Source organism: Elephas maximus, chromosome 5 (assembly GCF_024166365.1).
Source record: "Elephas maximus indicus isolate mEleMax1 chromosome 5, mEleMax1 primary haplotype, whole genome shotgun sequence".
Taxonomy (NCBI): domain Eukaryota; kingdom Metazoa; phylum Chordata; class Mammalia; order Proboscidea; family Elephantidae; genus Elephas; species Elephas maximus.
The window spans coordinates 10,545,735-10,834,092 of NC_064823.1; positions in this window are offsets into that span (position 1 = coordinate 10,545,735).

Below are 288,358 nucleotides of genomic sequence, written 5' to 3' on the forward strand. Positions count from 1 at the left end.
TTTTTCTGTTCTCTAATTCATTTAGTTCAGCTCTAATTTTGATTATTTGTTTTCTTCTGGTGCCTGATGGATTCTTTTGTTGCTCACTTTCTACTTGTTCAAGTTGTAGGGACAGTTCTCTGATTTTGGCTCTTTCTTCTTTTTGTATGTGTGCATTTATTGATATAAATTGGCCTCTGAGCACTGCTTTTGCTGTGTCCCAGAGGTTTTGATAGGAAGTATTTTCATTCTCGTTGCATTCTATGAATTTCTTTATTCCCTCCTTAATGTCTTCTATAACCCAGTCTTTTTTCAGGAGGGTATTGTTCAGTTTCCAAGTATTTGATTTCTTTTCCCTAGTTTTTCTGTTGTTGATTTCTAGTTTTATTGCCTTGTGGTCTGAGAAGATGCTTTGTAATATTTCGATGTTTTGGATTCTGCAAAGGTTTGTTTTATGACCTAATATGTGGTCTATTCTAGAGAATGTTCCATGTGCACTAGAAAAAAAGTATACTTTGCAGCAGTTGGGTGTAGAGTTCTGTAGAAGTCAATGAGGTCAAGTTGGTTGATTGTTGTAAGTAGGTCTTCCGTGTCTCTATTGAGCTTCTTACTGGATGTCCTGTCCTTCTCCGAAAGTGGTGTGTTGAAGTCTCCTACTATAATTGTGGAGGTGTCTATCTTACTTTTCAGTTCTGTTAAAATTTGTTTTATGTATCTTGCAGCCCTGTCATTAGGTGCATCAATATTTAGTATGGTTATATCTTCCTGGTCAATTGTCCCTTTTATCATTATGTAGTGTCCTTCTTTATCCTTTGTGGTGAATTTAACTTTAAAGTCTATTTTGTCAGAAATTAATATTGCTACTCCTCCTCTTTTTTGCTTATTGTTTGCTCGATATATTTTTTTCCATCCTTTGAGCTTTAGTTTGTTTGTGTCTCTAAGTCTAAGGTGTGTCTCTTGTAGATAGCATATAGACAGATCGTGTTTCTCTATCCAGTCTGAGACTCTCTGTCTCTTTATTGGTGCGTTTAGTCCATTTACATTCAGCGTAATAGATAAGTATGTGTTTAGTGCTGTCATTTTGATGCCTTTTTATGTGTGTTGTTGACAATTTCATTTTTCCACTTCCTTTTTTGTGCTGAGATGTTTTTCTTTGTAAATTGTGTTCCTCATTTTCATAGTATTTGACTGTATGTTTGCTGAGTCGTTATGTTTTTTTTTGGTTTTTATTTTGAGTTGTGGAGTTGTTATACCTCTTTGTGGTTACCTTAATACTTACCCCTATTTTTCTGAGTAAAAACCTAACTTGTATTGTCCTATATCACCTTGTATCCCTCTCCATATGGCAGTTCTATGCCACCTGTATTTAGTCCCTCTTTTTGATTATTGTGATCTTTTATATACTGACTTCAATGATTCCCTGTTTTGAGTGTTTTTTTTTTTTTTTTTTTTAATTAATCTTAATTTGTTTTTGTGATTTCCCTATTTGAGTTGATATCAGGATGTTCTGTTCTGTGACCTTGTGTTGTGCTGGTATCTGATATTATTGGTTTTCTGACCAAACAATTTCCTTTAGTATTTCTTGTAGCTTTGGTTTGTTTTTTGCAAATTCTCTAAGCTTGTGTTTATCTGTAAATATCTTAATTTCGCCTTCATATTTCAGAGAGAGTTTTGCTGGATATATGATCCTTGGCTTGCGGTTTTTCTCCTTCAGTGCTCTGTATATGTCATCCCATTGCCTTCTTGACTGCATGGTTTCTGCTGAGTAGTCTGAACTTATTCTTATGGATTCTCCCTTGAAGGAGACCTTTCTTTTCTCCCTGGCTGCTTTTAAAATTTTCTCTTTATCTTCGGTTTTGGCAAGTTTGATGATAATAAGTCTTGGTGCTTTTCTTTTTGGATCAATCTCAAATGGGGTTCGATGAGCATCTTGGATAGATATCCTTTCGTCTTTCATGATGTAAGGGAAGTTTTCTGCCAACAGATCTTCATCTATTCTCTCTGTGTTTTCTGTTATCCCTCCCTGTTCTGGGACTCCAATCACACACAAGTTATCCTTCTTGATAGAGTCCCACATGATTCTTAGGGTTTCTTCATTTTTTTTAATACTTTTATCTGATTTTTTTTTTCAGCTGTATTGGTCTTAATTCCCTGGTCCTCCAGATTTCCCACTCTGCATTCTAATTGCTTGAGTCTGCTCCTCTGACTTCCTATTGCGTTGTCTAATTCTGTAATTTTATTGTTAATCTTTTGGATTTCTGAATGCTGTCTCTCTTTGGATTCTTGCAACTTATTAATTTTTCCACTATGTTCTTGAATAATCTTTTTGAGTTCTTCAACAGCTTTATCAGTGTGTTCCTTGGCTTTTTCTGTAGCTTGCCTTATTTCATTTCTGAGGTCATCCCTGATGTCTTGAAGCATTCTGTAAATTAGTTTTTTATATTCTGTATCTGGCAATTCCAGGATCGTATCTTCATTTGGGAAAGATTTTGATTCTTTAGTTTGGGGGTTTTAGAAGCAGTCATGGTCTGCTTCTTTATGTGGTTTGATATCGACTGCTGTCTCCGAGCCATCACTAAGATATTGTAGTGATTTATTCTATATTTGCTCACTAAGTCTTATCTTGTCTTGTTTTCTTTCAATATATGTAGATGGGCTACTAGATTGCGTTGCCTTGATTGTTGTAGCCCTTGACTCACTTATGACCTATTACCAGCTGGTTTGGGCTGTTACCAGATATGTAAGCCTGAGTCCATTCACTAACCTTGAGTAGAATCTGATTTTGGGTCATCAAGTGTGTGATGCAGACTGTCAACTATCCACCTAGAGAAGTAGTGGTGGTAGTTGTGTGCACCAGATTCTATTAGCAGCTGGGGTTCACACTCCGGGGGGGGGGCAGGATGCTGACAGGCTTCCCCCAAGTGTCAGTAAGGTAGGTGTGTCTCTATTCCTAAAGCACCTTGGTGGGTGGGCTCTGCAGCTGTACCTTAGGCCCCCAATGCAAGTACCTCTACAGATTGGTAGGTGTCACCCTCCTTAGACTCCTAAGGCAGGAGGTTAGGTGGTCTGGGGGGGCTTCAGCCCTCAGTTCCGTGTTGTGGGTCAGTGAGGGCTCTGTTGAATACTCAGAGATATCAGACCTGGGAAACTTGTCTTTCCAGTAAATCCGCTAAAACATTTGCAGTCAGATCCCTATCAGAAATGCCTTTGCATTATAATAGCCACCTTGTTTTTTGTTCCCAATAGGGATGAAAGCCCAAGACTGTGGATCACGTATGCTTGGCTGGAGCTGGTTCTGTGTTTTTAGTTCAATTAGGGAAGGATTTTTGGTCCCTGGGTTTTTTGTAGTTGCTTCTCTCAGGCCAGGAGAATGGGTTAGGAAAAGACCAAAAAGAAAAAGGGAAAAGAAAAACCGCAGAGCAGTTCACTCTCTGGCTCAGGAAATTCCAATGTTAATGCAGCCGCCTGGGGAGGGGAGGGGAGGGTTCAGATAAATAGGAGAGAGTAGCACCCTGGAATATAGACAAAGTTACTTGTCTTGCTTAGGATGGCTGTTTTATCTGAGATTCCCAAGGGGCACGTCGACTGTGTGCGCTGGCTGGGTAGAGATTGCCCCCGAGTGTCAGGCCCGCGTCCCATGCTTGTGCTGTCTCAGAAGCTGTGGTCAGTTCCTCCACTTCCAGTCCAAAGCCCAGCGTCAAGGTTTTCCGGCTGCGAGGCTGCACTCCTGGTTCCAAAACCAGTCGCTGCCTCCCGGTGACTTCTCCCCCTGTCAGCCGCATCGCTGTGCTGTCTGTGTGCACTGGCTGGGCCCCCTCCCGAGGTCAGTTCAGGGGGGTAGGTCTGAGCCCCGTGTTTGCACTATCACAGGATGCCGTGCTCAGCTCCCTTGCACCCAGTCCAAAGCCCGGCACCAAGGCTTCCTGACTGGGACGCTTGCTCCAGGCTTCAAAAACAGTCTCTGCTTCCCCATGGTTGTTCAATCTCAGTCTCTGTCACTCTGGTCAACTCTTTAAATCTGTGTTTGTTGGTCAGGGTTCATAGATTGTCATGTATGTGATTTATTCACTTGTTTTTCCGAGTCTTTGTTGCAAGAGGGATCCGAGGTAGTGTCTACCTACTCAGCCATCTTCGTGATTAACATTTAAATCAGTTGACCTTAAGTAAAGCAGATCACCCTCCAAAATGCGGTTTGCCCTTATCCAGTCAGTTGAAGGCCTTCAGAACAAAAACTGAGGTTTCCCAAGGGAGAAGTATTCTAGATCAAGACTATAAATAGATATCCCACCTGAATTTCTATCCTGCAACCTGAGCCACCAATTTCAGACATAGAATTGTAGGAGTTTCCAGCCTGTGTCCTGACCTATGGATTTTGGACTTGCTGGTCCCCAAAATTGAATGAGCCAATTCCTTGTATCTATTTATCTATCTACCTATATAGATATATGTATATCTTGTATCATGTACATGTATATATACTGGTGTATATATATCATGTATGTATATAAATTTGTTTCTATTGAGTTGATCCTAACTCATGGTGGCTCCATGTGTTAATGTGTTCCAGAGTAGAACTGCCCCTCTTCATACTGTTGATTTTTTAAAAATCTGTTAATTTCTGGATGATATTCATATTTATTGATAATTTTTTTATAGCACTAAATATCCTATAGACATTACAAACTTAAGTGGATATTATAAATAAGTTAAACTTATTTACACGGACATAATAAGAATTTTAAAATACAAATCATTTTAGAATATAAATGGCAGTAAATCAGTAATTAAATCATTTCCAAAGAGAATGTTCAAGGCATATATGTTTAGTCAGTGCTTCTAAATGTTCAAATAATAAATAATTGCAACTTTACACAAATACTTTATTAAAACAACATGCACTTGAATCCATAACCTGACCCAGAAGTTACAAAGCAGTAAAACTAATGATCAAATTCACTCATAAAAATAAGTACAAAAATACTAAACAAAAATTTAGCTAATCAAATCCAGTAAAAATAAAAAATGTAGAAAAGAAAATCAAATTTTAGACCTCTTCCAGAATGCAAAGCTTGTTTAATACAAAAAATCAATTTTACTACACAGATAGGAAAAAAAAAAAAAGATTCAGAGATCATTTCAATAAGTGAAAAAACACCATTTGAAACAATTGAACGTTCATTCATGTAAATAATTGTTAACAAATTAGGATTAGATGGAGAAATTTCCAAATATGAAAACAGTATTTTCTTTGAATTTTTTAGAAGCCCAGGCCAAGGAATCAGGACTTCATTATTTATTAAGAAAGTGCTCCAAGGAGATACCAGTAGGGGAAGAGAGGAAACAGAATGGGAAAGCAAAAATCTAGAGAAAGTTATCATTTTTGTTGAAGTCTAAGGCTCAGTTGGAAACCCTGGTGGCATAGCGGTTAAGAGCTCTGCTGCTAACCAAAAGGCTGGCAGTCTGAATCTACCAGGTGCTCCTTGGAAACCCTATGGGGCAGTTCTATTCTGTTGTAAAGAGTTGCTATGAGTCAGAATCGACTCAACAGCAAAGGGTTTGGTTTTGTAAGACTCAGTCTGTGAGTTCTGGAGTGAAATTACACCTCAAAGTATGCTCTGCCTGGTGACAGAGGAGCTGGACTTTTGTATTTCTCTCACATGTGTCAGTAATTTGATACATGGTTGTACCACTCCCTCATAGCAATCCTCTGCCAGGCCCAAGCACGAGAAGTTAGCCACAAACATTCAGCAACTGACAGGTAGGCACAAAAGCCTTAAAAAAAAAAAAAACTGAGAGAATCTATGTGGGAAACCACTGATGTCTGCTACAGATATCTATAAAAACTTATATAAAACATCATAATGGTAAAATGTTGCAAGCTTTTCCTCAAACATTGGGATTGTAAGGGAGATGTGTGTTCTCACAGCATATCTTCCATTAAAAAAAAAAAAAAAGATTTGAAGATTGCATCATCCCCCCCAAAAAAGATAGAAATTATTTGTTATTCACAGATGATATATTTGAATATATAGAAAACTCAAATATCTATAGATAAATTATTATCACTTAGCCATAGCAAGGTTTCTGGATAACAGCTAATTATATTAACAGCAAATGTCTATCTGTACATTAGTAAGAAATAGGAAATAACTTGAAAATATTTTAGAGCCACTCTAATAAACTTACAAAGAAATAAACTTACAAGGAATAAGATTAATAAAAATAAGCAAGACCTCTACAAAGAAGTATGACCTTGAGTAGATTCCACCTGAATTTGGAAGCCATCTCGAGAGTAGATTCGATGCATTGAACACTGATGATGGAAGACCAGAAGAGTCGTGGAATGATATAAAGGACATCATGCATGAAGAAAGCAAAAGGCCACTAAAAAGAAAAAAAAAAGACCAAAATGGATGTCAGAAGAGGTTCTGAAACCTGTACTTGAATGTAGAGTAGCTAAAATGAATGGAAGAAATGATGAATTAAAAGAGTTGAACAGAAGATTTCATAGGGCTGTCTGAGAAGACAAAGCATTAAAATGAAATGTGCAAAGACCTGGAGTCAGAAAACCAAAGGGAAGAACACACTTGGCATTTCTCACGCTGAAAGAACTGAAGGAAAAATTAAAACCTTGAGTTGCAATACTGAAGAATTCTATGGGCAAAATATTGAATGACGTAGGAAGCATCAAAAGAAGACGGAAAGATGGAAAAAATACAGTCACTATACCAAAAAGAATTGTCCAACATTCAACCATTTCAGGAAGCAGCATATGATCAAGAACTGATGGCACTGAAGGAAGAATTCTAAACTGAACTGAAGGCACTGCAAAAAACAGGCCTCCAGGAACTCACGGAATATGAAATCAAATACTTCAACAAAAGGATGCAGTGCTGGAAGTACTCACTCGTCTGTGCCAAGACATTTAGAAGACAGCTACCTGGTGAATTGACTGGAAGAGACTCATATCTGTGCCCATTTGAAGGAAAGGTAATACAACAGAATGCGGAGATAGTTGAACAATGTTGTTAATATTACATATAAGTAAAATGTTACTGAAGATCATTCAAAAACAAATGCAGCAATTCATAGACAGATAACTGACAAAAATTCAAGCCAGATTCAGAAGAGGACATGGAATAAGGAATATCTTTGCTGATGTCAGATGAATCTTGGCTGAAAGGAGAGAATGCCAAAAAGATGTTTACCTGTGTTTTGACTATGCAAAGGCATCCGACTGTGTGAATCATATCAATTATGGATAACATTGTGAAGAATGAGAATTCCAGAATAGTTAATTGTGCTCATGCGAATCTTGCACATACTCCAAGAGGCAGTCTCTCCAACAGGACAAGGGACTATTATGTGGTTTATAATCAGGAAAGATGTGTGTATCGGGGTTGTATCCTTTCACTATACTTATTCAATCTGTACGCTGAGCAAATAATCTGAGAAGCTGGATAATACAAACAAGAATACAACATCAAGATTGGAGGAAAACTCATTAGCAACCTTTGATATGCAGATGACAGAACCTTGCTTGCTTAAAGCAGACTAGAGACGCTTACTGATGAAGATCAAAGAGTATAGGCTTCAGTATAGATTACACTTCAACATAAAGAAAACAAAAATATTCACAACTGGTCCACTAAATAAGATCATGTTAAATGGAGAAAAGATTTAAGTGGCCAAGGGTTTATTTTACTTGGATTTATAATCGATGCCCACGGAAGCAGCAGTCAAGAAATCAAATGAAGACCCAACTGAAATAAAAAACCATAACAGGAATAGTATAAAAAATTATACTCCAACAAATTTGAAAAAGTAGAGGTAATGGACATATTTCTAGAAGCACACTACCTATCTATATGAACACTAGCTGAGATAGAAAATCTGAACAGATCCATAACAAGAGAAGAAATTGAAGAGGTTAAACACACACACACACAAAAAGCCTTCCCACAACAACAACAAAAAAACTCAAGCCCACTTATAGGAATATATTCTAAAGAAATAAGAGCCATCACAGGAATAGAGATATGTACATCCATGTTCATCACATTATTCACAATAGCAAAATGATGGAAACAACCTAAGTGTTCATCAACAGATGGATAGATAAACAAATTAAGGTACATACACACAATGGAATACTACCCAATGACAAAGAACAATGATGAATCCCCAGAACATCTCACACATGGATGAACCTGGAGGGCCTTGTGCTGAGTGAAATAAGTCAATCACAAAAGGACAAATATTGTATGAGATCACTATTATAAAAACCCAAGAAAAGGTTTACACCCAGAAAAAAAAAATCTTTGATGGTAATGAGGGAGCGCAGGGGTGGTGAGAAGAAATTGCTAATTTGTTAACAAGGGTTAACTTTGTGAAGGAAAAGACATCATACAATGTAGGGAAAGTCAGCACAACTTGATGAAGGCAAAGCCATAGAAGCTTTATAGATACATCCAAATACCCTGAGAGACTGAGTTACTGGGGCTAAGGGTTGGGGCCATGGTCTCAGTGAACATCTAGGTTAATTGACATAACATAGTTCATAAAGAAAATGTTCTATACACTACTCTGGTGAGGCAGTGTCTGGGGTCTTAAAAAGCTTGGGAACATCCATCTAAAATGCATCTATTGGTCCCATCATGTTTGGAGCAAAGGAGAATGACAAAACCAAATACACAAGGAAAATATCATTCCAAAGTGCTAATGGACCGCATGAACCAAAGCCTCCACCAGAATGAGACCAGAAGAATTAGGTGATACCACCACTGACTTCTCTGACAGGGATCGCAGTAGAGGGTCCTGGACAAAGTAGCAGAAAAATGTAGAACAAAATTCAAATTCACAAAAAAAGACTAGATTACTGGCCTAACAGAGACTGGAATGACTCCTGAGACTGCGGTTCACAGACACCCTGCTAACTCAGAACTGAAGTCATTCCTGAGGCCCACCTTTTAACCAAAGATTAGACGGGTCTATAAAATAAACAATAACACGCCTGAGGAATGTTCTTAGTTCAGTCAAGTGTAGGAGACCTAATGGACAACACCTGCCCAAAAGAAAATTTGAGAAGTCAGGAAGGTACAGGAAACCATAATGAATGGAACCTGGAGTGTAAAAGGAAAGGGAAAGGGAAATTGCTGACACATTGTGGGGATTGCAAGCAAATTCACAATTTGTGTATAAACTTCTGAATGAGAAACTAATTTGCACTGTAAACTTTCAACTAAAACACACACACACAAAAGAAAGAAAATAAATCAAACAGACCAGAAGAACTAGATGGTACCTGGCTACAATCGATGACCACCCTGACGTAATACAACAGAGAACGCCTGAAGGAGGAAGAGAGAAGTAGGATGCAGGCCCTAAATTCTTGTAAAAAGACCAGACTTAATGGTCTGACTGAGGACCCTGGTGGTCATGGTCCCCAGGCTTTTTGTTAGCCCAAAGCAGGAATCATTCCCAAAGCCAACCCTCCAGACAGGGATTGGACTGGACAATGAGATAGAAAATGATACTGGTCAAGAATGAGCTTCTTGGATCAAGTTGACGCATGAGACTATGTTGGCATCTCCTGTCTGGAGGGGAGATGAGAGGGCAGAGGGGGGTAGAAGCTGGCCAAATGGACACAAAAAGAGAGAGTGGAGGGAAAGAGTGTGCTGTCTCATTAGGAGGAGAGCAAATAGGATTATACAGCAAGGCGTATATAAATTTTTGTATGAGAGACTGACTTGATTTGTAAACTTTCTCTTAAAGCACAATAAAAACTATAAATAAATAAATAAAACAATGTATTGCATTGGGCAAATCAGATGCAAAAGACTTCTTTAAAGTGTTGAAAAGCATAGATGTCACTTTGAGGAGTAAGGTATGCCTGACCCAAGTCATGATATTTTCAATTGTCTTATATACTTGCAAAAGCTGGACAATGAATAAGGAAGAGTGAAGAACTGATGTTTCTAAGTTACAGTACTGGTCAGGAATACGGAATATACTATGAACTGCCAGAGAATGAACATGTCTGTCTTGGAGGAAGTGCAGCAGGTGTGCTCCTTAGAAATGAAGATGGTGAGACTTTGACTCACGTACTTTGGACATGCTATCAGGAGGAATCAGTCCTTTGAGAAGGACATCTTGCTTGGTAAGGCAGAGGGTCAGCAAAAAAGAGAAAGTCCCTTGACAAGATGGAATGACACAGTGGCTACAACAATGGGCTCAAACATAGCAATGATTATGAGGATGGCAAAAAGCTGGGCCATGTTTTGTTCTGTTGTACCTACAGTTGCTATGAGTTGAAACTGACTGTATTGCACCTAACAACAACTACGCAGAAAACAATAAAATATTATTAAACAAATTAAAGAAGACAAATACATAATAGGATATCCATTTTCATAGATTAGACTATTTTGTAAAGATTTTACCTCTCTCTAAATTTATCTATACAATCAATACGATTATAATAAAATCCTAACAGGATTATGTGAAAAAAAAAATTTTTATGTATGTAAATATGTATATGCATGTAACTTTACACTCTTGCTTTTACATTTCTATCAATATGCAGAAAGTAAAAGGTAATCAAGACACTTTTGAGTAAGAAACAGAGCATGAAGAAATTTGCTTGACATGATATAAAGACTACATTCCACTGGCAAAAGATAGATTGACTAATAGAATAGAAATCTAGAAACTGACCCAGTAAAACAAGTACGGTAACCTGATTTATGACAACATGTCATTTCAGACTGCAGGGAAAAGCTGGGCTTTTCAATAAAGTGGACTGTTTTGGCTGGATGTAAAAATGGAAAAAAGAGATACTTCATTCTTACCTCCCATCATAACAAAAAATAACTTCTAGATAGACTGTAGATCTCAATGCAAAAGTCACAGATTTTAGAGATTAACAGAGGAGAATGTCTTCATGATCATTGTCTATTAAGAGATTTCTTAAACTGATTTTAAAGGAATGTATGGATGATCGAGTTGGTTAAAATTTTGGAATTTTGTTTATCAAAGGAAAACTTTAAGTGAGTGAAAAGGTAAGTCACAGAGAAAGGAAGAGAGAGAGAGAACATATTTGCAACTCATAAACCCAGCAATAAAAAGGAACACAACTGAGAGTATATTAAAAAATAATAATTCTGTAATTTATTTTTAAGAAAAGCAAACCAATAGAAAAATGAGCAATAGATGAGCAGACACTTCACAAAAGAGGTTGTACAAATATTTGCTAAATCAATTAAAATGGTGCTCCACCAAATTAGTTATCAGGAATCTGCAATTAAAGCACAAAGTCATTATATCCACGTACAACCCTAAAAAAAAACTGGCTAAAATTACAAACAGCATTAATAACAAGTGCTGGTAACAATGTGAAATAATTGTAGAAATGTAAATTGAATGCAACTATTTTGGAAAATAGTTAGCTTTATCTACTACCTGTGTTCATCACTATGAACACAGCCACATATCCCATGTCCAGCAGTTTCACTTATAGGTATTCGACCAATGGAAATGCTTTCATATGTACATGAAAAGTCATGTATAAACTCATAGTCTTTGTCTTTGGTTAAATTTGTCAGCTGTGTTTACTTCATGTCTTAGGCTAGGTTCTCTAAAGAAGCAAGACCATTAAAGCATATAAATATATATGAAGAGGGATTTATATCAAGGAAAGAGTTCACACGATTGTAGAGGATGGAACATCCCAAGTCCATGAATCAGGATAGAGGCCTCTCCCAATTCACGAAACTGCAGAAGCTGATGAACCCAAGATCACCAGGTCGGAGGAGCAAGTTGAGGAATCCCAATGTCAGCAGGCAAAACCGAAAGGTTGCTCCTGATTTATGTAGCGGCAGGGGCTGGCAAACCCAAATCAGCAGGATGGGGAGCAGGACTCTCGCTTGCAGGCTGTGAAGATCGATGAATCCCAAGATCGACAGGCAAGATGCTACCTCAAGTCCCAAGAACTGGAGGTCAGGCAAGAGGCTGCTGCTGGATCTGGAACAAGCCAAAAACCTTGGCAAGGCGAGCAGGAAGGAAGTAGGGGGAGGAGGGAGGAGAGACGAAGGCTGAGGGGACCATAAGCCACCACAGCCCCCACCCCTGCCAGTATCACTCAGCAGATTCCATCACGGGGATAATTACATATCACATTTCAACAGGGAAGTGATCACGACATTATACAACTGTCAAAACACTGAGGTTCGTGGTCCAGCCAAGTTGACACACAGTCTTCACCATCACACTTCACCATTCTTTAGACAATCAACTGGTTTTGTATAGAATGACTTGTGCTTCTTTATGAATGGGTTATTCTTATCATCACCTTCTATTTCCTAATTTCTAGGATTATACGTAATTATTTCTGAAAAATATAGAGAAAATTATATAAAAGTTTCAAGTCTGTTATCAAAAATATAGTATGTAAGAACCAGTTAAGTTTATATTATGTTGTTATTTTTTTACTGTCACGTAATAATTTTATGGAACTTTTTGAGGATGATGACATAATTTCTTGAGAAGCCACACTCTGAAATAAGAACTACATGTACTCTAACTATGGCGTGCCAACACATGAATAGACAAACAGGTAGCTGCCGTTGACTCTGACACATGGCGCCCTTATGTACAATATAACGAAACGTTTCCGAGTCCTGCAACATTCTCCCAAATCTTGACATAGTCTAGCGCATTGTTGCACCTGTTATACCAAACCATCTCACTGAGGGTCTCCTTTGCCCCCGCTGGCCCTCTGCTTCACCAAACACGAAATTCTTTCAGTGATTGTTCCCTCTTGATGATGTGTCCAAAGCACGGGAACTGAACAATGCTCTGAAAGTTCTATTGTGATCCATGAGGTTTTATTTTTTTTAATAAAATATGCACATCAAAAAAAAAAGCAGTTCAAGTTTATACATGTACATTTCAGTGACATTGCTTACATTCTTCGAGTTGTGCAACCATTCTCGCCCTCCTTTTCTGAACTATTTCTCCTTCATTAACATAAACGCATGGCCCTTAAGGTTCTTACCTAATCTTTCAAGTTTCCGTTGTCCATTTGATTCTACACAGACAGATCTTAAAAGAGCACAAAGCTCAAGGCAGACATTCTTTACTAGTTAAGCTAAACTGTTTGGTTTTATGAAGAGTTAAGGGTTGTTTTTGGTTTGCGGTTTAAAGATTTCTTAGGGCAATAGTTTTGGGGACTCATCCAGCCTTTGTGGCTCCAGAAAATCTGAATTCCATGAGAATTTGAAATTCTGTTCTGAGGCCTCTAGGCCTTTTGATCAGAATTCTTCTATAGAATATTTGATCAAATGTTCAGTAATGGTAGGCAGGCACCGTCAGTTCTTTTGGTCTGCTGGCAAAGGGGGCACATTCCATTTCCTCCTCCTATTCCTGACTCTCTACTTCTTCTGATACTCCTGGTAAATAGACATCAGTTGTTGTGCCTTGGATGGCTGCTTGCAAACTTTTAAGACTCCAGGCACTACACAACAAACTAGGAGGTAGAACAGAAGCACTACACAGTTTATTAGGCCAATTAACTGGATGTCCCTTGAAACCACAACCTTAAATCTCCAAACCAAGCAATCGAATCCCATGAGGTGTTTTGTTGTACATAAGCAGCCTCAGAAGCTTTTTTTGTCATTGTAAACATATCTACCACACAACTTTTGCCAATTCAACCTTTTACAAGTGTACAACTTACTGACAACAATTAATCAATTGATTATGCAACCCTGCTTTAAAACATAGAATATTGCATGATCAAAATAAGACATATTACATATAATAGTATTGTTGAACTCTATTAAATCACATTGTGATAAAAGCATGCATTTTGCAGTTAAAGTTAAAATTTGAGTGTCATTTAACAGAACACAGCATATGTATTTTAGTACCATCTATTTTTTATAGTTAGTAAATTTTTAAAAACTCAAACATCTTGCTTTATTTAGTAATCTGAATATAAACAAGTTAATGTGTGCATAGTTTCTAATGTGGTGACATTTAATATGTAATATTTAAGCAAATAAATTTTAATTTCATCTTTGAAACCATAGTTCAATAAAGCTGTTGTTCTTTTCTCAATGTAAATCTTTGAGCTGTGCCCATGAGATTAGCTGAAGATTCTAGATTGCTATTTATCATGTACAGTTTCTTTCCAAATAAGTCATAGCAGAGATTTCTCTGTAGCTTATACAGCTTTGTAAATCCTTTGCTATTCTTCAGGAATCTGGATGTACTTGGGTGGAGACTGCAGTTAAGACTCTTTTGCATTTTACCGTTTTCTATTTAATTATATTACTTGTATACATTATATGCTCTTACAGGTATTTTTCACTGTATCTAACCCTGCAGCCTAGAGTTGCCGTCATCTTCCAAATTGCTCCAGGGAGTACCATTTTGTTAATTTTTCCATAGAAAACTTTATAACTCATTTGGATGGGATCACAACAAAACAAAGCAAAACAATAACAGCTTAAGTTGATAGAGGCTGGTATAGCACATATCTAATTCACATTTTAATTACAAAACTTTATTTTTTTAGGAATTCCACAAACCCTCCAACAAGTTTTGATATATTGCTTTCCATGCTTTTCACATTTGATAAGACATTCAAAGTCACTTTTTGGTTATTATATGCAAGAGCTTGTGATCAACTATATAAACTATCACTATATATTTATTATGTTATGAGGATCAGAGAATATTAATATTGGTTAATCTAAGAACGTGTTACACCCCTATTTCTTTTCTGAGGAAAACTAATGACAATTTTCTAAATATATATTATATATGTATATATATATCCAAGGATTAAAAACATGGCCATACTATTCAAAAACAGCTGTATATAGACTTCCCATTGGAAATCAGAAATAGCCAAACAGAAGAAATCTATTCCAGGTGTATGCTCTATTCTGTGTAATGACTGGATGAACCAGACATATTTTGAAAAGTTTGAACATGATACATACAGAGAAGGATACAAAAGGTAATGAGTTGTAAATCCTGAAAAAGAAAATCAATGTAGAGAAGCTATGAAACGAGTAAAACCAAACTAAGCATAATTATTTATATTATATTAACTGACAAGAAATTCACATCATTGAAATAGAATGAAGAACTACTCTGTTCACCTTGGAATTCAGTGATCTTAGAATGTTCAGTATAATCAATTAATTAGAAGTTAGTCTTTTTTTTTTTTAATTTTTATTAAGCTTCAAGTGAACATTTACCATTCCAATCAGTCTGTCACATGTAGGTTTACATACATCTTACTCCCTTCTCCCACTTGCTCTCCCCCTATTGAGTCAGCCCTTACAGTCTCTCGTTTCGTGCCAATTTTGCCATCTTCCCTCTCTCTCTATCTTCCCATCCCCCCTTCAGTCAAGAGTTGCCAACACACTCTCCCGTGTCCACCTGATTTAATTAGCTCACTCTTCATCAGCATCTCTCTCCCCCCCACTGACCAGTCCTTTTCATGCCTGATGATTTGTCTTCGGGGATGGTTCCTGTCCTGTGCCATCAGAAGTTCTGGGGAGCATTGTCTCTGGGATTCCTCTAGTCGCAATCATACCATTAGGTGTGGTCTTTTCATGAGAATTTGGGGTCTGTATCCCGTTGGTCTCCTGCTCCCTCAGGAGTTGTCTGTTGTGCTCCCTGACAGGACAGACATCGATTGTGGCCGGGCACCAACTAGTTCTTCTGGTCTCAGGATAATGTAGGTCTCTGGTTCATGTGGCCCTTTCTGTCTCTTGGGTTCTTAGTTGTCGTGTGACCTTGGTGTTCTTCCTTTGCCTTTGCTCCAGGTGGGTTGAGACCAATTAATGTATTTTAGATGGCCGCTTGTTGGCATTTAGGACCCCAGGCGCCACAATTCAAAGTGGGATGCAGAGTGTTTTCATAATAGAATTGTTTTGCCCATTGACTTAGAACTCCCCTCAAACCAAGTTCCCCAGACCCCAGCCCCTGCTTCGCTGACCTTTGAAGCTTTCATTTTATCCCGGAAACCTCTTTGCTTTTAATCCAGTCCAGTTAGGCTGACCTTCCTTGTTTTGAGTGTTGTCTTTCCCTTCACCTAAAGCAGTTCTTATCTACAGATTGATCAATAAAATGCCCTCTCCCTCCCTCCCTCCCTCCCCCCTTTGTAACCACATAAGTATGTGTTCTTCTCCGTTTTTTCTATTTCTCAAGATCTTATAATAGTGGTCTTATACAATATTTGTCCTTTTGCAACTGACTCATTTCGCTCAGCATAATGCCTTCCAGATTCCTCCATGTTATGAAATGTTTCAGAGATTCGTCACTGTTCTTTATCGATGCGTAGTATTCCATTGTGTGAATATACTACAGTTTATTTACCCATTCGTCCATTGATGGACATCTTGGTTGCTTCCAGCTTTTTGCTATTGTAAACAGAGCTGCAATAAACATGGGTGTGCATATATCTGTTTGTGTGAAGGCTCTTGTATCTTTAGGGTATATTCCGAGGAGTGGGATTTCTGGGTTGTATGGTAGTTCTATTTCTAACTGTTTAAGATAACGCCACATAGATTTCCAAAGTGGTTGTACCATTTTACAATCCCACCAGCAGTGTATGAGAGTTCCAATCTCTCCGCAGCCTCTCCAACATTTATTATTTTGTGTTTTTTGAATTAATGCCAGTCTAGTTGGTGTCAGATGGAATCTCATCGTAGTTTTAATTTGCATTTCTCTAATGGCTAATGATCGAGAGCATTTTCTCATGTATCTGTTGGCTGCCTGAATATCTTCCTTAGTGAAATGTGTGCTCATATCCTTTGCCCACTTCTTGATTGGGTTGTTTGTCTTTTTGTGGTTGAGTTTTGACAGAGTCATGTAGATTTTAGAGATCAGGCGCTGGTCTGAGATGTCATAGCTGAAAATTCTTTCCCAGTCTGTAGGTGGTCTTTTTACTCCTTTGGTGAAGTCTTTAGATGAGCATAGGTGTTTGATTTTTAGGAGCTCCCAGTTATCTGGTTTCTCTTCATCATTTTTGGTAATGTTTTGTATTCTGTTTATGCCTTGTATTAGGGCTCCTAGGGTAGATCCTATTTTTTCTTCCATGATTTTTATCGTTTTAGTCTTTATGTTTAGGTCTTTGATCCACTTGGAGTTAGTTTTTGTGCATGGTGTGAGGTATGGGTCCTGTTTCATTCTTTTGCAAATGGATATGCAGGTATGCCAGCACCATTTGTTAAAAAGACTATTATTTCCCCAATTGACTGACACTGGTCCTTTGTCAAATATCAGCTGCTCATACGTGGATGGATTTATATCTGGATTCTCAATTCTGTTCCATTGGTCTATGTGCCTGTTGTTGTACCAGTACCAGGCTGTTTTGACCACTGTAGCTATATAATAGGTTCTGAAATCAGGTAGGGTGAGGCCTCCCACTTTCTTCTTCTTTTTCAGTAAGGTTTTGCTTATCCGGGGGTTCTTTCCTTTCCATATGAAATTAGTGATTTGTTTCTCTATCCCCTTAAAGTATGACATTGGTATTTGGATTGGAAGTGCGTTATATGTATAAATGGCTTTTGGTAGAATAGACATTTTTACTATGTTAAGTCTTCCTATCCATGAGCAGGGTATGTTTTTCCACTTAAGTATGTCCTTTTGAATTTCTTGTAGCAGAGTTTTATAGTTTTCTTTGTATAGGTCTTTTACATCCTTGGTAAGATTTATTCCTAAGTATTTTTTCTTCTTGGGGGCTACTGTGAATGGTATTGATTTGGTTATTTCCTCTTCAGTGTTCTTTTTGTTGATGTGGAGTAATCCAAGTGATTTTTGTATGTTTATTTTATAACCTGAGACTCTGCCAAACTCTTCTATTAGTTTCAGTAGTTTTCTGGAGGATTCCTTAGGGTTTTCCATGTATACGATCATGTCATCTGCAAATAGTGATAGCTTTACTTCCTGCTTACCAATCTGGATACCCTTTATTTCTTTGTCTAGCCTAATTGCCCTGGCTAGGACTTCAAGTACGATGTTGAATAAGAGCGGTGATAAAGGGCATCCTTGTCTGGTTCCCATTCTCAAGGGAAATGCTTTCAGGTTCTCTCCATTTAGAGTGATATTGGCCGTTGGCTTTGCATATATGCCCTTTATTATGTTGAGGAATTTTCCTTCAATTCCTATTTTGGTTAGAGTTTTTATCATAAATGGGTGTTGAACTTCGTCAAATGCCTTTTCTGCATCTATTGATAAGCTCATGTGGTTTTTGTCTTTTGTTTTATTTATGTGATGGATTACATTAATGGTTTTTCTGATATTAAACCAGCCTTGCATACCTGGTATAAATCCCACTTGATCAGGGTGAATTATTTTTTTGATGTGTTGTTGGATTCTATTGGCTAGAATTTTGTTGAGGATTTTTGCATCTATGTTCATGAGGGATATAGGCCTAAAATTTTCTTTTTTTCTAATGTCTTTACCTGGTTTTGGTATCAGGGAGATGGTAGCTTCATAGAATGAGTTGGGTAGTATTCCGTCTTTTTCTATACTTTGAAATACCTTCAATAGTAATGGTGTTAAGTCTTCTCTGAAGGTTTGGTAGAACTCTGCAGTGAAGCCATCTGGGCCAGGACTTTTTTTTGTTGGAAGTTTTTTGATTACCGTTTCAATCTCTTTTTTTGTTATGGGTCTATTTAGTTGTTCTACTTCTGAATGTGTTAGTTTAGGTAGGTAGTATTGTTCTAAGAATTTATCCATTTCTTCTAGGTTTTCAAATTTGTTAGAGTACAATTTTATGTAGTAATCTGATATGATTCTTTTGATTTCATGTGGTTCTGTTGTGATGTGGTCCTTCTCGTTTCTTATTCGGGTTATTTGTTTCCTTTCCTGTTTTTCTTTAGTTAGTCTAGGCAGTGGTTTATCAATTTTGTTAATTTTTTCAAAGAACCAGCTTTTGGCTTTGTTAATTCTTTCAATTGTTTTTCTGCTCTCTAATTTATTTAGTTCAGCTCTAATTTTTATTATTTGTTTTCTTCTAGTGGCTGATGGGTTCTTTTGTTGCTCACTTTCTATTTGTTCAAGTTGTAGGGACAGTTCTCTGATTTTGGCTCTTTCTTCTTTTTGTATGTGTGCATTTATCGATATAAATTGGCCTCTGAGCACTGCTTTTGCTGTGTCCCAGAGGTTTTGATAGGAAGTATTTTCATTCTCGTTGCTTTCTAAGAATTTCCTTATTCCCTCCTTGATGTCTTCTATAACCCAGTCTTTTTTCAGGAGGGTATTTTTCATTTTCCATGTATTTGATTTCTTTTCCCTAGTTTTTCTGTTATTGATTTCTTGCTTCATTGCCTTGTGGTCTGAGAAGATGCTTTGTAATATTTCGATGTTTTGGATTCTGCAAAGATTTGTTTTATGACCTAATATGTGGTCTATTCTAGAGAATGTTCCATGTGCACTAGAAAAAAAAGTATATTTTGCAGCAGTTGGGTGGAGAGTTCTGTAGAAGTCAATGAGGTCAAGTTGGTTGATTGTTGTAAGTAGGTCTTCCGTGTCTCTATTGAGCTTCTTACTGGATGTCCTGTCCTTCTCCGAAAGTGGTGTGTTGAAGTCTCCTACTATAAATGTGGAGGTGTCTATCTCACTTTTCAATTCTGTTAAAATTTGTTTTATGTATCTTGCAGCCCTGTCATTAGGTGCGTAAATATTTAATATGGTTATGTCTTCCTGATCAATTGTCCCTTTTATCATTATGTAGTGTCCTTCTTTATCCTTTGTGGCGGATTTAAGTCTAAAGTCTATTTTGTCAGAAATTAATATTGCTACTCCTCTTCTTTTTTGCTTATTGTTTGCTTGATATATTTTTTTCCATCCTTTGAGTTTAGTTTGTTTGTGTCTCTAAGTCTAAGGTGTGTCTCTTGTAGGCAGCATATAGATGGATCGTGTTTCTTTATCCAGTCCGTGACTCTCTGTCTCTTTATTGGTGCATTTAGTCCATTTATATTCTGCGTAATTATAGATAAATAAGTTTTTAGTGCTGTCATTTTGATGCCTTTTCATGTGTGTTGTTGTCCATTTCATTTTTCCACATGCTTTTTTGTGCTGAGACGTTTTTCTTAGTAGCTTGTGAGATCCTCATTTTCATAATGTTTAACTTTGTGTTTGTTGAGTCGTTACGTTTTTCTTGGCTTTTTTCTTGAGTTATGGAATTGATATTCCTTTTTGTGGTTACCTTATTATTTACCCCTATTTTTCTAAGTAAAACCCTAACTTGTATCCTTCTATATCGCCTTGTATCACTCTCCATCTGGCAGTTCAATGCCTCCTATATTTAGTCCCTCTTTTTGATTATTGTGATCGTTTATCTATTGATTTCCATGATTTCCTGTTATGTGTATTATTTTGTTTATTTATTTATTTTTTAGAATTAGTCTTAATTTGTTTGTTTTTGTGCATTCCCTATTTGAGTTGCGTTGATATCAGGACGTTCTGTTTTGTGACCTTGTATTGTGCTGGTACCTGATATTATTGGTCATCAGGCCGAACAATCTCCTTTAGCATTTCTTGCAGTCTTGGTTTAGTTTTTGCAAATTCTCTAAACTTGTGTTTATCTGTAAATATCTTAATTTCTCCTTCATATTTCAGAGAGAGTTTTGCTGGATATATGATCCTTGGTTGGCAGTTTTTCTCATTCAGTGCTCTGTATACGTCGTCCCATTCCCTTCTTGCCTGCATGGTTTCTGCTGAGTAGTCTGAACTTATTCTTATTGATTCTCCCTTGAAGGAAACCTTTCTCTTCTCCCTGGCTGCTTTTAAAATTTTCTGTTTGTCTTTGGTTTTGGCAAGTTTGATGATAATATGTCTTGGTGTTTTTCTTTTTGGATCAATCTTAAATGGGGTTCGATGAGCATCTTGGATAGGTATCCTTTCGTCTTTCATGATGTCAGGGAAGTTTTGTGTCAGGATTTCTTCAACTATTTTCTCTGTGTTTTCTGTCCCCCCTCCCTGTTCTGGGACTCCAATCACTCGCAAGTTATCCTTCTTGATAGAGTCCCACATGATTCTTAGGGTTTCTTCATTTTTTCAATTCTTTTATCTGATTTTTTTTCAGCTATGTTGGTGTTATTTCCCTGGTCCTCCAGAAGTCCCAGTCTACATTCTAATTGCTCAAGTCTGCTCCTCTGACTTTCTATTGCGCTGTCAAATTCTGTAATTTTATTGTTAATCTTTTGGATTTCTACATGCTGTCTCTCTATGGATTCTTGCAACTTGTTAATTTTTCCACTATGTTCTTGAATAATCTTTTTGAGTTCTTCAACAGTTTTATCAGTGTGTTCCTTGGCTTTTTCTGCATTTATCCTAATTTCATTTGTGATATCTTTAAGCATTCTGTAAATTAGTTTTTTATATTCTGTATCTGATAATTCCAGGATTGTATCTTCATTTGGGAAAGATTTTGATTCTTTTGTTTGGGGGGTTGGAGAAGCTGTCATGGTCTGTTTCTTTATGTGGTTTGATATGGACTGCTGTCTCCGAGCCATCACTGGGAAACTAGATTTTCCAAGTAGTCAGCTGGTACGCTGGCTCCTGGTTCTGAAAACGCTCGCTGTCTGCCCGTATTTGTTCATTTTCCGTCTCTAAGTCTGTGCTTGTTGTTTAGAGTTCATAGATTGTTATGTATGTGATTGATTCCCTTATTTTTCTGAGTCTTTGTTGCAAGAGGGATCTGCGGTAGCGTCCACCTAGTCCGCCATCTTGGCCCCGCTCCTCTCCCAATCATCAGAAGTTAGTCTTATAGTTTTTTCTGGAGATGCACAAAATTGCTGTCTTGCTGTATATGGTGTATGGTTCCAATCAGGAGATACAAATATATACTCATTCCCATAACCAAAATACAGAAGTAAGGAAATTTTTTTCTTTTGTTTCATTTTTTAAATAGGAATTATTTATGCTTTTATTATTAATGACCTCTTCCTGCTACACACTTTAATAGTATATGCTTTTAGGTGATAAATGTTGCAACTTGCAAGTTTCAGAATAGGCAGTTTCATTGAAAAATTAATGAAAAATGGAATATTACAGAGCCCATGGACTACGAGACTAGTAATCACATTTTGAAATGATACTGAAACACTGTGAATGGACCCAATTCAGAAAAGAAGAGAGACACAGGAGGTTAGAATGTACTAATGATTGTAACCAATAGGGCCATTCTCAAGAAGGCTCAGGAAGAGGGCTCAGCTGCATGTTTTCAAAATAAAAAAAAAATAAATAAATAACAAAACAAATAAACAAACATAAGCACTATGAACACAGGGCCAGCAAGAATTACTCAAATTGAGAACAATAAAGCAAAAGGACATCATGTTGGAAAGTGCATTGATTATGTTGCTGAAGCAGATAAACTGAATGAATAAGAAATTAGAATTATGTAGAAGATAAAAATGAAGGATGAAAATACATTTCGAAGTACTGATGAGTAAATCATAGAAATCTTACAGATGTGTAGGGGGTCCATCTATTTTTAACTGGATCTGTGAAAATTAATTGAAATATCCAGGCAGACACATGAAAAGCTGAGACCAAGATGGTGGATGCAGCATAATTTTTAAATCCTCCTTAATTTCCTATAAAAACAGAGTAATTAGGACAGCAACACTCCACAGGTTGGTAACATCTATAACAAAATTAATCATAGAGTATTACCATGAGCCTCAAAATATGACAGATTATTACTAACAGCATTACCAAAGGTATATCAGCATCAGTGCAGGAAAAAAGTAAGAAGGTAAAGGGAATTTTGATGTCCCTGAAGTATAGAAACTGAAAATATTTACATTTTCACTTGACATTAAAGTTCAATGCGTCAAAAAAGAAAACCAACTGAGTCTTTAAGAGGGTACATGGGTTCCAATTTATAGTTGAGTGGAGGGGAGTACTTAAAAGCCAGAGAGCTCTGAGGCAGTCTAGAACTTATGATTATTGAAAATTAAGTCAAAGCTTCCTTTTTAGAAAGAACCCTGTACTGGGAGGAAACTCTTGTGAATATACTTTGAACTGACCAAGATAGGGACCCTATGCAAAGGAAAGTTACAGATAAAAAGGGAAAAGGGACCAGTAGAGGTAGATGTGAGAAAACAGTAAAATATATTTTTGAAATTTTTCCTATAACAATAGAAGAGGGAGGCTTATAAACATGAAAATAAGAAAGCTATCCTAGCCTGACTTCACAACTCGTCTGGTCTTTGATCATTAACATTCAATGCAACATATCTATTTTGGAGGTGGTTTCTAAATTTGGGGGGATATATTCAACACTGTACTTTGGCTCTTGTGGACTTGTTCTAATTTTCTTCATTTTCAACTTGAACTTCCAATTGATGGTCTATTCCACAGTCAGCCCCTGGCCTTGTGCTGACTGATAATATTGAGATTTCCCATGTTCTATTTCCACAGATGTAGTCGATTTGATTCCTGTGTATTCAATCTGGGGAGATCCACATGTATAGCTGCTGTTTATGTTGGTGAAAAAAGGTATTTGCAATGAAGAAGTCATTGGTCTTGCAAAATTCTATCATTAGATCTCCAGCATCGTTTCTATCACAAAGGCCATATTTTCCAACTACTGATCCTTCTTCTTTGTTTCCAACTTTTGCATTTCAATCACCAGCAATTGTCAATGCATCCTGACTGCATGCTTGACAAACTACAGACTGCAGAAGTTGGTAACGATCTTCAATTTCTTCATCTTTGGCCTTAGTGGTTGGTGCATGTCGTGGATTGAATTGTGTTTCCCAAAAATGTGTCAGCTTGGTTAGGCCATGATTCCCAGTGTTGTGTGGTTCTCCTCCATTTTGTGATAGTAATTTTATGTTAATAAGAATTAGGGTGGGATTGTAACACCGTAACTAAGATCACATCCCTGATCTAATATAAAGACAGTTTCCCTGGGGTGTGGCCTACACCACCTTTTACCTTACAAGAGATGAAAAGGAAGCAAGCAGAGAGGTGGGGACCTCATACCACCAAGAAAGTAGTGCCAGAAACAGAGCTCGTCCTTTGGACCCAAGTTTCCTGCACCGAGAAGTTCCTAGTCCAGGGGAAGTTTGATGAGAAGGCCAACAAAGAGACAAAGCCTTCCCCTGGAGCTGACATCTTGAATTTGGACTTTTAGCCTACTTTACTGTGAGAAAGTAAACTTTGTTAAAGTTATGCACTTGTGGTATTTCTGTTATAGCGCACTAGATGACTAAGACAGTGAGTAAATTTGAATAATAGTCATATTAACTGATCTTCCTTGTAGGTGTATGCATATTATCCTATCACTGACAGCTCTGCACTCGAGGATAGATCTTGAAATGTTCTTTTTTGATGATAAATGCAACAATATTCCTCTTCAAGTTGTCATTCTGAGCATAGTAGACCACATGATTGTCTGACTCTGAAACTTGCTCTTGAACGTACAGTAGCTAAAGCAAAAGGAAAAAAATAATAAAGTAAAAGAGCTGAACAGAAGATTTCAAAGGGTGGCTAGAGAAGACAAAGTAAAGTATTATAATGACATGTGCAAAGACCTGGAGATAGAAACCAAAAGGGGAGAAAATGTTTTGCATTTCTGAAACAGAAAGAACTGAAGAAAAAATTTAAGTCTTGAGCTGCAATATTGAAGGATTCTACAGGGAAAATATTAAACTATGCAGGAAGCATGAAAAGAAGATGGAAGGAATACACAGAGTCACTATACCAAAAAGAATTGGCCAACACTCAACCATTTCAGGAGGTAGCATATGATCAGGAACTGATGGTACTGAAGGAAGAAGTACAAGCTGCACTGAAGGCATTGGTGAAAAGCAAGGCTCCTAGAATTGATGGAATAGCAATTGAGATGTTGCAACAAATGGATGCAGTTCTTGAATAGCTCACTCACCTATGCGGAGACATTGGGAATGTAAGGGGGAGAGGTAGAGCTTGCACTCAGGAAAAGGAAGAGACAGGCGGTGGTGACATTCCTCAATAAGATGGTCCCTACGTAGTTAAACATTAAGTCAAGGAAATGGTCCCTATAGGGGTCCCTAACTTGATAAGGGCCCAACTTGGTAATTAAACATTAAGCCAAGGAAATAGTCTCTATAGGGGGTCCCTGACTTGGCTGTTAAACATTAACAGGGAGAGATAAGAGACAAGCAGTGTATAAATCCCTAAGGAAATGACTATCTGGCACTTAGATTCTTTCTCTACATGAGTAGCCCGCTTGACACTCCCTAGCCAAGTGTACTTTCACTACTAACCCTCTGCTTGCTAAACTCTGCTCGCTTGGCACTATTTGTCTCAGTGTTTGAATTCTTTCCTACACGGAAGACAAGAACCGAGGCTATTCTCCAGTAACAGGAAGACACCTACCTGGCCAACTGACTGGAAGAGATCCATATGTATGCCTATTCTCAAGAAAGATGTTCCAACCAAATACAGAAATTATCAAACTATATCATTAATATCACACAGAACTAAAATTTTGCTGAAGATAATTCAAAAGTGGTTGCAGCAGTACATCAACAGGAAACTGCCAGAAATTCTAGCTGGATTCAGAAGAGGATGTTGTTGTTGTTAGGTGCTGTCGAGCTGGTTCTGGCTCATAGCGACCCTATGCACAACAGAACAAAACACTGCCCAGTCCTGAGCCATCCTTACAATCATTGTTATGCTTGAGCCCATTGTTGCAGCCACTGTAATAATCCTTCCCGTTGAGGGTCTTCCTCTTTTCCGCTGACCCTGTACTTTGCCAAGCATGCTGTCCTTTTCCAGGGACTGATTCCTCCTGACAACATTTCTAAAGTATGTAAGACACAGTCTCCTTGCCTCTAAGGAGCATTCTGGCTGCACTTCTTCCAAGACAGATTTGTTCATTCTTTTGGCGGTCCATGGTATATTCAATATTCTTCACCAACACCACAATTCAAAGGCATCATCTCTTCTTTGGTCTTCCTTATTCACTGTCCAGCTTTCACATGCATATGATGCAATTGGAAATACCATGGCTTGGGACAGGTGCATCTTAGTCTTCAAGGTGACGTCTTTGCTGTTCAACACTTTAAAGAGGTTCTTTGCAGCAGATTTACCCAAAGCAATGCGTCTTTTGATTTCTTGACTGCTGCTTCCATGGCTGTTGATTGTGGATCCAAACTTGTTGATTGTGGCTGAAATGGAGAATACCAGAAAGATGTTTACCTGCGTTTTATTGACTATGAAAAGGCATTTGAATGGGTGGATCATAACAAATTATGGACAACATTGCAAAGAATGGGAATTCCAGAACAATTGTGCTCATGAGGAACCTGTACATAGATCAAGAGGCGGTCTTTCGAACAGAACAAGGGGATACTGCATGGTATAAAGTCAGGAAAGGTGTGCATCAGGGTTGTATCCTTTCACCATACCTATGCAATCCATATGCTGAGCAAATAAATAGATAACTGGACTATATAAAGAAGAATGGGGCATCAGGATTGGAGTGAGACTCATTAAAACCTGCAATTAACCTTGCTTGCTGAAAGTGAAGAGGACTTGAAGCACTTCCTAATGAAGAACAAAGACTACAGCCTTCGATATGGATTACATCTCAGTTTAAAGAAAACACAAGTTCCCACAACTGGACCAATAAGCAACATCATGATAAATGGAGGAAAGACTGAAGTTGCCAAGGATTTTGTTTTACTTGGATTCACAATCAATATTCATGGAAGCAGCAGTCAAAAAATCAAATGACACATAGCTTTGGGCAAATCTACTGCAAAAGATCTCTTTAAGGTGTTGAAAAGCAAGCACAACACCTTGAAGCCTAAGGGCGCCTGACCCAAGCGATGGTGTTTTCAATTGCTTCATATGCATGTGAAAGCTGGAAGATGAATAAGAAAGAGAGGAGAAGAATTGATGCCTTTGCGTCATGGTATTGGAGAAGTACATTGATATACCACGGACTGCCAAAGAATGAACAACTCTGTCTTGGAAGAAGTACGACCAGAATACTCCTTAGAAGCAAGGGTGGCAAGACTACGTCTCACATAATTTGGACATGTTACCAGGAGGAATCAGTCCCTGGAGAAGGACATCATGCTTAGTAGAGGGTCAGCAAAAAAGACGAAGATCCTCAACAAGGTGGATTGATACAGTGTCTGCAACAATGGGCTTAAGCATAGCAATGGTTGTGAGAATGGCACAGGACCAGGCAGTGTTTCCTTCTGTTGCACATGGGGTTGCTATGAGTTAGAATCAACTCGAGGGCAAGTAATAACAATAACATCCTAGCCTATCCTCGTTTTGAAATAATATAGGAAAATTCATCTCCCAAGCATAATAACAAAAAAAAAAGATAAAGTTTAGTTTCATACAAAATTTTTTTCAGAGCAAGGGAATAATAAGCAGAATAATATTTTGTAATAAAAGTAAGTGCAAAAGACATGCCCACAAGATAGATGAAAACCTTAACCCACTCTATCAAAATAAGTTGAAAATTTTAAAGGAAATTGTATGAACTATGGAAAACAGCATTCATTAACATTAGAAAAGACTTTAGTAATGAAAGAGGTGGCTGTCCAAGGCTAGATTCTTTAGAGAAGAAAAATCAGTAAAGTATATAAATATATGTATATAAAAAGAGATTTATATTTAGGAAATGGCTCATGCTATTGTAGATGCTGGAACATCCCAAATCTGTAGGTCAGGCTGGAGGCTTCTCCTGATTCATGTAGCCACAGGGACTGGCAAACCCAAGATTGGCAAGTCAGACAACAGGGCTCTTGTTCACAGGCTGGGAAGACCAACAGATCCCAAGAATGACAGGCAAGACTACAGGTAAGCTGTTAGCTCAAATCTCAAGAACCAGAGGTCAGATGAACAGGAGCTAGCTATAGGATTCAGAGTGAACAAAAGACCATGAGCCTTGCCATCAGGGATGTGTCTCCAGGTGGGAGCATCCCTCCCTGTGGAACTAAGACCTTTAGACCTGCACAGCATAAGTTTTCAGGGATAGGGAGCAAAGATTTTGCCAGTGGGTCACTAGGGGTAATAGTGAGTGGTGCCACTCCCATTTCCACCCCTTGATTCCTGGACCCATGAATCCTGGCTATGAGAGAAACAGCACCATATATCAGACACTGGTTTACAACATGTGCAGCCTCCTGGAGAACATTGCACCAACTCTGCAAGGTCTTGCCACCTAGCTGGTTCCATAATTGTGTCTTTAAAAGGACATTCCATTGCACTGTCAAGCCAGCTGCATCTGGATGATGGGGAACATGGTAAGGACAGTGAATTCCATGAACATGAGCCCATTGCCAAGCTTGATTTGCTGTGAGTTGATTCCCTTGATCTGAGGCGATGCTGTGTGGGATGCCATGATGGTGGCATCCTCTAAGTCCATGGATGGTAGTTTTGGCAGAAACATTTCATGCAGGGAAGACAAATCCATATCAAGAGTAAGTATCTATTGCATTAAGAACAAAACACTACCCTTTCCACGAAGGAAGTGGTCCAATGTAAACAGCTTGCCACCAGATTGCTGGCTGATCATTTCAAGTGATGGGGCCATATCGAGGACTCAGTGTAGGTCTGTGCCATTGGCAGATTGGACATTCAGCAGTGGCTGTAGCCAAGTAGGCTTTGGTGAGTGCAAGTCCATATTGACATTCCCAGGTAAAACTTCCAGTTCTGAAACCATGGCCACTTGGTTCACAAGCCCATTGAGCAATGAAGGGAGTGACTGGGGATAGAGGATGACTGGTTCCCACAAGATGAATCATCCTATCCACTTGATTGTTAAATTCTTCCTCAGCTGTGGTTACCTCTTGGTGAGCGTTCACGTGGCACACAAGTATCTTCACTTCTGTGTCCCAATCACAGAGATCTATCCATATACCTCTTCCCCATACCTCCTTGTCTCCAATTTTCCAATTATGTTTCTTCAAGTCCCTGACCATACAGCCAATCCACTGGCCACAGCCCGTGAATCAGTATACAGTTGTGCATCTAGCCATTTCTCCTTCCAAGCAAAGTGAACAACCAGGTGCACTGCTTAAAGCTCTGCCCTTTGGAAGGATTTCACTTCACCCCTGTCCTTCAGGGAGACCCCAGAAAGGGGCTGCAGTGCTGCCACTGTCTACTTTCGAGTGGTCGTAAGTGCAAACAAGGAGATGGAAGGTAATGTGACAGCAGTGGAGTCCGTGGGCATTTGGGCCACTTTCTCATGTAGCTTACTCATGCCTTCAGGTCCTGCTATACCACTTCCATTTAATGATGGAGTGCTGTTGTGCATGTCCAACTTTATAACTCTGTGGGCCAGAAAAAAAAAAAAAACCCATTTCATGATGGGCAGCCCAGGCTGCATAGTGATTTGGTGTCCTCTAGTTAAGCATTCAGTCTCTACTAAGGCCCAGTAATAAGCCAAAAGCTGTCTCTCAATTGGAAAGTAGTTATCTGCAGAGGATGGCAGGGCTGTACTGTGATTCACCCAGAGGAGCCTGTCAAGGACTCCAAACAGCACCTCTATCTGCCACTGACACTTCAAGCACCATTGGGCCTGCCGGATCATATGGTACAAGTGGCAGAGCAGTTTGCACAGTAGCCTGAACCTGTTGGAGAGCCTTCTCTTGTTCTGGGCCCCACTCAAAACTAGCAGCTTTTTGAACCAGGTGCAATAACTTATCCCTCACCTTATAAAGAATAGCTCGACATGCCACACACCACTGAACCCCTAGAAATTTCACTGAGGTGGAAGATACTTGAATTTTTGTGGGATTAATTTATCATCTTCTAGCATGCAAATGTTTTACCAGTAAGTCCAGAGTCATTGACACTTCTTCCTTACTAGGCCCAATAAGCATAATGTCATCAATGAAATGGACCACTGTGATGTCTTATGGAAGGGAATGGCGATCAAGGTCCCTGCGGACTAAATTATGACATAGGGCTGGAGAGTTGATATTCCTTGAAGTAGACAACTGAAGGCGTATTGCTGGCAAACTGCATCTGATGGTCCTTCAGAACAGGTATGGAGAAAATGGCATTAGCCAGATCAATAGCTGCATACCAGGTACCAGAAGATGTATTAATTTACTCAAGCAAATGAAACTACATCTGAAACAGCAGATGCAATTGGAATTACCATCTGGTTAAGTTGTTGAGAATCCACTGTTGTTCTCCAAGATCCATCTGTTTTTTGCACAGGCCAAATGAGGATATAGGGGGAATCACCACCTCTGCATCCTTCAAGTCCTTGATGGTGACAGTAATCTAGGTATGCAATCCCTCCAGGAATGCAGGGTTTCTTTTAGTTTACTATTTTCCTAGGTAGGGGTCATTCTAATGACTTCCACTTGACTCTTACCACCATAATAGCCTTTACTCCATTTGTCGAGAATCCAGTGTGGGGGTTCTGCCAAATGCTGAGTATATCTATTCCAATTATGCATTCTGGAACTGGGGAAATCACTACAGGATGAGTTTGGAGACCCACCAGACCTACTATGAGATGGACATGAGCTAAGGCTCCCTTAATAACATGACCTCCATATGCCCCATTCTGACTGGACTGGAGGACCACAGTGTCATTTTGGGGCTCCTGGAATTAATGTCAGTTCACAGCCAGTATCCAGTAATGCCCTGAAAAGTCTGATTATTTCCCTTTCCTCAATAAACAAGTCACTCTTGTAAAAGGCCTTAGGTCCCTTTGGGGAAGGCTAGGAGAAAGATTAACAGTATAAGCTTTTGTCAGTGTATTGGAGTCCTTCCCTAAGTGGTCCTGGCCTCCACTTCATTCAAGGGGATATGGGTCTTTAAACTCACTTAATTCTGGGAATTGATTAAGGAACGATGACTCACTAGTCTGGCAATTTGAATTAGACTGCTGTTCACTTGACCTAGAATTCATCTGCTTGTACACATCAAGTAAATACTGAATTTCCTATATATGTCACACCTGGGGACACCATGACTAAGTAGCCAATGTCATAAGTGCATACAATTCAGACTATTGTGATTACTGCTCTGACTCCACTGACCATTATGGTAAACACATCCACCTTGTCTTTGTCGATTGAGTGCTGCCACTTCACCCCAACACCACAGAGTCCAATCAACTGCATTGTAGTTATGTGTCTTAATTCAGTTAGGATGGTTCCCACTGTCAAATCTGACTTACATAAAATAGCAATCAGATCAGTTTTCAAGGATGCTGGAGCTCCCTTCACAAAGTTGTTACTCACCGTTGCGGTAAAAAGTATGTCTTCTGGGCACTCCATTTGTGGATCTGTGCATCTAAACTGATAAATCCATTCTAACATGTCAGTTCCTCTAGGCCTTTGGATTCCTTCTAAAGTATACCAACACAGGTGTCATACTTCTACTTGATTTAGTGTAGGCCACTGTGTAATCCATGCTTCAGTGACTCAACCAAATAAACTATTAGATCTTTTCCTAATCTCTCTAGCTGAAACATTGAATGAAGAATCTATGTTTAGTGGGCCCATATCAATAAACTCAGACTGATCCATTTTTATATTCCTTGCACCATTATCCTAAACCCTTAATAGGCATTTTCACACCAATTCCCCAGGTTTCTGTTTGTACAGATTAGAAACGTCCAGCTGGTCTTTTGGATAGTAGTGTACCTCCTTCTAGGTCACATTTTGTACTTTACCTTTTGGGGCTTGCTGAGACTAGTTATAGGCCTAGAGACCAAAATCCGTTATAGGAATGTGTTTTGAGAATACTCAGTGTTGTTTTGTAAGGCATCTTCCTTAGGCGATGCTCCAAGCAAAGACTCAAAGGCTTTTTAGACACAGCTACGTTAATCTCATTAGATGGAGGTGTAAGGTCTAATGGTTTTACTGGGAAGGGTTGTTTATCAGACAAAGATGGAATAGCCTCTTCAGATGGGAGTGAAAGGGCTGGTTCTGTTGGCAGGAGTGATGAAATATAATTTAGGGTCTCATTGTCCCAGCTTCCTGATTATCTGCCCATGTGTTCCTATCCTAAGTTTCAATAAATGCCTTCACTTTAACTTCAGACACCATTCGAGGTTAGAAATTGTGTCAATGTTGTAATTCAGCAACTCTTTCAATAAGACCCTAGGTTTGGTTTTCAGCAATATCAACCCTATCACTACAAAATATAAGGCTTTCTTTCAAGGCAAAAGTGGAAACTTTGAGGTCGTTTATGTAGCATGTGAGCTTTGACTTTGATGCTCTGAGCTCATCTCTTTCACCAGTTTGCCTAGTGAAAGTAAGACTAACCAACCAGCTTCCTTATACTTCTCATTATGACAAAATGGTAGATCTTATCAAATATGCGATCACTCAGACTCCTGCCTTTCACCAGTACCTGGCCTATTGGTGGTGATATTTTGCATATTTCTATTGTCACCTCATGCCATGGATTAGCAGTGCCCTTTATGCTGCTGGAAGTAGAGTCATGAACATCTTTATGACTAACTAGACGTGTGAACCAATCTAGAAAGCTCATCCTTGCAATTTGGTTTCTCTAGAAAATCACTCTTAGTACTAAAATGTCTTAGGCTGGGTTCTCTAGAGGAACAAAACCAGTAAAGTGTATAAATGCATATACAAAGATTAACATTAAGGAAATGGCTCACAAGATTTTAGAGGTAGAACATCTCAAATCCATGGATCAGGCTGAGGGTTTCTTCCTATTCATGTAGACACAGGGGCTGTTGAACCCAAGATCAGCATGTTAGACAGCATGGCTCTTGCTCATAGGCTGCAAAGACCATTGAATCCCAAGATCAGCAGGCAAAACCACAGTAAGCTGCTAATTCAAACCCCAAGAGGCAGAGGTCAGAAGAACAGGAGCCAGCTGTTGGATCCAGAGAGTGCACCCACATTGGATATAGGCCACACCCCCAAGGAAACTCCCCTTCAATTGATTCACAACAGATCCCATCATGGAGGTGATCACATTATATCAAATCTCATTATGGAAATGATCACATCATATGACTTCCATATTACATCATAACTGCCAAACCACTGAAAATCATGGTCCAGCCAAGTTGACACACAATCTTAAAGATCACAGCAAGGTGATGATATAAGAAGAGATCTGAAAATCTCAGAGATGAGTTAATTCAAAAAGAAAAAAAAAAAATCACCTGGGAAACGAAGCTCAGACTAGAAGAAAAACAGTAATGAATAAGTATGTAGATAACGCCAAAAATCAAAAAAAATACGTAACACACACATGCACACTTTGTCAGTTGTTGCCAACTCTGTCTCAACTCATGGCCACCCCATGGGTGAAGAGTAGAACTTTTTCACGGTGTTTTCAAGGCTGTGACCTTTCAAAAACAGATTGCCAGGTCTGTCTTCTGAAGGGACATTGGGCGAGCTCAAATAGCCAACATTTTGGCTAGTATAAATATGATTTATTTCAAACATATTTATTCTGGAAGCAGCAGTCCAGAAATCAAATGACACATTGCATTGGGCAAATCTGCTGTAAAAGATCTCTTTAAAGTTTTAAAAAGTAAAGGTGTCACTTTAAGGACCAAGGTGGATCTAACCGAAGCCATGGTATTTTCAATCACCTCATATGCATGTGAAAGCTGGACAATAAAGAAGAATTGATGCCTTTGAATTATGGTATTGGTTAAGAATATTGAATATATGACGGAGTGCCAGAAGAATAGGAAACCCTGGTGGCATATCGTTTAAGATCTATGGTTGCTAACCAAAGGGTTGGAAGTTCGAATCTACCAGGTACTCCTTGGAAACCCTATGGGGCAGTTCTACTCTGTTCCATAAGGTCATTATGAGTCAGACTATATGGCAACAGCTTTTCTTTTTTTTTTTTTTTTTTTTGGCCAGAAGAAAGAACAAGCCTGTCTTGGAAGAAGTACAGCCAATGTTCATTAGAAGCACAGATGGGGAGGCTTCTCTCATGTACTTTGGACATGTTATCAGGAGGGACCAGTCCCTGGAGAGGGACATCATGCTTGGTAGAGGGTCAGCTAAAGAGAGAAAGACCCTCAATGAGATGGATGGACACTGTGGTTGCAACAATGGGCTCAAGTGTATAACAATGATCGTGAGGATGGTGCAGAACTAGGCAGTGTTTCATTCTGTGGTATATAGGGTTGCTATGAGTCAGAACTGACTCCACGGCACCTCCCAACAACAACATATTTATTCTGGTACCAGTAAAATAAATCTAGATTGGATAATATCTAAACCCAGACTCAGACCAGAACCTAGAAATATTCTAGCAAAACTATTGTGTTTTAAAGAAAAAGGAAAAAAAAAAACTTTCTTTGAGCATCCAAACAAAAAGTTTCATTCACTTATAAAGAAAATAAAATTAGATCTGCATCAGACTTTTCAACAGTAATGTTTTGTGCCAGAAAACCGTGTAGTATCATATGTAAGGTGCTAAGGAAAGAATGTATATTAAATGATTTGGTATCGAGCTAAACTGATCTTCTGATGTATTAAAACAAACAAACAAAAAAAAAAACATTGCCATCAAGTCAATTCTGATTCATAGCAAGCTTATAGGACAGAGTAGAACTGCCCCCTGGAGTTTCCAAGGACCACCTGGTGGATTTGAACTGCTGACCTTTTGGTTAGCAGCCGAAGCTCTTAACCACTACAGCACCAGGGTTTCTACTGATGTATAGTCCATAGATAAACCTTAAGAATATAACAGAATTCAGGGAATAGTTTTCCCACACATATCTCCCTCCTGAGAAATCTACAAAATGATCATTAGACAGTGAAAAAACTAAGGCGACAACAGCCTAAAAACTGGTGATAAACACTTAATATATATTTCCTGTAGAAGTAAGATTAAGTGATGGACACGAACAAGATGAAAAAAGTATGTGTAGGTTAATGTTGTGATATTTTAGATAAAAATACAGTTTAACACAATTTTTTGTTCCAAGACAGATCGAGGACCAATATTTTGTAAACATATTGAAGTACTAAACAATTTTTGTTGATAATTTAGAACTTATATATTAAAATCTTAGATGATACTACACTTTTTTGAAGTGCACCCAAAATGTTCATAAAAATCAACCATTTTTTATGCCACAAAGATCTTCATTTTACAAAAATATAAATAATACAAGTAGTACTATCGGAACTCTAATAAAACTAAAGATTTATTACAAAATTAAAGAAAGAATAGTTCTTCAATCTGAAAATTAAACACACACTGTTAAACTCTTGTGTTAAACAAGAAAATACAAACCAAACTTCAACGCTATTCAAAACGAAAATTGTACGTATCAGAATCTATGAGATAAAGTAATTATCAGCGAAGACTTTCAAGTTTTAAATACGTGCATTAGTAAAACTGGGAGAAACAAAATAAAAGAATTAAAACACCAAACTAATAAAAGTTTTTTTTTTTTTTTTAAAGCAACAAAAACTTAAATCGAAAGAAAAGAGAAAGAAAAAATTTAAGAGAATTATCATCTAAAGAGTGCCTCCTCACTGCATTAGGTGCTGGGATGAGTGCTGTGAATAAAGACAATTCCTATTGTCATGGAGTTCTGAGAAGACTTCGATCTAAGGGTCAGTTTGGGATGGTACATTGGTTTCTTTTGTACCACCGCCACAGTAGTGGTGTTACGGTAGCGATTATTATGATAGCAGATAATGAACAAATTTTAACAATTACTGTAATATTTAGATTTTCAGATAGAACTAGTATTTATCAGGGCCCTCATGAAAAAATTTTTTTTTTTTTCATGGTGAAGCGGTTACGTTTTGGCTGCTAACCAAAAGGTTGGCAACTTGAATCCACCAGCCACTCCTTGGAAACCCTATGGGGCAGTTCTCCTCTGACCTCTAGGTTGCTATGAGTTGGAATCCACTTGAAGGCAATGTTTTTTTTTTTTTTTTTTTTTTTTTTCTTTCTAGTATTTATCAATAGCCATATACAATCAATCTCCCACACCAACTTGATTTCCTCATATGGACACCTCATAGGCTATAAACAGTATATGTAGAGTAATTAGTATCTGAGAGGAGTACCTGTTTCTCTTTTCAGAATCTGTCGAAATATTTTTTTTTTCTATGTATCTACATTGGTAAGATCACTTTGATGGGTATGATGGTTTGTGTTTGATCAATATTAATTTAAAGCTGCTGGATATCCTTGGAGAGCTAATCAAGTAGGTGGAAATTTTTCCCCAATAGTGTTGTCAAGTGACGGTAAATTTAAGAGGTAATGAACATTATTTACTTAAAAAGAAAATGTTTTCCCTTTTTGCCATTACTGTTAGAGGAATCATTAGCCACAACAAAAGCTCTAGGAGTCAGTTAAACATATGTCTGATTCTATAATTTATACTTCTTTTTAACAGTCTGTGATCCCTTGGGTCAGGATTACTTTAGAAACACAAAGAGGACCCTAAAACTAAATAATTTCTATTATAAAATGAACATGTAAATTATCTGCTAAATTACTTGTACTTAATTAGTCATTTTGCATAATGACATACATTCTTTTTGGGTCTCTTCAGGCTCTGACAGATAACACTTTACAAATGTTACTTAAGTTCCAATTACAGCGCAAACCTTGTAGAAATGAGTTATTAATCTAAATATGCAAACGTGAGCAATCCTGGAATTCCTTAGGCAAACTGTAATTCAACGTTTCTGCTAAAGGGTACCTTGGTTCATTCTAGATGCAGTTTTCTGCCATTGGTTTTGCTTACATGAGAGACTAACAATGTCAATTTTCTGAAGTTTGTAAATGGGTAACACATTTTACGATTTTTAGAATCAGTTCTTTAGATTTTTATTTTAGAAACTCATATTAAAAAAGTATTTAAATAATGAAAACTAAAAAATAAATAAATAAATTGAGTATTCAATTTACTTCAGAACTGACTTATGACGGAGCCTTTGGGACGGAACTCGTTCGTAAATTGGGGATTACCTGTACTTGAATTATACTAATCTTGTCATAGTTACATTGTGTCTTAAATGTTGACATAAAATTCACTTAGAAAGGCAATGAATTTAGTTCCAATACAAGGATTCAACTTTAAATGATTTATTTATTTAACAAATATTTACTGAGTATCTGCAATGTGTAGTCTCAATCCTGGAGGTAGAGCGATGAGGAAGACAGATGAGATGCCTTCTCTCAAGAAGTTTACATTCAGCGTATGTGTGGGGCTGTGGGGCATGTTAGGGTTGTGACTTATGCATGTGTGTGTGTGGAGGGGGGAGAGAAATTAATACGACTAGCGGCTATTGTGTCAGTCCATTTCAATGAGGGTTTTCCTCATTTTTGTTGGCCCATTATTTTACCGAACATTATGTTCTTTTCCAAATTTCAGTCTTTCATGGAATCTGAGGGTTCAGGTATTGAATCTTTTATGCCACAATTAAGAGCTGACCTATCTTTTGCTTATGTGTATTTTTTGACTCATCTTTTGCTCTGGCTATGGCAATTTTGCCTCCTACTGTGCTTAACCAATGGTAAGCCTCAATACTTCTATATTTTGGAAACAAGATGACACAACTTGAATATTCAGCCCAGTGTCTCTGATTCTTGCCTCATGAGATTGGGTTTTCCAGAAGACTGTCCTACAGAAATGGGTACCTTTTCATTTATCACATGTCAGCAAGTCTTTACATGGACTTCAGGAGAGTAATGCAGTGTGGTTTTCAATATCTTTCAGGTAATTTAGTGAAAAAGATTGTTGTTTTCTCATTTATCAATTCCTTTTCATAGATTATTACATAAGATCTTTCAGGAAAATGAAAGGCAGGCAAAAACTTGACAACACAAAACAGTTTCTCAAAGTTGCAATTCCCAACTGATGTTATTTTTTTTTAAGCAATGTTATTTGCCTTCACTTTCAGCTTTCTTAGAATGGGCATCGCAAAGGAGGTTTTAGAACCTTTGTATAAACATTCCCTTGGCATTCAATCCCACTAGCTCACCAGACTTGCCAAGATGTATCTGAATCCTAGCTGAATCCTCTTGGAGCCCTGGTGGTGCACTCATCAAGACCTTGGCTGCTAACCAAAGGGTTGGCAGTTTGAATCCACCAGCTGCTTCTTGAAACCTTATGGGGAAGTTCTACTCTGTCCTATGTAGTCACTATGATTCAGAATCAACTCGAAGGCAACAGGTCTTTTTTTGGTAGCTGAATCTTCTTAGTTTATTCAGCAGGGACACCGACTTTATTAATAATCAACATGTTATCAACAAATTCTCAGACCTTTTTTAATTAAAAGTCTAATATAACAACCTAGAAATGATGCATACCCTAGATGTGTTACCCTTATTATGAGAGAGATATATTCTCAAATTTTTCTGTCCCCATGGTCAAAAAAAAAAAAAATTCCCCAAATTGGGTCAATCTTTTTGATGGTACCAATATCGTATCTCAATTAAAAGAAGGCTCTTAAATTCTCAGCAATTTTCATCATGGTTTTATATTTGAATTTAAGAGCATTGTATTTGATTAGCATGCCAATTAAAATTGAAAAACCTGACTGCAGGCCCAGTTCTGACATTTCTTATCTGGGTTCTGTGTATGAAAACTCTGTAACCTTTAAGAATCTCCCATTCTTTCTTTGTAATGCAATGTTAATTCTGCCTACCTCTGAGGGTTGTTGTGAGAACTGAGTAAGTGAATGTAAAGGAAAAAAAATGCATGGCATAGATACCTCCCCCCCCAAAAAAAAACCAAACCCAGTGCCGTCTAGTCGATTTCAACTCATAGTGACCCTATAGGACAGAGTAGAACTGCACCATAGAGTTTCCAAGGATCACCTGGCAGGTTTGACCTGCCGACCCTTTGGTTAGCAGCCGTAGCACTTAACCACTATGCCACCAGGGTTTCCTGGCATAGATAAGTATTCAAGAAATTGTAGCCATCTTTTGTATTATTATTTATTTGAAAAGATGCAAATATTAGGATGCTAATGAATATACCTTTTCAGGAGAAAATCTGTTCTGAAATATTATAGTACTATTTTACATAATATATCAATATTAAAATATAATAAATATAGTAATCTCCTAAAGTATCTTTTTAAAATATTATTACCTAACTGAAATGTCTAAATATTTGGGAAATTAATTTATAATCACACCTATTAAAATTACACCAGAATATCTAAATAGTTAGCTATTTTACATTTCTGAGGCTCACTTGCCTTCAAAATGCAGGCACGTGGCTGACATTTTTGCCAATTTTATGCTTTGGTATTTGACTTGGATGCAGAAATGAGCAACACCAAGTGGCAGTTATTCCCTTGTTTTAGCAAACGTACAGAGACTTGTTATTCTATGTTGGCTGTGTGGCAGTTCTAGGGAGCAGCTTGTCTCTATAGTCATACATGTAGAGGGACAGGTGACGGAGAAGATGTTGTTTTAGCTGGAGAAGTCCTACACTGTATTTTTTTTTTCCCTGCTTCAGTGAATCTGGCTGCTCTGTGCCTGGTCATGACCTATCCAAGGCTATAGTCACTCATGAAAATCCTGTGAGATATAAAGTTCTTTAAGAAAACCCTTTCTGCTCAAATAAGCTAGAAGAGAGTCTGTAACTCAGAATCTTGGAAGGTGCATAGACGTAGTCCTCCATTTCTGGACGTACCTCGTTAGGCCGCGATTATTGTCACACTGCAAAGGAAGATGGAGATTTTAATATGTTTATAAAATCTCCCAACTTTGTTCCTCTTCCTTTTTAGAAGTAATTTAGATGTCCTAGATTTTGTTCGTTGTTTTTTGTTGTTAGCTTTATAACTTTAGATAATATCTTAAATTCTAACTCCTAATCAAACCCTGGTGGCGTAGTGGTTAAGAGCTACTGGTGCTAACCAACAGGTCAGCAGTTCGACTCCACCAGGCTCTCCTTGGAAACTCTCTGGGTAGTTCTACTCTGTCTCGTAGCGTTGCTATGAATCGGAATCGACTCGATGGCAACAGTTTTTTTTTTTTTTTTTGGTTTTCCTAATCAGTATAATCTAGAGTTTTCCCCTTAGCTTCACATTATGCATGGTGTGGAATTATCTGACTTAAATTTCTTTTCCGATCTCTTTTCTTTCCGTGAATATCCCAGTCTCTATCATCCCTACCATTGTTTTTTTAATTGTTGGGATTTATAACGTTTATATTCTTAAACCTGAATGTGAGTATGCTGTTATTAGTCTGTAGGAAGTGTCTAAAAATAAATTACAAATTTACAATGTTATGATTTATTAATTATTGGCTACTGTAGAACTAGTTATTGTGGCTGAACTTGTGAAGAAAAAAATGCAATCATATGTTACTAAATTTATACCATTACTTAAAAATATCCGTTGTATATGAGTAAATTGCACTTGCTAGAAATATGCTTTATTTTGGTTTCATTTGGATTTAGACTGCACATTTCTAGTATTGTTCCCCTCCCCTTGAAACTTGTATCTTCCCTTTTCCTTAGATTTTTTAAAAATAGAACTATTTTCTCAATTATTTTCCTCTAAAAGAATGCCGAGGAACTACACATGTGAGACTTTTTATATCTGAAATTCTTTCTATGTTTGGCTTTTATTTTGAATATTTTCAATGTTTTCAAAATTAGACAAAGTATGTTCCTCAATAATTTTAATATTATCCCAGTGTCTTATAGCATCAGGGTTCCTGAGGAGATTCTATGCCAATTTGGTTCTCATTTCTCTTAAGTAATTATCCTTTTTTCCATACTACTTTAGTGAACTTTTTGTGATCTTTGGTTTTCTCAAAGATATTCATAAATATCTAAGTAGGCAGCATTTTTCATTCATTCTTCCTGTCACTAACTGGTGTTTTTCAATTTGAAGACTACTGATTTTCTTCTTTGCTTGGAAATCATTGTCCAAGGCTTTTATTTTCCTTCTTCCATTACCTCTTAAAACTTTATAATATCAGAATTCAATATTTCAGTAACTGTTTTCCAATTTATTTAATCACAAACCTCTTTCCATAGGACTACTATATTACACTGCTAAGCTCTTAAGTAAAATGCAATAGATGATTCATAGATGACACCTGATTTCAGAGAGCTTAAGGTTAAATCAGAAAAAAAAAAATCAGAGATATAAATAAATATAATGCTCAAAAATGCTCAAAAGAAAACAGTAAATGCCTTTAAATAGTGAAAACGTACAATCAGATTTCAAAAGGCAGATTTCATCCTCCTAAGAGAAACATTACAAACTTCACATGGAAATGTGATCTACATAACAAAGATTGGATGTGATTTAGACAGGTAGAGGTGAAGAAAAAAGAAATTCCTCCAGAAAGGGGGCAGGACACAGGGAGGCATTAAGGGGGAGATTTTAGAAGACTGTCATTCATTATTTGTTTTTTATGGATTTAATCATTTATTTTCTGATGCATTTTACAAACACATGGGAGTCAGAAAATTTTCTTTAAAAGTAGATCAAGATCAGAAAAAAATACTAATATTTTTTATTGTTATGCCTTAAGTGTTTGCTGTATTTGAACTTCTGATTCATTTATGAGTTCAATAGCAGCCAAAAGGGAGTACGTCATATATATAATTATCATTATGAAAAAGAAACAAAATACATTTACACATGAAAATGCATTCTAAAAAGAATTTTCTTGTAGTCTTCATATTAAGAAACAACTTTCCAAAGTAGCAGTTAAGGCACTAATGAACCTTATATATGCTTGTGTTATTCAAACTTAGAAAACGGCTTTAAAACAAAACTCAGTAATAGAAATTGTGAGATGCACCAAGAAAATCAGACATGTGGCATTTCAATTTGTCCCAAGGATGAAATTTAGAGTATTTGCATAAGTGGATGGGGTGGATATTCTTTAAGAAAAGTTCTATAAACTACGTATTTGTCATCTTATTACAGGCACAAGGTGTTACATGGTTGAATATTGTAAGAGTATTAGTAAGAGTATCTTTTTCACAAAATATTTTACATAGGAACATCTTGGGTAATGTGACTGTAAATCATAGTCTAATTATTTTTTATAACCTCTCAGAAATTTCCCAAGAATAAAATATCACATACATACATGTTTTTAAGGATTGAATTATGTCCCTCCTTAATATGCATCAACATGGCTAGGCCATGATTCCCAGTGTTTTGTGGTTGTCCTCTATTATGTATCTGATATAAATATCCTATGTGTTGTAAAGGAAATTCTTTTGAGGAAAGGAAATTTTATATAAAGCTTTAGAAATTCGATGAGCCAACGTTACAAATCTGTGTTTTATTTTTCATATAACTCAGTCTTCTTAACCCATAATCATGCCAACTCAGTTGCTGGTATTTATGATCTCATCTATGTTATAACAAAGTTTATCTGAGGAAAACGTGTAAATTTTCATATTGCTGGTAGGCAAAAGGTAGCTAATTACACATGGTATTATCTCTGCTTGTTAGACTATTCAACGCTATTTATAATTTATCTGTTGTTATTTTGCTTTTTTTTCATTTAACATAAAATGAGACAGCAAATGCATGAAGAAATAATTGTCTCAGCTCAGATAAATTTCAGGTAAGAATGTGGTAAGACCATAGAAAATATCTGCAGTCATATCACTAAAGATGATTTCTTCAGCTATTGAATGTGAGAAAAAAATAAATTTGTAAATGTTATGAAGTTGTTGTTAAGCATATAAACATGAAGCACGTGATTGACACACTAGACAAAAATTTCAAACATAATACACCTTGATGGAAAATATGAATAAGATTTGTAACATTTATAAAGAACAATATGTTGTTCTGTTTGATTGGTGTCAAAGTTCAAGTGCAAATTGGAAAAATATGGTAGATCATATAATCCAGAGCTTTGGGTACTGAATGAGTGTTGTTTCCTGAATAGAGTAAAAAAATTAAGCAGTGAAGATATCAATCTCTTTATATCACTATAGTCTATGACATTCTTTTTATTTTATAGTAAAATAAGCTGAACAACGATAGTGGAAAAGTTAAATAAGTTGATATAAATAAAGGCAAAAAGAACTTTAATAGAAAGTAAATGGGAATATGTGGCAAGATGGAAATACAGTTCTGCATAATATTTTATTCAAACATAGGAGTTTCTTATGGAATCAATATTTAGCATCCAAATAATTTTAATGTTTCACTTAGACAATTAAAATATATCTCTTTACTGAGTCATTTTCCTATCTACTTGATTTCAAAGTAGCTCAATCTGGAAGCTGGCTCATTTTTCTGAGACAAATTAGAATTCACTACCTTCCTTTTTCCTGGTTTGAATTGGCTGAACTTTAAAATCCACTTAGTTCAGCCAGTGCCAATCTTACCTATGAGGCCTTTAAAATATGCAGAAAGTTGGAAAGACTCATTAGGAAGAAAAAAGTTTATATTTAAACAAACTAGAATATTGAATCTGGGGAAAAAAAATATCTAAAAATATACAGCCTTTGCATAAAGTGACTTTTATTCACATTAAATGGATACTATTGCATGAGCAATTAATTTAGGTTTGAACGTAAAATCTTTGAACATTTGTTGAACTCAAATTGTGATTTATTTTTTACTTATTAGACTAAATATCAATTTATTCGGTAACCTTTATGAAAATTTGCATGGATAAAAATCTTGTTCTGTAACACCGGGGAAATTATCTAAGGAGTATATTTCAAAACAGTGTACTCTGAAAACCAGCATCTGAACATTAATTGCAAAATGGTTTAGAACGCTAAGGCACTGAGGAGGTAGAAGGGTAGAAAAGTAGAAAAGTGGTGAATTTTATATTGCTCTTGTTGCTTTATTTGTACTTGATGTTAAAAATATATATGATACTAAAAACAGGCAGAAAATCTACAATGAAAATGAATTAAAAAGAAATTTCGTTATGTTAGAATAATTGAAGGGTAGTTGCCTCTCTTATATCCATCTATAAAAAACATAGGCTGTTCTCTAGGTCAAGAATTTCAATAAGTCATTGGACATAGAAATCAAATAGCACATTTAATGTATTTGAACATTTACCTCTACAATTTATTGTAGGATTTTTTTCATCTGATATCACCTTTCTAACCCTTTTCATTAATATTTTGTTTTTCTTCTCTCTGTAGATAGATAGCTAGATAGCTAGATATAGATATATGTAGATATTTTTAGGTGGTACAAATGATTTACATTTGACCTATCCAGGGGAACCGGGGGAGAAAAGTCCTGGGGATCTGTTTCCATCAAGAATATAGCCACTGAACAGACCATAATAAGAGAAGAGATTGAAAAGGTAATAAATAAATAAATAAATGAAAAACTCCTAACAACAACAACAAAAAACCCTGGCCCAGATGGCTTCACTGGAGAATTCTAACAAACATTCAGAGAAGAGCTTAGACCGGTACTGCTCAAACTAGTTCCGAACATAGAAAAGGAAACTATACTTCTGAAATCATTCTATGAAGACAACATAACCCTGATACCAAAACTGGGCAAAGATACCACCAAAAAAGAAAATTAAAAACCAATATCTCTCATGAATATAAAAAATACATGCAAAAATTTTCTGCAAAATTCTAGCCAATAGAATGCAGCATCATATATAAAAATAATATACCACAAACAAGTAGGAATCATACCAGGTATGTAAGGATGGGTTGACATTAGAAAGTCAATCAACATAATCCACCACACAAATAAAAGAATCATGTGGTCATCTCAATTGATGCAGAAAAGGCATTCTACAAGGCCCAACACTTTTTCCTAATAAAAAAACTCAATATATTAGGTATAGAAGGAAAATTCCTCAATATAATAAAGGGCATATATACAAAACCAATGGCCAACATCATTCTTAACAGAGAGAGGCTGAAAATATTTCCCTTGAGAACAAGAAAAAGACAAAGATGCCCTTTATCACCACTTCTATTTAACATTGTGCTGGAAGTTCTAGCTAGAGCAATGAGATAAGAAAAAGAAATAAAGGACATCCAAATTGGTAACAAAGAAGTAAAATTGTCCCTATTTGCTGATGATGTGATGCTATATATAGAAAACCCAAAAGACTCCACAAAAAAACTACCAGAAGTAATAGAAAGATTCAGCAGAGCAGCAGGATGTAAGAAAAACATATAAAAATAAGTTGGATTCCTATACACTAATAAAGAGAATGATGAAACCAGGAAAACAGTACCATTTATGATAGCCCCTAAAAAAATATAAAAAACTTAGGAATAAATCTAATCAAGGATGTAAAAGACCTATACAAAGAAAACTACAAAACACTACTGCAAGAAACCAAAAGATATCTACATAAATGGAAAAACATACCATGCTCATGGATAGGTAGACTCAACATTGTTAATAATGACTATTCTACTCAAAGCAGTTTATGAATACAGTGCAATCCCAACCCAAATACCAACAACATTCTTTAATGAAATGGAAAAATTAATCAACTTTATATGGAAAGGGAAGAAGCCCTGGATAAGTAAAGCACTATTGAAGAAGAAGAATAAAGTAGGAAGACTCACACTACCTGACCCCAGAACCTACTACACAACTACGGTAGTCAAAACAGCCTGGTTCTGGTACAGTGACAGATGTATTGACCAATGGAACAGAATTGAGAACCCAGATGTAAATCCATCCACTAAAGGCCACTTGATCTTCAACAAGGGCCCAAAGTCCATTAAAGGTGGAAAAGACAGTCTTTTAAACAAATGGTGCTAGCAAAACTGGATGTCCATCTACAAAACAATGAAACAGTCCCCATATCGCATACCATACACAAAAGCTAATTTAAAATGGATCAAAGACCTCAATATAAAGCAAAAAACTGTAAAGATCATAGAAGAAAAAAATAGGATCAGTGCTAGAGGCCCTAATACACGGCATTAAGAGGATATAAACCATAACTAACAACACACAAACTCCAGAAGATAAGCTAGATAACTAGGATGTTCTTTAAAAATTAAACACTTATGTTCATCAAAAGACTTCACCAAAAGAGTAAAAAGAGAACATACAGACTGGGAAAAAATTTTGGCTATTACAAATTCGACAAAGGTCTAATCTCTAAAGTCCACAAGAAAATCCCACACCTTTACAATAAAAGGAAACCCTGGTGGCATAGGGGTTCAGAGCTATGGCTAGTAGCCAAAAGGTTGGCAGTTCTAATCTACGAGGTGCTCCTTGGAAATTCTATGGAGGCAGTTCTACTGTGTCCTGTAGGGTCACTTTGAGTTGGAATCAACTTGTTGGCAATGGGCTTGGATTTTGGTTCCTATAGGGTCACTATGAGTCGGAATCAACGCAATGGTGCTGAGTTTGTTTTTTTTTTTTAATAACAAAAAGACAAATAATCCAATTAAAAAATGGGCAAAGGAAATGAACAGACACTTCACCAAATGAGGAAATGGTCATGATCACTAGCCATTAGAAAATTGTAAATCAAAACCATAGTGAGACAGCATCTCCTCCTTGCATTACTGGCACAAATTGAAAAAACAGAAGATAACAAATGTTGGAGAGGCTGCGGGAAGATTGGAACTCTTATGCAGTACTGGTGGGAATGCAAAATGATATAACTATTTTGGAAAATGATATGGCACTTCCTTAGAAAGCTAGAAATTGGAATACAATATGATTCTGTAATCCCATTCCTAGGACTATATCATAGAGCAATAAGAGCCATCACATGAATAGACCTATGCACACACAGAACTGTTCACAATAGCAAAGAGATGGAAACAACCTAGATGCCCATCAACAGATGAATGGATAAACAAACTATGGTATATCACACAATGGAATGTGAAGCAATGATAAAGAATAATGATGAATCTGTGAATTATCTCACAGATTCATTTGAGTGTGAGGCTCCATTTAGGAGTCTGGCAACTTTTAACATTGTCATACATTATTTACTTATAAATAGCATGACCATACCCTGCTGTAATTGGGAAATATAGTAACTTCTTTTAAGGAAGATTAATCAGGTATATTACAAACATATACTGAGTACTGTCTTTTTGCCTTTTCTATGGTGAAAATTTAGAACTTTATTAAAGTCTCTTATTATATCAAGTCTAATCTTTCATATTAATTAAATTAAATTGAGAATACAAAATACTTATTAGCTCAAGTATTTATTTTTAAATATTTAAGCATGTAGTTATTAGGCTCTATTTTTATGTCTTGACTCTCCTGCTAAAGATACCTGTCCATCCTATCCTCATCAACACAGTATTCTTTTATATTGCACTATTTTTCTCCAAAACAGTTATATCTATTTTTATTTCTTTCTCTTCCACATAAAAATGCAAACTTCAAAATGGTATCCAACAATAACAGAGTTTCACACCTTTTATATGTAGACAGAATATTGACCAAAGGGTACAAGGCTTAAACATATTTCAAAGGATTACATTATCTACATGATGTTTTCTCATGCCAATGTTATATTAAACTAGAAATCACTAACAAAAAGATAACAATAAAATTCCTTCTCAATCAAAAATTAAGCAATGCTTTTCTAAATAAGACATTGGTCAAGAAGAAATCATATAGAAAATTTAGAAATACTTTGAACTAGTAAAACAGAGAAAACATCAACCTTGTGAGATTCAGATAAACTAGAGCTTAGAGGTAATTTTGGCTTTAAATGTGTAGGGATAGGTTTAAGATGTAGACCAAAAGGTTAAAAATAAATTATTTAAGCTTCTATCTTAGAACCTAGAAAAATCAAACTGAAAGAAAGTAGAAAAAAAGGAAATAATAAGGATAAAATAAAATAGACAAAATTAACAAATCAAAAATAGTTTACTCGAAATGATTTACAAAATTAATGAAACTTTGACAAGGTTTATCAAAAAAAGAGAGAAAAGACTCATTAAAAACATTAAAAAAAATTAGGAACAATGACAAAGATGACATCACTACAGAGCGTACCATCACTAATATGAGAATATTAGAAACTAATTTATTTCAATATATTTTGCAATTTTAATAAATTATGTAAATTCACGGAAAAATATTTATAAAACTGACATATGATTGAAAGCTTGAGAAATTCTATGTCTATTAAAGAAACTGGATATATTATTAAAATATCACAAAGAACATTCCAGAACAGAAAACTTCATCTGTAAATTTTCCCTACTATTTAAGTAAGAAATTCTAAGTATCTTAAATCAAATCTTTCAGAGAATACAAAAACTATAATACTTCCCAATTTATTTTAACATGATCTTGACACACTAAACCTGAATAGTACAAGCAAGAATAATTACAATGTCTTTTATCGCAAAAAACAAAAGAAAAAGGTATTAGAATTAAGAATTTTGTCGAAAGAAGCATTAAGAGAAAAAATACAAATCACAGAGTAGGATAAAAATCTTTACAAAATATGTATCTGACACAAGACCTGATTTTGGTTCTTGTGTTCTCCAAATCAATAAGTAAAAGATTGACAACCCACTGGGAAATTGGGCAAATGACTTAAAGAGACATTTAAAAAATAATAATATCCAAAAAGCCAATACAAATATAAAAGTGTGCTTGGCTTTATTTATTGAAAATTAAATTGTGACACTATCAAATACTCACAGAGTGATTAAATTGGAAAAAACATGTATCAGATATAGTCTATGATGTCAGTGAGGAGAATTGAAAATCTCATACAGGCTAATAGGAATGTACATTGGTACAATCCCTTTGAAAACTATGCAGCCCTGTCTTTGAAGTAAATCGCTATCATATCTTTATACCTGTATATAGGAATATACCCCAAGGAAATACATATGTTTTAAAAAGATAAAAGAAATGGGCTAGTGTGCCAGTATGTTCACAGCAACATTGTTCAAAATATTCAAAAGCTGCGTGTAAGTAAGTGTTCACCAACACCAGATGCATTACATAAAATGTATCGTTATTCAGTAGAATAATAACAGCCATGACAATGAACAAACTACAATTACACTCAATAACAAGTATAAATCTCACAAATATGCACCTGAATACAAGAAGCCGGATACAAATAAGTGTTACTTTATGGTTTCATTTATATATAAAGACCAAAACAGTTAAAACCAACTGATGCTAGAAATCTGTAGGATTTTTATCTCTGGTAAGGAAGACTGATTGGAATTGGGCATAAATACAGCTTCTTTGGAGCAAAAACATAGATATTACAATGATTTCTCAATCTTTATACTTATAATGTATTCATATTTTAAAATGTGTGCTGTATTATATTAAGCATATACTACAAATATTAATATTATGACAAAACTACTGAAGAATGCAATGAGCCATGTTGGACAAATGCACAAATTTCTGAATGAAATTTTCTAATACAAATTAATATGTGTTTTCTCCTGTTTGCAGGGTACGTTTCCATAGGTACATTTTCATATAAATTTTTCTTATGTACAAATTGCCAATTTGCTCTTATAGCACTTGAAATTGTAAACATATGACCAACATTTTAAGTATAATTTTTAACTTCTTTCTGTAAACTCACAACTGTTCCTAACAATGGAACCTATTGTTTCGAAGAATAAAACCCAAATCTATAAGAAATAAAAAATAATCATTCCCAATTAAGAATGTAATTTTCTTTAAAACTGATATATTTTTTGGGGCAATAGATGTGAAAATTTGATAGGATATCTATAGTAATACATTGATATATTGATTGGTCATTGGTAATCTTACAAAAAGCCTTTCTGAAAAGAGGAATGTTAAGGTAAAAAGTGATTATTCCCCCAAATATATGATAAAGTAACAGTATTATTATGTTATAGTAAGCTGTAACAAACTTATTTTTGCATATTTTTCTCTTCAAATTTTTAGCTTGCTCAAAAATTTAAAATCTTGTAAGAAAAGCATAAATATAAATTTTATTCTGGAAATATATGATTAAATTTTACATCTGTGAAGTCCACACTTTAATACTTACTGCTATTTATTTTGAATTTATAAACTAAGCATTTGACAAGAATTTAGAATTCTAAGGTGAAAGGTATCACTTAAGTGTGTTTTGACAATTTTATATGTAGATACACTAGATAGATAATATCAAGATGGATAAATATAGATACAGTAGATAAATATTATTAAGGTAGAAAGAGCTTTATATTATCACTTACCATTTAGGAATAAAATTATCAAAAATTATATTGAATGAATAAAAGTTAATACAACGAAAATTTTTTTTTCAAACCTTACAATTTATTTCTTAGAACATTATAATATTATTTTTGGTCGACAAAGACAAATTTTAAGTAAAACAATTTTATGTAGTACTGAGAAAAGTCTAACCATGTGTGGGATACAATGACTTGCTTGTACAACTGTGAGATATTACATTTTTTGTTTTTTTAAATTTTTATTGTGAATTATAATACATATGTGATAAAATGTACACAATACAAATATACAGATCCATGATTTTGAAAAAAAAATTACTGTGACATCACTACACAGATCAAGAACAAGTTATTATTCTCATTTAAAAGCCCCTCGCGTGCTGCTTTCCAGTCACAGCTTCCCCCCTCTTTCCTAGCAAAAAGCGCTATTCTGATTTTTTAACACAATAGAGTAGCTTCGACTGCTCTATACGTCATATAAACAGAATCATGTAGTCTGTAATCACTTGGGTATGGCTTTAGTGCCTTGGCATTAGGCTTGTGTGACTCTTCCCCATTGTTAAGTGAAGTTTTATCTTAGCTCATACAGTTTCATGGCTATCTAGTGTTTCATTTATTAGTATACTAAGATTTATATATTGCTTCAATTGCTCATGACTTTTGCCTTATTTCTGAGTTTAGGCTATTATGAAGAATGCTACTAAAGAACATTCTTGAATTTGTCACATGTATGCATGTATTTCTATTGGATTTGGATTAGGGTTGGATTAGTGTTAGAGCTAGCAATAAGTTTAACCGAGAGACAAAATTACTGGATCAGAGGGTTGTGCATACATATTTGACATTAGTATATAAATATCAGTTTTCCAATGTAGTTTTATCAATTTATCACCTACCAAGAATGTTTAAGATTTCCCATTTCCTCACACCCTTGACAATATTTGATGTCTTTTTTTTTAATTTTTGTCATCCTTGTGTCTAATGTGTCACATTGGGGTTATGATTTTATAAATTTCTCATTACCAATGAGGAAATTCAGCTCAGTCCTCCCATTGAATGATAGATTAAGTTGATAAAATTCATTAAAAAAACAGTTGAAGGAATTGAAAGATAATAAAGCAGTGAAGAATTACATGCCAATATCCAAGTCAAGAAGCAAGCCCACAGAGGTGATTCCAAAATTAAATAAAAATGTTTGCTAATTTCAGAGGAGGAGATGACTGAGAGACTAAGAAGGTGAGTATATGATTAAAGGCTGAAATACCCAGCAGAACTTTTGACATCCTCCCATGTCGGGTAACAGGAAAAAAAAAAAAGTCCAAGAACTTCAAGGTTATGGGGAGATCCATATATTGGTTTGAAACTTGGAAGAGCTATGCCCAGGAGTAGAGGAAACAGAAATAAAATGGCCTTTAAAGGGACTAAAGCCCAACTTTGGAACATCTCTACCATTAAATTTAGATTAATTAAATTGATCATTTAATATACCAACAAGATAGAGATATAACTTTTTTTGAGTGAAATTTAGCAATCTCTCAAAATTATCAGCACCAACATATTTGTCCCAGTTACTCAAGTAAAAATTTATCCTACAGACCGATTTGCATAGGTAAGCAAAGATATATGCACATATTTATTAATTGCAACACTGCTAAAATATATCAAACAAAAGCAAAACACAATAGCAGAACACAACCAAAATGCTCTGTCTTTAGCCAGCCTAGTGCTTAGTTTTGCTTTGTTTTTTCCTAATGAAAGGGATAGTTCACAATAGCAGGACTGGTGAGTATGCTTGGGATCACCAAGATCGGTGAGTATACCTGGAACTGGAACCTCTCTCACTGAGCCTGTAATAGATATTGTCACTGCTGAGGGTACAGTCAGTTAGCAGCAGTGACTGAAATTAAGCCTTTGATATGGCACTATCCTTTTGGTAGATTACATTGAACTGTTTTCATTCTTGAGTGGTAAATAACTCAGCCATACTGGAATTGATACTTATTCTGGGTATGAATTCAAGGAGCATTCTTTATCTGTAGTGCTTTGGCCAGCAATTCTAAGCAAAGACTAATAGATGGACTGACATTATAATAGAGTCATGAACAGTGCTTGAACCAAGTGATCCACAGTAAGGCAAAGGAGGTCCAACAATGAGCACCATGTCCATGGAATCCATTGAATTGAATACTGGAAATATCCTCCATAGATATAGTGATCATAGCTGAGTGTCCCTTCATCACAACTCTCAGTGACACACTGGGAAATTTGTGTCTCTTTAGACAACATCTGGATTTTTTGGACTAGAGGTCCTAGTTCTGAGGGGAGGGACACATTTACTTAGGAACACATTAAGGATTCCACTTAATTTAAATTTGATTCAACTTACATCATGTCAGTTGAACAAAAAAAAAAAAAAAGAATTTGTATACTGGTCGGAGAACTGACCGCAATTATCATGAGAAAGGAGAATTGCGGCTGTGTAATAGGTGCCCTGGTGCGTCAGTGGTTAAGCGCTCATCTGCTAACCAAAGGTTGGGCATTCAAACCAGCCAACCATCCACAGGAGAAAGATGTGACAGTCTGCTTCCATAATGATTACAACCTTGGAAACCTTTTGAGGCAGTTCTACTCTAAGGTTGCTAATAAGTCAGAATCTACTTGGAGGCAACAGGTAATGCGTGCAAGGAGGAGTATGTCTGGAACCAAGAAACCCTTAGTTCCTTGGGGGTACATCTTAGCGCATCAACGTGGCAAATGCAGGAATGGTATGGTGACAAAGGAATGGTAACCAAGGCATAAGAACCCTTATGCATGAAGGTAAAATTTCCCTCTGGGCAACTACGCTTTGACCAGCTGAAGTTCTTAACCAAGTTGAGGAAAAAAATCTAGCATGGATGACAAAGGAGTATATGAAGAGTATTAGCTGTGGCCAGGGTCAGGACCAGCTACAAGAGCAGAAGCTGAAGCTTGTCCTACTAACCATCATTTTGTAAGTTTTTGTTTTTAAGAATTTACGACCAACCTCTACCTTTCAGAAGCAGTAAGACAAATTGAACTGTGAATTTAATGCAGGGCCCGAGGGGGGAAATGAACAATGTAAGGTGCAGATAGTAATGTTTGTTGCCAGATCCTGCCCAAATGCTTCAAACCTTTCAGTGATTTATGGCTAGTTTTCAGCTGCCATGCTCTGTACCTCTGGTCCTGAGGGCTTTCTCTGAATGCACAGAAGGCTGTTCTCTGGGCACTCTGAGTGCCCAGAATGATTAGGGAATTGTTAGCACTCTAGGAACACCCCTCAAAGAATGATTTTGGGAGTTGATGTGTAACATAACATATCCCTTGTGCTTCAGGTGGAATAATTCTGAGGTGTGATTTTGCACCATTTCCCAGATTCCCCATGGGATTATGTTCATTTCCCAACAAACTACTTGACTACAATGAATGCTTTATTTTCACATTTCTTCCCAATAATTTTACTGCATTTCCACCAGTGATTCATAAAGTCTAAAATTATTATTTCCTCTCAAATTCTTACCTCAATATCTGTTTCTGGGAAAGAAACAAAACAAAATGACCCACAAAGACACACACACATTAGCTCTGATGTTGATTACCAAAAGATAAGATAATTTCTAAATCCTCTTGCAATGCACAATGGTAGTTATGTGTAAAATTTTTTAGGTCTTTGATAGACTTGTGTATCTAGAAAAAAAATGTATCTAGAGCACACTGAATTTCTTCATCAGACTTTTAGTTCATGAATATATAAAATGAATGTGTGGCTTTTATATAAAAATATACAAATATTATTGACTTCATAATAAACCATCATTTTGTAATTAAAGTTGTCGTGATTACATATTTACCTTAGCTTTTCAGATAAATTGTGAAATTTTGTTCTTCAAAAACTGAAGATTAGCTAATTATTTCATAAATTGTGTAGGGTCAAAAGTGTATCTTGGGATTTAAATTAAAATAAACTTAAGTAAACACTATGCAGGAGTTTTTGCCCTACATTGCTAATAGCTTAAATTAAAACTTAAAGTAATTCTTCAAATAACAATGTCTGTTGCTACTTATTTCCCATTACATTTTAAAATGAAGCTGATACTATGCAGGAGTTTTTATTCTGCATTGCTAATAGCTTAAATTAAAACTTAAAATAATTCTTCAGACAACAATATTTGTTGCTACTTATTTCCCATTACATTTTAAAATGAAGCTGAACAAACAATCTAGCACAAATTTTTAGAATGAGTAAGCGTGTGAATAAAGATATGAAATTATGATTTGTTAATTGGCACAAGCTGGAATTTGTCATTCAAATGTAAATGACGTAAACATTTCAATCAATTATTCTACAAACACTTTGATTTATCCAACCAAAGTGAATTATTTTCTAAGGATAATGCTTCCATCCACCACTCATCTGTCAGTTTGTCATAATGTGGTGGTTTGCATGTTGCTGTGATGCTGGAAGCTATGCTGCCAATATTTCAAACACCAGCAGGGTCACACATGTAGACAGGTTTCAGCGGAGCTTCCAGACTAAAACAGACTAGGAAAAAAGGCCTGGTGGTCTACTTCCAAAGAAGATTGGCCAGTGAAAACCTTATGAACAGCAGCAGAACACTGATACAGTGCTGGAAGATGGGCCTTCAGGTTGGAAGGAGCTCAAAATATGACTGGAGAAGAGCTACCTCCTCAAAGTAGAACAGAACTTAATGACATGGATGGAGTCAAACCTTCAGGATCTTCATTTGCTGATGTGGCACTACTTAAAATGGGAAGACACAGCTGCAAACATCCATTAATACGCAGAACATGGAATGTATGTAGTATGAATATAGGAAAATTGGAAGTCATCAAAAGTGAAATGGAATGCATAAAGATCGATATCCTAGGCACTAGTGAGCTGAAATGAGTTGGTACTGGCCGTTTTGAATTGGAAAATCTATGGTCTACTTTGCATGGAATAAAAAATTTGACAGGAATGGCATCGCGTTCTCCATCAAAAGGAACGTTTTAGGATCTATCCTGGTGTACAACATTGTCAGTGATATGATAATATCCATATGCTTACAAAGAAGACCAGTTAATACAACTGTCTTTTGAATTTTACTCACCGACCACTAATGCCAAAGATAAAGAAACTGAAGATTTTTACCAACATCTGTAGACTGAAATTCTGGAAACGTGCAATAAAAATACATTGATAATTACTGTTCATTTGAATACAAAAGTTGAAAACAAAGAATAAGAATCAGTAGTTGGAAAATATAGCCTGGTGTTAGAAATAATACTTGAGATCGCATGATAGAATTTTGCAAGATCAACAACTTATTAATTGCAAATACCATTTTTCTACAACATAATTGATGACTATAAATGGGGGCTTTGCCAGATGGAATACACAGGAATTAAATTGACTATATTTGTGGAAAGAGATGATGGAAAAGCTCAGTATCATCAGTCAGAACAAGGCCAGGGACCAACTGCCCAATGGACCATCATTTCCTCCTGTGCAAGCTGAAACAAAAGGAAATTAAAACAAGTCCATCAGAGCCAAAGTATGACCTTAAGTATATTCCATATATTCCATGTGAATTTAGAGACGACCCCAAGAATACATTTGACACTTTGAACACTGACGATCAAAGACCAGAGGACTTGTGGGATGACATCAAGGACATCATACATGAAGAAAGCAAGACGTCATTGAAAAGACAGAAAGAAAAGACCAAATGGATGTCAGAAGAGACTCAGAAAAGTGCTGTTCAAGGTACAGTAGCTAAAGTACATGGAAAAAAAAGATGAAGTAAACGAGCTAAATGTAAGATTTCAAAGGATGCTTCTAGAAGACAAAGTAAACTAGTAAAATGAAATGTGCAAAGACCTGGAGTTAGAAAACGAAAAGGGAAGAACACGCTCAGCATTTCTCAAGCTGAAAGAACTAATGAAAAAGTTTAATCCTCAAGTTGCAATTTTGAAGAATTATATGGACAAAATATTGGGCTGTGCAGTGTTTTCATTCTGTATTACACAGGGTCACTGTGAGTCAGAACAATTTAGAAGGCACCTAATAATAAAAAATTGCTTCCCTTGTGCTCTTTATCAAGGCTAAAATAAAGCATACTTCACTGATTTAGTTTATCTTTAAGTTACTTGTTTTCTTTTTTATTTCATAATGAAATCCTTATAAAAAGATACGTATTCATTTTGGTCTTTTAGTCAATGTATTGCATTTTTTAAATAAAATTTTGTTTCAGTTATTTTATCAAGAGAAATATGGGCTTTAACATGAGAATGTTTTAACCTGAATTACAATGCATTTATACTGATTATATCTATGCAGTTGATCCATTTTAATGATTCGGAAAGTTCAAGAGTGCAAAACCATTTTTTATCCAGAATTTTGCATTTTACGAATATAACTTTTAGGCTGATTATTATACTTCTTTTTATATTAAGTAATTTTTTTTATTAAGTAATGATTAACCCAAGATAAAGAAAACAATTATCAGAGCTCTGACTGGCGTAACTGAACAAAATATGCATCTCTATGTGTTATTTCACTGTTGTTTTATTATTCACATTGAAAAGCATTTCCTTAATACATACATATAATAAAATCACAAATATTTTAAAATATCTTAGAAATATTTACTGTATTTTTATGCAAATATTTTGCACATTATACATTTTTTTTTTTTTTTTTGCTAGCCTCTCAACCCCCTCACACATTATTTTCCTAGGCACTGTGTACGCATTATATATGTGGGCATGTCATACATGTGGGCACATTGTTTGCAAAAAAATTCTGTACATATTAACTAGCCATGACTGAATGTATAAATATCAGATAATCACTGCCATATTCAACATAGTGAAGTAGGTGTTATTTTAAAACCACATTTTGAATAATTTCTTGAATTTAAATTCAGAAGTTCAAATCTTCCCAAATGTCTTAAAAAAATGTCTTACTGCAGGGCTATGGCCACTTGACATAATGAATATTTATTACAGACCTAAAGAATTATAGTGTGTGTACAATGTGCTTGTAGAAAAACATATTATTCACTTTATATAACAGACTTTTTAAAAACTACTAAGAATCTCTTTTTTTTTAATACTAGGAATCCGATTTCTTTTTTTTTCTTCTTCCTCTTTTTTTAATATTAGTGTGATTTCTAGCAAGTATAAGAGACTAAATGGAAAATTCTATCTTGGCCCTTATGTACTTTTTTTCCCATGACCTTCAGAGACCTCTTTGATTATTAGCATAACATTTTCTCACCTCTTAGGTCTTCATTTATGCTTCAATAGCTTCATTTACATTTGATTTACTCAGCATAACTGCTGTGTTTCATAGAAAGAAACAAACTGCATATGGACAGGCAAATTAAACAATTGCTCTAGATTTGCAAAATTTTTTTTTTTAAACATCTCTATTTTCATTCCTATCAACCTCTTCTGGGACTTTGTTCTTTCTTTTTATTTATTGTGTTTGCTAGCCTAATTTTTTCCCTCATATTTTTATCTCTTATTCATTTTCTTTCCTAAATAGGAATAAAGTATGTAATCAGTTTTATCCTTTTTTTTAAGCCTTTTCTTGCATTCAAACAATATTTGCCTCAGACAGCATGTCAATGTAACTATTTTGTTAATGTCTTCAAATGATCTTTAGTCAGATAGACTCATCAAGGCACCAGAGTATCTTATAACTGAATACTAATTATATTCAGGAAAGACCAAGCGGTTTGCTCACATCAGTCTGCAAACACTTGAGGGTACTATGGAAAGTTAGAGCATTGATGTTCAAATCAATTCAAACAACTTCACACTGTCGCCTGAAATTTGTTTGATATTTTGTCCTTCAAGGAACTTTTAATTAGATGAATCAAAATTGGTTCTCAAATCACAAACAAGGAAAAAAGAATTAAAAAGTCAACATGAAGTTTTACACAAAACAAATGTAGAATGTTCCAGATTTGAAAGGTGAGGCAAGAAAAAAAAAAGATGTAGTTTAGATTAAAAATGAATTTCTATGTACGTAATTGAATTGAGATATGCAAATACTCTTTGAGAACTGTCTGATGAAAGGGCTTCAAAAAGTAGATCCTGAATCACAGCAGGGTCCTTAGTATAATAGAAAAGTCAACAAGAAAAATAATTAAAACTACAATTCCATAGTTTATAGTGAGTCTAAAGATGTATTTCATGCAAACAAGGCTGAGCTGGTGGGCAATGACTTAGAGAAAGCTCATTAGGCTGTCTCATTTTTTTTTTTTTTCTGTGTCCCTTAGTTGGATGACAATTTAATTAAAAATACTATGATTTATGAATTCAATGGATACATATTAAAAGCAAATTTGCATCTTTTAAAATGTACTTTCTGTAATCGATTGGAGCATGGTGGTAAAAGCCTACAGAATATTTAACAGATTGAGTCTATCTATGGAAACTTCAAGTAAAGATTGTATTTTGTGTTAGTAAATAGGGAAGCATAAGGATAATGATACAGAAAGTAATATTTTGCCTGCCACAATTGTTCAGTTGAATCTAATTCTCTATCCCTTTGTTTTGCAAAGTTGTTGCTAAATTATGATGAACTAAATTCTGATGACCAAACATTTTTTATTGATACTTGTGGCCTGAATTTCACACTGATCTTGAATACTGTGAAGAAAAAGGTAACCTAACATAATTTTTAAAAAAGTAAGTGCTAAATTCTGGAACAATATGCCAAACAAATCTTGTACTATTTTTGCCTTTGACTGAGAAGTTAACTTGGGGATTAAGGCATATGATCTTCCAAAAAAAAAAATTGTCATCAGAATATCTATTTTGATATTACCTTTTGAACATTTCGGTTGTCATGAACATTTCAGTGGTCATTTCATGGTATACTGTATAAATAATAAAAGTAGACGCATTACTAACCCAAGCCTTCCTCTTTGCCAAGTAACAGAAAATATAAATCACAAACAGAACTTTTAGTCATGTCTGTAAAATTCCAGAAAAGCAACAAAAGATAATTAAAAAAAAATAATGTTTCATTTATTTTATTAGTATATCAATTACCATTACAATTTAAGTAATACATATTAGAAGTTTTCCTTATACTTTAGATTATTAATACATTTTATTCATGATTTAATTATGAACTCTGTTAAAAATCAAATTTCCGAAGGGAGGAGCCAAGATAGCGGAAAAGCCAGATGCTTCCTGCCATCCCTCTTACAACAAAGATCCAACAAAACAAGTGAAAAGATTATATTTAGGACAAGCTAGGAGCCCTGAACATCAAAGACAAAGTTAGAAAATAGACTGAGTGGCAGGGGGAAGAAGAGACGGTTCAGAAGCAGAGAGGAGTTGCCAGACCTGAATCACCAGGATCCCTCAGGCACCATTCCCAGGAGCAGCTACGGTAGGCTGGTAGTAGCATTCAGCCACAGTTTCCTCAGGGAGAAGAAGCTAGCCACACAGCCTACTCACACCTGAGGAACCATAGAAGAATGGCACCCTTGGCGAAACCTAAGTACTTGCATACATTTTACCGTGCCCTCAGCCCCAAGCTGCTTTCAGAGGCTGTTTATTTCCCTGGGCCTGATATAGGCCCTGTTGAAGCCTGGAGCCATTCTCCCAGCCTTGGAGAAGGAATAAATTTGCAATTGGGGGAAAAGATGATTTGCCAGCTCCACTAACCGGGGTAGCTCAGGACAGAAGTGATTCCTGTCCAGGCATAAAAGGTCTGTGGACTTTGAGTATCTTTCCCCCCTGCATGGACCTGTGTGGATCTATTTCAGGAGAATGGGCCCTTGTTGGCAGACTGCAACTGTTTCAGCTCTGTGGTAGAGAGGTGGGTGTTTGTTGAATGACACCAATTTTCCTATTAAACAGGGTCCTCACCTAACCATATCTGGGGCCTAAGGACTGGTGGCTCCACTCATGTCACTGAAACACCTGTGGCAGGGGTCCAAGGATACCTGGTACCTCCCAGTCCTTACAACCAAAAGCATTGGGTGGTCCATCTGCAGAACCCACCCACCAGTACCCTCTACAGAACAGGGATGCACTTTCCTCAGAGGCACTTTGGGGATGATTCTCACCTCTCTGCCTTGTTCAAAGCATGATCCCCTACTGCAATTGGATACCGGTACCTACATCAATTACCCCTGCCCCTCTAAGACTATAGGACAGAGTCTGTACCACACATTTGATGACCAGCTACCTGGATACCTGAGCTAAATCCATACAAGTGAATGGACTCCTAGACTGATATACCAGATAACAGCTTTAGCCATCTGGTGACAGAACATCAGATCTTCAAAGGTGAAAATAATCAAGCTAGCTCACTCAAGCTACCCATTTGGGCATATCAAAACAAAACAAAGAAGCTACAACACAATTAGCAAACATAAAATAAACTAATACAAGATCGCTTGGAGACAACAATCCACACAAAGAAACAGATGGTGATTGCTTCAAAAAGCTCTCAGAACAAAGGATCAAGGGATCTTCTAGATGAAAGTGCCTTCCTGGAATTACCAGATGCAGAATACAAAAGATTAATATACAAAATATTTCAAGACATCAGGAAGGAGATCAGGCAATATGCACAACAAGCCAAGGAACACACAGGTATAGCACTTGAGAAATTAAAAAGATTATTCAAGAACATAATAAAAATTTAATAAGCTGCAAGAGCACATAGAGAGACAGCAATCAGAAATCTAGAAGATTAACAATTAAAATTAGAGAATTAAGACAACTCAATAGAAAGAGGAACAGGATTGAGCAAGTGAAGACAGAAATGGTGAGCTTGAAGATGAAGCACTTGGCACCAATATATTGGAAGAAAAATCAGAAAAAAGAATTTAAAAAATGAAGAAACGCTAAGAATCATGTGGAACTCTATTAAGAGAAATAACCTATGAGTGATTGGAGTGCCAGAACAGGGAGGGATAGCAGAAAATACAGAGAGTATTGTTGAAGATATGTCGGCAGAAAACTTCCCTGATATTGTGAAAGATAAGAAGATACCTATCCAAGATGCTCATTGAATTCCACATAGGTAGATTTTAAAAGAATGTCATCAACACATATTATAATCAAACTTGCCAAAACCAAAGATAAAGCAAAAATTTAAAGAGCAGCTAGGGATAAACGAAAAGTCACCTGCAAAGGTGAGTCAATAAGACTAAACTCAGACTACTTGGCAGAAACCATGCAGGCAAGAAGACAATGGGATGACCTATATACAGCATTTTAGGAAAAAAATTGCCAGCAAAGAATCATATATCCAGCAAAATTGTCTCTCAAATATAAAGGTGAAATTAGGACATTTCCAGGTAAACAGAAGTTTAGAGAATTTGTAAAAAACTAAAAAAAAAAAAAAAAAACTACAAGAAATACAAAAGGGAGTTCTTTGATTAGAAAATCAATAATATCAGGTATCAGCTCAAGACTAGAACACTGGACAGAGCAATCAGAGGTCAAGCCAGACAGGGAAATCATAAAAATAAATCAAGATAAAAATGCTTACAACAGGGAAACAGCGATGTTATTATGTAAAAGAAGACATTAAAACAATAAAGAGGGACTAAGAAATGTAAAAAATGTAATCACAGATCTTTCTTATGGAGAGGAAGACAAGGCTATATAAAGAAATAAAAGTTAGGTTTAAACTTAGAAAAATAGGGGTAAGTGTTAAGGTAACTGCAAAGCAGACTACCCTACTCATCAAAATAAAATACAAGAAAAAAATAGAGATTCAACAAAAACAAAATCAACAACAATGAATAAGAGGAATAGACATATGAAGATAAACAACTCAGAACAAAAAATTAAGTGGGAAAAAGTAACTGTCAACAACACACAAAAAAAGACATCAAAATGACAGCACTAAACTCCTACCTATCCATAATTATGCTGAATGTAAATGGACTAAATGCACCTATAAAGGCGCTGAGAGTGGCAGAACAGATTAAAAAACACGATCCATTTCTATATGCTGCCTACAGGAGACACTCCTTAGACTCAGAGACACAAACAAATGAAAACTCAACAGATGAAAAAAAAATATATATATCAAGCAAACAACAACCAAAAAAGAGCAGAGTGGCAATATTAATTTCTGACAAAATAGACTTTAAAGTTAAATCCTCCACAAAGGATAAGGAAGGACACTATACAATGATTAAAGGGACAATATACCAGGAAGGTATAATCATATTAAATATTTATGCACCCAATGACAGGGCTGCAAGATACATAAAATAAACTCTATCAGCACTGAAAAGTGAGATAAACAGCTCCACAATAACAGTAGGAAACTTTAACACACCACTTTCAGTGAAGGACAGAACATCCAGAAAGAAGCTCAATAAAGACACAGAAGATCTAAATGCCACCATCAAGCAACTTGACCTCGTAGACAAATACAGAACACTCCACCAACAGCGGCCAAGTGTATTTTCTTTTCTAGTGCACATGGAACATTCTTTAGAATAGACCACATATTAAGTCATTAAGCAAGCCTTAGCAGAATCCAAAACATTGAAATATTACAAAGTACCTTCTTTGAACGTAAGGACAAAGGTAGAAAACAATAACAGAAAAAGCAGGGAAAAGAATTCCAACACTTGGAAACTGAACAATATCCTGCTCAAAAAAGACTGGGTTATAGAAGACATGAAGGATGGAATAAAGAAATTCATAGCATCCAATGACAATGAATACACTTTCTATTGGAACCATGACGACACAGCGAAAGCAGTGCTCAGAGGTCAATTATATCCTTCACTGCACGCATACAAAACGAAGAGGCCCAAATCAAAGAATTATCCCTACAACTTCAACAAATAGAAAGAGAGCAACAAAAGAGACCCTCAGACACATAAGAAAGCAAAAATAAAAATTAGTGCAGAATTAAATGAAATAGAAAACAGAAAAACAATTGAAAGAATTAACAGGACCAAAAGCTGGCTCTTTGAAAAAAATAATAAAATTAATAAACCATTGGCCAAACTGATAGAAGAAAAAGAGGAGAGGACGCAAATAACCTGAAGAAGAAATTAGGTGGGTGATATTACAACAGATCCAACTGAACTTAACAAAATTATATCGGATTGATATGAAAAATTACACTCTAACAAATTTGAAAACTTAGAAGAAATGAATGAATTCCTAGAAACACACTACCTGCCTAAATTAACACAAATAGAGGTAGAACAACTAAATAGACCCATAACAAAAGAAGGGAATCAAAAAACTCCCAATCAAAAAAATCCCTGGCCTGGCCAGCTTCATAGCAGAGTTCTACTAAACTTTCAGGGAAGAATTAACACCACTACTACTAAAGGTATTTCAAAGAATAGAAAATGACAGAATACTCCCAAACCCATTCTATGAAGCCAGCATATCCCTGATACCAAAACTAGGTAAAGACACCACAAAAAAAAGAAAATAACAGACTTATGTCCCTCATGGAAACACTGGTGGTGGAGTGGTTAAGTGCAGTAACTGCTAACCAAAGGGTCGGCAGTTCAAATACCAGGCACTCCTTGGAAACTCTGTGAGGCAGTTCTACTCTGTCCTTCAGGATTGCTGTGAGTTGGAATCGACTCGATGGCAGTGGGTTTGGTTTTTTTTGTTATATCCCATATGAACCTAGACGCAAAAATCGTTAACAAAATTCTAACCAATAGAATTCAACAATATATCAAAAAAAATAATAATTCACCTTGACCAAGTGGGATTCATACTAGGTATGCAGGGATGGTTCAACATTAGAAAAACAATGAATGTAATCCATCATAAAAATAAAACAAAAGACAAGAATCACATGATTTTATCAGTTGATGCAGAAAAGGCATTTGACAGAATTCAAAACCCATTCATGATAAAAACTTTCAGCAAAATAGGAATAGAAGGAAAATTCCTGAACATAATATAGGACATTTATACAAAGCCAACAGTCAACATCATTCTAAAAGGAGAGAGCCTGAAGCGTTCCCCTTGAGACTGGGAACCAGAGAAGGATGCCCTTTATCACCACTCTTATTCAACATTGTGCTGGAGGTCCTAGCCAGAGCATTTAGGCTATTGAAAGAAATAAAGGGACTCCAGACTGGTAAGTAAGAAGTAAAACTGCCTCTATTTGCAAATGACATGATATTATATACAGAAAACCCTAAAGAATCCTCAAGAAAACTACTGAAACTAACAAAAAAGTTCAGCAGAGTATCAGGATACAAGATAAACATACAAAAATCAGTTGGATTCCTCTACACCAACAAAAAGGACATTGAAGTGGAAATCACTAAATGAATACTATTTAAAGTAGCTTCCAAGAAGATAAAATACTTAGGAATAAATCTTACCAGAGATGTAAAGGACCTATACAAAAAAAAAAAAAAAAAAAAAAAAACCACAAGACACTACTGCAAGAACCCAAAAGAGACCTACATAAGAGGAAAAACATACCTTGCTCATGGATAGGAAGGCTTAACATTGTGAAAATGTCTATTCTACCAAAAGCCATCTATATATACAATGCAATTCTGATCCAAATTCCAATGACATTTTTTAATAAGATGGAGAAACAAATAACCAACTTCATATGGAAGGGAAAGAGGCCTAGAATAAGTAAAGCATTATTGAAAAAGAAGAACAAAGGGGGAGGCCACGCTCTACCTGATTTTAGAACCTATTATACTGCCACAGTAGTCATAACAGCCTGGTACTGGTACACAACAGATACATAGACCAATGGTACAGAATTGAGAAACCAGACATGAATCCATCCACATATGAGAAGCTGATGTTTGACAAAGGCCCAAAGTCAGTTAAATGGGAAAAAGACAGTCTTTTTTACAAATGGTGCTGGCATAACTGGATATCCATTTGAAAAAAAAAAAAAAATGAAATAAGACCCATACCTCACACTATGCACAAAAATGAACTCAAAATGGATCAAAGACTTGAATATAAAATCTAAAATGATAAAGATCATGGAAGAAAAAATAGGGACAATGCTAGGAGCCCTAATACATGGCATAAACAGTCTACAAAACTTTACTAACAACACAGAAAAGAAACTAGATAACTGGGAGCTCCTAAAAATCAAACACCTATGCTCATCCAAAGACTTCACCAAAAGAGTAAAAAGACTACCTACAGACTGGGAAAAAGTTTTTGGCTATGACATTTCCAATCAGTGCCTGATCTCTAAAGTCTACATGATACTGCAAAAACTGAACTACAAAAGACAGATAAACCAATTAAAAAATGGACAAAAGATATGAACAGACACTTCACTAATGAAGACATCAGGATGTGAACAGATACATGAGGAAATGCTCATGATCATTAGCCACCAAAGAAATGCAAATCAAAACTAAAATGAGATTGCATCTTACTCCAACAACAACAACAAAAAGGCTGGCATTAATCCAAAAAACACAAAATAGTAAATGTTGGAGAGGTTGTGGAGAGACTGGAACATTTGTACACTGCTGGTGGGAATGTAAAATGGTACAACCACTTTGGAAATTGAGTTTGGGGCATCCTTAAAAAAACTAGAACTAGAACTACCATATGATCCAGCAGTCCCTCTCCTTGGAATATATCCTAGAGAAATAAAAGCCTTTACACAAACAGATATATGCACACCCATGTTTATTGTAGCACTGTTTACAATAGCAAAAAGATGAAAGCAAACAAGGTGCCCATCAATGGATGAATGGATAAACAAATTATGGTATATTCACACAATGGAATACTACGCATCGATAAAGAACAGTGAGGAATCTGTGAAACATTTCATAACATGGAGGAACCTGGAAGACATTACGCTGAGTGAAATTAGTCAGAGGCAAAAGGACAAATATTGTATAAGACCACTATTATAAGAACTGGAGAAATATTTCAAACAGAGAATAAAATATTCTTTGATAGTTATGAAAGGGGGGAGAGAGGAAGGGAGGGAAGAAGGGAGGGAGAGGGCTTTCACTAATGAGATTTTAGATAAGAACTATTTCAGATGAAGGGAAAGACAACACACAATACTTGAGAGGTCAGCGCAAGTGGAGTAAACCAAAAGCAAAGAAGTTTCCTGAATGAATTGAATGCTTCGAAGACCATAGAATCAGGGGTAGGGTTTGGGGACCATGGTTTCAGGGGACATCTAAGACAACTGGCATAATAAAATCTCTTAAGATAACATTCTGCATCCCACTGTGATAAGTGGCGTTTGGGGTCTTAAACGCTAGGAAGCAGCCATCTAAGATGCATCAATTGGTCTCAACCCACTTGGAACAAAGGAGAATGAAGAATAACAAAAACATAGGTAATTATGAGCCCAGGAGACAGAAAGGGCCACGTGAACCAGAGGCTCCATCAGCCTGAGGCCAAAAGAACTAGATGGTGCCTGGCTACAACCAATGACTGCTCTGACAGGGAACACAACAGAGAACCCCTGAGAGAGCAGGAAAGCAGTAGGATGCAGACCCCAAATTCTTGTAAAAGGACCAGACTTAACGGTCTGACTGAGACTAGAAGGACCCTTGTGGTCATGGTCTCCAGACCTTCTGTTAGCCCAAGATAGGAACCATTTCCAAAGCCAACTCTTCAGACAGGGATTGGGCTGGACAATGAGATAGAAAAATGATACTGTTGAAGAGTGAGCTTCTTGGATCAAGTAGACACATAAGACTATGTTGGCTTGTCCTGTCTGGAGGTGAGATGGGAGGGCAGAAGGGGTCAGAAGCTGGCCGAATGGACACGAAAATAGAGAGTGGAGGGAAGTAGTGTGCTGTCTCATTAGGGGGAGAGAAATTAGGAGTATATAATAAGTGTGTATAAATTTTTGTATGAGAGACTGACTTGATTTTTAAACTTTCACTTAAAGCACGGGAAGGATTAAAAAAAAAAAAAAATCAAATTTCCAACCTGGAGCAAAGGAGAATAAAGAACACCAAAGACTCAAGGAAAATATTAATCCAAGAGACAGAACGGGCCACATAAACCAGAGACTTCATCAGCCTGAGACCAGAAGAACTAGATGGTACCTGGTTACCACCAATGACCACCTTGACAGGCAACACAACAGAGAATTCCTGACGGAGCAGGAGAAAATTGCAGTGCAGAACTCAAATTCTAATAAAAAGGCCACACTTAATGATCTGACTGAGACTGGAGGGAACCCGAAAGACATGGCCCGCAGACTGTGTTAGCCCAGAGCTGAAAGCATTCCCTTAGCCAACTCTTCATACAAAGATTAGACTATAAGACATAAAATGATACTCATGAAGAAAGCGCTTCTTAGCTCAAGTAAAAAATGAGACTAATGGGCAGCTCCTGTCTGGATGCAAGACAAGAAGGCAAAAATGGACAGGAGCTGGTTGAATGAACACTAGAAATCTGGGGTGGAAAGGAAGAGTGTGCTGTCACATTATAGGGAGAACCCTGGTGGCATAGTGGTTAAGTGCTACGGCTGCTAACCAAAGGATCAGCAGTTTGATTCTGCCAGGCGCTCCTTGGAAACTCCATGGGGTAGTTCTACTGTGTCCTCATAGGGTCGTTATGAGTCAGAATCAACTCGACGGCAGTGGGTTTGGTTTGGTTTTGGTTTAACTAGGGTTACATACCAATGTGTGTATAAATCTTTGTATGAGAAACTAACTTGAACTGTAAACTTTCACTTAAAGCATAATAAAAGAAAATTAAATTTCCACAACATTAAATTTGTGAGCAAACTCATAAGCTTTATTTGCAATTCATGAATTGGGGCACTGAAAGTAAGTCAAGAACTCTGAAGAGCCGTACAAAACAGAAGGGTTTTTGTGGGCACAGATGCACAAGAAAAGGAAGCTATACTAAGCAAATTTCAGATTGGCTGTTGGGTATTTTCTTTCCTTATTTGGGAATAATAGGGAATTTTGAACTAGGTTAAATTGAGCAAGGACATCCTGATTGGCAAGTTTAGGTTTCCAGTTCTGGTAGAGTCAATTGATTGACTTGTGTTTTGGCTCCTGGGAAGGTTGGGGATTTACAGGAAATAGAAATTAGCTGGGTTTTGGTTTACTGATGTGAGACTTAGCATAAAGGACTCTGTCTTGGGCCTAGTAAAGTCAAGTTAACAACTCTAAGAATTGAGTTCCAGTGTTTATTTTTTTATAGTTGATTTATTTTTTTCTCCCTCACTTGAAACAGTTGAAGATGGATCATAACAAAATTTTGTCCAGGAGTGTATTTTTTGGAAATGAAAATGTAATCAGTAAATTAAATGTTCCTGATCTTCAAACATTCTTCTAGTTTGATAGTTAAGTTTATTTATTTTTCAAGAGGACCTACTGTCTTAGTTAACCAGTGTTGCTACAACCGCAATATCACAAGTGGATGCCTTCAAGAAACAAGTTTATTCTCTCACAGTCTAGTAGGCTAGAAGTCCAAATTCAGAGTGTCAGCTTCAGGGGAAGACATTCTCTATCTGTCAGTTCCAGTGGAATGTCCTTGTTATCACTCTTCCCGTGGTCTAGGAGCTTCTTAGCACAGAGACATTGGGTACAAAGGATGAGCTATGCTCCCGATGTTTCTTTCTTGGTGGTGTTCTATTTGAACCCATGGTTGCAGCCACTGCGATAGTCTATCGCGTTGAGGGTCTTCCTCTTTTTTTCACTGACCCCCTACTTTACCAAGCATGATGTCCTTCTCCAGAGGCTGGTCCCTCCTGATAACATGTCCAAAATACATGAGATAAAGCCTTGCCATCCTCATTTCTAAGGAGCATTCTGGCTGTACTTTGTCCAAGACAGATTTGTTTGCTCTTCTGGCAGCCCATGGTGCATTCAATATTCTTCACCAACATCATAACTTAAATGCATCAATTCTTGCTTGGTTTTCTTTATTTAGTGTTCATCTGGCAGCCCATGGTGCATTCAATATTCTTCACCAACATCATAACTTAAATGCATCAATTCTTGCTTGGTTTTCTTTATTTAGTGTTCATCTGGCAGCCCATGGTGCATTCAATATTCTTCACCAACATCATAACTTAAATGCATCAATTCTTGCTTGGTTTTCTTTATTTAGTGTTCAGCTTACTTGTGCGTATGAGACAATGGAAAATACAATACCATGGCTTGAGTCTGACACCCCTTAGTCCTTAAAGTGACATCTTTGCCTCTTAGCCCTTCAAAGAGGTCTTCTGCAGCAGAATTTCATGATGCAAAATGTCATTTGAAATCTTGACTGCTGCTTCCACAGGCATTGAAATCCTTGCCAATTTCAATATAAATGTAAAATGCCTGTTCTTTTTTATAAACAAATCAATCACTTATTTTGAAATTCAGATTAGATTAGGGAAATATTTAAAAATGTGGTACATGAAAAGATTATAGCCTTGGTCATATGTTTATGGCAAGTTAAAAAAAAAAAAGAGGAGGTAAAGTAGAAAAAGGAAAAAAAAATGAAGTGAGAGAAATTGTGATTGAGAGGAAGGAAGAGTCTGTGGGATGAAGCTGGAAAATGGAAAACAAAAGCAAAACTAAAGAGATGAGAAATGGTAGGAGTGTACATGACTTGGGACTCATTTAAAGAAAAATAATAGCAAGTAAAGTTAACAAAATAGTTTTGATTTGTTTTGTTTTGTTTTCCTACCTGTAAATGTCCAAAGGTGGGAAATACTGGGCTAAAATGAAATATCCATTCCCAACACCTGAGGAAAGTCAAACTCCTTGAAGCTTTCTTTTTCAGCATCTCTGTGTGTGATCCTACTCCTCACGCTCCAAAATGAGTTCCAGCCATCACACTTCCCAAGGAGCAGCGCGGCGAAACGGTAGACGAAAGGGACAGTGTGCTTCAAATAACACTTCAGGAAGTTTCCCAGAAATGCCATGTAAGTTCCACTTAAAACAAATCGCCCAGAATTTAAACACAGTGTCACAGCTGCCTGCAAATGATACTGAAAATATGTTTTATTCTATTTGACCAAGTGCCTACCTAAAAATTCTCCTACAGCAAAGAAAAGAAACAACTAGAAGTCTTTGCCATATAGAAGTAACAGAGACAGAAAAACAGAGGGGAGGAGACCTATAGAGAATCTAAGTAGCATCAGAAAGCATCCTGACTGTTGCTAACACAAGACACTACACAAGCTGACTTCTGCCTTTATTTCCAACTCCACTCTCTTGCTTCATTATCATCCAGTCACACTAGGTATTTTTGTCCTCTTTAAAATTATGAGTCCATCCCCTCATAATGTCCAGAATGCCCTTTCCCACACAATGCCTGTCATGGCCTTTCCTAGTTCTTTTCAGAGCTTGTCATTCCCATCCCTCAGTTCTCAGCTCCCTTGTTCCTCTGGGAGGCTTTCTGTTTTCATTATATCTTTAAGTAGAGTTGCCAGATTAAGGGAATAAAAATACAGAATATTCAGTAAATTTGAATTTCAGATAATCATTTTTTTCCTTAATAAATGTATATTCTATGACATAACATACTTAGCCTTCCCCACCCAAAAAAAACCAACATTCTATTCTTTCTTTATTTGGAATTCAATATAACTGGGTACCAAATTTAACTGTATTTCATCCGACAACCCTACAATTACAGCACTAACTAAACCTGTAATTATATTATTTATATCATTATTAACTAATTTGTTGTCTGTGTTTCCAACTAAAATGTAAATTTCCTGAGGTCTTGATTGCTAAAGTATGCCTTGAGCCTAACACAAGATGAACTTAGTATTTGTTGAATGAACAACTTCACCAATCACCATCACAATGTAACACTGCCCAGTAAGTTTTAGTAAGACAATATAAGAAAAAATAAAGATAATATACAGAAAAATGGTGTTCATATACTGTAAAAGAAGCTAAAAATACCACCGAAGACAAGAATTTTTATAAAAAATCAAGGGTCTCAAAAATATTCAGAAATTAATACATCTTCTACAAGGTCCAACGGGAAAAGGGAGAGTTACATTTATCTAAAGTAGTTCATCTTTTGATTCACTTCAGCTTCCCTTTTCCCCTATGTTACTTGATCTTTAAGTAAAATGTGCTCAATGATTCTGTTAAAGATTGCTTATATTGAATAATCTAATCTTTCTCACAAAGTATTTATTCTGTTTCCTGTTTCTATCTGGTATTTTCTATAAGAAAGACATCTGAAATTGTTCCTATAAAATTTGGTGAAAATTGTTTCGGTAAAAATTATTTTATTTTGCTGACCAAGAGTCATTTATAAATAACAGTAAGTCAATATCTTAATAGAATAATAGTATATACATGGATTGAATGAAGAAAACTGAGAATAACCATCTTATCACATTTGCCTTCCATTATATAATGTATAATTGAAATATATATTGTAAAATTCTTGAGTTTATCAACTTTTTATCTTTTCCAATTTCTATTTTTTCTCTCAATTTTATTTATGATTTAAAATAGTCAAACTCAATAAATATATATTGCACGATCATATGTTTAAATAAAATTATTATAACAATATAGTTTTTCCTTAATTTTTGTATCAATTTAATATATTTCCTCTGAAACTCCAAGTCGATATTTATTAACATGAAAAAAATGTTTTCAAAGTCCATCTGAAACAATAAACAAGTGACAATTATAAAGCAATTTAAGCAAAAGAACGAGAGAATTGGCACAATAAATTTTGCCAATTAATTACAAACTTATAATAATTAAAACTTGCTAACCAACTGATAGTCATCAAGTCAATTCCAACTCATGGTTGCCCATGTGCGTCAGAGTAGAATTGTGCTACGTAGTGTTTTCAGTGTCTGACTTTTCATAAGCGGGTTGCCAAGTCTTTCTTCTGAGGCACTTTTGTGTGGACTTGAATCACCAATCTTTCAGTCAGCAGTCAAGTGTTAGTCATTTGCACCACCCAGGGTCTCCTTAATCTTGTTACAGATACAGAACAGATAGACCAATGGAAAGAAATAGAAATCTCAGAAAACAATGTTAGCAATTATATGCAACAAAGAAAATATGTTTATTTTCTATAACATACTTTATAAGAAAATTTATGAGAGCAAGTGATAAATTATATTTTTCTGTAGATCTTGCATCCTTTTCTTGAGGAATAGAGAAGAAAGATTGAGTGTCTAGAAACCATCATTAGGCAGATGACTAATGTTCTAAAAAGAGGAAAAAGTGTACATGTTATGAGTAAAGAGCAGAAGAAGATGGAATAATATGAGAAAAAGCTGAGCATCTGCCTTGTGAGGAAACATTTAGAAAATAGGAGAACTGAATAAATAAAATCAGAAACACCTCTTAGAGTATTTAGAGTAAAGCTCTGCATTATTCACCAAGGTCTCTTACTTTGATTGCTATATCTTTGAAAATGACCCAAAAATTCAGCCCAAGATTTATTTGTTGCGTATACTTATATTTTATTATTTAAAAAAAATTATATTTCAAACAATGAAGACAATGAAATATTCTTCAGATAGTTCCTGATGTTGAGAATGTTTTGAGGACAAAAACTATTTCAAATTTATCTCACATCATCGGCAAAAATAAATTTCAGAAGACTTTGAGAGTTAAGTATCGAGAATAAAGACACCTAACTGAAGTAAATATGAATGCATATTTAAGAGTTCTAAGTGTTTTGTTCTGTTGCATATAGGGTTGCTATGAGTTGGAACCAACTTGACGGCACCTAACAACAACAACAACGTAAAGAAAAATTTACTCTGGAAACACCATCGGGGGGACCTGTGTGTTAGCCATTTGTACCACCCAAGGATTCTAAATAAATAATTGATAAACTTAATATATAAAAGAATGAGTAAAACCATACGTCCCAAAATAAAATTTGACCAAAGTAAAAGCATTTTATACAAGGAAAAATACAAACAGCCATTATATGCATGAAAAAGATGGCAACTTTTTTGTAACCAAAGATAAGCCAGTTAAGAAAATGAAATAGAAGTGATGAAAAATTAAAAAATTGGAAAGATGAAAAATTGATAACCCCGAATATTATATGTTGACACTTCTATATGTTGAAACAGATTGTGATTATCATTTTTGTTTTCCCTGAATAACTTCTTTTCATTTGTATTGCAGGGCAGGCCTAGTTTTGACAAATTTCCTCAGGTTATTTTCGCCTGAGAAAAACCTTTTCTCCTTCACTTTTTAAGGCCAGTTTTAGAAACTACATGGTGGATTTTTTCTTTCAGCCCTTTAAATACTTTATTCCACTATTTTGCCTATATGCTTTCTGATAAGAAACAATGTAATTCTTGTATTTGTCCCTGTATATATAAGACATTTTTTCCTCTAGCTTCTTTCAAGATTTTCTCTTTGTCTTTGGTTTTCTTGTTTGAATATGATATGCCTAGGTGTGGATGTTTTTGTGTATATACTGCTTCATGCTCTCTGAGTTTGCTGGGTCTGTATTTGATGTCTGTCATTAATTTTGGGAAATTCCCAGCCATTAATGCTTGAAATATTTTTTCTGCTCTGTCCTCTTTTTATCCTCTAGTATTTCACTTACATGTATGTAACACATTTTGAAATTCTTCCACAGTTCTTAGATATTCTTTTATGATTTTTTTCAAGTTTATTTTATTTTTTGTACATTAAAGTTTGGGAAGTTTCTGTTGACATATCTTCATTCTCACTGATTCTTTCCTTTGCTGTGTTCTAACTAATGTGCCCATCAAAACATTCTTGATTCACATTACAACATTTTTATCTCTAGTATTTCTTTCTGCTTACATTTCCCATCAGTTCTTGCATTTTGTCTTCTTTTTCTGTTAGATCGTTCAGCTTACAAAACATAGTAATTAAATGATCTTTTGTTTTTCTTGTCTCTTTTAGCATGCCTTGTAATTTTTGTTGTTTTTGAAAGCTAAACATGTGTACTGGATAGTAGAAACTGAGGTAAATAAATTTTTGTGTGAGGTTTTATGTTAAAGTGTGTGATGGTTAACTTTATGTGTAAACTTGGCTAGGCTATGATTCTCAGTGGTTTGACCAGATACTGGTCTGGTTGCTGTTATGTATGTAATGTAATGTAGTGCAGTGCAGTGCAGTGTAGTGTAGTGTAGTGTAGTGTAATGTAATGGAGTGTAATGTAATGTAATGCAATGTAATTACTTTCCATGATGTGATCACATGTGTTTCCTTAGGTATGTCTGCCTCCAGACTATAAATGAGTATCCTGGGGGACCTCACTCTCTCTTTCCACCATGTACTGTTCTCATCACCTGACCTACAGGTCTTGAGATATAAGCCTGCAGAAATCTCCAACCTGCTGCCTGAGCTACTGATCTTGGGATTTAAGCTTGCAGGAGTTTCTGGCCTGCTGCTGAACTATGGATCTGGGGATGTAAGTCTGCAGAACTCTCTAACCTGTCAATTGACCTACAGATTTTGCAACTGCCTGTCCCACAACTGAATGATCCAAACCCTTGAAATAAATCTATCTTCTTCTTTCCTTCCTTCAGTCTTTTCCTTCCTCCCTCCTTCTCTCCCTTTCCCTATCTTTCTGTCTCTCTCCTTCCTCTTTCTTTCTTTCTCTCTCTCTTTCTTTTTCTCCCTAGGCTTCATGAACAAACAACAGCCTACACTGAAGCCCGATGTCCTGCCTATATAAGCAGCAGGGCTGGGGAAATAAAACTCCATCCATGACCAGGGAAACACAGCAGCCACCTAGTAAAACCCCTCCTTAAGTTGTTAGGAGCCCAGGTGGCATAAAAAAAAAAAAAAAACCCGTGGCATAGCCATTAAGAACTCAGATGCTAACCAAAACTTCAGCAGTTTGAATCTACCAGCTGCTCCTTGGAAACCATATGGTAGTTCTACTCTGTCCTATAGGGTGGTTATAAATCAGAATCTACCCAATGGTAATGGGTTTTTAGGTTGTTAAGTTAGAAAATATGCAGCTGTGCTTAACTCTAGAATGCCTGGAGTATAACCTCCTCAGTTTAAGACAGAAAAATCTAAAGGTGCACTTAACTGAAGTGAGTCATATGACTCCTAGAGCATAAAACTGGGTGAGTATAGGACTTTGGGGGCCCCTCTCCTATGGTGTAAGGTCAGAAAAGTCTCACTTTGCAAAGTGGGTAGAGGAGTCTCCATTCAGCCCAAACAACCTTCCAAGCCCAGGGGTGACAAATTCATCATGAAACTATTCTCATTGTTTCTTGTTTGCTTTCTGTGAGTAATAAACAGCTTTCACTTTGCCAACACTGTATAAGAGTCTCATGTGTGAAATTTCATCAGACCTGATGGATGTAGCACCATGGTGAGATTACTGCTACAAGTTGAATTTTTCATTATAGTGGTCTTCTGGCTATTTGGGATCTTGGAAACACTTTGGGGGTAACTTGCATGTGCAGCACACATATGATCATATCAGTTGGTACAGAACATACATTTGAAAAATCCAACATCCATCCATAAAAGCATTCAAAAACTAGGAACAGAGAGAAACCTCTTCAACTTGACAAAGAATGTCTACAAAAAACCTGCAGCTAACATTATACTTAATGGTTTGAATTTCTATGCTTTCTCCCTTAGATTGGGAGCAAGGCAAGGATGTCTTCTTTCAGCACTTTCTATTCAACATCATGCTGGAAGTCCTAGCTTGTGCAATAAGACAAAAAAAAAAAAAAAAAAAAGGAAATATAAGTATACGGACTTGAAGACATAAAACTGTCTTTGTTTGCATGTGACATGATTGTCTATGTAGAAAATCCCAAAGAATTGACATGAAAACTCCTGCAACTAATAAGAGATTATAGAAAATTACAGGATAAAAGGTTAATATACAAAAGTTGATTTGTTTTTGATATACCTCTTATAAACAACTGGAATTTGAAATTAAAAATACAATAACTTTACATTGGCACAAAAAATGTAATAGGTAAAATTCTACCATAATATGTGCAGGATTCATATACAAAACTACAAATCTGATTAATGAAATACAAGAATATTTAAGTAAATGCAGAAATATTCCATGTTCCATTGGAAATCTTAATATTGTAAAAATGTCAATTCTTCCCAGCATCGTCTACAGATTAAATACAATCTCACTTAAAATCCCATTAACCCATATTGTGGATATTGATAAACTGATTCTAAAGTTAATATTAAAAGGAAAAAGATCCTGAAATCCAACACAATATTGTTGAGAAGAGCAAAGTAGAAGAAATTATACAACCTGATTAGACAGTACAAGTAATCTGGACAGTGTGATGTTGGCTAAAGAATAAACACATACATCCCCAAAAAAACCCAAAACCAAACCTATTGCAGTCAAGTAAATTCCAACTCATAGCGGCCCTATAGGACAGAGTAGAACTGCACCACAGAGTTTCCAAGGAGCACTTGGTGGATTCGAACTGCCAACTTCTTGGCTAGCAGCCATAGCACTTAGCCACTATGCCACCAGGGTTTCATAAACCTAAATGCAAAACTCAGTACTAAAAAAAAAACTACTAGAAGAAAACATAGGGTAAAATCTTTGGCAGTGAGTTTTTGGAGGCAACATCAAAAGCATGATCCACGAAATAAGTTAGACATTGTTAAAATTAAAAAAAAAAAAAAAGGCAAACTTCTGCTCTCCGAAAACAGATTTAGAAGATGAAAAGAGAAACCATAGACCGGGAGAAAATATTTGCAAAACACATACCTGAAGGGACTTGAATCTAAGATATGTAAAGAATTCTTAAAACTCAACAATAGTAATTAAAAAAAAAAATTAAGAAATGGGCAAAAGATCTGAACAGACACCTCACCAGGGAATGTATGCAGATGGAAATAAGCATATGAAAAGATGCTCAACATCGTAAGTCATCAGGGAATTGCAAATCAAAACATCAATGAGATATCACTTCATACCTACTAAAATAGCTAAAATACAAAGCACTGACAAAATCAAATGTTATAAGGATGTGAAGCAACAGGACCTCTCATTCATTGCTGGTAGAAATGCAAAACGTCAGACACTTTGGAAGACAGTCTGGCATTCTATCACGAGCTAAACATGGTCTTACCGTATGATTTAACAATTGAGCTTCTAGGTCTTTACACATTTGATTTGAAAATTAATGTCCATACAAAAACCTAAATGGGTATGTTTACAGCAACTTTATTTATATTTGCAAAGCAAAAAAAAAAAACAGAAAACAATTAAGATGTCCTTCCACAGATGAATGGATAAAAAACTGTGATATAGTCACATAATGAAGTATTATTCAGTGATACATTGAAAGGTGCTTTCCAGACACAAAAATAAATGGAGGATTTTTAAGTGCATATTGTTAAGGAAGGCAGTCTGTAAAGGATACATAAGGTATCATTCAAAATACATGAAATTCTGAAAAGGCAAAAAAGTGATTGCAGTGAAATGATGAGTGATTTCCAGGGGAAAGAGAGAGGAATGGGAGAAAAAAACATTGATAGTGGAAGTAAAAGGAATTTTTAAATATATAATTGAGGAATCATAACATTATATATTTGTCAAAATCCACAGAAATTTACAGCACAAAGAGTTAATCTTAATGTATGAAAACTTAGATAGTTAGGGATTCCAGGAAACAATACAGACTTTACAAAATAATTGAACTGTACAAATGTATGATGCAACTTGGGGAAGGGTAGAAAATGTGTTGCCTTAAGTATCTTTGGAAATTAATGCTATCTGTAAGACTAAAAGCAAAAGGAACTACACATAAGCACTGTACTCTAGCTGATAAATTGTTCCCCATAGGGATGCAAGTTAACAAATCTGATACAACTATAAGTGTATACTGAAAAGGAACACATAAGTAAACATATGAGGGACTGGGAATTTACAAATAAGCAAGAGAGCAGGCTCGAGTGATCCACGTGGTGATGAAATCTAGTTGGAAACATCAGTAAGAACCCATAGATGGCTTAATGTAGATACACATGATGGCATATAGATACATTTATAGATATGTGTATATATTTCTTTGTCAATTAAAAAGGCCTGAAATAAATCATACTCCAGTAGCAACGAGCTCTAGAACTCTAGAAACCACATCTTGGTTTCTAATGTCATTCTCCAATAAGAAGAACTAGGGCTCCTTGGAGAAATGTTGGGTTCTTGGACTGGAACAAAAAATATACAAGATGAGTCTGAAGCATCCTGTAGTGCCAGAAAGTAAGGAAGTGCTAAACGAACTAATAAACAAACAACAACAAAAAATAGATTAATGAGCTATGACAAAAGGGCACAGGAAACAAGTGAAATAACTCCGGATAGCCAAAGGTGGAGCGATGTAATTAAAATAATAAATCAAACATTATTGGATTATAACATAAACTGTAAAGCAAATATTCTTGAGGCTATGCTTATGTAACTGAATAACTAAATGAAGTAATAAATGGGGGGAAGAGATAAATATTCCATGCAGGAGAATTACAAATAATTTTTGTCAATACACTGCTCTTGAAAAGATGGAGCATGACTCCCTACTCGTTTAGGGACTCCCTTCCAAAGGTTTCATAAAATATAAAAAAAAAAATGGGAGAAAGAAAAACTTTATTGAGGAGAAAATTTACTAACACTACTTCAACCAGGCTGCAGTCCAAAATTGACCAGACATGCAATCAAGATGCATTGATGCTTACTGGTGATTGGAATGTGAAAGTTGAAAACTAAGAAGGCTCTGTATTTAGAAAATATGGCCTTGGTGATAGAAACGATGTCAGAGATCACATGATAGAATTTTGAAATATCAAGGACTTATTCATTGCAAATAACTTTTTTTCAACTACATAAATGCCATCTATACTCATGGACCTCACCAGATGGAATACACAGGAATAAAGTTGACTATATCTGTAGAAAAAGATGATGGAAAAGCTCAATATCATCAGTCAGAACAAGGCCAGGGCCAACAGTGGTACAGACTATCAATTGCTTATATGCAACTTCAATTGAAGCTGCAGAAAATTAGAGCAAGTTCACGAGGACCAAAATATGAACTTGAGTATATTCCGCCTGAATTTAGAGACAATCTCAAGAATAGATTTGACACACTGAACACTAATGACCAAAGACCAGACATGTTGTGGGATGACATCATGAGTGAAGAAAGCAAAAGGTCATTAAAAAGACAGGAAAGAAAGAAAAGACTAAAATGGATGTCAGAAGAGACTCTGAAGCTTGCTCTTGAATGTGCAGTGGCTAAAGCAAATGGAAGAAATGATTAAATAAAAGAGCTGAACTGAAAATTTCAAAGGGCAGCTCCAGAAGATAAAGAAAATTATTACAATGAAATGTGCAAAGACATGGGACAGAAAACCAAAAGTGAACATGCTCTGAAGAAAAAAAGCAAGCCTTGAGTTGCCATATCGAAGGATTTTCTGAGCAAAATACTGAAAGACACAGGAAACACCAAAAAAAAAAAAAAAAAAAGGTAGAGGAAATATACAAAGACATTGTATAAAAAAGAACTGATGTTTGTCACGTATTGAATCATGTTCCCCCCAAAACCTGTGTATTAACTTGGTTAGGGAATGATTCCCAGTTGTCTTCCATTTTGTGACTGTAATTTTATGTTAAAGAGGGTTAGGGTGGGATAGTAACACCACCCTTGCTCAGGTCGCCTACCTGATCCAGTGTAAAGGGAGTTCCCTTGGGGTGTGGCCTGGATCACATTTTATAAAAGGAAAAAGAAGCGAACAGAGAGTTGGGAACCTCAGGCCACCAAGAAAGCAGCATAGGAGCAGAGCATGTCCTTTGGACCCGGGTTCCCTGCAGCTGAGAAGCTCTTTGACGAGGGGAAGATTGAGGACAAGGACTTTCCACCAGAGCTGACAAAGAGAGAAAGTCTTCCCCTGGAGCTGACACCCTGAATTTGGTCTTGTAACCTACTAGACTGTGAGAGGATACATTTTTCTTTGTTAAAGCCATCCACTTGTGGTATTTCTGTTATAGCATTACTGGATAACTAAGACAATGTTCAACCATTTCAGGAGGTAGCAAATGATCAAGAACTGATGGTATTGAAGGAAGAAATCCAAGCTGCACTGAAGGCTTTGGTGAAAAACAAGGACACAGGAATTGATGGAATATAAATTGACATGTTTCAACAAACAGATGCAGAGCTTCTGGGGCTCACTCATCTATGTGAAGAAATTTGGAAGACAGCTGCCTGGCCAACTGACTGGATGACATCCATATTTGTGCCCATTCTAAAGAAAGGTGATCCAACAGAACATGGAAATTATCTAACAATATCATTAATGTCACATGCAAATAAAATTTTACTGAAGATCATTCCAAAGCACCTGGGAACTGCCAGAAATTCAAGACCAATTCAGAAGAGGACTTGGAATGTGGGATATTATTGTTGATTTAGATGGATCTTGGCTAAACACAAAGAACGCCAGAAAGATGTTTATCTGTGTTTTATTGACTATGCTAAGGCATTCAACTGTGTGGATCATAACAAATTATGAATAACATTGTGAAGAATAGGAATTCCAGAATACTTAACTGTGCTCATGAGAAACGTGTACATAGACCAAGAAGCAGTCATTCCAACAGAACAAGTGGATACTGCGAGGTTTAAAATCAGGAAAGTTGTGTATGAGGATTGTATTCTTTCCCCATACTTATATACTCTGTATGCTGAACAAATAATCTGAGAAACTGAAGTATATGAAGAAGAAGATGGCACCAGGATTGGCAGAAGACTCATTAACAACCTGGGGTGTGTAGATGACACAACCTTGCTTGCTGAAAGTGAAGAGGTCTTGATGCACTTACTGATGAAGATCAAAGACTGCAGCCTTCAGGTTGGATTACAGCTCAACCAAAATCCTCACAACTGGACCAGTAAGCAACGTCATGATAAAAAGAAAAACTATTATCATTTTACTTGGATTCATAATCAATGCCCATGGGAGCAGCAATCAGGAGGGTCCAGTCTCTGAAGAAGGACATCATGTTTGGTAAAGTAGAGGGTTAGTGAAGAAGAGGAAGACCCTCAGTGAGATGGATTGACACAGTGGTTGCCACAATGTGCTCAAGCATAATAAAGATGGTATGGATGGTGCAGAACCAGGCTGTGTTTCGTTCTGCTGCACATAGGGTCACTTTGAGTCAGAACCAACTCAATGGCACCCAACAACAACATTAACACACACACACACACGGGTGTTTCTATAACTCTGGGTCTGATGCTTAGCACAGAAATGGTGTCACTCATAGCCTAAACTCCTGCTCCTAAGACTAAAACCAATAAAAAAAAAAACCCAATAGCCCCAAATAATTGGTTTTTTGTTTGTCTCTTTGTTTACTGCAAATGTCACAAACGTTTGTGAGTAGTTCTGCTGGCAACATCCCAGTTAGATGCTGATACAGAGAGTAGGGAGGATATGAGCAGGGGAAACACATAGGTAAGAGATAAGAAAAATTAATTTGTCAAATTTTTATTCAGAGTGCATAAGCATACTAGATGCTTATAATAAAATATTGTTTCCCAGTAGTGCTGGTTATATATTTTCTTTCTTCTCTTGGTGTCCCAATTCTTCAGTTTGGAGGTCCTAGTGAGTACAATATTCTCAACATTTGCATATGGCAGCTCAAGAGAAGTTTGCAATACTAAACAGTTCACATTGCCGTTAAACTTCTGTGTGCCTGTGTGTGCATGAAAAATACAGAAGCAGAATACAGGTTATTTACATTGTCAACTAGGTGAACATTAAATCCTAGGTTTTCAAATACATTTATTTTCATAAAAATATTCAATAATATTTTATTAGTAATTTTCAAAATATTAAATAACCATTTTAGCTTGTATATCTCACTTATAATCTTAATAGTCCTTAATTATAATTTGCATTTTGCCTTTGAATTTTAATGGATTTAAAAATACTTTAGAACAAAAATAACTTTAAAAACATATGAAAAATAATTTTGTGACATTTATATTTTCTTAATTTTGCATGTTTTAATGAAAAACATTCAAATTTTGCATACTTTCAATACAATTACATTTAATTTTTTATGTTATTGTTTTCAAAGGAACATAAATCGTGTTAGAATGTGATTATAACAACAGAATGGTTTTTCTTTTTAATTAAGGCTAGTAAAATATAAGTTATGAAAAAATTATAATAATTTTGCTTATGTATGTTTTTATTTTATTACTCATTCAGATATCAATGGCTCATCAACAGAATACCAAGCCATAATAATTAATTACAGTCATCTGTTATTTTAGCAACTTTTCATTATATTAAAACTATAGCTTTGCACATGTTTTTCTGCTTTGGTTGTTATTGGAAAGGTGTATTTCTCAAGGTACCAGGAAATTCAGAAGTTTCATAGCTGAATTTATAACCTTTAAATACTTAAATATACGATATGTGAGCCTCTCTTTTATTCAGCGCTGGATCCCACAAGTGGCAGGGGGAGGCCTGAAGCTGAAGACTGAAGCATGAGAAGCATTCAGGCAGAAGAATTTCCATTGGGTTGACTATTACTTAGGATGTTCAAGAAACTGAATGAAGAACATTGGACTGGAAGGCAGTGAGTAAGAAGACTGATGAAGGATATTTTTCCAGCTTTTGAAAGAATTCGAACAGCAACATCATCTGACTCGATCTGATTTATCTGTGGCCATATCATTACATGGAGATACATACATATATATGTAAATGAATATATGCATGTATGTATGTATGGTGCAATGGTTAAGATGCAGTTGCTAACCAAAAGGTTGCTACCATCCACTCCTTGGAAACCCTATGGGGAAGTCCTACTACTCTATCCTATAGGTTTCCTGTGAGTTGGAATGGATTTGACAGCATCGGGTTTGGTTTTATTTTTTTCATGGCCATACCACCCTGAGAAGGATAACACTTGTTGATGGAAGTGGGGAAAAGGGTAATAATTAAAAATTAATTTTAATTTTTTGTCTTCAGCCATCAAATAATTTCAATGGCCAAGTTTTTCATATTATTACAGAAATAGAAACTAAGTTTTTGTCATATTTTGGGCATATAACAGAAGAAATGAAAACCATAAAAAATTTTGTTTCAGGAGCTCATAATGTAGTGGGGAAGGTGGATGAAAGAGAAGGAGAGAAAGAACAAAGGAAAGTAGAATAGGAGAAAAGAGTAGAAGAGAAAGAAGAGAGGGGGGAAATACATAGCGTGTTAGATAGCAATGAGCGATAAAAAGAAAAGAGAGGAAAGAAAGTAGAGGCGTTGGGGGTGGGCAAGGGAATTTCTTTATTCTCACTTTGCTTTGGCTTCTGGTCCTATATCTGGATGGTCCATTCTGGGCCAGCTTGGATGGTTGAGGTTGACATGCTCCTGCATTACAGGCTTTTACTGTCTGCTTTCCAAGGGTAGAGATGAAGTACTTTATTCTTCTCAGAAGACCCTTTCTTTGGGAGCGAGGGCAGTGAAGCTGAATTAGTCAATTGTTTTGTGGCTTAATGAAACAGGGAGGAAAACATTGAGTTGAGATGGACGGTTGTGGACTGGTCCTTACAAAACAAGAATTTGAGAATATAAGAAACCACTACTTATTTGAGATACCAATAAAACTGCAAAAACTTTTTCTCATGCCTGTGTTCTAATTGTTAGTGAGAAGCATCAGAAACCAAAAGTTCATGTCAGCAGCAGGGAAGGATCTTGGTGAGCTAGAGGCAAGTGGCAATTCCTGCACAGATCTGGGTGCTGAGTCACAACCCCTATGCTACTTGGGGAGAATGGCAGGGAGCCCCAACACAAGGCGAACCTAATTAATTTGTACAGATGAACATATTCCGTTAGACACCAAACGATCAGAATAGAGGAGGATAGGGTTTGATAACTGTACAATGAGATTTAAGACAAAGAAAGAAAGAAAAAAAAACTGCAATGAGATCCTTAAAAACCATGGGATTTCTTGCTGATAAGAGTCTGTAATTTGTTCATGTGATCATCCAAAAAGAGAATTCTCTAGAAGATGGAGGTCTCTAACTTGCACCTCAAAAAATAGTCATGCAGCTTTTGACAATGTACTCATTTGCTGTGTACTAGCTATGAATGTACAGCTATTTAATAACTTGGAGTTTCTTTTGCCTCTCCTTTAAAGAGAAATCATGGAACTCTTCTATTCTTCAGAACACAATTACCTCAAGGCATTTGCTTAAAATGCTGTTTCCAATCACTCTCTCAATGCCTCTTAATGTCACCATGTTCTTGTGGCCTTCCCTTATTACTATAAAATAGACACTTTAGAGGAGGGGCCAAGATGGCGGACTAGGCAGACGCTACCTCGGATCCCTCTTGCAACAAAGACATGGAAAAAGAAGTCAATCGATCACATACATAACAATCTACGAACCCTGAACAATGAACACAGATTTAGAGACGGAGAATGAACTAATACAGGGAAGCAGCGATTGTTTTCAGAGCCTGGAGACAGCGTACCAGTCAGGTACGGCACAAGCACAGAGAGCTGCTCTACCCCCCTGAACTAACACTGGGAGAGGGCCCAGCCGGTTCGCGCGTGCGGTATGGCGACGCAGCCGGTGGGAGAAGTCCCCAGAGGCAGTGACAGGTCTTGGAGCGGGGAGAGCAGCGTCCCAGCCGGGGAACCATCCCGCCGGGATTTGGACTGGACGCAGGTATGGCATAAACACGGAGAGCTGCTCCACCCCTCTGAACTGACCCCGGGAGGGGGCCCAGCTGGTTCGCTCGAGCGGCGTGGAACGCAGCCGGTAGGAGAAGTCCCCGGGAGGCAGCGACTGGTATTGGCGTGGGGAGAGCACCGTCCCAGCCGGGACACTCGGTCATGAAACAAGCACGGGGAGCTGCTCCACTCACCTGAACTAACCCCGGGAGGGGGCCCAGCCGGTTCGCGGGGGCGCCACGGCGACGTGGCTGGCGGGATGAGAAGTCCCCAGGAGGCAGCGACTGATTTTGGAGTCGAGAGTGCACCGTCCCAGCAGGGAGCCTTGACCCTGGACGTGGGGCTGGAAGTGCAGGATCTGACCGTGACTCCAGCGGGTCAGACCCCCCGGGGGCAATCTCCACACAGCCAGCATACATAGGTGACGCGCCCCGCAGGAATCTCAGATATAATAATCATTCCAAGCAAGACAAGCAACTCTGGCTATATTCTGAGGTGCTACTCTCCGATCTCTCTGTTCCCTCCCCCACCCTCCCCAGGCGGCTTCATTAACATCCGAATAGCCTAAGCCAGAGGGAGAACTCTGATAGGGATCTGACTGCATTTTTTTTTTTAGCGGATTTTCGGGAAAAACTAGTTTCCCAGTGATGGCTCGGAGACAGCAGTCCATATCAAACCACTTAAAGAAGCAGACCATGACAGCTTCTCCAACCCCCCAAACAAAAGAATCAAAATCTTCCACAAATGAAGATACAATCCTGGAATTATCAGATACAGAATATAAAAAACGAATTTACAGAATGCTTCAAGACATCACAAATGAAATAAGGCAAACTGCAGAAAAAGCCAAGGAACACACTGATAAAACTGTTGAAGAACTCAAAAAGATTATTCAAGAACATAGTGGAAAAATTAATAAGTTGCAAGAATCCATAGAGAGACAGCATGTAGAAATCCGAAAGATTAACAATAAAACTACAGAATTAGACAACCCAATAGGAAGTCAGAGGAGCAGACTCGAGCAATTAGAATGCAGACTGGGACATCTGGAGGACCAGGGAATCAACACCAAAATAACTGAAAAAAAATCAGATAAAAGAATTAAAAAAAATGAAGAAACCCTAAGAATCATGTGGGACTCTATCAAGAAGGATAACCTGCGGGTGATTGGAGTCCCAGAACAGGGAGGGGGACAGAAAACACAGAGAAAATAGTTGAAGAACTCCTGACACAAAACTTCCCTGACATCATGAAACACAAAAGGATATCTATCCAAGATGCTCATCGAACCCCATTTAAGATTGATCCAAAAAGAAAAACACCAAGACATATTATCATCAAACTCGCCAAATCAAAGATAAAGAGAAAATTTTAAAAGCAGCCAGGGAGAAAAGAAAGGTTTCCTTCAAGGGAGAATCAATAAGAATAAGTTCAGACCACTCAGCAGAAACCATGCAGGCAAGAAGGGAATGGGACGACACATACAGAACACTGAAGGAGAAAAACGGCCAGCCAAGGATCATATATCCAGCAAAACTCTCTCTGAAATATGAAGGCGAAATTAAGATATTTACAGATAAACACAAGTTTAGAGAATTTGCAAAAACCAAACCAAAGCTACAAGAAATACTAAATGATATTGTTTGGTCAGAAAAACAATAATATCAGATATCAGCACAACACAAGGACACAAAACAGAACGTCCTGATATCAACTCAAATAGGGAAATCACAAAAACAAACAAATTAAGATTAATTAAAAAAAAATACACATAACAGGGAATCATGGACGTCAATACATAAAAGATCACAATAATCAAAAAGAGGGACTAAATACAGGAGGCATTGAACTGCCAGATGGAGAGTGATACAAGGCGATATAGAACAATACAAGTTAGGTTTTTACTTAGAAAAATAGGGGTAAATAATAAGGTAACCACAAAAAGGTATAACAACTCTATAACTCAAGATAAAAGCCAAGAAAAACGTAACGACTCAACTAACGTAAAGTCAAACACTATGAAAATGAGGATCTCACAATTTACTAAGAAAAACGCCTCAGCACAAAAAAGTATGTGGAAAAATGAAATTGTCAACAACACACATAAAAAGGCATCAAAATGACAGCACTAAAAACTTATTTATCTATAATTACCCTGAATGTAAATGGACTAAATGCACCAATAAAGAGACAGAGAGTCACAGACTGGATAAAGAAACACGATCCATCTATATGCTGCCTACAAGAGACACACCTTAGACTTAGAGACACAAACAAAAACTCAAAGGATGGAAAAAAACATATCAAGCAAACAATAAGCAAAAAAGAAGAGGAGTAGCAATATTAATTTCTGACAAAATAGACTTTAGACTTAAATCCACCACAAAGGATAAAGAAGGACACTATATAATGATAAAAGGGACAATTGATCAGGAAGACATAACCATATTAAATATTTATGCACCCAATGACAGGGCTGCAGGATACATGAATCAAATTTTAACAGAATTGAAAAGTGAGATAGATATCTCCACAATTATAGTAGGAGACTTCAACACACCACTTTCGGAGAAGGACAGGACATCCGGTAAGAAGCTCAATAGAGACACGGAAGATCTACTTACAACAATCAACCAACTTGACCTCATTGACTTATACAGAACTCTCCACCCAACTGCTGCAAAATATACTTTTTTTTCTAGCGCACATGGAACATTCTCGAGAATAGATCACATATTAGGTCATAAAACGAACCTTTCCAGAATCCAAAACATCGAAATATTACAAACCATCTTCTCAGACCACAAGGCAATGAAGCTAGAAATCAATAACAGAAAAACTAGGGAAAAGAAATCAAATACTTGGAAAATGAACAATACCCTCCTGAAAAAAGACTGGGTTATAGAAGACATCAAGGAGGGAATAAGGAAATTCATAGAAAGCAACGAGAATGAAAATACTTCCTATCAAAACCTCTGGGACACAGCAAAAGCAGTGCTCAGAGGCCAATTTATATCGATAAATGCACACAGACAAAAAGAAGACAGAGCCCAAATCAGAGAACTGTCCCTACAACTTGAACAAATAGAAATTGAGCAACAAAAGAATCCATCAGGCACCCGAAGAAAACAAATAATCAAAATTAGAGCTGAACTAAATGAATTAGAGAACAGAAAAACAATTGAAAGAATTAACAAAGCCAAAAGCTGGTTCTTTGAAAAAATTAACAAAATTGATAAACCATTGACCAATCTGACAAAAGAAATACAGGAAAGGAAACAAATAACCCGAATAAGAAACGAGAAGGACCACATCACAACAGAACCAAATGAAATTAAAAGAATCATTTCAGATTATTATGAAAAATTGTACTCTAACAAATTTGAAAACCTAGAAGAAATGGATGAATTCCTGGAGAGACACTACCTACCTAAACTAACACATTCAGAAGTAGAACAACTAAATAGACCCATAACAAAAAAAGAGATTGAAATGGTAATCAAAAAACTCCCAACAAAAAAAAGCCCTGGCCCTGATGGCTTCACTGCAGAGTTCTACCAAACTTTCAGAGAAGAGTTAACACCACTACTTCTGAAGGTATTCCAAAACATAGAAATTGACGGAATACTACCCAACTCATTCTATGAAGCCACCATCTCCCTGATACCAAAACCAGGTAAAGACATTACAAAAAAAGAAAATTATAGACCTACATCCCTCATGAACATAGATGCAAAAATCCTCAACAAAATTCTAGCCAATAGAATCCAACAACACATCAAAAAAATAATTCACCCTGATCAAGTGGGATTTATACCAGGTATGCAAGGCTGGTTTAATATCAGAAAAACCATTAATGTAATCCATCACATAAATAAAACAAAAGACAAAAACCACATGATCTTATCAATTGATGCAGAAAAGGCATTTGACAAAGTCCAACACCCATTCATGATAAAAACTCTTACCAGAATAGGAATTGAAGGAAAATTCCTCAACATAATAAAGGGCATCTATGCAAAGCCAACGGCCAATATCACTCTAAATGGAGAGAACCTGAAAGCATTTCCCTTGAGAACGGGAACCAGACAAGGATGCCCTTTATCACCGCTCTTATTCAACATCGTGCTGGAAGTCCTAGCCAGGGCAATTAGGCTAGACAAAGAAATAAAAGGTATCCGGATTGGCAAGGAGGAAGTAAAGTTATCACTATTTGCAGATGGCATGATTATATACACAGAAAACCCTAAGGAATCCTCCGGAAAACTACTGAAACTAATAGAAGAGTTTGGAAGAGTCTCAGGTTATAAAATAAACATACAAAAATCACTTGGATTCCTCTACATCAACAAAAAGAACACTGAAGAGGAAATGACCAAATCAATACCATTCACAGTAGCCCCCAAGAAGATAAGATACTTAGGAATAAATCTTACCAAGGATGTAAAAGACCTATACAAAGAAAACTACAAAGCTCTACTACAAGAAAATCAAAAGGACATACTTAAGTGGAAAAACATACCTTGCTCATGGATAGGAAGACTTAACATAGTAAAAATGTCTATTCTACCAAAAGCCATCTATACATACAATGCACTTCCGATCCAAATTCCAATGTCATTTTTTAATGTGTTGGAGAAACAAATCACCAACTTCATATGGAAGGGAAAGAAGCCTCGGATAAGTAAAGCATTACTGAAAAAGAAGAAGAAAGTGGGAGGCCTCACTCTACCTGATTTCAGAACCTATTATACAGCCACAGTAGTCAAAACAGCCTGGTATTGGTACAACAACAGGCACATAGACCAATGGAACAGAATTGAGAACCCAGATATAGATCCATCCACATATGAGCAGCTGATATTTGACAAAGGACCAGTGTCAGTTAATTGGGGAAAAGATAGCCTTTTTAACAAACGGTGCTGGCATAACTGGATATCCATTTGCAAAAAAATGAAACAGGACCCATACCTCACACCATGCACAAAAACTAACTCCAAGTGGATCAAAGACCTAAACATAAAGACTAAAACAATAAAGATCATGGAAGAAAAAATAGGGACAACCCTAGGAGCCCTAATACAAGGCATAAACAGAATACAAAACATTACCAAAAATGATGAAGAGAAACCCGATAACTGGGAGCTCGTAAAAATCAAACACCTATGCTCATCTAAAGACTTCACCAAAAGAGTAAAAAGACCACCTACAGACTGGGAAAGAATTTTCAGCTATGACATCTCCGACCAGCGCCTGATCTCTAAAATCTACATGACTCTGTCAAAACTCAACCACAAAAAGACAAACAACCCAATCAAAAAGTGGGCAAAGGATATGAACACACATTTCACTAAAGAAGATATTCAGGCAGCCAACAGATACATGAGAAAATGCTCTCGATCATTAGCCATTAGAGAAATGCAAATTAAAACTACGATGAGATTCCATCTCACACCAACAAGGCTGGCATTAATCCAAAAAACACAAAATAATAAATGTTGGAGAGGCTGTGGAGAGATTGGAACTCTTATACACTGCTGGTGGGAATGTAAAATGGTACAACCACTTTGGAAATCTATCTGGCGTTATCTTGAACAGTTAGAAATAGAACTACCATACAGCCCAGAAATCCCACTCCTCGGAATATACCCTAGAGATAGAAGAGCCTTCATACAAACAGATATAGGCACACCCATGTTTATTGCAGCTCTGTTTACAATAGCAAAAAGTTGGAAGCAACCAAGGTGTCCATCAACGGATGAATGGGTAAATAAATTGTGGTATATTCACACAATGGAATACTACGCATCGATAAAGAACAGTGACGAATCTCTGAAACATTTCATAACATGGAGGAACCTGGAAGGCATTATGCTGAGCGAAATTAGTCAGAGGCAAAAGGACAAATATTGTATAAGACCACTATTATAAGATCTGGAGAAATAGTAAACCTGAGAAGAACACATACTTTTGTGGTTACGAGGGGGGGAGGGAGGGAGGGTGGGAGAGGGTTTTTTATTGATTAATCAGTAGATAAGAACTGCCTTAGGTGAAGGGAAAGACAACACTCAATACATGGAAGGTCAGCTCAATTGGACTGGACCAAAAGCAAAGAAGTTTCCGGGATAAAATGAATGCTGCAAAAGTCAGCGGAGCAGGGGCGGGGGTCTGGGGAACATGATTTGAGGGGACTTCTAAGTCAATTGGCAAAATAATTCTATTATGAAATCATTCTGCCTCCCACTTTGAAATGTGGCGTCTGGGGTCTTAAATGCTAACAAGCGGCCATCTAAGATGCATCAATTGGTCTCAACCCACCTGGAGCAAAGGAAAATGAAGAACACTAAGGCCACATGACAACTAAGAGCCCAAGAGATAGAAAGAGCCACATGAACCAGAGATCTACATCACCCTGAGACCAGAAGAACTAGTTGGTGCCCGGCCACAATCGATGACTGCCCTGACAGGGAGTACAGCAAAGGACCCCTGAGGGAGCAGGAGATCAGTGGGATGCAGACCCCAAATTCTCATAAAAAGACCAAACTTAATGGTCTGCCTGAGACTAGAGGAATCCCGGCGGCCATGGTCCCCAGACCTTCTGTTGACACAGGACAGGAACCATCCCTGAAGACAACTCGTCAGACATGAAAGGGACTGGTCAGCGGGTGGGAGAGAGAAGCTGATGAAGAGTGAGCTAATTATATCAGGTGGTCACTTGAGATTGTGTTGGCAACTCTTGTCTGGAGGGGGGATGGGAGGATAGAGAGAGAGGGAAGCCGGCAAAATTCTCATGAAAGGAGAGACTGAAAGGGCTGACTCAAGAGGGGGAGATCAAGTGGGAGTATGGAGTAAGATGTATGTAAACTTACATGTGACAGTCTGATTGGATTTGTAAACGTTCACTTGAAGCTTAATAAAAGTTAATAAAAAAAAAAAACCCGCCCCCCCCCCCCCCAAAAAATAGACACTTTACCCTCAATCAGAGCCTTGGTGGCGCAGTGGTTAAGATCTCATGCTGCTCACCAAAAATGTTGACAGTTCAAATATACCAGCTGCTCCTTGGAAACCCTATGGCAATGGTTTTTGTTTTGTTTTGTTTTACCCTCAGTCAACATCCCTTTGCTTTGCCGCCCCCTCCACCCAGCAGTATGCTATATATTTATGTGTTTATTGTCTACCTTTTCTTCTAGAAAGTAAGCTCCATGTGGGAAGGAACTACTGTGTCCCCAGCACCGTGATATGTGCTAGTTACACCTTACAGGCACTCAGTACATCAATAAGCATGATATTCAGCAACTGCTCTGTGTCAGTCAAATGAGGAACTGTGGTGTGCTTATATGTAGTCTTACCTAAAGATCATAATACACAGAATAAGCCTTTTTTCATTTCTTCTGGTACATCACATATTGTAGTGAAACATTTTTATTTTCATAGATATAGGTAGATCTTCCATTTATTCATATTAATACCCATGCTCTATATAACCACACCAAAAAACCTGCTTCCATCGAGTGAATTCCAACTCATAGCCACCCCATAGGACAGAGTAAAATTGCCCCAAAGGGTTTCCAAAAGCACCTGGTGGATTCGAACTGCCGACATTTTAGTTAGCAGTCATAGCTCTTAACCACTATGCCACCAGGGTTTCCCATGTTCTATATAAAAATACCCATAATTCTATAAGTCATTAAAAAAACTCATTTTTTGATGACCAGGTTCTCCAGGTTTCTGAGGAAACACTGCTTTTCTTTTCTTTGTTTGACAGTCAATGTTTGCATGCTCATTGTGGTTTCTCAAGAATACTATTCATCACAGTATCACGTAGGGATTTACGTAACGATAAATGTTACAGCAATGTTGTACAAGACCATCAGGTTTAGGAGTTTTGTGTAAACTTAAGCATCTGTAAAGAAAGTCTTAACATTTTTATTTATTTTTCATTCAAATTTCTTTTTATTTAGTAAGCATCTTTCTTTACAAACTGTGATAAAGCAGTTTTTTGTTTTGTTTTGTTTTGTTTTTTGCCTTTATTGGGGAATATTTAAGTTGTTATTTCCTAAATCTGAAGAAATATATATATATATACACCATGTATGATGAAACTTGCAGTTTTTACAGTCTATTGAGAGAAACAGAGCATACATTTCATTCATTTATATGTGTGGTTTTCTGAGGTGCCAGCAGGTCTGTGGTCTTTACGGTAAGACTGACTGCCACTCCTCAGTGTAAGAATCTCAGTAAGTTGGGCCAAAAAAAAAAAAAGACTTAATTGTTCTCAGTTTGATAAAGAAAGAGCCACTGACTAGATTACACAAGTCCCCAAAGCCTGTCTGGCAAGAGAGGTTGAACCAGCTAGAAAGAAATGCATTAAGAGAAGAACTTTGTGCTAGCTTGCAATTTCTTTTATATGGCTGTATCAACGGCACCTAGCAATGACAACAATAATTTCATTGAAAAGTTTACTCTGTCTGCACCAAAACTTTCTGCTGAAGAAGTTCTAACTGATGCAGTAAAAGGTACGTTTGAGAGTCCACACTGGAGAGACTATAAATCACTTCCTCACCTAAGTACTCCAGCAGTTTTATGTGTCTCTTAACCACAGCATTGATTACTTGGCTTGCATTATTGTTAGTTGTGTACTTGTATGTATCTCAGTAAATTGTAAGCTCTTGACAATGGGGAGTGTGTAATATTACTTTTTTTTTTTTAAATAGAATCATTTATATAAGATTGTCTTATGTACGATTGGTGACCAGTAAGTGTCTCTTTAGTTGGGCCATCATTACTATGAAAATCCTCAAAGCACCAGAGGAATTTGCCAATTTTGATAATTGCCATGTTATAGATATATTCTGAAGAATAACTTCTACACTGGTCCCATTGATTATGATGCTTAGGTTAGGCCTTATCTGGACAAAATGCACCCCTTCTGCTTTCATTACCACTTGCCAATGACAGTCCTTGCTTCAGTCTTTACTTTTCACACTTTTATCCCCAGAAATTATTTACCAAAGGACATCTTTTTGAAAGATCAGCAAAGCTGAGTAGTGTCTTGTTGGCTTTTTCCAATGAATTCAGTGTTTTCAAAATCTATGATCTGTTGTGGCTACTGGACAAGAACTATAAATCTTTGGAAAACATGGGCCTACTTAGTTCATTTCATATTTCTGAGGGTTTCATATTACATATGGGAATTTTCAACTCATTTACATTACAATATTCATTTTTTATAAACTCTTTTTCTTTTGCATAAATATGAAATGTGCCTATCAATCCATATTGTGTAGCCTCTGTTTTTCCAAAGGCAATTGTCAGAGGGAGGGAAGACAGATAAGCTAGACAGTTATTTTTCAAAGAAAGAAATGACAGTCTTTTGTTCTGGAATGCCATTTGCATTTATGAGATATTTTCTGAAGTGTCTATCAGAGCTCTGTAGCAGGACTGTGCTCAGGCTCTTGGAATGTGCCTGCGTTCTCAATCTTCTATGATCTTTTAACATAGCCTTTATATGGTTTAAAGGCAAGTTCTCAACCTCTCCATCACTCTAATAACTGGTATTTATAAAAATAGGGAAGCAGAGTAAAAATAAATGTGAAAATTGAGCATTTCTGCAATTGATTTCAAAAAAGAAGACAATATGAGTAAATTTTAATTGCTTTCACTCAGAGTCAAAACATTGCTTAGAAAAGTTCTAAGAATTTAAGGACAACATAACAAAAAGTGACTGAATAATACAGGTCACCCACCTCCAAATTCACCAGATATTTAAACTTTAAGTGTTAGTACTGAGCAAAGTTAACGATATTGCGTTTTATTTGATTAATAAAATTATTTAAAAATTAAAACTATTATTTTCTAGTATTTTTTCTATGAGAGGTGTACTAACTACATATATATGGATACATATATATATATATACCTACATATTAAAAAAAAAATTTTTTTTTTATGTACCTTGAATTACATTTCTTTTTCTCATCTTGGAAATCTATTGTCCGTAGATGGCAGGCAGAGGGCTAGGACTGTTTTTTTTAACTTCTGATTTGGCTTTCTAGTTTTTTTTTTTTACTCGATTTTTATTCCTGGGAATAAATTTTACTTGCTAGTTCTTCTCTTCTTTTTAGCCAGCCACAGTTCTTCTCTTCTTTTTAGCCAGCCACAGTTCAAAAGAACTGGAGTGGGTAGTTTGTATACTTTGCCTACCATCTAGGTACTAGTTTTTTGGAGAATGCATGTCTTGTGCTATCCACACTCTGAGTGGTTTTGTTAGTGTCCCATTTTAATGAAAATTATATAGTTGCAAGGCTGATTTTGCTCTGATGATGCAATGTGGTTTCCTGTCACCTCATTTCCTGCTGTAATCAAGGATAAAGTTAATAACTTTTTTCTAATTCTCTTCTTCAAGAACAAAAGTCACACATCTTAACTTCAAATCTATGTTTTACTATATACAAATATTTTAAATATTTATGGTGGAACTAATTATTACGCTGTGTAGTAGAATGAGCTGTAGATAGATTTAGGCAATGTGGATCGTATCCTAGTCTAACATAATTGTCTTCTACGGACTTATGTTTCCAGTGATCAATGGCCACACATCACCCACTAATCAGCATCCAGTCATTTTGCAAGTGCATTTTGTTGCTTAAAAGAATGTTCAACACCATACACAAAAATTAACTCAAAATGGATCAAAGACATAAATCTAAAATCTAAAATGATCAAGATCATGGAAGAAAAAATAGGGACAATGCCTGGAGCCTTAATACATGGCATGAACAAAATACAAAACATAGCTAACAGTGTGCAAGCACCAGAAGAGAAACTAGATAACTGGGAGTTCCTAAAAATCAAATACTTATGCTCATCAAAAGATTTCACCAAAAGAGTAAAAAGACAACATACAGACTGGGGAAAAAAAGTTGGCTACAACATATCCAATCAGGGAAATAATCTCTAAAACCTACAAGATACTGCAAAACTTCAACAACAAAAAGACAACCTAATTAAAAAATAGGCAACGGATACAAACAGGAACTTCACCAAAGAAGACAGTCAGGCGGCTAACAGATACATGAGGAAATGCTCACAGTCATTAGCTATTAAAAAAAAAATGCAAATCAAAACTGTATTGAGATACCGTCTAACACCAACAAGGCTAGCATTAATCCAAAAAACACAAGACAATAAATGTTGGAGAGGTTGTGGAGAGACTGGAACACTTATATACTGCTGGTGGGAACGTAAAATGGTACAACTGCTTTGGAATTTGATTTGGTGCTTCCTTAAAAAACTAGAAATAGAAGTCCCATATCATCTAGCAATCCCACTCCTTGGAATACATCCTAGAGAAATAGGAACTATCACATGAATAGATATATCCACACCCATGTTCATCGTAGCACTGTTCAAAATAGCAAAGAGATGGAAGCAACCTAGGTGCCCATCAATGGGCAAATGGATAAACAAGTTATGGTATATTCACACAATGGAATACTAAGCAACAATAAAGAACAATGATGAATCCACGAAACATCTCACTACATGGATGAATCTGGAAGGCATTACGCTGAGTGAAATTAGTCAGTCTCAAAAGGACCAATATTGTATGAGACCACTAGTATAAGAACTCAAGAAAAGGTTTAAACACAGAAGAAAATATTATTTGATGGTTACGAGGATGGGGAGGGAGGGAGAGGGAAATTCTCTAACCAGATGGTACATGAGAATTATCCTAGATGAAGGGAAGGATGACACATAATACAGGGGAAGTCAGCACCACTGGACCAAAACAAAAGCTAAGTTTCCTGAACACAACCCAACTTTCAAGGGAAAGGGTAGAAGTGGCAGGGGCCTAGGGACCATGATTTCAGGAGACACCTGGGTCAATTGGCATAACAAAGTTTATTAAGACAACGTTCTGCATCCCACTTTGGCGAGTGGCTTCTGGGGTCTTAAATGCTAGCGAGCAGCCATCTAAGATGCATCTACTTGTCCCAATCCACCTGGTGCAAAGGAGAATGAAGAACACCAAAGACACAAGGAAGGAATTAGCCCAAGAGACAAAAAGGGCTACATAAACCAGAGTCTCCATCAGCCTGAGACCAGAAGAACTAGATGGTGCCTGGCTACCACCAAGAACTGCCCTGAGAGGGAATACAACAGAAAGTCCCTAAGGGAGCAGGAGAAAAGTATGGTGCAGAACTCAAATTCACTTAAAAAAACAGACTTAATGGTCTGACTGAGACTGGATGAACCCCAGAAGACTTAGCCTCTGGGCTGTCTGCTAACCCAGAACTAAAAGCATCCCTGAAGCCAACTCTCCAGGCAAAGATTAGACTGGACTGTAAGACATAAAATGATACTCGTGAAGAGTGTGCTTCATACTTGAGACTAAATGTGCAGCTCCCGTCTGGAGGCGAGAAGAGAAGGCAGAAGGGGATAGGAGCTGGCCGAATGGACACGGGGAATCTGGGGCAGAAAGGGGGAGTGTGTTGTCACACATTATAGGGATGGTAAATAGGGTCACAGAACAATGTGTGTATAAATTTTTGTATGAGCAACTAAAGAGCTGTAAATTTTCACCTAAAGCACAATAAAAAAAAAAAGCACAATAGAAAAATAAAATAAAAAAGAATGTTCAACATAATCAAACTACCCAAAATATCTGCATATCAAATCAGCAAGTTTATCTCTACTAATAAATAAAAACACACAAACATTATTAATGCCATTATCCTCTAAATTGTGTATCGACAACATATATCAGAGTATGAAAATATTCAAGTTGATTAAAAATTCCTAGATTTATCTGCTGTTACATGAATCAAAAAATTAAGTGACATGTGACTAATATTAATTCTCTCCTCCACTGCTATAGATTACAATAGTAGAAAATGGGAAACTAATATGGCTGAAAGTTGTAGTGTGCTTCACATCGTCCTGCTTTATCTGTGTATACATGTTTCAAGTGGAATATCAAATGAAATTGATTCTTTACTATATGAAGATTTAAATTTCATCTTGGATTTCAGTCTCCAAAATATTTTTTTAAAACTTCACAAACATCTCTAAACTAACCTACAAATGCTTTTCTATTAAGCCTTCCTTTATCTTCCATTTTAACTCTCATAAACTAAAAAAATAAAATCAATACAGTATAAACATTTTATATGCTCCTTGTTTAAATGCATCAAATAAAAAAACAATTTTCATTCTACTATGATTGACAATGCACCAATATTTCATAAGAAACATCCTGCATTCTCAACAGATCCAAATTTCTATGATGGGTAAATGCTATGTAAAAATTTTTGAAACCTTGTTGAGGTGTTATCCATATTGAAGCCTGTAATCTTTGATCTTCATCAGTAAGTGCTTCAAGTCCCCTTCACTTTCAGCAATTAAGGTTGTGCCATATGCAGAATGTAGGTTGTTAATGAGTTTTCCTCCAATCCTGATGCCACATTCTTCACATAGTCTAGTTTCTTGGATTATTTGCTGAGCATACAGATTGCATAAGTATGATGAAAGGATATAACCTTGATGCACACCTTTCCAGGCTTTATAGCACATTGCTTTTAGTGTTGTTTAAAAAGAAAGGAAGGTTAAATTCACAGGACGTTGGATAGAAAACATAGCCTTGTATTATAATTGTGTATGCCTCTAAAAAAATATATATATATATACATATCCCTAGATATATATATTCCTTAGATTACATGTGAACAATTAAAAAAAGACATTCTTTGCAAGGCATAATACAGAGTATAATTATGAGGTCTACCCTTCGATAAACAAATAGATCTAGTGATTTTAGATCTTGTCACTCTTTGTAGCACTGCCCCTTCACTTATGAGCTGATTGATACATTTGCTCAATTACAGCTCACATGTTTCTAATTGCTGCATGTCAAATTGACTGATTGTTGTCAATTTCTAGAAGTCAGCAGCAATGCGTCACTGCTTTATGTTATGAATTCATATATATTTATGTGATTTTTCTGCCTTTCATAAAACAGCTACTTGGAAATTCTGTTTATCATGAGCCAGCCATTACCTAAGCCAGTAGATCTGAGCTTCTGTAAATATCACTTCAAGTTAAGAGACTGGCCATATTCTAAAAATAAAGAACAATTATTCATACTCTGAAAGCTAACTATGAATTTTACAGTTAGCAAACTTTTGCTGAATGAATAAAAGATATTCTGAGAAGAGTGTATTTGAATTTGCGTATTGTGTGTTCTGCTTTTCTTGTATACTTTTTACTAAGCTCTAGAGTACAGCAAATTTCTTGCACATCTATAGGTGCTAACTTTGTAGTGGATGGATGAAGGCTTGTTAAAAAAAACATGAGCATGGGATTCGGTGATGAGGGCAATACGTGCTTTGGAGTCCTTCAGATTTAAGTGGCAATCCCTACTCCACCATTTACTAGTTATATTCCTTTCTAACATTCTCTGTGAACTTCAATAGCCTAACCTATAAAATTGTAATACAATTTGAATCTACAGGGTTATTTTTAGGATTAGATGAGATTGTAAATGCAAAGTTCCTAACAAGTTGTTTTGCACATATTTGATTATCAGTAAAAGCTATTGTCTTTCTCTTCTGCACTTCTTGACGAAGGTCAGTCTAAATATTCAGTCAGTACCTCCTTGAACTGCTTGAACCAGTTTTTTTACCTCCAGCCACCCAGACCTCCAGCCAAGTAAGCTGCATTAGTATCACAAAGGCAATTTAGCAGCTTCTCATAATACTTGCCTTAAAAGAAGGCTTCACCTCTTTAAAGGGCAGGAGGTTATTACTACTCATTTAAAAGAACAAAAAGTAATATGCATGGGAAGTCAGGGAATACATTGCTTATACCTGTGTGGGATCCAACACATGTCAAGAGGTAGCTTTATAATTTCAAAGGGAGAATACTTAAAATTAAGATGAACAATAAAATTAAATATCATTAGGCCAGTGGAAATCATATACAACTCTCAAAAATGGAATTCTAGATCCCTTACCAGTTCAAAAATCATTTATAACAAAATGATATTAGGGTTAAAAAATCTTGAAATACTTCAAACACTAAAAGAATGTACAATTAAAATTTTCCTATTTTAATGGGTATTAAAATTATTAGGTAATCATGAGTTAGAATTTGGGAAAAACAGGGCAGAGAAAGAGTTCCTTGAAATATGATAGTTGGCTGTTCAATTAATTTGATTTTCACTGTGAAAGTGTTCCGGGTGAGGGAGTAATTTTCTTTCCTTTCATTTTATTTTTCTTCATAATCGAATAGCACCTTAGTGCTATTCGACATTAGTAAATTTTTTTATGAGTAAGTGTATTTTTTTATGCTCTAATGCAAAATATTGTCAGTAGCTTTTGCCAATAACTAAGGTCAGGGAGCATATAAAGGAGAATAATTATTATTTGTATTGATGTACCACCTGGAGAAGGACATCATGTTTAGTAGAGAAAAAGAGGGAGGCCCTCAATGAGATGCAGTGACACAGTGGCTGCAACAATGGCCTCAAACATACAACATTTGTGAGGACTGCGCTCGACTGGGAAATGTTTCTTTCTGTTATGCATAGGTTTACAGGAATTGGAAAAGACTCAAAAACACTTAACAACAGCCACTTAATAGAGAAAGCTGCTTTAAAAAAAAAAAAAAAACTAATGTTCTTTTAGATTATAATAATGCATTTGTTATCATCTTAACCAAGAGTTTTGACTTGCAATTTTTTCTGTTCTGCTTATCATTCTGGTCTACCAAAATTTAAAAAATTTAACCTTTTCCAGTTTTGATTCATGGACCGTAAGTGAACAGTTCAAACTAGTTCAAGCGTGTTTTCTCAGATCTCAGGTTTACGTTCCGCAAACGGATGACCTGGAGCAATTTCATCTGAGGAAATATGGCCGCCGAATTTGTTCCTTACATTGTGTTGCAAATAACATTGGATTTTTATATTAACTCCAATTTTGTTTATCCCAAGATTTTTAAATTAGTTTTGAAAGTAGCCATATTAAACAATTTCTTTCTACACATTCAATAATAATTAAATCTAAGGGTTTTTTTCTGGCTAAGGTGACAATGATGTTCGATTTTAATCACTGTCTCTAAACACTTCAGTACAAAGAAAAACATGAAGCAAAATATGTTATTTTTTCTATTCTATTTTTTAATATGCTAGAATTCACTGCAGCACTGCATTACTTTAAAAATAGTATTGTGATAAAAACACCTTTCACATACTATATAAATATTAAATTGAAGATAAGAAATAACTTTTAGTAGGAAATTCTGAACTTAATACTATAAAGTCCTCTGAAAAAAACCTTAATTTTGATGTAGATGACATTTCACTACTAACACTGTCATGTAAAATTGATATGAATTTATTTATGAAATATTAGAAAAATACAGTGTGCAATCATACCTCATACATTAATACATAAAGGTAAAGTACAGTAAAAGTTTTAATACTCACCCCAGTGATAAGCTGAAGAATTGCCATAACATTACATAAAATAAACATTTTATTACAAATATAGATTTAATTCATATTCAATTATACAGTTCATTAGAAAACATCATTGCAATAAACCATAATTACACCTAATTAAAAGAATGTTCTGTAATATTTTTTCATTTAAGCTATCCCTGTTGTCTTCCAAAATGAACTTCAGACCTGGGAAAGCTCTCTCAGCACTGACCTGAGTAGCTGGTGCACCCAAAACTACCACAGCAATTTCATATAGCTGGGAGTATTTTGAATGATTTTCTTCCCAGAATTCAAGAATACTTTTTCCTCTCAACTCTTTGTACACCATCAAAGTTTGTAGCTACAGAGTTAATATTAACATTCCAGTCATTTGATCTCAGTTTAACTTTTCTTCTTTCATTTTAAGAAATAATTCCATCTCATCAACATAATTTGAAATGAAAGTATTTCCTGAATGGCTTTCTTTTGTTACACTTTCAGTATTGCTCCTTTTCACATTCCCTATCATTTTCCAAATGCTTTTCAAATGTAATATGGCCTTCACCTTAAGTATGGAACTAACTAGAATTTGGTAACGAGGATGTAGATAGACTGCTCCTAGTATACTATTAGAAACCCCGGTGGCATAGTGGTTAAGAGTTCGGCTGCTAACCAAAAGGTTGACAGTTTGAATCCTTGGAAACCCTATGGGGCAGTTCTACTCTGTCCTATAGGGTAGCTATGAATCAGAGTCAACTCGAAGGCAATGAGTTTTTTTCGTTTTGGTTTAATAAACTATCATTTTCCGTGACATTAAATTTTTCAATCGATGTGTTTCCAAATGTATTATTACAAGCTCTTAATTTTAGTTTTGGTTCCACCCACATACCAAAACATATCTCATGGTTAATTGTTCACTTTACAATCTTACCATAACTTTCTTTAAAGGTCTTAAAGTTTCCAAGATTAATTTGACATATGCCCATTTGTCATTAGAAAAGTAATATTTCACATTATTCTCAGCTAAGATATTGCAGAGATTTTTGCATCCTAGTAAATTTTCTAACATGGTGTATATAGACTGGTCCATCTTGTTAGACAATCAGGTACAGGTTTCCTTAAACAATTTTCCAAAAATTTGGTAGACAGTATCGGAAAATGAAGTATTCGAATGAGTTCATGACACTCTCCTAAAAATTCCTCCAGTTCAGCATCCTTTATTATGTCTTTAATAACTCATTGAAGTGTGTGTGCAGCACGTTTTACACCACTCAGTCCTCACTTATAAACCTTGTTGTTTTCACTGCACTCTGCAATAGTCAATGTCTGCAAGTCAGAGTGCACTGAGTCTGAGTCTTCAAATTTGTCATTTTGCCCTGACATTTGCCACTCAATTTCGCTATCATTTCTGAGTAAATCAACAAATTGAATCTTAATAGACCCCTTATCCGTGGTTACAGAATAACTGTGTTGTAAATCAATGTTGTACTTCTCTAAAATTTGATACACGTAGTGTTTTTCATGTACAGACCTGCCAGTCTTTCTTTTAATTCTTCATTCTCATTGTCAACAGATGTATGCGTCTTGCATGAACTGAGCATTAATCCCTAGAATTGATTGACTCAATCTACTGGCAACATCTACTTTCAAAGAGACTATTTGTTTTTCTAGAATGCTACTAATTTGGAGCTAAAGTTTAAGGACAAGCAAGGTATCGTTTTCCTAATATTCTCTGAGTTGACTGAAAAATTTTAACCAGTTGAAGCAATAATTGGATATAAAATTTTACATAATCCTGAATATTCAATCCATTTAAATGAACAACAGTTGACGGTAACTAATTCAACACTGTGGACAATTGTTTGTTTGTATAATTTCACCTTGAGTCATTCTGTAACAGCAAACTTATCTAATCCTTTTTTGTTGCTTATTCAGAACACTTTTGATACTTTCTTCAATTGCTTTTGTCTTCTGGCTTTGCACTGCATTGTATTCATCTGTATGGTGCCACTTCAGGTGCCTCTAGAAATTTGCTTCATGGTCTCCAACCATAACTGTGTTGCAAATTTTATACATGGCTCTACTTTTTCAATTTTTTCATACTTAAAAAATTCTCAGCATGAATATTCTCTGGTTCATCCCATACTAGAATTCAAGGGATAAGAAGTATTATTAACATTGAGGCATAGTCTATAGTCATATATTGCATCATGGAGCCATGGTGGCAGAATGGTTAAGAGCTCAGTGGAAAACCAAAAGGTTTACAGTTTGAATCCACCAGCCACTCTTTGGAAACACTATGGGGCAGTTCTACTCTGTCTTATAGGATCACTATGATTCTGAATTGACTAGACAGCAACAGGTTGGTATATTACATTACAGTAAAAACAAGTCTCAGACTTTGATAACATGAAAAATATAGAAGGCATAAACACATTCGTAGAAATAAATTAGAACCACCAAAAAACCAAAACTATTGCCTTCAAGTAGATTCCAACTCATAGAGACTCTATAGGACAGAGTAGAACTGCCTGATAGGGTTTCCAGGGAGTGCCTGGTGAATCTGAAATGCTGACCTTTCGGTTATCAGCCAAACTCTTAACTACTACGCCAGCAGTATTTCCAATTTAGAACCACTACATATTAGAATGCTTGTGGGGCCAAGATGGATGAGGAGTCAGATGTTCCTGTGGTCCCTCTTACAACAAAGACCCCAAAAAACAGTGAATGGATTGTATATGACAATCTAGGAGCCCTGAACATCAAAGGCAAAGTTGAGGAATTAGACTAAGCAGCAGGGGGAGGGAAAGATTGTTCAGAAGCAGCAAAGAGTTGCCAGCCCTGACCTGGTGGAAACCGGCACCATGCAGGCTGCATCAGCTGGCATGTGCAGTGAGGCAAGCAGTGGTGCATGGGATGCATTTTCCACATCAGAAGAGACCCAGTGGCAGAGAGTCTTCTCACGCCTCCAGGACCAGTGAAAAGTGGCGCTCAATCAGCGAAAGATAAGTACACGCATCTAAACTACCACTTGGATCAAAAAACACCCCTTTGGGAAGAACTTCTCTCCCATTTACCTGCCCCCTCCCCACTCTGCACTGGGTCTTGGGCTGGCTTCAGTGATTGCTGTATCCCCTGGGCTGGAAGTAGGACCCATCACGTGCCCTGAGCCATTCTCCTGGCTGTGGAGAGGGAACAAATTAACAAACAGGAAAAAATAATCTGCCAGTTCCCCTAAGCTGGGAACTCAGAGCAGGTAGAGCTCTTTTGCCTAGGCACAGGCACAAGGGGTCCACTAACCTTGAATGCCTTTCACCCCTGCATAGACCTGCATGGGCCCATTTCAACAGCATAGGCCCTCATTAGCACAGTACAACAGGGTACATACCTGAAGCCCAATTTTACTGTATCAGCTATATAGTAGAGTGGCAGGTTTGTGGCATTTGACACCACTCTGCTCATTAAGCAGGGTCCTCACCTACCCATATCAGGGGCCTGAGGACTAGTGGCTCCACTCATGCCACCTAGCCACCTACAACAGAAGTTCAAGAAGAAATGGTGCCTTCCAATCCTCACAGTCAACAGCATTGGGCGCCCATAGTCCTGCTGTAAAACCCACCCACCTATGCACTCTAGGGAACAGAGACATGTTTTGCTCCCATATACTCAGGGGCAGCCATCAGCCCCCTTCCTTGCTCAGCATGTGAACCCCTACTGCAGCCAGATACCTGTGCCTACACCAATAACCTCTTCTAGTCTAGGGCTGTAGGTGTCTGTGCCACACACTTGGTGACCAACTATCTAGACACCTGAGTTGAATCCATACTAGAAAAGTAAACAGGCTTCTGGGCTCACATACCTGGTAACAAATCTAAACACCTGGTGATGGGATGTTAGAGCTTCAAAGGTGCTAATAATCAAACTAGCTCACCAGAGCAACCCACCTGGGCATATCAAAACAAAACCAAACAAGAAGCTAGGACACAGTAAACAAACATAAAAAAATAAATATAATAACTTATCGATGGCTCAGAAACAACAGTCAAATATCAAATCACATAAAGAGGCAGACCACAATAACTTCAGCAAGTTCTCAAGAAATCTTCCAGAGGAAGATAACTTCCTGGAATTACCAGATAGAATACAAAAGATTAATATACAGAACTCTTCAAGAAATCAGGCAAAATGCAGAACAAACCAAAGAACACACAGACAAAGCAAGAGAGGAATTTAAGATTACAGAAGAACACAAAGACAAATTTAACCGGCTGTAACAGACAGCAAACAGAAATCCAGAAAATTAAAAATAAAATTTCAGAATTAGGCAACTCAATAGAAAGACAAAGGAGCAGAACTCAGGTGATGGAACCCAAAATTAGTGAAATTGAAGATAAAGCACATGACACATCAACTTACTTGAGGAAAAATCAGATAAAAGAATCAACTGGTATTCCGCCAATTCCTGGAGCTTTGTTTTTTGCCAGTGTTTTTAGTGCAGCTTGGATCTCTTCCTTACCTCCCATCTGTTTTTGATCATATGCAGCCTCCTGAAATGGTTGTACATCTCCCAGTTCTTTCTGGTACAATGATCTGGTGCATTCCTTTCATCTTCTTTTGATGCTTCTTGTGTTGTTCAATATTTTCCCCATAGGATCCATTAGTATTGCAATGCAAGGTTTGAATTTTTAGCTTAGTTCTTTCAGCTTGAGAAATGCTGAGCATGTTCTCCCCTTTTAGTTTTCTACCTCCAGATCTTCACATTTCATTATGACACTTTACTTTGTCTTCTTGAGCCACGTTTTGAAATTTTCTGTTCAGCTTTTTTACTTCATCAGTTCTTCCTTTTGCTTTAGCTACTTTACACTGAAGAGCAACTTTCTGAGTCTCTTCTGACACTCATTTTGGTCCTTTCTTTCTTTCTTTCTTGACTTTTTAATTACCTCTTACTTTCTTCATCTATGATGTCCTTGATGTCATTCCACAACTCATCAGGTCTTTGGTCTTTAGTATTCAACGGGTCAAATATATTCTTGAGACGGTCTCTAAATTCAGGTGGGACATACTCAAGGTTGTACTTTGGCTCTTGTGAACTTGTTTTAAGTTTCTTCAACTTCAACTTGAATGCGCATATGAGCAATTGATTGTTCCACTGTTGGCCCCTGGCCTTGTTCTGACTAATGATATTGAACTATTCCATCTCCCTTTCTACATATGTTGTCGATTTGATTCCTGTGTATTCCCTCAAGTGAGGTCCATGTGTACAGTCACCATTTATATTGTTGAAAAAAGGTATTTGCGATGCAAAAGTCATTGGCCATGCAAAATTCTATCATGCAATTTCTGGTGTCATTACCTATCCTTCTTCTTTGCTTCCAACTTTCACTTTCCATTTGTGAATAATTATCAATGTATCTTGTTTGCACCTTTCATCAATTTCAGACTGCAGAAGTTGATAAAAATCTTCAGTTTCTTCACCTTTGGCCTCAGTGGTTGATGCATAAGTTTGAATAATAGTGGTATTAACTGGTCTTCCTTGTAGGTATATGCATATTATCCTATCACTGACAGCATTGCACTCAGGACAGATCTTGAAGTGTTCTTTTTTAGATGAACACCACGCCATTCTTCAATTTGTCATTCTCAACACTGAAGACATGGTGAAAAACAAGACTTCAGGAATTGATGGAATACTAATTGAGAAGTTTCAACAAACAGATGCAGTGCTGGAAGCCCTCAGTCATCTATGCCAAGAAATTTAGAAGACAGCTACCTGGCCAACCAACTGGAAGAGTTCCATATTTGTATCCATTCCAAAGAAAAGTGATCCAAGATAATGTGGAAATTATCAAATAGCATCATTAATGTCACAGGCAAGAAAAATTTTGCTGAAGATTATTCAAAAGAGGTGGCAGCAGTACATTGACAGGGAACTTCTAGAAATTCAAGTTGGATTCAGAAGAGGGCATGGAACAAGGGATATCATTGCTGATGTTAGATGGATCATGGCTGAAAGCAGAGAATACCAGAAAGATGTTTACCTGTGTTTTATTGACTATGCCAAGGCATTCGACTGTGTGGAATGTGACAAATTATGAACAGCATTTCAAAGAATGGAAATTCCAGAACACTTAATTGTGCTCATGAGGAACCTGTACTTGGACCAAGAGATAGTCATTTGAACAGAACAAGTGGATACTGTGTGGTTTAAAGCCAAGAAAGGTGTGTGTCAGGGTTGTTGTATCCTTTCACTGTACTTCATTCAATCTGTATGCTGAGTAGATAATCTGAGAAGGTAAACTACAGGAAGAAGAACAGGGCATCAGGATTGGAGGAACACTCATTAACAACCTGTGATATGCAGATGACATAATCTTGCTTGCTGAAAGTGAAAAGAACTTGAAGAACTTACTGATGAAGATCAAAGACTATAACCTTCAGTTTGGATTACACCTTAACGTAAAGAAAGCAAAAATCCTCATAACTGGACCAGTAAGCAAAGTCATGATAAATAGAGAAAATGTTAAAGTGGTAAAGGGTTTCATTTTACTAGATCCACAATCAACACCCATGGAACCAGCTGTTAAGTAATCAAAAGACACATTGCATTGGGCAGATCTGCTGTAAAAGATCACTTTCAAGTGTTTAAAAAGCAGAAATGGCACTTACAGGACTAAGGTGCACCTGACCTAACCCATGGTGTTTTCAATTGCTTCACATGCATGCAAAAGGTGGACAATGAATAAGGAAGACTGAAGGAGAATTGACACTTTTGAATTGTGGTGTTGGTGAAGAATACTGAATATACCATGAACTGCCAGAAGAACAAACAAGTCTGCCTTGGAAAAAGTACAGCCAGAAAGTTCATTAGACACAAGGATGGTGAGACTTCATCTCACATACTTTGAACATTTTATCAGGAGAGAACAATCCCTGGAGAAGGACATCATGCTTGGTAGAGTAGAGGGTCAGAGGAAAAGAGGGAGCCCCTCAAGGAGATGGATTGACACAGTGGCTGCACAATAGGCTCAAGCATAACAACAAGTGCGAGTGTGGTGCATGATGGGGAAGTGTTTTGTTCTGTTGTATATAGTGTTGCTGTGAGTTGAAACCAACTTGAGGGCACCTAACAACAACAAGGCAACATAGCATCAGTATGTTAAAAAAAAAAAAACTGGAATAACGTTGGTTTTACATTCGCCCATAACCCAAAACCAAACCCATTGCCGTTGAGTAGATTCTGACTCATAGCTACCCTATAGGACAGAGTAGAACTGCCCCATAGAGTTTCCATGGAGTGCCTGGCGGATTCAAACTGCTGCCTTTTGGTTAGCAGCCATAGCACTTAACTTGTACACCTCCAGGGTCGGCAAAGTGGTTAAGAGTTTGCCTGCTAACAAAAAGGCCAGCAGTTCAAATTAATCACCCTTGAAAGCCCTATGGGGCAGTTCTACACTGTCCTATGAGATCACTAGGAGTTGGAATCAACTCAATGGCAACGGTCACATTCACAGGGTTTGTTAATTTCCTACATTTGAAGTCCCACTTTACAACATGCTCATACATTTATCCCACATATATTGAAGAAAAATCTCACTTCATAGTGATGCCATCAAGTTGTTTTCAGTGAAATAACAGTACATTGTAATTGAAACATTAATTTTCTTCCTACTAGTTGTTGATGTTTGTTAAAATTTTAATTTGCGAGGTACCATATTTAAACATTTAAGTACAATGTGTGATAGTACATTTAAATTGAACACAGAATGGAATCATAAAAAAATTATATATTATTTTCTGTTTCTTGAATTTAAATATTACACTTAAAAATGTGAATAATGTACATTTAAAATGTTTGTACTCACCTGGCACATTTCCGTTCATATGCAACTCTGTTGAGAAATCATTGCAGTTTAACCAAATCTTTTAGATTTCTGACTACGACTGTCCTCAATCACCGAGTGTTTCTCACATCTTTGGTAGGAACAGCTCATGTTACTGTGAGAGAGATCGAGCATGGCGCAAAACAGCGAACTCTTACTGGCCTGTAAATCATCTCAGGTAAGGGCAGTCATCACCTATAGCCGTGGCTGTGCGACGTCACTTGCGCGAAGCAATGAACTGTGACGTTTCCATGCCAGAGAAGCATTCGGTACATGGGTGCCAGATGCAAATCAAACATAAATGGTCCAATGGTTTTGCTTAAAAAAAAAAAAAAATTATTGTTAAACCAAAAATAGTGGAGTGAAAAAAAATAATGGTTTTATATTTTGGCCCGGGTTCAGAGAAACTTTTTTTTTTTTTTTTTTTTTTTCTGTCCAGGTTCTTTTCACACCAGTACAAATTTTGTTTTCTTTTTTTTTCAATTTTGTTTTTGGTTCCATTATGGTTTGAAGCCCTGCCGTAAGCATCTGAAAATGGAAAGCATCCACTATAGTAGATAAGAAATGGTGTAAAGAAATAGGAAAATATGTAGACGAGCGGAATGGGAGCTAGAATGGAATCTGTCAGATATGTACTCAAAACCTGACTCTCTCTCTGGGTATCTGTGTAACCTGGGAGAGTTATTTTATTTTTATAAATTCTAGATTATTGCTTGAAAAATGTTCATAATAACACAGAAGCCATGAAATACATGAGGGCTACAGAAATTAACAAAATGTACTTTGCATAGTGGGAATCAAGAAAGACTTGTTTTCTTCATTATTTCAGAATGTTAGTGGCTGAAAGTGACTAGGAAGCTTGCCTTGTAGTTCATTATAGATGTAGTCTAGGATTGAACTAAGAACATCTAATTCAGAGACAAAAACTATAGTCATCCAAGTATTTTCAGACATAGGATTGATATACCTTAATAGCTGATTGGATGTTGCCGAGGAACAAGAGAAAGGAATCAAAAAATAACTCCAGGGTTTGAAATTTTTGTGACTAGAAGGACAGTGGTACCGTTAGATTAGCTACGGAACACAAAAGGAAGAAACAGATTTGAAAGGAATGACAATAATTAGAGTTGGGGAATTTAGGTTAAGAAGGGTGTCTGAAATTGATTCACATAATTTGATTTCCCTAACACTCAGTGAAATAAGGTAAGGATAGTAAGAATCAAAACAAAATAAAACAAGTCAGGTGTTAATCAAAGAACAAAACATCTTTTCATGTCTTTTACTTTCAAACACTGAATGTCAAAGGAGTAGAAGGTTCTTGAGCAGAGAGGGGAAGTATAGCTTTTCACCTCCAGGAGCCACAGAGTTGAATTGAGAATACTCTGGATCCTTATTAATATTTCTAAATCTGGGGAAAAGCAAACTGAATAGTAAATCATTTGTTTTTCCTTTTCTGTTTAAGGATTAGTGGAAACGGCCATTAGGAATAAGCAGGTAGACTGAGAAAACAAAGAGACAACTCCTTTTGAGCAAAGTAAATACTCCAGGGTTATTCTAAAAGTGGGTAAATAATCAGGAGCAGGTGAAAATTGCTCTCCTTTCTCTGTCACTTATGGGAAATGCATTCTGTTAGAGAATATTTTTTAAATTCCACCCCCTCCCCCCAAAAAACAAAAAATTAGCTCATCTGTGCTTAAATATATTGCAAACTTTAAAGTATATTTCAAAGGGAAAAACCAGAATTTCCCCAGTGGGAAGAACAACAAGAATTCTCACATCATTATGAAAGCATACTACAATGTTGGACAGAGTTGTTCCAGAACAACTAAGTCACAAAAATAATAGCAGGTAATGAAGGAGAGAAAATAATAGCAAAAAACAAACAAACAAAAATCTTAAAATAGCCAAATTAAACACAGAAAAAAGAAGTATAGTATCTCAAAGTATAAGAAGACAAGTTCAAGGGATAAAATTTCTCATAATTGTTTCTTGCTTTTGAAATCAACATAATAAGAACATAATTTAGTAAAATAAGGGCGCAAACACTAAATGATTAAAAAAGTGCGTGAAGTTAAAAAGGGGGTTCTAAGCCTAAACATTTGAGAATCAGTACAAAGTAAATTAAGACTTCACAGTTAGAAAGGACAAGACAGAAATACTACTGAAAACTAAATCACTGTACTAGTGAAAGATCACATTTTAAAAAAAAGAAATATCATAAGATATTCTTAGACAGGAGAGATGCAAAATGGAAAATAAAAGTAATTTTTTCAATATAAAGAACTCAATCAGAATGTCATAAGAAGGTCCTATATTCTAAGGAATTTAATAGAGCAAGTACACAACTTACTCATTCTAATGAAGCATGTGTTTGCAAAGATTGAAGAAAGAAAAAGCTTGTATGGTAACTGAGGAAGGAAATCAAATTACTTGATAGGTGAAAGTTATCCGACTGGTTTAAGCTTTCTGAAACAAAAAAGAAGAATGAATATCAGAATTCAGTAAAGCAATGTCTACAAACATCTGAAGGATAGAATATCTTTAGAAATTTCTAGCCAGGGTTTAGATCATAAAAGGATAGTCAACAATCAGACCTGTTCAAACATGAACAAACTCAATACATCTAGCACCCATGAGCCTTTTTTAGGGGTGGGGTGGGAGATCACCTACCAGATCACAATATCTAGTCAAATAAAAGATTAATTTAAATATTGAACTTAGTAAAGGAAGTGGCTAGTGCTGAGTTTTTTTTTTTTAATAATTTTTATCATGCTTTAAGTGAAAGTTTACAAATCAAGTCAGCCTCTCACACAAAAACCCATATACACCTTGCTACACACTCTCTATTACTCTCCCCCTAATGAGACTTTTTTTTTTTTTAATGAGACAGCCCACTCGTCTCCCTCCACTCTCTCTTTTTTGTGTCCATTTCTCCAGCTTCTAACCCCCTCCACCCTCTCATCTCCCCTCCAGGCAGGAGATGACAACATAGTCTCAAGTGTCCACCTCATCCAAGGAGATCACTCCTCACCAGCATCCCTCTCCAACAACACATTGTCCAGTCCAATCCATGTCTGAAGAGTTGGCTTCGGGAATGGTTCCTGTCCTGGGCCAAAGGAAGGTCTGGGGGCCATGACCACCGGGGTTCTTCCAGTCTCATTCAGCCCATTAAGTCCGGTCTTATGAGAATTTGGGGTTTGCATCCCGCTGCTCTCCTGCTCCCTCAGGAGTTCTCTGTTGTGTTCCCTGTCAGGGCAGTCATCGTTTGTAGCCAGGCACCATCTAGTTCTTCTGGTCTCAGGATGGTGTAGTCGCTGGTTCATGGGGCCCTGTCTCTTGGGCTCGTAATCACCTTGTGTCCTTGGTGTTCTTCATTCTCCTTTGATCCAGGTGGGTTGAGACCAATTGATGCATCTTAGATGGCTGCTTGCTAGCGTTTAAGACCCCAGACGCCACTCTTAAAAGTGGGATGCAGAATGTTTTCTTAATAGATTTTATTATGCCACTTGACTTAGATGTCCCCTGAAACCATGGTCCCCAGCCCCCTGCCCCTGCTACGCTGGCCTTCATTCAGGAAACTGCTTTGCTTTTGGTTTAGTCCAATTGTGCTGACCTCCCCTGTATTGTGTGCTGCCTTTCCCTTCACCTAAAGTAGTTTTTATCTACTGCCTAATAAGTGAATGCCCCTCTCCCACCCTCCTTCCTGCCCCCCTATCATAACCACGAAAGAATGTTTTCTTCTCTGTTTAAACTATTTCTCAAGTTCTTATAATAGTGGTCGTATACAATATTTGTCCTTTTGCAACTGACTAATTTCACTCAGCATAATGCCTTCCAGTTTCCTCCATGTTATGAAATGTTTCATAGATTCCTCACTGTTCTTTATCGATGTGTAGTATTCCATTGTGTGAATAAACCATAATTTATTTATCCATTCATCCATTGATGGGCACCTTAGTTGCTTCCATGTTTTTGCTATTGTAATCAGTGCTGCAATAAACATGGGTGTGCATATATCTGTTTGTGTAAAGGCTCTTATTTCTCTAGGATACATTCCAAGGAGTGGGATTGCTGGATCATATGGTAGTTCTATTTCTAGCTTTTTAAGGAAGTGCCAAATCGATTTCCAAAGTGGTTGTACCATTTAACATTCTCACCAGCAGCGCAGAAGTGTTCCAATCTCTCCACAGCCTCTCCAACATTTATTATTTTGTTTTTTGAATTAATGCCAGCCTTGCTGGAGTGAGATGAAGTCTCATTGTAGTTTTGATCTGCATTTCTCTAATGGCTAATGATCATGAACATTTCCTCATATATCTGTTAGCTACCTGAACGTCTTCTTTAGTGAAGTGTCTATTCATATCTTTTGCCAATTTTTAATTGGGCTATTTGTCTTTTTGCAGTTGAGTTGTTGCAGTATCGTGTAGATTTTAGAGATCAGGCGCTGATCAGAAGTGTCATAGCTAAAAACTTTTTCCTGGTCTGTAGGTAGTCTTTTTACTCTTTTGGTGAAATCTTTGGATGAGCATAGGTGTTTGATTTTTAGGAGCTCCCAGTTATCTAGTTTTTCTTCTACATTCTTTATAATGTTTTGTATACTGTTTATTCCATGTATTAGGGCTCCTCACATTGTCCCTATTTTTTCTCCCATGATCTTTATCATTGTATATTTTACATTTAGGTCTTTGATCCATTTTGAGTTAGTTTTTATGTTCAATTCTGCTCCTCTGACTTTCTATTGAGTTATCTAATTCTGTAATTTTATTGTTAATCTTCTGAATTTCTGATTGTTGTCTGTCTATGGATTTTTCCAGCTTATTAAACTTTTCATTAAGTTCCTGAAAAATCTTTCTAGTTTCTTCAGTTGCTTTATCTGTGTGTTCCTTGGCTTGTTCTGCGTATTGCCTCATTTCTTTCCTGATGTCTTGAAGGGTTCTGTATATTAAACTTTTGTATTTTGCATCTGGTAACTCCAGGAATGCACTTTCATCTATAAAATCCCTGGATTCTTTGTTTTGAGAACCTGTTGAGGTGATCATGGTCTGTTTCTTTATGTGACTTGATATTGACTGTTGTCTCAGAGCCATCTATAAGTTATTGTATTAGTTTATGCTTGCTTACTATGTCATAGCTGTTTGCTTTGTTTTGTTTCGGTATACCACTATGGGTTGCTTGAATGAGCTAGCTTGATTATTTTCACCTTTGGAGCTCTGGTGTCCTGTCCCCAGCTGGCTAGAGCTGTTACCAGGTATACCAGCCTAGGAGTCCATTCAGGTTTCTTGTATGAATTCAGCTCAGGTTCCCAGGTAGCTGACATCAAGTGTGTGGTACAGGCTCTGCCCTACAGTCTTAGAGGGGCAGGGGTGATTGGTGTATATACCAGTATCTGATTGCAGCAGGGGGTCATGTTCTGAACAAGGCAGGGGGCTGAGAACCGACCCCCAAGTGTCTCTGAGGAAAACGCGTCTCTGTTCCCTACAGCGTGCTGGTGGGTGGGTTCTGCAGATGGACCATGGGCACCCAAAGTTTTTGGTTGTAAGGACTGGAAGGTACCAGTTATCTTTGGACCCCTGTGAGGGTGGCAGGGTGACCTGCATGGAGCTACCAGTCCTTAGGTCCCTGATGTGGGTAGGTGAGGACCTTGTTTAATAGGCAAAGCAATGCCAAATGTCAAAACCCACCTCTCCACTGCACAGCTGAAATGGTTGGAGTTTGCCAACAAGGGCCTATTCTCCTGAAATAGCCCACACAGGTCCATGCAGAAGGGAAAGGAGCTCAAAGTCCATGGACGGTTTATGCCTGGACAGGAGCCGCTTCTCTGCTGAGTTCCCCTGATTAATGGAGCTAGCAAATTATCTTTCCCCCCCAGTTGCAAATTTTTTCCTTCCCCAAGGCTGGGAGGATGGCTATAGGTGCTCACCAGGGTCTATCTCAGGCCCAGGGTTGCAGCCACTCTAGCTAGCTTGGGATTGGGGGGGGCAGGGTAATTTATAGCAAGTACTTATTTTTGCTGAGAGCGCTGTTCTCCTCGGTTCCAGAGGTGTGAGTGGGCTGTGTGGCTGGCTGCTTCTCCCTGAGGAAACTGAGGTGGAATGCTAGTACCAGCCCGCTGCCGCCGCTCCCACCACTCCAGAGATGGTGCCTGAGGGCTCCCCGCGATTCAGGTCCGGTAACTCCTCTCTACTTCTGAATGGCCTCTTCCTCTCCCTGCCCCTCAGTTCATTGTCTAAGCTTGCGTTTGATGCTCAGGGCTCCCAGCTTGTCAGAAATATGCTCGTATCGGTTGTTTTTTTGGGTCTTTGTGTAAAGAGGGCTTGACGGAAGTGTCTGTCTATTCTGCCATCTTGGCTCCTGGTGTTGAGTTTTGAATCATTAAAACTCTGCCTTCATTTTCCAGATCTGGGCCATGATATTTGAATTGATATGTTCACTTTCATACTCATGCATTTTCTAATGTTTTAAGTTTCGATAATTGGAATATATTATTTTTTACAAAAACAATTGAGTAATTTTCCTTAAGAATAGAAAAAATGGTTAGCAACTCTGCTGCAATATAGTTGTAATTGTACGCCATCGGGTCTATTCTGACTTATAGTGACCCTACAGAACAGAGTAGAACTGCCCTATAGGGTTTTCAAGTAGCAGCTGGTGGATTCGAACTGCTGACTTTTTGGTTAGCAGCTATAGCACTTAATCACTTCACCACCAGGGCTCCACTGTAATAAATCAAACAAAACCAAACCCACTGCCGTCAAGCTGATTCGGACTCATAGTGACCCTAGAGGACAGAGCAGAACTGCCCCATAGAGTTTCCAAAGAGCACCTGGTGGATTTGAACTGCTGACTTCTTGGTTAGCAGCTGTAGCACTTACCAACTATGCCACCAGTGTATCCTATCCATTATTTTTTAAAAAATTGTATTGTGTTTTAGGTGAAAATTTACAACACAAATTAGTTTCTTATTCAAAAATTTATAATTGTTTTATGACATTGGTTGCAATCCCTGCAATATGTCAACACTCTCTCTTTTTACACCCTGGATTCCCCGGGTCCCTTTGTCCAGCTTTCCTGTCCCTTCATGCCTTCTCATCTTTGCTCTTGGGCAGGTGTTGCCATTTGTTCTCCTGTACTTGATTGAACTAAGAAACATGTTCCTCACATGAGCTACTGTTTGTAATAGAGATTAAAACAGGGGATGGTAAAATGCATATCTTTTTCTTTTTAATTAAGAGATTTATTTTTTAGATCAGGCTCAGAGACAGAAAAATTGAGCAGAAAGTAGAGAGTCCACTATGTATGTATATATATCCCTCCTCCCCGCTACACAATTTCCCCTGTATTCATATCTTGCTATAGAGTAGGGCATTTGTTACAACTGATAAACCAATATTGATATATTATTATCAACCGAAGTCATTAGTTTGCATTGGGTTCACTCTTTAGGCATTGTACAGTTTTATGAGTTTTGATAAATGCATAAAGTCATGCATTACAGAATTGTTTTAATGCCCTAAACATCCCATGGTCTCCACCTATTCATCACTTTTTCCCTTCTTCCCCCAGAACCCCTAGCAGACACTAATCATTTTACTCCATATCCTTTTGTCTTTTCCAAAACGTTATATATATAGTTGGAATCATATGGCATGTAGTATTATTAGACTGGTGTCTCTCATTTAACAATATGCACTTAAGTTCCCTCCGTATCTTTGTACAGCTTGTTAGCTTATTTCTTTTTGTTGCTCAATAACATTTTATGAATGCATCAAAATTTATTTATCCATTAACCTAGTGAATGACATCTTGAATCCTCCCAAGTTTTGGCAATTAATAAAGATGCTACAAGCATTCACATGCAGGTTTTTGTGTGGACATAAGTTCTCAATTCATTTGAGTAACTACTTAAGACCATGTTTGCTGGATCATACAATAAACCTATGTCTACTTTGTAAGAAACTGTCAAACTCTATCACAAAGCGGCTGTGCAGTTTTGCCTTCTCACCAACACTTGATGAGAATTTCTGCTTTTTCACATCCTCACCACCAGTTGGTGATGACAGTGTTTAGTATTTTAGCCATTCTAATGGGTTTTAATGGGTATATGGGAAGCCCTGTGGTGTAGTGGTTAAGAGCTCAGCCGCTACTCAAAAGTTCAGCAGTTCAAATTCACCAGCCACTCTTTGGAAACCCTATAGGGCGATTCTACTTTGCCCTATAGTGTCTCTGCAAGTAAGAGCCGACTGGACGGCACCTAACAACACAGCAACAGCAATGGGTGTATAGTAGTAAGTCATTATTGTTTTAAATTTGCAATTTCTTAATAACATGATTCTGAACATCTTTTCATATGCTTATTTGCTATGTCTTCTTGCTGTACCTTATATGTAGCTTGCTATACATGGCTGTATATATGCTATATATATTTTCTTTGATGAAGTCTTTGCTCAAATTTGTTACTTATTTTGTAATTAGGTTATTTTCTTATTGTTGAGTATTAAGTGTTCTTTATATATTTTGGATGCAAGTTTTGTCAGGTAGATGTTTTGCAAATATTTTCTCCCAGTCTGTTGTCTTTTCATTCTCTTAATGTCTTTTACAGAGCAGAAACTTTCAATTTTAATGAAGACCAACTTACAATTTTTCTTTCATGGATCATGCTTTTGGTGTTGTTTCTAAAATGTCTTACCAAACCCAAGGTCACCTTGATTTTCTCCTATGTTATCTTGCAGAAAATTTATAGTTTTCTATTTTTTTTTTTTTACATTTAGATGTATGATCTACATCAAGTTAATTTTTGTGATAAATGTAGTGTCTGTCTAGATTTAATTTTTGGCATGTGGTTGTCCAGTCATTCCAGCTTCATTTGTTGAAACAACTGTTGTCAATTCAATTACATTTACTCTTTTTGTCAAAAACCAGTAAAGCATATTTGTGGGGGTTTATTTATGGGCTTTCTATTCTGTTCCACTGATCGATTTGTCTATTTTTTCATCAATTCCAGTCTTGTTATCATAACTTTATACTAAGTATTAAGGTTGGGAAGTGTCAGTTCTCTGAGTTTCTTATTCTTCATCAATATCGTGTTGGCTTTCAGGGTACTTTGCCTTTTCTTCTTTATAGGATCAGTTCGCTGATATCCATGAAATAACTTGCAGATATAGTAATTGAGAGTCCATTGAATCCATAGACCAAGTTGGGAAGAACTAACATATTAAGATAATTGAGTCTTTTATCCATGAACATAAAATGTTGTTGTTGTTGTTGTTAGGTGCCATTGAATCAGTTCCGACTCATAGTGACCCTATGCACAACAGAACGAAACACTGCCTGGTCCTGCACCATCCTTACAATCGTTGTTATGCTTGAGCTCATTGTTGCAGCCACTGTGTCAATCCTCCTCACTGAGGCTCTTCCTCTTTTCCACTGACCCTGTACTCTGCCAAGCATGATGTCCTTCTCCACAGACTGATCCCTCCTGACAACATGTCCAAAGTATGTAAAATGCAGTCTTGCCATCCTTGCCTCTAAGGAACATTCTGGCTACATTTCTTCCAAGACAGATTTGTTCGTTCTTTTGGAAGTCCATGGTGTATTCAATATTCTTTGCCAACACCACAATTCAAAGGCGTCAGCTCTTCTTCGGTCGTCCTTATTCACTGTCCAGCTTTCACATGCTTATGGTGAGACTGAAAATACCATGGCTTGGGTCAGGTGCACCTTAGTCTTCAGGGTGACATCTTTGCTCTTCAACACATTGAAGAGGTCCTTTGCAGCAGATTTACCCAATGCAATGCGTCTTTTGATTTCTTGACTGCTGGTTCCATGGCTGTTGATTGTGGATCCAAGTAAAATGAAATCCTTGACAACTTCAATCTTTTCCCTGTTTATCATGATGTTGCTCCTTGGTCCAGTTGTGAGGATTTTTGTTTCCTTTATGTTGAGGTGCAATCCATATTGAAGGCTGTGGTCTTTGATCTTTATTAGTAAGTGCTTCAAGTCCTCTTCACTTTCAGCAAGCAAGGTTGTGTCATCTGCATAACGCAGGTTGTTAATGAGTCTTCCTCCAATCCTGATGCCCCGTTCTTCTTCATATAGTCCAGCTTCTCTTATTATTTGTTCAGCATGCAGATTAAATAGGTATGGTGAAAGAATACAACCCTGACACACACCTTTCCCAACTTCAAAGCAGTCAGTATCCCCTTGTTCTGTCCGAATGACTGCCTCTTGATCTATGTAAAGGTTCCTCATGAGCACAATTAAGTGTTCTGGAATTCCCATTCTTCGCAATGTTGTCAATAGTTTGTTATGATCCACACAGTCGAATGAAATGTATCTCCATTTATTTAGATTTTCTTTCTTCAGGTTTTTTTAACTTTCTTCTTATAGATAATTGTGCATGTTTATTTAGATTTATGCCTCAATATTTGATTTTTTTGTGTTGTTGCTAATGTAAGTATTACATTTTTTATTTCAAATTCCAGTTGTTTATTTCTGAGATATAGGAAAGCAGTTGACTTTTGAATGTTAACTCTTTATCCTACAGCCTTGCTATAATCACTTATTAGTCACAGGATCTATTGTTGTTGCTGAATATTTAAGATTTTCTACATAATCATGTCTTTTTCTTTTCTTATTGCATTAACTAACACATTCAGTATGATGTTATATTAGAGTGCTGAGAGGAGACACCCCTGTCTTGTTGCTGATCTTAGGGGAAAAAATCTAGTTTCTCATTATTAAGTACAATATTAGATGTACTTTTTTTTTTTTTTTCATTTTGTTTATCAAATTGAGGAAGTTACCACTTATTAGAGTTTGTGGAGTATTTTTATGAATGAATGTTGGAGCTTGTCTAATGCATTATCTGTACAAATTGATATGCTTGTATGATTTTTTTTTTTGTTTATCCTGTTGATATGATGGATTACATTAATCGATTTTCAAATCTTGAAGCAGCTTTGCATACCTAAAATAAATCCAACTCGTTCTTGGTATATAACTTTTTTTATTAATTGTTGTATCCAATTTGTTAATATTTTGTTGAGGATTTTGCATTTATGTTCAAGACATATATTTGTCTGAACTTTTCCTTTTATAAGGTATTTGTCTGGTTAATGTTGGAATCAGAGAATGAGTTGGAATATGTTTCTTCTGCATTTATTTTATGGAAGAGTTTGTAGGGGATTGATATCATTTTTTCTATAAATGTTTGGTAGAATTCATCTGTGAAACCATCTACACCTGGTGCTTTCTGTGTTGAAAAGTTATTAAATATGGGGTCAATTTCCTTAATAGATATAGTCTCTTACCCATATTGTCTACCTTAGTTTTGGTAGCTTGAACTTCCTAAGAACAAACCATCATCAATTACTCATATCCAAGTTCACGTTAAAGATGAAGAAAATTAAAACATGTCCTCAAGAGCCAATGTATAACTTTGAGTATATCCCACCTGAATTTAGAATTCAGAATGAAAACCTTGACAACTTCAGTATCTTCACCTTTTTTCACCTTTAAAGGCAGCCAAAAGAAAATAAAAAGGACATGTGTCTTTTATTGACATAAAAATGCGACCGCTTGATGACTTACAATAAAACGACAGAAGAAAAAAGGAAAAGTAATGGCATGTTTAAAATTCTTAAAGAAATTACAGTCAATATAGAAGACTATACCTCATAAAAGTGTTCGTCAAAAACAAAGTTGTAATAAAGAATGTTTTCAGACAAACAAAAACAGAAAGTTTTTACCAGCAATCTTGCATTAAAATCTTTCATTTTGGGAGCAGAAATAAAGTGATTTAAGAGAGATGCATCACAAAAGGAAATGAGGATGAACATTACAAAGGGTAACTATGTGATTGAAATGAATATGAACTGTTTATAATATTAGCAATAATGTTTTTGAAGTTTGAAATATATTTAAAATTAAAAATAGTATATAAAATCTGGTGAAAATTTTCAAAGTAAAGCCATAATGAGAAACCACTATAGCTCATTAAAAAAAAAAAGAAAAACGTTGCCATTGAGTCTATTGTGACTCATAGTGACCCTATAGGACAGAGTACAACTGCTCAATAGGGATTCTAAGGAGCAGCTGGTGGATTTGAACTATTGACCTTTTAGTTAACAGCCATAGCACTTCACCATTGTGTCATCAGAGCTCTGACCCTATAGGACAGAGTACAACTGCTCAATAGAGATTCTAAGGAGCAGCTGGTGGATTTGAACTATTGACCTTTTAGTTAACAGCCATAGCACTTCACCATTGTGTCATCAGAGCTCTGATGCTATTAGCCTGACTAAAATAAAAAGAAAGAAAGAAGGAAGGAAGAAGGAAGAAAGAAAGAAAAAGAGGGAGGGAGGAAGGGAGGGAGAGCAGGAGGAAGGAAGGAAGAGAGGGAGAATGGGAGGGAGGGAGAATGGGAGGGACATCGGGACTGAGGGAGGGAAGGAGGGAAGGAAGGAGGGAAGGAAGGAAGGAAGGAGGGAGGGAGGGAAGGAAGGAAGGAAGGAAGGAAGGAAGGAAGGAAGGAAGGAAGGAAGGAAGGAAGGAAGGAAGGAAGGAAGGAAGGAAGGAAGGAAGGAAGGAAGGAAGGAAGGAAGGAAGGAAGGAAGTTAGAAAAAAAAAGGAAAGAAGGAAAAAAAGAAAAAAGAACAGAAAAGCCATAGCAACTATTGGCAAGGACATGGAGCAAGTGGATCTCTCATAAATTCATACTACTACTTTAGAAAACTGTTACTATTCATAAATAATGAGCTTATGTATACTGGATGACCCAGAAATTCCATTGCAAGGTATAATACCAACATAAATGTGTGTGTGTGTTTGTATAAGAAGATGTATAAAATAGTATCCATTGTAGTTGTCAAAACACCCCATATTCGAATGACTTCAATGTCCATCAGTTTTTGAACACATTAAAAATGTGGACTATTCATGCAGAGTACAGCAAAGAACATTTACAAAATACTGCTACAAGAACAAGACGGATGTATTTCTTAAACATATTGTAATGTTAAATGAAGTAAATAAACCAAAAGAGGACACTGTCTGACATTAATGTAATATTTTATAGCAAACAAAACTAATCTCTGGTGATAGAAATGAGAATGCTGAATATATTTTGAGGAGCATAATGAAAGGGAGAGGGCACAAGGGTACACCATGTTGTTTTATATATTGATTTGGCTGAGGCTTACTGGGTATGCTGCCATGGTTAAAATTCATTGATCTATGCATATTTTTGCTTTATATTTCCATATAAAAAGTTACATAAGAGTCAACTAATATAATATTTTGAATAAATCACTTATATAGCTCCATTAAATCTTTCATAAGAAATAAATACTATTCTCTCTTCTTTTTCGTAATCTTTCTTCCCACGCCCTGAAAGTCATTCTTCTTTTCTGCAGAGAGAAAAAATCAGAAATAATTATATGAGGCAAAGATAAAATAATGTGCAAGAGAAAGGACAACATATCTATGTCTACTAAAAGATCATTTATTAAAAAAAAACAAAAAAAAGATTACTTATTAGAGTAATGTTATTTTGTTCTTAAATTTGATTGACACCAAATAGCAGTTTGAGTAAACCAGAAACATGTTTCTTTACAACCACAGATTGTTAGAAAGACGGATCGATGGATCAACAGATGGATGGATGGAGGGATAGATAGATGATAGATAGATAGATAGAAAGATAGATGATAGATAGGTAGATAGAAAGATAGATAGATGATAGGTAGATGGATAGATAGATGAACCCACAGAATTTAAAATTTCAGAAGGTCAACAGGTTAGGTTTTTTCTTCAACAGAAAGGACCATAATGATCCAGATTACTTTCCTCCTGAACAAAGGGGTTTGTCAATTTTCCAGAACATTTTTGAGTCCTTGAAAAACATCATAGAGCTATAACTTAAAATAGATACTGTCTAGGTCTTACAGCATTGCAGGTGAGTGGGCTTTATATCAGTTTTCCTTTAACCTTTACATGATTTCTTGAGGAGTTTCTACTGTTGTAGACTGATGAGCAATTTACTGACTTGTAACTTGACCCTTCCTTTTGGCCAAGTAATTGTAAATACCTTTGAATTCTACTTTTTTTTTTTGAATTCTACCAGTAGCTTCCTGAGTGGGTGAGAGTGACAGCTCTGCTAATAGTGGAGGTCATGCCATGTGAAGATGATGTGTTTCTGCTTTGCAGTCCTTAACGCACTTTCTGCCTGTCAATTGTTCTTTATATCTTCATTGCTGAATGACTGACCCTCTATACATGAACAAATAATCCATTTACACTACAATTATACGTCTATTTTTCTAGTATATGTCCTTTCCCATGAAAACAATTTAATCCATTTAATCAGTTTATCAGTCAGTGCATTGTTTATCATTTTCTAAATTGAATCAGAGATATTCTTTACAGAAATGTTTACTTAATTCTATAAAAATATTCTTTTTTCTCAATTCAGTACCGTATCCCCTATAATCACAAATATGATAATAATTACAAATATGATTCTGATTCAGATGTTCTTTCTGAAGATGCTTTAAAGTGTATTTTGATATCATTCTGTGATTCTTACAACAATATTCTTCATGAGGTAGTACAGTACTAATTTTGACATTTTTGACGGCAGTGGCTCTCTCAGTATTCTCTCTCACCATATTTTCCAGCCCTGCTGAACTTCTTTATTCCTAGAAGTTGCCGTGTTCTCTTTTGCATCAAGGCATACGAGGAGGTCCTTCCCTTACTCTGGAGCAATTTTCATTCCCCAAATCAAAACCAAACCCACTGCCGTTGAGTTGATTCCGACTCACAGCAGCCTTATAGTACAGAGTAGAACTGGCCCACAGGGTTTTCAAGCCTGTAAATCTTTAAGGAAGCAGACTGCCACATCTTTCTCCCACTGAGCAGCTAGTAGGTTTGAACTGCTGACCTGTCAGTTAGCAGCCAAGTGCCTTAATCACTGTACCACCAGGTCTCCTTTTTCATTCCTCAGTGGTTTCTAAATAATTATTCTTCATCTCACTCCAAAAAAAGGCCTTTTGTGAATTGTTTCTTTTGTGAAGGCTGACTTTGTGAGTCATATATTAGGTTCCTTTTCTATCATTGCATAGTAAATCTCTGTCTCTCTCTTTCTCTCACCATACAAAAACCATCACACATGAACACTTCTTCAACTATATTACCTGCTAGACTATAAACACACTGAGGACATCATCACCATTGCATCACTAGGGACTTACAGAGTTACTGGCACATTGTAAATGCTCAATTAAAAAAAAATCATGAATATATTAATCTCAAATTAATCTCTATTTCTAGCCTATATGAACATTTTAAAAACATATTCTCTGGGAAAGAAGAGAAGAAGAGGAGCAGAAGGAATACAAAGAAAAAGTAAAAAAAGAAAGAAGTCAAAAGAGGAAGGGAGAGTAGACATGAGAAATGCTAAGGGAGAGAGAGTTAAGATGAGTATATAGTGGTGGATTCCTTGATGTAAATGATATGAGCTAGTCCCTGGGAGGCACAAGTGTTTAGGCACTTACTAGCCAAATGATTCATGGTTCCAACCCACCCAGATGTGCCTCAGAAGACAAGCCCAGAGATTTGCTTCAGAAAGGTAAAAGCTTGAAAATCCTGTGGGGCTCTATTCTCCACGCATGGGGTATCTCTGAGTTGGAATTGACTTGAGAACTAACAACATAGCCTGAGTAACTGAAAGGACGGTCTGGGATATAATATCCAGGCAGTTGCCTCCTTTCTAAACTTTTATGAAATTTTCTTTAGAACTACTCCAATATTTTGATAACAAAGAATGTAATATAAAAGGCAAAGGGGATAATTTATGTTAATGTGGATAAATCTTAGTTTAATGCAATTAACATCAATATATACAGGTAGTTTTCAATTTTGCAAGGTGCTGTGACATATTTTATCCAATTTATCCTTACGCAATCACTACGAATGGGTCTCCTACTTGTACCTGTGCGATAAGTGCAGAGTGACTCAGAAAATGTCCCGAGCCTGTGCTTGCAAAGGACTGCTCCTGAATATTTCTTGAACCCATCCTTCCCTTCCCATAGCCATTTCCCCCTGTTAGCTCAGCTATTTACTCAATTTCGAAGAGAAATTTCAAATTGCTTCCACATACTCCTCACTTGCTTTCATGCACCACTCCATATCTTCCAGACTACTTCCAGATTGTTCTAAAATTTATCAAAACATCCAACTCTAAATCTTCCTGTGGCATCCTATCACACTCAGGAAAAGGTTGAGTATAATTTGTTGCCTGTCTTATTTATATTCCTCTTTTCCTTTCTGCCTCCCTATTCTCTCTACACTCTTGGTTATTTATAGATGCTTGGAAATGACCTTCTTTCTAACTCTTCGTGTCTTTATACATGTTTATGCTGCCTAGCATGCAATTTCTCCCACATTCTGTACTTAGTTAAATACCACTTGTGCTTGAAAGTGCAACTCAAGTCTGATTCAGCTCAGGAATCTTTTGTAATGTCTTTAAAATGAATGAGTTACTTCTATTCTTTAATATTTCAAAATATGTTTACTATTTATAAGTTAACTTTGCAGCAATACACCGACAGGGAACTGCCAGATATTCAAGCTGGATTCAGAAGAGGTTGTGGAACAAGAGATAACATTGCTGAAGTCAGATAGATGTTGGCTGAAAGCAAAGAATACCAGAAATATGTTTACCTGTGTTTTATTAACTATGCAAAGCCATTCGACTGTGTGGATCATAGCAAATTATGGATAATATTGCAAAGAATGGGAATTCCAGAGCACTCAATTGTGTTCGTGAGGAACCTGTACAAAGACTGAGAGGCAGTTGTTTGAAGAGAACAAGGGGCTACAGCGTGGTTTAAAATCAGGAAAGGTATGCATCAGGGTTGTATCATTTCACCACACTTATTCAGTCTGTATGTTGAGCAAATAATCCGAGAAGATGGACTATATGAAGAAAAGCATGTCATTAGGATTGGAGGAAGACTTATTAACACTCTGCAATACATAAATGACACAACCTTGCTTGCTGAAAGTGAAGAGGACTTGAAACACTTGCTGAGGAAGATCAAAGACTATAGCCCCAGTATGGATGGAAACTCAACATAAAGAAAACAAAAATCCTCACAAGTGGACCAATGAGCAACATCATGATAAATGGAGAAAATATTGAACTCGTCAAGGATTTCATTTTACTTGAATTCACAATCAACACCCATGGAACCAGCAGTCAAGAAATCAAAGAAATCAAATCATTGCATTGGACAAATCTGCTGCAAAAAACTCAGTGTTAAAAAAAGCAAAGATTTCACTTTGCGGAGTAAGGTGCACCTGACCCAAGCCATGGTATTTTCAATTGCCTCATGTGCACGTGAAAGCTGGACAACAAATAAGGAATAAATACTGAAGAAGAATTGATGCCTTTGAATTATGGTGTTGACAAAGAATATTTAATATATCGTTGACAGTCAGAGGAACAAACAAGTCTGTCTTGGAAGAAATACAGCCAGAGTACTGCTCGGAAGCAAGGTGGTGAGACTTTGTCTCACATACTTAGGACATGTGATTATGAGTGACCAGGCCCTGGAGAAGGACATCTCTGCTTGATAATGTAGAGGGTAGGCAAAAAAGAGGAAGACCATTAGTGAGGTGGATTTACACAGTGGCTACAACAATGTGCTCAAACATAGTAACAATTTTGAGGATGGTGCAGGACCATACAGTGTTTCGTTCTGCTGTGCATATTGTCCCTCCCTAGGAGTCAGAACTGACTTGACAGCACTTAACAACAACATTCTGAATTTTAATATTTTGTGATTATATTGTAACATTCCATTCCCATGCTACATGCATATACTGTGGGTACAGATTTTTCTCTGATTATATCCATATTCTTAGCACTTAGATCTGTACCTTGCATATTATAAGTACTATAGGATATGGATTCGATACTGTGATTTCTTTACCCAGGTTGTCTAGACTGCAAATGAACAATATCTTTCTTTTTTGTTTAATAAATTTATATATGAATATATGTAGGTATGTATACACTTTGTGTGAGTATATATATTTGTTGTTGTTAGGTGCCATCGAGTTGGCTCCTACTCATAGCAACCCTATGCACAACAGAACGAAACAGTGCCCTGTCCTGTGCCATCCTCACAATCATTGTTATGCTTGAGCTCATTGTTGCAGCCACTGTGTCAATCCAACTCATTGAGGGTCTTCCTCTTTTTCCTCTGACCCTATACTTTGCCAAGCATGATGGCCTTCTCCAGGGACTGATCCTTCCTTACAACATGTTCAAAGTATGTAAGATGCAGTCTTGCCACCCTTGCTTCTAAGGAGCATTCTGGTTGTGCTTCTTCCAAGACAGATTTGTTCGTTCTTTTGGCAGTCCATGGTATATTCAATATTCTTCACCAGCACCACAATTCAAAGGCGTCAATTCTTCTTTGGTCTTCCTCATTCTTTGTCCAGTTTTCATATGCACATGATACGATTAAAAATACCATGGCTTGGGTCAGGGGCAGCTTAGTCTTCAAGGTGATATCTTTACTTTTCAATACTTTAAAGAGGTCCATTGCAGCAGATTTGCCCAATGCAATGCATCATTTAATTTCTTGACTACTGCTTCCACAGGTGTTGATTGTGGATCCAAGTAAAGTGAAATCCTCGACAACTTCAACCTTTTCTCCATTTATCATGATGTTGCTCATTGGTCCACTTGTGAGGATTTTTGTTTTCTTTAAGTTGAGGTACATTCCACACTGAAGACTGTGACCTTTGGTCTTCGTTAGTAAGTGCTTCAAGTCTTTTTCACTTTCAGCAAGCAAGACTGAGTCATCTGGATAACACAGGCTGTTAATGAGTCTTCCTCAAATCCTGATGCCCCGTTCTTCTTCATATAGTCCAACTTCTCGGATTTTATATATATATATATATATATATATATATATATACACTAAAACCAAACCTACTGTCATTGAGTTGATTCTGACTCACAGCCACCCCACAGGGTTTTTAAGGCTATAAATCTTTATGGAAGCAGAGTGCCACATCTTTCTCCAGCACAACTGCTGGTGGTCCAAACCACTGACCTTCTGCTTGGCAATCGAACATTTTAACCGCTGCACCACCAGGGCTCTCTCTATACACACACACACACACACACACATATATATATACACACACACATATACATATACACATATATGTATATAAGTATGTGTAATATCTATATTAATGTAATTTTTTTGGAAGTGAATTGAAATAACACATAGAATCTAAGTTAACTAATGGGAACTTGGAAACCATTCTTACATTGTTTTCTATTTTTTCTCCCTTCTACTTTACGTTTCTCCATTTACCTAGGGCTTTATATTGCTTCTAGAGGTATATGGCCACTGCAAAGCTCCCAGTTTACACAACTTCTTTGGTGCTGACAGTCAATTACTTGCTTTCTTTGAATCCCAATTCCAAATTCCTATGATAAAAAATTACTATCAAAGTTCCATAATACTTAGACTGGTTGTCATGTGGCCACACATTGCTTCATCACTAGTTTTCAGTTTGATCCAGGTGGTAAGTAACTGAAAGACAATCTCCTTGTTTGCAGCAAGGATTTTCCTGGAGAATAAGGATAATTATAAGTTGTTGTTGTTAGCTGCTGTTGAGTTTGCCCTCTACTTGTAGCAACTACATGCACAAGAGAAAGGAAAATTACCAGGTCCTGCTCCATCCCCGTAATCAATTGTGAATTAGATTGTTGTTATCTGTAGGATTTTCATTGTTCATTTCCCAAAGTAAATCACTAGGCCTTTTTTTCCTAGTACAACTCAGTCTGGAAGCTCTACTGAAACTTGTTCAGCATCATTGTAACATGCAAGATTCCACTGACAGACTGTTGGTGATTGCAAATAAGGTACATTGGCCAGGAATCAAACCTGGGTCTTTGCATGGGAGGTGAAAATTCTACCACTGAACCACCAATGCCTTCATAAAGTTTATTAAAAAAGTACTTGTCCTTGAGTCGATTATGACTCACAGTGACTCCACGTGTGTCAGAATAGAACTGTCCTCCATAGAGTTTCCATAGCTGATTTTTCAGACATAGGTTTCCAGGGCTTCTTAGTGAGGTGCCTCTGAGTGGACTTGAACACACAAATTTTGATTAGCAGCTGGGAGTGTTAACTGTTTTCACTTCAGTGACATCAAAGTGGTTACCGGATTGTTGTGTAATTTAGAATCAGAGAAAACATAGAGTATACCAACAAATAAAGTGCAGAAGCAGAAAATGAGAAAACAGTCAAATGATCAGCAAGATATGTTATTCTTCCTGAGAATGTAAAATTATTATGAGACAAAATACAAATCAGTTTAACTCATAGCTTTAAAGAACAAGATTTTTAATGTATATATATGTAATCTGTAAATTTATTTTTGTTAATTTCATTTCTTTTAGATTTTATATTTACAAAGTTTTTAGAAGAGTTTCATTTGATTCTTTTATTTTTACAATCTTTTAAACTGGTTCTTAGGCTGTAAGGCTGAGTATTTTATTCTTTCTGGTTTGAAATGAATATAATTCAATCTATAGATTTTTTCTTCAGAAAAAAGATTTATCTGTGTCTCCATGTTGTACTAAGTGACAATTATGCTTTGTGGCTAATTTGATATTTAAATTTGATTTACTTTATGATAATCCTTTTTTCATAATTTCTAAGCACTTAAAACTTTCTGGTCACCTTTTAGTAATCATCTGAAATAATATAAAGATTTGAATTGTAAAATCTTTAGTTTTAAATTCTTCTTTAAAATTTTCCTTCTGACCCATAACAAGAGAAGAGATTGGAAAGGTAATTAAAAAAAAAAAAAAAAAATTCCAAAAAAAAAAAAAAAGCCCTGGCCCAGATGGCTTCACTGGAGAATTCTACCAAACATTCAGAGAAGGAATTACACAAGTACTACTCAGGACATAGAAAAGGAGGAAATACTTCCAAATTCATTCTATGAGGCCAGCATAACCTTGATACCAAAACCAGGCAAAGATACCACAAAAAAAAGGAAAATTACAGACCAATATCTCTCATGAATATAGAAGCAAAAAATTCTCAACAAAATGCTAGCCAATAGAATTCAGCATCATATCAAAAAAATAACACACCACAGCCAAGTAGGATTCATACCAGACATGCAGGGATGCTTCAACATTAGAAAATCAATCAACATAATCCACCACATAGATAAAAGAATCACATGATCATCTCAATCAATGCAGAAAGGGTACCAACCAACAAAGTCCAATAAATATTCCTGGCAAAAATTCTCAATAAAATAGGTATAGAAGGGAAATTCCTCAGCATAATAAAGGGCATATATACAAAACCAATGGCTAGCATCATTTTTAATGGAGAGAGGCTGAAAACTTTCCCCCTGAGAACAGCAGCAAGACAAGGATGCCGTTTATCACCACTTCTATTTAACATTGTGCTGGAAGTCCTAGCTAGGGTAATAAGGCAAGAGAAAGAAACAAGGGCATCCAAATTTGTAACGAAGAAGTTAAACTGTCCCTATTTGCAAATGATATAATACTATACACAGAAAATCCAAAAGACTTCAGCAGAAAACTACCGTAAGTAATAGAAAGATTCAGCAGAGCATCAGGATACAAGATAAACATACAAAAATCAGTCGACTTCCTATACACCAATAAAGAGAACTATGAAAAGGAAATCAGGAAAACAATACCATTTATAACAGTCCCTAAAAAAAAAAAATATTTGGGAATAAATCTAATGAAGGATGCAAAACACCTATACAAAGAAAACTACAAACACTACTGAAAGAAACCAAAAGACATCTACATAAATGGAAAAACATACTATGCTCATGGATAGGTAGACTAACCATTGTGAAAATGACAATTCTACCCAAAGCAATTTACAAATACAATGCAATCCTGATCCAAATACTAACGACTTTTTTTTTTAAAGAGATGGAAACACTAATCATTAACATTATATGGACAAGGAAGAAGGCCCAGATAAGTAAAGCACTATTGAAGAAGAATAAAGGACTTGCTCTACCTGACTTCAGAACCTACTATACAGCTATGGTAGTCAGAACAGCCTTGTGCTGGTACAACGACAAATACATTGACCAATGGAACAGAATTCAGAAGCCAAATGTAATTCCATCCACCTTTACGGTGACCTGATCTTCAACAAAGGCCCAAGGTCCATCAAATGGGGAAAAGACAGTGTTTTAACAAATGGTGCTGGCAAAACTGGATGCCCATCTGCAAAAAAAAAAAAAAAAAAAAAAAATGAAACAGGACCTATACCTCCCACTACCTAAAAACTAATTCAAAATGTATCAATGACCTAGATACAAAGCCAAAAACTATAAACATCATAGGAGAAAAAGTAAGATAAATGCTAGAGGCCCTAACACACTGCGTTAACAGGATACAAAGCATAACTAACAACACGCAAACTCCAGAAGATAAGTTAGATAACTGGGATCTCCTAAAAATTAAACACTTATGCTCACCAAAAACTTCACCAAAAGAGTAAAAAGAGAAGATATAGACTGGGATAAAAAATTTTAGTTATTACAAATCTGAAAAAGGTGTAATTTCTAAAATCTATGGAAAATCCAACACCTCTACAACAAAAAGGCAAAAAATCCAATTAAGAACGTGCAAAGGGAATGAGCAGACACTTCAACAAAGAAGACATTCAAGCAGGTAACAGGCACATGAGGAAATGCTCATGATCATTAGCCATTACAGAAATGCAAATTAAAGCCACAATGACATACCATCTCACCTCAGTATTACTGGCATGAATCAAAAAAACCAGAAAATAACAAGTGTTGGAGAGTCTGCAGTGAGATTGGCACTCTTATGCACTGCTGGTGGGAATGCAAAATGATACAACCATGATACAATAAGAACAGTCGCACAAATAGACATATGCACACCCATGCTCGTTGTAGTATTTTTCACAATAGCCCAATCTAGATGAAAACAACCTAGATTCCCATCAACAGATGAATGGATAAACAAAGTATGGTACATACACACAATGGTGTACTAAGCAATGATAAAGAACAATGATGAATGTGTAAAGCATCTCACAAGATGGATTAATCTGTGGGGCATCATGCTGAGTGAAATAAGTCAATCGCAAAAGGACAAATATTATATGAGACTACTATTATAAAAATTTTTTAAAAAGTTTAAAACCAAAAAGAAACAATGCTTCATGATTACGAAGGAGGAGTGTGGGGATGGAAAAACACTAAATCTGCAATAGGTAAGTTCTAACTTTGGTGAAGGTTAAGACAGTACACAATACTAAGGAAGCCAGCACAACTTGTACAAGGTAAGGTCATGGAAGCACCATAGACACATCCAAACTCCCTAAGGGACTGAATTGCTGGGCTGAGGGCTGTGGAGACCATGGTCTCGGGGAACATCTAGCTCAGCTGGCATAACATGGTTTATAAAGAAAATGTTCTGCATTCTCCTTTGGTGAGAAGCGTCTGGGGTCTTAAAAGCCTGCAAGTGAACATTTACTATACTCCACTGGTTTCACCCCTTTGGGAGCAAGGGAGATTGAAGAAAACTAAAGATACAAGGAAAAGATTAGACTGAGTCCAGTACAACTAGATGGTGCCCAGCTACCGGCACTGACTACCACAGTAGAGTGCCACAGACAGTTCTGGAGGAAAATGTAGAACAAAATTCTAACTCATAAAAAAATACCAGACTTAGTAGCCTGACAGAGACTGGAGACTGGAGAAACCCCAAGACCATGGCCCCCGGACACCCTTTTAGCTCAGTAATGAATTCACTCCTGAGGCTCACCCTTCAGCAGAAGATTAGATAGGCCAATAAAAGAAAACAAGACTAAAGGGGCACACCAGCCCAGGAACAAGGACTAGAAGGCAGGATGGGGACAGGAAAGCTGGTAATAGGGAACCCAAGGTCAAGAAGGGAGAGCATTGAGGTGTCGTGGAGTTGTTAAGCAATGTCATAAAACAATATGTGTGCTAACTGCATAATGAGAAGCTACTTTGCTCTGTAAACCTTCATCTAAAGTACAAAAAAAAAAATTTTTTTTCCCTTTGGCCAAGTATTTTATTTATTTTTTATATAATGCCTTTTGAGACATAATTTATTTTTATTTATACTTACATTATTTTGAGCATGCTGATTTAATTACTTTGCTTATCTATGATCTTATCGGCTATAGACTGTCCCAAATACAATAGAATTAGAGAAAAATTTGGTATGACAATTGTCATGGATTGAATTGTGTCCCCCCAAAATATGTGTCAACTTGGTTAGGCCATGATTCCAGTATTGTGCAGTTGTTCTCCTTTTTGTGATTGATATAATTTTCATATATGTCATAAATCCTAATCCCTGCCTTTGGTTAATGAGGCAATATTGGATTATGTTGAAGAGAATTAGGGTAGGATGTAACGCCCATGCTCAGGTCACATCCCCAGAGTTTGTAGGCCTGTACCACCTTTTAGCTTACGAGATATAAAAGGAAAGAAAAGCGAGCAGAGAGGCTGGGACTGCATACCACCAAGAAAGAAGCACCAAGAGCAAAGCACGTTCTTTGGACTCAAGGTTCCCGAGCGGAGAAGCTCAGATCCTAGTCCAGGGGAAGATTGATGAGAAGGGCCTTCCTCCAGAACTGACAGAGAAAACCTTCCCTGGAGCTAATGCCCTGAATTTGTACTTCTAGCTTACCAGACTGTGAGAGAATAAACTTCTGTTTGTTGAAGTCATTCGCTTGTGGTATTTCTATTACAGCAGCACTAGATGACTAAGATGATAATTTTATTTTTCTAATTCTTCTCACATTCAGGAAGAACAACAAATCCCATATATGGTAGATTCCAAAAGAAAGTCACCGAGACATATCATAATCATACTTTTCAAAACCAAAGATAAAGCAAGAGCCCTGAGCGCAGCTCTAGAAAAACAAAGTCACTTAAAAAGGGGAAGCAGTAAGACTAAATTCTGATTACATGACAGGAACTATGTAGACAAGAAGGCCCTGGCTGCCATATATAAAACCTTGAAGAAAGGAAAAAAAAAAAAAAAAAAACCAGCCAAACAAAAATAATATATCCTGCAAAATTTTCTCTCAAATTCTCAAATACAATGGTGAAATTAGGACATTTCCAGATAAATAGAAATTAAGGTAATTCCTAAAAACCAAACCAAATTTACAAGAAATATTAAAGAGATTCTTTCAGGTAGAGAACCAACAGCATCAGACAACGAATGGATTCTAGATCACATGACAGCATCAGCAAGATACTAACCTAGGTAAATGACTCTGAGTAATGAAACAAAGCTAAAACACTTAAAATAGGAAACAGAGGCTTCACTCTGTAAATGATGACAACATTAAAGTAATAAGAGGGGGAATAAACAGTGTAGATACAGAAAGTTTTAATAAAGAGAAAGTCAAGGCAGTATGAAGTAATAAAAGACTTTTGTACTCAGAAAGATAAGGGTAAATTTCAAGGTAACTACAAAGAAAATTAAAAAAAGAAAAAAAACTACTCATGAGAATAAAAAAGAAAAACAAAGACTCAGTAAGCATAAAATCTATAATAAAGAAAGAAAAGAAAAGAAATTCCCCAAACAAAAGGAACTCAGCACAGGAAAGAGGAACAAAGAAAACAGCATCACCAAAAAAAATAAATAAAAGCTCAATATGACAGCAATAAACTCAAATCTTATTGATAATCACACTGAATATAAATGGCTTAAATGCACCTGCAAAGAGACAGAGAGTGGCAGAATGGATTAAAAAAAATACAACCTGTCATTATGCTCTCTACAAGACACACATCTTAGACAAAAAGGCATAAATATATTAAAAATCAAAAGATGGAAAAAAATACATCAAGTAAACAGTAACAAAAAAGAGCAGGAGAGGCAATACTAATTTCAAATAAAATAGACTTTAAGGCAAAATCGACCATAAAAGATAAGGAAGGACAGAAACTAGTTTGTTCTGTAAACCATCATCTAAAGTACAATTTAAAGAAAGAAAGAAGGAAGGAAGGAAGAAAGACAGAAAGAAAAAAAGATAGGGAAGGACATTATATAATGATTAAAGGGACAATCCATCAGGAAGACATGACCTTAATAAATATCTACACACCCAATGACAGGGTTCCAAAATACATAAAATAAACTAACAGCACTGAAAAGAGAAATTGACAGTTTCACAGTAATAGTAGAAGTCTCTGACATACCACTGTTGGTAAAGAAGAGAAGATCTAGAAAGAAACTTAAAAAGATACAGAAGATCTAAAGGACAAAATCAGCCAACTTGAACACATAGACATTTATAGAACACTCCAACAACAGTAGTAAAGCATACATTCTTTTTCAATGCACATGGAGCATTCTCCAGAATAGACCATATTTTAGGGCACAAAGCAATCCTCAATAAAATCCAAAACATCGAAATAATACAAAAGATTCTCTCTAATCACAATGCCATAAAAGCGGAAATTGGTAACAGGAAGGGCAAGGAAAATAATCAAATACGTGGAAACTGAATAACGTCTTGCTTGAAAATAATTAAGTGATAGAAGAAATCCAAGAAGGAATCAAAAAATTCCTAGAAAAAATAAGAATGAAAACACATCATACCTGAACTTTTGGGATATTGCAAAGGCAGTGCTCGGGGGTCAATTCATAGCAATAAAAGCACATAGCAAAAAAGAATAGACCAATATCAAAATACAACTAGAACAAATGGAAAGAGAACAGGTAAAGAAGCCCACAGGCAAGAAAGAAAGGAAATAATAAAGATTAGAGCAGAAATAAATGAAATAGACAACAGAAAAACAAAAGAAAGAATCAACAACACCAAAAGTTAGCTCTTTGAAAAGATTAACAGAATTGACAAACCTTTGGCCAAAGTGACACTGCTGGTGGGAATGTAAAATGTACAAGGGCTATGGAAAACAATATGGTGCCTCCTCAATATGCTAAAAATGGAAATACCACAAGATCCAGGAATCCAGCTCCAAGGAATATATCCTAGAGATATAGGAGCTCTCACATGAATAGGTATATGCACACCCATGCTCATTGCATTATTGACAATAGCAAAAAGGATGGAAACAAACTAAGTGTCCATCAACAGATGAGTGGATAAACAAATTATGCCACATACACACAATGGAAGAAGCCCTGGTGGCATAGTGGTTAAGTGCTGCGGCTGCTAACCAAAGGGCCGGCAGTTCGAATCTGCCAAGCACTCCTTGGAAACTCTATGGGGCAGTCCTACTCTGTCCTATAGGGTCGTTATGAGTCAGAATCGGCTCGATGGCACTGGGTTACACAATGGAATACTATGCAACAGTAAAGAACAACGATGAATCTGAGAAGCATCTCACAACATGGATGAATCTGGAGGGCATTATGCTCAGTGAAATAAGTCAATCAAAATGGATAAAGACTGATGAGAGCGCTATTTTAAAAACCCAAGAAAATGTTTACACATAGGAAAAAAAAACACACACACAATCTTTAATGGTTACAAGGGAGTGGAAAGGTAGGGAAGGAAATCACTAACTAGACACAGACAAGTGTTAGCTTTGGTGAAGGGAAAGACAACACACAATATAGGGGAAATCGCACATCCTGACTAAGCCAAAGCCATAGAAGCTTCCTAGACACAACCAAATACCGTGAAGAACCAAGCCACTGGGGCTGAGGGCTGAAGCCATGGTCTTGGGAGACATCTAGGTCAATTGCCATAACATAGTTCATAAAGAAAATGTTCTGTATCCTACTTTGGTGAGTAGCATCTGGGGTCTTAAAAGCTTGCAAATGGCCATCTAAGATACATCTATTGGTCCCATCCCATCTAGAGAAAAGGAGAATGAAGAAAACCAAAGGCAAAAAGAAAATGTTAATCCAAAGGACTAATGGACCATAGGAACCACAACTTCCACCAGCCTAAGCCCAGAAGGACAAGATGGTGCCCAGCTACCACCACAGACAGCTCTGACAAGGATCACAATAGACACTCCTGGAGAGCAAAATTCAAATTCCCCCTAAAAGAACAGACTTAGTGGTTTGACGGTGACTAGAAGAATCCCAGTGACTATGGCACCTGGACACCCTGCTAACTCAGAAGTGGAATCACTCCTGAAGTCCACTTTTCAACCAAAGATTAACAGACCTACAAAATAAACAATAGAACACGTGAGGAACACGATTCTTAGTCTGATCAAATATAGGAGACCAAATGGCCAACATCTGAACAAAAGCAAACAGAGAAGGCAGGAAGAAACAGGAAAACTGGACAAAAGGACACTGGGAACCCTGGGTGGAAAGGAAAGGGGGAGAATGCTGACACATTGCTGGGATTGCAACCATTGTCACAAACAATTTGTGTATAAATTTCCAGTGCGAAACTAATTGTGCTGTAAACTTTCACCTAAAGCACAATATGCTTTTTTTTTTAATTAAAATAAAAAATATTTTGTATATTCAGTTTCTCTGCTTATACTATTCAGAGCTGTTTACATTTTCTTATTATGTTTTATTTACCACTTTTAGTGATTTTGTTCTTAATTGTTGCTTGTCTGATATTTACATTACAGTATATTTTGCTTATCACTTTATTTTTAGTCTTCCCTTATTTCTTGTTGAGTTTTATTTCTTCTAATCCAGAACTTGGTGTTTTATGGGAGAATGAAGTCATTTCACATGTAGTATAAAAAACTGATATTTTTATTTTTTTATATGTCTTTATTTGTTGGTTAATTATTTTAAGGTTTTGTTTCTTCTTAACCTTATTTTAGCTTTTGATAAGTTGCTATACAACGAATTCTTTTTTCTTATTAATTTGGGCACTTTATTGCTTTAGCCAAGCTTCATTTGTTTTTTCTTCTTTTTATTTATTTATCCTTTATTTCATTGATGGCTACTTTCTCTCTGTATTTACACTATTATACAAGAGAAAAAAAAATGCATATTTTCAAGCTATGTTACACCGTGCCCCACTGCCTCCCTTTAGTAAAATTAGAAGGAACATTTACAACCATTTTGCTACATTTTAAGAAACACTATTTTATCAAAGACACCTAAATTTTCCTTAGATGCAACAGCTTTTTTGGTTACCAGCTATTATTACTATTTCCTTTGGAGCATGTACTCCCCACCCCCCACCAAGAATACTAATTCATCGTTTATGGAACACATTCTTAATTTGATCTTAAAAATGTATATGATGATGTTTATTACTGACAATTGATTTTTCTCATCTGGATCTTCCCCTTTGTTAAGGTTGCCTTCTGGTGCTTTTATTGCTTTGCTAGAGTCCTTTGTCAAGTATTACTAAAAGAGGAGAGTAAGTGATATGTTTTCTTGGATATGCACAAGTAACTTAATTCATCTCATCAAATGTATTACATCTTTATTGGCTATAGGGTTTTTGATAGTATAGCCCTTTTCTTTCAGCAATTGTAAATATTATTTGCAGTTTTACAGGTTCCAGTAGGCTTAAAAAAACCCAGTGCCGTCTAGTCGATTCTGACTCTCCTCACTTATCAACTGTCTCATTATCCACCAGTTCACATTTATGATCATAATAAAAAATCTGCTATCTGACAATTTTGTGCATTAATGACATAGTCTGGCAGTAAACAAAGCTGAAGTCTGAGGTGAGAGTAAAGCTGGCTATAATGTTTAAGGTTGTGTATATACATGCCTGGGTCATGATGTCAGTGGTTTGGCAGCTACATAATGATTAAATTTGGTAGTTATGGAATGATGTAATTTGGCAGTTACAGAATGATGCAATTTGGCTGTTATGAAATGATATAGTCATCCTCCATTTTGTGATATGGTCTCATACTCCTTTTTTGAAAACTCTCAATTTTCACATAATGACCTGGTTTTTGGAATTTAACCATGTCAATAAGTAAGGAGCTGGGGTATTGGTGAAGAGAAATCTAATTTCCTTATTAAGTAGCTCATTTTTTTTCTGAATGGAAGTTTTTTTGAATTTTCTTTTAACTTTTGAATTTCCCAAAGTTACTGTTGCTTTCCCACAATCATACTCCAAACAATGTCAACACTTTGCATATCAGATCATTATTTATTTTGGGAACATGATTTGTTTTGTGTTGAGGTAATTATTTCCTCTCTTCCATTTACCCCTTTTTCTCCTCCTGCTTTTTTGTATATTAAATGTCCTGGATTCATCTGTCTTTACCCTTATTTTTTTTCACCACAATTCTAATGTTTTTAATTATTTTCTCTTCTGCATTTCTAGTATTTCTCCTACTTGATATTCAAAGCCTCTAACTTAGGCCTCAATTGAAATCATTCTCCACCCCAATTTAGCTCCCAAATTTTGTTTTGTTAGAAGACCATATATATATGTGTGTGTGTATTCTATATATACATGAATACACATAAATTAACAAAAATTCTCACAATAGGACCAAGAAGCAACATCATGATAAACAGAGAAAATATTGAAGTTATCGAGGATTTCATTGTACTTGGATCCACAACCAACACTGATGGAAGCAGTAGTCAAGAAATCAAATGACATATTACATTGGGCAAATCTGCTGCTAAAGATCTCTTTAAAGTGTTGAAAAGCAAAGATGCCACCTTGAAGACTAAAATGGGCAAGACCCAAGCCATGATATTTTCAATCACCTCATATGCATGTGAAAGCTGGACAATGAATAAGGAAGATGGAAGAAGTATTGATGCATTTGAATTATGGTGTTGGCAAAGAATATTGAATATGCCATGGACTGCTAGAATGAACAAATCTGTCTTGGGATAAGTATAGGCAGAATGTTCCTTAGAAGAGAGGATAGTGAGACTTCATCTTGTGTACTTTGGACATGTTATCAGGAGGGATCAGTCCCTGGAGAAGGACATCATATGCGGTAGAGTGTCCACAAAAAAGAGGAAGCCCCTCAATGAGATGGATTGACACAGTGGCTGCAACAATGAGCTCTAACATAGTAGATTGTGAAGACGGTGCCAAACGAGACAGTGTTTCATTCTGTTTTACATAGAGGTCACTATGAGTCAGAACTAACTGGACAGCACCTAACAACTAAAACAAATTCATACATAAAGATTGCAATACTTTTAGTTTTATGTGAAAATCTCATTTTTTGCTGTTTTTTGCTGAGTCCAGTCAGCCGCTGACTTATGGTGACCCCATGCATGGCCTGAAACTCTGCCTGGGGTCCCATGATCTGTAGGTCTTGAGACCATTGTGATCCACAGGGTTTTCACTGACTGATTTTCCAAAGTAGATCACTATGCCTTTCTTTCTAGTCTGTGTAAGTAGGGAATCTCTGCTGAAACCTGTTCAGCATCTTAGCAAACCTTTGGCTTCCACTGACAAACAGGTGGGGGCAGTGTATTAGGTGCACTGGTAAGGAATTGAACCTGTTCTCCCATGTGGAAGGTGAGAATCCTACCATCTCCATCCTTTCTCACTTAGTATTTCCATGTTGAGAATGTTATAAACTTTACAAGCCAACTAGTATATACTTTGAAAAGTTTTGTTTTGGATTACCCAAAATTCCTTTTTTTTAACATATGCCTCAAAATGTTGAACTGTTTTCTTGGCATGAGTATCTATTTCTAAACTTTGGTTCATACTTCTTAAGTAGGGAAATGTCAGTGGAGTAAAGTCCAGAAATGATTTAGAAGTTGGTCAAGAACATCTGATGAATACAGTAATTAAAACATTATGTTTAGACAGCCATGTAAAAATGTTCTCCTCAATGCACTTATACTTGTAAAATATTGACTATTTCAAAATGCTGTGCTTCTATGGGCAGGGTGAAAACACCATCTCTTCCCACATCCACCCATCCCCTCCAAAAAAAAAAAAAACCTAAGAAAAACCAAGAAACAATGAGCATCAACGTTCATACATGAGGATTGTTATAGCTTGAATTATGTCTCCAAAAAATGTATGTCACCTTGCCTAGGTCACGATTCCGAGTATTGTGTAATTGTCCACCATTTTGTTATCTGATACGATTATCTTTATATGTTATGAATTCTAACGGGTATGATGTTAATGAGGCAGTATTAGAGGCAGTTATGTTAATGAAGTGGAGTCAATCTACGGGATTAGGTTTTATCTTGAGTCATTTTCTTTTGAAATATAAAAGAATCAAGCAGAGAGAAGGGGAACCTCATCATATCAAGCATGAAGTACCAGGAAAAGAAAATGTCCTTTGGATCCAGGATCCCTGTGCTGAGAAACTCCTAGGCCCAGTGCAAGACTGGTGATGAGAACCTTTCCCCAGAACTGACAGTAAGAAATGCCTTGCCCTGGACCTGGCACTTTGAATTCGAACTTCTAGTCTCCTAGACTGTGAGAGAATAAATTTCAGCTTCTTAAAGCTATCCACTTGTGGTATTTCTGTTATAGCAGCACTAGACAACTGAGACAGAGATTATTATTAGAATTACAAGTCACACACACATACACAAGGATCAGAAAGATAAAGGGCAAATTGAGTTTATATGTTCTTGAAGGGAATTACTAAATATATTTATAAGCATCAGTTGTGGATTCTTTACTTCCACATTCTTATTCTTAACGTGGTCAGAGGCTAGTACAAGTAATGACAGAGTTAAGGGTTGAATTTTCTGTTTGGCTCCAACTATTAGATTGCAATTTGTATTAAATTTGACTATAGGCCTTTGTTAGTGTCAAACATAAATAAGGGAAAGAAAAAAGGTTGGCAAATATTAAGAGTCTACATTAAAATTCTTGGTTCCATCTGTGAATAACAAAATAATTACTGTGCCAAATTTCTTTAATAGGCTGAAATGAATAAAGTCTTTGAGAATAAAAAAATATCAGTGTGGCCCTGTTATAAAATGTAACTAATTTTCTTTTTAATTTCATTATAGTTGGGCTAGAATAAAAAGTCTTTTGTAAAGTTATTTTTAAGGGTTGGGAGATAAATCTACATTTTGAATTTAATTCAATTAAAGATAATAAAAACCCCAATTCCTGTCCACGAAGATAGCTGTGAGGTATATACACATATATTTGCATAATAGTATCAAACTTCTACTATTTAATGTACTTATTTAACATAATTCACTTTCACTTAATTCCAATTTGCAGCACATATAGTGTCTAGAATAAAATAAAAATAGGATATTTGTTCTCCATAATTGAAAATTAGCTCCATGAGAATTATAAGTGTATTTGACTGTGAATGCAGGTGTGACTGATAATGAGCGGCATTCTACGACACAACAGGGGCTGTATCTTTGGATCACAGGTAAATCCTGTCAGTTGCTTATTTTTGTAAGATCTGTGAGCTAGGAAGGGTTTTCACACATGTAAATGGTTGCACACAAATCCAGAGAAGATTATTGTTGCTTGATACATTAAAATTATATGAAATGAAAATTTCAGTGCTCGTTAATAAAGTTTTATCAGAACACAGACACATTAATTTGTTTACACACTTCCTACTGCCTTCATAATAAAACCAGGGAATGTAGTAACAACAGATATTGTATGCTTTGCAAACCCCAAAATCTATACTCTCTGTCTTGTTTCAAGAAAAGTTTGTTAACTCTTGATATAGGACACAAGATGGGCTTTTTACAACTGGAATGTGGTATAATGTATAGGTTTCCTTTGAATATCTATCATTAACATTAATCCTACTTTACAATTATCTTTTTGTCAATATGAATTTTTGAATGACTAGATGATGGGCAAATTATATGTACAGAGAACATAGGTTTTTCAAGGCAAATTAACTTGCATCCATAGTAGAACTTGAGTAATAATACTTGAATCCATCCATTTATTTTAAAGGGAAAAATGCATATTCACACATGCCATATGCAAGAAATTGGAAGGTCTTATAAAGAATAAACCAATGATTAAAAAATAGTTACTGCCACCAAGATAAGTGTTATAATTAAATAAATAATATGAAAATCAAAATAAGAAATGTGCTTAAGAAAACATCAGTACTGAGAAATTCAGAGTATGCTTCTCTGGAAGTTTTGTGGAGTTTAGAACATGCATCTCCAGTGTGCAGCTTTGGTACCAACAAAAGATTACAAAAGCACCTTCTGACTCATATTGTAAGAAAAAAATCTTACCTAGGGAGCCATATAGTTTTTAACTGTAATAAGGGATTTTAAGATCCCATATAAACTGTTCATTTTATTTGAATAAAATTACTTTTCCAAAGTGACTTTACATAAAGCAAATTAACTTTAGCTTTCCCTTTTTTCTCTATATAGACTATGTAGAAAAAGTACTATAAAGGAATAGAATGTACTTTTTGTCTACACGTAAGATATACTTTTTAAAATAATACAAATATTGTGATGCTAACGTAAAGTAGGGTGAATATATTATGCTATTTTCTGGAAAAGTCCTAGTTAATTAAGCCAGAACAACTATAAAACTGCCTTTACCTCTCAAAAGTGCCCTGGCTTGAGTGATTAATTACATGATAACCCTAATTATGACAGTAGCATTTTAAGTAGGGTACAAGTGAATGGTTTTAATGTTGGCCATTTATTGCTAAGATCAGATTTTAATTACTGCTCTTAATGTTATTATTATTAATGTACTTCTATCCTGAAGTACAACACTTTCATTGATAGGATAGTATCCATATGCCTACAAGGACAACGAGTTAATGTGACTATTATTTAAATTTACACACTAACCACTGAAGCCAAATATGAAGAAATTGAAGATTTTTACCAACTTCTGCGTTCTGAAATTGATCAAACGTGCAATCAAGTTGCATTGGTAATTATTGGTGATTGAAATGTGAAAACTGGAAACAAAGTGGAAGGATTGTACTTGGAAAATATGGCTTTGGTGATAGAAAAAATGCCAAAGATCACATGATAGAATTTTGCAGGACCAAGGACTTCTTCATCGCAAATACCTTTTTTCAACAACATAAATGGCAGCTATACACATGGGCCTCTCCAGATGGAATACACAGGAATTGAATTGACCACATCTGTGGAAAGACACTATGGAAAAGCTCAATATCATCAGTCGGAACAAGCTAAGAGGTGACTGTAGAACAGACTATCAATTTTCAAGAGAAATTTTTAGAGTCTCTTATGACATTCGTTTTGGTCTTTTCTTTCTTGTTGTGGTAAGTAACTCTCACTTTCTTCATGTATGATGTTCTTGATATAATTCCACAACTTGGTCATTAGTGTTCAATGGGCCAAATATATTCTTGAGATGGTCTATAAATTCAGGTGGATATATTCAAGGTTGTACTTTGGCTCTTGTTGACTTGTTCTAATTTTCTTCAGCTTCAACTTGGACATGTTGTCACAGGGGATCAGCCTCTGGAAAAGAACATCATGCTTGGCAAAGTAGAGGGTCAGTGAAAAAGAGGAAGACTCTCAACAAGATGTATTGACACAGTGGCTACAACAATGGGCTCAAGTATAACAACTATTGTGAGGATGGCACAGGACTGGGCAGTGTTTCGTTCTGTTTCATGGGGTTGCTATGGTCAAAATTGACTCATCAAGATCTAACAGCAATAAGTTAATATTTGGTGGACTTTTATTTATGTTGTTTAAAAAGGAAAAAAATTATAGTATTATATAAGGCTTTGCTGTCTTCTCAAGGTAGGGAAAGATTTTTAACTTTCTTAACACATGACTTAATACAACACAAAATCAGTCATAAGGCTAGTCTTAATTTCACTTCCGTCTCAAAATTTTAGTTACTTGAAGTATAGGACATTTTTATAATAGCCAAAAGTGCCACAATCATGACAGGGTTGTATATATTGGTCTATACGTGCATATGCACAAATATATTTTTCTTGTATAAGTAAGGGATATCAGATAATGTGAACAGGGATGTTATTTCTCTATATTCCTAATTAAAATTCAATTAATTATCATTTACTTTTTTTTAATCAATTTGAAAATTTTGGAACTATATACAAAATTGTCTTTATTTTATTATTTGGACATATAAAGTGGTTTCTTTACTTGAGCCTGAATATAAAAAATTCCAGAATCACATTTCCTAAATTATAAAAGTGGGCAAAATGAATTTATATATGTGTCCTAAGGCCTATAAAAGGCCTATAGAGAATGTAAAATGCATTAGAGGGTATATTTTGTTGGAAATCATTTAATACCAAATATTAAAAATATTTAAAACTTAAGATGAAGTAATAAATCTTTTAAATTGAATTTATGGAATTAAGAATCCATAATCTGTAAAATTATAAGATTTCAATAAAGAGATATTGGAACCTGGACTGTGCCATTTATGGACTATACTACCTTGGGTATATCATTGATTAATTAGATCTTTTGTTTCCTCCTCTCTGAAATTAAATAGGTTCTACCTAATACCTACACTAATAAGATTGTGTAGGAAAATACTTGGCAACGTAAGGTGCTCAATAATTTAGCGATCTTTTTCATTCTGTTCTCACTAGTAGCAGTGCCCATATTTTAATGAACACTATGCATCAGGTTTTTTTTTTTTTTTTTTTTTTTTTTTTTTTTATAATAACTTTTATTAAGCTTCAAGTGAACGTTTACAAATCCAATCAGTCTGTCACATATAAGTTTACATACATCTCACTCCCTACTCCCACTTACTCTCCCCGTCTTGAGTCAGCCCTTTCAGTCTCTCCTTTCTTGACAATTTTGCCGGCTTCCCTCTCTCTCTATCCTCCCATCCCCCCTCCAGACAAGAGTTGCCAACACAATCTCAAGTGTACACCTGATATAATTAGCTCACTCTTCATCAGCGTCTCTCTCCCACCCGCTGACCAGTCCCTTTCATGTCTGATGAGTTGTCTTCAGGGATGGTTCCTGTCCTGTGTCAACAGAAGGTCTGGAGAGCATGACCGCCGGGATTCCTCCAGTCTCAGTCAGACCATTAAGTTTGGTCTTCTTATGAGAATTTGGGGTCTGCATCCCACTGCTCTCCTGCTCCCTCAGGGGTCCTCTGCTGAGCTCCCTGTCAGGGCAGTCATCGATTGTGGCCGGGCACCAACTAGTTCTTCTGGTCTCAGGATGATGTAGGTCTCTGGTTCATGTGGCCCTTTCTGTCTCTTGGGCTCTTAGTTGTCATGTGGGCTTGGTGTTCTTCATTTTCCTTTGCTCCAGGTGGGTTGAGACCAATTGCTGCATCTTAGATGGCTGCTTGTTAGCATTTAAGACCCCAGACGCCACATTTCAAAGTGGGATGCAGAATGATTTCATAATAGAATTATTTTGCCAATTGACTTAGAAGTCCCCGCAAACCATGTTCCCCAGACCCCCGCGCTTGCTCCGCTGAGCTTTGAAGCATTCATTTTATCCCGGAAACTTCTTTGCTTTTGGTCCAGTCCAATTGAGCTGACCTTCCATGTATTGAGTGTTGTCTTTCCCTTCACCTAAAGCAGTTCTTATCTACTGATTAATCAATAAAAAAACCCTCTCCCACCCTCCCTCCCTCCCCCCCTCGTAACCACAAAAGTATGTGTTCTTCTCAGGTTTACTATTTCTCAAGATCTTATAATAGTGGTCTTATACAGTATTTGTCCTTTTGCCTCTGACTCATTTCGCTCAGCATAATGCCTTCCAGGTTCCTCCATGTTATGAAATGTTTCAGAGATTCGTCACTGTTCTTTATCGATGCGTAGTATTCCATTGTGTGAATATACCACAATTTATTTACCCATTCATCCGTTGATGGACACCTTGGTTGCTTCCAACTTTTTGCTATTGTAAACAGAGCTGCAATAAACATGGGTGTGCATATATCTGTTTGTATGAAGGCTCTTGTATCTCTAGGGTATATTCCGAGGAGTGGGATTTCTGGGTTGTATGGTAGTTCTATTTCTAACTGTTTAAGATAACGCCAGATAGATTTCCAAAGTGGTTGTACCATTTTACATTCCCACCAGCAGTGTATGAGAGTTCCAATCTCTCCGCAGCCTCTCCAACATTTATTATTTTGTGTTTTTTGGATTAATGCCAGCCTTGCTGGTGTGAGATGGAATCTCATCGTAGTTTTAATTTGCATTTCTCTAATGGCTAATGATCGAGAGCATTTTCTCATGTATCTGTTGGCTGCCTGAATATCTTCTTTAGAGAAATGTGTGTTCATATCCTTTGCCCACTTCTTGATTGGGTTGTTTGTCTTTTTGTGGTTGAGTTTTGACAGAATCATGTAGATTTTAGAGATCAGGCGCTGGTCGGAGATGTCATAGCTGAAAATTCTTTCCCAATCTGTAGGTGGTCTTTTTACTCTTTTGGTGAAGTCTTTAGATGAGCATAGGTGTTTGATTTTTAGGAGCTCCCAGTTATCGGGTTTCTCTTCATCATTTTTGGTAATGTTTTGTATTCTGTTTATACCTTGTATTAGGGCTCCTAGGGTTGTCCCAATTTTTTCTTCCATGATCTTTATCGTTTTAGTCTTTATGTTTAGGTCTTTGATCCACTTGGAGTTAGTTTTTGTGCATGGTGTGAGGTATGGGTCCTGTTTCATTTTTTTGCAAATGGATATCCAGTTATGCCAGCACCATTTGTTAAAAAGGCTGTCTTTTCCCCAGTTAATTGACACTGGTCCTTTGTCAAATATCAGCTGCTCATACGTGGATGGATCTATGTCTGGGTTCTCAATTCTGTTCCATTGGTCTATGTGTCTGTTGTTGTACCAATACCAGGCTGTTTTGACTACTGTGGCTGTATAATAGGTTCTGAAGTCAGGTAAGGTGAGGCCTCCCACTTTCTTCTTCTTTTTCAGTAGTGCTTTGCTTATCCGGGGCTTTTTTCCCTTCCATATGAAATTGGTGATTTGTTTCTCTATCCCCTTAAAATATGACATTGGAATTTGGATCGGAAGTGCGTTAAATGTATAGATGGCTTTTGGTAGAATAGACATTTTTACTATGTTAAGTCTTCCTATCCATGAGCAAGGTATGTTTTTCCACTTAAGTATGTCCTTTTGAATTTCTTGTAGTAGAGCTTTGTAGTTTTCTTTGTATAGGTCTTTTACATCCTTGGTAAGATTTATTCCTAAGTATCTTATCTTCTTGGGGGCTACCGTGAATGGTATTGATTTGGTTATTTCCTCTTCGGTGTTCTTTTTGTTGATGTAGAGGAATCCAAGTGATTTTTGTATGTTTATTTTATAACCTGAGACTCTGCCAAACTCTTCTATTAGTTTCAGTAGTTTTCTGGAGGATTCCTTAGGGTTTTCTGTGTATATAATCATGTCATCTGCAAATAGTGATAACTTTACTTCTTCCTTGCCAATCCGGATACCTTTTATTTCTTTGTCTAGCCTGATTGCCCTGGCTAAGACTTCCAACACGATGTTGAATAAGAGCGGTGATAAAGGGCATCCTTGTCTGGTTCCCGTTCTCAAGGGAAATGCTTTCAGGTTCTCTCCATTTAGAGTGATATTGGCTGTTGGCTTTGCATAGATGCCCTTTATTATGTTGAGGAATTTTCCTTCAATTCCTATTTTGGTAAGAGTTTTTATCATAAATGGGTGTTGGACTTTGTCAAATGCCTTTTCTGCATCAATTGATAAGATCATGTGGTTTTTGTCTTTTGTTTTATTTATGTGATGGATTACATTAATGGTTTTTCTGATATTAAACCAGCCTTGCATACCTGGTATAAATCCCACTTGATCAGGGTGAATTATTTTTTTGATGTGTTGTTGGATTCTATTGGCTAGAATTTTGTTGAGGATTTTTGCATCAATGTTCATGAGGGATATAGGTCTATAATTTTCTTTTTTTGTAATGTCTTTACCTGGTTTTGGTATCAGGGAGATGGTGGCTTCATAGAATGAGTTGGGTAGTATTCCGTCATTTTCTATGCTTTGGAATACCTTTAGTAGTAGTGGTGTTAACTCTTCTCTGAAAATTTGGTAGAACTCTGCAGTGAAGCCGTCCGGGCCAGGACTTTTTTTTGTTGGGAGTTTTTTGATTACCGTTTCAATCTCTTTTTTTGTTATGGGTCTATTTAGTTGTTCTGCTTCTGAATGTGTTAGTTTAGGTAGGTAGTGTTTTTCAAGGAATTCATCCATTTCTTCTAGGTTTTCAAATTTGTTAGAGTACAATTTTTCATAATAATCTGAAATGATTCTTTTAATTTCATTTGGTTCTGTTGTGATGTGGTCCTTCTCATTTCTTATTCGGGTTATTTGTTTCCTTTCCTGTATTTCTTTAGTCAGTCTAGCCAATGGTTTATCAATTTTGTTAATTTTTTCAAAGAACCAGCTTTTGGCTTTGTTAATTCTTTCAATTGTTTTTCTGTTCTCTAATTCATTTAGTTCAGCTCTAATTTTTATTATTTGTTTTCTTCTGGTGCCTGATGGATTCTTTTGTTGCTCACTTTCTATTTGTTCAAGTTGTAGGGACAGTTCTCTGATTTTGGCTCTTTCTTCTTTTTGTATGTGTGCATTTATTGATATAAATTGACCTCTGAGCACTGCTTTTGCTGTGTCCCAGAGGTTTTGATAGGAAGTATTTTCATTCTCGTTGCTGTCTATGAATTTCCTTATTCCCTCCTTGATGTCTTCTATAACCCAGTCTTTTTTCAGGAGGGTATTGTTCATTTTCCAAGTATTTGATTTCCTTTCCCTCGTTCTTCTGTTATTGATCTCTAGTTTTATTGCCTTGTGGTCTGAGAAGATGCTTTGTAATAATTCGATGTTTTGGACTCTGCAAAGGTTTGTTTTATGACCTAATATGTGGTCTATTCTAGAGAATGTTCCATGTGCGCTAGAAAAAAAAGTATATTTTGCAGCAGTTGGGTGGAGAGTTCTGTATAAGTCAATGAGGTCAAGTTGGTTGATTGTTGTAATTAGATCTTCCGTGTCTCTGTTGAGCTTCTTACTGGATGTCCTGTCCTTCTCCGAAAGGGGTGTGTTGAAGTCTCCTACTATAATTGTGGAGGTATCTATCTCGCTTTTCAGTTCTGTTAAAATTTGATTTATATATCTTGCAGCCCTGTCATTGGGTGCGTAAATATTTAATATGGTTATGTCTTCCTGATCAATTGTCCCTTTTATCATTATATAGTGTCCTTCTTTATCCTTTGTGGTGGATTTAAGTCTAAAGTCTATTTTGTCAGAAATTAATATTGCTACTCCTCTTCTTTTTTGCTTATTGTTTGCTTGATATACTTTTTTCCATCCTTTGAGTTTTAGTTTGTTTGTGTCTCTAAGTCTAAGGTGTGTCTCTTGTAGGCAGCATATAGATGGATCGTGTTTCTTTATCCAGTCTGTGACTCTCTGTCTCTTTATTGGTGCATTTAGTCCATTTACATTCAGGGTAATTATAGATAAATAAGTTTTTAGTGCTGTCATTTTGATGCCTTTTTATGTGTGTTGTTGACAATTTCATTTTTCCACATACTTTTTTGTGCTGAGGCGTTTTTCTTAGTAAATTGTGAGATCCTCACTTTCATAGTGTTTGACTTTATGTTAGTTGAGTCGTTACGTTTTTCTTGGTTTTTGTCTTGAGTTATAGAGTTGTTATACCTTTTTGTGGTTACCTCATTATATACCCCTATTTTTCTAATTAAAAACCTAACTTGTATTGTTCTATATCGCCTTGTATCACTCTCCATATGGCAGTTCAATGCCTCCTGTATTTAGTCCCTCTTTTTGATTATTGTGATCTTTTACCTATTGACTTCCATGATTCCCTGTTATGTGTATTTTTTTTTAATTAATCTTAATTTGTTTGTTTTTGTGATTTCCCTATTTGAGTTGATATCAGGACGTTCTGTTTTGTGACCTTGTGTTGTGCTGATATCTGATATTATTGGTTCTCTGACCAAACAATATCCTTTAGTATTTCTTGTAGCTTTGGTTTGGTTTTTGCAAATTCTCTAAACTTGTGTTTGTCTGTAAATATCTTAATTTCGCCTTCATATTTCAGAGAGAGTTTTGCTGGATATATGATCCTTGGTTGGCAGTTCTTCTCCTTCAGTGTTCTGTATATGTCGTCCCATTCCCTTCTTGCCTGCATGGTTTCTGCTGAGTAGTCAGAACATATTCTTATTGATTCTCCCTTGAAGGAAACCTTTCTTTTCTCCCTGGCTGCTTTTAAAATTTTCTGTTTATCTTTGGTTTTGGTGAGTTTGATGATAATATGTCTTGGTGTTTTTCTTTTTGGATCAATCTTAAATGGGGTTCGATGAGCATCTTGGATAGATATCCTTTCATCTTTCATGATGTCAGGGAAGTTTTCTGTCAGAAGTTCTTCAACTATTTTCTCTGTGTTTTCTGTCCCCCCTCCCTGTTCTGGGACTCCAATCACCCGCAGGTTATCCTTCTTGATAGAGTCCCACATAATTCTTAGGGTTTCTTCATTTTTTTTAATTCTTTTATCTGATTTTTTTTCAGCTATGTTGGTGTTGATTCCCTGGTCCTCCAGATGTCCCAGTCTGCATTCTAATTGCTCGAGTCTGCTCCTCTGACTTCCTAGTGTGTTGTCTAATTCTGTTATTTTATTGTTAATCTTTTGGATTTCTACATGTTGTCTCTCTATGGATTCTTGCAACTTATTAATTTTTCCAGTATGTTCTTGAATAATCTTTTTGAGTTCTTCAACAGTTTTATCAGTGTGTTCCTTGGCTTTTTCTGCAGATATCCTAATTTCATTTGTGATATCATTAAGCATTCTGTAAATTAGTTTTTTATATTCTGTATCTGATAATTCCAAAATTGTATCTTCATTTGGGAAAGATTTTGATTCTTTTGTTTGGGGAGTTGGAGAAGCTGTCACGGTCTGCTTCTTTAAGTGGTTTGATATGGATTGTTGTCTCCGAGCCATCACTGGGAAACTAGTTTTTCCAGAAAATCCGCTAAAAAAAAACTGCAGTCAGATCCCTATCAGAGTTCTCCCTCTGGCTCAGGCTATTCAGATGTTAATGAAGCCGCCTGGGGAGGGTGGGGGAGGGAACAGAGAGATAGGAGAGTAGCACCTCAGAATATAGCCAGAGTTGCTTGTCTTGCTTGGAAAGACTATTATATCTGAGATTCCCGCGGGCGCGTCGCCTATGTGTGCTGTCTGTGTGGAGATTGCCCCCGGGGGGTCTGGCCCGCTGGAGTCACGGTCAGATCCTCCGCTTCCAGCCCCACGCCCAGCGTCAAGGCTCCCCTACTGGGACGGTGCACTCTCGACTCCAAAATCAGTCGCTGCCTCCCGGGGACTTCTCGTCCCTCCAGCCGCCTGGCCGTGCCGCCCCCGTGAACCAGGTGGGCCCCCTCCCGGGGTTAGTTCAGATGGGTGGAGTAGCTCCCCGTGCTTGTGCCGCGACCGAGTGTCCCGGCTGGAACGCTGTTCTCCCCGCTCCAATACCAGTCGCTGCCTCCCGGGGACTTCTCCTACCGGCTGCGTCCCACGCCGCCCGCGCGACCCGGATGGTCACCTTCCCGGGGTTAGTTCAGGGGGTGGAGCAACTCTCCGTGTTTATGGCGTACCTGCGTGCAGTCCAAATCCCTGTGGGACGGTTCCCCGGCTCGGGTGCTGCTCTTTCTGCTCCAAGATCAGTCACTGCCTCCCGGGGACTTCTCCTAACGGCTGCGTCCCACGCCGCCCGTGGAACCGGCTAGTCCCCCTCCCGGGGTTAGTTCAGGGGGGTGGAGCAGGTCTCTGTGCTTGTGCCGTACCTGACTGGTATGCTGGCTCCAGGCTCTGGAAACAATCGCTGCTTCCCCGTATTAGTTCGTTCTCCGTCTCTAAATCTGTGTTTGTTGTTCAGGGTTCGTAGATTGTTATGTATGTGATCGATTCACTTGTTTTTCCGTGTCTTTGTTGTAAGAGGGATCCGAGGTAGCGTCTGCCTAGTCCGCCATCTTGGCTCCGCCTCTGCATCAGGTTTTTACCTGGCATTTTATAGAAATATCTCCGTTATTTCCTTTAATTAAACCAGCTTGTACTAAATTGAGACTTAATATTTTATTATCTATGAATAAAAGGTTTATCAAGCAAATTAATAGGGTAAGTGTAACACTAGGAATCTCATATGAGGGACGGAAATATTAAACTATTAATCACAGTAACCCAGCTTTGGAAATGTCCTTAGAATTCAAGAATCTACCTACTTTATTTTATAGATGAAGAAAAATGGTAAAGTGATCTTCCAGAATCACTTCCCTAAATCATTCTTGTGTGTTTATGAATTTTGTATTTACTATAGGCAAATGTTTTTAACTCTGTCAGTTAAAGAGGAAATAAAAAGGAAAAAGAAGTTAACTTGGAAGACAACAATGATACTCAAAAGGAGGAAGTATTTGAATGTGATTTAAAAATTTTAAGTCAAAAAATGAATACAATATGTCATTATTAATAAATGATAGATTACCCTACTACATAAATTCTCTACTTAGTTCAGACTTGAAAGAAGTAATATTCTATATGTTAAATTAAAAATAGAACTTTCAATGTGTCTTGATTAATAAAATGTTTTAAAATGTAAATAACATTTTAATATATAAAAATAATTAAACCTAGATAAAGAATAGATCACATTATTTCATCCCCATTTCTGTGACCCAAAACCTCTCCTAAAATTATTCAAATGTATGCTCAAGTGAAAGAGGAAAATCAGTGATGATGCTACTGACTTAGACAGTATCACCAAAAGAGCAACAATATATTTACCCCATAAATAGTATTTAAAGGAGATAGAGTGGCATCTCATAAAATAATTTCTTATTTGGAAACCCTGGTTGCACAATGGTTAAGAGCTACAACTACTAACCGAAAGGTCAACACTTCTAATCCACCAGGCACTCCTTGGAAACTCTATGGAGCAGTTCTACTTTGTCCTATAGGGTCGCTCTGAGTGGAATCAACTCAACTGCAATGGGTTTAGTTTTTATATAATCACCATCCCTATCTATCTATCTAGATACGCTGTCTATCTCTATCTATCTAGATACGCTGTCTATCTCTAACCCATTTGGTACCCCTGAGGATTATGGAATTGAAAAATCCTATGATAATAGTGTAAGAAAAAAGAAGTGATCTCTCTAAACCCCCAAATAATGTTTGCCTTTTTTGTGTGTATGAGAAAGAATCAGAATGAAAAATAAATTATGTAAATTCCTTCTCATTGACTCAATCTTATAAAACATTGTATCATTCCCAGAAATTATCCCTGATGCACTTTCTCACTCCTTAAGCTCCCATCCTCTGTTTCCGATTGATCACAGAGTTAATACACTTATTTCAAAACTGTTTTCATGCTTTTCTCTCTTATTAATTGTTAAATTCAGTAAAGTCAGTGATTATCTTTTTTTTAAATCTATTATTTCAATGATCTGTTACATTTCCTTTTTATTGTTTCTGGTATGTTATTTTTAGTTGTTAGGCAACATGCAGTGACAGAGTAAACACAAGGAAACCAATGCTTACCTTTCTTATAAACGCTCGTTGTTGTTCGGAGCTGCTGAGTTGTTTCCAGCTCATAGTGACTCTGTGCATAATGAAGCAAAACATTGCCCTGTCCTGTGCCAGCCTCATAATCATCGCCATGTTTGAGCCCATTGTTGCAGCCACTGTGTCAATCCATCTCATTGAGGGCCTTCCTCTTTTTCACTGATCCTCTATTTACCAAGAGTGATGTTGACACTTTACCAAGCAAGATGGTGAGACTTTGTTTGAATTACTTTAGATGTGTTTCTGTCACAGAGCACTATCTATCATCTATCTATCTATATCTACATATTTGTATATGGATAAATAAACTCATTTCCCTCACTTTTGTTTTTTGAAAGTTAAGTTGAATTTTAAAAATTGGAATAAGTCTGTACATATATTTAATTAACAGGCAGTTGGGCAAACACAATGTTCATCATTGTGAGGGTGAGTAAGAATCATCAGAACAGTCTAAATTTTTAAGAAACTAACTTTAAAGAGAAATTACAAGACAACATCTATTATGGCTTCAGTAAAGTATTTGATGCTGGGATATGAATAAATATGGATCAAATTAGTACAAGGACACTGAGTTAGCTAAGGATTGTATCAGAAGAAGGATAGGAATAACCTGACTTTGAAGAGGAAGTAAGGAAAGTAGAAGATTTATAACCAAGGAATTGTAAAGAAGAGTAAGTTCTTTCTTCAGCGTTTTCAAGGCTATTTACGAGAAGTCTTCCTATTATATAAAAGTTTCTCCATCTTTTCTTTCAAAATGAAATTTTTAAAATATAGATCAAATCATTTTCCTTCTCTGCAACCTTTTATGACTCACCATTGATTACAGAATAAAGTCCACTAAAGATTTTCCATATTCTACCTTTCTGTTTTTAACTCACTACATTCTTTTACTCACAAGACAAAATCATTCGTAGAAATGATTTTAATCATATTCTAGAAAAGAGCTTATCCCTTTTTGTTTCAAGGTGTGTGTGTGTGACACATACATAGATATTTAAATCTTCTAAAAGTTAAATTTAATTTTTTTATATCCAAAGCCTTTCTATTAATAAATATACAAACATTAACAAAAAGCAGGTATCTTTGGAATCTGGTATATTCCAGTTTTGTTGGCATATTGTAGCTAAATATGTAGAAAACAATTGCTTTTTTTAGCACACCTCTTATTTTCAAATTTTACTTTAAGATATTTATTCATTTATTTTGCACAAAGTCATGCATATTTAAAAAAATCAATTTCAGGTTTTTAAATCCTGAATTTTTTAAAATAAAAAAAGTTGTCATAGAGATAGATTTAAAAATTGAAATGTGTACAACTTGACAAGTTGAAAATGTCTTTTTTAATATGTTAAGAGAAATGTCCCAGAATCTGAAGATATTTGCATTTGATTTTCATTAACAACCTCATTTTTCACTCCTTCAGGTAAATACTGGGACAGCCCCATCAATGTGATTCATTGATACAGACCCACTTAATCACATGGTTATATTAATAATTTTGTTACACTTCATACCTTAGTGATTTTAAGAAGTCAACATTCATCATTCTGTATCTTCTTGGGCAGTGCTTCTCTGAGAAAAGTTAAAATTGAATCATTTTCTCAACTTTATTAAGACATGAGCACACTGGTAATGTGTCATTGGTCATGCCTGTCCCCCATTTGCATTTACCCTGTAGTGTTTTCTTCTCTGTAGTAGGCAAAAAAGAATCCTGAGTTTGCTAAAGATGTTGATAAGTTAGAAAGCATCTGCAAGAAAATGGCTGAGGTTTGAAGATGACTGGAAACCCTATCTGAGAAGAATGGTTGAAGAAACCAAAGAAGTTTAACTTGAGAAGGACATTATTAAAGAGACATGATAATATTTTCAAATAAATGGAAACCAGAAATTTGGAATATTTGTATCTTTGGTGTGTGGTTACAGATTTATTGTAACCAAGTAGGTATCTAGGAGTTAAATAACAAAGTGCTGGGTGAGGTGCCTCAAGGAGAGGCTGAGCTTCAGAGGAGCAGATTATTTTCCCAAAATCAGAGCTTCTCAAACTTTATTGTGCATATGAAGCACCTGTGAATCTTATTAAAATGAGGATTCTGATTCAGTAGATCTTGAGTGGGATCTGAGATTATGTATTTCTAACAAGCTCTTAGATGATAACAATATTGCTGTTCTAGGGAGGACACTGAGTAGCAAGACCTTAGATGACTACCAAAGAGGTACTGTTTAACCCTACCTGATGGTGGTCAGATTCAGGGTAGGAACAGGCAGGAGCACTTCTTGAAGACCAGGACTCTGAGTTGAAGCCTGCAAAGAATGAAACTTCAGTTGAGGAGGGCAGCTGGGGAACTTGCCAGGAAGCTTGACGCTGCCTATAGAAATTCAGAATTAGGAAAAACTGTTGACTTGTTTGATTCTGGTGGATGAGATTAGAGAAGTGAATAGGATTAGAATTCATGGAAGTTATTTTTGCGATAAGCAGAAACTTTGCTGTTTAGCATTGAATGGCACTGATTCAGAGAAACTAGATATCTAGGCAAACATAGAAAACAACAGTTCCCAAAGCACAGACCAAACCAAATGAATCATAGAGGTGATCCTGGAAAAAAGTCAGGTAATATCATAATTGTGTGGACGGGAAAAAGAAAAAAAAAGTGATTAGACTATTAGAAAGTGACGCAGAGACAAATTGGACCTTATTACAAATGGCGGGATCTCATATTGGAGCATTTAGAAAATTAATTGATTCATCTCCCTCATTCCTACCACACTTTTTTCAGTTGTTGAGTGAATTGTTTCACTACTTGCATTAATGTTGAAACCTCTTAGATGTAGTCATTAGAAAAACAGAATTAGAATCAATTGATAGAAAATACAAGAAAGTCATGTCAGTCAATTTCATCTCATTTGTAAGGAATTCCTTTTTTAAGACAAAAACAGTGTATCTAAGGACAAAAGCTTGCCTTACATTACAATAATGCAATTGTAAGAATAGTCACTCTACCCTTAATAGATGTTAGGAAGGGAATGAGTGTTTTTGATTTCAAAAGATAGATTTCAAAATCATTTCCTACTTTCAAATTCTATGGAGCTAGTTTTAAATGTAAATTAGGCATTCTTTGGGTTCTTATCATTTTGTGCCATCCAACTGATCTCCCTCCCATGCACAGTGCAACCATAGACTCTGAGTAAGAGCATTCCAAAATCAGCTTAAAGCTCCCAACATGAAATGGTGGCCATGCTAAGGTCTGAGGCCAAAAGTCCATTTTGAACCAAAAGTAACTTCTGCATTAAGAAAGGCAACCTGTCTTTTGTGTAATTCTCCTTGTACCCTGTGGAAATTACTTGGTTACAATTTTAGAGAAGGATGTGATTTTGCTTGCTTACTTAAGAATACACACTGTTCAGGATACTGGGCCCCCCAAAATTCTCAGAACAGGAGCTTATGGAAGATAAACTTTAGAATTATGTGTGTCCTCCCTGTTGTCACACAAGGAGGGTCTCAAGGTGGTTTTGAAGACAGGTGCACTCAATTTTGTAACAATTACCTAAATTTCAGCCCAATCACTGAATTTTTATTGAAGTTCCTTGTATTTTCTTATAAAAACTCCCTGAATTGTTTCCTTCTCAGATCAATTAGTCCAGAATCCTCTGGATCTTGTGATTTCTAATTTGCAAATTGCCTTGCCTCTCAATAAAAGCAATAAAAGTGCCTTACTTGTAATTTCAACCATACTCTGCCATATTGCTTAACGTCAAGGACAGTTGCTGGAGTGATCCCCAGAAGCCTCAGGAACTTGGTACCTGCAGGAGCCTCTTAGCTCACTGCTTTCCTAGACCTCTCCAGGAGTCCCAATGGGTGAGCCCCTTCTCATATCCTAACTCTGCTCTCTTTGTGCAGAGTTCTCCAAGCTTTATTGAGGATTACTTTCACTTTCATTTTTGTCTGGATTTGTTTTCTCTTCAATTTGTCCTAGGATTGGTGCATGATTTTGTCTAGGTGGAGGTTATTCTAATTCTCGAAACCTTGGCAGCTACCTAGGTAATTTTACTTTTGAAGAGCTCTGGGTCAATATAGCCACCAAATTCAGGCCCAAGTCAAGCAGTAAAATCCATGAGGGTGGTTTCCAGTACTCATCATGACCACTAAAGACCTCTGTGACAGGATAAGGTGGTTGCAAGATAGGACAGAGCACTAGGCTGCCTGCCACCCATAAGCATAGTATCACACAACAAAGGCACACATTAGTCCAAGCAAAACACTGTCCAAAACCTGTGGCATTCCACTCTAGGTTTTTGTGACTCAGAGAAAACTGAAAGTAGTGCTCCACATGGCTTTTTGCTTTTAAGACAATCGAGAATAGTGCTTCACATTTATTTTCAGTGCACGTTTGGCTTTTCTTTCTTCAATGGGTAATTTAAAATCTAAAAATGGGAATTCCCCTTGAGAATCCCTACTCAATATATGGCTAAATATTACGACTCTGCTACTTGCTTTTTTTGAACAACTGGCATAATCTTAGTGATGATAATTTAGAAGACATGTGAATACTTTGAGGATCTCTTGATTTGTCTAAATTAATCACTCAGAAAAGTTTCAAGTTAAACAAACTCAATGGGATACATATTTTAATTGGTATTTGAAGTTACTAAAATAAATCAAGAGAGCAAGATTGCCTTTCTACAAGATACAGTCTCTAAAGTAACTAAACAGAATAAGGAATTATTGTGTCAAAGTTCAACAGCAACCTCTAATACTTTGGCACCATCTCCTGTTCTATCTGCTTCACCTAAGACTTCAATCTGTTTCTATCCTTCACTCCTTTCTTCTCTACTAACATGTTATCTGAACTCGCCTTCTATCTTGATAACAAGAAGGAAAAATAAAAACCTTCGTGTGAATTACCTCTTAGAGTAAGACATACAGAGAAACCTGAAGAGCCCCCATTAGTAACCTTTTCTCCCTGGTCTAAAGCAGAGCTTCACAAAATTGTAAAAGAATTTCCTAATCCTCACAAGAAACACAAAAATTCACTATGGAAATTAGAATATTAATTAAAACATATAAGCTTGGGTTGCCAGATTTATATCAATTGATAAATATGCTAGTATGCTCAAGAGAAGCCCAATTATGGATAGAAAAGGCAGATTGGAAAATCTCTGAACAATCTCTAACAATTGGTGCTAGAATAACTGAAGCAACACTGCTATGAAAAAACTAGAGCAGTTGCCAGATTACTTTTAGATGCTATACTAAAACTTTTCCTCACAAACTTGATTGGATAAAAGTACGAAGTTGCAAACAAGAAAAAGATAAACCTGTATATAATTACGGAGACCATTTGGCTAGCATTTTTGCTGAACATTCAGAATTAAACCTCAGGAAGAAGGGGTTGGAATAGCTTTCAATTCCATATTTTTATATGGTTTTTGCTGGGAATTGTTTGGACAAGTTAAGTGCCAAAGATTGGATTGGAAACTGCACCTTTTACTGAACTGACGGATGTAGCCCATAATCTAGCCCAAATTCAAGAGCAGAAGAAACAGGCCAAACAAAATGAATTAAAGACGTTGCAACTGTAATACTGCAACACACTGATCAGAGGAAGACTTTTAAACCAGGACCTTCTAGGGTGACAACTAACACCCCCCAAATTTGCAACTATTGGAAAAAGCCCAGTCATTGGAAAAAGGAATGTTTCAAGCTAAAGAACAAACATGAGGCTTCCCCACATGGCAAGCCTCAATCTAAACCTGAATAAAGCTGCTCCAAGGAACACACAGAGGTTTTTCCTATGGTGGCTTTAAATCCTCAAGGAAAAACTACCGTGATTGCTAATGGAGAACCTTGCAAATTTCTAATTGACACAGGAGTCACTTTATATGCTATTAACCCCACTTGTTTACAAACACCTCTACCCCAGAGCACAGAAACTTTTAAATTAGTGGGGGTTAAAAACCAAATACAGACTTTGTATACTCTCAGCCTCTACCTATTTCTCTTAGATTTATGAAGATCCCCATCTTTTTCTCATTAGACCAGAACCCCCCTGTAAATTTGCAGAGAAGAGGTTTTTTATCTAAATGGAAATCTCCAATTAGATTTAATGAAAAGGGAGAAATTTTATTAGATTTAAGAAAATCTCCTATGCAATTGGATGCTGTTTGTTACAGGCAAGCTCTCATTCTGCCACTTCAAACTCAGATTGAAACTGATCTTCTTCTTGCAGAAATTCTCTCCTCAGTCACCAAAATATTATGGGCTACCACATCTACTAATGTTGGACAAGTTTTGTTGGCTGAATCTATAAAGATTCAAGTTGATTTATCTAAACAATTGCCAAAGATTTCCCAATAGCTTTTTAAATGAAAAGCTTAGGAAGGATTAACAACAATAATTCAAGATTTTACTTCCAAGAGCCCTGCTATACCTTGCACTAGCCCTTGCAATATGCCTGCCCTCCCAGTTAGGAAGCCAAAAAAATAGAGGCTGAAGATTTTTCCAAGATTTGTGGGCAATTAGTCAAATAGTTATTCCTAGTTTCCCAGTAGTCCCTAATCCTCATTTATTATTTTATACCGTCCCACAGAAGCCAATTAGTGTACCTTTATAAATCTTTGCAGTGAATTTTTTAGCATCCCTGTGTACTCTGACAGTCAATATTTGTTTGTTTCTCACGGGAAAATCAACAGTTTCCTTGGACAGTGTTGCCCACACTTTACTAAGGCTCCCACCTATTTTTCTCAGGTTTTGCATGCTGATTTGCAATCTTTACAATTTAAAAATAATTCCACATTATTACAATACGTGGTGACTTGCTAGTGTGTCCCTCTTTCCAGAAGGCTTGCTTAAAATAGCCTCCTTTTACTTAAATGTTTAGCCTTTGGAGATCATAAAGTATCCAAAGATAAACTGCAACTGGCCCAGCCTATAGTTAAATATTTAGGTTACTTAACAAAATTTTAGGGAATTTCTATTGATCCTAAGAGAAAGAATGCTATTCCAGCTTATCCAGTTGCAAAAACAAGAAAAAACTCTAAGGATTTTTGGGTTATGTGGCTATTGCCTGACTTGGGTCCAAAATTTTTCTTTGTTAACCCAACCATTATACAAGTATTTAAAGCCCTCAGAAACAGACTCTTTTCAACTAACCCCTGAAGACTGCCAAGCTATAGAAAGTTTAAAGGAAACTTTAACATCAGCTCCAGCTTTAGGATTCCATTTACCAATTAAGATTTTTCTTTATTTGTCCATGAACTAAATGGAAGTGGATTAGAGTTACTTGCTCAAAAACATGGTGGACAACATCAGCCTGTAGGATATACCACTTACAGTTTGACCCAGTGACCATGGGTTACCCTTCTTGCTTTTGTGCTATAGCCCCCACTACAAAATTTGTAAAGTCCAATGCTGATATAGTACTTGGGAATTTTTTAGGTGTTTATGTACCACATGCTGTGTCCACTTTACTTAATCCTACCTTTATCAACATTTGTCTACAGATTTTATGAGATTATTCTTTTGGCAGCAGCAAATGCAAGACTTCATACTGTTACCCATTTAAATACAACCACACTGCTTCTTATTATAAAAGATGATGAATATCCTGCTCATGACTGTTTGAGCCTAAGGGAGCAGTTAATGGTGCCCAGGAAGGACTAAAAAGAAATTCCCTTCAACCTCCTGATTTAGTCCAATTTGTAGATGGATCTTATTTGAGATCTCATCCTGATAGCCTCTACCAAGCAGGGCACGCATACTAGAAAGCTAGCCACTTTCTAAAGCCACTCAGCCCAACAAGCTGTATTAACAGCCTTAATTAGCTTTGTCAATTAGCTTCAGGAAACTTTAAACTTTTTACAGAGAACAGTAAGTTTAAAGAGGCCTTGGAGTTGCTTTTCTTTCACCAACAAATAGCCTCACAAGATGAACTAAGAATGGGAAAAGGCTGGATCCCATAACAATTCCATCACAAAATTATAGATTGGGCCAAAAAATAAAATCTTCCTACTAGAATATTAATATTTTCCTTGAATTGAAGCTTATTACAAAAATTTCACTTTAGAACTCTCGAAATGGCTTAACTATTCAATAAGTAACTGCAAAGTAAGTGATTTTAGAGGTTTTATTGAAGCATACAATGCACAACTTATAAATTGAGGGAACATTGAACTTACAGGGTGAAATCAAGTCTTACAGGGTGAAATCAAGTCTCACAAGTTAAATCACCCAAGGAATGGGCCAAAGTAACTAGGAATCATACACTCCAAAAAAGAACTAAATCATGGGGAGGGCAGTTATGGGAAAATCAATGAATATTATAATAATCACATCTTGATTAGATATATGACACACAGTTATATAGTAAAAGTTATAAATATTATAAGTAGCTTAAGTAAAGAAACTACATTAGGTTCATTCTTTGTTTTTGACCGGTTGATATCTTACAAGAAACCACGAGCTTAATTCTAATTGGCTGATTATCTTGTAATAAACTGAAAGTTGTTAAGAGTTTCCTTAGAACAAATTATAATATCTGATAAACATATTTTTCAGAGGCAGGAAAGTGGAAGTAGATTCCTGACAATGATCGAGTGACAAGATAAAGTTTTCGTTTTATTTCAAGTTACAGAATGAAGTCAGGGCCCTAGCCATAAGTCTCAGCTTTTTTCAGAAACTAAGTGTCTCAAATTTTATGCTCTTACTCAGAAGGAAAAAGATATTGGCAGGGAATTCCCCTCAGTACTGTAGAATATATGACAAATTTTTGTAGAAAAATGGCCCTTATTGGATATTCTCACAAAAAATAAGTTAATGGGAGAATCAACTTATAATTAGTGCTGGAATGCCTTCAAGAACACCAGAAAGCAGTCCCCAGAAAAGAATTAACACATTGGAAAAGGGTAGGATGTTATAAACATCCAATTAATATGTTATAGGTCTAACCAAATGGAAGAGAGGCCTTACCTAAATCTTTGCACTTCCCGTAAACCAAAAATTACATGAGTACTTACTCTCTAAATGTTTATTTACCAGAGAAGTGGAAATAATGAACACCCTAGAGAAACACTGGGGAAGTGAGGACTTCTTGAATCCATGCAACAAGTACTGTCCCAATGTACCCAATATAATCATGACCGAGAAATGAGAATTAAAGAATTTAGGGAATCACGCCCTAAATTATAAAGTCAAACTTCTCAGCAGTTAGCCTCTTTGCTTGTTTCTGCTTTTATGATGACTGATGAGGAGACTAACCTGATTTGTTTATGAACAATTATAACATTTCTGATCTCACCCTAGAACTTCTTCAGAAATGCGAACAAATGTTTTTACCTAAGGGAAGAAAAAAATGGGAGTGAGAAGGATGCTGCCAAGACCCTAATACCAGGTTATGGTCTGGGCCTAATAGAAAATTAGTGCTGCCCAAACATTGATATGCTCCTATAATGAAAGCTTTACATGAAGGATGCCACCTTGGACAAGACAAGATGATTGATATTTTAAAGAAATATTGGTAAAGAAAATTCTTTGAAGCAGTAGAACACATAAATTCTCATTGTTCCTTCTGTTCTCGTCATAATCCAGGCAAATTTCTTAAGCCTCCACTTGGAAAACATCCTCTTGGCTCTATACTGGAATGGCAAATAGATTTTTTACAACTACCACCTTCAAATGGCTATAAATATTCTTGTTATGATTTGTCAGCTCTCTCATTGGGTATAAACATTCCCTTGTCACCCAGACGCCGAAACTTTTGTGGAAAAGAAATTTCTTGAAAATATTATGCCAGGTTGGAGTTGCCCGAACATCCTTTGTAGTAACCAAGGGAACTAATTTTACCAGCCAGATTGTTAAGTAACCCTATTGCATATTTCCTATATATCAGCAACTACATTGTCCCTATCATCTTCAATCTTCTGGCTTAGTAGAGAGAACCAATGAAATTATAAAAATCTAGTTAGTCAAATTATATGAAACTTTAAATTTGCCTTGGTCAAAGGTTCTTCTCTTGGTCCTTTTAAACTTAAGATCTACTTTACTTGTTCCCACAGCCTTACTCCTTATGCAATTGTTACTGAAGGCCTATGCTTATTCCTCACATTGCTTATACCAACTTTAACATATCTAAAGTCAACTTGCTAAAGTATAGACAGACATTGATTGAATATTCTTAGAAATATCAAGCCCAGGGTAAATAGGCTTTTAAAAACCAAGATTTACCATTTCAGATTTCCCGATATTGTTGTAGGGGACTATGTATATTACAAGAGGCACCACCACCACCACCAACAACAACAAATGTTAGAGCTTTGCTGGAAAGGGCCTTACTTGGTACTCCTCACTATCTCTTGTGCAGCCAAACTAAAGGGTTTCAAGCCTTGGGTTCACTTGCCTCAATTAAACTTCCTAGCCTACAGAAGAACTGGAACTAATGTTCCAATTCCCAGGTGACCGGAAGCAGATAACTGCAAAAAAAGACAGCTAGCCCAAGAATACAGGACAAAGCCTCATGCAAGACCAGCCTACCAAAGCCCTTAGGCTTTGTTTTGTCCTCATTGGATTTTTTTGAGATATTTACCTGACTATATGAAGTGGGTCTTATCTCCTGGTGAATTTGGTAATGCAAGCTCTTGAAATTGCTGCCTTTTGACTAATACATATTACTTTTGAAGTAGTCTTAGTTTACAAATGAAGATTTTTTACCTGGTAAGATTTTTTTTTTTTTTAAGATTTTTACACAAATAAACAAAGGGGTCTACTTTGTGATTGCAGTCATTTTTATATCTTTGCTTTATTGTTTATCTTCTTTCATTATGAAGCTCTCCTAAGTGTTCTCTTTTTAGTCTTAAAAATTCCCACTAGCACCTGCAAAAATAATGCATTTGTCAGATTAGCTCAGTCGGTAGCTAGTCCTAGTAATATAGCCAAATGTTAGACTTGTCACCCTCACCCTAGGTCCTCGCATCCAAGCTCAGAACCTTTAGCTGTTTCTGTCTTCAATTATAGCCTAGTGTCAAACGCTGCAATTAACTTCGTTCTTGCCTTCAAATGTGCCATATGCATTAGGTTATGGCATCCTCTGAATTAGCATTCCAACCTCAAGTTCCCTGTTTTAATCTAACCCTAATCACTTAACAGCTCTTAAATCGTTCTGCTTTATCCAAAGGTTCTTGCTTTCAGAAACTTATACCTTTGTGTCAAGGCCCAGAAAACCATTTAACAAATTTGTTGGAGCTCATCTCCCTTTCCTGGTTTTATAAGGTCCAGACTAGAGGATTCGACATATCATCAACCTGCCTATGAAGAAAACCAACCAAACCATATCCAAATAATTTATTTACTCTTTGAGCTGCCCTGTGGACTATCACTAGGTTCAGATGTTTGTCCATTTATAACAACTCTGTCACTGAAAATTGGCTTCTAAAAGTTAACCAATCAGTCCATTTTCCAACCAAAGGCACTGGAAAAGGTATGATTTGATCACCTTATAGATATGTATTTCTATGCGGAGGATCTGACTGGTTTATCTTCCCAAACCCAGTCCACCCTGACAATAAACTTACTTGGGCATTACCCTCTTCGGATGGCTGGACAATTAGAGGCCAACATACCCTAGGTCTCTTAGGAGTTTCTTTGGATAACCATGCCTATATTGAAAGCACACTTTGTATTAGTGTTTTAAAGATCTTTGCCACATATAAAAGGGAACTTATACAATCTAATGAAAACCCTTTATCAAAAAGACATAGAGATGCATGGTTATTCCTCTGAGCACTTTTATTAGTTTATGGCATCCCCGAATTTAAGGAATCTATTCACAATTTATCTGACACTATGGAATAAATAGCCAATGACATTGCTGATGGAATGCAAGCCCAATAAAAATCTTTATACTCCCTCTTCAATGTTGTGCTAGATTACAGAATGGTTCTTGACCTCTTTCTAGTTCAACAAGAAGTAGTCTGTGCCATTGCCAACACCTCCTGCTGTACATGTATAAACTCTTCTGAGGAAGTAGAAAAAGATATTAAACAAATTCACTAGAAAGCTACATGGCTTCATTCGATCCCTCCTATGACTGACTCTCCCTATTTAGACATTTTTACTTGGCTACCCAAAGGCATAGGTTTTGGGCTTCATTCTATTTATTAACTGGTTTAATTATACTGATTGTTGTTGCTATAATCATTTGTATTACCAAATGCTGTTTGAGATGTATATACAACATATTCAAACAAGCTACTAACTCCATTCCTATGGTGGGGGAGCATGTAGTTAAAAAAAAAAAATCATTCACATGACTTTGATCTCTCACCAAAGTCTCAGTCTCCACGTCATGTCAGATAAGGTCTCTTTTTTTGGTACAGCTCCTTATACTCCCAACCTGGTATTTAACATCTGAAATTGCCCGTCGGTCTAATTACAGTGTCTGGGGTCTTAAATGTCTGTGAGACAGATTGTGATCCAACTAGAAACAACCTTTACAAAGGCAAGTTACTCCTTTGTGGGTGTTCAGAAAATCTGAAAACAAACTCATCCTGAAGATAAGACTTCTAACCCAGCAAGGCAGAAGACTTAAGATGTGATCTAGGAATCTCTTTCTAGCAAGATTCATGATCTAAAGGAAAGACTGAGTAAGAGGAACCCAAAATTAACTTAGAGCCCCCAACATGAGATGGTGGCTATGCTAACTTCTGAGGCCGAAACTCCATTTTGAGTCAAAAGTAACTTCTGCATCAAGAAATGCAGCCTGTCATTTCTGTAACTCTCCACTGTACCCTGAAATTACTTAGTAACAATTTTAGAGAAGAATGGAATTTTGTTTGTTTAATAGTTTTACTTGGTTAAGAATACACCCTGTTTAGGATACCAGGCCCCAAACAATTCTCAGAACAGCTGTTTACTCAAGATAAACCTTGCAATTACATACGACCTCCCCATGGTCAGATTAGGAGGGTCTTATGATGGATTTGAGGCCAGATACACTCAATTTTGTAACCATTACCTAAATGTCAACCCATCACTTTATTTTTATTGAAGTTCCTTGTCTTTTCCTACCAATCAGATGTACCCTCACCCAATTTTGTAACCATTACCTGAAAGTCAACCAACTGCTGAATTTTTATCGAGATTTCTTATATTTTCTTATGAAAAACTCCTTTAACTGTTTCCTCTTTGGATCACTTATGTTTCCCAATTTGTGATTGTGATTTCCAATTTGGAAATTTCTATTCCCAATTTCCAAATTGCCTTGTTTCTCAATAAAAACTCTTTAATTTCATTTCAACTATTTTCTGCTGTTTTTGCTCAATGACAACTCATAAAAGAGCATCTCAAAATTGAGTATGTCACACTCCCAATCTGAAATCTCCAGTGGTTCCGTTACCAACACTGACAAGGCATGTCATGTTCTTAATTATTTGTACACAATGAAATTCCTTCTTCTTAAATTATTACTGAGATACATTATCTTATCTTAATCATCCTTTAAAGACCCATGATCTATTATTTCTTTACACTACACTTCAGTTATACTCTTTACTCATCACCTTCTGGAATAGTTTGAGTTTGCATATTTTCTCACTTTATGAACTTATTTTAAAAAAATGGAACAACTACTTCATACATACTGCTACCTTGCTTTACTTGAAAATGATTTGTTCACTAGTCTATCTGGTTGTTTATCTGAATATCCATGGTTTTTTATTTATCTATCACTGCAAAAAATATTTTGGGACAAGCATATTGAGATGTCTCTGATTTTTTACAACACTCTAGAATGTTGGTAATTTTAACTAATAGAATTAAATTTTGAGGGATATAAATGTGGTATATTATATCATATTATAAATGATTATCCATGTTTTAAACCTTGCAGCTTCAAGGACCTAAATATTAGCCCAAACTTGGCTGAATATCGCAGATCAAAGGAATGTCAAACACACAGACCTGATTTCAAACTTACTATAAACTTAACATGTACTTGTCAAAATAAACAATACAGAAATAAAAACATAATATTTTAACGTATTTCCCAAATGATTGATATATTTCCTATATATGTCTCATTACATATATGCATATGTATATATATATTCCATAGTACATGTACACACACACACACATACATAAACCAAACCAAACCCATTGTTGCTGAGTCAATTCCGATTCATAGCAACCCTATAGGACAGAGTAGAACTGCCCCATAGGGTTTCCAAGGAGTGGTGGGCAAATTCAAACTGACAACCTTTTGGTTAGCATCCAGTCTCTTAGCTACTATGCCACCGGGACTGAAATACGGGATATAAATCACATAAAACTTCGATCAACTTCAACAAAAGTGTTTGAGTATTTGAGCACTTCCATGATTGGCTCTAAATCTACATCCTTTAAGCAAATTATGTTCATAGTGGGAAACTCTATCTCCCTTCCTTTGAAGCAGTAGTTTTCCAAATCGGCTGAAGATTAGAATTATCTGGGAAACTTTGTAATCCTTCAAAGAATGATTTTTTAAAAAATTTGGGGGATGCCGTATTTATTCACTAATGGAATGGCTGCTGAATCATTGTTTGTTGGTAGTTTTTTATTATTTGAAAAAATGGGGTGCCAATTGCAAACAGTCCATATTAATACCATGTTCCATGAAGTACATCACAGACATGGTACATATGGATACCATAGCCAGGAAGTGCATCACAAACTGTTTTCACCCCCAAAATAACTCATTTACTTGAATATTTCTGGATGCTTGTATTCACATCTTTGCATAAACATACGTGCAAGACTTACCTTGCTGCACAGAAGCCAAAAAAGATGCAAAAGTTTCATGCAATCCCTCCTCTAGAAAGCATTCCTTCATATGAATGGCTCACAACACTCAAATGTCGTGCAGACCAATGCCATTGTTTTTTAGGCAGTTTTTACCAGTATCTGTTACAATGCCAGAATGTAATAGAGTGGCTCAAATGCCTACCATTAAACCCCGGGAGCAGAAAATGTACCTGGGGTATATCTTCTAAAGCACTCATTAAATGTGCAATTCTTAGCCTGCACATCCAGAAAGTCTGATTTAGTTGGTCTGGGGTGAATTGTGAGCATCACTTTTTTTTTTTTTTTTAATATCCTAGGGGATTCTTACAGTCAATCCAAGAAAAAGAAAAAAAAAAAAAAAAGCAGGTTTATAAATGTTCAAGAGGCTGTTAAGATTTTAAGTCCCATACCTTATTTACAGCTAGCATGAGTCACCTCTCATTTAAGGTAGCCACTAATCATTGCATCATTTTCTTTACCTTGAAGACCATTTTGCTTTTTCATATCTAAGTAAAAGAAAATGTATTTTGCAGAAGGTCATGCAGCAGTCTTAGGGACTATTGAATGGCCTAGGAATTATTTTATTTAACTACTTCATGAATGCTATCGTTTGTCAATTTATGTGCAGAGATTTGGATAGTTTATCAATATCTTAGAGAGGAATGGTATTACTTAGTACTTGCAAGGACAATACATTTTTCAAGTGAAATTAAATTTGTGTGGGCTGAATAATACTTGAAAACAATTTAAACACAGCTTAAGGTCAGCGAGATCTTTTTATTGCTAAAAAATGAAAAGAGAAGCTAGTCAGGGTAATGAATTTGATATATTGTAAATTAAAGTATAGATTGAATGATAAACAAACAAACAAAACCGATGTCATGTAGTTGATTCTACTTCATACGGTTTTCTGGGTTGTAATCTTAAGGGAAGTAGAGCATGTGATCTTTCTTTTGTAGTCATTTGGTAGGCTTGAACCACTAACCTTTAGGTTAGTAATCAAGTACACACTGCACCACCCAGGGTCCACTGGATTTGATGATACATAAACATTTTTGTATATAATTGCTATGAGTCAGAATTGACTTGATGACAATGGGTTACAGGTTATGTAATATAAAATCAAACGTAATTTGAAGGGATGCCCTGTTTTTAGCTATGATAATATGTATTTATTTAAGACAGAATTTATTAGTCTTGTTTCATATTTTATTCCTATGCGTACTGAATAAATGACAAAATTGCAATTCCACTGATAAATCGAAATACTCAATTGACTGAAAGCTGCCACAAAAGAGGCTAGTGCTGCTTTTTCTTTTTCTGACTTGGTTGTTAATTCACAGAGGTGTATTAAAAAAAAAAAAAATAGCCTCTAATCCAAAATTGGCAGTTTGAGATTCCATGAGAGGGTTTTTTTTTTTTTTTTAGAGAAAGAAAACTTTTCTTTCCTGTGTATAATTTTTCGGTGATTTGTATTCGAGTACTCATGGCAATTTTAAATAAATCCAAAGAAAAAAGCTTATTTTTAAAAAAGTTTTTCATCAGAATTTGTGATGTTTGGAAGCAGAATTCTGGGCAAGTTTGTCATACGTAAAGGTAAAATGTCATTTCCTGAACTGTATTAATTGATATAAATTAAAAATCTCAATAATCTTTGATATTAAATTTTCTGTAATGCAATACTTCAATATGCAAGCACTAATCATAAGATATTGGAGTTACAGTATTCCATCTTTATTAAATGCTTCTTTTTTATACCTGGTTGCCCAATATTTGGAATCCATAAATATATTAACAAACAAGACCATTTAACTACAGTTAGCAACTTTGTTAATCATGATATAAAGTCTACTATAAAATTATTTATTCACCTAGAGCACAATAAAATATTAAAAAAGTATTTATATAGGTCTTTAGACTTTTATAGAGATTTCCAAGCTGACTCAGTACACTAATTTCTATTAGTTTATTAATAGCTCTTTCCAACAAATTTGTTTTTGACAGGATATATTTTCCTTAAAAGTCAAAAGGCAGATTAAGGGAAGACCCGTTGAAAACCCGTTCCTATAGAGTCGATTAAAGGAAGTATATTACTAAAAACCGTATTTTATGTTTTTACTTTGGTTATAAATAAACACTAAATTAAGGCTCTATATATATCACTATTCCTTCCTAAACGATTTATTGCTGTAATTTGGATATCCTTCAGATTTAGTGTTTTCCTACGACCGCAAAGGAATATCCTTCAAAGAACAATTTCAACTGTAACTTACTGATCTGACATTATAATAAGCAATGTCATATTTACAGGATATGGCTTTAATTAATAGAAAAAGTTCATGTTTAATTGGTCAGCCAAATGAAAAGAGATGCTTCAGTAAGTTGTCTCACACTGCACAATCAAGATAAAATTTGAGGTATACTTGAAAGTACCTTTGAAATAATTTTAAAAAAGTCTCCCTTTTCTGGCATCTTTCAAAAACAGAGATAGAATAAGTGCATAAGTATGTAACCTGCCTTATTATATTCGTGCATTCAGTTCACACATTGAATTATCTTCCAAATATAACATTTGTAGTGGTGCTGGCTAAATGACTGTATTCTCCTTTTAATTCATGGTATCCAAACAAAATGCAAGGCTTTTGGTTAGTCAAATTTCAAATTTATATAAACAATGGGCTATTAAATTTCCGGATTTTAGTGGGTGGCCATTGGACATTGACAAGTTTTTATCTGCATAAAAATTCAATTTTCAGACAATGTGCAGCCTCAAACTTATTCCAAATAGAATGAATTTGTATTTAAAAGGAAGAGATGGGCTGTAATTAAAAAGTTGTTTGATGCTATTGAATCAATTCATGTGCTGATGCTTGGAGTTCCAGCTGCATTACAAAAATGTAGTGTCTGGCTCTTGAATTTTCCAAAGCAATAAGAGAGATCTCTGAAGGACAACAAAGGAATGGGAACACTGGGAGTCCGCTGCTGCCGAAATGAATGCAAATGGCATCTCCATTCGTTTCATTCACAGCAATCTGTCACCTTTTAGTTTCTCTTTCCAGATAGAAATAGGGGATAATACTGAAAATAGTAATGCATAAGTGCACAGGGCCTGACCATTAAAATGTTTACCGTTTTCAGAATGATGCCTGCAGATGTTAGAAAATTGAAACTGGATAGGTGTTAGAAGTTCTGCCGGTTTCTATTCGTTTGAGTGGCAGCAACCCAGAACTCTGCTTTAAGGTTTCTCGTGAAGGGGCAATCCATTATCTTCCCCCCACTAGGATCAAATAGTATTTCTGTAAGGATTACATCCTTGTGGTAAGCAGCGATGGAACCAATAGCATGAGGTTTGAAAGTCAGGCTTATTTCCAAATTGAACTCCTTTACAATTGCAGGGTTGACTTAGAAATTGAAATCCCAGCTATGTAATTGATTTTTAAAAGTTTTGAATAGGAAACTATTCTTTCAAAACAAATATTAAAAAGACATGTAGGAAATAAAGAGTAGCAGAAGAGAACAGTATGTGTTTTTGTATCATTTGGAATTCTTGAGAGATTGTAGAGATGCCAAGTAACAGATATTTGCATACTAGTTTTGTGCAAGTAATTTTGTCAGCACTTTCTCATAAATGAGAAAAATGAAGCGTAGAGAGGTTAAGTATGTTTTATTTCCAAGAACACAGCCTGCAGTTACAGTTATAGAACTTAGTTTTTGTTTTTTTTTTTCCTGAGTCAACTGTCAATGTGACTTTGAATGTTGCCTTTAACATAAAACCCAAATAAAACAGTTTCACTTATTTTAAGGAGAAATAATTACCTTCTGTATTTAAAGATTGAATGAGTTCAGGAGTAAAAATTATATACATAAATATATGCATATGTAATACTATTCCTAGGTAATAGTTCAATATTACAGAGATATTTTTTAAATATTATTGAGTATTATTTCCAGGCAACAGCTCTTATTAACTCCCATTTGCAGAGGAAATCAGATTGCACATAAGTGGCTACCCTCAACCCATTTAACGCAACATTCTGGAATGTGTTCTCTATACCTCAGTTCTTTTGTACTTTCTCAGCCCCGTGTGAATCAGGCTTTACTCTTATGCATACATAAATTTTGTTTTCAGGGTCCTCACAAAGCTCCACATTGCTAAACCCAGTGGTCTGTTCTCAGTCCTTATCTTCCCAGTTTTTGACACAGTGGATCACTCTTTCCCCTTGAAACAGGTTTTTCACTTCCTTTCTAGGACATCACAGTCTCCTGGTGACTCTGCTAACAAACTGATCATTTACTGCCAGTCTGTGAGAGTTTTGTTTTATTTCCTCCAACTCCAAATAACTCAGCTCATCAGTTCTATCTGCCCTCTCTTTTGTGATAATCCTCTTTCACAACTGTAAAAGTCATCTTCATGTTGGTGAGATCTCAGTTCTTATCTAAAAATGGGGCCTCTCTTGTTAACTTCGGATTTGTATGTAAAAGTACCTGCTTCACAATTCCATTTGGAGGTCTGAATAGGTAACTCAAACTTAAAAAAAAAAAAAAAAACTTAGCATGGTTAAAACCCAAACTCAAATCGTAATCTCTCTTTCTTCCCCACCAATCTTCATGCAGTTTTCCTCATCAAAAAAAAAAAAATTGCTCTCAAGTCGATTTGGACTCATAATGATCCGATAGGGCAGAGTAGAACTGCCCCATAGAGTTTCCAAGGACAGCCTGGTGGATTCAAACCGCTAACCTTTTGATTAGCAGCTGCAGTTCTTAACCACTATACCACCAGGGTTTCCTTCCCCATCATAGTTAAAGGCAATACCATGATTTCAAACACTCACTCAGAAAACTTGGAGTCATCCTCTGTGTCTTTCTTTCTCTCTGCAACCCACCAGCAAACCATTTATTTTTATGTCTGCTTGTAAACTTTTCAATAAACATTTCATTATAGTAATGTAGGTATCACTAGTGGTCTGTGCTCATGTGCATTTGACACTAGACAAATGCAGTTGAAGGCAAGTCTCCTAGCCTTCCCTTCCATGCAGATTGCTGTTCTTAAAGCTCCTTTGTAAACAGTATGGAATATGGAATATTGCTATAGACTATTAAGGCCTAGAGTTCAATGAATACATATATTTTTCTAGGTATTGAAGAAGAATCAGAAATGAATAACCCCGTTTGGGAAAATTAAATGCCTTTCTGATCCTCTTTGTACCAAGCAGAAACTTATCAAAAAGTAAGTCTGGCCATTATTTTTCACTAAGATTGCTAATGGCAAAACACAAATAGTAAATCTAAACTACTTAGAAACAACAGGACTAGACAGGAATAAGAGAAATCAAGAAGGCAGGAGTGAAGAGAAAAAAGTAACAGGAATGTGCAGTAGACGGTGATTTGAGTAAGATAAAGCATTAATGCCTCTTAGCCTGTAAGCTCTGTTAAGGTAAGGTCTTTATCTCTTTTGTCCTCTGCTGTATCTACAGGTCTGAGAGGAATATCAGGCACTTGATAGTCACTCGAGTACTTGCTGAATGAATGAAATGTTGCAGTGCCATATTCCAAGCACTAAACATGCATTTTTCATGTTCATGCTAGATTCAGACGAGCTTAGATAGGAAAAGCCAAAAAGAAAAACAAACCCACTGTCATGGAGTTGATACTGACTCTTAGAGACCTTATAGGACAGAGTAGAACTGCCCCATAGAGTTTGTAAGGGGCGCCTGGCAGATTCAAACTCCTGACCTCTTGGTTAGCAGCCATAGTACTTAACCACTATGCCACCAAGATTTCCTTAGATAAGAAGTGAAATCCAAAATTCAATTACAAATATGTTATTAAAAATGAGGACACCTTTCTGGAAAGACAGTCTTTAATTTTCTTTCTTTTTTCCCCCTAGTCTGATGTATTTAATTGATCTGCAAATAATAAAATGCGGCATTTGCATTTGGTGTTTTAAGTTATTTCAAAGACAAAGCAGTTGGAGATAAAAGATCTTTGATTTGTGCTTTCTCAACTCTCTGAGGTTTAGCTGTTTGGTAGATGCAGTATGAGTTTCTCTTGAGTCTTCTTCTTTCATGTGATTCTTGAATCTTAAAAATTATGTCAGTAGTCTCCAAGATACTTTAATTTTAAATTCTCTAAATATCTGGTGGTGTAGTCGTTAAGCGCTACAGCTACTAACCAAAAGGTCAACAGTTCAAATCCACTAGGCGCTCCTTCGAAATTCTGTGGGGCAGTTCTACTCTGTCGTACAGGGTCACTATGAGTGGGAATCGACTTGACACCAATGGGTATGTCTTTTTTTTTTTTTTAATATCATTAAAAAAAACACACACACACAATTTTAACAATTCTTTGGCTAATGGCCAGCATTATTTTTTTTCTTAATAACAGCTTATGTAAACTTAGCCAGGTAATCAAACTCTGACAATCATTTTCTACTCAACCAAAAATAACAAAACAATTACAACACACACTACTTGCCTCCAGACTGCTTCCATTGAACAAGATGAGGTGATTTTCTACCATCTGATGTTTTAAGCATCCAAGGATAATTACTCCACAGTCTTATATTTAAATTGTCTTTAGAAGACAGCATTTTCTGAATCTTCACAGAATATTATGCAGGTAGCACTTTTATATAATCTGCATAAAAATGGAGAGCTTTACTGAAAGTTGTTGATTACCAAATATAAACTAAAATGTGTTATTAAAAATGTAAACTCAGTTTAGCAAAGCTATGTTTCATATCTTTTCTATTGACTTGACTTGACATTTATTTTTCATATTTTCTAAAAAAAAAAAAACAAACCTGTTTTTCTTGAGGCTAAGCAGTGTCCTTACTTGAGATATAATGAATATGTATGAGATTTTTACCTTAGAAGACCAAAATAAATGTGAAAAACACCAAAAGGTGACCTAATGATCTCAGGAGAAACATTGTAAATTTCTTAGTAGTGTTGATAGAGACACTATTTTGGAAGAAGGTGGATATTGTCCCCTCACCCTCCTCATATCCTGATTTAATAGTAAACTATTAGAAGTATTTATTATCCAGAATGAAGGTTATTATCTCAAAATACCATAAGGTACACATTGTGTAAGAGGAAAGTGCAGCTTCTAAGTATTCTTATGAGTAATTTGCCCACAGTAGTTTGAGCCTTGCATCGGCTTTATCTTACTAAATTTAAAGTTCAAATTTTAATCCCGTGTTGGTCTCAAAACATAAGTGGTGAGGCATCAAAGCAAAAGTCCTTCAAAATAAATCTAATAATTCCTCACGACCATGTGAAAACCCTGTATTGCCCTCCAGTGTCCCCACTGTGGTCTATCTAACTCCTCTGATATATTCACCCTTCAATCCAGTCACTTCGATTTTCTAACTTACTCTGAAGGTACTCAACTTTTTTTTTTTCAAATTTTTTATTGTATGCAGAAGGGCAAAATAAAATAAATAGTTAATTTACTTATTAAAAAATGACCCATTAATTTAAAAATAAAATATTTTCTTATGAAAGGCTTTAGGCCCTGGGATATAATAACAAAACTGTCAAAATACGTAGTTTCATGAGGATTCCATTCTCATGGGGTCGGCTAATGATAAGTGTTGGGAGAACAGCCTTTGGACAACTTTCTTCCCCTTCTCTGGCTGGCCACACAGGGCCTCGGGGCCTGGAATATCTTTTTACAGGGAGATAGCACAGCTGGTACTGGGTGCTCTGTCTTGTTTGGTGATGTCTCCCAATTATGGCTCTTTATGTTTTCTCTCTGTTCCACTTATGCATGTGCTTCACATAGCACCTGACCATTCCCACTGATACAGTTGTGCCCAGTGGAGAGGTAACGAAGACTTTCACCTAGAACACCAGAGGGGTGTGTGCAGTCCACCATAAGGCCACGACTGCTGGGAGGGATGTACTGGCCATGAGGGACCGATGGCCACTCCTGAAGTTAATCTCACTCTGCTTCTCTCCCTTGTAGACAAATGCTGTTTTATCCAGTAGCTGTGTGAGATGTTGTTTGTTCTGTTTGCCGTAGGTTCTCTTTGTTATCTTCCATGCAGTAGGCTTCCCCCCCTGGAGTTGGTAACAGGTGTCCTTCCTACAATAGGCATTAAAAGATAATGTCAAGCGGTGATGAATGCTTTGAAAGAAAGTAAGCAGAGTAGGACAAAGAGTGATTAGGAGGATTAGTTAAGAAAAGGTGTTCTGGAGGGAGTTCTCTGTGGAGAGGAGCGATGTTTGAGCAGAGTCTTGATTGAAGTTCGGGAGTTGGCCAAGGCTAAATCTCAGTGAAGAAATTTTCTGGAGGAAACAGCAAACGAGAAAATTTTGAAGTAGGGCGATGCTTTGGGTGGTTAAGAATGATCAAGGAAGCTGGTGTGGCTGGAGAGTTAGAGGTGGAAGACAATAAGACAATCATATAATACTTCGTGGCTCCAGGATTTTGTAAGGATGCTGAATGCGATTGTTAATATTGGAGGGATTTTAGCAGTGAGGGATATGATCTCAAGTTTTAAGCCCACTGATTTTCTGCTCCCCAAATGCATCTGATTCTTTTATTTCTATAATGCTTTTCAACCTTTACTAGACTAAGAGTAGCATTTTATCATTCTATATCCTCTGTGCATAATTCCATGATTGGCGAATTGATGATGATGGTGTACTGAAGATGTCATATAACAAGATAAGGCAATTAAGATACAAATTAATATTGAAGAAGTAATTTGAGAAAAGTGAAAACCTACCAAGATGATTAAAAAAAAAAAAAGAAACTGATGGGTTTAGTATATGGTGATTTGGATATCAAAGTGGTAGTAGGGCAAGGATACAATATCCACTGTTAGTAGGTACAGAGAATATGTGGATTGGAGTGTATTGTCTACTTAATGTTCTACCTCCTATCTGAATATCGTTAGTTTATTTTCCATTTTATTTTCTGCAGAAGAGATTTTCATGATAGTAGATATAAATATGCATAATATAAACATGCATTGCTGTGTATGCAGATAACATTATTAATATTTAAAAATTCTTTCCAAGCTCTAACCACTGTATAACTCTAGACTAAATCTTTCAATTTATGAAAGTGTTCTATGGCAAATACTTCTGAGAAGTAACAGAACTGTTAAGTTTGTTATGCTGTCAAAACACTATTGTCAGATGCAAGACATGTGGAGTGTATTATCAAGCTCTGTATTACAGATTGCTCTTAAAATCAGAAGGTAACTAGGCAAAGGAGATAAAGAAGTAAAACATGTTTATTGAAATCAGTTTACCAAGAATATAGATACAATTGTAAGGACGTTTTGTTGCCCCCACCCCCAAATGTCACCTTAAAATACCATACTTTAAGGGATTGTGAATTTTAATGGATATTTCTTAAATATCATCATCTGTGATTCTGATGCAAAAAGCTAATGTAATTTTTCATACCTAATCCCCTGAATTGTTTTAGCTAGCAGTTTTTTGCCTTTTGTTTTTTTTAACAGGTTAGCAATTTTGTGTCCAAAAAAAAAAAAAACTAGAGAAGAAATACTACAATGTTTTATTTTTCTCATATGCAATTTATATTTCATATTTTCCTAATGAGATTAACTGAATCATTTTCATTCTTGTATATTGTATATTCTTGTATATTTCATTCTTGTATATCAGCCACTTTAATTTACAGGTAGTGTTATTTTAAACAAAAAATGCTGCCTTTAATATTATTTTATCAGTAGTAATTTATTTGTTGAATGTCCAATATGTGTTTTTCAATGATCTAAGCATATTTTTTAGTAACTTAGCAGGTGGTGTAAAATGTGTTATTATAAGAATAAGGTACATGTATATAATCTCTCGGTTAAGAAAATTATAATGATATACTTCCATAGCTGAATAAAACTTAAAATCAATGTTTTTAAACTAACATAAAGCCATTACTTCAACTGAAGCACTCTATATCTCCTTTGAATTGTAAGTAATTTATTGCTCCAAAATTGTATAGAATAGGTGCTTCCAGCTACAGTGTTTTTATAAACCAAACTAAAGCAAACAGAATATTAAATAAATGTAGAGTTTCATATCAATGCTTGTTTTACACTCTGTATGTTTGAGTCTATGTGTTTTATAATAGCAAATCTCCTATGGCTGCCTGGGTGGATGAGGTACAGATATTAGGCTGGCTCATGGGTTAAGGATGCCTTTTAATAAAGATATATATATGTATATATATAAAGTAACATTTCTTGACCTATAATACCCCATGAAGATTCCCCAAACTCATTACCTATACAATCATTCAAAAGAAAACAATCTGTGCATTTGTGTTTGGAATGAAAAATAAGAGATTCTTCAGGAAGGGAAAATCAAGAGATAACAGACATGGTGGCAGCTTGAAATAAGAAAGAAAATCAGTTTGGATCTCTGGGCCATGCAGCAAGACATTTTTAAGGTAATAGTGTCAAGTATAGTCTGAGAATTGCTCTTGAGACTTCTGAAAAATCAGGGATCAATAATATGTTTTTATACAGAAGAATTATGGAAACAGAAAAAAAGAGATTAGACTCAAATTATTAGCCTAATATATATAAAATAATATTGCTAAATAGAAAACAAAACAGTAACTCCCTTTCAAAGCAAGTCAAGTAGTTTTTCAGGGAATAGATCAAAATTGCTTCATGAGCTAAAGCTATTTGAACCTTTTACAGTTCTGACGCTGGTTTCATAAATGACTGGAAATGACAAGTCCTAGTATTTGATTACTTTAACATTTCACTGAAAAGATTACAAAATACAGAGAAACAATGAAAGAATAAACAATTGGAAGGAATCATGTACGAAATGGAAACTGACCCTATTAAACAACCCTTAGATGAGAGGGAAAATATAAACTGAAATTTTCAAAATAATGGGAGTAATAAAATCTATGGGATTTAAAGTGGTGATCAGAAAGAATGTATAGCCCTAAGTACTTTACCTGTTGCCGTCGAGTAGTCATTAAAAAATTAAAATGGATGACCTAAAATCTTAGCTCAAGAAATAGAAAAACAGAGTAAATTGAAGAAAGCACAATGAAGGAAATGATAAAGAAGAAAAGCAAAATTAATAAGGTAGAAAATGAAAAGGTGGAAACATAATTATGCGTTTTCTTAAACAAAACCACTAGCTAACCTACACACAAAATAATGAAACGGTGCCCGATCCTGTGCCATCCTCACAATCTTTATGTTTGAGCTGATTGTGGCAGGCACTGTGTCAATCCATCTCGTCAAGGGTCTTCCTCTTTTTTGATGACCTTTTATTTTATCAAGCATGGTGATCTTCTCCAGGGATTGGTCCCTCCAGATAACATGTCCAAAGTATGTGAGGCGAAGTCTCACCTCATCTCTTCCAAGGAGCACTCTAGCTATATTTCTTACAAGTCAGATTTGTTTGTTCTTAAGTCAGTTCATGGCATATTCGATATTCTTTGCCAACAACATAATTGAAAGGCATCAATTCTTCTTCGGTGTTCCTTATTCATTGTCTACCTTTTGCATGCATATGAGGTGATTTAAAGCACCACGGGTTGGGTCAGGCACACCTTAGTCCTCAAACAGAAATCTTTGCTTTTTAACACTTCAAAGAAATCTTTTGCAGCACATTTGCCCAATGCGGTACATCTTTTGATTTCCTGACTGCTGCTTCTGTGGGTGTTGATTGTGGATCCAAGTAAAAAGCAATCCTTTAGAACTTCAATATTTTCTCCATTTTTCCTGATGCTGCTTATTGGCCCAGTTGTGAGGGTTTTTGTTTTCTTGATGTTGAGGTGTAACCCATACTGAAGGCTTTGGCCTTTGATCTTCATCAGTGTTTCAAGTCCTCTTCATTTTCAGCAAGCAAGGTTGTGTCATCTGCATAACACAGATTGTTAATGAGTCTTCCACCGATCGTGATGTCATCTTCTTCATATAGTCCACCTTCTTGGATTATTTGCTCCACAAATGGATTGAATACTATGGTGAAAAGAAACAACCCTGATGCACACCTGACCTAATGTCCCCTTACTCTGTTTGGACAACTGCCTCTTGGTCTGTTTTACAGGTTCCACAGGAGCACAATTAAGTGCTCTGGAATTTCTGTTCTACCCAATGTTATCCATAATATGTTATGGTTCACACAGTCAAATGCCTTTGCATAGCCAATAAAACACAAGTAAATATCTGTCATGAATTGAATTGTGTCCCCAAAAAATATCTGTTAACTTGGCTAGGTCATGATTCCCAGTATTGTATGATTGTCATCTGGTGTGATTTTGCTATGTGTTGTAAATCCTGTGCCTATGATGTTAAGGAGATGGGTTAGCGGCATTTATATTGATAAGATCTATAAGGTTATATAGTGTGTCTTAAGCTAATCTCTTCTGAGATATAAAGAGAAGTGAGAAGCAAGATGGGAGGAACTCATTCCCCTAAGATAGCAGCGCTGGGAGCAGAGCAAGTCCTTTGGACCTGAGGTTCCTGTGCTGAGATGCTCCTAGACCAGGGGAAGACTGATGACAAGGACCTTCCTCCAACGCCAATGGAGAGAGAAGACCTTCCCCTGGAGCCAGGGCCCTGAATTCAGACTGCTAGCCTATTGGACTGAGAGAATAAACTTCTCTTTGTTGAAGTCATCTACTAGTGGTACTTCTGTTATCCCTCATTTCTCATTCTTTTCTGAATCAGCCTTGAATTTCTGTTGATGTACTTACTACTGCAACCGCTTTTGAATTATCTTCAAGAAAATTTTACTTGCTTGTGATATTATAGATATTGTTTGATAATTTCTACTTTCTGTTGGATCATATATCTTTGGAACGGGCAAAAATGTAGATGTCTTCCAGTTGGTTGGACAGGTAGCTGTCTTCCAAATTTCTTGGCATAGACAAGTGAGCACCTCCAGTACTACATCTCTTTGTTGAAACATTTCATTTGGTATTCTGTCAGTTCCTGGAGCCTTATTTTTCGCCAATGTCTCCAGTGTAACTGAGACCTCTTCTTTCAATACCATTGGTTCTTGACCATATGCTACATTCTGAAATGACTGACCGCTGACCGTTTCTTTTTGGCACAGTGACTTTGTATTTTCCTTCTATCTTTTTTATGCTTCCTATACCATTCAGTATTTTCCCTGTAGAAACCTTCAGTATTGCAATTTGAGGCTTGAATTTTTCCTTCAGTTCTTTCAGTTTGACAAATGCCGAGCATGTTCTTCCCTTTTGGTTTTCTAACTCTAGGTCTTTGCTCATTTCATCATGATACTTAATTTGTGTAATTGAACTGCCCTGTGAAATCTTCTCTTCAAGACTTTTACTTCATCATTTCTGCCATTCGATTTAGCAACTCTATGTTCAAAAACAAATTTTGGAGTCTCTTCTGACATCTATTTTGGTCTTTTCTTTCTTTTCTATATTTTTAATGAACTTTTACTTTCTTCATGTATGATGTCCTTGATGTCTTTCCATAACTCATCTGGTCTTTGATCATTAGTGTTCAGTGCATTGGATCTGTTTTTGAGATGGTCTCAAAACTCAGGTGGAATATACTCAAGGTCTTATTTTGGCTTTCATGGACTTGTTTCAATTTTCTTCAGCTTTAACTTGTATATGAGCAAGTATTTCTTTTCATTTTGAGTCAAACCACATCAGCAAATGAAGATCCCAAAAGCTTAACTCCATCCATGTCATTAAGTTTGACTCTAATTTGAGGAGGCAGCTCTGCCCTACTCGTCTTTTGAGTGCTTTCAGAACTGAGGGGCTCACCTTCTGGCACTATGTGAGATAATATTCCATGCTATTCATAATGTTTACAGTGGCCAATTTTTTCAAAGGTAGATTGCCAGATCCTTCTTCCTTGTCTGTTAGTCTGGAAGAGTTGCTGAAACTTGTCCACCAAGGGTAATACTGCTGATATTTGAAATACCAGTGGCAAATCTTCTAGTATCACAGCGACAACACAGAAACCACTGCAGTACCACAAACTGACACACTCATGGTGGGTAAGTTGCTGTACAGCCCTGAAAATGAAGAAAAATCTGCTAATTCTTTTTATAAAACAAGCATACTCTTTATGCCTATACTTCATAAAGGCAACACCTGATAATAAAATACACAACTCAATATCACTTTGTTATTGATGTAAATGGCCTAAATAAATATTAGCAATATGCATCCAATAATACATTAAGAAACTACTGTATTATTCCATGAATGTAAGACTGATTCAATATTAGAAAAATCATTAAAATAATATACCATATTAATAAATGTAATGAAAAAAAACTTTCTGTTTCTATTTTCCTGTGTGCTAAAAAATGCTTCAGCACAATTTAAAACCTGTTGTTTATTTAAAAAATTAAGAGAGACATGCATAAATTGATAATTCTTTTCTGAATATGTCAGTGTGTGTGTGTACATTCATATACATGTTATTAGATGGGAAATAGGCCTATTTCAATTTGCTAATGCTCTGATAATATAGATATAAAACTTAATAAATGACAAAGCTATCACAAACAATAAAATAATTCAATAGCTTAGAAAGTATAAAATTAACATAAAAAAATCAAACAGCCTTCACAAACAGAAACAATAAATCTTTTGATTAATAGCCAAGCTCTCAACAACTTCGCCACCAGGGCTCCCTTTATTAACTAGATGATTCTAATGTGGATCTGGAAACTCAAACATCCAGGAAGAATGAAAAAGTTTAAAAAAGATGAAAATCATTAGGTTTATGCTAACGGGTATCAATACTTATTATAAGGCTTTAGTAGTTATGATAGACAGTTTTGGAACAATGATAAATGAATTGACCAATGGAACACAATCCAGTCCATAAATAGAACAGCACAACTATGAACCTTTGAGTTATGACAAATGTCACCTTGAAGTACACTGGGGAAAGGATAGTGTGATGGCTAATTTTATGTGTCAGCTGGTTAGGCTGTGATTTCCAGTGGTTTGGCAGACACTGGACTGGTTGCTGATCCATAATGTAAGGCAATGCAATCATTATCAATGATGTAAACTGATGTGATCAACCAATCGATTGAAAGGAGAGTTTCCTTGGGAGTGTGGCCTGCCTCCAGAATAGAAATGGATATTCTGGCAGAGTTCTCTCTCTTTTTTGACCCTGCACTTCTCTCATCACTTGGCCATGGATGGGGGACATAAGCGTGAAGAAACCTCTGGCCAGATATATATATATATATATATACATATATATATATATATATACGTATATATGTATATATATATATATCTCCCTGGTGTGTTTTCCTCCTCTAGAGAACCCATGCAAAGGCAGACAGTCTTTTCAATAAGTAATCCTGGGTAGCCTGCATATGCATATTGAATAATTAATTCCAGGTGAGTGTAGGTAGAACTGTGAAAGGTAAACCAAAAGAAGTTTCATAGAGTAAGAAAAAGAGACTATTTCCCTATTCTTAGGGTAGGTAAAGTTTTTTTTTTTTTTTTTTTACAGAGCAAAAAAAAATATGAATCAAAAAATAAAATATCAATTAAAAAAAAAGCCTTTGAGGGTGTGAAAATGGAAGACATTGAGTGGGAAAAAAAATTTTCCAAATAAAAAACTGACAAAGGACTCAGACCCAGATTATAAATCAATGAGGAACAGACAGAAACACAATTAGGAAGGGGAACAAACAATCACTTCCCAAAGTGTTAGTAAAATAAAGATACTCAATCTCTTACATCATCGGGATAATCTCAAGGAGATACTACTACACATACATATAAATCATAAAAATTTAAAATAGACCAATAGTAATTTGATCAAGTTATAGGTAAATATGCATTCTTATTATTGTTTGGAGTATAAACTGTTATAATCCCTTGAGGGAAACTCTTTGACAATAATTATTAAAGATAAATATATTTTTACTCTATGACCCAGAAATTCCACACCTGTTTATTTATCAAACAGACGAGCATACATGTCTACACCAAAAGGCACGTGCATGAATGCTGTAGCACGATTAGACATAATAGCCTGATACTAAAAAAAAAAAACATGTATATAAAGTGTAGAATAAATAAATAAATAGTGTGGTATCTACATACAACAGAATGGTATAATTCAATGGAAATGAATATATGCAATAACCTTGTTGGCTCCCACAAACAACGCTGAGTACAAGGACTCAATCACAAAAGAAAATATGTCTCCTGTTTTCACCTGTATGAAGTTCAACAAAAAAGAAAAACAACACATTGCATTTCCTATGGATTGAGTTCCCCCAAAATATGTTGTAACCCTAACCTCTATACCTGTGGATGCAATCCTGTTTGGGAATTGGGTTTTCTTTGATATGTTAACATAAGTCTGTATGGATGTAGGGTGTGTCCTAAATCTGATCACTTCTAAGTTATAAGGAGTAGCATAAACACAGAGACAAGTAAGCACAAACCAGGGAAGATAGATGCATGTGAAGATCACCAAGCAACTGAGGAAAGCTGGGGCTGCAGATGCTGAAAGAAGCAAGGATCTTTCCCCAAGGCCCTTAGAGAGAGAGCCTTACCTTAGAGCCGGTGACCTGAATTCTGACTTCTAGTCACCTGAGCTCTGAGAAAATAAATTTCTGTTTTTAAAGCTACCCACTTGTGGTATTTCTGTTACAGCAGCACTAGGAAACTAAGATAGTGCTAGAAATAAGAGTTGTGGTTTCCTCTAAGAGGAGAAAATGATTGTTATATATATATATATATATATATATATATATATATAAATTTATGAAAGTTTATAAAAATAGTGTACTGTGAATACAAGGATAATAAGGGAATTAGAGACATAGAATAAAAGGAGGAGAATGGGTCGAAAGAGTTGGATATTAGAGTATATTATTTCGGTGTTCTTCATTCTCTATTATTTACTTCTGAGACTTCTTTTTAATTTTTTTTTTCTTTAGTGTGGAGGTTATTGGAAATCTAGAAATATTTAATAGGTCCATCACCTTTGAGGACAAAATTCGTATGTTTTCCATTTAAGAAAATGCAGGGTTTTCTAAGTGATATTAAAAAACAAAAACCAAAAGTTGTTGCCATATAATTTAAGTACCATTCCCAACTTCAGAATACTTAAAGCAAAAACTAGAAAACCTCTTGCTGTATTTATCAAATGATGACACATTAAAATGAAAAGCAACATCAGACATAAAAGTACTTCTAGTGTTCTCATGATTTCATAAATCAGAGCCTTTTAATTAAAAATAATTAAAAAAATAAGTCACATTTCTTCCTAAGAAACATAGTTTAAGAAAGTATATGAAGAAATCTTTAGAATGAGAAATACTTCAGTATAATTTTTCTAAAAGTTTTATAATATTATATGGCATGCAGTTATTTCCTTAATATAAGGCTTTTTATTTGGAAATATTTATTTGCCTGTGAACATAAAGCATTCTAGGATGTCAGTCTAATTCTGACTCTATGCTTTTAGTCTCGTCATCCAAAATCAGGAGTTAATTGGATATATTCATAAAATTAGAATAGCATTCTTAATGTTTGTTAGCACCATTTGGAATGTCTTGCGTGAGTTAATAGCAGTCAAAGTATAGCTGCACCTCGGCCTCTGGAATCTTCTCTGTCTCCTAATAAAGTCAGAATGAATGCAGATTGCTGCTTCTCAGGTGTCTAGTTAGAGAAACAGCTGATCCGCCTTCCCGGAGCACCCTGATTAATGTGTCTGAGAGGAACTTAAGGATCTAAGACTCTTGGTAATGGCTTGTCAAGGTACCTGGACCAGTGGCTGGGGAAGAACGTCTCAGTACATTTAAAATATAATACAATCCCTGGTTAGTAAAGTTGGTAATCAAGAAAAGTCATTCATAAGGACAAGTATAGCTTAAATTTTATTATTTAAAATTTGAAAGAAGAGGTATAGAACAAAGGAGGCTCCAGTCTCATCTTTAAATTCAGAGAGTCAATGAAAGCAGTCCAGAACGTGTGCCCTATCAGGGCAGGGATGTTAGTCCATGCCCTTTTTTTTTTTTGTAAATAAGCAAAAAACCAAACCCGTTGTTGTTGAGTTGATTCTGACTCACAGCAACCCTATAGGACAGAGCAGGACTGCTCCATAGAGTATCCAAGTTGTGCCTCGTGGATTCAAACTGCTGACATTTTGGTTAGCAGCTGTGGCTCTTAACCACTACACCAGTAGGGTTTCCTAAGAAATGTTAATATATCCTTAGTAAATATTTGATGAATGAATGAATGAAAATTGAAATTACAAGCAGAAATTGAATTAGTCCAAGTCTACCACTGTTTCCCCTCGCCACACTGCATGGTGGAAGGATGATTATGTAACCTCAGGGGATGTGCTTACTGGTCAATGAGTCTGTATTGCAGAGGGGGTTCCCAAGACTATACTCACTTGGGTCATACTCCAGCCTCAATGGCCTAGGCACAGTGACATATCAGTGACAGCTTCCCGAGAAAGACAAATTTGGGGATAGACCATTTTACATTTTGAATGTTTATGTTAGTTTCAATAGGATCTTATCAAATAATATTTGAGAGCTTTTTTGGAAGATGAACTTCTTAACAAGAAAAATATGCTCACAATGTAATATTGAGGGGGAAAAAAAAAACTATTAAGAGAATAGAGAGAATGAGGCCAATATAACCAAGAGACTAAGGGCAAAAATACACCAAGATCTCAGCAAAGTTCATCTCTGCATATGAGATCATGGATGAAGTTTACTTTTGTTCTTCATAGTTTTTATATTTACACAATTGTCTATAATGAACACTTACCAGGTATAAACAACAGCAAAAACATTAGCTTCTTAATAGAATGACAGGCTCCAAATGTAACATTTTACATCCAAGTAATAGGATCTCAATTCTTCAGTTGTTAGAACAGAGATACGAGCAAATTACCCCTGTGGGATAACTGACCTTTACTAACCTTTTGTTTTCCCTGAATCTGAGGCTATACTGGTCCACATGTCTAAATCCTGTCTCTATACCCAAGATTCTGCAAAGACCCAAATGCACTCTTTTTTCTCAAAAATAAGCCACATACACAGATACATCTATGCATGCCCAAAACTACAAACCAGGCTAGCAAGGCTTCTAAAAAAGATTAGAAAATGACTAAGAAATTAGGATTATTAAATTTTTGTTTTGAATAATACCCTTAACATAAACAAACAAAAAAAAATCTAATGAGACATTCCCTTTACTCCTTTTGACTTTGTCAGAAAACTTTCTCTCTTGTCTTCTGCCTATTTGCTAAAGCAAGTGAAGCCGCTTGGCCTTATTAGAACACTTTGTGTTTTCAGAAGTGTCATGTCACTTTTCTTGGAGCGGGTCAACATCCGTCACATACTTCCCTTTAAGCTGCAAATACACACAGAGAGTTATGAATTTTGTGAACTCTTCTGTTATTGTTAAGTTCTGTCAATTGTCAGCATCATATTTCATTCCGGTGATGACCACAGGCAGTATATTTCAGCATTAAAATGCAGTTAGGTTTGTAATGACCATCATTAAGAACTCAGATGAGAATCAGAACTGTATCTCATTTCATTCAGGTTGTTTTTTTTTTAAGTTTATTTGTGTCTTATGAATTTTCTTTGCATATTTCTACCAAGCAGGTGGGAGTAAAGTAGCACTGCGATTTTTAAAGCACATACCTAAACACTATTCGAACACATCTATTCAAAAGACATTCTGCTTCTAATATTGTCTAGTTTATTACTCTATAGCATAGAGTCACAGTCCTTCCTAGCATCTAGTTTTGCTTCCAAATTCTTTCTTATAAATCAGTTCTGAGACTTTATTGAATATACATTTTTAAATAAACAGGGGACACCGTATGCTTAAACCGGAATAGATTAATTTAGCTATGTTAGATTTGAAAAGACTTGCTTTAAACCCTGACTCATAATTTGAGTGGTCCTTTGAATTTGCCCGGGAAATTAACATAAGTATATTTGAAGAAATTATGAAAATAAAAACTGAAACATTTCTCAATCTTTTGTGTGATACTTTGTGTGTTAATGACCACCGACAACTCTTGCGGAAGTTTCTTAGGTATACATTAATAATGTGTAATTCTGTATATATTAAACCTGGACTAATTGTCTGAAGCTCATTTTCAATATATTTACCTTTTGTTAAGGCCTGTAAATTAAGAAAACCATTCTTAAAAGGAAAAATAAATCTACAGAATTTAATCTTCATAACTTTATTGTATAACTTCATATATATGTAACATAAACATATTTTTTCAATCTTTCTGTGATGTATAATGATATTTTATTGATCAAAACCATTGGGTGATCTCTTCCTATTTCCTAAGTCCAGTTAACTACCACAGTCTCTTTAAGTCCCAAATTTAAGTATTAAAGATCTTAGATTTACTTTGATGAATTAACTCTAGTTCCCTGGAAATAGATTTTAGAGGCAATGAAAGAATGTAGGAACTCCCAAAGGAAATATCAAGCACAACTTAGACATTCCAAGTCTCACTGCTCTATTGAGAACTGAAGTGCAAATCAATGTCTGTTAATGTGCCAAATGCAAATTGCCAATAAAGAGAAACGTTGCTCTGGCTATAATAGCAAAACTGTATTAAGTGACGTCTGAGAGGTGACAAACTCAAGAAGGACACTCCCTAGACTCTCTTCTGAAATATGGCAATTGATAAAAGTAGTTAAGCTAGAAATAGGATATCAAGTCTTCATTTCTCACTCACTCATACAGCATAATTCAAAATAGATGCAAAATTGAGGAAAAAGAATTTTTCTCAAATATTCCGAAACACCAAATTAAACCACTTATGTTTTCCTTCATAGCTAAAACCATTAGTATTTTCAGCATTGTTGTTGTTAATTGTTAGGTGCCATCAAGTCAGTTCCGACTCAGCGACCCTATGCGCAACAGAATGAAACCCTGCCCGGTCCTGTGGCATCCTCACAATCGTTGCTATGCTTGAGCCCATTGTTGCAGCCACTACATCAATCCATCTATTGAGGGTCTTCCTCTTTCTCACTGACCCTCCACTTTACCAAGCATGATGCCCTTCTCCAGGGACTGATCCCTCCTGACAACATGTCCAAAGTATGTGAGTTGTAGTCTCTCCATCCTTGCTTCTAAGGAGCATTCTGTTTGTACTTCTTCCAAGACAGATTTGTTCATTCTTCTGGAAGTCAATGGTATATTCAATATTCTTCGCCAACACCACAATTCAAAGGCGTCATTTCTTCTTCAGTCTTCCTTATTTATTGTCCAGTTTCCACATGCATATGAAGGTGATTGGAAACATCATGGCTTGGGTCGGGTGCATCTTAGTCCTTAAAGTGATACCTTTGCTTTTCAACACTTTAAAGAGATCTTTTGCAGTCGATTTGCCCAGTGCAATACGTCTTTTGATTCCTTGACTGCTGCTTTCATGGGTGTTGATTTTTAGCATTACTTAATAGGAAACAATCTCATTATAATACTTAAAGTGTAACATGTTTGCAGATTAAAAACAACTTTTCATGAAACAAAACTGAAAAGAGACCAAAAAAAAAAAAAAAACAAAGTAATACCAGGTGTTATACTCATTTTATCATCTTCAAAAATATTATTTATTTTTCCATATAGTTTAACTTTTTACTGAAAACCTGTCATGGACATGGCAATCACAAATAAAAAAACATGACAACTGTCTAACATCAAGTTTTAGAATCACTACAATTTCCTTTGCCCCACTGGTGTTATCACATCTAGCATTTCAATAGAATGATCTTTTATCTCTATCTCTATGAATTGAGGGGGGAAATATTCACACATATACACTCTCACACACATAAATCTATGCACTATTATCAGCACTTTTAGAAGAAGTACACACACCCACACACATATATACACACATATACAAGAAGAAAAAAAAACGTAAATACTATAAAGGCTGTCTTTATGTAGAAAATTCAGCCTACTAATTCTGGAACTACAATGCATAATTTCCTGTCCCTGGCTGACTGGATTCCTTATTTTATCAGAGTTTAACAACTATAAATAGTTCTGTTTTCCAGGAGACAGACCAACATTAGCCCACCATGCCGTCTTTTCTAATACATGTACTTCGAAATATATATTTTACGCTGAGCGACAGAGAAAGCCTATGTCTTAGTAACAGTGGTTTCATTCTCTGTTTGAATAACCATTCTCTGTTCAGATTCCTTTAAATACACAGTGGGTGACATATCCACAGGTGATGTTAACCAGAAGAGAAAGCAGCCCACATCTGTTATTTTTATGCACATGGCTTTAGTGCTCACTATTCCATTTATGGAAAAGTTCAGAGAATATGTTATGACTTGATTAGGAAAGCAGAGTGAGTGAACACGGCTGAACTAGTTTAAATAAGTCTTGTGTTTGATGAAAGTATAGAGGTATTTATGTAAACTTTTACTTTAGTGTTACTCATTTACAGGGGAAGAGAGAGTTTTCAATTAGCTATCATCAATTTTAAATCATGCCATTTCTACTGATTTTAGATAAGAATTTTTATGCTCACAATTTGTTGTCTTTTTGCTCCCGAAGGTGTAAACTCTGTCCCCACACCCTCATGGCCCTTACCCAAACACTGATGGTCTATATGATTTAAAAACAAACAAAAACCTTTAACTAATTGCCAAAGCATAATCAAATCGCACATGTCAAATAATTGCAATCATGATGAAAACCACTTAAAATCTATATGAAAATAGCCTGATACTTTCCATTAAAAACAGCCTTCCAAGTGAAGTAGGTCTGGGAAGCCCTAAAATATGGAGAGTTAATTGAATGACTTGGGTGAGGATGGAAGTCAATGAGGCTGGGTATAGACAGGATATGGTACTTTTTATTGGTCCTTATTGTTGTTGGGTGCCATCAAGTTGGGTTCCAACTCACTGTGACCCTATGTACGACAGAACGTAATATTGCGGCATATTCTGAGTGCCTTCCAGCCTAAGGGGCTCATCTTCCTCCGGCACTATATCAGACAATGTTCTGCTGCTATCCATAAGGTATTCACCGGCTAATTCTTTTCAGAAGTAGACCGCCGGGTCCTTCTTCCTTGTCTGTCTAGTCTGGAAGCTCAGCTGGAATCTGTCTGTGGTGGATGACCCTGCTGGTATTTGAATACCATTGGCACAGGGTCCAGAATCACAGAAACACACAAGCCCCCATAGTATGGCAAATGGACAGATGTGTGGTCCTTGTGAGAGACTTTTTTGTTGGAAGAGAAAACATGTTCACACTACTCACAAAGAAACCACTTACAGCTTCTGTTTTACTGTCAATCTATGGACTCCAAAAATGCATCTCAGTCATCTCACCCCACACCATGATGTCAGCCCCTTTAACACAGGCCAGTCATTCTATGTAAGGTTCTTGGATTTGCATACTGTAGCTAGACTCCTTTTTCCCTCTTCTGAAATTCTAAAACACTGAGTGAATCAGTGGTTAATTTCATAGCAGCAAAGATCACAAATTCATTTTACGCTTCCAATGAAAATCTTACTACTGGGGAGACAAAAACATGGCATGTGGGTCCAGATTGCCTGCATTTATGAATGTATTGGATATATTAATAAAAATAAAGCAATGCCCAACTAATGGAACAAAAAAGGCATACATAGCAAGATAGAAGTGACTCTGACTGCAAGTTTTTGGAATGTTCATAGAAAACACACACACACATACATACTATTTAAGCAATACAAAAGATACTAAAACTTCCTCAAAGGATCTTGCGATAATGTGAGAAAACGGGTGCATACGTAATAAAATTTGATATTAGGTAATGTATTAAAAAAAAAAAATTAGTGCAATAAAAATATTACAAAGGGCCACAACATCGAAGTTGTGGAAACATTTGAGGAAATATATAGATAAAACAGGTGAGCTTATTACCATGGACATAAATGACATCTGGATGTTAACATCTCACAAACTCTGTGCGTGTGTATGCATGTGTGTGTATTTTCCATATCAGGTGTTCCCTCTAAACTCCAGACTCACATTCCCAATTGCTTATTTGACATATCTTCTTGGATATCTTACAGACATCTCAAGTTTAACATGTCCAAAGTCGTCTTTAATTTCTCATCTCCCCAAGCAGATTCACGCTTTCTCAGTATCTCACTAATTGACATCTCTAGTTATTCTGCTGCTTAACTTAGAACCTACATATCCGTGATCCTCTCCTTTTCCTAATTCCCCACATGTAAACTAGCATTAAACACCATTGATCTTTTCTTCAAAATATGTGCCCCTTCTTCGACCTGTTCCCGTCTTCACTGTTCCTGCAAGGGCTACTGCCTAAAATCTATTAATACATTCCACACACTGCAGGGAAAGTGATCTTTAAAAAAAAAAAACAAAAAAACAGATGTGTCACGTGTCTTGCACTGCCATGTAGTAGACAATCAATACATATTTTTAAATGAACATACATGGCAGAGAGATATTCCAGAAAAATCATGAGGACAACAAAAGCAAATGCAGTCAGATGCATAAAAAGCTGTGTGGTCCATGGAGAATAAAGAACAGGTAATGAGTGTTTTTAATAGGGAGACAGGAAAGGGAGGGTATAAGAATGGAAAGCTAAATTGGAACCAGATTGTGGAGAACACTGAGTTTTATTTTTTGAAAGTAGAAAGTCTTGTAAGAAAGCACATAATGAAAATAACTGATACCAGCCTGAAGACTATGTTGGAGAGGCTAAAATTTTAAGCACAGGAAGTCCACTTAAGAGACTATTAGAACTGTCCAGGTAAATAATGATATCTGTTGCTTGTTATGAATTGGATTGTGTCTCCCAGAAAGATATGTTAAAGTCCTAACCCCTGTACTTGTGAATATGACCCTGTTTGGAAGTAGGGTTTTTCTTTTGTTACTTGGATGAGGTCATACCATAGCAGAAAAAACCTGAAACCCGTTGTCTTTGAGTCAATTCTGACTCACAGTGATCTATAGAAGAGAGTAGAACTACCCCATATGGTTTCCAAGGAGCAGCTCATGGATTCGAACTACTGATCTTTTACTTAGCAGCCAAGCTCTTAACCACTGTGCCAACATGATACCTTCTGAGTGGTGTTTTAGGAAGAGCAGAACTGACAGAGGAAGTCACTCATGGGGAAAAAAGCATGTGCAGATCCATCTACAAGCAGCCAAAGGCCACTCTACAATTTCTTACTAGTTTCAGGCAAAAGTGAATCAAAAATAGCTTTTCCAGCGGAAAACATTATCCTAATTTTTCAGGTCCATGAACAGTGTTATCTCAAATTATGCTTATATTCAGTTGTCTGTAATTTTGTTTATTCCTTTGTCAATATACTAAATTCTCAGACCCATTTTTCTGTTGATCTTTCCTGTCTGTCTAGAAAGTAAATTATAGAAGGATCTCTGTTTTCACTTTGTCTACACTAACGTCAAGGCTACCGGAGTTGTTAAAGATTATCATTCAGTCAAGCAACTGTAAAGTTTTACTCAGTATATTTAACTAACCCCATTATATTGCTCAGAAATCCCACAAGATCTTTCAAAGCTGATTTACTCTCTCACTTTCTGTACTGAATGTATTAAGATATAAGTACACTTCTCAAATATCCGACCCAATCATCTTGCCTGTATTCTTTGAAAATTACTGTGAGTCCTAAATTTCAGAGTAAAATAAAAGCCCTCAATTTTCAACCATCTCAACCTCCTGCCAAAAAAGATATTAACCTTCCTGTAGTGATTGTGTAGTGGTCCCTGAATTGGTTATTTCTGAAAGTACTGTTTTTAATGTCTAACATTAGGGGCCAAGTCCCTGGGTGGTGAAAACGGTTAACACACTTGACTGCTAACTGAAAGGTCAGAGGTTTGAGTATACCCGGTAGCACCTGAAAAGAAGGCCTGGTGATCTACTTCCAAAAATTCAGCCATTTAAAACCTATGGAACACAGTTCTACTCTAACAAACATGGATCACCATGAGTTGGAATGGACTTTTGATGTTAACTAGCTTAACATTGCTGTTGTTAGTTGCCTTCCCAGTTGATTCAGACTCATGCTGATCCCATGTGTGCAGAAGAGAACTACTCCACAGGATTTTCAAGGCTGTGACCTTTTGAAAGCAGATCTCCAGACCGGTCTTCCAAGGAGACTTTGGGTGTGTTTGAACTGCCAACCTGTCAGCTAGTAGTTTAGTACTTAACCGTTTGTGCCCCCAGGGACTATGGTTTAATATTAGAGGCTAGGATAAAGTGGGTGAAATTGGCCAGGACCATTTATTTGGGAATAGACCCAGTGCCCTCGAGTCGATTCCGACTCATAGTGACCCTATATGGGAATAAGAAAAGAAGCTCAAAACCCATAAGAGAAAGGATATGATTACTTCTGGTAGTTATTATCCAGTAAAGACCACACTTGCTCATCAGATATTTTGTGCCGATTCGCCTCAGAAGCCACTGTCTTACTTACACACAAGCCAGTCCCATTCATCTGCTACAGTCAGAGAGGCGAGCTCGCCTAGTAGAGTATATGCTTCTTATGCAGTTTTATGGGGACAGTAAGTACATGGGTTTTGGAGGTTGATAAAATATATTCAAATGCTTTCTGAACAGTAGCTATGTGATGTTGAGCAATTGATTTATTTGTAAGTTTCAACTTTTGTAAATGGAGATTGTAGCAGCTACCTCAAATATTGTTAACTCATGTAAAGTGCCTTATAAATATGTGAGAGTCAGTGCCCTTTATATTTTAGAAATTATATTGAATATTGTTATCCATATGCATAAGGACTCCCTATAGCTTAGTTCTAGGCAGAACAGCCTCCCTCAGGAGATACAGGTTGATGAGAGCAGCAAAAGAATGTTCATAGGAATCTAGTTAGTACAGTAACACAAGAATCGAGGGAGAGATTTTAATAATAACTGGCTGGAGGGGGTGGGAACTAAAGTTGTCAAACTATCATAGAACCAATTAGTATGTTGTTGAAAAAGAGTATTTCTACGTGGCCCTGAATTACACCTTATCCTATGCAAGAGGATAATTTTGAGGTAGGCTTTACCACAATTAAATGAACTGTGTTATTCTCCCTAAATCAGCTTCAATCCATTATGCTAGTTACATCTGTATTTATCAATTAATATCCAGCAATTGATCCATATCTTCATTTTTTGCTTTCCATCTTTAATATAATATGTGAACATATTTAAATACATTTTAGATATTAAGTTTTTAATAATAAACTGTATTGAATCTCCTTGTTAACACTCATCTCAAATTTCATAAATCCTACTTCTGGAAATTGATCTTATTTCTAGTTGGCATTCTGTTCATCTGGTTTCCCTTTAAATCTTTAATTGGAAACAAGGCCAACTTCTAATTTGGACAAGGTAATCTTCATTGGATTTAGATATTATCCCTATTAAAATTTGTATCACATGTTTTCAACATGTATAACTAATTATCATAGAGAATAAATTTTGCTTGATGTCATTTTTTTCTGTATGTATATTGTCTTGACAAGATAACAAGCTATACAATTGGTGCTTCAAATCCGTAGTTCCCACCATAAAGTGTTTTAGGGATAATTTTCAGATTTTCCCTTGTGTATGGATTTATAATGCTCTGATTAGTTTCCAAAGCATACAAGAAAGATTACAAGTTCGTTTTTGTTTCTAGGCAGACTTTAAATAGGAGAAAAATATTGTGAAAGTTTTATTTCATATCTTACAGTAAGAGATATAACATTTTTTATTAAGAGCACCTCCACTTACGTTTCTTCTTTTTCCTGATAATAATATTTTCATTTACTAAGTGGAATCGGAAGATTTTATATTTATTTTACGTCTGAAAAAATGTTAAAATTTAAGACAAAGTATTTGAAAATTAGATCATGTTTTGTTTCTTGTAAAAAAAATTTGAATTACATTTTTAACATAATAACTTTGAAATTTGTTGAGATGTGTTTTACGACCTAGCATAAGGTCAGTACTGGCAAGTGTATTATTATGACTGAAGTATATTTTAAATCTTTGTTATTTTAATTCTCTTTATATTATTATTTCTTTGTAGAGTACGTATTACCTTAGATTTACTCATTATTCACCTTCCCCATTGCCCCTCAGCATCCGGTGTCTTGATCTTCCCTATCTTACTGCTCTTCCACACCTTTATGTTGACAGCACTGTATACAGAAATCACAAAAAGAGCTAAGGCTTCAAGAGAAGCTGTGATTCAAGAAACAGTTATTAATAATAAGCCCTTTCCCTCTCAAACTCTGGAATCTAAATTTTGTCCCTTCAAACCAGTGAGTCTGTTAAAAGCTGTGCTTAGTTTCTTAGTATCTCTCAACCAGCTATGGGAAAAGACAAATATCTCCAGTTGAAAAAGCAGTCCAAAAGCCCAGCTCAGCTCTCTGGGCTTTTCTTACTTCCTCGACCACCTCACAATTTCTCACAGCCTTGGTTATTCTCTAAAGCCTTCTAACAGAGTTTTCAAGAAGACATTTTAAAATATTTTCCATAGATTTTCTAGTTTTTTTTTCCTGAGATAAGGTTGATTTGAACCACCTAGTCCATCGTTGCCAGAAGTAGAAACCTAACAGATAATATTTAAATATAAAACAGTTAAAATTGTGAAGGAAACGTAGCTCATTTTTTCCCACATAGGCTACATATCATGTAAGACAGAATATTATTGTTAGTAGAATGGTCCAGGATTTACCATTAATTTTATTCCTACCTTTTGTTTTAATTGATGAAAGTTTTAAGAAATATTTTTCATATAAAAAGTAGGTAGAACTGGTCAAAATTTTGTTACAGTAATGTCAGTCCGTTGTTGTTATAATACGGAGCACTATAGTTGAAATAGAAGCCTTGGTGGTGCAGTGGTTAAGAGCTCAACTGCTAACCAAAAGGTGGGCAGTTCAAATCCACCAGCCACTCCTTAAAAACCCTATGGAGCAGCTCTCCTCTGTCCTATAAGGTCAGGGTTGACTATGAGTCAGAATCGGATCTATGGCAACGGGTTTTAATAGTCTAAATAACATAGTAAAAAGTCATAAAATTGTTTTTGTGATCTACCATCTGCCAGTTTAATTTAGGTTTAACCAATTTTGTTGAAATCTAAGAATTGGAGCCCACCTAAATTGTAATAGGAGCTGCTACCCTGCCATTAACTTCCAGAATAGCAGTATCAATGTTCATAAATGTCTCTTTGTTAAGTGTCTTGGAGTTTATTGCCCTCCCAGTACAATGCACCACGTTAAAAATTTAGGATAAATAAGGAGTTTGTCTTTCCTTTTCTTATACAGAGAGGAGGAGGGATTGTGTCAGGACAGGTAGGAAAACAAAACTAGTGTTGTAAACCCTCAGGCAGGTCAATTTAGGAAAGAATAAATGTGAAAATTGAGGATCTGGAACTAAATACCTGAAAAAGTATTCATACCTGAGGAACCCATGAAATATTGTCATGTATTTACCTGAGTAATAGTTATCTGTATTTGAAAAGACTTGACATGGCTCAGGAATGTGGAAATGCTCAGCTCCAACACGAGTTAGCCAGGTTTTGCCTCTCTCTCTATATATACATGTATAATAGTGCTGGTAGAAGATATTATTGTCCTGAATGTGTGGGTTAAGGAGGAAATCAAGGGAGAAGTCGGAAAATACTGAGTCTAATGAAAATGAAAACACAGCATACCATAAGTTATGGGATACATAAAAGCAGTGCTAGGAGGGAAATTCATAGTAGTAAATGTCTACATTAAAAAAAGAAAAAAGATCCAATATAAATAACCTGGCTTTACAACTTCGTAAATTACAAGAAACACAAACTAAGCCCAAAGCTACCTTCCAAAAGGAAGGAAATGACAAAGAGAAGAGTGGACATAAATGAAATAGAGAAAAGAAAAGCAATATAATCAACAAAAATGGAAGTTGGTTCTTTCAAAAGTTCAGTAAAAGCTACAAATCTTTATCTAGGCTGACAAGAAAAAAAAAACAACAGGAGAAGATGCAAATAACTAAAATCAAAAATGAAAGTAGGGACATTATAATTGATTCCACAGAAATAAAAAGGATTATAATACCGTGAATAGCAGTACGACAAAGTAAAGAACTTAGAAAAGATGGGAGAATTTTGTCAAACACTTAAAGAAGAAACAAAACCTACCCTTCTTGAATTATTCCAAAAAATAGAAGAAGAGGGGCTATTTCCTAACTCATTCTACTACCCTGAAAACAAAGCCAGACGACACCACATGAAAAAGCTATAGACCGATATCCCTTATGAAGATAAGTGTAAACATCCTCAACATAATACTAGCAAACCAAATCCTACAGCATATTAAAAAGTATTAAAATTTGTGAAGCAAAAATTGATAGAAGTGAAAGAAATAGAGATATTAGGTTAAAGGATTTTTCACCTTAGCCAAGTGATAGTTATTCCAGGAATGCAAGGGTAGTTCAACATTAGAGGAAACCATCTATGTAATACACTACATTAATAGAAAAAAAGAAAAAAAGAAAAAGAATTACATGATCACCTCAATTGATACAGTCAAGGCATTTGACAAAATCTAATACCAAGTGATGATGAAAACAAGCAATAAACTGGGAGTAGAAGGAAAATTACTCAGTACGATAAACAGCACTTATGAAAATCACATAGCTTTGATCATATTCAATGAAGAAAGACTGAGAGCTTTCCCCTTAAAATCAGGAACAAGACAAGGATGCTGGCTCTTACTGTTAGTTGTCTTCCTATAAACCCAAAACTCATTGTTGTCAAGTTAATTCCAACTCATAGTGATCCTATAGGAGAGAGTAGAATGGCCCCATAGGGTTTCCAGGTAGTAGCTGGTGGATATGAACTGCTGATCTTTTGGATAGCAGCCATAGCTCTTAACCACTGCACCGTAAGGGCTCCTGCCTTCCTGTGGAGGAACCTTAAATACATATTGTTAAGGGAATGAAACCAGTCTCAAAAAGCTACGTATTGTATGATTCCAACAATACAACATTCTGGGAAAGGCTAAGCAAGAGAGACAGTAAAAAAATCAGTAGTTTCCAGAGTTCCAGGAGAGTGGGGGAAGAATAACTACATAGAACACTAGACATTTTTAGGACAGCAAAATTATTTTGCATGCTACTGTGATGGTAGACACATGACATTATGCATTTTCAAACCCATAAGACTGCAAAACTGAAAAATTGAACCCTACTGTAAAGTATGAGGACAGTGGTGTGGCTCAGTGGTAGAGTTCTTCTCTCCATGTGGGAGACCGGTGTTTGCTTCCTGGCCAACGCATTTCAAGTACAACCACGACTTTCTGCATTTGGAGATTTGTGTGTTGCTGTCATGTTGAACAGATTTCAGTGGGGCTTCCAGACTGAGACAGACTGGGAAGAAAGGCCTGGTGATCAATTTCCAAAAATCAGCCAATGAAAACTGTATGGATCACAAAGGTCTGATTCCTTCGTGTGTGGGGTCACTGTGAGAGGGGTGTCTGAGCAGTTAACAACAATGTAAACTATATACTTTAGTTTAATAATAATGTATCAGTATTGGTTCCTCAGCTGTAAAAAACACACCACAGGAATTCAAGATGTTAATTAAAAAAAAAAAAAAATTTGCAGGGGGAAGGGAATTATAAAGGAATTGTATGTAGTTCCAACACAATTTTTCTGTAAACCTACTACTGAACTAAAAAGGAGTTCCTATTTTTACCTGGCTAGGCCTAAATGCCTTTGAAGTAAGAAGAATTTATTGTTTTCTTTTTCATATACTTCCTACCTTAAGGCATGTAATTTAAAAAGATATTTATACAACATCTCATTTATACAATATTCCTTTTACTGTCATGGCTTTTTCTGACATACATTCATGACTCATTAGTTTATTGTATTTATGCCCTACTGCACAACTGCCATCCTGGCAGGGTTGATACTAAATATATTGAAAAGTTTTTCAGAAAAGTGTTACAAATATATTTATTTCCTCCTTTCCTGACTTCTTCCTGCTTCATTTTCCTTTCCCCTTCCTTCCTTCTTCCTACTTTTTTCCTGTTTTTCTTTATTTCTTTTCTTTTCTCTTTTTATGTTTTCTATTAATTCTTTATTCAGCAATCAAAAAAAAAAAAATAGCTACATTTTGCCTCACTTCTGTTTTGGATCCCTGTTAACTTAATCCCATGTTCCGGTCACCCCGTTGTTTTGATGAGCACTTCCTAAAGAGAAAGGGTACTGGGAGGAAAGTCTTTTAATACCTCCCATATCTGCGTGTGTGCTTATGTGCATACGTATTTTTTTTAACCATTACACTTTTCCTTTGTCATATTGCTTTTGTGAAAATTAGTGCCCTTCTGCTTCCTGATTCTTCTTATAGAAAATTCGATTTTTCTTTCTGTCTTAGGTTCTACAGTGAAAACTCAACAGTGATAGAGAGAGAGAAGAAGAAAGAGAGACAGAGATAGACTTCAAGGAACTGACTTCATGCAAAAGCGAGGGGCTGGCAAATCCAAAATCCAGAAGTCTAACAACAGGCTGAAGATCCTGCAGGCTTGTGTCCCAAAGTCTGTAGGTCAGGTAATAAAAGTGCAGATTAAAGAGAGAGAGGCAGAAATCTCTGTCAAAATATGGATTTACAGCCTAGAGGCAGAACACACCCTGAGGAAACTCCCTTGTTAATTGATTAATTGATTACATTACAGAACAGCAACTAGACTACTGTTTGGCCAAACCACTGAAAGCCATAGCCTAGGTAAGTTGACACATAAAATTAACCATCACAATTCCTCTTTTCTTCTTCCTTTATCTCTTTCTCACTGCCTCCCTCCCTGTCCCTCCTTCCCTTCCTTCCCTTCTGTCTTAGTCATCTAGTGCTACTATAACAGAAATACCACAGGTGGGTTGCTTTAACAAAGAGAAGTTAATCCTCTCACAGTCTAGTAGGTAACAAGTCCAAATTCAGGGCATCAACTCTAAAGGAAGGCTTTCTCTATTGGCTCTGGAGGAAGGTTCTTGTCATCAATCTTCCCCTGGTTGATGAGCTTCTCAGTGCAGGGACCCTAGGTCCAAAGGACGTGCTATTCTTCTGGCTCTTGCTTCTTGGTGGTATGAGGTACCCATATCTCTCTGCATGCTTCTCTCTTTTATATCTCAAAAGAGATTGGCTTAAGACACAATCTAATCTTGTAGACTGAGTTCTGCCTCATTAACATGACTGCTGCTCATCCTGCCTCATTAACATCATAGAGGTAGAATTTACAATACAGAGGAAAATGATGTTAGTTGACAAAAAATTGTGGACAATCACACAATACCGTAAATCATGGACTAGCCAAGTTGACACAAATTTTGGGGGGACACAATTCAGTCCATGACAACTCTTTTTTTCCTTTCTTCCTCTCTCTTTCCATCCCTCCTTCCTTGTTTCCTCCCTTCCTTCGTGCCTTCCTTTTACTTCTCTCTTTTTATTTGTTGTTGTTTAATCTTTTGTTTAACCTTTAAATTCTTCACTTTATTTCAGAATTTTGATTTCAGAATGATATATGATATCCCTTGAAATGAGTCTTTTGGCACTTATTGATGCTGATGACTCTGTGGGTCCTTTTGCATAAAAATGTATCTTAGAGTCCTGAAATGTTTTTGAATTATTATTTTGATAATTTTCTTTCTTCCAGTTTTTTTTTAATTCTTATTAATGAACTCTGTTTCATTTTGTTTTACTATTTTATTTTCTTATTTTTCCTCCTCTTTTTTCATCTGTTTGTCTATTTGTTCTGCGTACTGGATGACTTTCTGAATTCTTTCTTCTGTTATATTGAATCTTGTTAAAATTTTGCTATTGTGTTTTTAATTTTCATGATCTTTTACTGGTTCTTACTGTTTTTATCTTATAATATCTTTATTATATTTTATGGGTACTGTATTTCTATTACATCTCTGAGAATAATTTATATGTATGTACATAAAATATATAATTATTTTCTGAGAATAATTATAATATAAATGCATATGTGTATGTGTGTATATATTTTTCTTGCTCTCTGCATTATTTCAGCTACTTCTGATTATTTCCTCACTTTGTTAACATTCTTTAGTCTCTGGCTGTTGTGATAAAAGATGATACTCTACTTTATGGTCAGTCTTTGAATATGACTTGCAGCTTTATGTGCACGAATGAGGCTACGTGAGAGGGGTGTTTCGCTGTTGGCAGTCTAAAAGGAACCTGATAATTTTTAAGTGGACCACCCAAATGTCATTTTCCTTGAGCCATGAATGGTAATTGCTTAGGTTTGGGAGGAACCGAGGAGTTCTACAATTTTTACTGTACTTATATAGAATTTTAACTCCTTGTCCTGTTTTCAGCCCTAATGTTCACCCCATCCCTTGAGTCATTTTTCACCCTGACACATGAGCCTTTCTGGAATCCTGCAGTGTAGTCAACTTGATTCTTTTCGTTCTTTCCTTTAGAACTTGAGTGTCAACGTTCATTGCCTAAATTAGTTGCCTCTGTAAACTGCTTTACTCTTCTATAATTTCACTGACATCTCCCATCTGCTGTCATTCTCTCTCCTGTTCTCTTCATCTTTGTTGTTTTCTAAAATTGTTTGCCTTTACTGTCAATATGGTGGAGTTTCATGAGGGAGAAATATTAAATAAGTTTCTCAACCCAATATAATTTTCTAGGGAATTGTATTTGATTTCAGGAACAGAAGGTTATTTATTTGTTATTGATGTGAGGAGTTAACATTTCATTTCTAAGATTATAAGGAAGAAAACTTTTAAGTCAAAATTAATGAATAAATCTTTTCTTCACAGTCAGAACATCATATTGCCAAACTGTTTAAATGAAGCACAATAATATAAAGAGACTGAGTAATAGGCTATACACTTATTTCCAGTTGTTGCATTAACTAAAATGTGTTTGTGTGTGTTTCTTCTGCTTAAGACCTTTGAAGCATGAAACACCTTTTTTCATACAGTGGAGTACAATAAATATTGTGCTTTGAAGCAAAGATCATCATTTATCAGAAGACATGCATATCAATTATTTTAGTATTTCTTTGCTAAATTATTTTTAGAGAAAATATAAAAGAATGGAATTTTCTATTTTTGCATATTGTCTTAGTTTCCTGTTCTTATTGTTAGTGGCCAGTTAGTCAATTCTGACTCGTGATGTCCCCATGTGTGCAGAGTAGAACTGCTCCATAGGATTTTGAAGGCTGTGAAGTTTTAGAAGCAGATAGGCAGTCCTGTTGTGTGAGGCACCTCTGGACAGGTTGAACCATCAAACTTTAGGCTAGTAGTTGAGTTCTCAACTGTTTGTCCCACCCAGGAACACCCCTTAGTTTCCTAGGATTGCCACAACAATACCAAAAGGCAGGTGACTTTAAAGAACAGGGATTTATTTCCCACAATTCTGGAGACTAGAAGTCTAAATTCAGGGCTATGCTCTCTTTTTCTGACAACTTTAAAGGAGATACTTACTTGTCTCCTTGAGTCTCTGGTAGTCCCAGAATTTTTGTAGTCCCTTGGCTCATAGAAGGGTCCTTACATGCTGTCCTGTCCCTTTGTGTGTGCCTCTGTCCCCATATCTGTTCTTCTTTTTCATAAAACATCTCTCAGAAGTGATTAGGGTTAGTATCCACCTTCCTCCAGTATGACTTATTTAACTGATAACATCTGTTAAAAAGAAAGTAATAACCCTATTACCCCCAAAAGATTACATTTACTGTTCAGGGGTTAGGACTTTAACATATCTTCTATTTATTTATTTATGATGAGGGTACAATTCACAATTCAATCCACAAAACACAGATTTTGGAGAGATAAAAAACCCCTTTGCTTACTGTACCTTCTCAACTTCTCTAACAACAGTCTATGTTCAAAGCTGTGAACTTATCTTCTTTTTCCTGCAAAAAAAATTTTGTTTATACTTTTCTTTAGCAATACTGATAATTTCCACAATTCACCAACTACCAATATGCATATAATTGTCAGATTAATATTTGCAGTTCTTTTCCATTCTCTGGTCAGCATAACTACATTTCAACGTCTTGCTAGATACTAGGATTCTAATATTTTTATCATTTCATATTAGGGAATGCTATTTTTGTCTCAAGTTGGATATGATTATGAATCATGAGATAGCATTTTTCTGTATCTAATAAAGAATCTTTGAATCCATTCTTCCAGAAGAAATTGAATTATTTCACTTCCAAGAAGATGGAGTAGACATATGTTTCCCTATTCCTCCCAGTAAGTGCAACTGAAAGTCTTGGACATTAGATTAAAAAAAAAAAAAAGGAAAAGGAAAATCCTGAATGGTAAAGACAAGAAACATATGGGCTAGAGACTGGGCCATAGGAAAGTTATGGGTTTTCTTTTTGCCTCATATATTCCAGACTTGGAGCTGAAGAAGCAAGCATTCTAGAATCACTAATGAAGACAAACAAATAAAAGACTCAACAATAATCTCCTCTTAAAGGACCATGAAAGGGGCACCCCAGCAAGACAGAACATCATTTTAGAAAATAACCACTCTTCTTCAGAAAATCACCACAGAAAAGAATCTGTGGCCCAACTGCACAACACGCAGGGCAGCAAAGGCCAAAAGGTGAGGCTAGAGTTCCACATTTGCCAAGTTGTACCAAGGGACTGTCAACCCCCATTTTAGGGTGCTGTCCCCACTGGGCAGTAACAAGGCCATGCTTTGTAATGTCAGTGAAGACCATGCAGAAAATCTGGACTTCCACCGCCACCCAGCAGTAATGAGACACTCCACATTGTTCCAAGTGTTTAAAGAATTAATATAAATTCTACAAAATCTTTTTTCAGAAAAAGGGAAAGGATGAAAGACTTCCAAATTAATTTAAAGAAGATAGTTCAAAAAACGTTGCAGTAGCACATCAACACGGAACTTCCAGAAATTCAAGCCAGATTCTGAAGAGGACTTGGAACAGGGATATCATTGCTGATGCCAGATGGTTCTTGACTGAAAGATGTTTACCTGTGTTTTATTGACTTTACAAAAGTATTTTACTGTGTGAATCATAACAAATTATGGATAACATTGTAAAAAACAGTAATTCCAGAATTTAATTGTTCTCAAGAAACATATAGCCAACATTATATTTAATAATGAAGGGCAAAATGCTCCCTTGTTAAGATCAAAAACAAGGCAAAAATTGTCTGTTTTCACTACTCTTATTCAACAAATACTGAGATTTTCTTGTTAGTAAAAGAATATAAAAGAAGGAAAGAAACGAAGAAATGAAACTCTATATGCAAATGGCACGATGGTCCACGTAGCAAATCTCAAGGAATTAAAAAAAAAACTCCTAAAATTTACAAAATAATGATACAGAAATAAATTTTATTTGCCTATACTATCGATGAACATGTGAACTTCAAATTATAAATACAATACTATTTGCAATCATTCAAAATAGTTATAAATCTAACAAAAAAATGTGCAGGATTCGTATCCTGAAAACTAGAAAACATTGATGAAAGAAATCAAGTATCTAAAAAACAAAGAGAAATTCCATGCTTATGGATTAGAGCATAGTAAAGATGTCAGTTTTCCTCCAATTTGTATATACATTTAACACATTTAATATAAAAATCCCAGCAATATTTTTGAACTATTCTAAAACTAAATCCAAATTATTCTAAAATTCTTATGGAAAGTAAAAATGTAGAATCACTAAAACAATTTTTAAAAAGAAGTATAAAGTGGGAGGAATCATTCTATTTCATTCAAGATTATGATATATCTATAATAGTCAAGGCGGTCTAGTATTTACAGGGAACAGACACATAGATCAATTCAATTGAACGGAGAATCCAGAAATCTACCCACACAAATGTGCCTAACTGATGCTTGACAAAATGTGCAAAAAGAAGTTCAATATATTATACAAAAAAATAGCTTTATATTGAACACAGGTTTAAATGTAAAATATAAAGCTGTTGCACTTTTAGGAAAAAAAAAACAGGAGAAAATCTTCAAAATCTAGGGCAAAGAGTTCTTAGGATGGACACTAAAATCATGGTCCATACAAGGAGAATTTGATAAATTGGACTTCTTCAAAATTAAAACTATTCTCTGCAAAAGACTCTCTTAAGAGGGTAAAAAAAAAAAAAAAAGCCACAAGCAAATCACTTATTCAACAAAGGAATAGTATCTAAACTATAAAAAAGAACTGAAAATTAAGCATTTAAAAAATATCATCAATCCAAAATTTGCAAGAGACATGAAGGAGCATATCACTCAAGAAGATATATACAGATGACATCAGATCAGGAAAAGTTAAACATCATTAGCCACAAGGTCTATATAATTTAAAACCACAATGATATTGCTACACATCCATCAGAATGGCTAAAAGAAAAAATAATGGTAACAAAGAATAACTGGCAAGGATGTAGAAAAAGTAAAATTGTTCACTCATTTTCTTAGTTATTGAGCTCTGCTACAACATAACAGTTCAAGTGGATAGCTTTAACAAAGAGAAATTTATTTTCTCACAGTGTAGAAGGCTAGAAATACAAATTCAGGGCACCAGCTCCAGGGGAAGGCATTTCTTACCATCAGGCCTGGGGGAAGGTACTTGTCATCAATTTTCCCCTGGTCTAGAAGCTTATCAGCACAGGGACCTTGGGTCCAAAGGGCGCATTCCCCTCCTGGTTCTTCATTCTTGGTGGCATGAGGTCCCTCTCCTCTCTGCTGACTTCTCTCTTTTACACCTCAAAACAGATTGATCCAAGATACAGATTAATCCTGTAGATTGTGCCCTGATTAATTAACATCATAGAGGTTAGGATTTACAATACATAGGATAATCACATCAGAAGATCACACCACGCAATACTGGGAATCATGGCCTAGCCAAGTTGACACACATTTTCAGAGGACACAATTCAATCCATAACATCCCAACCTTTGGCCCCTAAAAATCCATGTCATTGCCACATGTAAAACACATCCACCCCATTAGATCATCTCAAAAGTCTTAAATCAACTATAAGTCCAAAATCTCATCTTCTGAAAAATTCCTCTTGTATGTGAGAGCTAGAATACTATTTGCTTCCAAAGCACAGTGGAGGAACAGGCACAAGCTAGACATTTCCATCACAAATGGGAGGAACTGGAGAGAAAGAAGGGATAACAGGCACCAAGTGAGTCAGCAGAACACATTACAGTAGCTCTCGAGGCTTGAAAATAATCCTCTGTTCTCTGAGACCATTTAAGCAATGGCCTTGCCTCCAGACTCTGGGTGTTGGCCATACTCTCCAGATTCTGAGTGCAGGCCCCTCAGCCTGGGCTTCAGCTTCTGCTTCCTGGTTTCTTGATTTCTCGGCTCCTTGGAACTGGCAGCCAGGTCTGCCCTGCTGGAGCAAGTGTTCCAAAGATTTTTAGCTCCACCAATAAGTGCTTGGAGGCACCCCACTTTGCCCTGAAGCCTCCTGAGCAAAGGCACTCAGCTCTCTCCCTCCACGGGTCTTCCATTTTTGCTGTTTCCGTTTCTCCGCTGCTGCTTCTCACTGTGTGCACCAGCTCCGTTGTAACAGCTCTCACGCTTCCTTCTAAGTCCTCACCAGAATTGTCTCTGATGCCCATAATTCCACCAACAGTCTTTTCAAGGCATTCTAGGCTTTTACTATTAGGCACTTTAAAACTCTTTCAGCCTCTACCCATTCACAGTTTCAAAACCACTTCCACGTTTTAGGTATCTGTTAAAGCAGCACCCCACTCTTCCGGCACCAAAGTCTGTCTTAGTTATCTAGTGCTGCTATAACAGAAATACCACAAAGGGATGGCTTTAACAAATAGGACATTATTCTCTCAGAGTCTAGGAGGCTAAAAGTCCGAATACAGGGCATCGGCTGCAGGGGAAAGATGTCTCTCTCTGTTGCTTCTGGGGAAAGGTCCTTGCCATCAATCTTCCCCTGGAATAGAAGCTTCTCAGCACAGGGACCCTGGGTCCAAAGGGTGCACTCCCCTCCCGGTTCTTCATTCTTGGTGGCATGAGGTCTCTCTCCTCTCTGCTTGCTTCTCTCTTTTATTTCTCAAAAGAGGTTGGTTCAAGATACAGCCTACTCCTGTAGGTTGCATCCTGCTTCATTAAGATAAATGGCTCTCAATCTGTCTTATTAACATCATAGAGGTTAGGATTTACAATACTTAGGATGATTAGGTCAGAATACAAAATGGAGGACAACCACATAATACTGGGAATCACGTCCTAGCCAAGTTGACATACATTTTTGGGGGACACAATTCAATCCATAACACCTACGCATTGCTAAAGGTTATGCAAAATAGTACAGCCACCTTGGAAAATAGTTTGGCAGTTTCTTAATATTTTAAACATGCAAATGCCATACAAATCAAAAAGTTCCACTCCTGAGCATTTATTCCAGAGAAACAAAAACTTCTGTTTATACAAACATCTCTACACAATTTTTTATAGTAACTTTATTCATAATCGCCAAAAACTGGAAACAACCAGAATGTTCTTCAAGAGTTAAATGGTAAAGTAAAGTATGCTACATCCACACTAGGAATTCTACTTAGCAGTAAGCAACAATAAAAACAAGCAACTGTACTGTCTATTAATGTCAATACCCAGATTGTGACATTATAGCATAGTTTTGCAAGAGGTTATCAAAGGGGAACTGGACACAGAATACAAGGGACACCTCTGAATTATTATAACTACATATGAATCTACACTATTTTAAAATAAGCGTTTAATTTGAAAAATAACAGAATCACAGTGAAAATTATTAGAAATAATAAAACTCTACCCAGTTAAAACTGAGAACTATTTGCTGTCATAAAAGTTATGGGAGTATCATAATTTTCTTTTAATGTTTACTTCAAGTTCAAACCTTTAATGAATTTGGAAGGGAAATAATTGTCATTAGGCTTAATGGAAAGAATAAAAAGTCCCTTGTTTAAAAAAATCCAAAAAATTACAAAAAAAGGTAATAAAGCTGAAATCATTAATACATGGGCTTCAAGATGACTAATTTAAACTTGTCAATTTATTTGGCGTACTTATTTCTCTTATTTATATTTAATCTTTATCACTACAGAGATAATTCTTATTAACTTATATTCAGTCCTTGTTTATCATTATAGAGATATGTTCTAGATGATCACAGGTAATCACTGCAAATATATTTTTCCATGAATTTTCTGGTTTTAATAACTGTTGGAATTTTGCGTAAGGTTCTCTACATGTATATCATCATCCTACTAAAAATGTAAGGGTGAGGTGGTAGCATCAGGGCTTGTTGTATGTATAGGCCAAAGTAACACAATGTTATGTATTTTTCATATTGATAAGTCACAAGAGTAAACACAATTCTGAACTCTAAATCCTTTATTCCAGTGATTAAAACTGAATGAACTTAAAAATACGTCTAGCCACTATTTTCACTTAATCAAATCATAATTTGAAACAATCTTCCTTTTTGGGGGGCAAAGATGATAGGGTGAAGGTTGATGCAATTTAATTACTTTTTGGTACAAATGTGGGGAACTGAGTTATTCTTTTTTTTTTTTTTTAATCCCAAGTTTTACCTAAATATTTTGTGTGTACCCAAAAACCCATTGCCGTAGAGTCAATTCTGACTCATAGCAACCCTATAGGAGAGAGTAAAACTGCCCCATAGGGTTTCCAAGGAGCACCTGGTAGATTCGAACTACTGACCTTTTTGGTTAGCAGATGTAGCATTTAACCACTCCAGGGTGGTAGTGGTTAAGTAATACGGTTTTTCTGGGCCACCAGGGTTTCCATTTATTTTTCAGGTAATTATCCCCATTCTCTACAAGGTAGCTACTATGGACTTAGCCCTATATTCATTGCCTTTACCTACCTAGTTTTGCATGGCTATAGAGTCATTGTAGCCACTGAAGCCTTTATGGCCCACAGGTAGTGATTCATTTATATTAACTCAGTGAAGACATTGCTGTTTACCAGTAAGCAGGGGTGCCCATCTAAACTCAGCAGCATTTGGCAATTTCAGTAATCAAAGCAATAGCTTGCAGTTGTACATATAAAACTAATTTAAAAAAATGTTACCAAGTTCATTTTTGAAAACTGCTAGAGATTCAAGGCTGACTAAATTGTATTTTTTTCCCTAGTGGCTTTAGGAAAGAAATTTATTGAAGTTGAACTAAGTGAGAGACACAATTACTCCTATTTAGTGTGGTCAAACTCTAATTTTCAATCAGGATTTCAAGGAAACAAAGCCTTAATTTGTGGGACCATTATACATGTTATTTAGCCACTCTGAAGTAGTGTATTTCATTCAGGCAACAGAAATTTTGTAAAGTAAGGAAAACTATCAAAGCTGCTCTTGCAGAAAAAATAAAGAATTAAAAAGATAATAATTACTATATATCCCCTTACATTTTACACAAGAATTTACCAAAAATCAATTATTTGTGAGCAAAGTTGAGTTAGGAAAATACAGAATTCAAATTTAAAAATTACATACATTTTTTCTCCACATTAAACACCAACCACTTTTGTATCAGAATGCAATGAAACAAGGCAAATCTTATTAAAATCATTCTTGTGATGACTATATCCTTTTCCACTTAGCCATTTAAAAAAAAAAATTTTTTTTCACAAACTTAAAAAAAAAAGTTACAGGTGCCACATTGTAGGCTTTAATGCCTTGACCCACCTCCTGTAGGATGTTGTTATTGTTGTTTGGTGTTGTTGAGAAAGTTCCGGCCCATAGCGACCCTATGTACAACAGAACCAAACACTGGCCAGTCCTGCACCATGCCCACAGTCGTTCTTATGCTTGAACCCATTGTTGCAGCCACTGTGTCAATCCATCTCATTGAGGCTCTTCCTCTTTTTCATTGACCCCATGCATTACCTAGCATGTCCTTCTCCAGGGATCGATCTATCCTGACAACATGTCCAAAGTAAGATGCAGTCTCCCCATTCTTGCTCCTCAGGAGCATTCTGGTTGTACTTTTTCCAAGACAGATTTGTTTGCTGTTTTGGCAGTCCATGGTATATTCAATATTCTTTGCCAATACCACAATTCAAAGGTGTAGATTCTTCTTGTCTTCCTTATTCATTGTCCAGCTTTTGCATGCATATCATGCTATTGAAAATACCATGGCTTGGGTCAGGCGCACCTTAGTCTTCAAGGTGATATATTTGCTTTTGCAATGAGGTCCTTTGCAGCAGATTTGCCCAATGCAATGTGTCTTGATTTCTTGACTGCTGCTTCCGTGGGTGTTGATTCTGGATCCAAGTAAAATGAAATCCTTGACAACCTCAATCTTTTCTGCATTTATCATGCTGTTGCTTATTGGTCCAGTTGTAAGAATTTTTGTTCTCTTTATGTTGAGGTACGATCCATACTGAACGCTGTGGTCTTTGATCTTCACTAGTGTTTCAAGTTCTCTTCACTTTCAGTAAGCCAGGTTGTGTCATTTGCGTAACGCAGGTTGTTACTGAGTCTTCTATCCATCTTGATGCCCCGTTCTTCTTCATATAGTCCAGCTTCTTTGATTATTTGCTTAGCATACAGATTGAACAGGTATGGTGAAAGGATACCTGTAGGATAGGTAGTCATTTTTTACTATACATTTGACCTTTCTCCATTTTGGCCACCTGGGGATATTAATTGACCACGGAATAGTCCCATAGCAAATCATGACATAGATCATGAAGTGCATAATGATCCAGAGGCATCAATAGGGTTGGAGTCACCCAGTGTGGTAACTCATGGTGTCACACCCCACCCCACAGACCTCCTCCCATACCAGACCATACAAGATCCTTAGTAATGTTTTTTAGTACTAATTTTTTTTCTCCTTCTTTTCCTTTAATTACTACTTAATTCTCAAAAAATTATTGGTATAGATTCATAAATACTAATCACCATAATATTGTAGCTGTAACACCAGAAAATTTGGCAAAATTAGCAACTATAGAAACACTGGCAGCAAGGAAAATAATAGCACATACTTGTAGCACGAGCAGAGGAAACCACTTGATTCAAAGCATGATTTTAACTGGGCAATAATGACAGCTTTGGCTGGAGCACATTAGAAGGTTCAAAAAGTGAATTAGCACAGAGTTTTAGCTTCATAGGTATATTGACACATGTAAACTGGGCTTATGAAAAATATGTTTGTTATAAAGAATTACAGGGATATTTTTTATAACAAACAATAAACTTCTTCTGAAACAATGCACAAAAATTTTATAGACAGTCATTTTGGTGTCATCCCCTCTGACAGTGTCACCCAATGTGGTCTGTACCCCCTGTACTCCCCTAGTGACACCACTGTTATTGATGAGTGTTCCATATTTTCACAAAGAAAAATGTGATAAGGATTATTTTATAAAAAAGGTTGATGTTAACTAGAAATACTTGATGAAAGCCACATCAACCAAACAACTTTCTGAATACAAGAGAGGAAATATTTAAAAATATATCATTATTTTTCTTGTGTATCTATTTTTCATGTACATCCAAGCCTCATACAAATGTCAATGGTCTGAAAAGAATCAGATAATTTAACGGGTAAAATTAAAAACTTTAATTTAGAATCTTTGGAGGTTACTGTATTTTATGACTTAACCTTATTTAATATAAACATTTGCTGCAATGTGCAAAATAATTTGAAGTTAACCTTGACAGATTAGACTCAAATGCTTCAGGTGCTCTTTCCAAGCTCCTGTCTCTAGCAAGGGACAACGGGAGCATTACTGTATCCCATGGGCTTCAGGATCTCTAGGTCCAAAGTCTCCAGTAGACATTCCCAGATACTCATTTGTCATCAGCTGGTTCCCCATATTTACACTGCCATAGCCAAGTACACGTGTAAGTTTTGTCAAAGGATAAGAATCACTGCATTATTTCCCCTTTTTCTATAATAAAGCTTTTCTATTTTTATCTGAAATACTTCCCATAAAAAGAAAGGGAAAACTAATATCTCTTAATTTATATCCAACTCTGAAAACCATTTTTATCGGCCCAGGTTATGGACACATATAACATCTGAAGGCATATATAAACATTAAGCATTTTCTTGGCTTCATTAAAAGTCAGAAAAAATAGTTCGCATCAGCACAGAAAATGAAATTATGACTTCACATTAAAAGGTGATATTTCCTTTGTTCCAGAGAAGCTATAAAACTCTGTACTATAGTGACAATCAATCTAAACGTCAGGCATGAAATTTTGCTGCTTCAGTTCTTTTTAGGCTATGTCATTAGTTGAGAAACTCCCCAAGGCTTATTTACACTTTAAGATTTTTTCAATGCTTAAAAAGAACATTTTCAAATAAGATTCTCTACCCTGAAAGCTAAAGTAATCAGTGTATCTAAATTTGTTTTGACTATATCCATTATTTAAAGCGCTATTACCCAGAATGCCTGACTGGCAATGGAAGTCCTCCACATTGTAAGCTGATTCTGTCTTAGATTGAAAACCTAGTGTGGCATCACTCATACTATGATTACAGTGTCAGCTAATGGATTCTGAAACTCTTAGCAATATCACTTTGTCAGAGTCTTTTCCTACACTGTGAACGGAGCAGTTACAGACCATTTAAATGTGCCTAAAACAGGCAAAAAAGTATTTGGGCTCCAGTTAGTTTTACGGACGTATCGATATGTTTCTTCTTTTCACCTTATCATTAACTTTCCTGCTCCACCATGTAAGAGATGTTCTAGCATGAAAACTGGACCTAGAATGTTCAAATTTGGGTTTGATCATACATTGTTACTTAATGTAGAATTTATTATTTTACATACTTTATTTTAACTGAGACTGGATTTAGCAAAAGCATGAGAGCGTGGGGTTGTCCTTTTCATAATTGCATTTCATGATTTTGTATTGATAATCTTTAAAAAACCTAGGTTTTGTTATATGTGACCAAAAGAGAAGAGAAAATGAGTTTGAATATGCAATAAAGCAATTCAGTAAAATATATTACAAAACACAACATCTAGAATTGGGTAAGAATGGGAATTCCAGAATACTAAATTTTGCTCACGTGGAACTACTATATATATCAAGAATCATTCAAACAGAATAAGGGTTTACATCATGATTTAAAATTGACAAAAGTTATGTGACAAGGTTGTATCCTTTCACCACATTTATTCAATCTGTACATTTAGAAAACAATCTGAGAAGGTGGACCATATGAAGAAGAACACAGCATCAGGATTGGAAAAGACTCATTAATGACCTACGAAATCCTGGAGGCACAACTTTGCCAAAATTGAAGATGACACGATTTCAGCACTTACTGATATGGATCCCAGATCACAGCCTTCAGTATGGGTTATGCCTAAACAAAAAGAAAACAAAAACCCTCACAACTGGACCAATAAACATCATTATACACAGTCAAGAAATTGAAGTTATCAAGGATTTCTTCTTGGCTCTACAATCAATGCTCATGAAAGAAGCAGTCAAGAATCAAATGAAGTTTTCCACTGGATCTGCAAAAGACCTCTTTAAAGTACAAAGTTGCCACTTTGAGGACTAAAGTGCACCTGATGGAAGCCATGATCTTTTCAGTTGCCTCAAATGTGTGCAAAAGCTGGAATATGGAAAAGCAAGACCAATGAAAAATTAACACATTTGAATTGTGTTGGCTAAGAACACTGAATGGACTGCCAGAAGAACAAACAAATCTGTCATGGAGTAAGCACAGCCAGAATACTCTTTAGAAGTGAGGATAGTGAGATTTTGTCTTTCCTACGTTGGAAATGTTATCGCGAGGAACCAATCCCTGGAGAAGGACATCATGTTTGGTGAAGTACAGGGTCAACAAAAAAGAGAAAGACCTCTAATGAGATGGATTGACACCGTGGCTGTAACCATGGCCTCAAACATAGCAGCAGTTGTGAGAATGGTGCAGGACTGGGCAACGTTTTTTTCTGTTGGACATAGAGTTGCTAGTCAAAGCAGACTCAATTGCACCTAACAATAAAATAACAACATTGAATAAGGAGGAGATTTTACTTTCTTTTATTAAACTGTATTTCCTACTTAGCAATTGTGCTACATGTATGGGCACAATGAAAAAATAAAATTTGCCACCGTAGTTGTTCACAGGGAATTGTCAGGCCACATTTATGATTTTCTACCCCTACCTCATAAATCAATATGGTTGATTTCTAAACTGCTTTCTCATGTAACTAGGAAATCGTTTCACATATATATTTCTATATACCCTCTCTTCTACTTCTTTTGGAGGTTGTGCAATATCCTTCAGTGCTCTAAGATTGCAGAGATTAGCTGATAAATATCATGGTATTTCATTTATACATAAGGAACTAACACCAAACAAAATTTGTTGTCACTTGAGTTGATTCTTACTCATAGTGACCCTATAGAATGGAGTAGAACTGCCTCTTAGAGTTTCTAAGAAGCAGAGGGCAGATTAGAACTGCTGACCTTTTGGTTAGCAGACTGAACTCTTAATCACTGCACCACCAGGACTCCCCATAAAAAACAGTAAGGTAAAATTTCAGACAGGGTCTATGGTTGTGTCAAGTTGTTCAATACCTAAATTATGAAAGACATTGAAGAATTCCTGAAATGTTTTAATTAAATGGCTTTCTAACCTGTCCATTTATAGTTGTTGTTAGGTGCCATTGAGTCATAGTGACCCTATGTACAACAGAACAAAACATTGCATAGTTCTATGTGATCTTCATAATCATTGTTATGCTTGAGCTCATTGTTGCAGCCACTGTGTCAATCCATTTTGCTGAGGGTCTTCCTCTTTTTTGTCCTTCTCCAGGGACTGGTCCCTCCTGATAACAAGTCCAAACTATGTGAGACAAAGTCTCACCATCCACACTTCTAAGCAGCATTCTGGCTGTACTTCTTCTAAGACAGGTCTGTTAGTTCTTCTGGCAGTCCATGGTATGCTCAATTTTTTTTGCCAATACCATGATTTAATGGCATCAATTCTTCTTTGTTCTTCCTTATTCATTCTTCAGCTTTCCCATGCATACGAGCCAAATGAAAATATCTTGCCTTGGGTCAGGTGCACCTTAGCCCTTCAAAGTGATATCTTTGCTTTTTACCACTTTATTACAGAGGTCTTTGCAGCGGATTTATCCAATGCAATACATCATTTGATTCCTCAACTGCTGTTTCCAAGGGCGAGGACTGTGGATTTAACAATGAAATCCTTTACGAATTCAATATGTTCTCCATTTATCAGGATGTTGCTTTTTTTTGGTCCACTGTGAGGATTTTTGTTTTCTTTATGTTGAGGTGTAACCTATGGTGAAGGCTATCTAGTCTTTCTTCTTTGTCAGTCAGTGCTTCGTCTTCTTTGCTTTCAGCAAGCAAAGTTGTGTCAAATGCATATCACAGGTTGTTAATGAATATTTCTTCAATCTTGAGTTTGCATTCTTCTTCACATAGTTCAGTTTCTCAGATTATTTACTCAGCATATAGATTGAAATAAGTTTGGTGAAAAGATACAACCCTGACATATACCTTTCCGGATTTTAAACCTTGCAGTATTTCCTTGTTGTTTTTGAACAACTGCCTCTTGATCTGTGTACAGATTCTTCATGAGCACAATTAAGTGTTCTAGAATTTCCATTCTTTGAAAAATTATCCATAATTTGTTATGAACCACATAGTTGATAAAAGACAAGTAAACATCTTTCTGATATTCTATGCTTTCATCCAAGACCCATCTGACATCAGCAATGATATCCCTCATTCCGTATCTCCTTCTGAATCTAACTTGACTTTCTGGCAGTTTCCTGCTGATGTACTGCTGCAACCATTTTTTAATTATCTTTAGCAAAATTGCACTTGCTGGTGATATTAATAATATTGTTCATTAATGTCCATAATGCCCACATTCTGCTGGATCACCTTCCAATAGGCACAAATATGGATCTCTTCCAGTTGGTTGGCCAGGTAGTTGTCTTCCAAATTTCTTGGCATAGATGTGTGAGTGCTTCCAGCATTGCATTCATTTGTCAAAATATCTCAGTTGGTATTCTGTGAATTCCTGGAGCCTTATTTTTCAGTGCCGCTTGGACTTCTTTCACTACTATCAGCTCTTTATCATATGCTACCTCCTGAAATGTTTGAACATGGACTAATTCTTTTTGGTACAGTGTCTGTATGTTCCTTCCATCTTCTTTTGACACTTTCTCTGTTGCTTAATATTTTGGGTACAGAATTCTTCAATTTTGCAACTCAAGTCTTGAATTTTTTCTTCAGTTTTCAGCTTGAGAAATGCTGAGCCTGTTCTTCCCTTTTGGTTATCTTATTCCAGGTCTTTGTATATTTCATTATAACACTTTACTTTGTGTTCTCAAGCTGCCCTTTGAAATCTTCTGTTCAGCTCTTTCACTTTCTCATTTGTTCCATTCACTTTAGCTACTCTGTGTTCAAGAGCAAGCTTCAGAATCTCTTCTGAAGTTCATTTTCATCTTTTTTTTCTTTCCTGTCTTTTTAACGACCTTTTACTTTCTTGATGTATGATGTCCTTGATGTCATTCCACAATTCATCTGCTCTTCAGTCATAGCATTCAGTCCATAGCAATCCCTATTTAAAGAACAAGACTTATGATGTTTAAACAAGATTTAAACCACAATGTTACTTAATTCCTAATCCTTTTCTTAGTGTTCGTCTCCACTTATTAAATTGCTTTAATCCTATGCTTCGTCTAGTCTTAAGAGTGCACATCAGTTAATCATAGCACATCATACTGTTTAATTACATTTATCTACAAGTCACATGAGCCTGATCCCAATGGTGAACAGAGATCAAGTTGTTGACATCTCATGATGGCACTAATTTTCAGAATACTAGGATGCCGTTTCTCCAGTTATGAGATGAGGTTCATTATATTTGGCAGTTCAGTTAAATTGTCATAGGCGAGAAGAACTGAACTAGACTCATTTACCATTATTAGTTCAGGTAACTTAATATCAGGTAATACTGGTAATGGGATATCATGTTGATAAGCAATTAGCAAATCAACTTTAAGTAAAAAAAAAAAAAAGCAATGTAAAATATCCTAAAGGGAATACAAAATCCTGATCAGATCATAGGGAGTATTTCCATTAGTGGTAACGAAAAGCATTGCCAAGTAGTCAGCTCCACTATTGGTATTTTTAAGTTACATGTGAATTACCTGTTCCTCTGGATTCTGGTATCTAAGTGTTGAAGTTTATAAAGTTGTACAGGTAATCACTGCTAAATTTCTTATTGTATTAGTATATTTTTTTCATAGTAAGGGGATAATTTAGCACAAATCATAAAATAGTATGCTGTTGTTAGGTGCCGTTGAGCCACTTCTGACTCATAGTGACGCTATGCAATTATTATATTGGTCTATATGCAGACTTTTTCTTAAGTATGTTTTACAAGCATTTGTTTTCCTGCTGATATGATAGCATCTATTTAAATAACCTATGAGGAAAGACATTTGTTTCCCTGAAACTTTTGATAGTTTTCTTGTTAACTAAGTTACTGCGATCGGTGTAACAACTGTATGAATAATATATATTTTCTCTCATTCTCATCCTTTCAAAATAGTGGCTTTGGTTCCACATAGGTTTGATGCCAAGGTATTTGTTTTCATTTGAAACCATTAGTTGTTTAAAGCATTCATACTCTCTTGAAATTGGTGATAGGAGAGATTTAGGTCAGGTGCCAGTGACTTCTTTTTAGAATGTATACTTTATGTAGAGCTGGATTGTAATTTATATGCTTTCTATTGTAGTTGAAACATTTGCTTAAGAGACTCTGACCCATAAGCCTAACGTGATGTAACATACTTAATATGGAATTTTCCCTTATTTTTTACACAATTATTCACACAGAGAAAAACTTGAAATTTATCCACTTCCTCATAAAGGTATACTCCTTGCCCAGATACACTAGATACTCCTATACCAGCACTAAAGTATTCAGATGGAATCTCATATATGATTTGGTGATAACTTTTTCTTTGATAAATATTGTTGGGTCTCATTCAATCATATTGTAAATGATTGAGATCAAAATGAATGAAAACACAGAAATATGATTCGGACTATTGGCCCAGCATTACTGTTATATTGACAAGAATGGGGGGGGGCGGTGGGGAAGGCAGGAAATAAATATATAAATTTAAAAAAAAAGCACTCAGATATAATTGCATTTTTAACAGTGTTGTATAATTGACACACAAAGCAATTAAGTGAATGTAATACAGTATAATGTTTCTTCTACTGTCACGGGTGAAGAATGACTGCAAAGACACCAGCTCAGTAATTGCCCTAATTATCAGAGATTCTCCAGCTGAGGTAAGTTAATATGAAAAACATGAATTCATTCCTCCTGATACCACATCTCATTTAAATGCCTCAAATAGTTTGGGTATATTAGTGTACCACAGGTTGAGAAAATTTGGCAACTAAGACACATTTTTATAGTGGTGATGACTCTATGGTGCCAAACAAATGAGCGGGTCATTCTTAAACTGACCTTAGATTTACATGGTTGCAAAGAAGTCTCTTTAGTATATTTTCTTAGTTTAGCTTTCCATTTATTACCTAAAACATTAAAAAGAGAAAATATTAAAATATATCATTTCAAGTTTAAATAAAATCTAATAAAACGGTTATTTTAAAGGAAGAAAATTTCTTGAAAGGTTATTAATTTTATCTCTGGCCTTTAGGATGACCTCTAAATAGAACTGCAGTTGCTGATTTAAAAAAAAAAAAGGGGGGGGGGCAAAAAGCATATTTTATAATGTTTCTTAAAAACTTATTCCAATGTATATCAATCTTTACTGTCAGAAAATTTCAAAATTAATGTAATAATTTTGCAGCACAGTAGTTAAGTTTGGAGAGCTAATCTCTCTCCCTATGTCCCTTTAAATTACACAAGGAGACATTTTAAACGTCCTGACACATCAGAAGTATGACCACATCAGAAACAACCACAGATGAAACGGCTGAAAAAAAAAAAAAAGTACTATGTAAAAATTGCTTTTAGACACACTGTGGTCCACCTACCACAGACACCATGAGCCTTCAGGTTTCAATCACAAGCCTCAGGAAGTCAGACTCCACCATGGAGTCCTTTGTACAACTTCCCAGTGCCACATGCCTGGGATATTTCCAATCTCCCATCAAAACCTATATATATATATTTTTTCTGTTTGCAGAGCCCTGAGAGAACCAACCACTTAATTTGATAAAATAAACTGTGACAAGGTGTTAATGAGGTTCTCATCATTTGTATATTTTAATAGTAATTTTCTGGGGATAATCATTTTGCCTCATTTCAAAGAAGGGCCTCTAGAGATAGGAATTTCATTCAAGATGTAAACAGAGCAGGCCCCATGGTAATTTGGAATGTTCACTTTCTACTATGTTTTTCTGTGTTATTTGCACTGAGCAGTCTTTGTTCAGGGCTGGGGACAATGAGTAGCCTGGGGGATTTCGAAGTGATCTGATAGAGCCCAGAGCACTTCTAACACTGTGGGGAAGATGCTTACATTCAACTAGGGACTCTGGTAGTGATCAATCTTTTTTTTAAAAAACTGGAACCCCTTTTGCAATGTGAAAGAAAGTCAACTTTAAAACATAACCTAACCTTTCAATCACTATAAGGCAGTTACCTGTGTCTCCCTCAAGACAATGCATGGCCATGCATTTCCAGAATATAATTCCAAGAACCGTGGAAGGAAGACATAGACTCCACTCTTAATTCTGTCAGAGATTGTCATGTAATTACAAGCAAATCAACATCTTTTATTTGTAATAGCTGAAAATAACAAAGATTAATTAAAGTTAGTGAGAATGGTAATAGGGAAATTTGGATGCTCATTAAGGTATCTGAGGTTGTTGGTGTTAGGTACCCTTGAGTCAGCTTGGACTCGTAGGACCCTATGTATTAAGGAATGAAATGTTGCCTGTCCTGTACCACTTTTACAGTACACATAATTTTATAGTAAACATTTGGAGAATAGAGTACGGAAATGATGAACCAGTATTATCGTTCAGCAAATATTAATATTCTCCATAATTGAGTGCCGGCTACATAGTATGTTTGAGTTGAAAGATGAAGGTGTTTTGTGGAGGGGGGCCAGTGAGTGGTGTTATGTTTAAAAGGGCAGAAAAGAACATTAACTAGGTCAGCAGAGATAAGGTCACAGGATCATGGGCACTTCATTGTTTCTGGGATCCTGCCTGACAGGAATGCGTTGGGAGTAAGTACCACAGGGGTGGGTAGAAGCCAACCTAACCCGACTGACCCCTCTCCAAGGGAAAGAGAATCTGTTCCATACTGTGTCCATCCTGGAGCTCTATGCACATCTCCCAAGGTTTGAAAATATCTGCATTATTGGGACATTTCCAAGTCTCTATTTTTATATCACTAACTCCAACAGAAAAGAATGTGCTTGCCTATTAGTTTTCTTGGCAAAAGGAACTTTAAATCAGTTATCAACAAACGTAATATTAGACAAATATTTTATTTGAAGGATATTCTTTTTTAGTAGTGATGCCCTATATAAAGAATTATCTCATCACTTTCTTTCTTTCTGTCAAAACAAAATGAGAACTAAAATAATATAATGTGAGAAACATAATGCTATACAAATAATATGTACAGAGAGAATACAGAAAATGATATGCTATTAAACATAAACCTCATAATTAAAATGCTGAGGCATAAATTCACAATAGCAATCCATGTTCAAAATGTCTGCCAGCATTCCGTTTTCGTATTAATAAACATTAGAGGTTGCGATTTTTTTTCTCTTAGTTCCTAGAATTCAGTTGTATTTCATATCTAATCTAATATTTCATGATTACAAGGATGAAGGACATGGAGTGCACCTAAAATTACCCAAACCAAACCAAACCCAGTGCCGTGGAGTCGATTCCGACTCATAGCGACCCTATAGGACAGAGTAGAACTGCCCCATAGTTTCCAAGGAGCGCCTGGTGGATTTGAACTGCAGACCCTTTGGTTAGCAGTGGTAGCACTTAACTGCTATGCCACCAGGGTTTACCCGCACCTAAAATTAAAGAAAAAAAAATTAGAGGTGATAAAATAATCTCAATATTTTCAAAAAATCAAATTCTCAGTATATACCTTTGAAGTACACATAGACACACACACCCCCATATAATCAGCATATATATATATATATGTATGGATTGGTTGGATTCTATCAGTAGAACTTAATCTTAACACTGTTATATACATGCGTTCAGAATTGTATTTAATTTCCTTTATTATCATTCAGAAATTACAGTTAAACTACTTTCAGATTTTCACACACACCAACGGGTTCCAATATATCTGGTTATTAAAATTGTCTCATTCACACATATGTGTGTTCTATTTTTTTGTGTGTATATGAAAAGTACATTGTTGACCAGTTTTAGTGCTCCAATATTTTCTAATTGTAACAGTTTTGATCTTTAAAAGTAAGTATGGCCCCTGCCTCCTATTGAGATCCTAATTGGCATCATTATTTTATAATATTTTATGATACAATTCTATATATTTACAATGGTATTTGCTTTTTGATATTTATATTATATATTTATGTTTTATATTTACATTATATACTTATTTCATATGGTTTCAATATTTCAGGGGATAATTATACTGCAAGACGTGTAAAATGTTGATTAGATATTGTACAGTTATTGTATAGATTGTATGGTAACAGATTGTATATAAATATCAAAAACAAGTATATTAAATATAACATTATTTTATAATATTTTCCAAACCAGCTGACTTGGAGCACTTTTCAATATAGTACCAATTTAGAGGAAAATATTTCATTCATCCCACATGTATTTACTGAGCATGTATTATGACACAAGAAGGCCTGGAAAAGCAGGGGTTAAATACTTGGCTGCTAACCTAAGTACTGTAGTTGGAACCCACCAAGTGCTCTGCAGTAGAGAGGTGTAACAATCTGTTTCCGTAATGATTGCAGCCTTGGAAACTCTATGGGGTGGTTCTACTCTGTCATGCAGGGTCACTAGTTGCTATAAGTCGGAATTACTCTATGGCCACTTCTTCTTATATCAGACAGACTCCATGGATGGTGCAAATGCTTAACGTGATAGGCCGCTTACTGAAAGGTTAGAGGTTTAACTCCACCTAGAGGGCACATTAGAAGAAAGGTCTGGCAATCTACTTTAAACAAAAATAAGCCATTGAAAACCCTGAGTAGCACGGTTCCACTCTGACACATATGGGGTCACCATGAGGCAAAGTCAACTCCATGGAAACTATTTTTTATTATGTAAGGTAGTTTTCTCATGATTAAAGATACAGTAGCGACTGATAAAATACCTCATATACAGAAACAAAACAAATAATAAACAAACACACAACTAAATGAATAATGTCAACTCATTTTGTGGTTATATTATTATTACTGTTAGGTGCCCTCAAGTCAGTTCCAACTCATAGCAACCCTACGTCCAATAGAACTAAACACTGTCCGGTTGTATGTCATCCAAAATTGCTGTTATGCTTCAGCTTGTTGATGCGGCCACTGTGTCCATCCATCTTGTTGAGGGTCTTCCTCTTTCTCACTGACCCTCTACTTTACCAAGCATTATGTCTTTTTCCACAGACTGGTCTCTCCTAATAACATGCCCAAAGTATGTGAGATTAAGTCATGCCATCCTTGCTTCTAAGGAGCATTCTGTCTGTACTTCATCCAAGACAGATTTGCTAATTTCTCTTTCAGTCCAAGGTATATTCAATATTCTTCACCAACACCATAATTCAAAGGCATCAATTCTTCTTTCATCTTCTTTATTCATTGTCCAGCTTTCCCATGGCATAATCTGTACTGAAGGCTGTGATCTTTGATCTTCATCAGTAGAAGCTTCAAGTACTCATCACTTTCAGCAAGCAGGATTGTGTCATCTGCATATTGTAGGTTCTTATTGAGACTTCCTCCAATCCTGATGCTGCGATCTTCTTCATGTAGTCCTGTTTCTCAAAGTATTTGCTCAGCAAACAGATGGAATAAGCACGGTGAAAGAATACAATCCTGACATTCACATTTCTCAACTTTAAACCATGCACTATCATCTTGTTCTGCTCGAACAACTGCCTCTTGATCTATGTATAGGTCCTCTTGGGCACAACTAAGTGTTCCGGAATTCCTATTCTTCAAAATGTTATCCATAATTTGTTATGATCCATACAGTCGAATGCCTTTGCATAGTAATAAGAAACAGGTAGACATCTTTCTGGTATTCTCTGCGTCTAGCCAGGATCCATGTGATATCAGCAATATTATTCGTGGTTCCATGTCCTCTTCTGAATCTGGCTTGAATTTCTGTCAATTCCCTGTCAATGTACTGCTGCAAGCACTTTTGAACTATCTTCAGCAAAATTTTACTTAGCCGTTATATTAATGGTGCTGCAGTGGTTAAGATCTATGGCTGCTAACCAAAAAGTCAGCAATTCTAATTCACCAGGCACTCCTTGGAAACCTTATGGAGCCATTCTACTCTGTCCTATAGGGTTGCTATGAGTTAGAATTAACTCGACAGCAGTGGGTTTGGATTTTTTTTTTTTTTTAATGATATTAATGATATTGTTCAATCTTTCTCATTACCACTGGATTAATCCAAAAGCTAAAAAGTTTTCTGAACACAACCAAACTCTTTGAGGGAGAAAGTAGCTGGGGCTGGGGCCTGGTGACCATGGTTTGAGGGGACATCTAGGTCAATTGGCATAACAAAGCTTATTAAGAAAATGTTCTGTGGTTTCCTGAATAAACTGAATGTTTCGAAGGCCAGTGTAGCAGGGGTAGGGGTTTGGGGACCATGGTTTCAGGGGACATCTAAGTCAATTGGCATAATAAAATCTATTAAGAAAACATTCTGCATCCCACTTTGAAGAGTGGCGTCTGGGGTCTTAAACGCTAGCAAGCAGCCATCTAAGATGCATCAATTGGTCTCAACCCACCTCGATCAAAGGAGAATGAAGAACACCAAGGATGCAAGGTAATTACGAGCCCAAGAGACAGAAAGGACCACATGAACTAGAGACTGCATCATCCTGAGACCAGAAGAACTAGATGGTCCCCGGCTACAACTGATGACTGCCCTGACAGGGAACACAACGGATAATCCCTAAAGGAGAAGGAGAGCAGTGGGATGTAGACCCCAAATTCTCATAGAAAGACCAGACTTAATGGTCTGACTGAGACTAGAAGGACACCAGTGGTGTCCCCAAACCCCCAGACCCTCTGTTGGCCCAGGACAGGAACCATTCCCAAAGCCAACTCTTCAGACATGGATTGGACTGGACAATAGGTTGGAGAGGGATGCTGGTGAGGAGTGAGCTTCTTGGATCAGGTGGACACTTGAGACTATGTTGGGATCTCCTGCCTGGAGGAGAGATGAGAATGTAGAGGGGGTTAGAAGCTGGCAAAATGGACATGAAAAGAGAGAGTGAAGGGAGAGAGCGGGCTGTCTCATTAGGGGGAGAATAATTGGGAGTATGTACCAAGTTTTTATGTGAGAGACTGACTTGATTTGTAAACTTTCACTTAAAGCACAATAAGAATTATAAAAAAAAAAAAAAATGTTCAAATGGCAGAGGTTATGTTTATATATTTTATCACAATAAAATTTAAAAAACAACAAAAAAAGAAAATGTTCTGCATCCCACTTTGGTGAGTGGTGCTTGGGGTCTTAAAAGCTTGCAAGCAGCCATCTAGGGTGAATCAACTGATCCCAAACCATTTGGGGCAAAAGAGAATGAAGGACACAAAAAACACAAGGAAAATATTAGCCCAAGAAACAAAAGGGCCACATAAACCAGAGATTCCATCAGCCTGAGACCAGAACAAGATGGTGCCCAGCTGCAACTAATGACCACCCTGACAAGGAACATAACAAAGAGCCCCTGATGGAGCAGGAGAAAAATGTGGAGCAGGACTCAAATTCACGTAAAAAGACCAGACCTAATGGTCTGACTGACACTGGAGGAACCCTCGAAGACATGGTCCCTGGACTCTCTGTTAATCTGGTACTAAAACCATTCCCAAAGTCTACTCTTCAGACAAGTATTAGACTGAACTATAAAACATAAAATAATACTCACAAAAAGTGTGTTTCTTAGTTCAAGAAGATACACGATACCAAATGGACCATTCCTGTACAGAGGTAGGATGAGAAGACACGAAAGGACAGTAGTTGGTTGAACGGACAGAAGAAACCCAGGATGGAAAGAAGGACTGTGCTGTCACATTACAAGTATTGCAATTAATGTCCCATAACAATACATGTATAAATTTTTATGTGAGAAATTAACTTCAGCTGTAAATTTCACCTAAAGCACAATTTAAAAAATCTCAGCTAGTGAAGCTAGGGCAAATATAGGCTGGTAAGGTTAAATAGATTGATGCCAGATTCTGAGAGATATAATCAACAAATCAGTTAATCAATGCATAAGTAAAAGTGCATTGAGCACTTTTGCACAAGGATACATATGCACATGTATCTTAGTAACCTATCCCATAGAGAGCAAAATTAACAGATGAAAAATAAATTGGTAATTTTTTTTTATCTTTGAAAAAAAAAAGTGTACAGATTTGGACAAAAAATTCTATGGTCACTCTAGCTTTAGTGGTCTTCATATCAAAGTTGTTTTATTTTGCAACTCATTGTCTTGAGAAAGAAGTGAAAAAAAATATTGTCAATACATATTGTTAATAATTATAATTACTTTATTTTGAAGTTTTAATATGTGTCTGATATTTTGCTGAGTACTTTCCTTTTATTATCATGTTAATACAATTTTTTTTTTTGTTAATACAGCAAACGTATATTTGAAATAGATAGTAGTGTACTGATTTAATGTTGAAGGAGTTCAGATTCAAATTTAATAAATATATTCTAGGTGATACATGTGGTCAGTGATAAAATATTGGCAGTAAAAACAACAACAACAAAAATTAGTTCTGTTTGATCCCAACATCAGGAATTATGTCTCCTAAATTATCACTGTTGTTAGAGTTGAATCCAACTCATAGCGACCCTATATGACAGAGTAGAACTGCCCCATAGGGTTTCCTAGGCTGTACCTCTTTATGGGAACAGATCACCAGGTCCTTTCTTCCCAGGAGCCTCTGGTGTGTTTGAACCTCAGACCTTTCAATTAGCAGCTGACTGCTTAACCATTGTGCTGCCGGGCTCCTGAATCACCATTAAGCAGTTCTATGTAGACAGAAGAGGTTTTGGAGTCACCTGTTCTCCATAACACAATATATCTACTAAAATTGGTTGAAATTTATTGCATTGACTGTACTTATGTTTCTTTTTTAAAACAATTTTGTACCACCCCAGTGACCCTTGACTTACAGCACGGTTAATCCTTACTTTAGTGGAATTATTGACAGACCGTAAGTACCCTTTGTTTATTTCTGTAGTTAAAATAATTGAATTTTTTAATAAGAATCAATAAGCCAGAAAGCTAAAAGTTTATCCAGTTATAGGATCCTCAGAAATTTAATGATATAAAATGGCACCACTTCCTGAATTTTCTTATTTATAGACTGAAAGCTCTTTTAAGGCATCTCTCCCACCCCCAATTTACAGCCTATTCATTGTATTCAAAGCACTGGTCATAGTTTCTATAGATGGTACACATTTAGTTAACGCTACTGAGTGAATAAATAAATTCATGGTCATTTCTAAGGAATTTATTTTTTGCTTTCAGAAAATAAGCTAAGTAATTTTTTTTAATATTATGTAATTATATGCTTATTACCACTATGCCATTTTTTTTTTTTAAACATGTTGCTGTAAAAAGAAATCAGCATAGTGTTCTTATTAAATACCTCGCAGGAGGAGAGTGAAGATGTCAAACAAAGAAGAAGGTGTGTGTTATTTGTGTTAAAATACAGTAGTCTAATGAAATTTTCATTACCATGGACAGAATTAACTACATGAAAATGAATAATATTTTAGATGATGATAATGTTATTTAAAAAAGCAGGGAAAAATGTGAAGAAAAATACTAGGGGAATGATGGAATCTTAAAAAAGACTATCAGGGCAGGCTCCTCCAGGAGGTACACTAAGTTGTTCTTGTTATGTACAGTGGAATGAGTTCCAACTCACGCATACTCATTGAACAACAGAATGAAACACCGCCCAATCCTGTGCTATCCTCACAACCGTTGTTATGTTTGTGCCCATCGTTGCAGTCACTGTGTCACTTCATCTCATCGAGGGCCTTCTTCTTTTCGATGTCTCTCTGCATTACCAAGCATGATGTCCTTCTCCAGAGACTGGTCCTTCCTGATCATATTTCCAAAGTAGTTGAGATGAAGTCTTGCTTCCGAGGAGCACTATGGTTGCATTTCTTCCAAGACAGACTTGTTCATTCTTCTGAAAGTCCATGGTATATTCAATATTCTTTGCCAACACCATAATTCAAAGGCATCAATTCTTCTCTGGTCTTCCTTAATTCATTGTCCAGCTTTCCCATGTATATGTAGTAACTGAAAATATCATGGCTTAGGTCAGGTGTACCTTAGTCCTCAAAGTGATTTTTTTTTCTATAGGCTAGACAGATATAATCAGAGTGAAGGTGTAAGCCAGGTGGATATCTAAGCAAAAAACTTAGAAAAAATTTTTTATTATGAAGTGAGTCATTTAGAACATCTAAGGTTTTCAAAAATATTGCATATGAAAGCTAAGGACCTTTTTTAGAACTCTTAAATAAATGTATCTGTATGAAATATTTTTAAATCCTTAACCTTTCAGAAATACCTGAAGATATTATTTAAATGAGTGTGATGTTTAGTTCACTGAAAAGACTCTGTTGGCTTCTTCAAATAAGAAAAATTAGTGATGTATAGTTGGGTTTTACAAGCATTTTAATAAATAACTTCATATATTTATATTATTCATCGTCCCCAATTATATTTTATGGTATCTTTAGCCTGTTTTCCTTATTTATACAAAAGTATGTGAGTAATGTGATTTTAAGCACCTTTATTTCTTTCCATTGAAAATGTCTTAGAAGAAAAATGTTTTAATGCTGTCTGCTTCCATGGCCTTGCCCAGAAAAATGTCACAAATAATTATAAAGCTAGAAAATTAAAAATGTGATATTGGTACAATGATAAATACACAAAATAGAGACAGGAGACACAGATTCATGCAAACATGGTGTCAGGGATTGAATTGTGTCTCCCCAAAATATCTGTCAACTTAGCTGGGCCATGAGTCGTGGTATTGTGTGATTGTCCACCATTTCATGTGATTTCCCTTTGTGCTGTAAATCCTATCACTATGATGAAATGAGATGGATTAGTGGCAGTTATATTAATGAGATATATAAGATTAGCTAGTGTCTTAAGCCAATCTCTCTGAGATATAAAAGAGAGAAACAAGCAGAGAGACAGGGGGACTTATGCCACCAAGAAAGCAGTGCCTTAAGCAGAGTGCGCTCTTTGGACCTGAGGTTCCTGCACTGAGATGCTCCCAGACCAAGATTGATGACAAGAACCTTCCTCCAGAGCCAACAGAGAAAGAAAGACTTCCCCTGGAGCTGACAACTTGAATTTGGACTTTTTTCAGGGAAGAAATTCCTCTTTGTTAAAGCCATCCACTTGTGGTATTTCTGTTATAGCAGCACTGGATGACTAAGACACACGGTATCCATGTATACATTATAAATGTCAGAGCTGAAATTACAGGTCACTGGGAAAAGGTGGACTGATCGTAATTTTGGTAAGACAATGTAAAAAAAAAAAAATGAAATGGGTCACATATTGACAAAATAAACCGAAATCAATTCCATATAGAATAAGGAATTAAATGCAAAATCCAAAACTTTAAAGCCTTTAGAAGAAAATAAAGAATAGCTTTATGAATTCATTATAGGGTAGATTTTAAACAATAAACAAAAGCTGCAAATGATAAAATAAAATATTAATGAATTCAACTATAGTAATTTTAACAACTTTTCTTATTATAAGGTACCACAGAGTTTGAAAACACAAGTCACAGGTTGGGAAAGGTATTTGAAATATATATATAACTTACAAAGTATTAATAGCCTATATATATAATACTTCTATGAGCAATAAGAAAAAGAGCCAGATTGAAAAAAAAAAAAAGTAGAAAAAAATTTAATTTAATAGTGAATATCCTATCATCCAAAAAGGTCACTTCTGCTGAATAATTTAGAGGAACTCATATGCATCAGGAAGTACAATAAAAATATTCATATCATTAATGTTTGTAATTAAAACACTGGAAAAACCAAAATTTCTTTCAACGTTAGAAGGAATAAATATACTTTTCTATATTGTCTTAATTAAATACTACACACTAAATAAAAATGAATGAACTAGAGGTATGTACTTCAACATGAATCGTAATGTCAAACCAAAAAAGAAACCGAGGAAAGAAAATAGACAGCTAAATTGCTTTCCTATGAAGTTCCCAAATAGATAAATCTTGTGTGTGACACCTAAACACATATGTGATGAATATGTTAAGAAAACTTAAAAAGAAGGGAATAATTGCAATTTATTTTGAAGGGGAAGGAAGAATGAGACAGGGGAAGGATGCAGTGAACTCTTTAAAGATACTGGTATACCCCAATAGTTGAACTGGACCGTGGTTATGTGGGAATCATTTTAATACTATTCTAACATTTGACTTACAACCTACTTTTTATTTATAATATTAAAATTAAATTAAACAAAAATAAGATAACAGAAAATAATCCAATTGATTTTATGAAATATTTTTTAAAATTTATACTATTCTACATGTGTCCTATGTCTTGCTAATCAAACCTAGCAATATTGTACTACTTTTTGCTTTATTTCAAAATTATTTTTGCCTATTTGTATAATACCCAGTGTAAACATATATGACCACTACTCTGAGACCATCCTTCCCAAGATTCCACCCCAGCACACAGGTCTCATGGTCTTCCTGATTCTCCCCAGCTCACCTCACATCCATAATCTGGGAAAAAATAAATAATACCTCATACAACATAGGTCCACCTGAATTCTGCTGGATCATTTTGCCTGGCATTCACTCTGATTGCTTGATACCTATATCATATTGATGGTTCAACATTGAATATAACCCTGGAATGTAAGCTGTTCGATTCAATAATTAATTAGACATTTAATTATTATCTCTGAATATACTTAGAAAAATGTGTATATAAAACACATGAACTAATGTAGCCATTAAGCAATGTCAAAAAAAAAAAACATTAAGCAGTATCAAAAATAAAGTCATATGTAAATTGATATTCATTAATATATAGTCATTATAAATTGTCAAATATTTTTAAAGCACATGTGAAATAATATATTGTTACTTGGTCATAGCAAATATTTCAACTTTAAGGTTGTAAAAACATTCCATGTTTGAATAGGTTTCATTATTTTTGAAAAAGGCACGTTAATAAGTGTGAAATAGAGCCAAAAACAAACTTTGTTTTACAGCATGTGAGGATCTGACCTTATCACTATAGTTATAAAAAATCTACTTTAAATTATATAATTAGCTGAATATACATGGTCTGCTAAAATAGTGCTAAAGATGTTTTGCATAAAACATTGCTATTACTATTCTAGTGAGAATCAGTTTGCTAACTTGCTCGCACTTATGTTAACATTGTTCCTGCTCTGTTGAATTTATGATGGATGCACTGCTAAATAATTGCACAAACAAGTGTACATGTTCCGCTGTGACAAGTGATCTACAGAAAAGTTACATGGTGAACTGAAAGTCTATTAAGAGAAAAGATTGGCCTAGTCAACAAGTTCAAGGAAAGCTTCGAGGAAGAAATGAAATTTAAACTGAGATACAAAAGTTGATAGGAAGAGATAAAGAGGTAAAAGAAGAGAATTTCAGGAAGAGGCAGTGGCTTGTGCACAAACTTGTGGAGAGAGCAGAACATGCAGTAATGAGGGGCTGAGAAAAGCCCACGGCTGGGACATATACCTGCTGTCCAGGTTTAGCATGAGGGGAGGCTGGAAAGTCAGGTCCTGGACAGATAATGCCAGATATGATAGGCCATGTTAAAGCCTGGATTTTTGCCTGCATTTGGTCTCCATAAACTTGAAAGTGTAGGGGATTCCATATGAAAGAATGTAAAGTGCTTCTCAAACTTGTGTGGACCTCAGAATGACCTGCAGTGCTTGTTAAAACACAGGCTGTGGCCACCATCACTAGAGTTTCTGATTTAGAATTTCTGGACTGTGGCCCAAGAATTTGGATTTCCTATAAGTTTTCCCACAATATTCATGCTGCTGGGCCAGTGACAACACTTCGAGAACTATCAGTTTCTACAAAAATAAGAGGAAAGATAGTGTACAAGTTATCTGATGCTGCTTAATGAAACCCTCAAGAACTCTGCATCTTAAAACAACTTTTTATAAGATCCCATGTTTCTGTGGGTTGATCGAGCTCAGCTGGATTGTTTCATTTGGGGTTTCTCATGCAGTGCCAGTTATTTATGAACCGGACCTGGAGCGAGCTGAAGATTCACCTAGGGAGAACCCTAAGACAGCTTCTTCACTCACGTGTTTGATATCTGGGCTGAAATGGCCACATTGGCTGGAACAGCTCCAAGACCTCTTTCTTTCTTCTTCTCCACATGACCACTCCAAGTGGCTGTTTTGGGGTTCCTCACAAGATGGCAATCTCACGATATTGGCTTTTTTTACATGACAACTGGCTTTCCCACAAAGTGAGCAATCTAAGCACCCAGGCAGATCTGATCAGATCTAGGCACAGAAATTTTATCATTTCTGCTCCATCCTAGCTTCCAAAAGCTAGTCACCCAATAAAGGAAGGAAGGAAGGGAAAGAGGAAGGGAGGGAGGGAGAGATTAAAGGAGGGAGGGAGAAATGGAAGCAGGGAGAGAGAAAAGAGAGAGAGAGGGCAAGAGAGAAGGAATAAAGGAAAGATGGAAGGATAAAAGGAAGGAAGGAAAGAAAAAAGAAACAAGTCATAGGGCCAGCCAAGATTCAAGGGGTAGTATATGATTAACTGGTAGATTGGGTTAATTGATAGGCAAACCTTGCAAACTAATGACCACATTTAGGTATTTTGAGAGAATATCAGGTGGCAGGGACTTTGTGTGCAGAAACTGCCAAAATGTTTTTGGATATAAAAAAAAACTGAATATTTCAGGCAATTCTTCATTAATTTTATCCATTCATTCATTCTTTTTTATAGTTGCCTGGTTGCACTTTGGCTAAAGCAGTTGGCTGCTAACCAAAAGGTCACTGGTTGAAAATCACCAGCAGCGCCGCAGGAGAAAGGTATGGCAGTCTGCTTCCATAGATGTTCACAGCCTTGGAAACCCTATGGCTTTACTCTGAGTTGAAATCGACTCCATGGCTGTGGGTTTTAATATATACTAGCCACTTATTGAGTGTCAAGTGTAAATATCAAACACCATGGTGACTAAGATGATCATAACAAAAGCCATGTTGTTTCAACGTAAAGGGGAAAACAAAGCAAAAAAAAAAAAAAAGACCTTTAGTCTTAAAAAAAAAAAAATTCCACTGGCATTATCAGATATTAAAAGTGCAAATAAAAACAGAACAAAATCATTAGTCCTAATTATATACAAACATGGTTTAAAATATTCTCTTTCCTTTGTTTCTGAAGTACTATGCTTTCCTTTAGTTTTATTTAAAATGCAGATAGAAAATTGTTGTCAGAATGATAAGTAAGTGAATAAAAATATTCTCTTATCCTTGACAAAACTTCAGTCAGATAGTGTCATAAGGTAGTAAGAAAGTTCAGGAATAAAGTGCTGCACTGAATTTTATTCTCAGTCACTTCAAGTTTTTTAAAAGAGACAATTTTACTGTACATGATATTTGAAAAAGTAAGTTTATTTTATCATTTTCCTTAAGCAAAGAAATAGGTAAGGCATAATCCTTGTATATATATTCCTAAAAATATTGTTTGTTTTTGCTCTAATTTACATTCACATGACTCAGTTCAATGTCTTAGAGAAACTATTGACTAGTCACTCACCATATACAGCTCCTAGGCTAGGAAGTGGCCCCACAATAGTTAACATGACAGACATATTCCCTTTCTTAGACTGAATTTTCTAGAAGGAAGATAAACACCAAAAACCTAGCTAATACAAATCTAATGTAAGTTTAAACACTTATGAAATACAATGAGAGCTTGAGAAAAGTATCCAAATTTAAGGCAATTGTATTTAATCTGAGAGCCAAGGGATGAGTAAAATTTAAGTGGGGATAGAGGGGATTATTTGTGTGATTCTGTTTCAGAGAGCCCTTTCAGAGGGAGGTCACAGGTGATAGAACAAAGGTAACAGAGTTTTCAATTTATTAGAACTGAAAGAATTCAAATTTAATGGAGTGTGTGGGAAAGGAACCTGGAGAAATAAGAAACAAATTAACAAATGACACAGATTATTTATTATGATTAGTCAACTTGTAACTTACTTGTTCCTGATTCTTTGATTGTACATACGTTTGAAAATACAACACAGTAAAAAAAAAAAAAAAAAAAAAAAATTTTAATTGTTTACTGTTATATAAATCAGCCTCCTTTTATGGTGTGCATAACAACACATCTTTTATTATTGATAAAATTAGTAGTGTTGAGAACAGTGGATTTTTAAAATGTGTATTTTTTTGTTTCATGAGCTTTTTTTTAACCCTTGAAATCTGCACCAAGAGTCTTTTCTGCTACTTAATGCAAGTAAAACATAAATTTGGAAAAATTATATTAATTTATTAATGTAAGTACAAAGCTTAGAGTAAGACCCGTGACTTCACATTATTTTTTCAAGGAAAATAATATTCTTCACAACACTCTTTACCCAGGTGTAGGATGATAAAAATCAATACATTATTCAATATATTAAAAAGCCAAAACAAACCAGATTCCCTAGCTGAAGCTTCCTCCTGTGCGTCTCAATATTCAGGTTATTTTCTAATTTTTTTTCCTAATACACTTATGCTGATTTAAAAAACAGTTGACTCAATGCCAATTAAAAAAATAATGATAATAAAAAGGCTGAACTAATAAGCAAACACACAATTGCAATTGGGAATGAATTAGTTATGAAATATAAAAATCATAATATGTTTTGTCTAATAAGACACATACAGTAACTAGAGTGAATATCTTTTTAATTGTATCAAGGAAAAAATCAGAGAACAGTTTTATAATAGTCTTTATGAACATAAACTATTGTAATAAGTAAGTGATACCACCTGGTTTTAATTTTTACTGGGAAACAAAATTGTATCAGACTGTATCCTGAAGCTTGTAGATCATATGTCGGGCAGAAATTCCTCACTTGGGAGGTATAGATTGCTCATGGGTTTCTCTGGATGTAATTATATCAGTATCACTAACTTTACTACCTCATTACTATTTTTTTTCATGACATCTACTTTAAACACATCTTATAGTTTGTTATTTTAAGGTCAATAAATTTAAATAGGAATAATGAATTTAATAAAACTACATTTTTAAAATAATTTGTTTATCTCTTTGATATTAAGACTTACGTTTTAGAGGTGAATCTTCCCACAGAGCGCAGCCTCCAGTCTATTAAATTTTGTTTTGTTTCAGACGCTCTGTGAAATTCGCGAAGCAATAATTTATGCTCTGTTGGATGGAAGTAATAGAAACCAATTCCATCTAGCTTAAGCCAAAAAAGGGATCAGGATTGGAAGGATGTTGGAGTGAATGACGGACTTGAGCGAGCAGCTGAAAGGAGTTCCTGATGGCTCCAAGAACCTCAGAAGTAGGAGTTTTTGGATCCTCTTTTGGAAATTCTACTGATACTGCAATCAACCCACCGACTCCCTACGGTGGCTAACAGCAAGTCCAGGCCCCTAGAGAGAGAATCTTCAGTGTGGATCAAGTATCAACCATGTTTGTCAAGTTAGGTAAGAAAATCAATGACTGTTGGAAACCAATCAACTCAGTTTTAAGAAATTAAATGCTGTTTTTTAAAATTCAAATGTGAGATCTTCAAATGTGTATTTTATGTGATTCTAAAGCAGTTGAAGAATCATAATTCTGCTTTTACTTTTTTAATTTACCTCTTTTGGCCACAGGTATATCAGGAATAATTTTCTGCAGTATAAATATTTAAAGTAAGAGAAATATTAAAAGCATTATAAGTATGTTCCAGAATTAAAAGATCATAATATGTGGACAAGTTCACTGCCTTCAAGTTGACTCAGACTCCTGTGACCCCAGGTGTTGTAGAGTAGAAGTGCTCCATAAGGCTTTCTCGGCTTTAATATTTATGGAAACAGAATACCAGGCCTTCCTTCTTCAGTGACTCCTGGTGAGTTTGAACTGCCAACCTTTAGGATAGTAGTTGAGCTCAAACCATTTCCACCACCCAAGGACCTTTAAATAGAGGGTATTAATGATGCTTATTGTTATTCTGTAAATCAAATATCTCGAGTTTATTCCTCAGCCATCTGTAATAAAACTGATATTCTCCAATATGATACATGTTTTAAAAGAAGATTATAACAATTTATAAATGCTTTATAGGTTTGTGTTCAGCTGGTGTTATTTTATTTACTAATATCTATAGGAATGTTCTGGCTCATAGCGACCCTATAGGACAGAGTAGAACTGCCCCATAGGATTTCCAAGGAGTGCCCGGTGGATTTGAACTGCCATCTTTTTGGTTAGCAGCCGTAGCTCTTGACCACTATGCCACCAGGGTCGCTCTGAGTCAGAATCGACACAAGGGCAACGGGTTTGTTTTTTTTAGGTATACGGATGTTTGCTCATTCATACCAGTTTCAATCAAAAAGGACAAAGAAGAAAGCAATATATCACATCACTCAGTAACAGTGTTAAAATTTAGTTAACAAGCTCTTAGACATTTAATGTTAATCCATACAGAAATGATTTTTACATTAACAGAGAAAAATGACTTTTTAAGAGTGTAGTTGTGTTATTTAAGACAATTTGATTTAAATTAGTATATGGAAATGCAATTTGATTAAATCAGTATATGGAAAAAATTATGATGTGAAATGGAAGACTTCCCTATATTTAAAATAAGTTTTTCTTCAACCAATATATTCCTTAATAAATGATCACTTTGGGGCCCTGGTGACACAGTGGTAAAGTGTTTGGCTGCTAACTAAAAAAGTTGGCAGTTCAAATCCACCAGCGGCTCCTTGGAAACCCTATGGGGCAGTTCTACTCAGGGTCACTATTAGTTGAAATTGACTCGATGGCAACAGGTTAAATGATCATCTTCCATTCCCATTGTCATCGAGTCTATTCCAACTCATAGTGACCTTACAGGGCAGAGCAGAACTGCCCCATAGAGTTTCCAATGAGTGCCTCGTGGATTCAAACTGCTGATCTTTTGGTTAGCAGCTGTAGCACTTAACCAGTATGCCACCATTGTTTCCAAATGATCATTTTAAGTATAAGAAAAAAGATTATTAAAACCATAAATACATTGTAGTCTTTGTTTTTTTTTAAGTCACATGTTAGAGAATTTCAATGTTAGATTTTTAGAAAGACTTAATTAGCACTTTTCTTCTCTCCTACCTTTTCATTTTTGCTGCTTACTTTGCCTTCATAAGGTTGGTGTTTTTATGCTGTTTAAATTCATAATTTACTAATTGTTTTGTTTCTATATTTACAATAAAATAAACACACTGTAGCTAACCAGTCTTCTTACAAGTAATGCTACATATCTTCTATAATTTAGTCATTTATTTCATCTCTTTTTAAGTCTATATTATTTAGTTTTTAAAAGAAGGTCTTATGGAGGGTGTTTTGGATTGACTTGTGTCTCCCAAAAATATATGTTGTAAGTCCTAACCCTGTCGTTGTCATTCCATTTGGGAATGGATTTTCTTTGTTACATTAATGAAGTGGTATTAGTGTAGGTTATGTTTTAAATCAATCTTTTTTGAGATATAAAAGAGCAGATTGAGCCAGCCAGCAAACAAGCCAGCAGAGATGGTACCACATGAATGTCACCAAGGAGTCAAGGAACAGAAGCTGAAAAGAGACAAGGAACTTTCCCCAGAGCTGATGGAGAGTGAAAGCTTTCCCCTAGAGCCAGTGCCCTAAATTGAGACTTCTAGCATCCTGAACTATGAGAAAATAAATTTATGTCTGTTGAAGCTACCCACTTTTGATATTTCTGTTATAAAAGCACTGGATAACTAAGACAGAGGGTTTATTTCTTAGGTGCATTGATATCTGAGACTTCCTGTGATAAATGGAGTACCAAATTGCCTGAGCCTTTTCCTCTGTACTTCATGGGCGGTTTGCATTGTCTTCTGATGTTAATGCTAATACTCATTTACTTTCTTTTCTTATCTAAGTGTCAAAAGAAACATTCTTTGTCCTTACAGTTGAATAAGACAGCCCAATGTGCCCAGTAATTTTTTATCAAATTTCCCTTATATGCTTTGCATTTCAATCCAAATATTAATTAGTTCCTTCATTTTTAAAGAAAACGTGTTAGGTATTTAAATTTTCTATTCCATTCATTGATATTTTCTTTTTTTTTTTTTTTAATTAATTACCTTTATGGTTGAGTCCATGATGATTGATTTCCATATCGATAATTTTCTTTCAATTTGCTTTAATCTCTTTTCCTTTTCCCTGATCTGCATCTGCTGGTGTCATTGCACACATTTCCTCGATGGTATTCAATTGATTTTTTTCTTTGGAGGCAGTGTAGCATGGTGTCATTTTGTTAAAAGCAGGGACTCTGAGAACAGACTGCCAACGTTTGTAGCCCAGCTTTACAGCACACTAGGTCTGTGACCACGGGCAAATCTGTTTCTTAAGCTTTGCTATTGTAAAAACGGGACAACTAGTATTTTCTACCTCAAAGTGTTATTGTGAGGGTTTTAAGTGAAGCACAAGCTTATAAGAGTTCCTGGTATGTAGTAATCAGTCAATAAATACAACATATTTTTGTTATTTACCAAATTTATTTAGAAGGTAAGTAATTTTCAGATTCATTAGCAATCGATTTCCCTAGTTCAACTCCTTCCTTATTCTATTGTTTTCTCATCTGTTTTTTGAGCATATGTATTATGAAACTCTCCTTCAAAACCCTTACAGGAAATCAATTTCAATCCTTTGGAAATGTTCTCTTCCAGCTTGAATTTTCCATCTGTTTTTTACATGCTATTTATTCTTTTTCCTGTTGTTTTTGTGTTATTTCCAGGACATTTATTTCCTTTTAATCTTGCCTAACATGGCTAACTTTGTCCAGGCATTACATTCACTTTTGAATGTTGTAGTAAAATTCATATTAATGTTTTCCCACCTTATTTGGGATCAGTTTGTTTTGGCTCAGGATACTTGATTAAAACTGGAGAAACAAGATGGCTTCGCACACGGATCTAGTGCCTCTGCTGGAGTTGGTAGAGTGGCTGGGGCCTGGATGGATCTGTTTATCTCCCCTCATAGTCGCCTATTCTTCAGGGCCTCTCAGTATTCACCTGCCTTCTCTCTTCAACAGGGTAGTATACATCCTTAAATGGCTAGGTTCTAACTATATAAAAGCAAAACTGCATAAACCTGGAACTGGATAGTGCCACTTTGGCTTCATCTGATTGGTTGCAGCAAGTCACAAGGCCGATTGAGTACGTGAGGAGTGGAAATACCTAGTGAGGAGAAAAAAAAGCATATTTGTACAGAGATGGAAGAAATTGTTTTTTCACTGTTATATTTTATCTGGTGGTGCAGTGGTTAAGAGCTGAGCTGCAAACCAAATGGTTGGCCATTGGAATCTACAAACCACTCCTCGGAAACCCTATGGGGCAATTCTATTCTATTCTATTCTGTTCTGTTTTTTTCTATTCTATTCCATTCCATTCCATTCCATTCTATTCATCAGTTCCATATGAGTCAGAATCAAAACACCGGCAATGGGTTTGGTTTTCTTGTTTTTATTTTATTTAGAGTCCAGGACAGTCCTGGTACATATTAGCTGGCACATGTGTCTGTAAAATTTTGTCTTACCGTATGGGCTTGTGTGTTGCGTGATGCTGGAAGCTATGCTACTGGTATTCAAATACCAGCAGGGTCACCCATGGTGGACAGGTTTCAGCTGAACTTCCAGACAAAGACAGGCTAGGACGAAGGACCCTACAATCTACTCCTGAAAAGAATTAGCCAGTGAAAACCTTATGAATAGTGGCAGGACATTGTCTGATATAGCCAGAAGATGAGCCCCTCATGTTGGAAGGCACTCAATATATGACGGGGGGACAGCTGCCTCTTCAAAGGAGAGTCAACCTTAATGAAGTAGATGGAGTCAAGCTTTCGGATCCTACATTTGCTGATATGGCATGACTCAAAACGAGAAAAAAACAGCGGCAAACACCCATTAATAATCGGAAGGTGGAATGCCCAAAGTAAAAACCTAGGAAAATTGGAAATCATCAAAAATGAAATGGAACGCATCAAGATTGATATCCTAGGCATTAGTGAGCTGAAAGGGACTGGTACTGGTCATTTTGAATCAGACAATCACGTGGTGTACTATGCCAGGAATGACACCTTGAAGAGGAATTTCATTGCATTAATTGTCAAAAAGAGCATTTTAAGATCTATCCTGAAGTACAGTGCTGTCAGTGATAGGTTGATATCCATACACCTAGAAGGAAGACCAGTTAATATGACTATTATTTAATTTTAGGCATCAACCACTAACCACTTCTGCAGTCTGAAATGGATAGAACATTCAATTAGAACACACTGAAAATTACTAGTGATTGGAATGTGAAAGCTGGAAACAAGGAAGATGAATCAGTAATTGGAAAATATGGCCTTGGTGATAGAAATGATGCCAGAGATCGCATGATTGAATTTTGCAAGACCAACAACTTCTTCATTGCAAATACCTTTTTTCACCAACATAAATGGAGACTATACACATGGACCTTTGTTCTGTTGTGCATAGGGTCACTATGAGTCGAAATTGACTCAAAGGCACCTAACAACAACAACAATTTATTAAATGAATGAATGTTAATTTCTTAACTACACAGTTTTACAATATATTTTAGAAGATAAATGATAAATCTTATTGTTATTTATTTTTAACAGCAGAACATCTATTTATATCTGTTTTATAATTCCTTTTTCATAGTTTGGGAAATGTTGCTTTATATTACTGTTCTGAAATATTAGATTAACTTTTTTTTTAATTTTTTTGAAACAATGCTTTCTTTTAATCCAAATCAACTCAAAATTTTATATAAACTTTAATGCCACAAGATAATTCAATTAATTTATGAAAATTAGTTTATGATCAAGTTTTACCCAACAGAATGTTTACTAAGCTAAAAAAATCACAGTTAAAACATTTTACCAAAGGAAAATATAACCCCAAACCCACTGCCATCAAGTTGATCCCAACTTATAGTGACCTCCTAAGGTTTCCAAGGCTGTACACCTCTATGGAAGCAGACTGCCACATCTTTCTCCCTCGGAGCCACTGGTGGTTTCAAATTGCCAACCTTTCAGTTAGCAGCCGATCAATTTAAACTTTGTGCCACTAGGGCTCCTTAAAGGAAAGTACAGATAACAACAATTGCCCTCATAGGAAACTATGATTCCCTAAATTTCTCTAATAACAGTTCTAGTTCCATAGGTCTTTATATGTTATGCCAATTTTTATCAGAGTTTAATAACAAAGAAGACAACAATTTCTAAATTGGTGACATATGTTTCTTTAAGGCTTAAATATAATTTTGTTTTTTAAAAAATAGAAAAACTACTAGATAAAAATGAAGGCAAGAGAAAAATTTAACTTTTCACAACCAAACAATTAGCACAACTTTAGAAAATAATTTAGAAAAGGGTGCAAAAAGATATGTTGTATATTTGCATTCCCCATTTTTAATTTTTGAAAAAAGAATGATTTTTAACTGCAAAATTAGAAACTGTAGATTATTCCAAAGTTGGTAAAAGCCTTAGTCCAACTATGAAACCTTTTTGGATTACAATTAAATATGGGGAGAATCACTCAAGAAATATACTGCTAGAGTGTTGGTACACCATTATATTCTTACTTTTGCAGTATTTCTACTTTGTAACTTAGTTCAAGCTCATGCTATTATTCTTAAATCTCAAGTACTCTGGTTCAAGCTTTCCTAGAAGGTTATTATTTTTCTTGAAATATGATTTTTTTTATTATTAACTTTTATTGAGCTTCAAGTGAACGTTTACAAATCAAGTCAGTCTGTCACATATAAGTTAATATACATCTTACTCCTTACTCCCACTTGCTCTCCCCCTAATGAGTCAGCCCTTCCAGTCTCTCCTTTCGTGGAAACTTTGCCAGCCTCCAACGCTCTCTATCCTCCCATCCCCCCTCCAGACAGGAGATGCCAACACAGTCTCAAGTGTCCACCTGATATAATTAGCTCACCCTTCATCAGCATCTCTCTCCCTCCCACTGTCCAGTCCCTTTCATGTCTGATGAATTGTCTTCGGGGATGGTTCCCATCCTGTGCCAACAGAAGGTTTGGGGACCATGACTGCCGGGATTCCTCTAGTCACAGCCAGACCATTAAGTATGGTCTTTTTATGAGAATTTGGGGTCTGCATCCCACTGATCTCCTGCTCCCTCAGGGGTTCTCTGTTGTGCTCCCTGTGAGGGCAGTCATCGGTTGTGGCTGGGCACCAACTAGTTCTTCTGGTCTCAGGATAATGTAGGTCTCTTGTTCATGTGGCCCTTTCTGTCTCTTGGGTTCTTAGTTGTCGTGTGACCTTGGTGTTCTTCATTCTCCTTTGCTCTGGATGGGTTGAGACCAATTGATGCATGTTAGATGGCCGCTTGTTAGCATTTAAGACCCCAGACGCCACATTTCAAAGTGGGATGCAGAATGTTTTCATAATAGAATTATTTTGCCAATTGACTTAGAAGTCCTCTTAAACCATGGTTCCCAAACCCCCGCCCTTGCTCCGCTGACCTTTGAAGTATTCAGTTTATCCCGGAAACTTCTTTGCTTTTAGTCCAGTCCAGTCCAGTTGAGCTGACCTTCCATGTACTGAGTGTTGTCCTTCCCTTCACCGAAAGCAGTTCTTATCTGCTAATTCATCAGTAAAAAACCCTCTCCCTCCCTCTCTCCCTCCCTCCCCCCCCCCCGTAACCACAAAAGTCTGTGTTCTTCTCAGTTTATACTATTTCTCAAGATCTTATAATAGTGGTCTTATACAATATTTGTCCTTTTGCCTCTGACTCATTTCGCTCAGCATAATGCCTTCCAGGTTCCTCCATGTTATGAAACGTTTCACAGATTCGTCACTGTTCTTTATCGATGCATAGTATTCCATTGTGTGAATATACCACAATTTATTTACCCATTCATCCATTGATGGACACCTTGGTTGCTTCCAGCTTTTTGCTATTGTAAACAGAGCTGCAATAAACATGGGTGTGCATATATCTGTTTGTGTGAAGTCTCTTGTTTCTCTAGGGTATATTCCGAGGAGTGGGATTTCTGGGTTTTATGGTAGTTCTATTTCTAACTGTTTAAGATAATGCCAGATAGATTTCCAAAGTGGTTGTACCATTTTACATTCCCACCAGCAGTGTATAAGAGTTCCAATCTCTCCGCAGCCTCTCCAACATTTATTCTTTTGTGTTTTTTGGATTAATGCCAGCCTTGTTGGAGTGAGATGGAATCTCATCGTAGTTTTAATTTGCATTTCTCTAATGGCTAATGATCGAGAGCATTTTCTCAAGTATCTGTTAGCTGCCTGAATATCTTCTTTAGTGAAGTGCGTGTTCATATCCTTTGCCCACTTCTTGATTGGGTTGTTTGTCTTTTTGTGGTTGAGTTTTAACAGAATCATATAGATTTTAGAGATCAGGCGCTGGTCGGAGATGTCATAGCTGAAAATTCTTTCCCAGTCTGTAGGTGGTCTTTTTATTCTTTTGGTGAAGTCTTTGGATGAGCATAGGTGTTTGATTTTTAGGAGCTCCCAGTTATCTGGTTTCTCTTCATCATTTTTGGTAATGTTTTTTTCTGTTTATGCCTTGTATTAGGGCTTCTAACGTTGTCCCTATTTTTTCTTCCATGATCTTTATCGTTTTAGTCTTTATGTTTAGGTCTTTGATCCACTTGGAGTTAGTTCTTGTGCATGGTGTGAGGTATGGGTCCTGTTTCACTTTTTTGCAAATGGATATACAGTTATGCCAGCACCATTTGTTAAAAAGACTATCTTTTCCCCAATTAACTGACACTGGGCCTTTGTCAAATATCAGCTGCTTATACGTGGATGGATTTATATCTGGGTTCTCAATTCTGTTCCGTTGGTCTATGTGCCTGTTGTTGTACCAGTACCAGGCTGTTTTGACTACTGTGGCTGTATAATAGCTTCTGAAATCAGGTAGAGTGAGGCCTCCCACTTTCTTCTTCTTTTTCAGTAATGCTTTGCTTATCCGAGGCTTCTTTCTCTTCCATATGAAATTGGTGATTTGTTTCTCTATCACCTTAAAAAATGACATTGGAATTTGGATCGGAAGTGCATTGTATGTAGAGATGGCTTTTGGTAGAATAGACATTTTTACTATGTTAAGTCTTCCTATCCATGAGCAAGGTATGTTTTTCCACTTAAGTATGTCCTTTTGAATTTGTAGTAGAGCTTTGTAGTTTTCTTTGTATAGGTCTTTTACATCCTTGGTAAGATTTATTCCTAAGTATTTTATCTTCTTGGGGGCTACTGTGAATGGTATTGATTTGGTTATTGCCTCTTCGATGTTCTTTTTGTTGATGTAGAGTAGATTAACTTTTAAGTACTGATATGTAGCAGGGCATTATAGACTGAAGTTAGTAGCAAGAAACTGAGCATATGTTCTGATGTGTGTTTGTATGTTTCAAAATTGGTAAATATTTTATAGATACCGGACTTGTGGATTAATAAGATGTTTGATTGTGAAAGTCAGGAAGTGTTTTTTTTTTTTTTTTTGAGAGCCTGTTGGAAATCTCAAAGCTTTCCCTATTTTTCCTCAATTTCGTATTGCACACTCAAAAACAAGGTCAAAAACAACTGTACCATAGTTTCTGTGATAAGGTCAGTTTTTAGAATTTGTTTCTTGGGATTCTTTCTTTTCTTTCAGTGAGGCTATATGCATGAGTCTTCTAGCTTAGTTGTTGCTTTTGTATAGGAGATGCTGCCCAGCGTTATTTGTTTGTTTCCTTTCTTTTTTCTTCCCTTCCTTTCGCTTGCTCTCTCTCTCTCTTTTTTTTTTTTTTGGTAATTCATTTATTCTCTGTCTTTGAACTATGTATTTACAATGAGATAAAGAAATAGGAAACACAGCTTGAGTGCTGTCTTGTTCTCCACCTTGCTCTTTCTGCCATTCTTGATTTTGTTCTATTTTTATAGACAGTCTGTGATGCTGCCATTTAGGAGTTACCCCAACAGGGTCATTGCATCTTATTGTTTCTGTCATGCACTCTGTGTTCAGAATCTTTTTTTTTTTTTTTTTAATAATACTTTATTATGTTTTTGGTGAAAGTTTACACAGCAAATGTTACACGAGTTGGTCAGTGACATCAGTTGCATTTTCTACAACGTGTCAATATTCTCGTTAAATACATTCTGGTTGTCCATTTCCTGTACTCTATTTTCCCTGTCCCTTTGTTTTCTCATCTTTGCTTTAGAGTAATTGTTGACTTTTTGGTCTCATATAGATGGTTTTTTAATGGAGCTCTGTACACACAGGTAATTTCCCTTATTTTATACATGAATCTGTTGTTTCACTAAAATGTGACTTTGGTTGATAAATTCTGTTCATGGTTTAAAGACTATCTAAAGGCAATAGTCTCAGGGAGTCTACCAATCTCAACTAGCCCAGTAAATCTAGGCTTTGGAAGAATTTTAGCTCTGTACCACAATTTTCTCCCATTCTATCTGGGTTCATATATACATGTGTGCATGCACATATATTCATAGAGCATACAGTTACAAATACTTCTCAGACATAACCAAATGCTTTGCGAGAATGGTTTTCTTGGTTTGAAGACTTAGATCCTTAGTCTCAAAGCATAACTCAGTCAATTGGCACCACAAAGTTCATGTTCTGCCTCCTACTAAGATGAGCAGCATCTGGGGTCTTAAAAGCTTGTGAGTGGTCATGTAAGATACAACTATTGGTCTGTATACATTAGGAGCAAAAGAGAAAGAATGAAATCAAAGTCTCAGAGAAGAGACTAGTCTATAGGGCTAATAGCCAACGCAATCCACAGCCTCATTTATCCAGAGATGAGAAGAACTAGATGGTGCCTGGCAATCACTACAAACTCTCTTTTGTTGTGTAGTTTGTGAAGCTACAAAAAGATGGTGCTGTTCCACTCAGGTAATGGCCCTCATCTATGAAGTCTGAAATTAAAAGATCTTGCTTTGTCATAGTCTAAGGATAGGGGAAATATCCTTCTCTTTGCATACCTTTTTCTTGTTTATTAATATAACAATAAGGCGCAAAGTTTAAAATCATAGATATTCCTTTTGGAGTTTCTGGAAGCAATCTGTATCTCCAGCAAGGCTAGGGGATATATATTTGCCCCAAAGTCAATATGAAATCCTAATAACTTAGGTTAAAATATATGAACAATGGTACATAAGAAATTTACTCTGTCATTTTCAATTTTCCAATAAAGCATCACTAAAATTAAACTACTGCATTTCACATTGTTTAATTTAATATATGAAATTTTCTTTTTCTATGGTACCTTCCCTTTTGACTTCATGAAGTGTGTTAATATTATTCATCTTCTCTGATCATAAACTTTTTGAGAATGGTATTAAAATAAATGTATTATTTTGCTAATAGAAAATTTGCTATATATTAACATAAGCTATTTACTAAACAAATACAATGAATCCAGTAGAAAAATAATATAGTCATGCTAAATGAGATTTTATAGGATCAAAAATAATCATTAGAAAAGAAAGAAATAATAACAGTTCTCTGTTATTTGGAAACCCACTGGGTTGGAAATATATTATTTCTTAATTAATGTATATATTGCCTTCTAGAAAAATAATTCCATTCAGTAGGTTAGGACATAGAATTGGAAGTTTTACATTAGTTGGTATTTCTTTTAAAAACATTCGTCTGTGAATACAGAGTAGGGTATTGAAGATGGTGTCTCAATCTTTTATTGAATTTGTTAAGTATTTTCTTCAATCCATATTACTGTATAACAGTGGTTGTCATGTCAAAATAACCTAGATTTTTCCCCAAAATTTTTGAAAGGCAATAGGATTTCTGAAATGGTGAAACAAGGAACTCATCAAATCCTCTTTCCTCAAAAAAATAGTGATAAAACTAGAGGACATTGTCAAAAATTACCCTTTTAGAACTCTGCAAATTAAATAGCAAGGCATACAGCAGACTAAGAAGTGACTATTCAACAAAAACTACTAAAACTCTGGTAAGATCAGTAGCAGCATATGGTGTTTTATCCCAGAGGAGCCCCCATCCTCATTGATATGGAACCATGAAAACCCACAGCTTTGTTGCCTAAGTGGACTGACCTTACTTAAAGTTGTTGTTGTTATGTTGTTAGGAGCGATTTAGTTCTGACTCATACATACAACAGAACAAAACACTGTCCGGTCCTGCTCCATCCTCACAATCGTTGCTATGCTTGAGCCCATTGTTGCAACACTGTGTCAGTCTATCTCATTGGGTATCTTCTTCTTTTTCACTGACCCTCTGACGTAGAGGTCAGAAAAATTCCATGTCCAAGGCTGATGTTGAAAAGTAGTGAATTTGTGTTAAATATTTGGGAAAGGCCAAAATTACAATTAACTGTGGTTATAATACTAGTTGGAACAGGCAACAGACCTGCTGACTAACCAGGTATTTAACAGAGAGATCTGAAGTGTAAGTGTCAAGAATACGCCTTGACAAGCGTACCTAATACCTGGAATGCTGTGCTTACAGCAGCAGATAACAAAGTTGGCTCTAGCTATATACACATCCTATGCTGAACATGAACCCAAGCACATTCACAAAGGAGAAACAAAGATGGCTCATTAGAAAGAAAAGTCTGGGACAGACTTGTAATGTGTGTAAGCAATGAATACGTTACCCAATCTAAACATAGGTTCATCAGTAGTAGGCAGAAACCTTATTGGCTCAACGTGTTCAAGAGCATCAAACCTGTCATTGACTGACCACTATTCTCTGCTGACACAAGTGTGACACCTAGGAAGCCAGCATTAAAAACATAAGCCGGTAACCTGCGGGTGATTGGAGTCCCAGAACAGGGAGGGGGGACAGAAAACACAGAGAAAATAGTTGAAGAACTCCTGACAGAAAACTTCCCTGACATCATGAAAGACGAAAGGATATCTATCCAAGATGCTCATCGAACCCCATTTAAGATTGATCCAAAAAGAAAAACACCAAGACATATTATCATCAAACTCACCAAAACCAATGATAAACAGAAAATTTTAAAAGCAGCCAGGGAGAAAAGAAAGGTTTCCTTCAAGGGAGAATCAATAAGAATATGTTCTGACTACTCAGCAGAAACCATGCAGGCGAGAAGGGAATGGGACGACATATACAGAACACTGAAGGAGAAAAACTGCCAACCAAAGATCATATATCCAGCAAAACTCTCTCTCAAATATGAAGGCGAAATTAAGGTATTTACAGACAAACACAAGTTTAGAGAATTTGCAAAAACCAAACCAAAGCTACAAGAAATACTAAAGGATATTGTTTGGTCAGAGAACCAATAATATCAGATATCAGCACAACACAAGGTCACAAAACAGAACGTCCTGATATCAACTCAAATAGGCAAATCACAAAAACAAACAAATTAAGATTAATTAAAAAAAAAATACACATAACAGGGAATCATGGAAGTCAATAGGTAAAAGATCACAATAATCAAAAAGAGGGACTAAATACAGGAGGCATTGAACTGCCATATGGAGAGTGATACAAGGCGATATAGAACAATACAAGTTAGGTTTTTACTTAGAAAAATAGGGGTATATAATGAGGTAACCACAAAAAGGTATAACAACTCTATAACTCAAGACAAAAACCAAGAAAAACGTAACGACTCAACTAACATAAAGTCAAACACTATGAAAATGAGGATCTCACAATTTACTAAGAAAAACGCCTCAGCACAAAAAAGTATGTGGAAAAATGAAATTGTCAACAACACACATAAAAAGGCATCAAAATGACAGCACTAAAAACTTATTTATCTATAATTACCCTGAATGTAAATGGACTAAATGCACCAATAAAGAGACAGAGAGTCACAGACTGGATAAAGAAACACGATCCATCTATATGCTGCCTACAAGAGACACACCTTAGACTTAGAGACACAAACAAACTAAAACTCAAAGGATGGAAAAAAGTATATCAAGCAAACAATAAGCAAAAAAGAAGAGGAGTAGCAATATTAATTTCTGACAAAATAGACTTTAGACTTAAATCCACCACAAAGGATAAAGAAGGACACTATATAATGATAAAAGGGACAATTGATCAGGAAGACATAACCATATTAAATATTTATGCACCCAATGACAGGGCTGCAAGATACATAAATCAAATTTTAACAGAACTGAAAAGCGAGATAGATACCTCCACAATTATAGTAGGAGACTTCAACACACCACTTTCGGAGAAGGACAGGACATCCAGTAAGAAGCTCAACAGAGACACGGAAGATCTAATTACAACAATCAACCAACTTGACCTCATTGACTTATACAGAACTCTCCACCCAACTGCTACAAACTATACTTTTTTTTCTAGCGCACATGGAACATTCTCTAGAATAGACCACATATTAGGTCATAAAACAAACCTTTGCAGAGTCCAAAACATCGAAATATTACAAAGCATCTTCTCAGACCACAAGGCAATAAAACTAGAGATCAATAACAGAAAAACGAGGGAAAAGAAATCAAATACTTGGAAAATGAACAATACCCTCCTGAAAAAAGACTGGGTTATAGAAGACATCAAGGAGGGAATAAGGAAATTCATAGAAAGCAACGAGAATGAAAATACTTCCTATCAAAACCTCTGGGACACAGCAAAAACAGTGCTCAGAGGCCAATTTATATCAATAAATGCACACATACAAAAAGAAGAAAGAGCCAAAATCAGAGAACTGTCCCTACAACTTGAACAAATAGAAAGTGAGCAACAAAAGAATCCATCAGGCACCAGAAGAAAACAAATAATAAAAATTAGAGCTGAACTAAATGAATTAGAGAACAGAAAAACAATCGAAAGAATTAACAAAGCCAAAAACTGGTTCTTTGAAAAAATTAACAAAATTGATAAACCATTGGCTAGACTGACTAAAGAAATACAGGAAAGGAAACAAATAACCCGAATAAGAAATGAGAAGGACCACATCACAACAGAACCAAATGAAATTAAAAGAATCATTTCAGATTATTATGAAAAATTGTACTCTAACAAATTTGAAAACCTAGAAGAAATGGATGAATTCCTGGAAAAACACTACCTACCTAAACTAACACATTCAGAAGTAGAACAACTAAATAGACCCATAACAAAAAAAAGAGATTGAAACGGTAATCAAAAAACTCCCAACAAAAAAAAAGCCCTGGCCCGGACGGCTTCACTGCAGAGTTCTACCAAATTTTCAGAGAAGAGTTAACACCACTACTACTAAAGGTATTCCAAAGCATAGAAAATGACGGAATACTACCTAACTCATTCTATGAAGCCACCATCTCCCTGATACCAAAACCAGGTAAAGACATTACAAAAAAAGAAAATTATAGACCTATATCCCTCATGAACATTGATGCAAAAATCCTCAACAAAATTCTAGCCAATAGAATCCAACGACACATCAAAAAAATAATTCACCCTGATCAAGTGGGATTTATACCAGGTATGCAAGGCTGGTTTAATATCAGAAAAACCATTAATGTAATCCATCACATAAATAAAACAAAAGACAAAAACCACATGATCTTATCAATTGATGCAGAAAAGGCATTTGACAAAGTCCAACACCCATTCATGATAAAAACTCTTACCAAAATAGGAATTGAAGGAAAATTCCTCAACATAATAAAGGGCATCTATGCAAAGCGAACGGCCAATATCACTCTAAATGGAGAGAACCTGAAAGCATTTCCCTTGAGAACGGGAACCAGACAAGGATGCCCTTTATCACCGCTCTTATTCAACATCGTGTTGGAAGTCTTAGCCAGGGCAATCAGGCTAGACAAAGAAATAAAAGGTATCCGGATTGGCAAGGAAGAAGTAAAGTTATCACTATTTGCAGATGACATGATTATATACACAGAAAACCCTAAGGAATCCTCCAGAAAACTACTGAAACTAATAGAAGAGTTTGGCAGAGTCTCAGGTTATAAAATAAACATACAAAAATCACTTGGATTCCTCTACATCAACAAAAAGAACACCGAAGAGGAAATAACCAAATCAATACCATTCACAGTAGCCCCCAAGAAGATAAGATACTTAGGAATAAATCTTACCAAGGATGTAAAAGACCTATACAAAGAAAACTACAAAGCTCTACTACAAGAAATTCAAAAGGACCTACTTAAGTGGAAAAACATACCTTGCTCATGGATAGGAAGACTTAACATAGTAAAAATGTCTATTCTACCAAAAGCCATCTATACATTTAACGCACTTCCGATCCAAATTCCAATGTCATATTTTAAGGGGATAGAGAAACAAATCACCAATTTCATATGGAAGGGAAAGAAGCCCCGGATAAGCAAAGCACTACTGAAAAAGAAGAAGAAAGTGGGAGGCCTCACCTTACCTGACTTCAGAACCTATTATACAGCCACAGTAGTCAAAACAGCCTGGTATTGGTACAACAACAGACACATAGACCAATGGAACAGAATTGAGAACCCAGACATAGATCCATCCACGTATGAGCAGCTGATATTTGACAAAGGACGAGTGTCATGTAACTGGGGAAAAGATAGCCTTTTTAACAAATGGTGCTGGCATAACTGGATATCCATTTGCAAAAAAATGAAACAGGACCCATACCTCACACCATGCACAAAAACTAACTCCAAGTGGATCAAAGACCTAAACATAAAGACTAAAACGATAAAGATCATGGAAGAAAAAATTGGGACAACCCTAGGAGCCCTAATACAAGGTATAAACAGAATACAAAACATTACTAAAAATGATGAAGAGAAACCGGATAACTGGGAGCTCCTAAAAATCAAACACCTATGCTCATCTAAAGACTTCACCAAAAGAGTAAAAAGACCACCTACAGATTGGGAAAGAATTTTCAGCTATGACATCTCCGGCCAGCGCCTGATCTCTAAAATCTACATGATTCTGTCAAAACTCAACCACAAAAAGACAAACAACCCAATCAAGAAGTGGGCAAAGGATATGAACACACATTTCTCTAAAGAAGATATTCAGGCAGCCAACAGATACACGAGAAAATGCTCTCGATCATTAGCCATTAGAGAAATACAAATTAAAACTACGATGAGATTCCATCTCACACCAGCAAGGCTGGCATTAATCCAAAAAACACAAAATAATAAATGTTGGAGAGGCTGTGGAGAGATTGGAACTCTCATACACTGCTGGTGGGAATGTAAAATGGTACAACCACTTTGGAAATCTATCTGGTGTTATCTTAAACAGTTAGAAATAGAACTACCATACAACCCAGAAATCCCACTCCTAGGAATATACCCTAGAGATACAAGAGCCTTCATACAAACAGATATATGCACACCCATGTTTATTGCAGCTCTGTTTACAATAGCAAAAAGTTGGAAGCAACCAAGGTGTCCATCAACGGATGAATGGGTAAATAAATTGTGGTATATTCACACAATGGAATACTACACATCGATAAAGAACAGTGACGAATCTCTGAAACATTTCATAACATGGAGGAACCTGGAAGGCATTATGCTGAGCGAAATGAGTCAGAGGCAAAAGGACAAATATTGTATAAGACCACTATTATAAGATCTTGAGAAATAGTAAACCTGAGAAGAACACATACTTTTGTGGTTACGAGGGGGGGAGGGGGGGAGGGTGGGAGAGGGTTTTTTTATTGATTAATCAGTAGATAAGAACTGCTTTAGGTGAAGGGAAAGACAACACTCAATACATGGAAGGTCAGCTCAATTGGACTGGACCAAAAGCAAAGAAGTTTCCGGGATAAAATGAATGCTTCAAAGCTCAGCGGAGCAAGCGCGGGGGTCTGGGGAACATGGTTTGCGGGGACTTCTAAGTCAATTGGCAAAATAATTCTATTATGAAATCATTCTGCATCCCACTTTGAAATGTGGCGTCTGGGGTCTTAAATGCTAACAAGCAGCCATCTAAGATGCAGCAATTGGTCTCAACCCACCTGGAGCAAAGGAAAATGAAGAACACCAAGCCCACATGACAACTAAGAGCCCAAGAGACAGGGCCACATGAACCAGAGACCTACATCATCCTGAGACCAGAAGAACTAGTTGGTGCCCGGCCACAATCGATGACTGCCCTGACAGGGAGCTCAGCAGAGGACCCCTGAGGGAGCAGGAGATCAGTGGGATGAAGACCCCAAATTCTCATAAGAAGACCAAACTTAATGGTCTGACTGAGACTGGAGGAATCCCAGCGGCCATGGTCCCCAGACCTTCAGTTGACACAGGACAGGAACCATCCCCGAAGACAACTCATCAGAAATGAAAGGGACTGGTCAGCGGGTGGGAGAGAGACGCTGATGAAGAGTGAGCTAATTATATCAGGTGGACACTTGAGATTGTGTTGGCAACTCTTCTCTGGAGGGGGGATGGGAGGATAGAGAGAGGGAAGCCGGGAAAATTGTCAAGAAAGGAGAGACTGAAAGGGCTGACTCAAGACGGGGAGAGTAAGTGGGAGTAGGGAGTGAGATGTATGTAAACTTATATGTGACAGACTGATTGGATTTGTAAACGTTCACTTGAAGCTTAATAAAAGTTATTATAAAAAAAAAAAAAAAAACATAAGCCGGTATTCATATGAAAGGCAATTCTATTGCAGAAAGCAAATTAATGGGCTGAGGCTGGTGGTGGGCATGGAGATTTACTGCAATGTTCTAAAGTGGATTGCGGTAATAGTTTTACAACTCCTTAAAGTTACTAAAAACCATTGAATTGCCACTTAAAATGGATGAGTTTTATGGTCTGTAAGTTATTCTTCAATGAAGCACTAGGAGTAAATTTCTAAATGGTCCTCATCTTTAAGAGTTATTGAAATCCCACCACATACATAGTTGAAGACTTTGATATGAATTATTGATCAAGAGTAACTGTTTTCCTGGAATTAAAAGAAAATATTTTGTTTTTAATGTTAGAATTAATAAAGGTAAAAAATAAAAGTAGATTAAATTAAGCCAGTTAATAATCACAATAGAAAAATGTGCAATCTTATGCCTAATCTATGATACTCCAAATAAATAATGCTGATCATCCAGGTGAGTAGGGAACTGTGAATATTTCAGAGTAAACCATGATGAGAAATAGAAAGGGAAAAGACAGGAAAGCAAAATAAATGCATCAATAGTGTTATTTTTAAGAAGATTTTGAGAACCACAGATTACCTTGTTTCTTCTACTCTCTGATCCAAAGTTGCATTCTCCATGGAAGACTCACCCTTGTTATTTAGCAAAATTAGGAAAAGTTAGATCATGTGTTGTATCCTGAGCAATTATATACCCATATGCTCAAATAATTTTGAAAGGAAAGGAAACTTGGAACCATGTATTCAAATTCTGAGATTTACAGCTCTTCATGTTTATTGAAAAAGAGAGGTACAATTTATTCAGCAATTGCTACACGGATATATCTTTCACCATACTTATTCGATTGGTATGCTGAGCAAATAATTCGAAAAGCTGGACTATATGAAGAAGAACAGGGCATCAGGATTGGAGTAAGACTCGTTAACAACCTGGGTTGTGCAGATGACACAACATTGCTTGCTGAAAGTGAAGAGGATTTGAAGTACTTACTGATGAAGATCAAAGACCACAGCCTTCAGTAAGAATTACACCTCAATACAAAGAAAACAAAAATCCTCACAAATGTGCCAACAACCAACGTCATGATAAACAGAGAAAAAATTGAAGTTGTCAAGGATTTGATTTTACTTGGATCCCCAAACTACGCCCACGGAAGCAGTAGTCAAGAAATCAAAAGACGCTTTTCACTGGGCAAATCTGCGGTAAAAGACCTCTTTAAAGTGTCAAAAAGTAAAGATGTCACTATAATGACGAAGTTAGGCCTGACCCAAACCATGGTGTTTTCATTCAGCTCATATACAGGTGAAAGCTGGACAATGAATAAGGAAGACTGAAGCATAATTGATACCTTTGAATTGGGATATTGGCGAAGAATATTAAATATACCATGGTCTGCCAGAAGAACAAACAAATCTGTCTTGGAAGAAGACAGCCAGAATGTTCATTAGAAGCAAGGATGACGAGACTTCATCTCACATACTTTGGACATGTTATCAGGAGGGACCAGTACCTGGAGAAGGACATCATGCTTGGTAACACAGAGGGTCAGTGAAAAAGAGGAAGGCCCTCGGTGAGATGGATTGGCTCAATGGCTGCAACAATGGGCTCAAGCATAACAATGATTGTGAGGATGGACTGGGCAGTGTTTCATTCTGCTGTGTGTGGGGTTGCTGTTAGTTGGAGCTGACTCAGGGGCACCCAACAACAACAACATAGGGATATATAAGTCAGGGGCTGCCATAATTGCTGCATTCCCAGTCATATTTATCCAGAACAAAAATCCTGTGACTTTTTTTTTTCAAATGGGTTCTTGTCTGTCAAAATCAAGTAGTTAGAACTGGTGAGGAAATATAAAAATATAACTATAAATTTAAAAAAAATACAAGTTATTAAATACACTGATAAGAAAAGAAAAGAAAAAGCAAAACCCGGTGCTGTCGAGTCAATTCCGACTCATAGCGACCCTAAAGGACAGAGTAGAACTGCCCCATAGAATTTCCAAGGAGCACCTGGCGGATTCGAACTGCTGGCCTTTTGGTTAGCAGCTGTAGCACATAACCACTACGCCACCAGCATTTCCACACTGATAAGAGAAGCAATAAAATATTAATATCCTAAGAAATTCTCAGTTACATATAATCATAGTTACAAATGTATGTATGTACCCAAACCCTTGTATTTGGTCTGTCTTTACCTGATTTCCATCCAGTATACCTCTGAGATAGTCCAGAGTGCTTAATTACACAGCTACCTACTTGTATTAACATTACATGATAATATGGGACTGGGTTGCTGTTGCAGGTTACATAGTTTGGAGCCTGTTCTGGTACTAGCTGGTACCGATTTCAGGAACATTTCATTTAGTTTCTGCAACAGAACTGAGTAGGTTTACACAGTTGTGTCACTTTATAAGTGAATGGGAGGGAACATGAAGTTTCTTCTGGTTGTGTCTCGTATCTGAATCAATCATTTACCTGCAAGTGTGAGACCTTGCTGCGCTCTGTTTCCAAAGGGTACAGAAACGGGCAACCACAGTGGCTCTGTCAGCCTATAGCCCTGAGTGACTATGACAAGCAAGAAGACCTCGATATCTGAAAATCTGTGGTAGACATATTTACTGATTGAGAAATTAATATTTGCTGTTTAAAGTTGCTGAAATTTGGGGTTGTCTGCTACTATAGCATAACCTACACTGATAACCCTATGAAATTGTTCCTTAGTGATAAACCTTGTTTGTATTTTCAAGGTGTTTCTAAGTATTAGTATGATTCTATAATTAAAATTATAAAAGTTAAAAAATATTTATTTCAAGTTATAACTTACAGATAAAAACCAAAAAACCAAACTAGCTGCTGTTGAGTTGATTCCGAATTATAGTGACCCAATAAGACAGAAGAACTGCCCCCACAGGGTTTCCAATGCTGTAATGGGTTTAAACCACTGACCTTTTGGTTAGCAGCCAAGCACTTCACCACTGCACCACCAAGGCTCCTAACATATAGATACCGGTTGCCATTTAAATAACTTTTCAGATTTTTTTTTCTCTTATGGTGCTCAACTATATAGCTGCTTAATTCAGTTCTCTGAATTACATATCACACTTGAACTTAATGAAAACAAGTTTACATCCTTATTAAAATAGATACACAAAAAGTTATAAAGAGGTATTTTTAACAAAAAATACGTGAGCCAAAAAAAGAGGCACCAAAATATTTTCTGGGATTCAGCTATTCATTTTATGTGTTGATTGTGTGTTGTCAGTTTATTGATATTATTCTCTAAAATAGAAATGCTTCCAGGTTATTCTTTAGTAATTTTATAACTCAAGTCCAATGAATGCTAATGCCCAGTATTGAAATTAAGAGTTAGGCTAACAGATTCCTTCTCTCATTCTTTATTCAACTTCATTCATATGGCAATAATTATCCCCCAAGCCATATTTCTCTAATTTGTATTTAAATGTTGTTTCAGTGGCAGGATACTTGCATTTAAATCACTTATGTGTATTATTCAAATCAAATCATTTTCAACCCAGTAACAAATCAAATCATTTTCAACCCAGTAACAAATCATGCTTGGAAGAAAAATAACATAAAAATGTCAGGGGAGATTCAAACATTTTATAAAATATTGAAAGGGAGAGAATGCCACTAATTATTTACTTGGAGTTGACTAAGAAATTAAAATAAAGTTTCTTGAACAATAAATTCAAAGCCATCTATGGCTTCATTCACAGTTTGCCACATTTTATTAATAAAAATCAATTGTTAAGTAAATATATGTGAATTTATATGAGAAGATATTTTTTCTGGAAACTAAAAATTGTTTTATGTAATTGCCCAATGAAAAACCTTTTAAATAAAATCTCAATGATCACAAATGATATGTTTGAATAAACATAATTAGATAACCTGGCAAAAGAAAAAGACAAAAATCTTTAAAAATTGAATATACGAGTAGTTATTCTAACAAAGAATATACAATTATTTTAAAGAATGTGAGAATAAATATCTGTGTTAATAATTTAGGAGCATCACTATTTTAAGAGACCACCAGCTACTTACCCATTAAATAAAGCCCTGGTGGTACAGTGGTTAAGAGCTTGGCTGCTAACCAAAAACATCAGCAATCCGAATCCACCAGCGGCTCCAGGGAGACCCTGTGGGACAGCTCTGCTTCATCCTACAGAGTCTCGATGAGTCTGAATCACCTCTACAGCAACGGGTCTGTTTTGTTTGTTGGTTACCCATTAAATAAATATGAAAAGAGGAAAAGAGAATACTGAGATGATTTTCTACAAATAATTTGTTACTGTTTCTCTGCATTTAGTTAGAAAGTGATTGGTATTTACACAATGTACCAATAATATAGTCTTGGAGTCTTTTAAGCAAAGTATAATACCAGCATCCTCATTATTTTACTATCTATAATTTTCAAAATAAAACTTGGGATGCACTGTTTGCTATTTTTCTGATGGTAGCCATTAATAAAAATTAGCATTACATCTCTGGGAGGCTGATGCTGCTTATTTTGGGAATCAGTGTAAATGGACTTGGGGAATTTCTAATATGAATTGGTGGTGCCTTCTCTATGAATCTCACTAGAGTCATAAAGTGAGTTGAAATTTAAATCAATAGTAAATGACACAATGGAACAAAATATAGTAAGCTCATTGAAGTTTAAAGTTTAAGAACTATTCAAAGAAGTATATGATTTTGTATCTGAAAGAATAGCTCTTGTCACAATTTTAAGTGCCTGTAAGTGGAAAAAATAGAAGCCTGCATTGTTCTTCATGCTTGAACCACATGCTGTGTATATTCTTTAATCTTCTCATGGACAGTTAAAGGGCTGCCAAAATAAATAATATGTATGATAGAGGTTGATTTCTCACTAATCCCATTTCTTCACATGGAATATGTGTGAACACTTCCTGTAATCACAGTCCATTGTGGTTCCTTACGGCCCTTGTGGTTTGACCAAAGGATTGTGGGTAGAAAGGATTTATACACTCATAGATTTGGCCATAGCACACTCCTTCCTGTTATAGGCTCTCATTGCTCATTGGGCGACTTCATACGCAGAATCTAGTGGGGAATTCTCTGGCAGCCGTAAGGGGAGGTGAAGCCACAAGATGAAGTGTGCCAGGGTCTACATGTTCTCCTTGGAGGACAGCAGTATAATAGACACACTTTACGTGCATTGGACTGTGATATGAGTAAGAAATAAGCGTTCATTGTGCTAATCCATTAAGGCTTTGTAGCTGTTCTTATTAACCCATTCCCATCGAGTCAATTCCAACTCACAGCGACCCTGTAAGACAGAGTAGAACTACCCCCATAGGATTTCTGAGGCTGTAAAACTTTATGGAAGCAGGTTGCCCCATCTTTCTGCTGCAGAATGGCTGGTGGGTTTCAATCACTGGCCTTTTGATTAGCAGTCGAGTGCTTGACCACTGTGCCACCAGAGTTCTTAATAGCAGCTAAGAATTAATTACCCTGACTCACAAAATATACAGCCATATAGAAAGTATGGTTAAGTATGTTCAAAATAACAATGTCATATGTTTAATAATGCTACTGAGCTTAACACATTGTTTTGATTTGATAACTGATAAGAAAAGCAGTGCTAATGTATATGAGTTTTATTTCTTGTATTTCACATACTTAAGACAGTTACTAAAAGGAATAAAAACACAAAATATAAAGTTTTACAGCTGGTTGCCAATAACAAACAATACAAAATAGAAGTAGGAAATACAATCATTATGCTTTTAATATTTTGGCTTAAATGTTATTACATTCTTGGCATGCATTTGCCTGCATAAAATGAAGCTTAATAACACACGAATGTGACCATCATTAATGCAATTCAGAAACCCATACAGAGTGATTAAAGCAGCCCAAATCACCCTTGATCATATTTCTGACCACTTATAAGAAGTGTCTTTATGCTGTCATTAGCTGAGCTTCTCCTTTATGGTTTTCTATGCCCTTGTCAAGTAATTGCTTCAGAACCAGATCAATGAGAATCTATAAAAAGAATTAAGATCAAGCTCAGCCCAAATACCCTTTTCAATGCTGAACTGTCCTCTTTAACATTCACAGAGAGCAATTAATATACATGTATGTTCCCCACCCTTTCCCCCCTCCCCAATCCCTCTGTTGAGCAAAAGAAATTCAAAGCTTCAGGATTCTTTATGGAGTCCGACATAGCCTCAAGATAAATAAAACATGCTATTATGGCATCTGAAACTCTACCAGCTCAATGAATTTCCTCAGAAAGTTTCTAAGTGTTTTAAGGTTGATGTGTCTGAAGAAAATGTTGTACATGATGGGAAAGGAGTAATTAAACCTAGTAGCACATCCTTTGCAAGCTGTCAATGTGAAAAGCTAGAACTTGCAAACAGTGAATAAAGGTTGATCAAATATCTATTGAAATGTGTTAAAAATTAGTAGTTAATATATTCAATTACACTTTTAAACATAAGAATTACTGGCTGAGAATATAGTGTGAGCAAGAAATTATATATGGACTAGGGAGGACATACTGTCTCTATGTTAAAATTGTTTATGGTCTAGTATGAAATAGCCCACAATAGTCAACAAATAAATAAAATATAAAGTAAAATGTGTATAAGTTATGAAAGATGTTCAAATCTCACTATGACTAGTCCAGAAGGTCAAAAAGTCTTGAAAAAAAAAAAATTCCCCCTCCTTTTTTTTAAATTTAGTTGCTCCTGAATTTCCTCAGTTAAAAAATTGTGTGTGTGTGCAGGGGCTGATTAAAATAATCTCTCATTTTCATATTTTAGATTCAAAGTTATTTTACTTATAGATTCATTTTTTGGAAGCACATTTTTATGCATTGCCTAAACCTACCGAAGGGAGCCCCTGAATGCTCAAATGGTTAAGAACTCAACTACCAGCCAAAAAAGGTTGTTAGAACCCAGCCAGAGACCACTAAGACAGGCCTGATGATCTGCTTCCCAAAGGTCACAGCCTTGAAAACTGTATGGAGTAGTCCTACTCTCCACATATGGGGTCACCAGGAGTTGGATTTGACTTGACAGCAGCTGGCAATATCAATAAAACCTACTGAAAACACAATCGAGTTCTTCGCACTGGAGGGCAAGACACTTATAGTCCATCCACTTTATATCAGTAAGAGCACAGATTGTTTTAGGAAGCTCCCATTACGTTGTGCCTCGAAAAGGCCAAATACTTAATTGACCAACAAATTGTCAAAATTGTACTGAAACATGAGTTTTACCATTGAAGATGCATCGTTTTAACAATGTTAAAAGTTTTCTGAAATGTCAGATTTTATTTGCAACAGAATAATTTATTACCACTCCTCCACCAGATTTAGGAGTGCTGTTTCTGGTATAAAATGGAGAATCACATACTTTATGCTGGTCACTCAAAGATGTTTATCAGAACTAAAACTGAACAACACATTTTATTTTAGTTCATACATTTAATGGTAAAGCCTACGGCATTTTTGCTAGCAAAATTTTTGAAATATACAATTTCTCTCTCTTCTTTTTTAATATGGCACAGTAAGTTTTTCGTCACTAACATAATTTATCTCCTTCTGTTCCCATTAGCTGCAGAATATAAAAAGAGTTTCAGGAATGAAATGTTTGTGTCATTTTATTTTTTTAAACATATTTAAGTAAATTTCTTTACTTCTTTTTTTTTGTTTGTTTATTCTTGGATATATCTGAGAAAATGTTATAAATTTTACAACAGTTTTGTTTTTTAAAATAAGACCTCTAGTTTGGGGCCAGCAGACAGGGTGATAGTGGGAAGGTTGGTTCTGGGGTTAGACTACTTAGGCTGAAATTGGGCTACAGATCATGCTGAATCTTTTCTACCAGGAAAACTATTTACTCAACTTCCTCTTTTGTACAATGGAGGCTATGATAATAATTATGCTGAATAAATGAGAAAATGTGTGCAAAGCACTTAACACAATACCTGGCAGAGAGGTGACTGAGAATTATTAAACAGTATTGGGAGTAGTAGTAGAAGTGATATTACTGGTGTTTTATGGATGAGAAATGATTTCTAAACCACACAGATATCATCTATTTTTAGGAAAAGTAATAATTTATGACCAACCAAAATGTCATTCATTTCGCTCTCACCTAATCATTGAAGCAATAAAAATAACCGGTTACTAAAATGAACATCTAATGTATAGTAAAAAACATAAAACTCTATAATGTGAAATTAGCATTAAATGCTTTATATCTCATCCTTAGCCTTCCCTCTTTCCCCATAATATTCTAAGTACACCATTTTCTCAGTCATCATTCTATTTTCTCGGCAGTAATAGTAGGCTTAAAAATGCCTTTTATTATTCATCTATTCCAAAATATTAGCCTTCATGCTCCTTGTATATTTTGGTGTATTTAGTTAATCCAAGCAAAGCAAAGTTTTACCCAGTCATAATTATGTTAGTGATATTTTCTCATAATTATTATTTTTACCAGAAACTTAACTACATTCACAAGTTGCATCATTCAACACTGAGTTTTTCGTCATCTTTGAATTACCTTTCACATATTAACAGAAGTCGCCACTTTGGATTTGAAACTACTAATAAATACAAAAAAAAAAAAAAAAACTCGTCGATGGGCACTAGTTTTTTTTTTAATAAATACACAGGATTGCTCCTTACTCTGAGTTTTGAACTGGGAGATGCAGAGAGATGAAGGGTAAAATATCACTTTCATTCATTCCTGAGAAATAACTTGGAGAATGTGATTTAGGTGTAAGAACATAGGCTTGTTGATATAAGCAACCTCTGAAATATTTTGAACATATCCTGCCTAAGAATATGCCTACGTCCCCAGGAGTTGAATACTGTCCTACTAAGTGTATCGAGAGGGCCTAGTCCCTGGAGAAGGACATCATGCTTAGAAAAGTAGAGGGTCAGTGAAAAAGAGAAAGACCCTCAAGGAGATGGAATGGCACAGTGGCTACAACAATGAGCTCAAATATAGCAACTGTTGTGAGGATGGCACAAGTTCAGGCAGTATTTCATTCTGTTGTACACAGGGTCACTATGAATTGGGACTGACTCGACAGCAACTAACAACAACAGCAACAAGTCTATCATTCACTACCCATTTGTCAGTTGTACTGTGGTGGCTTTCGTGCTGCAAGCTATGCCACTAATATTTTAAATACCAGCAAGGTCACAGGGCAGACAGGCTTCAGAGTTGCTTCCAGACTAAAACACACCAGGAAGAAAGGCCTGATGACCTATTTCTAAAATTAGCCAATGAAAACCCTATGGATCACAACAGAACATTGTCTGATCTAGTGTTGGAAGACAAGCCCCCTAGGTTGTAAGATGACAATGGACTCAAGCATACCAGTGGTCATGAAGACTGTGGGGACCGTTCCATTGTTCATGGGGTTGCATCGAGTCAGAGCCAACTCAAAGGCAAGTGACAACAAGACTACTACAGTGGAGAGAGAGCACCTGAATACATTCTGATGGTGGGCAAAAGAGGCCAAGGCGAGAACACAGGAGGAGCTGGGCTACCCAAGTCTACTTTCTGATGACTGAGAAAATACTTTTTCAGGAAGAGGGAGGAAAGTGAACTTGGAATTTTCTTTACTACTTAAACTTTTAGCTATACTAGTGGGCCCATTAGGTAGGGTCCAATAGATAGTAAACAAAAACTATAAAATGTACAATATGCTAGAAGGTGATAGTGCTAAGGGGAACAAAAACAAAACAAAACAAATATAACAAGATATGGTAAAGAGTGTTGAGAAGGGCCTCAATGATGGTAAGAACCGAACTGGGAGCTTTTATAGATATATACTCTTGTTTCAACTCTGTCCTACAGGGCCGCTATGAGTCAGAATCGACTCGACGGCACTGGATTTTGTTTACTCTTGACCCTGAATAAATAAACCTTCCTTTTCACTGAGGACTTATTGGAGGCCTTTCGTGAGCCTCATTAGGGACCATATGAAGAAATCCTTCCGATAGTAATGTGGTTTTTTTGTTTTTCTTTTACCATTAGAAGTGAGAAATCCCTGAAAGATGAATGTATTAGAGTCCTAGGGCTGTCATGACAAAATACCACAAATTTGGAGGCTTATAAGAATATAAATTTATTGTCTCAGGATTTGGAGGCTAGGAGCATGGATTCAGAGTGCCATCAGGCCCATGTTCTTTATCTCTGTCTGCTTTAGAGAAAGATTCTTTCCTGTTTCTTTCAGCTTTGGTAGTCCCAGGATTTTCTTAGCCTCCCTTGGCATTCCATGGCATGCTGATGCATCCTCTCGTGGCTTGTTCCCCTCTGCATGTCTCCCTGTCCTGTTCTCCTCTTTTGTAAGAACGGCACTCAGATTAGAATACGACCCACCTTACTCTAGTATGGCCTCCTGAATTTAACTGATAACATGTTCAAAGGCCCTATGTCTAAGGAAGGTCACACTCACTGGTACTGGGGGTAAGGATTCAACATATCTTTTTGGAAGAACACTATTCAATCCATAACAGTGACCAATGCTTTATGTAACAAACATCTTTGCAAAAGGTGTAATAATGATTTAAGAAAACTTTATTAAACTTCCGTAATATTCTTTTCTAGTTTTTGTAGGATTCCATATATTTGAAAGAGGTAAATGAAAAATAATGAATCCCTCTCATTTTCATGGATGGCTTGATTCACCAAAATGTACCTAGAAGAAGATACAAGGTGTGGATGAAAATAATTAGTTAAAAAATCAGAAAATCTGTGTTTTCATTACAGTTGCATGACTTTTGGCAAGGTATCTTCCTCTCTGAACCTCAGTTTCTCCTGTTGTACAATTGCACTAATGATCTGTGCCTGTCTCACACTAGCTGTTTTGAGAAGCCAAAGATATCATGCATTTTAAACTCATTAGTCAGTTTTAAAGTAGTAAATAAAAATAATACTTATCATTCTCAGTGAATTATTTAAAGATTTACAACAAAACTGTATGAAGGAAACTCTGGTAGCGTAGTGGTTAAGTGCTATGGATGCTAACCAAAAGGTCAGCAGTTCGAGTCCACCAGGCACTCCTTGGAAACTTTATCGGGCAGTTCTACTGTGCCCTATAGGGTCTCTGTGAGTCAGAATTGTCTCCACAGCAACAAGTTTGGTTTGGTTATATTTATGAAAAATAGGTAATATGAAGCTCTTACTTATTAACTCAAGGAGCCCTAATGATGCAAAAATTAAGCACTTGTCTTCTAACCAAAAGGTTGGCGTTCAAACCTATCCAGCAGCTCTCCAGGAGAAAGACCTGGCGATCTACTCATGTAAATATTAAAAAAAAAAAGAAAACCCTGTGAGTTGGTTCTACTGTGTCACATGGGGTTGCTACAAGTTGGAAATTGACTCAACAACACTGGTGTCACCTAACAACCATTTAATAATCCAGGTCTATTTTTTCTTATATGTATAAAAAAAAAATTCTCTTCAAAATTATCTGAGCCTATTTGGGTAAACAAACCCGTTGCCAAACCCGTTGGCATGGAGTGATTCTGACTCATGGTGACCCTATAGGACAGAGCAGAACTGCCCCATAGAGTTTCCAAGGAACGCCTGGTGGATTTGAACTGCTGATCTCTTTGTTAGCAGCTGTAGCACTTAACCACTACACCACCAGCGTTTCCCTGTTTGGGTAAAGTTAAGGCTATGGACTTAAGTTTTATGCATACGTCACTAACCCTTCCGATCTTGTAAAAATGCTGATTTTATGTATTGCATATATGTGTCTCAAACTTTCAATAAATTCAGAGATACTTCACAATAAAAGCTATCTTATGTTTTTATTCCTATACAGAAATTTTTCATATGATAGCTCTAAATTAAAATAGAATCAATTAATACAATGTTATATATTAAATTAAATGAATTACAAATATTTTGAAATTTCCTCCAGGAAAAAGTGAAAGAATGCCCGAGTTTTTTGTCTTTAGGGATATTTCAGTGTTTACCAGATTCAAATTATCTGAAGCTTCCCTATTATTAGGCAATATATATTTTCATTTTTAAAACATTACTGTTACGATCCAGAGAGGCTACGCTTCAGAGAATAGAGATAACCTTTGAAGATTTACTAGAACCTCGAGGTTTCGTTATCCTGAATTTTGAAATTCAGTTTCCAGCCTGATGCATATGTTGGATCTCATTGCCCTTCTGTTTTTCAAGAATCTATGAGATTTCTTACCTATTCACCCGTCCTTCACACACTGACTTTACTCTGAAACCATAGCAACTACTGAGGTCCTATAATCCTGTCTTCTTGATCTGTTTTTAATGAACTCTGTTAAAAAAAACAGTGTGAAAGCACATTATGCACATATATATATGTATATATATGATATAAAATATTATAATTTTTTTCTTCACAGCAAAATTATGCTAATGTGTTACACTTTGTGCCAGGGTATTTTTCTTGTTGTATATTAATAGAAGGCTTACATTGGTCACTTACAGCACTTATCATTATCTTCTCAATCTTAATTGCCTCCATTGCCACAAGTGTGCAAGGCTACGTAGATACTTCTCCAGGTAGGTTACTTCTGTTCATAGAAGATGTGCATATCTTCAACGGATAGTCCTGTTCAGAACTGATGATGACAAAATACTTCTCAAGGCAACTGAGTGAAGCTGAGATGGACTTCATCTGACTGCAAACTGTAGCAAAATGGAGTGGCCATATCAGCCTCATTAGCTTGTCCTTTCTGTGGACGTAGTAGGGGTGTACGAAACAGCTCCCCTTCCAACCTGTGCCTGATTTACTAGACTTGCTAGGTTATGTGTCCTCTATGCTTCACTTGGCTGGTGACCTTGCTTATGCAGCTTTATCTGGTTGAAATCTTAGTCTCATTTTTCAACTTATTAAGATTTTTGACATGATCAAACCTGACAGCATAATGTAAAAGTTAAGTGTTAACAGTGGTATACAGAGACTGCCTGAGCTTGAATTTCTGCTCTACTACTTATTTTTGTTGCTTCTTATTTTGGGCCCGGACTCATGGCAACCCTATGCAAAAGAGAACAAAATGCCGCCTGAGCCTGCCTCACCAGATGACCAATTGCAGAATGGACCGTTATGATCAACAGGGTATTCACTGACTGATTTTCAGAAGTACACAGCCAGGCCTTTCTTCCTCCTCTTAGTCTGGAAGCTCTGCTGAAACCTGTTCAGCATCACGGCAACAAGCAAGGCTCCACTGACATACAGGTGGTGGCTGTGCATGAGGTACTTATTAGGCGTGTGCTATGGGGAGAGTTACCTAACCTTTCTAAGGCTTAGTTTCCTCAGATCTTAAAATGGTAAGACTAAAACTGAATTTATTGGTAAAATTAAATCTGAGTTCTGTTGCCAGAGTGAAGACATTCTGTAAATACAAAGCCCTTAAAATATTTCCTGGGGTAGAGTAAGTGCCATAAACTTCTGTCATTATTTTTAAATACTGGCTGTTGTATGCATCACTTCTCTTACCTTTTATTTACTTACCAGCTTGAATATTATCTTTCCGGAGAACCATTTTACAACAGTCCTAAAAAGAATGATTAATTTCCACATTATTTTTATATCACTTCATAAGTTGTGCTCTTTCGTGACACTTAATGTGATGTGTTAAAGTAAGTTGTATATGTTTTTTTTATTATTATTTCCCTTAACCTGTGAGCTCCTTGAGTGCAGGAAGTTGCTCTGATTCTTTTCTATTTCCACAGATTTTGGTACAGAGATTGCACATGGTAGTGAATAAAACATTTGTTAAAAGTAAATTTAAAATGCAATACTATGTATGGATATATACACACATATGTATATAAACTGTTACGAGATTCATTTAAAATGAGCACTTTGCTTCTTAAGTGAAATACATGCTTTGATATATTTAATCACCCAGCTAATGACTGACTGTATTTGATGCTGAATTGGAATCAACTCAACGGTAACTGGTATTTTTTTTTTTTTTTGGTTTACATTGTACAAAGCACTGTATCGGATATCTGAAAACAACAATAAAACTTAATTTTAACCTCAGATCTAGTCTCAAAAGATGTTTAAAATTTTTATCTTTATTAATTTAATTGATTCATAACTTCTGATAATTTTACATGCATTTCCTCATCAGCGTTTCAGAAACATCTTGTATATTTGGCAGAGAAGATGCATTTAGGCCTTCTTTTTAAAATGAAATGATGGCTCAGAGACGTTAAATGTCAAAAATTAGGAAAAACTATGAATCTAAAGACCACGTGTTTTGTTTACTAGTCAAAGAATTTTCTACTACTCTTTGAGTTGGAATCAATTCGAAAGCAACTGGTTTAGGTTTTGTTTGTTTGTTTGCTTACCCACTCTTCCATTTGTGTGCCATATGAACTAAATTTAATAAAATTCACATACTACATTTCATAATTTCAACTTAAATGATTATGTACTTTTCGCAGTGAGTACTATCTTAAATATTGACTCTTGTGGATAAGGAAAAAAGAAACAACAAAGAACTGAGACTCAATTTAGAATTCACATGGTGAGTTTGCTCTTTTATTATTTTTAAGTTGCCCTCAAATATTTTCATGTTAAGTACCCATGAATTGTTCAGGGAGGTCAGGAAATTTTTTAGTTCTAGTTCTTGAGCTGAGGTTTTATAACATAACTTTTTCTCTCCTTGTAGTTTCTATTTTATAAAATGTATATTGCTTGCAAAATTTTCATGTAAAGACATGTGAATCTTCATGGAGATAAGCAAAAGTTTCAGATGCGTCACTGATCTGTGTTCTTTTCAGATAACTTCTAAACCAGTTTAGAGAAAACTTGAAAGTGCATAGCACTACCTTGTATTAAGGGAAATAACAAGCTTAATGTTTTCCGAAATCCATCCGTACACTTCACTTTTTATTATTTATGTAGTATTTTCCCTTTATCACTGAGCAGATTTGCAGTGGGGAAGAGTAATTAGTTATCCTCAACATAGGAGTTGAATTGAAAACTGAATTAACTTTCCTCCAAAGGACCAACTATTTTTATAATTTTGATAAACTACACAGAAAAAAAAAAAAAAAAACCAGTCCCCTTATTCCTTGTATACCTCTAGGAGTTTGTTTGTTTGTTTTTACCTGTTTTATAATGCACTAAAAAAAGATGGTAGAGAATAGGGAATATTAGTTGGTCGGATATATCTCAAAAAATAAAAGGCATATTGACATTAAATAACAATACTTTCTCTTATTTGGTACAAAAATAAACTAGAAATTTAAAAATATCTACTGATGAACATTACCTAGATACAAATATATATATTTTACAGGAATGATGAGTTTGAAAAGACTAGAAAATCAGCAATGCCAAAAAGCAAATAACCTCCAACCACAAAAACAAACAAACAAACAACAAAAGGAACCATGAAACTAAGGCCAGAACTTCACTGAACGGAATAGCATTAGGTCTGATGAGAGTAAAATTTTGTTTCTGATATGGCTGAATAGTTCCTATTGGACTGTCTCTTTCATGGATAGCATCTATTTTCTTAGTTGTAAGTTATGCTATAACAGAAATACCACAAGTGGATGGATTTAACAGAGAGAAATTTGTTCTCACAGTCTACTAGGCTACAAGTACAAAATCAGAATATCAGCTACAGAGGAAAGCTTTCTTTCTGTTGGCTTTGGAGGAAGGTCCTTGTCATCAATCTTGCCCTGGACTAGGAGCTTCTCTGAGCAGGAACCCTAGGTCCAAAGGATATGCCCTGCATCCAGCACTGCTTTCTTGGTGGTATGAGGCCTGTATCTCTCTGCTTGCTTCCCTTCCCTTTTATCTCTTGTAAGATAAAAGGTGGTACAGGCCACACCCCAGGGAAACTCCCTTTACATTGGATCAGGGATGCGACCTGAGCAAGGATGTTACATCCCAACCTAATTCTCTTTAACATAATCTAATCTTGGCTCATTAACCACAGGCAGAGATTAGGATTTACAACACATAGAAAAGTTATATCAATCACAAAATGGAGTTCAACCACACAATACTGGTAATCATGGCCCAGCGAAATTGATACACATATTTTGGGGGGACACAATTCAATCCATAACAACTATAAATTCTGTACAAGCAAACAACAAAGTCCAAATACCTGAAGATATTGGAGAGTGACCAAAAGTAAGTACTTAGAAAAAGGAAATGGCATGGGGTGAGTTTTCATGGCTGCTAGCCTGGGTGAAGGAGTCCTTGAGTGGCACAAATGATCAGGAGTTCCACTACAAGCTGAAAGGTAGGCAGTTCAAAAGCCACACAGAGGCACCTCAGAATACAGGCCTGGTGATCTGCTTCTGAAAGATCACAGCCTTGAAAACCCTATGTACCACAGTTCTACTCTGCACATTTGGGTTATCATGAGTCAGAAGTGCCTCTATGGCTATGAACAACAACAGCCTAAGTAAAGGCTGTGGTCGTCAATGTAGGGGTGCTGGATCTCAGTGTCTTTTTGACTTATTAAACCATAGGGTGATTTTTGGCCAACCACAGTCCCTGGAAAGTGAGGAGGTTCCCAGAAGAGAAAGTGTCATAGAAGGTGTCTTAGTTACCTAGTGATGCCATACAGAAATACCACATGTAGGTAGCTTTAAAAAACAGAAATTTGTTGTCTCACAGTTCTGAAGGTTGAAAGTCCAAATAAATACTGAGCTGTGTTGATTCATTCTATGAGCTTCTGCCCCAATTTTTGGTGTCTATTAGCAATCCTTAGTGTTCCTTGTCATTTGTGTTTCCCTTGTGTGTGTCTCTGTGTCTATTCTGTTCTTTTTATAACTTGAAAGTGATTACATTTAGGACCCACCCTACTCTGGTATAACCTCATTAAGATAACAGGAGAAAACTTCTATTTCCAAACAGCATCATAACCATAGGTATAGTGGTCAGAACTTCAAAGCAAATTAAGGTGGGGTGGGGGAACAATTCAATCCGTAACAGAAAAGGAATTCATATTCTGAGTGTACTCTCTGACCAAATCTCTGATTGATCTCTAAATTATTTATGCATGGGCAAACTCATAGTAGCACCAAATCCATTGATACCAACTAGTAGTGATCCTATAGGGAAGAGTAGAGCTGCCCCATAGGGTTTCCAAGTAGAGCCTGGTAGATTTGAACTACTGACCTTTGGTTAGCAGCTGAGCTTTTAACCACTACTCCACCAGGGCTCCCCAAGTAGCACAGTTAAGAATAGAAGAACCAAATTCAATGTTAACCTGTGTGATGGTTAAGATTGTGTGTCAGTTGGCTGGGCCGTGATTTTCAGTGTTTTGGCAGTCATATAATGTTGTGATCACTTCCCTGTTGAGATTTAATATACTATCACCCCTATGATGGGATCAGCTGTGAGTAGCCAATCAGTTGAAAGGGAGTTTCCTTGGGCTTATGGCCTGCATCCAAATATAAAGAAGATGTTCTGGCAAGGCTCTAGGGATTTGCTCCTTCTGGATCCTTCAGCTGGCTCCTGTTCATCTGACCTCCATTTCTTGGGACTTGAGCTAGCAGTTTACCTGAGGTATTGCCTGCCAATGTGGGGATTCTTAGATCTTTGCGGTCTGTGAGCAAGAGCCCTTCTCTATGGCTTGTTGATCTTGGGTTCACCAGCCCCTGCAGCTGCATGAATCAGGAGAAGTCATATTGTCTTGCCTGCTGATCTTTGGATTCGTCAATCCTCACAGTCTGTGAGCAAGAGCCCTGCTCTCCATCCTTCCAATCTTGGGTTTGCTAGCCCCTAAGACAGCCTGTAACCCAAAATATGGAGATTGTAATTTGAAAAAAAAAAAAAAAAATTATCTCACTGAAAAATGGTAATAATAAAATCCTAGTACTCTTTGGAAAAATTTAACACACAATATTCCAGTGTGCTAAACACAATCCAAAATAATTAGACATATGAAGAAATAGTAAATTTTGAACCTTTCTCAGGACTAAAAATAAACAATTAGTGAATACCAATCTTGAGATGACTTAGTGGTTCGGATTATCAGACAAAGATGTTAAACTATTATAATCATGCTTAATGATAGAAACAACAATTTGCTTCTAAGGAATAAATATTGAGAGAACCACAGCAGAAAAATAGAAACAAATATGAAAAAAAATATGGAAACAAGAACTGATGGGACTAGAGAGGAACACGTGTTACCTATGAAACTTAGGAGAGCTCAGAACCTGAAACATCCAGATAAAGCCAGGATGTTCATATGAATTTTTGCTCAATTAAAGAGTGAGCTAGCAAAAATAACAACAAAAAAGTCTGCTTATGGAAACAGTGATCCAAAAAAGAAAAAATGTCCAGCTCCATTCCAATACTGGGTAGAAAAATTATAACTGTATTAGTCTTCCCTGAACATTTGAAGTATAGGTCTATAGTTATTTGGTTATGGTATTCAAATTTAGAGTCTGTAGTTAAAAAATTAGAGTAGTATAAAGAAATCAAATGTGAAAATAGAATCGTAAATTTTCTAAAGAAAATATGTGGTTGTTGGGTGCCATCAAGTTGATTCCTACTCATAGTGACCCTATATGGGAGAGCAGAACTGTCCCATAGGCTTTCCTAGGCTGTAATCTTACCAGAAGCAGTTGCCAGATCTTTTTACCAGGGATCCAATTTTTTTTTTTTTCATGCTAGATTGCCAGCTCCTGCTTCCTAGTCTGTCTTAGTCTCCATTGAAACCTGTTCACTGCGGGTGACCCTGCTGGTATTTGAAGTATAAGTGTCATAGCTTACAATATAATAGCAACATACAAGTCACCATGGTAGGACAAACTGACAGAGAGGTTGTGGGTTTAAGGTTTAGGACCCAGAAAAACTGGATACTTCCCTGTTGGCTGGTGATCATGGTCAATAGGTATATAGATTTATTTTTATATCATTCTTCTTCTTTTTTATTTCTGTAATATATTTTTTGAAAAGGAAAATATAAGTTTTTGAAAAAGTAATTGGATGTAATTGGAAACTACCCATTCAAGACTTTTTTTTTTTTTTAATAATGGAAAAAATACAATTGTAATGTCAAACTCTTTTCTTGGCAGAGGCGGGGCCAAAATGGCAGAGTAGTCAGATGCTTCTGGTGATCCCTTTAATAACAAAGACCCCAAAAAACAAGTGAAACAATTATATTTACGACAAGCTAGGAGCCTAAAATTCAAAGGAAAAGTTAGAAAATGGACTGAGTGGCAGAGGGAAGGAGAAATGGTTCAGAAGCATAGAGGAGTTGCCAGACCTGAATCACTGGGAACCCTCAGGCACCATTGCCAGAAGTGACTGTGGCAGGCTGCTGGTAGCGTTCAGCTGCAGATTCCTCAGGGAGAAACAGCAAGCCACACAGCCTACTCACACCTCAGGAAACAGAGAAGAATGGAGCTCTGGGCAAAAGTTAGGTATTTGCGTATATTTTACTGTGCCCCCAGCACCCAAGCTGGCTTCAGTGGCTGTAGATTTCCCTGGTCCTGAGAAGCAATTTGAACCATGCTCCTGGCCTTGGATAAGAAATACATGCACATTTGGGGAAAAGATAATCTGCCAGCTCCACTGAGCTGGGAAGCCAGGACAGAAGTGGCCTCTGTCCAGGCATAAATGGTCCATGGAGTTTGAAAACCTTTCCCTCCTGCATGGGCCTATTGCAGGAGAACAGACTCTTGTTGGCAGAATTCAACTGTCTCAGCTGTGCGCTGCAGAGGTGCGTGTTTGATGTTTGACACAACTTTGCCTATTAAACAGGGTTCTCACCTATCCAAGTCAGGGGACTGAAGACTGCTGGCTTCACCCACATCACATAGCCACCTGGGACAGGGGTCCAAGGATAATTAGTAACTCTCAGTCCCTACAACCAAAAGCATTGGGTGCCCATGGTCCACCTGCAGAGCCCACCCACCTGTACACTCCAGGGAACAGGGACATGCTTTCACCACAGACACTCAAGGGACAGTTGTCAGCCCCCTGCCTTGTTCAGAGCATGAGCCCCTGTGGTAACCAGATATCTGTACCTACACTAATCACCCCTGCTCCTTTAAAGCTGTAGGACAGAGCCTGTACCACACACTTAATGACCAACTACCTGGACACCTAAGCTGAATCCATACAAGAAAAGTGAATAAACTCCTAGGCTCATATACCTGATAACAGCTCTAGCCATCCAATGACAGGACATTAGAGCTTCAAAGGCAAAAGTAATCAAGCTAGCTCACTCAAGCAACCTATTTCAGCATACCAAAACAAAACAAGAAGCTAGGATACAATATGCAAACCTAGAATGAACTAATACCATAACTTATAGATGGTCCAGGGAAAACCCACTAACCCACTGCCGTTGAGTCAATTTTGACTCAGAGACCCTATAGGACAGAGTAGAACTGCCCCATAGAGTTTCCAAGGAGTGCCTGGACCACTACACCACCAGGTTTTCCTCAGGGAAAAGAGTCAATATCAAACCAGATAAAGAAGCAGAACAAGATCACTTCAACAAGCTCTCAAACACAAAGAATCAAGGGAGTTTCTGGCTGAAGGTGTCTTCCTGGAATTACCAGATGCAGAATACAAAAGATTAATACACAGCATATTTCAAAACATCAGGAGCGAGATCAGGAAGGAGATCAGGCAATACTCAGAACAAGCCAAGGAACAAACAGAAAAAGCAGTTGAGGAAATTTAAAAGGTTACTCAAGAACATAATGAAAAATTTAATAAGCTGGAAGACTCCATAGAAAGACGGCACTCAGAAATTCAGAAGGTTAACAATAAAATTATAGAATTAGACAACTCAATAGAGAGTGAGAAGGGAATTGAGGGAGTAGAAAGGCAGAACTAGTGAAATTGAAGATAAAACACTTGACACCAATATATTTGAAAAAAATCAGATAAAATAATTAAAAAAAAATGAACAAACACTAAGAATCACGTGAGACTTTATCAAGAGAAATAACTTATGAGTGATTGGAGTACCAGAACATGATGTATAACAGAAAACACAGAGAGAATTGTTGAAGATTCATTGGCAGAAAACTTCCCTGATATCATCAAAGATGAGACAAAATCTATCCAGGATGCTCATCAAACACTGCATAAGGTAGATCTCAAAAGAAAGTCACCAAGACATATTATAATCAAATCTGCCAAAACCAAAAATAAAGAGAATTTTAAGAGCAGCTAGGGTTAAACACAAAAAGTCACCTACAAAGAGAGTCAATAAGAATAAGCTCGGACTACTCGGCAGAAACCATGCAGGCAACAAGGCAATGGGATGATTTATATAAAGCATTGAAGGAAAAAAATTGCCAGCCAAGAATCATATATCTAGCAAAACTGTCTCTCAGATATGAAGGCGAAATTAGGACTTTTCCACATAAACAGTTTAGGGAATTTGTAAAAACCAAACCAAAACTACCAGAAATCTAAAGGGAGTTCTCTGGTTAGGAAATCATAATATCAGATATCTACCCAAGACTAGAACTCAGGACAGAGCAACCAGGTGTCAACCCAGATAGGGAAATCACAAAAATAAATCAAGATTAAAAAAAAAAAAGCTCAAAACAGGGAAACTGTGATGTCATTATGTAAAAGAACACAACTTTAAAACAATAAAGAGGGACTAAGAAACATAGTTGTAGATCTTGCATGTGGAAAGGAAAACAAGGCTGTATAAAGAAAAAAAAGTTAGGTTTAAACTTAGAAAAATAGGGGTAAACATTGAGGTAACCACAAATGAGACTAACTATCCTACTCATCAAAATAAATACAAGAAAAAAGTAGAGTCTCAGCAGAAACAAAATCAACAACAATGATAAGAGGAAAAGACAATACATAAAGATAAACTACTCGGCACAACAAATTGCGTGGGAAAAGAAACTGTCAACAACACACAAAAAAAATACATCAAAATGACAGTGCTAAACTCCTACCTATCCATAATTATGCTGAATGTAAATGGCCTAAATGCACCAATAAAAATACAGAAAGTGGCAGAATGAATTAAAAAACATGATCCGTCTATATTCTGCCTACAAGAGACACACCTTAGACTTAGAAACACAAACAAACTAAAACTCAAAGGATGGAAAAAAATAAATCAAGCAAACAACAATCAAAAAAGAGCAGAAGTAGCAATATTAATTTCTGACAAAATAGAGTTTAAAGTTAAATCCACCACAAAGGATAAGGGAGGACACTACGTAATGATTAAAGGGACAGTATATTGGGAGGATACAGTCATATTAAATATGCACGGAATGATAGGGCTGCAAGACACATAAAACAAACTCTAACAGCAATGGAAAGTGAGATAGACAGCTCCACAATTATAGTAGGAAACTTCAACACGCCACTTTCAGAGAAGGACAGAACATCCAGAAAGAAGCTCAATAAAGACGCAGAAATATAAATGCCACAATCAACCAACCTGACCTCAAAGACATATACAGAACACTCCACCCAACAGCAGTCAAGTGTACTTTCTCTTCTAGTACATGAGGAACATTCTCTAGATTAGACCACATATTAGGTCATAAATCAAGCCTTAACAGAATCCAAAACATCAAAATATTACAAATCATCTTCTCTGACCTTAAGGTCATAAAGGTAGAAGTCAAGAGAAAAAGCAGGGAAAAGAAATCAAACACTTGGAAACTGAATAATGCCCTGCTCAAGTACAACTGGGTTATAGAAAACATTAAGCATGGTATAAAGAAATTTGTAGAATCCAATGAGAATGAAAACACTTTCTATCAGATCCTTTGGAACACAGTGAAAGCAGTGCTCAGAGGTCAATTTATATCGATAAATGTATACATACAAAAAGAAGAAAGGGCCAAAATCAAAGAATTATCCCTACAACTTGAACAAACAGAAAGAGAGCAACAAAAAAAAAAACCCTCAGGCACCCAAAGAAAACAAATAATAAAAATTAGAGCAGAATTTAATGAAACAGAGAATAGTAAAACAATTGAAAGAGTTAAGACAAAAGCTGGTTCTTTGTAAAAACTGACAAAATTGATAAATCACTGGCCAAAGTGACAAAAGAAAAACAGGAGAGGAAGCAAATAACTCAAATAAGAAATGAGATGTGCGATATTAAAACACACTCAACTGAAATTAAAAGAACCATATCAGAGTACTATGAAAAATTGTACTCTAACAAATTGGAAAGCCTAGAAGAAATGGATGAATTCCTAGAAACACACTACATACCTAAACTAACACAGAGCTAGAACAACTAAATAAAACCACAACAAAAGAAGAGATTGAAAAAGTAATTTAAAAAACTCCCAACAACAACAACAAAAAACCCTGGCCAGATGGTGTCACAGCAGAGTTCTACCAAACTTTCAAAGAGTTAACACCACTACTACTAAAGGTATTTCAGAGCATAGCCAAACTCATTCTATGAAGCTGGAATAGCCTAATACCAAAACCAGGTGAAGATGCCACAAAAAAAAAAAAAAAAAATCACAGGTATATCCCTCATAAGCTTCAATGCAAAAGTCTGCAACAAAATTCTAGCCAACAGAATTCAACAACATATCAAAAAAAACAATTCACCATGACCAAGTGGGATTCATACCAGGTATGCAGGGATGGTTCAACATTAGGAAAACAATTAATGTAATCATCATGTAAGTAAAAGACAAGAATCACATGATTTTATCAATTGATGCGGAAAAGGCATTTGACAAAGTTCAAAACCCATTCATGATAAAAATTCTCAGCAAAATAGGAATAGAAGGAAAATTCCTCAACATAATAAAGGACATTTATACAGACCCAACAGCCAAGATCATCCTAAATGGAGAGAGTCTGAAAGCATTCCCCCTGAGATCGGGAACTAGGCAAGGATGCCCTTTTCACCACTCTTATACAACATTGTGTTGGAGGTCCTACCCAGCGCAATTAGGCTAGATAAAGAAATAAAGGGTATCCGGATTGGTAAACAAGAAGTAAAAGTATCTCTTTTTGCAGATGACATGGTCTTATACACAGAGAACCCTAAAGAATCCTCAAGAAAACTATTGAAACTAATAGAAGAGTTCAGCAGAGCATCAGGATACAAGATAAACACAAAAAAATCAGTTGGATTCCTCTACACCAACAAAAAGAACATAGAAGAGGAAATGACCAAATCAGTACTATTTGCAATAGCCCCCAAGAAGATAAAATATTTAGGAATAAATCCTACCAAAGATGTAAAAGACCTATACAAAGAAAACTACAAGACACTGTTGCAAGAAACCAAAAGAGATGTACAAAAGTGGAAAAACATACCTTGCTCATGGATAGGAAGACTTAACATTGTAAAAATGTCTATTTTACCCAAAGCCATCTATAGATACAATGCAATTCCAGTTCAGATTCCAACAACATTTTTTAATGAGATGGAGAAACAAATTACTAACTTCATATGGAAAGGAAAGAGGCCCCGGATCAGTAAAGCATTACTGAAAAAAGAAGAACAAAGTGGAAGGCCTCACACTACCTGAGTTTAGAACTTATTATACCACCATACTCATAACAGGGTCTCTATGAGTCAAAATCGACTCAATGGCAATGGGTTTGTTTTTTTTTTTTTTATACCGCCATAGTAGTCAAAACAGCCTGGTACTGGTACAACAACAGATACATAGACCAATGGAACAGAATTGAGAATCCAGACGTAAATCTGTCCACATATGAGCAGCTGGTATTTGACAAAGACCCAATATCAGTTAAATGGGGAAAGATAGTCTTTTTAACAAATGGTACTGGCATAACTGGATATCCATTTGCAAAAAAAAGGAACAAGACCCAAACCTCACACTGTGTACAAAATCCAACTCCAAATGAATCAAAGACATGATAAAGATCATGGAATAAAAAATAAGGACAATGCTAAGGGCTCTAATACATGGCATAAAATGTATACAAAACATTAGTAACAATGCACAAAACCAGAAGATAAACTAGATAACTTGGAGCTCCTAAAAATCAAATACCTATGCTCATCCAAAGACTTCACCGAAGGAGTAAAAAGTTTACTTACAGACCAAAAAAATTTTTAGCTCTGACATTTCCGATTAGCATCTGATCTTTAAAATCAATGGGATACTGCAAAGACTCAACCACAAAAAGACAAAGAAACCAATTAAAAAAAGGGCAAAGGATATGAACACGCACTTCACTAAAGAAGACATTCAGGCGGCTAAGAGATACATGAGGAAATGCTCTCGATCATTAGCCATTAGAGAAATGCAAACCAAAACTACAATAAGGTTCCATCTCACTCCAACAACGCTGGCATTAACCCAAAAACACAAAATAATAAATGTTGGAGAGTTTGTGGAGAGACTGGAACTCTTATACACTGCTCTTGGGAATGTAAAATGGTACAACAAATTTGGAAATCGATTTGGCGCATCCTTAAAAAGCTAGATATTGAACTACTGTATGATCCAGCAATCCCACTTCTTGGAATATATCCTAGAGAAATAAGAGCCTTTACATGAAGATATATGTACACCCATGTTCACTGTTGCACTGTTTACAATAGCAAAAAGATGGAAGCAACCCAGGTGCCCATCAATGGATGAATGTATAAATAAACTACTACATTTTCACTCAGTGGAATACTACACATCGATAAAGAACAATGATGAATCTGTGAAACATTTCATAACATGGAGGAATCTGGAAGGCAATATGCTGAATGAAATTAGTCAGTTGCAAAAGGACAAATATTTTATGAGAGCACTATTACAAGAATTCAAGATATAGTTTAAAAAGAGAAGGAAATATTCTTTGATGGTTACAAGAGTGGGGAGGGAAGGAAGGAGAGGGGTATTCATTAATTACATAGTAGACAAGAACTATTTTAGGTGAAGGGAAAGACAACACGCAATACAGGAAAGGTCTGCACAACTGGACTAAAGCAAAGGCCGAGAAATTTCCTGAATAAACTGAGAGCTTCGAATGCCACCACAGCAGGGGCCAGCATTTGGGGACCAAGGTTTCAGGGGACACCTAGGTCAATTGGCATAATAAAAACTATTAAGAAAACATTCTGCATCCCTCTTTGGAGAGTGGCATCTGGGGTCTTAAATGCTAGCAAGTGGCCATCTAAGATGCATCAATTGGTCTCAACCCACCTGGAGCAAAGGAGAATGAAGAACACCAAAGACACAAGGTAATTAGGAGCCCAGGAGACAGAAAGCTGAGACTACATCATAAACCAGAGACTACATCAGCCTGAGACCAGAAGAACTAGATGGTGCCTGGTTACAAAGGATGACTGGCCTGACAGGGAACAAAACAGAGAACCCCTGAGGGAGCAGGAGAGCAGTGGGAATGCAAACCACAAATCTTATTAAAAAAAAAAAACAGACTTAACGGTTTGACTGAGACTAGAAGGATCCTGGAGGTCATCATCCCCAGACCTTCTGTTTGCACAAGACAGGAACCGTTCCCAAAGCCAACTCTTCAGACAGGGATTGGACTGGACTGTGGGAAAGAAAATGATACTGGTGAGGAGTGAGCTTCTTGGATCAAGTAGACACACGAGACTATGTGGGCAGCTCCTGTCTGGAGGGTAGGTGAGAGGGCAGAGGGGGTCAGAAGCTGGCTGAACAGACACAAAAATAGAGTGGAGCGAAGGAGGGTGCTGTCTCATTAGGGGAGAGCAACTAGGAATACATAGCCAGGTGTATATAAATTTTTGCATAAGAGGCTGACTTGATTTGTAAACTTTCACTTAAAGCACAATAAAAATTAAAAAACAAAGAAACAAAAATTCTTCTTTGGCATGTAAGATTTTGTGTCTGAGTACAGTTTGGAATTCCCCAAAAATAGGGAGACAGTTGTTGACGGAGACTAAAGATAGCAAAATCGTTATTTGGATTCTGGAGCTAAATTTATGAAGTTCATTTATTATATCTTTGGAAAACATTAGGTTTTCTGGTTGAACATCTCAGCTTATCCCCTGCTTTGGAATTTTTATATCATGCCGTCTTAGCTCTGTGTTAACTCTGATCAATGCATGATAAGTAATGGGCATGTAACATGAGCAACATAGGTATTTCCTTCTGTTAAAACAAAAGGAAAACAAAACAACAACAAAACTATTCCTGAAAGTCGTTTGGGCAATTCACATTTGTAGCTTAAACTGGCTTTGATGATGCAACATCATGGAGAATTGAAAGTATCCCGACCAAAATACCACACTACGATGTCATAAGAAATTTCTTATTTTGTGTTTCCCTCTATTATTTTTGAGGTTGTTACTTTTTGACTATGTAGGTATAATTATATTAAGATTTTGTGAATCAATTTCAGCAGATATACTCAAACTTAGATTATAACACTGTCAGTAGTTATTAAGGCAATAACTAGCACACCGAGGGTGGTCAGAACACTTTGTTTCTCTTATGTTTCCTTATTGTCAAAGACTATTTACCATGGATAGGGGAAAATACCAATAAATAATTCCTATGTTCTAAATGCTAAAATAGTTTTCTATTCTACCTTCAGCTTAAGTCACCGCTTCGTTTAATTTACTTCATCTTGTTTATTCTTCCCTCATTCTTAGCTATCTCAATAAGAAAGCAAAAGTTTAACAATATGCAATAGGATAATTTCAGAGAGATAAAAAGAAAGTAGTTTGAGTTATAAACAGGAAAATTGAATGGTAAGTAATAAGCTTTCATTACCAGATAAGCACAGCAATTCCTGCTACCTTGACCTGGAAGATTATTGACATCCAAAGTTTTAATTATTAAAACTTAAAGGTGTTTGTGCTGGAGAAATAGGTGTACCTCTACAGTAATACAATTAACGAGATTTTGAGTCATGACTCATAAATATTTTATAATGATTATATTAGCCTTTATTTTCCTTTAAGTATTCTCTTGATGTGTGCAATATAAAACAGGTGCCATATTATTCTACAGATATCAGAGTTTAATAATTTTTACTGAGTTTGACATTATTCATCTGGAATCAAGCCACTTGCATTGTTATCGCTTTGGAAAACTTAATTTGGAGTTAGGAAATCTAAAGTGAAAGTAATATAATATGGTACACTCATGAGAAATTCTTTAATTGCTTTATGTCGAGGTATGAATATTATACATTAAGTGTTTTGCAAATTAAAAATAATTTACTAGAACAGAAAGAGGCATATATGAACAATAAAAAAATCAAAACCTCTAAAGACTTCTGTCTCAAACTGTTTTACGAACTTGACAACTCAATCTTCAAACTCTTCTATTAAAATCATTATAATAGCAACTATACCTGTTACTTTATCAGTAAAACTCTTTCTAAAGATCACAAAACTCGAGCTCTTGTTGCATATTCCTCTTTTATTTTTCAACCTTTAATAAAATTTCTTATAAACATTGAGGAAAGTTCATATTTTACACGCCCCTAATTTTTCTAAGCACAGATTATGTTTTGAGTAGTAACCAGAGGAATTTCTTATTATGGAATTATGTTTTTCCCTACTTGTAGTCTAATTTTCATATATTCCGTACCACATATCTGATTGACTATGAAGCAAGGATTTGCTTTCTAGTGAAGTAGGCACTTCTGAATGAAGCCTGCCATCTCTTTTACCTGGTGACATTAGTGTTTTATGTTTCAGAACTGAAGTTTCACTTCCCTTATAAAGCCTGTGAGTTGTGAATACCATTGGTTGTCTCTGCAAATTTTCAGTTGGTCAATTCCAGGCTTCTCTCAGATACGTATGCAAAATTGCATCTTACAGGACTATAAGGGCCATGATGACAACCAAAAAAAACCAAACCAAAGCCAGTGCCGTCGAGTTAATTCCTACTCATAGCGACCCTACAGGCCAGAGTAGAGCTGCCCCACAGAGTTTCCAAGGAGCGCCTGGCAGATTCAAACTGCAGACCCTTTGGTTGGAAACTGTAGCATTTAACCACTACACCACCAGGGTTTCCATGCTGACAACAGAGTCAGCTTATTCGAGTTTTTGTTGGTTTCTTCATTTGTTTTGTTCCTCTTATGAAAATGATGATAGAGAATGAATCCATTCTGCTAAAGGCAGCCATCATCCTATTTTCCCTCCTTGTTTTTCTAAGGGATAGAGTCGGAGAATCATTCTCTATCCCATTAATTCTGCCCCTGGATTAGTTCTATTAATCCCTTTCTTCCATTTGACTCTTTCGACTCCATTTTTTATTATGAGTACTTGAAATTCCTGTTGCAAGAGGGAAGAATTCAACAATGTGCCTCTAGTCTTTCTGCCCTTTTTATGCATTTTTAATATTCTGGGTGTATAAAGAGAACACCTGAGCTAAATGTCTAATATTTCAAAGCCATAATGAATTGGAATTGACGGCAACGGATTTTGGTTTTTTATGAAAGAATGGGTCATTTACATGATCTTGATTATATTAGATCTTAATAGTGCCTAAGAAAATTCATTTGTACTTAAAGTAAACAAAAAAAAAATACAATTTAAATTTACATTACTTTTCTTACTCATTGTCCATAACAATATTTTTATTTTATTAATAAAAATTATGACTGCACTATTAAAAATTAAGCATCTTATCCTGATACCAATGTTGAATCTCTTCCATTATCATAAGACAATACTTTTGCCTCCTCTTAGTTATTTTTCCCCTGAATTTTGTGTTTGAATTTAATAAATCTTTCTGAATTATATTTAAAGTCAGCAATTATTTTTCACAAAATGCTTATAAATACAAATATTCTTACTATTCTCTCTAAAAAAAAATCAAAGTGCTAGTATAATTGAAAAATGGCATTTTTAAAAATATTTTTAAAGGAAAAGGATGTGAATTTTTTAATCCAATTTTTCAGCTTCAGTAGGTCAACATTTTCAGCATAAAATTAAATATACAGTTTACTTATATCAATTTCTTTAAACCCTGAATGTGAAAGATAATACAAAGTATTGTAATGGAAAGAGATTATATAATTAGACATTTTTGCAAGTTTATTGAATTTAAAAAGCACCTGAAGTTATCCAAACAGTTATAAGTATGTTAATGTTTAGGGGAATTCAGAAAATGAAAACAATATATTAATATTAATATTAATAAAAGTATTTATTATTATTTCAGGAATTATACTTTTTTGTTGGAGATAATTTCCTAATAAGCCTTCAAGGCTCATTTAGGCTGGGTTTGCTGTATCCTAAAATAAACCACATAATACTCCAAATTTATATTCACTTCACAATCTTGAAAGGAGTAAGGTTAAAAAAGAAAATCTTGTCCTAATTAATTTTAATAAATCAAATTCTATTGAGTAACTAGATGAAGGACACTTAGTATACAAACTTGCATGTAGATTTTATTGCCTTCATGATGAGGAAGTTGATAAATAAGTTGACTTAAAAAGGTTAAGTCACTTGCACAAGGTAACCCAACTAAGAAATGTAGCTATGGTTCAAATGTACATTGTCTTATTTCAGTTCTTGGACCTTTTCCAATTCACACACAATAGAGGTTTCTGTTTTTTAAATTAAGTTTGAAATCTGACATACAAAGAATAAAACCTCCTCATTTACATAAGCAATACAACTAATTTGCATAAAGAGTGTTTTGTTTTCTTTGAAATGGCTGAGCAAACACACTTGTGTCTTGACCTAGGAAAACATATCTGAGATATGAATAACTTGAGATAAGATAGTAAGTCTATTCATTTATGAAGCATCACAAAGAAACTGTTAGAGATCGGGTTGAGCAGATTAAAAAAAAATTATTGTCTGAAAATATTCATGTGCATAACTCCAGAAAGAGAACTTCAGTGAATGTGTATGAGTGTTTCACGTTATCAAAAAAAGAGTTGTGTGTGAATTAATTGTTTCAACAAAATGTAGTGGTCACTTGGAGTTCTGAAAGCTTAAAATGATTACAGGGTGATTGTTTTCATATGTACTTTAAATTACGTAAGAACCAAATTTATCCCATGAAATAGTGATTAAAAATTAGTACTGAATAAAACAGTAATTATTTTTTCTGATTGGTGAATGAGTGGGGGGAAAATAAACAGGAGAGCGTGGGCGCTTAAGAGCTATTTTTTGTCCTTCAAGAGATTCTTGACAAGGAAAATGAATATTTGAACCATCACATTGGTCTATAATGAACATTATCCCTAAAATGGACACTATATTTCTTAAACAAATAATTTTATTATTATGCATATTAAGCCATTGTAAAACAATTTCACCTTGAATGCATAAAGGGGTCTTATGGATTGAATTATATCCCCCCAAAAGAGATATTTAAGTTGTAACCCCTGTACAGTGAATGTGGCCCTGATTGGAAACAGGGTCTTTGAAAATGCTATCATGTATTAACATGTGGTAATGCTGGAATAGGTTGGGTCCTAATCCAATACGACTGGAGTCCTTATATAAAGAGGAAAAGATACACAGATACAGAGAAAGAATGACATGTGATATTGCACGTATAAGCCAAGAAATGCCTTGAGCTACCAGAAGCTAGAGAGACACACTGAACAGATTCTCCCTCAGAGGTGTACAAGGTATTAACATGGCCAAAACTCTGATCTTTGACTCCGAGCCTCCAGAAAATGTGAAACAAATTTCTATTGTTATAAGCTAACCAACTTGTGGTATTTTGTTTCAGCAGCCATTGGGAATCAAAATAGGGGGTGAATTACATTTCAAGTAAGCAATTATTTCTTAAATTTGCCGTGATACATAGAATTTTTCCAGAACTATTGTAAAATTCTGGAAAGATTTAAACACGAATTACGACAACATTGGTCAACCACTTACTAAAAGTTAAGGTCGTTAGGAGTAGATTTTTTTGCCTTTAGCACAATAACCCATATGGCATAACTAAGATGGTGAAATTTATAAGAATAAATTTGTGTAAGATAATAAAGAAAACTAATTCTGTTTACCTTCTCTTTTTGCTTCAAAAATCACTCAACATTTTACAAAGAAAGATTTGCTTTTCCTTTCTATTATATTTTTATGGCCCAATAATTCATAAATGAGAGTGCTTTTATTTTATCACAAAGTTTTTGATGGTGAGGCAAAATTACTGTCCTCAAAACAATTAGTGCTTTTGATGTTGATGATGTTCATGAAATTTTTCTTATTTATGTCTCTATCCAATGCCATATTCAATAAACATAAAAATGAACATATTCCAATATATATTAATTTGAATTTTACTTGTTTTTAAATTTTTTTCCAAATCAGTGAAAGATTATAACTGCATAAAAACACCATGTTTCTTGTTTATGTTCTTTGTAATACCTAAACTGCTGATGTTATTAGTATTTCAGAAAAATGAAATAAGCAGCCATGAACATGGATAAACAGTATCATTTTTGAATGATATACATTTAATTTTCATCTTCTCAAAAAACATTGAATTCGTGTTTATTTATGAGTTTTAAATATCAAGCAATGCGTATTATTTTTCCCTCTATAATTAAGCATGTTCCAGCCTTAAATTATGCTAAAAAGAATTGATTGAGTGCCATTGTAATCTAAAAGAAACAATGAGTCAAATGTTCAACAAACCAAGCAATCATAATTAAAAGACTATTTTATTTTTCTTGTTAAGCTAAACTGCTGATTCTGCTAAATAACTACTTAGATTTAACATCTTTTTTTTTTTACTGAATTAGATTAGTGATGCACTTTCCATTTAGTACATCCATTTCTTCAATATAATTATGTGGA